At 40.1% G+C, this 276,809-nt stretch overlaps 3 protein-coding genes across 57 annotated transcripts; 1 reads left to right on the top strand and 2 right to left on the bottom strand.

Annotated features, from left to right (window-relative positions):
• Positions 1-10,445: 10,445 nt before the first annotated feature.
• EPB41 (erythrocyte membrane protein band 4.1) lies at positions 10,446-115,830 on the top strand. 50 transcript variants are annotated; one of them, XM_087939766.1, is made up of 26 exons: positions 10,446-10,647; positions 60,460-60,656; positions 64,186-64,642; positions 65,503-65,736; positions 68,462-68,566; positions 69,188-69,230; positions 71,463-71,538; positions 72,313-72,531; positions 72,866-72,953; positions 75,452-75,604; positions 76,719-76,816; positions 78,469-78,641; positions 79,239-79,355; positions 80,689-80,802; positions 84,283-84,494; positions 87,157-87,213; positions 87,334-87,375; positions 88,078-88,140; positions 91,148-91,327; positions 93,689-93,739; positions 102,949-103,416; positions 104,493-104,621; positions 105,209-105,310; positions 106,320-106,400; positions 106,772-106,881; positions 111,189-115,830. In XM_087939766.1, exons 3-25 carry the CDS (start codon positions 64,190-64,192, stop codon positions 106,865-106,867), a joined length of 3,354 nt encoding a protein of 1,117 aa, XP_087795892.1. In that variant the 5' UTR covers positions 10,446-10,647; positions 60,460-60,656; positions 64,186-64,189; the 3' UTR covers positions 106,868-106,881; positions 111,189-115,830. The 50 variants fall into 50 exon arrangements, with proteins under 50 accessions (XP_087795892.1, XP_087795894.1, XP_087795907.1 ...); XM_087939768.1 differs by having other exon boundaries at positions 84,286-84,494; XM_087939781.1 differs by lacking the exon at positions 80,689-80,802 and having other exon boundaries at positions 84,286-84,494.
• Positions 115,831-125,596: 9,766 nt separating this feature from the next.
• Positions 125,597-159,139, bottom strand: TMEM200B (transmembrane protein 200B). Of its 3 annotated transcripts, XM_026702481.2 has the most exons (3): positions 158,477-159,139; positions 157,463-157,608; positions 125,597-127,584 (listed from the first exon to the last, which is right to left on the bottom strand). In XM_026702481.2, the coding sequence occupies exon 3, from the start codon at positions 127,527-127,529 to the stop codon at positions 126,222-126,224; it is 1,308 nt and encodes a 435-aa protein (XP_026558266.1). In that variant the 5' UTR covers positions 127,530-127,584; positions 157,463-157,608; positions 158,477-159,139; the 3' UTR covers positions 125,597-126,221. The 3 variants fall into 3 exon arrangements, with proteins under 3 accessions (XP_026558266.1, XP_087795938.1, XP_087795939.1); XM_087939812.1 differs by lacking the exon at positions 157,463-157,608 and having other exon boundaries at positions 158,477-158,996; XM_087939813.1 differs by lacking the exons at positions 157,463-157,608; positions 158,477-159,139 and adding an exon at positions 130,933-131,011.
• Positions 159,140-208,483: 49,344 nt separating this feature from the next.
• Positions 208,484-266,772, bottom strand: LOC113437465 (lethal(3)malignant brain tumor-like protein 4). 4 transcript variants are annotated; one of them, XM_087939810.1, is made up of 20 exons: positions 266,739-266,772; positions 253,787-253,854; positions 251,668-251,815; positions 251,002-251,056; positions 249,614-249,702; positions 244,835-244,939; positions 244,151-244,286; positions 242,461-242,552; positions 241,556-241,707; positions 240,732-240,808; positions 236,022-236,107; positions 235,359-235,469; positions 233,998-234,112; positions 233,448-233,550; positions 231,785-231,949; positions 230,513-230,647; positions 228,491-228,555; positions 225,403-225,569; positions 220,458-220,520; positions 208,484-210,815 (listed from the first exon to the last, which is right to left on the bottom strand). In XM_087939810.1, exons 2-20 carry the CDS (start codon positions 253,825-253,827, stop codon positions 210,687-210,689), a joined length of 2,034 nt encoding a protein of 677 aa, XP_087795936.1. In that variant the 5' UTR covers positions 253,828-253,854; positions 266,739-266,772; the 3' UTR covers positions 208,484-210,686. The 4 variants fall into 4 exon arrangements, with proteins under 4 accessions (XP_087795936.1, XP_026558257.1, XP_087795935.1 ...); XM_026702472.2 differs by lacking the exon at positions 266,739-266,772 and adding an exon at positions 266,474-266,674; XM_087939809.1 differs by lacking the exon at positions 266,739-266,772 and adding an exon at positions 265,958-266,138.
• Between the last annotated feature and the right edge of the window lie 10,037 nt (positions 266,773-276,809).

Genomic DNA, 276,809 nt, shown 5'->3' on the forward strand with positions numbered 1-276,809 from the left:
TCTCTCCCTCCCTCTCTCCTGTCTCTCTCTCTGTCCGCTCTCTCTGTCTCTCTCTCCCTCTCCTGTCTCCCTCTGTCTCTCTCTGTCTGCTCTCTCTGTCTCTCCTCTCTCTCAATCTGCTGGTGGAGGAAAAGAGAATTATTTTTCCATTTGTTTTGGATTTGCTTCAACTGCAGTGCATGTAGTATCATCCCCAGCACTGTCCGCTAGAGGATGCTGTTCAGTAATGCTTAGAAATCCAACCATATAAGAAATAAACCCTCCACTTGTTTGTTTTTAAGCATCTCCCAAAATCTGATATAAAACCCAAATACTTTAGCAACTTCTAAAGGACCAGAACTGTTTCTGCAGAATAAATGGTGCTGTTGCTGACTCCCTGGCTTGTCATATCTACTTGCAAGCTAGTGGAAAGGCAGATAACCAAGCAAAATCTAAAGCCCCAAATGTTGAGCTTCAAATGGCCACAAAACAGATGTGCAAAGCAGCTGCCTGGTTGTTGTGGCCTGAATGTAAGCAGGCTTTAGGGAGTTTTAGCAGCTTATGCACTCTACTCCATCAGCATATCCTGCTAGAGTGCCAAGCTTTGGGCACTCTAAGCTGCAGTGCATGTAGAAAACAGTCTTCTGGTAGGCTGAAGTTGGATGAGGATATGGAAGACCTGAAAGAAGATAGGTCCTTCATTAGAGAGGCCTCCATCCCACCCCACTCCACCTCTTGAATGTCTTGATGCTGTTGTTATTGTCTGTTTGTTCTTGACTTCCTCTGTGCTGAATTGGTACAGTGGCAACCAGCCAGGTTGGCTCCATTAACAGAGTCGCTGATGAAATTTGTAGTATTTCACTTCCACACAGGGTAGCTAGAAGCCCCTATGATGCCCACAGCCAAGACACCACAGGCCTTGTTCCCTTTGCTCATAATCATAGCAACGGGTATCCAGAGATGACTTTTGACTTTGTAGGAGCAGAGTTCCTAACAACTGTTCATGAACTAACTCAACTTGGCAATCAAGAACAACCATATGACTTTCCATATTTTCTTTTCCTTTCTGATCTTTTTCCCCCTTCTGGATCCTGCCCTTTGAATAAACAAAGAACAGCAACACAAGGAGAAAAAGAGATGAAACCAATTCAAAATGTTGTTTTTTTTTCCTGTTGCAACAGACCGACCCCATAAGAAGTATTAGAGATGCTTTGTTATTTGTGCCCCTTTTATGACCTTGGCCACCAGGTGACAGTATGCACTTCGCTAAGCAGAGCAGATAGCAGCCAAGAACATCAGGTTTCAACTACATTGAACTGAATTTATCATATTTGTGAGAAGATATATATAAAGATACATTGTTAGAACCAGCCCTGCATAAAGGAAGGGCAGCAGATTCAACCATACATCAACTGATAAAAAAAATAATAAGGGGTCCTTATTGCTGTCTGAGTTTGGTTGTTTTCTCGCAGACATTTCATTATCCAAACTAGGTAACATCATCAGTGCAGTGGGCACATTACCTACTTTGGATAATGAAACATCTGCAAGAAAATCACCAAGCTTGGAGAGCACCGAGGACCCCTCATTTCAACCCTGAGTTCCAAATATTATCCTTTATTGATTAACTTACAATGTCATGTGTGAGACACTTGAGCAAAATGGTAGATAACAATCCCAGTATGACCCAAGTTACAAATCTATGTTGGATTTTTGAAAACACCTATTCCACGCTATCATTTATTTATTGCATTTACGTCTCACCTTTTTTATTTTTTAGGAAGTTAAAACATCACCCTTCTCCCTTTTTATTCCTAAAAAAAACCCCTGAAGTACGGTTTGCTGAAAGAGTAAGTGACTAATGTTCTCCAGGAAATTTCCCTGGGTAAAGATGGTCTTCATTCTGGGTCTCCCATCCCAATCCAACATTTTAACTTGCTTGGAATAAAACCCACTGAGTCCAATGGAGCAAACTAAGTCATTTTGCTGTTTACTTAACAGCTCTATTTTGTTCAGTCACTAACTGGTTTGCAACACCATAGACCACCGGTCGCCAACTCGTGGTCCATGGCCCACTGATGGTCTGTGAGAAAATTTTGGTGGTCCGCAGAGAAATGACACCCCCAGAGCACCCCCAAAGCAATTAATCCAGGCTGCACGGGAACACAAGGCTGCGCCGCCCACATGGCCCGTGGGAACCCTCCCCGCCTACCCACTCCTTACCTGGGAAACTTACCTGCTAAGTTGCTATTTTTCCTTTTTTTTCTTTCCAACCATCAGCTGTTCTGTTGTGCCGGGAGATTTAGTTTAGCTAGAAAGCAAGAAATAGTTGGATTTCTTGCTTTCTAGCTAATCTTTAGATCTTTGGCTCTATTAAGCAGAGCCAAACCTTCTTTAGGACTGAAGCAGTGCAGACTCAGATAGCCGATGGCAGAAACACAGATCTCTAAGTAAATCTGTGAGCAACTCAATCTGCCTGCCTTCTTTGCCTGATTTTGGGTAAATGTAGCTCTTTTTTTTTTAAAAAAATCAATATTTATATAAATATTTATAATATTTACATACAAGCCATGCCCAGCCAGTCACATGACCACCAAGCCACACCCACAAATTAGGCCACGCCTGCAGAACTGGTTAGTGGTCCCCGGGATTTAAAATTATGAGTTTGGTGGTCCTTGAGGTCCAAAAGGTTGGCGAGACTACAGCACCCCAGCACCCCGTGTCTTTTATTGTGCCCTGGAGTTTGCCTGAATTCATGTTCATTGCCTCAATGACAGTGTCTAACCATGTTTCCGCCTGCTGTCCCCTTCTCCTTTTGCCTTCCATTTTTCCCAACATCAGAGGGTTTTTTTCTCCCCCAGTGACTTCTCATTTGGTGGCCAAAGTATTTGAGCTTCAGCTTCCGTAGCCGTCCTTCCAAAGAACAAGGTCGATTTCCTTTCGGACTGACTGACCTACTCACAGCTCGACACTTTTCAACTAGGCCATAGAAAGAATCCCTCTTGTTGGGAAACTCAGTTTTCGTGGCTGCATGAGGGAAGGGAATTTGCAGCTGTGGCTCATCACTCATGCGCTTCGACATCCACCTCATTCCGTTCCCTGCAGTTAATTACAAGAGAGGACTTGATGGCTTGAGTCGCCCAGCAGGGAAAGTGAGCTTTGCACATTACTTGTTCCTGCAAGCAGCAGTCAACACACTGCCTTCCTGATAGCTCTCCCCCCCCACCGCACACACACACACACACACCCCAGCCCTGGGCCTCCGTCCAGGCAGACCTATCATTTTCTTCCAGGTTACCCTTCTCTGCCTGTGTGTGCTCACCAGATGGGGCCCATCCTGGGTGTGCCAGCTGCTTCTGAAAGGATAAGAGAATCCTTTCTTGGTATTTAGTCCTGAATTTTGCACAGAACCCTAGCCAAGCCAAGGGACTTATCAGCCTAGCCCAGCTAACTCTTGGTGGGGAACAACAAGGTTCCAGTATTGGGGCAGCCCTTGTGACATTTTTGCAGCTAAAATAAAGCAAGGAAGGACTGGGAAGAGTTTCCTCCCCCACCCCCCACACTTTCCAGAGATCTTCAAAGGGTGGAGCTGTTTGCCAGGACAGAAGTTCTGGCTTTGCTGAATTAGAAGCAAAAAAATTGATTTTTTTCCCCCCTCCCCCTGGCAAAATTCTAATTTTTGCAGAGAGTTCAAAACGAAATTCAGTCAGTAACTGAATTGAGGAATTGAATATAACTCTAAGGCAGTGTTTTACAAACTTGGCAATTTTAAGATGCATGGACTTCAACTCCCAGAATTCCCCAACTACCATGCTGCCTGGGAAATTCTAAGAGTTGAAGTCCATAGGTCTAAAAGTTGCCAAGGTTGAGAAACGCTGCTCTGAAGAGACTATAATCCTGCATTAAGCAAAGGACTATCCTATCCATAGTACTATGCTGCAACAAAGCCTGTATTAAAGCTAATTAAAGTGTAATTTTTAATGTGATTGAGATGGGTTAACTGGCTCTATTGATTGAAGTTTTGTCTTAGCTATATCCCATTTTGGAACAGGGTTTTTGAGATTATTACTCAGAAAACAAGGATGACCTTTTAAACATTTTATTTCTCTGTCCTTTTCCAGATCAAATATTTGTGATCAGAACTGGTTACTGGTTATCCAGTATAGTAGGGATTTTTCAGAAGCTAGGAAAAATTATTTCTTTCACCTTTAGGTTTTTTAAAATTGTTTTTCTATACTCTTTTAAAAAATGGAATATGAATGCAAAAAGCAATTTTAAAATAAAAAATAAAATAAGGACAATCTATGGAAAACAAATGGGACAGAAAGGCCAACACTAAATTTGAATTTTTAATAAAAGTGTCTTAAAGTACAAAATATATCAGCATTTAGGACCTGGGATACTGCAAAAAGTGTTTTTAATTTTTTTCAAAGTCAAGGGTTTTAATGCTGATGCTTTGCACTATTGTAATAGTTTAATTTTTTGTCTTAACTGGGGTTCATTAAAAAAAACATGGTTAGGCAAATTGTAGTCTAGCCCAATTATACAGTTAGTATAATTCTCAACACGGCTGAATAGAATCTAAATGACTACATTGATTTTGTAATAAAGGAAATGACAACTAAATTGGCCTTTCAGCTAATAGTTTTAAATTAAGCACCATTCCTCTAATGAAAAAAGTGGATTAGATATCCAACACTATAGACAGAAAACAAAATATGAAGTCAGTAAACAGCTGCACAATGCTCTTATCTAATACCATACCAAAATCTATCTTCTTTTCTCCTGAAGACTTATATAAACTGGAATAAAATTTAATATTATTTTAATGGCGAGACAGTGTTATATATTACATCAGAAGTCTCTAACCTTGACAAGTTTAAGATTTGCGGACTTCAACTCCCAGAATTCCCCAGCCAGCACTTGCCTGGCTGAGGAATTCTGGGAGTTGAAGTCCACAAGTCTTAAACTTCCCAAGATTGGACAGCACTGAACTAAAAACAGGAAAAACTTAACTGAAGAAACCTGCTTTATAAAGCATATTTGAAAGCAGGGGGGGGAAAGGGAGGATATGTCACCATTGCAATGCTACTTCTGCTTAATTTATGGTCTGCAGTGCTACGCAACCACAGAAAACTGAGCTGAGTGCCCAGAGGCTGTGTTAACTGTGGCAGAGGTGTCGTGCCAACACAACAGAGAGATCAGAAAAAAACAGCCTGCAAAGGAGAGGTAGTATTCAGCAGGTTCTGACCAGTTCTGGAGAACCGGTAGCAGAAATTGTGAGTAGTTCAGAGAACTGGCAAATACCACTTCTGACTGGCCCCGCCCCCATCTATTCTCCGCCTCCCAAGTCCTAGCTAATTGGCTGGCTCTTCTTTAGTTGCCTTGCACAGGAGAATGGAGCTGGAAAGCAGGTTAGTGGGGTGGGGAAGGAATGGGGATTTTGCAGTATATCCTTCCCCTGGAGTGGGGTGGAAATGGAGATTTTACACTATCCTTCCCCTGCCATGCCCAACAAGCCACGCCCACCAAGTCATGCCACGCCCATCAAGCCACACCCACAGAACCGGTAGTAAACATTTTTGAATCCCACCATTGCTTCAAAGGGAGCTGAGATTAATGAGAACATAAGCAGTTTTTGAAGAAATAATGGAATGTGCTGAAATGAGTAAATTGACATTTGAAATTAGAGAAGAAGAAGATAAACAATTTTATAAGATTTGGGATTTATTTTATCAATGGTTAGGAAATAAAATATGGTAATGAAATATGTAGAACTTTACAATATAAGGAGAATAGAACTATATAGAATATATAAAGATGTATTATCATTATAATTATGGGATGGACTTAGGATGATAATATGAATTGATAAGATTAATCTATTTAAAAATATGGAATATCTCGCATAACATGAATGAATAATAGTACAGTCAAATGATTGATTAACAATGATAATAATGTATTTAGGAATATTTGATTGATAATATGAGAATATATACAAGTAATTGTGAGGACTATGGAGAGGATGCAGAAAACAATTTGTAACCAACCGACACACTGTATGTACGTAAGTGGAAGATGGCTTGATGTTTTTATGTTGTGTTTGTGTATATTTGTCTAAACAATAAAATTTTGTTTAGAAAAAGCAATTTTTGGGTAGCAAATACCGTACATTTTCCAAAACCAGAGGGGAGGTGGGCTTCAACAGGTACTGTTTGGCAGGCCAGCCAAATCCTTCCCTCTTCCATAAAAATATATCAGTAATCCCCAATTTATACCCATTCATTTAGTGGCTGTTTGAAGTTCCCTGGGGGTAAAAAAAAGACTTATTGCTCAGTTTTCACACTTATGACTGTTGTAGCATCTCCATGATCATGTGATTCGGGCACATGGCCACTAATGCATATTTATAGCAATAGCAGTTAGACTTACATACCGCTTCACAGTGCTTTACAGCCCTCTCTAAGTGGCTTTACAGAGTCAGCCTATTGCCCCCAACAATCTGGGTCCTCATTTTATGGACCTCAGAAGGATGGAAGGCTGAATCAACCTTGAGCCTGGTGAGATTCGAACTGCCAAATTGCAAGCAGCCAGCAGAAGTAGCCTGCAGTACTGCACTCTAACCACTGTGCCACCGCGGCTCATATTTATAATAGTTGCACTGCCTGAGTTCATGTCAACAGACTCAACAACATTTGTAACCTTCCCAGGAAGCTTCCAACAAGCAAAGTCAATGGGGGAAGCCAGATTTGCTTAATGACGGATGGTTCCTTTAACAGCCGCAGTGATTTGCTTAACTGTGGCAAGAAAGGTTGCAGAATGGGACAAAAAACTCGCTGAACAACTATCTTGCTTAGCAATTGAAATTTTGGGCTCAGTTGTAGTTGCATACCTGTATAAAGATTGCAATGGAGCTCTGTGAGTCTGACTTCCAGGCACCAACTGGAACAAATTAAATGGGGCTACTTAAGTTTGCTGTGAATATATGTAGCATGTTAACATTGGCTGTCCGAGAGCCAGTGTGGTGTAGGGATGAAAGCACTGGATTAGGAGTAGAGAGGGAGATCCCAGTTCTAATCCTCCCTTAGGCATGGATGCCAGCTGGGTGACCTTAGGCCAGTCTCTCCCTCACAGCCCTCACAGTCTGGGTCACACTCTTTAGAAAGCTGGCAAGCAGCCGCCGCCCTTGGCACATGATGCATGATAAGCTTCAGAATTAGGGAAAAAACAATTGGACCCTGTAACTGAATGGGACAGACACTAAGGCAAACAAAGTTGAAAAGTGGTTTACTTATTACCAGGTGTTTTTTTTTTTTTTATCTGTGCAAAACCTGGAAAGGCAGTGCAGTTGATAAACTGAAGTGAACATTGATAGCACTGTTGCCTTTAAAACAGCGGCCACCAACCTTTTTGGCTTGGTGGCCTGGCGTGGGGGGGAGGGGAAAGAGGGGATGGTTTTGTGTGAGTGGCAGGTGCGTGTGCGTGTGTGTGTGTGTGTGTGTGTGTGTGTGTATACAACTCCATTTCTGCGAGAAGCAGGTATACTTGCCAGTGGATCTTCACACACAAACACAAGCGTCAGACACAGAGGTGGTATTCAGCTGGTTCTGACCGGTTCTGGAGAACTGGTAGCGGACATTTTAAGTAGCTCGGAGAACCGGCAAATGCCACCTCTGACTGGCCCCGCCCCCATCTATTCTCCGCTTCCCGAGTCCCAGCTGATCGGCTGGGTCTTCTTTGGTTGCCCTGCACAGGAGAACGGAGCTGGAAAGCAGGTTAGTGGGGTGGAGGGGGGAATTGGGACTTTATAGTATCCTTCCCCTGCCACTCCCACCAAGCCACACCCACAGAACTGGGAGTAAAAAAAATTGAATACCACCACTGGCCGGATGCTTGCGTGAGTGGAAGTTTGCATGTAAGCGTAAGCGTTCACCACTCACATGAGTGCAAGCACCTGCTACTTGCACTAGTGGAGCATTGCTCACCCACCCTTGCACAGCCTGGTTCTGAATGGGCCACTGCCCAATATTAGGTCCCGGCCCAGGGGTTGGGGACCCTTGCTTTAAAACAAAGCATACAGGTAGTTCTCGACTTCATTTAGTGACTGAAGTTTCAATAGCACAAGTGGAATTCAAGTTCCTGTCCTCTGGGGTTATTGCGCATTTTATCTTCTTGCACAAAATAAATGGAGCATTTTATTACAATTAATAATTACATGCAGTTATAAAGGACAAAGTACTGTGATGCAATATAGCAATGGTGGTGGTGGCGTAGGGAAATCTGTCTTAAGCCCTGATGTTGCTGGCATTTATCTCCACTCAGGATCTCACATATCTTCGTTATGTATTTTCTTACATCTACCCCCTGAGTCCTTACGGATTCTAAGCTGGGGACATTTTGTGTAATTTTAACATGTTTTCAAATATAATTTTAGCTTTTACTGTGATTTGAATACACAGTAAAAATTAAAATTATATTTGAAAACATGTTCAAATTACACAAAAACATACCTAGAGATACACATGCAGGTGCTTCTCGATCCTCTATTCAATCCCCCAGGGCTTTTCAGGAAAGTTCAGCTTTTATTAGTTCCTGTAATCCATGTGAAGACCTCCAGGACTATTTTCTCATCCCCTGAATCAGTGGGGTAGAGACTGTTTGGGAAAGGCAGTTTCTGTCCAAATCCTGAGTATATACATTGTTTAAAAGCACCACACCTTTAATATATAATTTCATGTAGTCCTTCACTTGCTATCACTTTTTTAGTCCTTCACTTGACTGATCAAAGTTACAGTGGCATTGAAAAAAGTGGTTTATTAGAACCGGTCCTTACACTTACACCTGTCACACCATTTCCATGCTCACATTATCAAAATTAGGCACTTGGCAACTGGTATGTATTTCTATGGTTGTAGCATCATGTAGTCACATGACTGTTATTTGTGACCTTCCCAACTGGCTTCTGAGAAGCAAAGTCAGTGTGAGAAGGTGAATTCGCTTAACAATTCCATGATTCACTTAACAACTACAATAATTTGTCCAAAAGGTCATAAAATTGAACATGACTCACTCAACAACTGCTGTACTTAGCAACTGATATTCTGGTCTCAGTGTTGGTCATAAGTCAAGGACTCAAGGGTTAGGATAGAAGGATTATTTTTTTAATTATACTGTATATTATTTTTAAATATACGTAAGTATTGAATACATGAACAGTGTGGGTATTGTTAATTTTGATATAAAATAATAGTGATATTGATAATATTGATATTAGTTATGTTAATCATGCATAATTATAATATTATAAATATTAAGATTAAAGTTATTAACATGTCAGTATTTGTTTTACCATGTATATAATACTTTATCATTTAATTATTCAATATTTTAATACACAATACTGATAACCATAGTAATATTATTTAAGTATACATGATAAAATCATTTTTCAACTTCTGATCTTTACATCTACATATTAATTTATTAATATGGGGATAGAAGGATTGTAATAAGAGGATTGCTTCTGTGTTTGGTGGAAAAATGCAATAAAGTCTCAGCATTTTGGACATATATTTGTAGTGAAATAATAGCAACAAATCAGAAAAAGGACTCAGTTCTCACCAAGTTTTGATCTGTTGGAGATAGTTGATAAAAAGAATGAAATATTACAAAGGCCCTGATTTGAACAGCAATGTTTGCAATTATCCAGCAAGGGAATTATCAAAGCTTTTTCTTGGAAAAAAAGGTTTGGTATAGTTTAGTACGGTGTTTTTCAACCTTGGCAACTTGAAATCCACCCAATCTTCAAGTTGTCAAAGTTCAGAAACAGGCTAATTGCCCTGCTTGGGAAGGTCTCTGATTAAAACCTTCTGCTTTTCAAACTAGAGGAATCATAATTTTATTGGGATCAGTAGGACAGTTATCTGTTGCATAAACATCGAAGGAAGCGCCTATGGTTAGGATGTATGAGGAAAAAAACCAACGTCGGAGCTATTTTGTGTAATGTAATGAAAAGGAACTTGATATGAAGAATAAATAAAGATAAGCCGGGATTAAGGAGGTAAAGCAACCAGATTCATCATCTTAGTAAATGAAGGCTCAATTCCCACACACCAGGCTGTCAACCTCTGGGAGCAGATGGCAGAAAAGCTGGAATAAAAAAAAGTAAAAAAAAAGGGCAATACTGCAAGGGAGAGGAGGGATTAACCCCAAAAAACCCCTTCCCACCTCCCCAAACTTGACTCCTGATTTTGTTCCTGGTTTGGGGGACAGACCTTAACTCGGGTTCTCCTTAAGAAGAATGAAAACAATCCGAGGCTTCGCCTCTGACGTCACAGCTTCACCTGCGGCACCCGCCAGCTCCGGGAAGGCTGCGCCCCTAGGGAAATGAAGGGCAGGACCGCTAGCCAATGACCGCTGCGAGCGGTGGGGAGGGGGCGTGTCCCGGCCGCTGGAGTGACGTCAGAGGAGGTAGGTTGGCACCCAGGGCAAGTGGCAAAGGAAAGGAGTCTCCGGAGCGGCTGGAAACCGAAAGGGGTGGGGGGAAGCGCGGAACTGCTGGGTTTTCCCCCGCCTCCTTTAAAGGCCGAAGAAGTTAAAAAACTTTCCCACGGCCGTTCAGGTTCGCTCCGGCCTGTTGGGCAAAGAACCCGCGCGGGGCAGCAGGTAAGGGTAGATTTGCGAAGGACAAGGTGAGGTGGAGGACCGGGACAGGTTTGCCAGCTGGAAAGGAAGAAGGATGCGGAAGATGGCAGGGGGTGGGTCAGAGTGGGGGGAGAGAGGGGAGAGGGGTTTCCCTCCTTCCCAAGGCATTGCAGGTGGGGGGAAAGGAGGGGGGGCTGTATGAAAAGGGAATCATCCTTCTCCTTTCTCACTCCCAGAGCTGGCATTTCGTAGATTATTGCGGGGAAGGCGCCCGCATGGCTGCAAATAGAAAGGCGCGGGGGGGAGAGGTTAGAATGGGTGGGATTTCCCCGATCTGAGGGTCGGACTGGCTCTCTTGTAGGGTTATGCACGAGACGAGGGTTATGGAGCGGGGGGGCAGGGGATGCAGCAAACTCGGGGCAACTTGTCAACTCGCGTCACCTGCTTTTATTTTCTTCTTTTGGTGATGCTGGAATGACTTTGCATTTTGAGCGCCGGGGTGCGGTGACGTTCCCGGTGCCATTAATCAGCAGAAAAGTGCTGTATGCGGGGGGAGAAACAGAAAAGGGATTCCGAATGGCTAATGGACGGGTGCGCGGACAGGCGCCTGCCTCTATTTGGATTTGTTGATGACCCTGGGGAGGACGGTGGGTAGAACCACGCTGGCAGAAAATCGTGAGTCTGCGGGGGGGTGTCCCTTTCCCAGTTGGCAATTTTTACGAAAAGGCACCAGCTTGCTTTCCTTGAGCTGCAGCTCGCTCCATCAGATGCATAGAGAGCACTCCGTGCGTTTGGTGAAAAGCGCTGCAGCCTCTTCCTAAAATTTGTCAATGGGAAAAGATGCCAGCAGACTCCTGATTGTTCATGCCTCGCTCAGCACAGAAATGTTTCTTGTGCCTTCCCCTTTCAGGGGAGGGGGAAAAAAAGGCTGGGAAGGCACAGGTGTTTAGGTTCCAAAATCAGCTGGTTGCCCCCCCCCCCAATCTCCCAGCTCTTACTGTGGCTACTGCTGCCGTCCTTATTTTGATTGCGAAAAGTTTATCCCTTGCCACTTTTGAGTTTTGTAAATTCAGCCAATTCCAGCCCAGGAAACCAAGTTTATACCTTGAGGAATTTTTTCCTGGGGAACATCTGGTGTCTTGGGTCCTGTGCCAGAGCTGGGTGCATTTTGTGGTTCAGCAACCTACAACAGGGTGAAAGGCAAAACGAACTTTTCTTACAAGAGACCTGCCGTCCCAACTTTCAGTGCGGGTTTAAAGGTCTGAGTAGCTGTAATACCACAACTGGGGACAATGATGAAAGCCATCTTGCAAAGAAATTCATTTAATTATTAAACAATATATACTATATGGTCACCCAACTTGCACTTAGGTGACTGACCTGGGTGGCTTACAATATTAAAAATCATAACAAATATAAATCCATAAAACCCCACTTTATGGCAACAGTGATGCAATACTTATTTATTAAATCTGATGGGGAAACTAAGAAGGATCTTGGTTTCTTCAAAGAACCAGGAAATGCTGAGAAGGATCATCTCCCATCACAAGCATTTACAATCCTGCTTGAGTTGGATATGGCAATCTCCTTAAAAAAAAAAAAAGACTTGTGTTACTTTAAAAAATAATGCTGGTTTGGTAATACAGTAGCTTTGCTGACTGGTGGCTGCTTCATTGCATGCATGTAATGTATGCTTAGCTGGCAAGTACTGTATACCCCTAGATGGAGAGAGTGCTCTCAAGTACTAACAGTACCAATCACGGAGCTGGGATCTTAAGACTTGACAAGCTTGGGGCAGAGCAACCCTGAAACTTAGGAAGCTCTGCAGACCGCCTTAGCGAGGCTTAGAATGTGTCAACTTTATGGTGTACGTGGCTGAAGAATCAGTATTCCTAAATTGGTCTCATAATTCACAGCAGCTACCAAGAAGCATTCTCATAGGTGATATCAGCAGATGTTTTAGCCCTGAAAGAATGTGTGGTTTACTTACTTGAGATTGGTTTGGAAGTTCTAATGTCAGATACTCGAACTGCTTGTTGTGTAATTACTGGCTGTCATTTGCATAAGGAGCTTTGCAAATCTGGAAGTAGATATTTTAATTGAAGCTTTTCCTTCTCAAATCCTGCTCTGTAGATATTTCTCTTTCCTGTGCATTCTGTTTCTTGTTCATCTCCATTTTTCTCTCTCAAAAGATGAGAAAGTCCCTCCTAGGATAATAGAAAGTTAAGTGTTTTCCACTAGCACATTTCATTAGATTATTTTCTCTTGTGTTTCCCTTATAATTTGAGAACTCTCTCTTGTTAGTATGTGTATTCTTCCTACACTGTCTGGGTTAAACTGTGAAGATGCTAGCACTATAGCATACTTTGTATACCCTGGAGTTTTGCATATCAGCTATTTACTTTATCTTTATGGCAAATTTTAGCAAGGGGAGGCTTATATATTCCCAGAACGCAGAATTTGTGTTTTCCTTTTACATTTCTGTTGCACAACAAACATAAACCTAACTGGAGCTGGCTTAATCAGAAATACTAGGCATGTCAGTCAACAGAGGAAAGTAGGAAGAATTGTCTGAATGATGCAGCATGAATTTTAAAAGTGACCTTGGAACTCTTCAAGTTAGCAAAAGGTCTTGACTGGCTTCTTATTTAATTTTTCAGAAACTTTTTGTAGCGTCAGGTTCTGTCATGTGATCTTATGCTTCATCAGTTATGTTTCAAACCCTGCTGCATAACCACATCCAGCCCTGTGGAAAAGCGCATGAGGGGATTTCTCAATGAAATCCACAAACTTTATTAACCAGCATGTGCAAGACTGTGGTTTGCTTAGTCATTTATATATGTATCACAGTTCATTTAGTGACAGTTTGCACTGGCACTGTGAAGTTGCAATGGCACTGAAAAAAAGTGACTTGTAAATTGTTTTTCACACGTATGACCATTGTAGCATCCCTATGGTCACATGATCAAAATTCAGATGCTTGGCAACTGGTTCATATTTATGATGGTTGCAGCACCACCTTTTGTAACAAGCAAAGTCAGTGGGGAAACCAGATTCACTTAACCATGTTACTAACTTAACAACTGTAGGGATTCACTTAACAACCGTGGCAAGAAAGATCATAAAGTAGGACAAAGCTCGTTTAACAAATCTCTTACATAGCAGCATAAATTTAGGGCTCAATTGTGTCTGTAAATCAAAGACTACTACACGTTGCACACACACTGGCTTTGGGTAGGTTTGGCATTTAATGCTGAAGAAATACAATATGGGCTAGGATCTTGCATAAACCCTGTCTTTTCTTCTATTGTACCTCTTTAATTGAGCCTAGCAAGTGAACATAGACCAGCATTCTAGCATTTCAATACGTATATCCAACGAGAGCCCCCATTATCCAGAATCAGCATAATGTTTGGCAAGTGATAGATGAGGATGATGTCCCCAGATTGGACAAGTAGGCATCCACTAAGAAGGAAGACTGATGCCAAAAGAGGAACAGATAGATATTTACAATTGGTTGCTCAGCCATTTGAACTGTCATTTGAAATTGTGACAAAGCCAAACAAAGGTGCTTAGAACCTGGATTTCATGTTCTGATGGTGCAGCCCCTGCAGCCACATGATTGTATTTTGGGTGCTTGGCAACCAGCCTCTATTACCATTTGTAGCAGGGGTATTGCCTCGCAGGTTGGATGCATCGCACACTGGCCACGCCCACCCCCAGTTTAGCGAAGTGGGGGAAGTCACAATATGTCACACGATGACAATATGACACTGCGAGTTTGACACCCTTTATTTGCAGCATCCTATGATCATGTGACTGCAATTTTTAACTTATTTAGACAGAAACAGGTGTTTATTTCTGGTTTCAGCCAAAAATAATGCCCACTGGTTAAACTGGGTCTGCTTAACATTGTGTTCACATAACAACCATGGCATTTTTTAAAATAACTGCAGGATTCACTTAACCATTGCAAAAAGGTTGCATAATCAGTCATGTTCATGTGGTGACCTGCTTAATGATTTATGACTATAATTCCAGGCTCAGCCTTATAAATCAAGGGCTAGTGCACTGGGAAATAAGAGGTGGGAGTGCAGTGTGTGCTTGCTGGGAGGAATCTCAAGATTTTGCAAAGTTGGCCATGCTGATTAGAGAAGAAGATAATAGCAGGTCTAGATGCCTGCAGATCATGAAATGACAAGTGCAGTTTTGCTGACAACAGTTGGGAATAAGATTTTGGATTCTTGATTATCAGTTTGGAAATCCATTTAGATTGGAAAACAAAGCACATTGAACATGAAAAGATAAAATCATACAGAATTGTCAGAGAGCAATTCTGATCTTTCAGCTGGTCATTTATATTTACTTATTTATTTATGTAGCATATGGGATCTCTCCTACATCGACAAACAATATAAACATTTTATGGTCATTTATAATTCCACTGACACCTGAAAGGTGTTGGTCGTGGTCTTAGTTGTGTGTTAACTTTCAAAAATACCGAAAATACTTCTGCTCATCAGGTCTTTATTATAAAACAGAGTTTTTTAAAACATGGCAACTTTAAGATGTGTGGACTTTAATTCCCTGAATTCCCTAGCTTGCTAAGTCCTCTCATAAAGTTGCCAAATTTGAATAACCCTGCTATAGCATTTCTTCCCCAACAAAGCGGCTAGCAAGTAATCAAAGAAAGCTAAGGATGCCAGCAGAGAATCGCAGGTCACCTCATTTGCTCTTGAATCCTTCACTCAGTTGTTTCCCTTTCAAGCCTAGCATCAGATTTGAGACTGCAGGCTTTTGATTTTAAATTGTAGGTTAAAAATCCACATAATCCTACCCTTGTTTGTTCAGAAGAAAATCTTGTGGAATTCAATGAGACTTATTCCCAGGTCAGTGTTTGTAGTAGAGTGGGCAAACCTAAGACTCTTCATATTTGAATTCTGTACCACTTAGATGGCCCAAGTACACACAAACTGCCCTTTAAGCCCATTACAAGAGCTTATCCTATTTCAGTTAAATATTTGAGTAGTCAAGGCTGCTTTTTTGGACAAAAAAGGAAAATGGTTTGTTTGAGAGCTGCATAAGGGAAAGCACACAGACATCTAATAAACATTATAAGAAGTGGAAGGCTGATGTTTTTGGCCTGTGGTTTAGAGGTGGTATTCAGCAGGTTCTGGCCAGTTCTGGAGAACCAGTAGCAGAAATTTTGAGTGGTTCGAAGAACCAGCAAATACCACCTCTGACTGGAGATTTTGCAGTATCCTTCCTCTGCTGTGCCCACCAAGACATGCCCAAAGAACCGGTAGTAAAAAAAATTGAATCCCATCACTGCGTGGTTCCTTTGGGAGAGCATTTAAAAAGCATTTGTGGGGATTTTTCCTATCTTTCACATATCCGTTCTCGTTAGATTTCGTTGATGAAGAAATTGTTATTAACATAGCTACTTCAAAGTGACTGTTTTGGCAAACTCAGATTTTAAAAGCCCTGTTGAGTGGGGATATTGCTGAATTCATACATCAAAAGATTTCCAGTGATCCCAAAAAGTCTCAGCAAACACAGTGAATTTTAAACACATTACAGTTGTTAATAAAGTGTGTGTGTGTGTGTGTGTGTGTGTGTATTTATTTATTTAATCTGGATCATGTATAACTTGCCGCTGCACCATCAGCCTGTGTATCCCTCTCTTTTCTCCCACATCACCCCAATTTAAAGCCTACATCAGTCTATCCTCTATCCATCCAATGGTGAGCCACACAAGAGGAGAGGAGAGGAGAGAAGAGAAGAGAAGCTTATGTTCTTAATGAAACTGGTTACACCAATTAGAAAAGGCTGTATCATACTGATTATTTTTACCATTCTTATTTAGTAAGAGATAAATTGGATAAATATGTTTCCAGGGGGAATATTAGAAATTTTGCATCAGAAATGCAAATGTCAAAAAAAGCAAAAAATATTTTTGGGAAAAACATGAAGCAAAATTTGACAGAAAAACACTATCTATTTTTCCTTCTTAGAAACTTTAAGAAAATTCTGGTTTGGCTCTGACAATGCTGATTCATCAGCAGTTTTGACATTGCCAGTTGAACGTGCAGCAAGTTGCTTGGAAAATGCAGCTTGGTCAATAAATAGACCACAAGGTTGGGGGGAAAGCCGGAGAATTTTTAACACAGTGCTGATTGGGGAAAAAAAGAGAAAGAAATGAATAACTTAGTCATTATCATGTGACTGCTGATGTGTGCAAATAGATTTCTGTTTAATATTGTTTAAAATGGGAACTGCAACAAGAAGTTTCAGTTGAAGTGCTCGGTTTTTGGGACTGATCAGACACTTACCTAGCCAGACTCAGCACTTTGTAATCACGAAGCATGCTCAATTCTCATGAGCTTGCTTTTGTGAAAGGGAAGTTAACACCCCTTTTTAATTTTCTTCTTTTTATTTCTGCAAACTCTGACATTCCTCTGATGGTGCTGATTCTCAGCAGTTTGGTTCACGTGGCTGAAAAGCATAAATCTTCGGTGATCTAGGATACTGTATTAAAAATGGATATTTCAGGATTTGAATGGTAGGGTACTTTGTGAATGGCAGGTACAACCGTAACCTTCAGTTTAACTTCCTGAACATTGGGCCTGATGCTTGTATTGCTGTCTCAGCTTGTACAAGCACCTGTTTGCACATTAACAGGAGCACTGCATCCATGCCCGGAATATTAGGCTCAGCAAATAACCGATGGTCCTCAATTTACAACAGTTCATTTAGTGACCATTCAAAGTTACAATGGCACTGAAACAATGACTTATGACCATTTCAGCATCCTCATGTGATCAAAATTCAGATATTTATGGTGGTTCCAGTGTCCCGGGGTCATGCAATCAACTTTTGCAATCTTATAAACAAAAATCAATGGGGAAGCCCAATTCACTTAAGAACTATGGCAAGAAAAATCATTAAATGGGAAAAATTCACTTAAAAAATGTATCACTTAGCAACAAAAATTCTGGGCACAATTGTGGTTGTAAGTCAAGGACTACCTATACTTGGATCTAAACTTTACTGAACCCCCGCAATACTTACTACTGGCTATGTAGATCCAGTACCGGGAGTAGATTGCAAACCAGTGATTTCAACAAGAAACATTCCTGCGAGTTGCAATGCAGACTTTTAACCATTGAATTAGAGAGTCATATAAACTTGGAGAATAACATTGCCGTTTAAATTGCTAGCTCTGAGAGAGGACACCCTGTCAAAGAAAAGGGAAGAAATTGGCTGTGCTTGATTATTTACTCTGTGTGCTAAGGTTCTCCATGCTGCTAACCCTTCAGGAATGGTGGCGGTGCTTGGGAAGGAGGAGCCTTACTATCCCTTAATTTACTTGCCAGAGCAAGGAGAATATGGCTGCCAATGCTCTGATGGTTTGGCAGATAATATTACTGCAACACCAGGACTGCACTGAATACAGCTAGTCCTCGACTTACAACCACAATTGGGACCAGAATTTCCCTTGCTAAGCAAGGCAGTTGTTAAGTGAGTCACATCTGACTTTTATGACCTGACTTTAAGAGCTGTGGTGGTTAGAAAGCAGTATTGCAGGCTAACTCTGCTCACACTGCCAGGAGTTCGATTCCTTTCATCTTGACAGGCTCAAGGTTGAATCAGCCTTCCATCCTTTCGAGGTCAGTATATTGTTTGGGGCAATAAACCACTTAGAGAGGGCTGTAAACCACTGAGGAGTGGTATATAAGTGCTATTGCTGTTGCTGTTTACAATCTTTGCCATGGTTGTTAAGTGAATCACTGCAGTTATGTGAATCATGCAGTCGTTAAGCAAATCTGTCTTTCCCCATTTGCTTGTTCGAAACCAATGGGGAAGGCTGCAAATGATCATCACGTCATGTGATCCCAGGATGCTGCAATCATTATAAATACATGCCAGTTGCCAAGCAGCTGAATGTTGATCTTGTGACTGTGCAAAAGCTGCTTTATCATAAATGTGAGGACTGGTCATAAGTCAATATCTGTGATGACCCAGGGTGGGATACAAAATAAACACAGTCACAAAAAACAGGTGAAGCCCCTTTTATTCCTTCACTTTGCTTCTAAGCTCCAAATATCTTTGACTGGAGACAAAAAAATCCCACGCAAGCAGTTACAAGAAGGAGGAAATGCCGTTTAAATCATAAAGAGTAAAAAAACAACACAAACCAGGCAAGATAAGGGCTGGAAGACATCCACAGATATCAGAACACACACTGGGAAGGACCACCAAATTCAGAGAGGAACAATAAACTAGAGATATTTCCACGCTTTGTTTCCAGCACTCGCCCGTACGCATGTATGTCCTCTTATCCAGTTGTCACAGCAGCAGCCCATGAAGACGATCAAGGCCCTTTCCTCCCCCATAGGCCATGCCATTCATGTCTCTCCCTTATCCTCCCCTCCCTGCATGCCCTAGGATGGAGAGGGGATGGGCCTGGGTCGTCCTCTGACTGCCCACCCGGCCTCTGCCCTTCCCCAGCCTCCTCCCCAACCTCCGGAGCCACACTTCCACTCCCTGTCGGCTGTTCCGCCTCTCCCTCGGAGTCAGTCTCCACCAGGGGCAGGACAATATCTTTTAGTATCATTGTAACTTTGGTGGCTAAACAAAAGGTGGTAAGTCAAGGACCACCTGTATTATACATTGTACAGGTAATCCTTGATTTACAACCATTCATTTAATAACCACTCATCCGGCCACGGGAATGCTGTGATGGTCATAAGTGTGAGGACTATTCCTAAGTTGATTTTTTTCCAGTGCCACCGTAACTTTGAATAGTTGCTAAATGCATGGCTGAAAGTCAATGATTAAGCTATGATATTTAAATTTAGTAGCTTGAACAATGGGGCGGTACAATGAGCCAGAACACACGGTGATTATCCGTGACTGATTGGAGAGGGCTACTCTTGCCTGAGGCAATCTGCGCTGTGATTGGTTGTTATGGGTGGGGAGGGGGGCGTTTCCCCTTTTCCGCTTTTCCCTTCTGTGGGCCCTGTAGGCTCTGTGATTTACCTCAGGGCGCTCCTGTTTGCCTGACTGTCTTGTCTGCTGTAAATACAGATGTAAACATAATATTTATATAAAACAACAAGTTCGTATCAGCATCTTTTTCATTTTGGACACCTGTTGTGCAATTCCCTGACAGACTTACCTCTTCTTCACCACCAGAAGAAGATGCTTATTTTCCAAAAGACTTCCTCTTTTGACTTTACCTATTGATTAATCTCTTTGATGTACATAGACGCCTACCTTATGCAGCATAACTCTGAGCAGCTCTTAAGCAATCACAAAACAATAAAAGCCATAAAAAACAACAACAGAAAAGCTAACATCTGGCTGCCATCCAACATGGCTCATCCCCAGGCATCCAGGAAATAAACGATATTAAAGAGGTTCCCTGGACCCCATTCTCACCCTATCCTAATACTTGTAGAGAAAAGCCATCCATAGGTCATGAGGAGGCCAGAAGGATGGGGATCTGCCAGATCTGGGATCAGAGTTAGATCTTAAAGGCTTTCCAGAACTCCATATCTGACTCTATTGCAATTTAGGGGCTTATGAGCATTTTAATTTGCACCATCGAAGTACACCAGGAATGTCCAATCTTGGTGACTTTTTGACTTGTGGACTTCAGCACCCAGAATTCTTCATCCATTTTAAAAAAATATTGAAAATACTTCTACTCATCATGTTTTAAAAACAGTTTTTTTTAAAAAAAAACATGGCCACCTTAAGAGGTGTAGACTTCAACTCCCTGAATTCCCCAGCTGGCTAGGAAATTCTGGGAGTTGAAGTCCATAAAGTCCATAAGGCCACACTTGGAATACTGCATTCAGTTTTGAACACCACAATGTAAAAAAGATGTTGAGACTCTAGAAAGGGTGGAGAGAAGAGCAACAAAGATGATTAGGGGATTGAGAATGGTTGCAAGAACTGGGTATGTTCTAGTGTGATGAAAAGAAGGACTAGGGGGTGATATGAGACCAGTCTTCCAATATCTCAGGGGCTGCCACAAAGAAGAGGGAGTCAAGCTATTCTCTAAAGCACTGGGGGCAGGACAAGAAGCAAAGGGTGGAAACTAATCAAAGAGAGAAGCAATCTAGAACTAAAGAGAAATTTCCTAACAGCTAGAACAATTAACCAGTGGAACCATTTGTCTCCAGAAGTTGTGAATGCTCTAACACTGGCAGTTTTAGAAAAGATGTTAGATAATGAAGTGGTGTAAGGTTTCCTGCCTAGGTAGGGGGTTGGACTGGAAGACCTCCAAGATCCCTTCCAACTCTGTTATTCTATTCTATTCTATTCTATTCTAAGCTGCCAATGTTGGACACCCCTGAGATACACTATCGCAACAAGAAGATTTGAGGTCTAGAGCCCAGAGGCAAAACTTAGTACAGTCCAAATTTATGCCCTGTAAAACAATTAATGCAATTTCTCTCTTTCCTTTTAGTGGTTCATCTACTTTGATTTTGTTCAAATGTTCAATGTTATATCTTGTTTTTGTTATATTGGTATACTCTGTGTAAATCAATGACTAAAAATAAGCTGTATTATGACTATACCAAAGCTGAAAGTAACAATATAACAAGATAGAAATAGAGCTAGTTTGTAGTTTAATTGCAAAAAAAAATATATGAAACAGATAATCCTAGAATGTAAATAAAATTATTTAAAGGAAACCCATCACATTTCAGCTCACAAATCTTTTTGTTTCAGAAAACAAATAAGCCATTTTTAGAAGTTTAATACCTACCATTAACAATAGAGCCATTGCTAAGTACATTCCCTAAACTCCAAATAAAATTAAAAATGAGCAGAAAAACTATCAGGCATACTTGTTCTTCTAAAGCCAAATATTTCTCCGTTCCTGTTTTATGTTCATAAGTTCCCTGTTAAAGAGAACAAATACTACATATAACCACTGACAATTTTTACTTTCTTATTTTGGCAAAATAAAATCATCAGAGGTTTGGCAACTGCTCTGAGGCTGCTTTTACCGTAGCCTTTTATGTGGTAAAAGCTGACAGGTGAATCACTGGGTCAAGCAAGTGGAACAAGTTAATTAATTACAGGAAAGGCCACAAGTTGGTATGTATAAAAGTCCTCATGAAATCAGCGGGATGTTCTAAACAGCCACACACAATTGAATTGTTGCAATAAAAAGAAGTAGAACTCCTGAACTTGGGATGGGCCTCAGATTAAATCAAGAATTGAGCATTGTGGGATCAAATAAGGAAAATGTGATGTTCTTGCTTCAGTACAATTGCTGTCTCTCTCCTGGACTCCTTATGGGGAGGCTGGAAGAGATGCTCTCAGCAAATCTGCCTTTTCTCTAAACTTAGAATATTAACCCTAAGGAAGATGGAAGGCAAAGAAGAACAGGAATGTGGGTGCTTCATCACTGGAGGCTTTTAAGAAGAGACTGAACAACCATTTGTCTGAAATGGTATAGGCTCTCCTGCTTGAGCACGGGTTAGACTAGAAGACCTCCAAGGCCCCTTCTAAGTCTGTTATTCTGTTCTGTTAAAATTTCTTCTGAACGAAGGCAAACATACACGTCCCAGGATAATGTTGTAGGATCCAATCTGGGTCGGTCACAGGACCGGAGGTGTTTGGTCTTTCAAGCTTTTGGACTCATGCTAGAGCCCCATTCTAAGGGAACTTCTCTTTCATCAGAATGAAATTCTGGTCCCTGTTGTGGTTGTAAGCTGAGGACTGACTACCTGTACACATGAAACTGCTGATGAGAGAAACCCAAACTGCCATGCTACAATTAGCAACCTAGTCTTATTTTGTTTAGGGCAGTGTTTTTCAACTTTGACAGCTTTATTATACACGGACTTCACTTCTCAGAGTTCCCCAGCCTGCATGCAACTTTACCTCCCAGCGTCTTAAAGTTGCCGAGGTTGAAAAACATCGATTTAGGGCAATGCTTGATTCTCATCAGGATATCTGAATACCTTAGGCTGGATTTGCTTGATAGAACAGCTGCTAAAACCAGCTTGTTGGGAAGGAACAATCCAATGTCTTCCAGGAAATACATTTTCCAATTACAGTATGAATGCACAACTCCCTGTTTTGCTTTCGGCTGCCTTGCATCACACCCTGTCCTTAAACTACTTTTTCCCCTTTGCTAGCGGATAAATTCACGGCTGGCCTTTGCCAGCTGGCAGCAGGTTGAAAACTGGCTCCAGTTTCCTTGTTTGCAATGGAATTGGGGGTGTTTTTACACAACGTGGAACCTGAAAGACTGGCTCTCCAGCTAGAGAAGCATTGTTTGCCAGTTGTCCAGTTTTTCAGAGTTGAGCAAACTTCCTGGGTTGACTTCCAAGTCTGCTTTTTAGAACAGCCGAGCAGAAAGGGGCAAACAGCAGATTTGTTTGTGTGGCTGGGTGGCACCGAGCCTAATCCTTTTCTCAAGAAGACATTTTTGGTTTCTTTCCATAAATTCTCAGCAATTTCATGCCCCTTGGCAAGGCTCTGTCCACACTCAGAATTCTCCTCTCCTGGCTTAATGGGTGTGTTGGTGAGTTTCAAGCTGTTTGATCTTCAGAGAATCTGAGCGATAGATGAGTTGTGTATGGGGGATAATTTCAGTTTTTCAAAACACGGAACTCTTAAAACTAATTGAGGAAGGAAGAATGGAAATGTCTTCAGGGTATAGTAAAAGAATTAAAAAGTCATAATGGCACCTAGGGCAATGCAGCTGAAACTTGGCTTGCATCCAGGCAATGCTTTGACTGTGTAGCATTGTGGGCATTACAGCTAATCCTCAAATTACAACAGTTGTAACGGTTAGTAACATCCAAAGTTACAACTGCAGAGAAAAAAAGAGACTTATGGCTATTTTTCACACTTCTGACCATTGCAGCATCTCCATAGTAATGCGATCAAAGTTCAGATACTTGGCAACGGACTCATATTTATGACGGCTGCAGTGTCCCAGGGCCACATGACTCCCTTCTGCAACCTTCTAGTCAATGGGCAAGCCAGATTCACTTAACAACCATGTTACTAACTTAACAGCTGCGGTGATTCACTTAACAACTGCAGCAAGAAAAGTCATAAAATGAGGCAAAGTTCATAAATACATGTTTCACTTAGCAGCATAAATTTTGGGCTCGGTTATGGTTGTAAATTGAGGACTATCAGTGCAAGTAACCAATGCTGTTATGGTAAATCTGTCAGTGGGCTTCTAGCTACTTGCAGTTTTATTCCTTGTTCTCTCTTAACAGAAGTCCCTCCCTGTTTCTTATGACATAACTAGTAAAACCATTGTCCATGAATCAAATGCAAGCAAATCCTCTCCCTCTGAAGCAATTTCCCATTCAGATTGGCTAAATAGACCTGAAACAATCATAATTACTACTGGCTGTCCCCGACTTGGGATTAGAGCAAGAGATTTCCAACAGAAATACTATCTCTTTGCGTACATGCATGTGCTTTCAGCAACCCTTTGAGAGCCTCGTTTTGCACACAGCAGAATTTTTTTTCTGGGGTTAGACACATGTCCTGATAGCATACAAGGTAGCAAAACCCAACACAACTGAATGAAAGTGACATTTAATTAACTTGCCTTGACATTTACATAACATTTAAATTAAATGTAGTTAGCATGATTGCCCCCAAATCATCTAATTAATAATCTTCTTGTGTAACAACAAATATTTGGTAGCAAACTTTTGCAGGGACACTGAAGGCTTGTAAAGAGCACAAGCAGAATTGGATCCTTACAACGCACACCTCTCTTTGGGACAGTCTCTCTCTCTCTGTTGATTCTGTAAAACAGTGGTATATAAATATAGTAACTTTCATTTTTCTTTATTTAAAGTACCTAAGCAATGAAACACAGATACAAAATTTTAAACACAGAAAAACCAAATTGGAAACAATTAAAAATGAGAACAGGGTTATCAACCAAGTTCTGCAAGCTATAGCTTTGTCTAGGAACTTGACAGCCTTCCAAACACAGTTAGTCCTCAACATATAACCATAACAGAGCCTGCCCATTAGGGTTGTGTGTTGTAATCGTAATAAAATGGGTCAGCCAGGGGGTTGACTTAATTTTATGAACTTTTTTTGTGGTGGTTGTTAATTGAATACAGCAGTTGTAAAATGGGTGCTGCAATAATTAAACAAACCAATGATACGCTGAGGGTGGGTTTTTACCAAAAACTGAGATTGCCGTCACAAAATGTGGTCACGTAACTGTGGGGCGCTGCCATTGGCCATAAATGCGGCACTGTCGCCAGGTTCCCAGTCACATGATTACAAAGAGGACCCAACTTTGGAACTTTGAATCCAGGTCATTCTCTTTTCCAGCTCAGTCGTAAGTCAAGGACTACCTAAGAAGTAGATTCTCAAGTTAGGCAGAAGGAAGGCGGTAACATTCTTGACCAAAAGTCTACGGAGATTCTCAGTCATCCAGGCCATGGTTGTCCCAAAGACACTTTTTCAAGAGGAATGCGGACTTTCTGGTTTTGCTCTGAAGACGTTTCGCTTCTCATGCAAGAGAGCTGAAGAAGCTTCTTGGATGAGAAGTGAAATATCTTCAAAGCAAAATCAGAAAGTCCGGTTTCCTCTTGAAAAATATCTTTGGGGACACCTTGACCAAAACCACAACTAAAATGTGTAACAGTGGGACATGGGGCTATCTCATAAAACAAAAAAGAAGCATATTTAAAAAAAAACCTGTTTTCCTTAAAAAAAAAAAACTAGGTGTGAAAGCCATGAGGCTTAGAGGGGAGAGGTCTCTTTCAGATAAGTAGTGATTGTGAAATTGACATTTCTCACATCATTTCTGCTGGGTTTATGTATTTTTTTCACCATGTTTCATTCTGGGGCTGGGTAGGAGTTCTCAGGAATGCCCACCGACCCCCTTTGAACATGATACGTATTCTTAACCTTTGGAAAGACCTTGCTTTGATCTGGCTGATACAGCGGAAACACTGGCTGACCTGTGAAAGCCTCCCCTGGCTGCAGAAAGGAAGCATTCCCCCTGTTTCAGGGGAGGCAGGATGGCTTGATAAGGGGGCATAATGGAAGGGTATATTGATCAGACTGCAGCTGGATCAGATGAAAGCCGGGGGTGGGGTGGGGGGGGTGGTACATTAAGAGAAGGGGAGGGGCTGCTAGCCTCCAGAAGAAGCCCTGAGCACTTTAGAATATTAACTTTCCTGGGTGTTTGCTTCGCCATCTGTATGATTTATGGGGAGGGAAATCAATGGAAGCCAATGAAATAGGTCAGGGCCATTATTTGGGCCCGAGAAAGCAAATTGTACTGTTGTTTCACTTGCCTTTAAAGGATCAGAGGGCGCCAGGGCGATGATGCAGTGAAAGATAAGATGGGCCTTCCATTAACTGTCGAGAGATGTGATTAATAGGAACGAGTCTGCTTTGAAACTGATTTGAAAGAAATGCTTTGAGGCTTGATCCGAAGCAGAAGCCACTCCCTGTGGATCATAAAAGCAACCAGGTCTTTTTTTTTGGGGGGGGGGGTGTTCCCCATGCGGTGGAGAAAAAGAAACCCCAAATGGTTGTAAGTTAAGGACTACCTGTAATATTATATGTCCCTCTTAAAAGCCCTCTAATAGAGAGATTTGTGATTACTGCCAGTAATGTCGGACTGATATTTTTTCAGCCTGAACGAGGTTCAGATCAGGATGAATTGCCATAGTGTGAGTCTGAATGCAATGATTTGCACCAACACACCCATTATTGCACCTCGAGAATCAGAAATGCTTGGTTTCATAGCAAGATCAGCCGAAGATTTTGAAGATTGGCTGATCTATTTTTAGGTTTTTATGACCACTTCGGGGTGGTGGTTTTTGCATTGTAGCTGAAAGGTTATATAACATGAATCATTGTTGGCATTAAAGGCTGCAAACCTTTTCCAGTGGTGGATACATCTGCCAGCGGCAAAGAATAATTTATAACCGAAGGTAAACTCTGAGGTTGGGTCTTCATATATTTTTTCTGGCTTTTAAGATACAGGTAGTCCTCGATCTACAACAGTTCATTTAGTGACCATTTGAAGTTACCATGTCACTAAAGAAAGTGACTTATAACCATTTTTCTGTTGTGATTAGCCGGCAGCAGGTGCAGATGGCTGAGGAGAGCGAGGACTCTGGTGAGGGGCCAGGACCATTAGGGAGTAGACTGATGCCTTCAGAGATTGTGGGGGCTGGCAGCAGTGATGAGGAGGCCCCCGAGGAGCCTGTGCCAAGTGCACGTGCATGAAGGATTGCTCGGAGGAAAGAACAATTACAGCAGCACAGGCGACTCGGGGGTAAGGCTGCAAGGTAATGGCCCCTCCCTCAAGAGGATAAAAGCCAGGCTTGGAAAAGTGTTCTTTGCAGATAGCAAAGAAGCTCTGAAGCTCAACTTGTGGACATCTTAGTTCACGTTTAGAGAATCTTGTAAATTAGTTCTTATCTTTGGCATCATTGACAAACAACTTGGCAATCATACTTGGTGATCATATGACCCAAGGATGTTGCAGCTCTCATAAATACATGCCAATTGTCAAATGCCTGAATTTTTTTCATGTGGCCATAGGGATACTTGTGACAATCGTAAGTGTGAGACTTGATCATAAGTCACTTTTTTCAGTGCCTTTGTAATTTTAAAACGGTCACTATCTTCTCTCTAGTTTTCTGGCTGAATATAGAGACAGGTAGTTAAACACTACAAAGGCTTCCATACAAAGTTTCTTTATTGGATTATATCAGGCACCCTCAAGGTATAACTCACAGTTATGCTGAGATTCAGCTAATGTCCAGTCTTTGCATTGTTGTCTTCATAGTGTGAAAAGATAGTTATCTTCATCCCATAACGATACAGCAAAGGAAGACTCCGGCACGATGCTGGGGTCCAGGTAGGAATGACCAAAACTCCCCCCAGCCCAACCAGGGGTCAATTCAGTGACCAATCAGGATTACAGATGTGACCACATGACATGAACTACATCTCCCATGAGTCATTAACTACATTTCCCATGAAGCATTCCCTTAAGGGGACAGCCTCCATTCCCAACTAACTATATACTGTCTAACCAGCACAGTCACTGAAGGAATGATTGCAAATCAAGGACTGTGGACCATTCTTTGACTGAAGCCTTTGGACTTCGCAACCTTCTAAAAGGCCATCACTGAGGAGTCCAATTTAGTTTCTGGAAGACGGCTATGCTACTAGTCCTCAATCAAAATTCGGATGCTTGGCAACTGACTAGTATTATGATAGTTGCAATGTCCCAGAGTCATGTCATCCTCTTTTGGGACTTTCTGACAAGCCAGGTCAGTGGAGAAACTGAATTCACTTAACCACTGTGTTACTACCTTAACGGTTGCAGGGATTTGCTTAACAACGGTGGCAAGAAAGGTTATCAATTGGGAGAAAACTCACTAAACAAGTGTTTCCCTTAGCGGCATCAATTTTGGGCTTGATTATGGTTGAGGACTACCTGCAGTTTGTATCAATCAGATCAGAGCATCTGCAGTCAGAGAGCCTGGATGTATTTGTTACCCTCAGCCGTAATCCTCTGATCCAGCATTGCTCTCCAGCAGAAGCTTGGTTAATTTGCAGCCTTAGACATCAACAACGTAAGCATGGGATGGGATGTGACCCACTTATTCGCCCCACCTCCCGTCCACGTTGTGCTGTAATGTGACTTGCCGCAGCTGATGTTATGTCAAGCACACGTGTCGGTGGGGAGAGAAGAGAGATTATCCCCACCGCCGTCTGCTAACCTGCAAGTGAGCGGTTTGATGCTTCTGGAAGGCAGATGGGCATCAGCTTGGGGGTCCTCTCGGAAACAGGAGAGAAGCGAGCCCAAATAGCAAGGCTATGCCTTGGCTTGGCTGATGTCCAAGGAGCCAGGACATAGGAGCTTTGGGCATAGTTTAGTGCAGGAAGTGATGCACTTTAGATAGATAGATAGATAGATAGATAGATAGATAGATAGATAGATAGATAGATAGATAGATAGATAGAAAGGTAGGTAGGTAGGTAGGTAGATAGATAGATAGATAGATAGATAGATAGATAGATAGATAGAAAAGAAAAAGAAAGAAAGAAGAAAAAAGAAAGAAAGAAAGAAAGAAGAAAGAAAAAGAAAGAAAGAAAGAAAGAAGAGAAAGAAAGAAAGAATAATTCTTAAGTGTGATTGGACACACAAGGAATTTGTCTTGGTGCAAATGCTCTCAGTGTACATAAAAGGAAAAGATACATTTGTCAAGAGTCAAGACACATAAAGTACAACAGTTAATAATAATCATAGGGTACCATAAACAATCAAATCATTCTAGGAAACAGTCAATATAAATCGTAAGGATACAAGCAACGAAGTTACAGTCATACAGTCACAAGTGGAAGCAGATGGGTGAAAAGAAGGATGGGAGGGTTAATAGTAATAGCAGTGCAGACTTTGTAAATATTTGGACAGTGTTGAGGGAATTATTTGTTTAGCAGAGAGATGGCGTTCGGGAAAAAACTGTCCTTGTGTCTGGTTGTTCTGTTGTGCAGTGCTCTATATTTATTGGATGCCAAGCATCTGAATTTTCATCACGTCACCCTAGGGAAGTTGCAGTGGTTCTAAGTGTGAAAAATGGTCATAAGTCCATGCTGTTGTAACTTTGAATGGTCAGTAAATGAAAATAAGTCAAGGATTACCTGTAAGTCTAACACTGAACATACAAAAAGAAAAAAAATCCACTTGGGCTGGATGCTGCAAAGAAAATTAAAAAAAAAAACCCTGATAAATTCTCTTCCCCTTACATAATGGGCCTACAAATAATCACAAGCTTTCTCAGAAAGAGATAAAGAGAAAAAGATATAACAAATATTTTAGATGAGGAGTTCTCCATCTAATCTTTTTTCGCAATGACTTTTCAATCTACAGAAGAGAGTCTCAATTTTGTGCTAGGGAGGAGGCCTGGGAAGGGCAGAGGCTGGTTGGGTAGTCAGAGGAAGATCCAGGCCCATCCCCTCTCCATCCTAGGGCACGCAGGGCGGAGAGGATAAGCGAGAGACGTGAATGGTGTGGTCTACGGGGGAGGAAAGGGCCTTGATCCTCTGCATGGGCTGCAACTTGAGAACCGGTTAAAGACATGCGTATGGGCCAGTGCTGGAAACAAAATGGGGAAATATTTCTAATCTGTCCGTTCTTACCTCAGTTTGGCATCCTTCTCAGTGTGTGTTTCGATATCTGTGGACCTCTTCAAGCCCCTTTTTCCTGGTTCCCTTAATTGCTTCAGTGTGGTTTGTGTTGTTTGTACTCTTTATAATTTATAGGCATTTTTAGTTTAAACGGCATTGCCTCCTTTTTGTAACTGCTTGCTGGGGATATTTGGATATTTGGAGCTTTGAAGCAAAGTGAAGGAATAAAAGGGTTTTACCTGTTTTTGTGACTGTATTTCTTTTGTATCCCACCCTGGGTCATCACATTCTGCTTCAGCCCTCCGTAGATGGCTTGCCCAAATAAAATAAAAGAGCAAGGCCTGGAAAATAAGTTTTGACCATATCCCTGATTTGGGTTTAAAGAAGTTTAATTAAGTTTCAAAAATTAAAAAGTTAAAATACATAACGGCAACACATCACAATAGGAAAAAGGGGATGGAGACAACAGGGACAATTTATAAAGTGACCTTTAAAAAAAAACCCCACCAAAAATAACATGTGGAAAAAATTACTTCCAACTCTCTTTATCAGGGATACAGTTAAAAAATAAAATTAAACCAAAAAACTAAAAATACACAAAACTAAAAATATGAGTTATACATACTGAACAGTCAAACAATATATAATAACATAGTCTCTTACTTTAAATAAAATATATAACCAATAAATGCACCATACTAACAATTCCACAAATACACCTATTACCAAATATTTCTATAATCAGTTATAAGAAACCAAACTCTACTTTAAATTTAAACAGATACATAAAAGCTTAAAATAAAAGGTGTATCTATTAAGCTTCACTAGTGTACAACATTTCTGTAATTAAAACTTATCTGATCATCAGATCCCAAAGTAAAACTTTATTTTTATCTTTATCAAGCCCAAAGTCCAAACATGTTTTTCCACGTACAAAGAAAATAATTATCTTTAATCAGTCGATTTCGCCATCTCAGGTAGTCACTTCACAACCCATGCTTCCATTGTGAGAACGTGTATATCAGCCTCCTTGCCTTAGTTGTGCGATCTTGATCAGGTTGTTTTTTTTAAAAAGTTTGCAACTCCTTCTTTGTTTGAAGATGCTGCATGATACGATGCTTTTGATTGTGTTTAAACAGACTTTTTCCAGGCCGAGAAGTCTTAAGATTTCTCTTAAAAGTTTCTTTCGTCTCCTATCCCCACTCACTCGTTTCCCTAACCCAGAAATCTCACTAATTGCCTTTCCATTCTAAGAAAATTACCCTACAAGTTCATTGATTTGCTTTCCTGCGTCCTACCTTTTCAGAAACAATGCCAAAATTTGAGATTTCAAAATTAGATTACATTATACCATGTCCCTGCTGAGAGAGGCCTGCATGTGAGAACACACTGAACAGCATGAAATAACAGGCTGTGATAATAGTTTATAATTTATGAGGGAGCCAAAGATGGTTGGGAAATTTCTGGGGGTGAAATACTGGACAAGAGGGAAAAATGTCAGCAAATGCAGTTTTTCAACTTAAAGCAGGCACGTCCAGTCTGCGGGCCACATGCGGTCCTAGATAGCTAGCACAGGTAGTCCTCTACTAACAATAGTTCATTTAGTGACTGTTCATAGTTACAATGGCACTGAAAAAAGTGACTTATGACCATTTTTCACACTTATTGTGATGACCTGGGGTGTGGCACAAGGGCAACACCATCAGATAATCAGTAGGAGTCCCTTTATTAGCTCTAACTTTGCCCCCAATGTCCTGATTACCTTCTGGCTGGAGAAAAACTCTCCCAGGAACAGCCTTTGGCTGCAGAGAATCAAGTCCAAAACATGGTCAACAAAAACTGTAATGTTAAGTCCAATCAAGCCAAACTGAGGTAATTAGTTTGGCAGGACAGGAGCAAGAATTCCAGACATGAAGGCATGGCAAAACTCACACAGTTGGGAAGACGCCAGGAACACAGATAAGCAACGGCAACACAGGATAAAGTTACGTTTGCTCCCAGCAGCTGCTGCAGTTAGATTTCAGTTCTTATAAACTTTCATTCCCAGGCGTGGCTAATGAAGGGAATCAGGGCCCTTTCCTCCCCCGTAAACCACGGAACCCACGTTGCTCTCTTCTCCGTTCCTCCCTGCGTGCCCTAGGTTGAAGAGGGGGTGGGCCTGGGTCTTCCTCTGAACTCTCTCTCCCTTGTTCTACCTCTCCCCTGCTTTGTCCAGCTGGACTTTGCCCTTCCTCAGTCTCTTCCACAGCCATCGGAGCCACGCCCCCATTCCCTGTCAGTTGTTTGTCTTCCTCCTTGGATTCAGACTCTGACAGGGGCATGACACTTATGTCCATTGCAGCATCCCCATGGTCACATGATCAAAATTCAGCCACTTGGTGACTGACTCATGATGGTTGCAGTGTCCTAGGGTCATGTAATCACCTTTGGGTGACCTTCTGACAAGCCCAAATTTGGATCCTTGAGGATGCTGCAATGGTCAAAAGTGTGAAAACTGGTCACAGGTTACTTTTTTCACTGCCGTTGTAACTTCGAACAAGCAGAGTCAATGGGGAAAGTCAGATTTGCTGAATGACCTCGTGATTTACTTAAGCTTTGCAGTGACTTGCTTAACAACTAGTGGCAAAACATGTCATAGTCAGGTGTGACTTATCTAACAACTACCTTGCTTAGCAGTGAAAATGTTGGTTATAAGTCGAGGACTGCCTATGGATGAGATGTTTTTGCAGGCTAGATTATGAACGGGGAGCGAAGAGGCTAAGGGAATGGAAAGAAAGTTGGCAGGGCTTTCGTTTAGGCAGCTCTTGATTGAAATACACTTGTACAAATAAATAACCATAGCAGTTTGACTTATTTACCGCCTCCCCCTCTCTAAGCAGTTTACAGAGTCAGTGTCTTGTCTTAGGCAATATTTATCTTCCAAAAAAATACCCAAGATAAGTAGTTAAACTCTACAAAGACTTCCATACAAAGTTTCTTTATTGGATCACACCAGGCATCCTCAAGGTATAACTCACAGATATGTTGAGATTCATCTAATGTTCAATCTTTGCATAGTTGTCTTCATAGTGTGAAAATATGGTTATCTTCATCCCATAATGATACAGCACGGGATCCAGCACGCTGCTGGGTCCAGGCAAGGAATAGAACAAAGGCTTCCCTAACCCAACTAGAGGTCAATTCAGTGACCAATCAGGATTACAGATGTGACCACATGACATGAACTACATTTCCCATGAGGCATCCCCTTAAGGGGAACAGCTCCCAATTCCCAGTTAACTATATACTGTCTGAACAGCACAGTCGGCCTAATGCCCTGAAATAGGGTCCTCATTTTCAGCCGGTGGGGATCGAACTGCTGGCAGCTGGTAGAATTAGCCTGCAATACTGCATTCTAACCACTGCGCCACCATAGCTCTTATAAATAAATAAAATAAAGGAAATGCTAAAGCTCAGTGGGAAAGCGCACATGCCTTACATGTGTAAGATCCCACAGCTAATCCCTGTCACCCATCAGCTAAACGGATCAGGTAGCGGATAATGGAAAACAACCCTGGAGGGCCACCGCCAGGCAGAACAAACAATGCTATAAGATGGTCCAAGGTCACTGGGGTTGCAGCATCCTGGAGAGGGGTGGGGTCAGTTCCTTGTGGGATCTGATGCAGGTTGAGCAACTGTGCTGACTCTTCAAGAGTCTGGTGCCCCCTGTCAAGAAAGCAAGGAGAAGGGAAGAGGCACACAGAAGGAAGGAAAGGCACCCAGGATTCAGCAGCAAGGACTTCTCGATAAAAATGGCTGGTTCAGGAATTCTGGGAGTTGGAAGTCCACAAGTCACAAAAGAGCCATCGTTCCTTACCTCCATGCATGACAAGCAGTAGGACCTCTGAAATCCACAATTTTTGGAAGATGCTCCTCAGGCCAGCCAAGAAATTCTGTCAAACCAGTGGCTCTGTGGCCTTTAAACTATTTTCCAGGGCGGCCCTGAACTCTTTGAAAGTGTAGCTGGGGGTTTCCAATGAGAACTGACAGCTGAAATGCACCTTGTCTATTTTCAGCCTCTCTATCTAGTAGGGATGGGCTATCAGATACCTACAGCATGCCAGCAATGTCACTGGTGTCATTGCTCCCAACCAAGACAGCTTTAATGAATACTTTGCAAGGAACGTTGACTCTAAATGTACAGACCCTAAACAGCTCAGTATTATTCCCAGTCTAAATTAGCCACCTGGGGCATTATCCAGATATTGTGGACACCCAAAAAGAGGAGGGGGTCAATTTATTCTCCAAAGCACCAGAAGGCAGGAGGAGAAACAATGGATGGAAACTAATCAAGGAGAAAGACAACCTGGAATTAAGAGAAACTTCCAAACAGTGACAACAATTAACTAGTGGATCAGCTGGCCATCAGAAATCAGTTGGCTTCCGACCAGCAAAATCAGTGGAGGAAGCCCAGATTCACTTAATGACCTCATGATTCATTTCACAACTGCCAGTGATTCGCTTAAGAACGGCAGCAAAAAAAGGTAATAAAGGCATGACTCACTTAGCAACCGCCTTGCTTATCAACAGACATTCTGATCCCAATAGTAGGGTTAGGTCAAGGACTATCCCCCATAAATTAGTCGCAAATTCTTCCAGGTTTCAAAAAGGTTGTTTTCTCAGCCCTACCTAGAAAGATGACAGACTGAACCCAAATGCAAAGAAGAGGTTCTACCACTGGCTGATAATTTCCTCCCCACGCCTAAAAATAGAAACCAAGGAATTCTTTAGTTTGGGTGATTCCTTTCATCGAATCCTTTTGTTTGGACTTAGTGTGTCCTTGCCATTTGTAAACTTTGTGTCTGGGGCTTGATATGTTATGTAAAACCAGCCCAGGTGTGTGTGTGTGTGTGCGCGCTTTTGGCTTTATTTAGTAAACATGGTTAAGCAAAACCATTTCTTAATTAAGCCCTGCAATTTAGCCCTTGGATAAAGGGCTGATATAAGAAGGAATGTAGGGAGCTTATTTTTGTTAACAAAGGGGACTTCTCTGTGCCTCATTTTGAGATTCCCGGCTAGGAGCCCTAAATTTCTTTCTCTTCCTCAGAAAGTAACCCCTTCCCCACATTGTACCATCTAAGCAAGCAGGCTTGGGGTGGTAGCCATCTGCACCTTTTTTGTGTGGGATATGTGTGTGTGTGTCCCGTCCCGTCCCATGTCTTCTGTTTTGATCTGTGTCCACTGGGACCTTAAGTAATTAATATCCCAAATGGTGCCATGTCTTATTTTACACCAGAAGGGACCTGGATGCAAACCGAGCATAATTTCTTATCCCTTCCATTGTTCAGGCCCAGCCTTTGTGGACAGTGCCGTGCGCATGATTGCCTTCCTTTCTTCCTTTCTCTCTTTCACCCCCTCCAGCCCCCGACACACACACACACACACACAGAGGTTTGGGTCTTTTCAGCATGATAATATCGACCCATTATTTATTTTGCCCTGCAGCAGGACGTGTCCCAGCTGCAAGGCTTTTGTTTACAGTAACTTCATGGCAAGGATGTTACTCCAAAGCTAATAATGCTTAGGTGACTATTGAAATTGTTGAAAGACTAGAAACTGGGCTGGCCAGCACAGCCATTCACAGTGGGCCACCAACCCATCCGGATCTTGGCTTTGTTGCTTTTTTTTCTTTTCTTTTATATTTATTAGTCCTGGAACCCCTTTTGTCTGTCCTGCTGTATTCCTTGATGCTTAGTGGGAGGCCAGAGATAAGCCATTTATCATGATCCCTTCCCTTCACCAACTTCCAAGGGGCACCTGGCCATCCCCAGTAGGTTGAAGGAAGAAACTCATTTGGGCAGCCATGTTTAATTCCCGGGATAGTGTAATCTCTGGCACCATCTGTGTCCCCGCCTGGATGGAGGAGGCCAGAAAGCTCTTGGGATTTCTCCCAGAAGGTGAATGTCAAGAGGGCTTGTTTATTCACTGTCTGTCCAGATAACATCCCAGGTCACAGGAGGACAGTTTTGTTTGGTTTTGAAAGAGCCGCTGAGCCGGATCTCAGCTAGCCATGGAGACTGGCTTTCAGTAACCCGTCAAGAGAAAAAGAAAAAAAAAAGGGTGGGGGGGGCTTGAACCAAAGCAGCTAAGAAACTTCCCTGGGGCAAGATAGCACAAAAAGGATCGGTGGTTCCTCCACCATTAACCATCCCATGGTCCTCTCCTCCAGCCATAGCAGCTGCAGGCTTGGCCACTTCCTGTAGGTGATGGTAGCTGTGCAAGCACATTCAAGTAGTTCCTTAACTTACAACCAGTGGTAGGATTCAATTTTTTTTTTACTATCGTTCTGTCGGTGTGGCTTGATGGGTGTGGTGTGGCTTGGTGGGTGTGGCAGGGGAAGGATACTGTAAAATCTCCATTCCCTCCCCACCTCACTAACCTGCTTTCCAGCTCCGTTTTCCTGCGTAGGGCAACCAAAGAAGACCCAGCCGATCAGCTGGGACTCAATGGGAGGCGGAGAAGAGATGGGGGCGGAGCCAGTCAGAGGTGGGATTTGTCAGTTCTCCGAACTACCCAAAATTCCCACTACGGCTTCTCCAGAACCGGTCAGAACCTGCTGAATACCACCTCTGCCTATAATAGTTCACAAGAGTGGCAAATATCTGTCGCTCAGTTGTAGGATGAAACCGGAGATTCGTTCTCCAAGCTTGTGGGTTGGTTTCTAAACATCGGCATAAGATGAATGCCTTCAGTTCCACGGAAGGGGATAGCAATCTTGGTAACGTTGCGATTTTTCTCACCATGTTTGTTAAGTGAATCACTGCTATTCTTAAATTAGTAACATGGTTGTTAAGTGAATCTGGTTTTGCAAAAGGGGATCCAATGACTCCGGGACACTGCAACCGTTATAAATGTGAGTCAGTTGTCAAGCATCTCAGTGTAAATCACGTGACCATGGGGATACTGCAGCAGTCGTAAGTGTGAAAAATGGTCAACAAGTCACTTTTTTTCAGTGCCATTGTAACTTTGAATAGTCATTAAATGAATAGTTGTAAGTCGAGGGCCGCTTGTAGTGTTGCTGAAGTTGTTCAGCAGTGAGTCTCCTCCTCCAAAGTTGAAGCAAGAATACAATTTCAAATTACACTGGTTTATTGGTTAGATTTATATCCTTTCTGTAGCAAATCAAGTGCAATTCATTTATTCCCCAAACATCCTAATACCTTCACTGCTACAACATGCTGGATTTCTTTCATTTAATCGTGCTAGTATTTTAGAAGTGAAAACATAACTTTGTGGGTTTTTTTGAAGTCCCCTTTTCCCTTTAGAGAACAAAACATAAAACCTACAGTAGCTATTGTAGACTTCGTTTGTAAATTTAATCTGACTGGGTTTTGTAAAATCACGCAATTGTTTACTGCTATGCCTGGGAAAAATGACAGAAAAACAATACAATTATCGCAACGTTCCTGCACCAGCTCTTTAAAAAATACATCCCAGATCCTGAGCATTTACTTATTGCTGTTCTTAACAACATGATTTACTGCTGGTTGATTAATCTAGTTTTATACCAGTACTGGTACTCCTCGACTAATGACCACAATTGAGCCCAAATTTCTGTTATTAAGTGAGACATTTATCACATGAGTTTTGCCCCATTTTATAACCTACCTTGCCACAGTTGTAAAATGAAACACTGCAATTGCTAAGTTGGTAACACAGTTATTAAGTATATCTGGCTTCCCCCATTGAGTTTGCTTGTCCGAAGGTCGCAAAAGGGGATCAGGTGACCCCGGGATGCTGTAACCGTCATAAATATGAACCAGTTGCTAAGTGTCTAAATTTTGATCATATGATCATGGGAATTCTGCAATGGTCGTAAGTGTGAAAAATGGTCATAAGTCACTTTTTTCCGTGCTGTTGTAATAATGGTCACTAAATGAACTGTTGTAAGTCGAGGACTACCTGCACTTTATAGATATATGTTCACATGTCACTTATTTAATTATTATTTGGTATATTCTTCTTTGATTATATTTATAAACACATAGATACAGGCACATACATACATATACATATTAGCTAATATATATTTAGTAATATCTCTCTGGGACATTTGAGTGAATGTTGACTCCTGGCAACTAGTTCATATAGCTTTTTTGGCAAGATTTTGCCATTGCCGCCTCCTTTCTGGCCCAAGGTCACCCAGCTGGCTTTGTGCTTAAGGCAGGACTAGAACTCATGGTCTGCTGGTTTCCAGCTTGGTGCATTAACCATCCCACCAAACTAGCATTCTCTGGGACATCTAGTTTTTTTAAAATAAAATAAAACTCTTCATGCATTAATAATGCTTGTATATATGACTGTTTTTCAAAGCTATATTGGTTGGTCATTAAATATGTTGCTTCTTTCATTCTTTTCTATGTATTCTACACTGACTGATTCTGATGAATTACTATCGGATTCCTGTAATTGGCTCCATTTTGCGGGGTGAGTATGAACTTTTATGAAATTCTTAATGAGTTGAAAGCATTCTTCCAGAAGCAGAAGCTTTGTTTAGTCCCATTTCTTCTTTTTATTCAGTTCTTCTGGTTTACATTGTTTAGTTCTTCCTTTCTAATGTAACTGAAAGCTTACTGGATTCATTTTTTTGATTATTATTATTTTAATGGAGTAGAATTCTAGCCGGCAATTTGTTATTCTACAGCAATGGATATTTTCTGTGGAATGTTCTTCTTTATGTGGTTAGTTCCATATTATAAATCATATTTCTGAATGGGAGAAGTATGTAGTAGAAGCATTAATATTTGATTGCTGATTTGCATCATGGAGATTTATATGAAACCTGTCCAGAAAAAAAAAAGAATTTATATTGGAAATCTGTCTTGAATTTCTGTCATAAATAGAAGTGCTTTATTTATGAGTAACATCCCAAGGTTTCTGTTTAGCAAAGACACTGCTCCCATATTTATTCAGATGTCAGCTGCATTTTGTTCCAGATAGGTAGGCTGTAGGATTGCAGCAAAACAATGCTGATATTCCTCAGGTCCTCCTGACTTTTCCAGCTTAAGAAAGAGACGCTTGGGAATAAGGTTGGTGTTGAACTTGAGTTCAATAGATTAATATCAGGCACAAAGAATATAGATTTATTCAAGCCCACTCACAAGAATCTGGTCAACTCAAATTCAACACTAAATTTGCAGATAAGGATGAATGGAATTCAGGAGAGGTTGGTTTTACACTGCTTGTGGGAACACAATGGCTCTAAGCTGATGACATGTTTAACTCCACCATCACCCACCCACCCTGCCTGCTCTTCTCCTACAGGTGCTGAATTGAGGGGAGGAGTGAAAGGGTTGAATAGCCTTGAGTGGCTTGTGGGGAGGAAGTGTCTGAAGGGAGATCCTCCCTAAAACTTCACAGTATTTATCTAGTAGTTCTGTAGTGAGTGCTTCTGTAGTAGTTCTGTACTGAGTGAATCTCAGTCTGGTGAGATTCCTATCTATAGGAGAGCAACAATAAACATACCACTGTAATCAGTTCTCTTGAGTTGTTTTTGGTTCCTTGTGCCTGACAGAAGATGACAGTGTTTTTCCTGTGGTCAGAAATCAAATTGAAGAGGTTTGTCAGTTTTAGCAAACAGGGTAAATGCCTTGTCAGTTTCACTTTGAACCTGTCCCTTGAAGGAAATACTAGCAGGTGCCCCAGAGTTTAGGCCAGCCAGCCCATGGTCCAAGTGAGATAGACTTTCTTCTCTGACAGCAGCATGAAAGGGGAAGCTAATGAAACATATCTGAGTGAGCTCATTTATTCAGACTTTTGGATTCTTCTTTTGCCAAATTTAAAGTAATTCCTTCCTCCACTAGCGAAGTGAGAGGGAGGCATCTGTTTTATCATATTTATATCTCTCTTCCATGGAACACAAAGTGGTGCATGTACGTTTATTTTTGGCTGCGTCAAATAGATCTTGTGCTGTGCAAGGCTAACTGGATCTGGATCTGTTTAATTTCAGTGAGACTGTAGTATCTGGTACTTTCCACCTGTTCTATGGAAGCCCCAACCTAGTTTGCTGATGTAGAAATCAAGCCATTTGAAAGGGCTTCCTTTTGGACTAAGGAGTTGTGGGAGATGAGACTCAATGATATAACATGATTTGTTGCTCTGCAACACGATTTGTTTGGTTTATGGCATAGCGTGCTGGGTAAACCCAGATGCTGTGAATTGCGAGTCACAGTTGCCGACTTCCAGAGCCCTGGTGGTGCAGTGGTTAGAATGCAATATTGCAGGCTAACTGCATTCCACTGCCAAGAGGTCAATCCTGACTGGTTCAAGATTGAACCTCAGCCTTCCATCCTTGTTAAAATGAGGACCCAGACTGTTGGGGGGAAATATGCTGGCTCTGGTAAATGACTTAGACCTGGGGAGTGCTGTAAAGGCACTATGGAGCAGTGACTATGGTCTAAGTGCTATTACTATTGCATACAACATTCAGTAGCAAACCCTGATTTGTTAAACTATTCATAATTGAATGTCTGAACTGGGCCAGAGACACTGTTCAATTTTACTGCCCAAGTTCCTCTGTGCACTTGTTATATTCCTTTTCTGTAGGCATATTTGGAGGAGCAGCATGATATGCCAGTGCTGAATTTCAATACTAAATGCTTGTTGCATAACCTTTCCATGTTTATCTGGTAACAGAAGGCTTAGCTGGATCAACAGATGGGCTTTACTCATTGAGGAATGCTGCAGAACTTAAAAGAACACTAACTACCCTCCTGTTAATGATGCCAATAATACAAGGCATGAAGGTAGTGTTTCATTGCGAGAAACCTGACCACAACTGGTGTTTTTTTTCTCCAAATGGAGTAGTTATTATTTAATTTATGCCAGCTTTTGACGAATAGTTATATATAGGACTTGTAGCTGAAAAGAAATCTTAACTCTTTAGGTTAGGAAAGTGAGAGTTCTTTGCTTTCAGCTTTGGGGAACAATGTATTATATATATATGGACCACAAATCTCTGAATCGGCATTTTCTGAGTAGGTGATTTCCACATGGGTTCAACTATAACGCCCATCATTAAAGGCTGTGGTGTCACAGTGGTTAAGATGCAGTATTGCAGGCTAACTGTGCCAACTGCCAGCAGTTCGATCCTGATTGGCTCATGGTTGACTCAGCCTTTCATCCTTCCGAGGTCGGTAAAGTGAGGACCCAGATTGTTTGGGGCAACAGAGGGCTGTAAAGCACTATGAAGTGATATAGAAGTCTAAGTGCTATTACTAGAGCTATTACTCATAATGTGTCGAATCCAGGCTGGGTGTTTTGCTGTGGACAGACTTATATTTTGTTTGTTGTGGTTGGCCTGATATGAATTATGCAGAAGGGAGCTAGGAATGGCATGGCTTCCCTTCCCTTCCCTTTCCTTCCTTCCTTCCTTCCTTCCTTCCTTCCTTCCTTCCTTCCTTCCTTCCTTCCTTCCTTCCTTCCTTCCTTCCTTCCTTCCTTCCTTCCTTCCTTTTCATCTGCTCCCTGTACTCAAGAAATTCTGGATGGTGAAAAGAAATATAAATAAACTAGTTATATCAATCCTTTAAGAAGAAACAGAGCTGAAAAAAATTGCCAATATATGTTACTCATAAAAACCACATCTACACCAGAGCTCCATCCTGTCCTCTGCATTTCAGGGGGAAAGCCAGGTCTTCACAGCCTTCCAGAAGGCCAACAAGGTCAGGGCTGCCTCCATCTCAAGGTAGAGAGGCTATTCCACAAGACAGGTACCCTGATGGAGAAGGTAAGCAATGCCACCAAAGGGACCCACTCTGCCAAGCGTAGTAGAATGGGTAGAAACTGTCACTATTGACTGTTTCTTTACTCCGGGCATCATGGCTGTGGTATCTAAAACAGAGCCACACAACTTGCCCCTTCTAGAAATGGTTGGCATGTATGTTGCATTCATGAGACAGAAAAGAAAGTACAGTAAATACAAAGGAACATCACATCAATTGCATGCTGTCTTCGTTGGCGTGCTACCGCATTTACCTCCATTAGCTTTGCTCAGGCCTGCCCACTGCACCCTGAGCACACCCACTGCAGGGGCTGCAGCTCTTAGCTCATCATTCTGGGTTCCAGGATGGCTCTCGATATAGAGCCTCCGTGGTGCAGTGGTGAGAGTGCAGTACTGCAGGCCACTTCTGCTGACTATCGGCTGCCTGCAATTTGGCAGTTCAAATCCCACCAGGCTCAAGGTTGACTCAGCCTTCCATCCTTCTGAGGGGGGTAAAATGAGGACCCAGTTTGTTATTGGAGGCAATATGCTGTAAAACTGCTTAAAGAGGGCTGTAAAGCGGTGTATAAGTATGATTGCTATTGCTACTGATCAGGGGGGAAAAACCTGCACATTCCTGGCTCTGGCAACTTTTAAGACTTGTGGACTTCAGCTTCCAGAATTTGGCAACTTTTAAGACTTGTGGACTTCAGCTCCCAGAATTCTCAGCTAGCATAGCATCCACTCCACCACCCCATCGTTTGCTTCTTCTCGCTACCGATTTGAAAGTGGACACTCTCCCTTGAGGATTGCAGGGTATTGCCTGTACAGGGTTTTGCAACTACCATCCTCTATAAGTGCCAAATCCTGATTGTGATCTGCTGGGTCTTGGCAGATACAAATCTGTGGAGAAATTGAATGCCCTTTGGTATTGCTTTCCACTTGATAGCTTTGCTGTGTCTGTGAATGCCATTTCTTCTGGGTATGGGGGGTAAAGCAGCAAAAGGATGCCAAAGTTAAAGAAGATTTAAGAAGCAAAACAAAACAATCAAAAATCTCATCAGACCACGGAACTTGCAAACATTGTTTATGAACAAGTGCACAGATTGCAGCCCAGATGTTTTTCTTAGGAGAATCAGTTTATATCTTCTCAAGAAGCATGGCTCCTTCCTCTAAGGAAACATCTGAAATCAACTTTCCAGAAATGGAAATAATGTAATGGCTTCTAAAAAAGAACAACCTTGCTTTTACAACTTACAACACCAGTCTGATGATGAACTGAAAAGACTTGAGTTGTGGTGCTGATGAGGAAACAAGTTAGATCCACAACAACAACAAAACAGAAGGAAGTTTCTAAAATTTGATCAAGGAAAGCTATGATTGACTGGAAAATATCTCAAGTCTCTAATTGGGATGCTCTGGCTGTGGGACCGTCTATTACTTATTAACATTACAGGTAATCCTCAATTTACAACAATTCATTTAGTGACCGTTCCAAGGTGCAACATTGAAAAAAGGGACTTATGATCAGTTTTCACATGCACGAGCATTGCAGCATACCCATGGTCACGTGATCAAAATTCAGATGCTTGGCAACTGACTCGTATTTTTGACGGTTGCACTGTCCTGGGGTGATATGATCACTTTTGAGACCTTCTGGCAAGCAAAGTGAATGGGGAAGCCAGATTCATTTAACAACGGTGTTACTAACTTAATAATTGAAGCCATTCATTTAGCAACCATGGCAGGAAAGTTCATAAAATGGGGCAAAATTCACTTAACTGTCTCACTTAGCAACAGTAATTTTGGGCTCCATTGTGGTCGTAAATTGAGGACTACCTGTATCTTTCTGTGCAAGGAATATAAATGGAGCACCAAGGAGAGATTGCCTTGGGAGGAAACTATTTTGCCCAGGACTGTAAAACGTTTTCTCCAGACTTTGGGTTTTTAACCAGTCTTCACAGCTGTCCTTTGGGAGTTGCATTTTTTTTATCTTTGTTGAGCTTTGAATGTGAATGGAGACATTATTTATAGCTTCAGGATACAGTCTTTTTTGCTTTTCATGTTTCAGACCACAAGAGGCAGACAGATTCAATTCTCATTATTTTGTCATGAGCTCTGCAGTATTTCTCCACCCCACCCCCTTTTTTTTTTGTAAGAGACATTCTAGGTTACTCTATTTTGGTTGGAATTGAAGGCAAAAGAACTAAAAGCAAATTTCAAAATGCTTTTTCACAAACAATAATTTAAAAAGGGGGTAATATTAGAGTTAAGATTTTTAAAAACAAGACAGAAATTTTAAATACGGAGGTTTAGCACATCTGCCACGAGTTGTTTAATATATTGGCGAGGAGCTAATTGTTTTATTAGTTTTAATATAATTATTTAGCTTGATTCTTTGGACAAAAAAAATGAGCATGCACTAAAAAAATTAACTAGGGATTTTATATACAATTTCCCTCTTCAGTATTCTGAGTTCTTTTATATTAAATTATTAAGTATTGTCACTGAGCAAGGTTACAACTAAATATCTGCCAATCAGATTTCTGAGTTTAAATTATGAAGTTAGCAAGTTGTAGGCTATGCTCTTTGAACAGAATTAGTGAAGTGACTGTTCTAAAATTTGTTTTAGGATAGCAAAACAGACTTTGAAGCTATTTTTTAAAATTGACTTATTGATTGCAATCCAGGAACAGCACGATTGCAGATGGACTTGGTTTATTTCTGCTCTCTGGGCTTTCTCCTTTTTATGCTCTTTTCATGCTCCCGACTGATTCATAGCAGTGCAAACTAGCAGTTGCTCAATAATGGAGGAATACTTTTTTCCCTGGAATTACTGGATAACTACAACCAATAAATGTATTTTGCTTATCTGCAGGATTGAGTTTTGTCTTACATTTGTTTTACTCAACAAGAGATAGATAAATAAACAAATAGGACTGATTGGGATATGATTTGGTATCAGCTGGTTTACATTGTGATGGTTACTCATTCTGGAGCCCATGCAGTAGGCATGAGTTTGCTTCTGGCCATTGGAGTATTTAGAGTGCCGATGAACAAAAATTTGTTGTTCCTTATTTTGTATATGGATCTGCCAAACTGTGGAGGGGACACCAGACTGCATGGACATACAATGTATATAAAATACAATGTTTATGTGGATTTTTTTTCCCCCGAGATCTATAGATCATTCTTACCTAAATCTCCTTTTTGGGCTTGCATACCGTATCGTGAAGCTGCCCTGTGTTATACCAGGGAGCAAATCAGCCAGCCAGCTTACAGCTCCTGAAACTCAGAGGGCTCCAATAATACAATACTGGTCAAGTTTAAATATGAAATATTAAAATAATCAGTACATTTACTCCAATAGGCTGATCCCATTTTAAATACATGTTTATACATTCTCTTTTCTGTACTAATTTTTTACTTATAGATGTGGCTACTGGTTTTAAACTTTAATAGTACCGTGTTTCTCATATAATAAGGCCGAGTCTTATTTTTTTTTTTGAGCCCTGAAAAAAATGGCTAGGCCGTCTTTTCGGGGGTGACTTAATTCCACCCCCCATTGCATCCTCGGGGAGGCGGGCAGCGACGGCTTGGATGTTGACCTCGGCGTTGGTGGGGCACTTTGTATCGGGAGACCTTCCGCGACTGTTGCTTTCCCTTCTCCCCATGCTGCCGCGGCATTTAGAGCAACGCTGTGGTGTTTGGCGCAGCCACACAGCATTTGGCGCAGCCATGTGGGGGCAGCCAGGGGTCCTTCCTGCAAACGGAGCCCAACGGAGACACTCGGCTTCAGGCACTCCTGTCGCTGCCTTCCCGGGCATCGTTCAAAGGCAAAGCCCATTCTTTTAAAAACGACACCCTACTACTGGTACGACAAAGACTGCCCTGCCCAAGAGGGCAGCCCAACCCCACATGGAGAGGCGAATCTCCCGGGGCCACAGCACAGGATCAGCCCACCCCGGGAGAAGCGCCCAGCCGCCATCCCTGCCTGGCACCGGACAGAGCGTGAAGAGCTTCACCTGGGGCGCCCAGCGCAGCTGACAGGCGGGCCCTCCTGCCCGGCAGCAGAGCTCTGGCCAAAGCAGTGAGCGCCTTCCCGCCGGACCCTCCACTCATCCCGCCAGGGCCGCGCCGGAGCTGGGCAGGGTTGGCAGAGCCGGGAAAGCGAGCTGCTGGTGCGCACCCGCCTGCCAAGCGAAAGAACCGGGCTGACTTGAGCTTGGCTTCCTTCCCAAGTCCCTCCAGCCTGACCCGGAAGGGGCCACTGGGAGAGGCTGCCTGCTCACCCATCCGTGGACAGGGAGGCAAGGTGACAGCCTGCACCGCGTCCTCCTCCAAGCTGAGCCCCGCTGAGTGAGCGCCTCTGCCCGATGCCCATGCCGCTGCAGCGTTTGGAGCTGCCAGTGAGTTTGGAGATGCATGGGGACAGGGACGGGCTGGGTGAGGGGTGGAAAGGACGGGCGGCTTTGGGCTCTCTCCACTGGACCTGCCAGTCAGGGAAGCAGCACCTGAAGCTGAGTGTCTCCACCAGGCTCCGGTTGCAGGGAGGAGCCCTGGCTGGCCACGCATGGCCGTGCCAAACGCCGCATGGCTGGGCCATACACCGTGTTGTTGCTCCAAACACTGCAGCAACCGCCGCCCCGCCATTCCCCATTTCGTATATTTTAATATAGGCTTAATTTGGGGGGAGGGGCTTAATTTCATTCCATGCCAAGAAAACATGCTGGGACTTCCTATTGGGGGAGGCCGTATTGTTGGAGAAACAGGGTATTTTACATGATACTGAGCAATATAATGGCATATAAATAGGCTATGAACAGCAGCAATAAATCTGCACCCTGAGTTTTGGTTATTATAAAACAGAGTGAGAATTCAATGTAGTTCATGAGCTGAATTCAGTCCCATCAGATGGAGTAAACAATATGGGAGAGGAAACCAGATTTAAAACAATCTTCAAAAGCCCTGCCATCTAATGTCATCCATTTGACCATGAAGGAAATAAACAGGAGAGAGAAGCTTTTGTAAGTGTGATAAGAGATCAATCAGTTGATGGTATTGACTAATACAATTGTGAGATTTGTTCACATTGTGTAATTTGATTAGTAAATCATTAAAAAGTTTTCAAAGGTAGCTCTGTTAATCCCCTATAGCAAAAGCAATAAAGAATCTTTAATAAATTCACTACTTTAAAGGCTAATGAATCACAAAAGTTTATAATTGTACTACAATGCCACAGGTCTGTGTTTTCATTTGTAAAAAACGCATAGTTAAAAAATAATAATATTATGTTTATGATTTTTAATGATTGCCACATTTCACACTGAAATGTAGAAAGGTACTGAAGTGGTATAGCTTGCCTGCCTCACTCCACTTGTTCATAAGTTTCAGGCCTATTTGGCAGTTTAATACTTTAAGAGGTGCTCAGCCAATTGTCATTACTATAAAAGTATAATAGTTCATTCAAGTAATCCTGAGGATGCAAGAACACTAGTTTGTTCAAGTAATCCTAAGTAATCATGGGAATGCCATATTAATGTAAAATCGAATAATGCAAATGTATCACAAATTGTTGTGTTTGGTCAGTGGATTATGTAAGTTATTCTCAAGCAAACCATTATATGGCAAAAGGAAGATAGGTCATCTTTGAGTCCAAGGCATAATAGATTGGTTTATTCTAGGCATACATTTGGGGCGTCTCAGAAGCTGAAACCAAGTTAATGGTAGCATGACTGTGCAACCAATGTGTTGTTTGTGTGTGTGTTGCTTGTACACAGATTTGATTAACTTGGGGCCATATTGCCTTTCTTTTTAACAACCTGCAGACATCTTTGTCTTTATAGCAGGTAAAATGAACCCAGCATGGAATAGCTATCGTTATTTTTTCCACCCCAGACTGGCCTTGAGTTATAAAAATGAAATAATAAAAATAACTCAGCATTTCTGAGGAATATCTCTGGGGGAAAAGTGTTCCAATGTAACCTAGATCAACCGTGACTGTTTTGCATTTTTAATGCTCAGCCTCCCCCTCCCCCCCCCTCCAATTTCTTGGGAAGCCTATAAACTTCTCTGGTCTCCCTGTCGTGCGCTCTAATCCTTTCTCCTCTCTCTCTCCTCTTAATGATTATTCCAGGATCACCACTGTAAACATGTCATTTCAACCCCTCACTTAATGACCAATGTTTGTTTTTGTGCTAAATGACAAGTTGAAAGAATCTAAAATGCAGCAGCTACGCCTCCTCAAATGGCTTCCATTCAAGAAGCTGTCAAGGGCCGGCTGTCTTTAATGTAGTCAAATGTCTTTATTTTAGGAAATCTTTCTAGGAGGCCGCCATTATTAATATGCATGACCAGGAACATTTTCCCCCCATAAAAGGCCTTCAGCACGTGGGGGGCTGCATCTGCGTGTTTTTCTGCAACATGAGTGGTCTATTGTTAGTAACTACCACCTCCTGGGCTGCTGTCTGTGCAGGAGCCCCAAGAGAGGAGGGAAAATGTTTTGAAATTCCCTGAATGGAGGATTTGCAGCCAGCTGTAACACAGACTGAGGTGAAAAGAGGACTTTATTCAGACTTTCTTTCCCTTTTGGCTGCTTCCTCTTCCTGGAAAACAAACGCATTAAATTAAACAAAATAAAATATAATCCTTTACACATGTTATTTACACAATTCTCAATGAATTATAAAAATAAAGCAAAAACGATATCTAGGCCCCAGCTTCTTTGTGGAGAAAAGACATATAGACTGACTAAAGCTCTGATAGTGTTTTACAGTTACATATTATTTCACACATTTATGTCTTGCCCATCAAAATAAACAACATGGCGCATAATCTAACAGTGCAGAATTAAAGTTAATAAACTGGAGAGTAATGGATTAGATCCAGAATACTCTCAGAATCATTTACTGAGCAGAAGTCTACTCACTGTTTTCTTGCTGATAGGAGACAGTTGTCTCCTTTCTTCTGCAGCCCTACTACCATTTCACACATTGTTCCATGGATGAAGGATCCCTCCAAAGCTGATTTTCTTTTTAGTGTTAACAACAAAATAAAGAAGGATGGAAGATAGTTCCTTCAGCATAAAGGCATCATTGAATAGAAAATCTTTCAAAGATTGAAGGAACTCTTCTGTTGACAAGTGACAAACTTGAGACTAACAAAATTGGTAATGCGCTAAAATACATTGTATGTTAACTTTAAATAGAGACAACAGTATATGAAATACATTCTAAAAATTATGCTTTGGAAAATATGCATCCTGTCTGCCTGCTGGAGGCTAGAAACAGCAGCAGACAAAAATAGGCCCAGGGTGCTTAATTTGGCACCACAAATATATACATACATACATACATACATACCTCTATCTGTATCTGTATCTGTATCTGTATCTGTATCTGTATCTGTCTGTCTATCTATCTATCTATCTATCTATCTATCTATCTATCTATCTATCTATCTATCTATCATCTATCTATCTATATATCTATCTATCCATCCATCCATCCATCCATCCATCCATCCATCCATCCCTCCCTCCCATAATTCCAATCATTGGTTGACCTGGAGCAGAGTGATTCCCTGGCAAGAAATCTGACTATAACACATTCTGAAAAGGACAGTGTTTTGTTTCCCTTCCAAAAACATTTACTTATGTAATCTTTCTTTTCAGGCTTGACAAATCTCTCTCTCCTATGTAATATTTAACTGCAGGGAATCACAAGATACACTTGTAGCATATTTAAACTTTCAAACATGATTATAGAAAATGTCCCTTCTAATTTAAGGGACTTTTTACTCTTCATGATGCAAGAGGCAACATGGATTTTTGGTGCACTAGAAAACAAAAGCCATTTCCTCAACTGCTTTTAAAGCAAACTTTTATCATTTTAAAGCAAACTTTTATTGGATTAAAGATGGATCAAGCTTGTGCAATCACACAATTCTACTTTGTTTGACTGAGTTATATGTTTTTATGATTTTTTAAAAAAGGGATTCATGGTCTATTTGATCTGCCCTGCCCCCCAAATCAATCTGAGTTTGATTCCTGGGAACTATACAGGCACATCCATGTAGGATTTTGGCAACAACATAAAGTGATTTGCCATTGCCTTTTTCCACTGTATTCTTTTCCTTTGACTTCTCAACCTAGCTTCCAGGCCTGGGATTTCCTGCTAGTCTTCAACCCAGGCATTATTCAGTGCTGGCCCTACTGAGCTTTGTAAAATTTGATGAGATCAGCTCAGTACTACAATGGAAATAGCTTTGATCAAAATTCTTGGATTGTAATCCAGGTCCTTGGCTGTGTAATCACATTTAAAAGTGGCATCTATCTACTGTCCCTTCAGTGAAATTTCTCAAGCGCTCCAGTTACAGTGTTGGCAGGCATGTTACAGACTACTAAAAACGTTACCCAAGACAGTGGCTCTGGCTGGATTCACACTCGGTACCACAGAGTTCATCCTTTGGATATCTTATATAAGGTTGTACAAGTAGTCCGCGATTTACGACTACAATCATTGGCCCAGAATTTATGTTGGTATGTGAGCTTTTCCCCATTTTATGACCTTCCTTGCCATTATTAAGTGAATCCATGCAGTTGTTAAGTTAGTAACATGGTTGTTAAGTGAATCTGCCTTTCTTGCTGACTTTGCCTGTCATGATCCCAGGACACTGTGACTGGTATAAACACGAGTCAATTGTCTGAATTTTAATCACATGGCCATGGGGATATTGCAACACTCATGTGAAAAAGAGTCATAAATCACCTTTTTTTAGTGCCTTGAATGGTCATTAAATGAACTGTTGTAAATTGAGGGTTACCTGTAATTGGAAATATACTGTATGTCCAAATAGAAAGTCTGCTATACTTACTTTGGATCAATATACATAAGGTTGCACCTTTCATATGTAATTAAAAGTCTGTGCTTTTGAAATAGTGAACTGCTTTAGAATAATCGCAGATTGTTTAAAGATGTTGCAGTGGAAAGGCTACAGTGAGACTGTACCTGTTTTGATGATTACAGAATATTGCAGTGAGATCCTTGGTCAGATTTCTGAGAATGTAGTAAAAGTTCAGCAGTTATGAAGTCAAACCTCAACTAGCAAACACAGATTTAAAGTCACACTTGACCATCAAATTCATTCTGTGATTTTTGGCTAGTCACTTGCTCTAAGCCCAAGATGGTTTTATGGGGAATAAAATGGGGGGAAGTCTTTAAATAAGCACGAGAGAAAATATGGCGTGTACATGCAGTGTATAAAATACTAATTCTAAGGCGTGGTTCACATAGTGGACAAATCCATAGTTTATTGATTTTGGTTTTAGCTTACTGTCTTGCATCAACCCAACCATTATATACTTTGATTTATAGATTACTTCAATTTGCAAAGCTAGTATGAGAGATTACGCTTCCCTTGTATGGAAAAGGGAGATTAAAAAAACACACCACCCAATTGAGAATTATAATTATTTTCCCTTGTAATAACCTTTCCACATTAAGAATCCTCAAATTTATGTTTTTTAACTCTCGTGTTTGGTAAATAGCATGCTGTTTAAAAATGTTGGTAAGTGTTAGGAAAAAAGAGCTCATTGGATTGCATTGTTGATACGTGCATGGAGGTGTATTAGATGTATGTGAGTTTATACATGAACTTTTCACCCATTTTTTTGTGAAGAGGAAACCATGGATGTTTTAGTGCTCAATGACTGGGCATAAAGTATCTCCTGTGCTGTGAGTGTGACACATACTAGGGAGAGCCACCAGATATCTTTCTATGATAAGAGAATGCGTCCTTTTCATTTGTTACCACTGTGAAGAATACAGAATACACCACTGTGAAGAATACTTGACTTACGATTATTGGTTTAATGATAGCTCAAAGTTATGAAGTTATTTACCATGTGTAGTCTCATTTATGATTATTGCAGCACCCCATAGTTACGTGAGCTCAACTGGAACACTTGGCAACCAGCTCACATTTACAGCCAGTTTTAGTTGTCCTGCAGTAATGTGATTGCAATACTAAATTCTAACCAAAAAACACCCGTTGGGGAAGCTGGATTTATTTAACATCTGCATGATTCACTTAATGACCACATGAGGTGCTTAATGACCCACCATAACACTTATTGTAAAATAAGGTCCAATTTACTTTTAACCATAACTTGTGACTGAAATTCGAGTCCCAACTGTGATCAGAAGCTAAGGACTACCTGTATGTTTTCCCAAAAATAAGCCCTATCCCAAAAAAGCCCTAGCACTGTTTATGTGCCTAATATAAACCCTACCCCCAAATAAGCCCTACTTAAGAGGTTGCGCAGCCAGCTGCACATCCATTCTGTCTGGTTGCTCACGGTGCTGCGGCCATGAGGCGATACGGGGTGATGGTGGGGCTACCCCACACGCTCCAGCTCAGAGCACCCATAGTCAGGACATCCACACCCCGACACCTGCCTGCAGCGGCAGCACCAGCAACTATGTGTAGCAGGAGCCCAGGTGGCTGCCGGCACACTTCTTCTCCTTGCTCGCGGCTGCAACAGAACAGGAGACCAAGCAGTATACTGGTGCTGTGGCTGTGAGATGATGTGTTGGGGCGTGGATGGCCTGGCTGTGGGGGGGCTTAGCTAAGCCAGTACACAGTGCATGGAGCAGCTTCAACGCCCCCCAAGCACTTAGCACACTGCACAGCCTCCTGCCCTACTGTGAGCTAGCAGAAATGGGCCTCCCATACATACCCTGTTTTGTTTTTTTGGAAAAAAAAATCTCATGAAACACCTTTTGCTGCTATAGCAGGAAGGCCAGCTGCATCACTCTTAACCTGCCCAATGTGTTTGTGTGCCCTTGGTATAGTACTCTTCAGAGCAAATATGTGGTGGAAGCTGGGTTTTTTCCCATGAAAGCCTTATTTTGCTGCAACTTCCTCCTTCAGTCGAACAAGGTGGCGTGTTTCAGATTTACGGTTTATAAAGGCATATGCTAAACTTAAATATGCAGAGCCATCACTTCCTGATTTCACTATGCTTGATGTTTAAGTATTGTTATGATGCCATAGCAAAGCAGTAGGTATGTTTCAAGGAACTTGCAGAAGTAAAATGCATAGGAGGGATGGTCTGCCCCTTTATAGTATGAAGCACTGTTGACATAGTAGTTTGTTTATCAGGATACTGGCAAGCGGATTAAGCTGAGTCTAGTTCAGACTACAGATGATCCTTGTTTTTTGACAGCAATTGGGATTGGAACATCTGTAGCTGAGTTACTGAGTCCTGCCCAAGCTTTTGCTGTGGTTTTTAAGTGAATCTGATTCCCCACATATACTTCGCTTGTGGAAAATAGACTGGAAAAATCATCAATGGTGATCATGTGACCCATGATGCTGTAACTGTTGTAAGTACATGCTGGTTACCAAGCACCCAAATTTTTTTTTCATGTGACCAGAAATGTGGTGGAAATCAGTTTTAAGTGCAAAGATTGCAAGTCACTTTTTCCACCAGTCACAACTTTCAACAATTGCTAAACAAATGGTTGTAAACTTGAGGACTACATGGAATTTCTCATGTGGGTGTAGCAGTATTAGGCATCAAGTACTTGTATCAAGGCTACCAAATAGTTCAAGATTGTATGAGAAATTCAGGACCAAAGCAATTAAAAGATCATTTTCTCATACAATTTTGCACCACTTGGCAGCTTTGATGGTAGGTACTTATCTAATCAGATGGGCAGCAGACAAAAGGAAGGATTTTACAGAATAGAGTTAATGGATTGTTCTCACTGCCACAGATGTATAAATCAGTGAGATGACAGGATTATCAAAAGCCAAAGAGATGGAGCCTCCACATTCAGAGGCAGTGTACCTCTCTGTATGCCAAATGCTTGGATTTTTTTTTTTTTAAAAACGAAACAAAACAGTAGGCTGACTTTTTGGAAAACAGATTGGAAGGATGGCCCTTAATGGCTGCTTCTTGAACCTGAACCACTCACTAGAGATAATCGCCACCTTTTCACCCCTTTCGTGGAGTTCAAGGGATTAGCATAAGGCATGCGGACACAGGAAGCTGGATTAATTGAGTAAACCGGAGTTCAGCTTCTCCTACAAACGCATTTAAGCTGAGCTTTTTTCCGTCTGACGTAGCGCTCGAGACTCTGACTCCATTGGATGCCTCGCTTCCTTCGTCCACTCCGCTCTTACTATTAATACACCTCGGCAGCCCCGCCTTTTGATAAAAGACGTCTGGGCCGACAAGCCATTGTTATCCTACCCATCTCTTTAATTTTTTGGGGGAGGGGGGGTTGGTTGGGTTAAAGAGAAGAGGGGAAAAAAAGCGGGTTAAGTCCCCAGGCCGATCCACATAAAAGGACTGCGACTCCCTTGGCGGGAAGGAAACGGGGAGGGGGGGGGGGTGAAAATACAGAGAGAGCGCGCCTGCGCGCGCACCTTTTTCCTCATAACTGACCCAGATGGCCGTTGGGATTCATTTATTTTGAAGAGGGCGCGAGCCGCGCTCTCTCTCTCGCTACCTATCTCCCACCCTCCCGACACTGTGGCCTTTGCGCGCTTGCGCTTTTTTTCCTCCTTCCCGCTGCCGTTGCGTCTCTTACGAAGCCCTCCGCGCGTCCCGCGCTGCCTCGTCCTCACCACCACACAGTCTTTTCTCTTTCCCCCCCTCCCCTTCTCGCTCCGTTTTGGTTCCCACCCGCTCCGCGCCCGAGAGCCAATGGCTGACCTCCAAAGGAACTCCGCCTTCTCCTCTCCGCCAATAGAAACTTACTACTATGTTATGGGGCGGGGGAGGGCGAGAGGGGAGGTGGGTGAAGGAGAGAGAGGGAGAGCGCGATTGAACGAAAGCCAGCCGAGCAGCGAGATCGTCTGAGGGAAGGTGAGGAGGGGGGGGGGGCCCTTCGACCACTGCTGGCACCTTCGCGAAAGGCTATCGGCGTCCAAGCATCCCCACCTGGGGAGGAGGCAGGCAAGTGAGGCGACGACGCAAGCGACTTCCGTCCCGCGCCCCTTTTCTTCTCGCTCCCCGCTTTACCTCAGCGAGGTGCGTCGTGCTCGCCGGAGAGAGAGAGGCGGCTATCCGTCTGGCCGCCCGTTTGGCTGGCGAGCGGGCGGGTTGGGCTGACTGGACGGCCAAAGGACCGGAGAAGGCGAGGCGCGTCTGTTGGCGTCGGCGCGAGAAGGGACCTCTCTCTCTCTCTCTCTCTCTCTCCCTCCTGGCAGGGCGGGGCCGCTGACTGGACTGCCCCGGGAGGCGCTCTCAGGTGTCGTTGGCCTTTTGCCCTGCCGCGCGGGCAGCGACAACCGTGTCCCTCGCTCTGAGGTACCGAAGGAGCGTCCGGCTTCGTTGCGCCGCGGGGTGATGGTGATGGTGGAGACGGTACGGAGAGGTGGTGCAGTGAAGGTGTGGGACGGAGGAAAGGGGGCGCTTCGTCAGCCGGGGGCTGCCTCGGGGTGGCGGTGGGGGGAAGAGAAGCCTGTTTAGCGGTGTCTGCGCGCCCGCCTGGCAGCCTCCCGGCCGAAGGAAGGGAGGGGATTATGGGATGGAAGACGGTGTGACTCAAATGAGGTGAGCGCGCGCGAATGTCGGGGGTGGGTGGGTGGGGGAGAAGAGAGACGAGGTTGAAAGATTAAAAGGCGAGCTGGCTGGTTTAGCTTCCGCGATAGCCTCTTGCGCTTCCCCTTTCTCTAACCCTGGTCAGTTGGTTTGTGGTCTGGATTCAAAGCCCTCCCTCTTTTATCTTGTCTCTCAGATCTTTATCGTCCTGGGATATGTCTGTGTGTGTATGTGTATATATATGTATGTATGTATGTAAGTATGCATGCATGCATGTATACACACACACACACACACATATCCCATATATATTTTGCAATGGCACCAAAGATACAGCGGTGACAGTTTTGAATTTGAAGGGGGGGAGGGGCCGTCTGCAGTTGTGTAAGCGTTTTGGGGAGGTGGGGGGAGAGAGAGAGACAAAGCTGATCAGGTACAGGAAATCTCTCTATACTGAGATGAACTGAACACCGTTCCTTGGAGCTCCTCTGATTACTTCCCCTGACAGCAACGTAGTGGATTTGGATTTCAAAATAAAAATAATAAAGGCCTTACATACCCTAGTTCTGTTTAATGTGAAGTGAAACTACGTTGCTTTGGTTGGCCATACACCTGGATGAGAATTTATAAATCCTTCCATTCCCTCACCATCCAATCAGAGCTGAAGAAGCTTCTTGGATGAGAAGCGAAACATCTTCAAGGAAAAACCAGAAAGTCCAGTTGCCTCTTGAAAAAAGCACCTTTGGGACCTCCATAACCTGAATGCCTGCGAATCTCCATAGACATTTTGTTGGTCTCTATTTCAGTTCTATATGTTAAAGGGGGTATGTTATAGATGCCTTACTGTAATTTAGCTTGATTTCTTCTACCTACATTTAAGTTTTTCAAAGGTCTGAGAATCATATACCAGCTGTAAGATTTTGAAAAAAGCTTTTAAGTTGTTTAATGAGATAAATATTAATGAGTTATGTGTATTTTTCATTTATGGTAAATAGGGTGGGTGATTCTTTAAGCAAGATTGTGATAGTTGTACAAACTTTACCATTGGGATGGTATATGGAACTGCAACCAAGTTATATGATTGTCTTTCTTGCATTTACAAGTAATGTTTTCATTGCAAAACCATATTTTGGTTACTGTAATAGAAACTAAAAAATTAAAGTACCCAGATGACTTTAAAAAAAAATCTAGTAAGTTTTCACTTAGCTATGGTTGCCTAAAATTCAGTTTGATAAAGCACTACATGCATTAGCCACACATAGTTGAACTTAGCTACTGCAGAAAGTTAGGCAAAGATAAAGTCACTGACAAACCACTTCCAAAGTACATGGGATGTTCTCTGAAATCACTAAGAAATAAGCTTGTCTACCCATTTATTGCAAATGATTTTTGTCCCATGATTGGTTCTGTTAATAGTTACAGTAGTACAATTGCTTTGTGTTTTTTTCTGTAGTAAACAGTAGTATACTAAACACTAGTATTTACTGTAGTTATTTAGCTGGGGTTATATAATAAATGTTCCAGAAAAAAGAATTGATGATGCTTCTTGGATGAGAAGCAAAATGTCTTAATGGAAAAAACAATCCAGTTGTCGTTTGAAAAGTACCTTTGGGACAGTCATGATCTGGATGAGAATCTCTATAGACATTCCAGATAAATGTTAAATGCATAATATGATTTGTGGCTTTCAGTTCGTTATATGCCTTGAACACATTTCACTATGTTGGATTTAAATTTTGTAAAAATTTAAAATTATTTAAATTTTTAAATAATTTAACCTTAATTTAGTGAAGTATTTCAATTCTGATTTCAGGAAAGATTCCCTCCCCAACAGTCAGTGGGTTAAAAAAAATTACCCAGTTCGTCAAGTTCACTGGCAATGTTATCAGTTGTGGCAGCTGTCAGAGTTTTGTTTAATGTAATCCTGGGTTAATAAGAGAATTCCAACTATAGTCTTTCAACACTACAACTCTACACTAGTAGAGTATTCAATATTGATTGGGCCTATAAATAACATTGTGAGGCTTTGAATGTCATAAATATCAAATTAGAACTAGAACAAGTTTTAAACAGACGGACAAATAAAGATACGGTGCTTGATAGTAACTTATCCTTCAAAAGAACTTATTTTGTTACCTTGTACTTTAGTACTCTTTTGAAGAAACCAATAAGAAATTGCATAATTGAGGGACTGTATAAAAATATTTTTTCTTATTAAGGTATTAAATTCAGAGGCAATATGAAAAAAATCTCATATCTTCCAGGGCAATGAGACCTACTTAAAATTCTTTGCCAAAGAGACAAATGATAGACTTAAATTTGATAGCATTTAGTGTTAACATATGATACAACTATGAAATACAATTTAGTTGCATTTATTCATACTCTAGTAACATATTTTGACTATTTCAGTGTGTTACAGTAAGTAATTGGAGAGCATCTGAAAACATCAGTTGGTACAAACTGACTTTCTAACCGGATCACAATGCAGTGGTGAAGTTGCTCCAATATTTACACTTTGGTACTGGTTGTCAATTATTTACCAGATTTGATTGAATGTGTTCGTTGTAATCTTTACTGTATTTGCTGCCCTTAGGAACATACTACCAACTACTTTTAGAATGGGTGTCAAGTTACATCGTTAATGTAGGTAGTCCTCGGCTTACATTCAAAATTGAGCCCAGAATTTCTGTTGCTAAGCAAGAAAATTGTTAACTGAATGTTTCTCCATTTTACAGCCTTGTACAGGTGTTAAGTGAATCTGGCTTCCCATTTACTTTGCTTGTCAGAGCTTGTAGAAGGTGATCACATGACCTGGGTTACTGCAACCAACATAAATACACGCCACTTGCCAAGCATATGAATTTTGATCATGGGAATGCTGCAGTGGTCGAAAAAAAGGGTCATAGATCGCTTTTTTCAGTGCTATGATAATTTTAAATGGTCATTAAATAAATGGTTGAGGACTACCTGTCACGGTATATATTTTCATATATCTTGTTTTGGTTTTTCATGTCCCATGTTTTTAATTAGTAAATTGTAGTTGTGGATTTATTTTAACTTTTTGATACATCTTAGCAATTTGAAGAAAGTAGTATTGAATTTAAGTCACATTGATTTTCAGTCTCAGTAGTCTTGATGAATGCCTATCTCAGATTGTGGTCAGAGGTTTTGGAATGTTTTAGACATTCATGTACTTCAGTAACTCAGTGCAACTTGTCTAAGAGTTACTGTTTGACATGATGCTGCCACTGTCTCATGAATTATTCCTAGCACATTCATTCTTTCAGTATGTATTTCTTATCAAGTCTTTGGAGAGCAGATAGGCTACCTACTTAGAAGAAGCAGTAATGATAATCCAGCTTTCTAAGCAAACAATTCTTTAGTACTAACTAGAAGAGAAAAACTGGCAACCTATGAGGAAATTACTTTGTTATTCTGGTGAAATGGAAATAAAGGGTTAACTGGCTAATCATTAGGCAGGCGGAATGCTAAGGGAATTCAGAGAAATACAGTTGACTATTTGACATAATAAAAAGGAAAGAAAAGGAGATAACCATTATAGTTTTATAAATAAGTAAAATGAGGTTTTGATTGTAAAGTTCTTAAAACTGCATATATTCTGCATTTCTTTCATACAGTGTTATTGTTAAATTACACTTTAATAATCGTATGTCCCTCTGGCAAAATGAAAGGCAGGATATAATTCAGTTCTCCCCTTAAAAACTCCCCTGGTATACAATATCTTTGTCATTTTGGGGTACCAGTACTGAGATTTTCAAGTATTTTCTCACAAAGTAAACTTATGTGAACAGACCTGGTTCATAGAATTGCCAAGAATCAGACATATAGATAACATCATCACCTGTGTTCTTAGGATCTTACTGAAGAAAAGAGTTCTGAGCTGTGAAGTTCGTTTGCTTATTTATTAAATTTGTTATTCACTACAAAGAACTCTGGCTTATAGCATCATTCATAAGTGGTTCAATTCTTTTCTATGATGTTAGGAGCAAATTTTAAAGATAACCCAAATATTTCCTTGATTATGCAAATATTATTAAAATTTATATAAATGATATATTTATATTAGAAAGGTTAGGGGATTACTGATCCCTTGTTTAAACCATGAATGATCAGAAATAGTAGAGAATTTTAAAAATCTGAATGATAGGAAGCAGTTCTTGGATAAATTAATTAATAACAATAATGCTTTGTTATGAAATGAGGATAATTGACCATTGATACAATAATTTTTATCAGTGCTAAACCACTTAACAGATAGTACTTGAACTTACAATCATTCATCTAACAACTGTTCAAAGTTACAATAACACTGAAAAAGTGACTTATCTGTTGCAGCAACCCCTGTCTTGTGATTGGATGTTCGACAACCAATTTGTATTTATGATAGTTGCAGCATCCTGGGTTCATATAATCTCCATTTATATCAGCTGAAGTCACATGATGCTTGCTTAGCAACTGCATTGCTTTAGAACAAATTTTCTAGTCCCACTTTTTGTAAGTTGAGGACTACTTCTAGTCGGCCCGGTGGTTGGGGACCCCTGTACTATAAAACAAGTAGTCTTGCTGTTAGCAACTAATTTATGTGCGTGTTGATCAGGGGTGGGATCCTACTGCATAACAACTGGTTCGGTGTCAGCTACTCTTTGGAACTACCAGTTCTATAGAACAGGGCCAAACCAGTAGAATCCCACCTCTGGTGTTGCTCATTTGTCTATATCAAAGGTCTTCAAACTTGGCAAGTTTAAGACCTGTGGACTTCAACTCCCAGAATTCCTGAGCTAACATGACTGGATGAGGAATTCTGAGAGTTGAAGTCCACAGGTCTTAAAGCTGTGAAGCTGGTCTATATGTTATGCTTCTAGGTTAACTACCTAGTCATTATAAGGTTAAGGTTCCAAAACTATATTCTAGGAAATACAGCTGGGACCAGAATTTTTGTTGCTAAGCAAGGCACAGTTGTTAAAGTGGATTGTGCCTGATTTTATGACCCATTTGTCACATTGTTAAATGAATCGCTGCAGTTGTTAGGTGGATCATATGATTGTTAAGTGAATCCTGCTCCTGCCATTGACTGCTTATTGGAAGCCAGCTGGGATTTCACAAATAATGATCACATGGCCTCTCTGTTATATTAGATCCTAAATAGCCATAAATAGGTGTTTAATAGAGCCTGATAAATGAATAATAGAAATTATTTTGTGTTCTATAATATGTTGATTAAATATAGAATCAGTTTAATGTCATGGTTAAAGCATCAAGCTAGAAACCAAGAGATGTGAGTTTACACACAAAGCCAATAACTTCGAGCTGGTCATTTTCTCAGGACTAGGAAGGAGGCAGACTGCTTCTGAAAAACCTTGCCAAGAAAACCACAGGAACTTGTCCAGGCAGTCTCCCAAGAATTGGACACAATCAGAAGAAAAATCTTTGTATACTGTTGTACATTTTCTTTGTGAATTATCAGCTTCAAAGATAAACATAATTGTGTTGCTTCATCAGAAATGGGTGTGGTCTAACATTTCAAAGGTTAGGCATATTTTTACTTCCTGTTGTCTTTGCTACATTAATTGTTATGTTTAATACTCAGAGGCTAGTTTTCTGAATCTTAATTCAGTAGAACATGTTTAAATTAGTTAACCTGAGGGACAACTAGAAAACAAATGAAGCTGCTTTCGTTCTACTTTCTAGCATAACTAGGAAAAAATCACAAGCATAGTACAATATATGCTATTGAATATAAAATAGCCCAATTCTGATTGGATTACTTTTTATATAAATTTTTTTTATCCTTTAAGAACCACAGAATTTTTTTATTTTCTTGAAAGATCTGTACAGTAATAAAAATGTACTTCATTATATTTTATATTAAATATGCAATATTATATGATCAGAGATGTTCAATATTTCATAAATGAGTATTTGTAATATATAATGAAGGAAGTGTAATAGAGTAACTGGCAGGAGCTGGTATTTTATTAAGGCATTCCTCATTAACCTGGCTTGCATTAAAAGAATACCAAAATGGAGAATCCAGAAGAATGGTAAGAACAAAGAGAAATACATTACGGTGAACAACCTCCATCAAATCATCAAACCAAAGTTTACACTATCAAAACCTAGCATCTTGGCTATCGTGGCAAGAATATAGTACCTGCGATCCAGACTGAGATACTATTAGATTAATTAATATTAATATGGGTCATCATTGATGTTAGAGTGAGTGAAATTGAGGAACAATCAAGTTGCACATCACAAATACAGCAAAAACATTTCTTCAGATTCGCCTCTTTACATTAGCATCATTCATTCCATAATTATTTAATTTAAAGAAAAAGTATTTACCATTTTAAAATGGTAATGATCTAGTTTAGGAAGTTTGAAGTTCAGAAAAGAGTACAATAAGAACAGAATATACAGATAATCCTTGACTTAAGACCACAGTTTATGTTGCTAAGTGAGAAATTTGTTAAGTGAGTTTTACTCCATTTACAACTTTTCTTGCCACATTTGTTAAATGAATCACTGCAGTTGTTAACTTAGTAACATGGTTGTTAAATGAATTAGGCTTCCCTATTGACTTTGCTCATCAGAGGTTTGCAAAAGGTGATCACATGACCCCAGAACACTAACCATCGCAAATATGAAACAGTTGTCAAGCATCCATATGTAAATCACATGACCATGGGAATGATGCAATAGTCATAAGTGTGAAAAATGGTCTTAACTATTTTTCAGCGCCATTGTAACTTCAAACGATCACTAAATGAATGGTTGTAAGTCGAGGAGTACCTGTAGTGCATGTCTATCTCTGCATCTTTCAGGATTTTCCCTTATGTTTATTTGAAAGTGTTGTGATGTAATATATTTTTCAGGAAACCATGGAGACATTAATTCACTTAACTGGAACCTTAGGTGGAGTTTGTTTGAAAGATATATCATTAATACACCACACCACTATAAACAATTCTGCAAACAAACAGTTTTCCTCTGTCCATATTTAAAATGGGAAATATCCCCCCTCCCATTATGTTGTTTACTTTTTTGAAGAAAAAAAATATGGCTGTAGCTGCACGTAAGCACATATCTGGAAAATTAACATTGTCAACTAATGCAGTTGGAAGAGGTTAGAATTTTACTGAAGAATCAAATTGCAAATGTTTTTATTTGAAATATTTTTGAAAATTCCTTAATATTTAGTAAATCAACATTGAAACTTGCAGTTATTGTATAGTAAATCCTCCAGGTACTTTTACGGTAATCAAAAGAAATATATATTCCAATTTCAAGGCTAAAATATAAAATTTGAAAATTGCATTTTTACTCCCACTTAAGTAGCAATAGTTTAATTAGAAGCACATGGAGCTATTTAGTGCCTTATCTGGTGAAAAGGTTTCTCAGCTCCAGCTCAGGACTGAAATTTGGACTACATTTGTGAAACTTAAAACTTTAAAGATTTTATATAGGTGATTATTGTAATTTACAGTGTTATAACCCTTATCTTTTTTATAGTTATGCTAAACATGATATCACTTGATAAACTAGTTGCTTTCTAGAAAATCCTTTCTTTAGAAACTTGGAATATAATCTGTTTTCTTCTCTCTCCTGAAATATGTATAGTTTCATAAAGGTAGCATTGTAAAGCTCATTAGATTTCAGTAGTGTTCAGTATGATGGGATAAAAATACATTGCTTAAAGGCATAATTTATTTCGTAAAGGGAAAAAAGGGTTGTTTTGTTGAGCATTGTATATTTTATTTAGCTTTTATTGTTTGAAGTTCTGTAAAACAAGACAGGATATAGAGTAGTGGATAGAATGTTGGAGTTAGAATAGTACATAGAATAGTACAGGTGATACATATTTGCTCGCCTTTTTTATGGAACCAATTTCTATCTTCTGCCTTAATAGCCTTGATCCAAAAATGTTTTCTATTTTACATATGTTACAAGGTGTCCATGTAATTCCATCTAAGTAGCTGCAGAGGCCAATATAATATTTAATCTTTTTAGATTTTTAGGAGCCTTCAAGGCTAAGATATGGAAGTGAATGAACACCTGATCTTAAGTAACTGTTTTGATGATCTCCAAGTTTGCTCAAATTGTTTTGCATTTCTTTATTTGCAAATGGCTACTCTTCTTTCACTTTCTGGATTATGTTGTGTTTTCATATCACATTTTGATCTGGACTTGAAGCTTGAATGTGATTTTTAAAACATAATATCAATTATTATAATTTCTCCTCATCTACCGAATGTACTGAGTCTAATAGGAAAGAAGATGAAGGAAAGTGGCATTTCTTCTTTAGATATATTGATATGTATTTCTTCCAGAGACATAATTATTTTGGAATTTCCCCCCATCAAAGTTAGTAGGAAGAAAAAGTGATGGCAGAAATAAGATGGTCAGAAACATGCATAACTGCTTTTGTTGTATAATATTACTGCCCAAAATCTAATTTTATTGTTCGTAACATAGTTCAGTAGTTTTCAGATATTATATAAATAAGGATTCTCATGTGCATTAAGTTGTCTTTTGAGGAGTTCTGTTGGTGGTAAGAAATAGTGGGTCTTATAGAACACCCAATTTACATGTCTTTGATTAGCCTATTATGACTCTTCATTGTACTTTTAGTATACTCATTCCCCTAGGTGTTAGTGGCAGGTGAACCATCTTCAAGTAGACTGCTGTTTTGTTTTACCAGTAAGAAGCATTTAGAAAGCCTTGAGAGTAATCTATGTGGTACACAACAAAGTTCTCAAGGTTAATTTTGGCAATCTTGCTTAAGTTTTAAGTTTAGAATTTTGTATTGGATTTTATTTTTTGTACCTGGTGAACTGAATTTTGTAATCACCAAGAATTCATGTCCAGTGCATTAAAATATACAGCACACATTATCTTACTGAAATGATGCATGGGAAAATAAATTTTATGAATTATAAATGTTAGTATTTTTTTCTGGATTAAGAAAAATGAGGTAGCTATTTATGTAACATAAAATGTGATTTTGTATTAATATTTCATGTCTTCAGTTAAGTTTCTTTTATTTTTCTGCCACTAGAAACATGACAACTGAAAAGAGTTTAGTGGCAGAGTCTGAGACTCCTAAACAGCAGCCCCCAAAGGAGGAGGAGGTAGTTGCTGAAACTGATCCCCAGGAATCTTTTGTGGAGAAAGCACCCGAGGGGGATAATCCATCCAAGAAGAAGCTGAAAGCATCCAATGGTGACACACCCACCCAAGAGGACCAGAGTAAGAACAAAGAATGCAGTTCTGAAACTCGTGGCCTGTCACGCTTATTTTCATCACTCCTCAAGAGACCCAAATCTCAGGTATCAGAGGAAGAAGGCAACGGGGCAGGAACAAAAGAATTTGGTGAAGGACACGAGAAAGAGGCTGATATAGAAGCTGATCTCAATGAAGAGATTTTGCTGAAAGCCCCAATAGCAGCTCCTGAACCTGAACTTAAGACTGATCCATCTTTAGATCTTCACTCACTCAGCAGTGCAGAAACTCAGGTAAATATCATGTAAATGTAGTATTTTCTAGCTGCTTAGATTTCTAGGGAGATTCTTCCTAATATTGTGCATATGACTTTAATTTAATATAGTTTATTTAGTAACTTAGTTTAATATAACTAAAACAGAATATATTTTTAGTGGGACTTTCATGGATTTTATTCCCATGAAAATATAAATGCTCTATTACACCAATATTGAAAAAACTATATTGTCTTCCAGTTCCAATTCAAGGTGCACAAAGCCTCACAAAGCTTGTGTCAAAGATAGTTGCAGTTGTCCCCATCCTGTTTTAAATTCTGCCTTTAACATGGGTATGTCTTATCATCCACAAAATGTCTGCTTTTCCAGTGATCCAGCCATAATTGAAAACGAACTGCTTCTGGAGTTGAGGCATACCCCTCATTTGCATAGGGATTTTGGATACTTTTTATGCTGTTGCCTTATGGTTTTTACGGATTATGTGGGTGCCTCTTAGAGCCATTTGGCAGTAGGTAGCATGTAAAATAATTAGTCCAAGCTTTACAACTTAATTTTGAAGTTTATTTAACTAGGTTCAAGTTGGGAAGTGTTTCACACTTTTAAGGTATAATTTATGGACGATGTATTTTGTTACATTTAAAATTATATCGGAAACTAGCAGCTTTAAAGTAGCAATTCCCAGCATATGCATGTATCCTTTTATTTAAATAAATCTCCCTCCTCCCCCAATGCAGGTTGTAAATTTCAGCTAGTTTCCTGGTTTTAAAAAAGTTTCACTTATCAAGTATTTAAAGTAATAAACATTTATAAAATACAAACACAAACACATATTACAGGGAAATTTTTTTATTTATGTTAGAATATTTTAATGATTTCAGCCTGCCCAAGAGGATAGGAGAGAAGATCAGGACCAAGATCCAGAGAACATAGATCTTGAAATTAAGGAAGAAAAGGAGCAGGTGGAGTGTTCCAATACAGGTGAAAAAAAAGAAAACAAGGGAAAGGTGGAAAAAGAATTAAAAAGTGCTCCCAAAACTGTAAGAAGACCCCGAAATAGCATGCATTGCAAGATTACCTTACTGGATGATGCCATTTTTGAGTGTTCTGTAGACGTAAGTATATATGTTATTGATTGTTTGTCTGAATTGTAAACCTGTATTAAAACTAATATGGAGGGGGGGGGAATGTGATTGTCCTGATCCATTGTATCTTTTTGAAATGGTAGAACACCCTATTTTTCTCTATAGTAGCCTAAACAAATCTATCCTATCTTTAAATTACAAAGTTCATTTTTAAAAAATTGCACTCATAAAATAAGGAACTTATTTTATGAGGAATTAGTACTTTATAATTGGCCCCAGGAATCTGATTAGCTTTTTTTTTTTTTAGCAATCAGTGGGTTTTTATGTTTGATATGTTGTCAGGAATGAATGACATTGTGGGTAAGGTGAAGAGATTTGATATTGGTATGAGAGGAACTGATTGGAATATACAACAGGCATCTTTGACTCTTGCTAAAAACATAGTTGTTGCACCTTTAAAGTTATGAATAATAGAAGTTGCATGTGATACACCACCTTGTCCCTTTTGCTTGACTGTTATGTAGTAGATTGGGAATTAAGTACTACTATTCTTTTTAAAAGTTTACTGGTATATTGAGTCACTAATTAAACCTAAATGCATGTTTATGGCCAAGTTGTATTTCTGTAGCTGATTGAGCAAAATAGGTGTTTTAATTGACTTAACATGTTTTAGTCAGTATATGAATGTTACATTATTATAAAGGTGATATTAAAATATTGCTATTAATATTATTTTACCCAGTAGTTACTTTATGTGTGTGTACCTCTAAAGTGTAGTCTTTCATTCTACATGTAGAGAATGGAAGTTGAACAAAAATGCAAATTTTAGGGATTCTTTTTTCATACAGGAGGCTCAGGGTAAAATTGTGATTTCACTGCTTTGGATTCTACATTCCTTCTGTATCATCTTTGATTAAAGATCCTAGGTTGAAGTCCCTGGAGAACTGCTGCTAGCAGGGAAGACAACAGGCTGATGATATAAAGCAGCTTTTTATATCCTTTCAGCCTGACATCTGTTTGTGAGCTGGGAGGGAAAGGCTTGCTAATGCTTGAAGAAAAAAACCTCATCCATCAGTGCCTCAAGCAATGCTCCTATATTGATTTATAATCTTTAGGCTCTAGCAGAAACTTATAGTTTGGCCATCAGCCAAAATAATATTTTTGAAATTGTGGAGAGAAACAGATGAATTAAACCAGCCATAATTCAACTATCTGTTCTGTTCATTTAACTAACTTAGAGGATGGTGATTACTAGAATTTTCATGGGTTTGTTAACAAAATAGGCTGTGCCAGACAAATCATTTTTGTTTGGCTGGATTATTACATCCTTATTTCCCATGCCAATTTACAGTAGCAGTTGTGGAAATCCCAGTTGCCATTGTAAAGTGAATCCTGCAGAGTTGCAGCATCTGGGGGTCATATGCTTGCCATTTGCAACCTCTTGATAGCTTCTCCAATGACTGCTTCTTGGAAGCTAGTAGTGAAGATAATCACTGATTGTGAGATACTGTGAACATCAAGTGCGAGTAAGTTGCCAACTGCCCAACTCTACCCATGATTACTGAAACACTGTGGCATTGTGGAAGCCTAGTTGCAACTATGAGAATCTGCCTTAAGTGGCTCTTGTTCAGTTCTGTCATAACTTTGAATGGTCATTGAACGATGGTTGTTCCAACGAAGACTACCTAAAGTGTGCTTCGACTTCAGTTAGACATTTAATAAACTTGACCATATATATATTGACTGCCCATCTTACCACACGGTAACTCACTACAAGATTCACAATTGGTTGAATATCTACCTAACATAAGATGAAAGGTATGCAAAGTTAAGAGAATTGCTAACATTTCAGAAGATAGGATCAAGGTTCAGAAGGAACTGATATACTTGAACATTGAGCCCTGTCCAACAAAATGTTGCTCAGTGATAAAAAAATGTAAGATTTTGAACCTTAGTAAAGAAAACTAGGTGCACAGGTACAAAATGGATGGTACTTGGCCAAACAGTACTATTTGTGAGCAGAATTTGAATGTCTTGATAGATCATAAAATAAGCATGACCTAGTGGTGTGCTGCAGCTGTCAAAAGAGCCACTACAGTCTTGCTGTAGCATCAACAGAATTATAATGTCAACCATAGAATTGATTGCTCCACTCTACATTACACTGGTCAGACTGCACCAGTATAGTTGGAATGGAATTATCATTCTTATGACTTTGACGTGGTCAGACGGAATTTAAAATACTGTTTCCATTTTTTGTCACTACAATACAAGAAGAATACAGAGGAATTAGAATACAGAGAAAAGCAAGAAAGATAGGTGACAGGCTTAGACACTATATCCTAAGAAGAACTATTAAAATAATTGGATATGTTTAATTTAAAGAAGAGAAGTCTAAGAGGAAACATGACTGCAGCCTTCCAGTGCTTTAAAGAACTATCCAAGGGAGGAGAGTACAGCTAGTAAATGTTGAAATACTTGATTCTCAATTTTGTGGGTTTTTTTGTTTGTTTGTAAAGGGATATACTTGTATGCCTAGTTATATTTATTTAAGATTTGTTGTTTGTTTGTTTATCTCTTTCTTCTTCCCTCCTTCCCTATTTATATGTCCAAGATTAGAAATTTAGTCTTCACATCTCTTCAGCTTTCTGGCCATTTTTCATGTTTTTGTTTTTCCCCACTTAGGGCCAAAGCTAAAAATACATATTTACTATAATTATCTGTAATTCTCTAACTATTTGTATTTTTTCTACAGAAACATGCCAAAGGACAAGATCTTCTTAAGAAAGTATGTGATCACCTCAACCTTTTGGAAGAGGACTATTTTGGACTGGCCATATGGGATACCCCAACGTCTAAGGTAAGAAAACTTTACACAAAAATGTTCTTCCTAGGTCATTGGGGGGAAATTAATTTGCTTATTTTGGAGGGGTAGTAGGGAAGAAGTGAACTTTATCTGGAGAACAAATAGTAAAACGCATGCAACCTGACATTGCTAAATTTGTAGAAACTGGCTCTAACACAGAAAAATACTAAACTGCACATGGAAGGTCTTCTGGGTATATCAGTACCATGGACAGCACCTGCCTCCAGTGACTTCTGATATTTCTGAACAGGCCAATGTACATGCACATACTATATCTACGTATATAGATAGCTTATATAATGGGGAGTTTCAACTTGAAAACTAGAAATTTCAAGGCTTGTAAAATTATAATTCTGCAACAATTAATATTGATAGTCTTCATGTCTATGTATTTTTTATTTTGCTGTTTCTTTATTTTTCATTTTACTATTGGAAGAAGATTATTTAAGATACTTCCTGTTCATTAGTTTGACTATGTTAACATTTTAGTAATATGTGTAATTGTATTCTATAAACTGAGCTAGCTTTGTACTGTATTAATGCAGCAATAATACATTTTCACATTATGTTATTTTTCAACATTTCAAATGATAAATATTTACTGTTTTCATGTAGACATGGTTGGATGCTGCCAAAGAGATAAAAAAACAGGTTCATGGTAAGTGGATTAAGACTTTTTAATAAAGTGGTAGATATGTATAAATAAAAAGACAACTGAAACCAGATTCCTCAAACAAGTAGCTGTTAAAAAGGATTAGGGTGAAATGCATACAGATCATTCACACAGTCATCAAAAAGTGATGAAAAGAATCAGCAAATATATTAGAAAAATCTGCTTTGTAGTTTATTAATTACAGTAGCTTATTTCTTAAAACTGATTCTACTGTCAAGTATGTTCATTGTGCAGGTATATAATTGCATCATTGGGTTGGAATAAAACTTTCTGAAAATAATTGAAGGATAAAAGTAGTCCAATTCATACTTGTAGTTTAAGATTCACTAAAGCCCCAAATAGAATTTAATCTATGTTTATCCTTCCTTTCTTCCCTTCCTCCCTCCCTAATAAAGGGTGCAGAATAACAATTCAGAATTTAAATCATTTACATCTTAAAATTAACTTGCATCTATAATAAATCATGAGCTCACAATGCACTTGTAGCTTTGTCACTGGGTTCACCCATCACAAGATACCTGGCTTGTTTATTGTTGGCTTAGTTTATTGTGTGAATGCAACAGTTAAAGAGGCAGTTTCACAAATTGGACGGTTAGGCTTGTACACACAAACCGGAGCCTAATCAGAACTTGCTCTCATTCTATCTGGGCAAGTCAGCTGTCAGCTTGCCCAAAGAAAGCAGAAGAAACATGGTTTAGAACAAGCCCAGAGTGTGATATGTTAGGACTCTAACTGTATGTGCACATGGTTTCCATGTGCAAAGCTGAATTTCTATCAGTATTCATTTTTGCTGTGCCAGCTTTATACCCTTGCATTTTATTGAAGGAGACTAAAAGTTTGGATTTATAAGCTTGGATTTATTAGCTACTACTTATAGCAGTGGTCTGTAATAGACAGTCCTGTTTGGCACCCCACTTGCTCGGGATCAATTACTTCATCATTTACTATTCAGATATATACTCTGGTGTATAGATACCTAGCATATAATTTGCTATTGATGTTCAATAGGCTAATTAACCTATAATTAGGTGAGTCATTCTTGTCATGCTTTTTATATAAAGAAACAATTATTGCTACCCTCAGTTCTCTGAGTTCTTAGCTGTGCAGTTAATATATGAAAAGAGAGTGGCCAGTATTGGTACCCTTCAGAGTTATATTTAATTACCTTGGAAATAATACAATTACATCCCGGAGTTTTACCACACTTAAGTTGATTAATAATATTTTTTACTTCTTTGGATATTACTGGGGACCATTGGGGCAGAGGCACATCAGTCATGTAGCTGTTAGCATGAGAATCATAATACAAGGCTTGCAGATAGCATATGCAGGTATTGAAGGGAATATAGTGCATTTGGGTGACATTGTGGGAACAATTCGTCATAATATATCGGTGGTCTTTGACTTTGAAGCTTTGATTAGCTATGACCATTTTTTTTTCTTCTGACCAAGGAGTTTTCCCTCCTTTTCTGAGGAAACAGCACAGTTTTAGCATCCTGAGCAGCATGGTGGCCTAGAGGTGAAGATGCTCACTTCTCATTTGGAAGTTTGAGAGATCAATCCTAGGCAGTGACAGATGTTACCAGGGTGTAAAGAGAAAATATCTGCTGCAAACACCACGTAGGTGTCAGGAAGGGCAGCTGGCCAGTAAACACTCAGCTCCATTCAGTTGCCCCCATTCTGAATAAAGGGATTATAGGGTTGTAAAAAGAAAAAAAAAAGTACAGTTTTAGCAGCAATGTAGCATTTGTCATACTAGTTCTTGGAATGGTGACCCCTCCAATTTGGATTGGTCTTTTAATTTTCCTTACAAAAGATCGGAGTCTATAGTTAGCCGATGATATACATTTGGTTGACTCCTTGATGGTGATTTTGTTTTAACTATTAGGAATTGAAGTTGTGATATTACAGCTGGTAGGAATAGGATTAAGGTATGTTTTTTAAAGGCAGATAAATTCTAGGTCTGTTTTGCTGTAATTTATTTTTGGCCTATAATACAATGGAGAAATTTTGATTGTAATGTTTATGTTTATAATGTATTGCTTCTATATCTTCTGAATGAGTTATAGCAAAATTCGTAGAAATGAATTCTGCCAAGGAGGAATCTTCAGATCTTTTTCAGTGTCTGTTAGTCCTTCAATCAATTGATGATAAGAATGATAATTTAACAATTTGCCGACTATTGCAAATTAACCAAAAGTATCTCTTTAATTTCAGGTGGTCCATGGATTTTCACTTTCAATGTCAAATTTTATCCTCCAGACCCAGCACAATTAACAGAAGATATAACAAGGTTTGTGATATCCTTAAACCACTATTTCTTAACCTTGACAGCTTTAAAGATTTGTGAATTTCAACTCTTCCCTTAGCAGCATGCTGACTGGTGTATTCTGGGGATTGAAATCCACACATCTTAAAGTTTCTAAGATCAAGTAGCACAATCTTAAACTAATAGAAAATGCATTTCAAAGGTTTATTACTACAAAAAATAAGAAACATAAAATTAAAATACTTTATTTTTACTTATATAAATAAAATATATAAGAGGAGTTTTAACTAGTGCTCCTAAATCTGCAGGAAAAGATGTGATCAGGACACAATGATAAAGGAATAGGTAAAACAATTTAATGAGCCCATCAGTCTTTGGAAGACAGATATAGTGTTGGTTTAATGGTGAGCTTGGCTTCATTATACATGCCTTATTTGTCCTGTTTTTGTTTTTTTCTTGAGAGAATTATTTTATTTTTGTATTCTGACAATTCATCATCTGCAAATAACACAGAAGAAAATAATATTCTGCTACATAATGCTGATCTTGTGCTAGTTCCATAAGGTTCAGAGTGAGCAACTTTATCTTTTTTCATGCATATGCCAAAAACAAGTAATATTTGGTTTTAGGAAGCTTTTTTAAAAAACTGAAATAAAATCCATCTGGTGGGTTTTTTTAATTAGACAAGTTGAATTGTTTTAGTTGCAAGTGAAGAAGTGCTTTTGTAGTTCTAGTCATTGCTGAGTGTTGATGCAATTGAATCTTTGAACTCCTTGGTGTGGTGTTTGTGTTTTGCAGGTATTATTTGTGTCTCCAGCTAAGAAAAGATATTATTAATGGGCGGCTTCCTTGCTCCTTCGCTACGTTAGCTTTGCTGGGTTCTTATACAATCCAATCTGAGTTAGGAGACTATGATATAGATCTGCATGGTGCGGATTATGTCAGTGAATTTAAACTAGCCCCAAACCAGACAAAAGAACTAGAAGACAAGATCACAGAATTACATAAAACATACAAGTGAGTATTAAACCTGTCATTGATCAAGTGTTGTATAACCAATTAAACTAATGTGTGTGTTCGTGTAAATATGAATATCTTTAAAACATGGTTACGGTGACAATTATTGATATCACTCAGATTACAACATGTCATTATAACTGCCTCTGCAATTATTCTAGAAGTCAAAGTAAATTATTCTTGAAGATTAAAAATTAAAATAAACTTAATACGTTGGGTGAACTCAACTCATTGTGAACAAGTTTAATTACATTTTAATGGTTCATGGTTTCATGGACCCAGGACACCTTCTAAGTGCTGCTAAAATGCCATTTTGGAACATATTTGTTTATAGATCTATGAGTCCAGCTCAGGCTGATATGGAATTTCTTGAGAATGCTAAAAAGCTGTCAATGTATGGAGTTGATCTTCATCAAGCCAAGGTAAAAGAATATATTTGCTTATAATATTTCAAATTTTTATATGTCTTACTTCTATATCACACCCAATTGCAACTCTGGTTGATAAACATAGAACTAAAATCAAACAAATACAACGAGCAAAATAAGAAATTAAAAAAGGAAGTAGTGGTGACCAAAAGTCCGCCCAATTCCAATAACAAGATCAAACAACTTACTGCATTAGATTCACCTAACCTCCAGATTCCGTGTCTGAGGAAGAGGCCAGGTCTTCAAAAAATTTTAAAATACTAGCAGGGTTTAGGATTCTTTGAATTTGGGGTGTGTGGCATTCAAAAGAGCAGATGCTGTAACAGAGAAAGCTTGCTTCCTGAGACCCACCAGATGGCACTATTTAATAGGCAGGCCCCAGAGTATGGGAGATGGGAAGAATCTGTCTTTTAACACACTCTGAATTCCTGCGCACAATCTAACCATACTAATTCTAGCACCCATCTGTCTGTGATCTCGAGTGTTCTAAACAAAAAGAATGTAGAGCTAATTCAGAGAAGGATGGTTTCCCACTGGATGGAAACATTCTGAGCTTTGCCAGAAGAGATAGAATTGGCCCTTTCCATAATGCTGTTTTGTTTTTATGATGCTTCATGTACAAGCCGTGAAACCCTGGATTAAATTTAGGAACTTTAGGGAGGGATTTTGCCTTTGGTGAAAACACTGAAAAACGACTTGACAATTGTGAAGAGAGAGCTTTTATTTTGGGGGGAATATGGTCGAATGAATGTATACAGTTGTGTCTGAAATTAAATTTATACTGTTGGATCAAGGCTAATATAATAAAAAAAAATGGAACATTTAATGGAAAACTGTATTTGAAGCATATTGAAGAGAATTTGTCAAAAGAACAGTCTATCGAAGAATTAAAAATAACTAATGCAGAGGCCATGGATAGGGTCAAGCATTTTTAATGTGAAGAAGACTTCTGATGAGGAATGGTGCACTAGCACATCTCTGAACAAGAAGAGATGACATCATGACTATGACTGAAGTACTGGTGAATAGACTGGTACCATGGAACCTCTCTGGATAAGGGGAGGAGGAGAGATAGCCTGCTTGGGAGGAATCCACAGAAAAGTGATTTCTTGTGGATTTGAGCACTGGGAAACAAAAGAAAGGCAACACACTCAACTACCGTGGAGCCTTGTAAAGGTTTACCTATTTGTCTTAAGAGTATTAGAGATAAAAAAAACTACAAGTTTGCAAAGCTACCTGTTGAATTTTATCTTCTTTCCAGAATAAAAAAGTTAACTATGAGCTTAGAATTTAAAGGATTTGAAATAAGGAAAGCAAAATAAGACTTTAATCTAAAAGCATTATAAATGAAATAAGGGACCAGACAAATTTGGATTATTAGAAGTTTTGCTATAAGGTTTTGGAAATAATTATAAAAAAATAACTCCTTTGTTGAAACTAAATTGTGCAACCTACCTTAAGTCGCAACAGAAATGGGAGACTTTATGATTTTAGAAATTGGGCTAGAGGGGATTAAAGATTCTAGACATAAAGGAAAAAGAATAAAGTGAGACAAAATAACAGAAAATAGTATGACATTAGAAATACCCCAGGTAGTGGCTAACCTTTTTGGGCTCCTATGCCAAAAATTGTGAGCGTATCAGCATGCCTGAACTCGCGTGCCAACACCCAGAATGCAATGTGCACCTCCTCCCCACCCCCACCCTGGCCATGTGTGCGCAATCCCCACCACCACCCCCTTACTTGCACTGTGCCTCACAGCTGATTTTTCAGCTGGTTTAAGGCCTTTTTTGGCCTCCTGGAGGCTTGGGAAAAGCCTCTGCAAGGCTTCTCAGGCCAAATTATAGGCCTGTTTCGTCAAGTCCAGTAGCCTTGCAAAAGTTTTTTCCAAGCCTCTGGGAGGCCGAAAAAGGCCTCAAACCAACCGGAAAAAAAATCAGCTGTGAGGCATGGGCATGTGCAGTGAGGTAACTTTGCCTGCGGCACGCATGCCATAAGTTCACCATCATGGCCCCAGGAGATATTTCGGCATAAAACTAGCTGTTAAAATATCAGCAATGATTTCTGCCTCTATGGATTTAGTAGTTAGATAATTCATTTGAGTGAATTAAAGATCAAGATTGCTAGAAGCCAAAGGAAGGAGTAAAAAGTTGGTTTGTTCAACCAAAATTAAACTAAGACATGTTTTTATAAAATGGGTATCCTTACAGAGTTTTTGCTGACATCAGGATTGAATTGTTAATGATTTATGGATTTTGAGAATCACCAACTATGTTTGTACTTGTAATGAAGACTGAAAGTCACTTTTTAAATATTTTTTTCTTACCCTTTCCTTTTTTTATCTCTTCCACTTTCTCTTTTTTCTGACTTTAGTTTGTATGATCTTTTATTGCCCACAACAATCTGAGTCTTTTAATTTTTTAATGTTGAAATATTAATGTTTTCAGTGTTGAAATAACATGAATATTATATGCTATTTTCTTTTTTCATAGGACTTGGAAGGTGTAGACATCACTCTAGGAGTCTGTTCCAGTGGTCTTCTTGTCTACAAAGATAAATTGAGAATCAACCGTTTTCCTTGGCCCAAAGTGTTGAAGATTTCTTACAAGCGCAGCAGCTTTTTTATCAAGATCCGGCCTGGTGAGGTAGGCTATGGAGTCATTTTATTTTAGTTCTAATTGAATGCATTTGTCTTCTTATCTTTGGGAAATATTAAGGATAAACTGTTTTTCAAATAACAACTGAATCTGGATAGTGAACAAAAGTCTATCCACAATCATGCATAACTGACTTACTTCCTTTGAGACTTCTTATGAGCAATTGTCTTTGGGCTTGGATTGAATAATGCAGATGGTTTGAACGTGGCTTTGTTGATTAGAAGCACCTATTACGCTGTGTTGCATTTTATGTTAGACATGCACCAATCTATATCAATGAACACGTCTCGGGTGAATTCAGAGTTCTCTCTCTCTCTAATGTAGATATTGCTATTATATCATTTTTGAAGAGTAAAAATCCATTTTAGATTCAGATATATGTTTATGATATACATATTTCTGTTATAATAGCATATTTTACCAGTAAATCTGCACTTGTCAGCATTTAAAAAACATGTCATCTTGTATTGAAATTTGACCAAGTCATGCTGTGATTTTAATGTAAAACCATACTGCATTTTTTTGCTTTGGGAAAATGCTTTTTAAGAATGGAAGTTTGTAATCATTTCAATTAGGTTTGTATCTATTTTAATCTAGTGAAAGGAGCAACTTTTCATAAGTTATTTGATTTGCTAAATGGTAAGAATGCAGTATCCAATTTGCTATAACAATAGCTACATTATGCAATCAAACCATTATAGTTTCAATGCAGCCACATAGTTGAAAGTTTTTAAAAATTATTTTTAGGATTTTACCTTATTTTCTATATTTTTACTAATTTGCTTCCCCCCTCCTATTTTCCCCACAATCATAGTGTGAAGTGAGTTGAGCCAGGAAAGCATGACTGGGTCCCTTTCTTCCCTAGTTCATTTTTAAAAGTGTTTCCCCCTTGGTTTTTTTTTCATTTCCTTTGTAATTTGCTTTCTTTAGTTGATGATTGGGTAACTTTTTCAATAGCAGTTTAAATTAAATGAAATTTACTGGCTTTGATCAATGGTTATTTCTTTTTAAAAATCCAATGAAAATATTTTTTAAAATTTAATAATTTAATCCAGTGCATAACTTCTGTGCCAATTAAACTTACTCTTACTATTTTCCACAGCATGAACAATATGAAAGTACTATTGGATTCAAACTTCCTAGTTATCGAGCAGCTAAGAAATTGTGGAAAGTCTGTGTTGAACATCACACATTTTTCAGGTTTGCATTTGTATTTTTCATTGCTGGCTAATTAAGAAATGGTGTTTATAGGTGTACATCTCCTAAATCCACTTCTGATCTGAGCTAGATGAGAACAAGTGTGGTTTCCTACTTCAGACCTCCTTAGTCCTAATTGGCCAAAAGCTAATAGTAGCAGGTGGCTTTGATTTTCCAGTATTTGTCTCTGAAAGTAGGTCAAAATCATTAGCAAAGACTCTTCTTTTGTCCTCACAAGGGATGCACAACCTATCCCAAGCATGGAAGAGCTGGTATTGTTAGTCCTTCTCCTAACCAAGATACAAATAGGGTCAGTCCTCATTGACCACTTGTTCAATGGCCATTCAAACTTACAATGGTGCTAAACAAATAGCAATTAGAACTTAGTAGCCATTGTAGCACCCACGTGGTCATGTGATTGTGATCTGGGTATTTGGCTAACTCATGATTATGCCATTGCAGTTTCTGTCTGTCATGTGATCATGATTTGTGATCTTTCCCACCGGCTTAGGACTAGCAAAGTCAAGAGGGAAGCCAGCAGGAACTTTCAAGTCACTGTTACCTGAAGTCCTCACTTAGCAAGTTGTAGGTCCTCACTTAATGATGGCAACTGGACTGCTGACACACACACAAAATGAAATCATGTGATTTTTCAAGTATTAACATAATTAGGCAAACACTACCTGTATTTCAAATTTTGTCTATTTGTAGAATAAAATTGAACTTTTGTTACTAACAAGCAGTTGCTTCAGGCAGAAGTGGATTGAATGATGGTTGATGGCATAATAATGGGAAATAGTCAAGGACATTGGCTGCTAAGGGAAGAAAAACAGAAGTGCTGGGATGATCAGGAGGCTTGTTCTTTACTGCTGAGACCATAGTAGAAAGTAACAGGTGCAGAGGCCAGTACATTGGCAGCAGGTAGGGGGAGGAGCTCAAAGCTTTGAATAGCATACATTGTTCAAGCGTTATCTATATACGTAAATGAACAACTAAATGTAAACAATGGTGAGCACTATCTTAATTGTATCATTAATTTGTTGTATATAATGTTCCATTACTTCAGAATATAGTTTCTTTCTCTAAATAAGAAAGCTTTCACCAATCAGACCAAGTATCCTGTACAACCTAATCTGTTCTCTTGAGATTCTTAGTTCTTATATCAAACATTTCCCCCCTTCAGCTAAGCAAAGAAAACTGGAAAGTGGGGGTACTTTAAAATGTCTTGCCCAAAGCCCACAATTACATAATTTAATATAAATTGTGCTTATTTTATTAGGGGAAACTATAGTTCATGAGGAACTTAATGACAAATTCTCTTACTAAACCACTGAAGCCCCCAAAAATATCTTACAAATTGGAAAACAAGATTTTTTTGGGGGTGGTGGTGCAACAATCACATATCCTGCCTGAATGAAGAAAATCTCATTCAGATGTATATTTACCTTTAAAAAGCAGAGTGAATTCTGATCATTTGTTATCTCACAGCTTCACAGCCTTGGGGTTTCAATAGTTGTGAATGGCACTTATAAGTCAATAAAATAATGATACAATTAAGATAGTGCTCATCATTGAGTTGCAGTCATTTTATCTGCATTGGAAACATATCCTTGGGTTGTAAATGAATAACATTAGGATATGTATGTATCTTTTAGATTAACATCAACTGAAGCACTCCCCAAGAGCAGATTCTTGGTGCTGGGTTCTAAATTTCGCTACAGTGGCCGGACACAAGCTCAGACAAGGCAAGCTAGTGCCCTGATAGATCGGCCTGCACCACAGTTTGAACGAACAGCAAGTAAACGTGCTTCAAGAAGCCTTGATGGTGGTGAGTGCCCTAAACTTTTTCCTCTTTACTATAAGTTCCTGTCTTACGTTGGTTCTTTACAGATTCTACTGAGTTGGATTTCGGTAATATTTGCCCTACATGTGTAGTAGTAATTGATTTTTTAAAAAGTGGTATTGGATTTACATGGGAAGTTTGAAAAAATATAGAACTGAAAATGGGCATCTGATTCTTACCATACCCTGATTACCGCAACTCTGTTATTTTGTCATGTTCTTTGGGTCATGAGGAAATAACTTATAATTTCCTGAGTGGGTCATTGTATCTTCTGTTATGTAACGTGAATGCCTCAGGAAAAGACTTCCATGTTGGTGACATAACGTGAAGACAAACCATTTTAAAATGATCATAAAAGTAGCTTTTAAATCTTCCTTAAACTTAACAATGTTTTTTCTAATAGAGCTGCTAACAGTTTTGAATTTTAAGAACTATTTCAAATTTGGAGATAATTTTAACTGAAGCCAGCTGAATATAAAATTGAAGAAACCAACAAAGCAGTTGTATCCATACTAAAATTTAGCAACTTATTTTCTATATACAATGTTTTGTACATTCTTAACACATGCACAATTTCTTCAGCTAAACGTGGCTCTCAAAAAATTCAGTTCAAACTCGTAGAGGAGGAGAAGCAGGAGGATGTGGTGTTGGTTGGGGTTCCGGAATCAGAACCCCTGGAACAATTTCAGGAGAAGCCAGGTATCACTATGGGTAGCACTGATTCTTTCTCTGACCCTGTCTCTGCGGTGCTTTTTCTATCCTTTTGTGAGCTAAGACATCTTACCTAATTCTGAAAGGCTTCACATGTTCTTGGGTATATTTTTCCTCCCAGGAAATTCCCCCCCTCCCCCTCATAAAGGAATAAAACGAGTTCTTCAATGATTGGAACACAAAGCCCCTCCTGTATATTAATACTTGGATTCTTGCATCAACAATAAATCTCAGTTACTTGAGAAAATAGTTTAGTTCTAAGGTGTCAGATGACAGAAGGGGAACCACTTTCCATATTCATTATTGTAAAATAAAAAAGATACTTTGCAAAAGAGTTTTTCAATATCTTTGGCCAGCTGTATTCTTCATTATAGATAGTGTGTAACTGTGATGCTGGAAATATCATTTATGCAGTCCTAAAGTTACATTCAAACTTAGGATATCTGGGGGGGGGGTGTTTCCTGTAATTTAAGCATTATTTTCCATGAGAACTTCATCCTATTTTTAAAAACATTAAGTTTGTCTATAATAGTATAATCTGGCTTGGAAAGCCTCTACAAAGCAAGTTAGATTTCTTCTAACATACATTTAAGACATTGAATTCAGTCTCAGTCTGCTGCTTTCACAATGCTATTTTGTTTTGTCGTCATTCTTAGTGCTAAGACATATTTAGAGCAGTTTGCTAGTTTATTTTAATATTGTTCAGATGAAGTAGGATTATTCTTAGATATTTCCTGTTGTATAATTTAGCCATCTAGTTAGATTTTTGAGAATGGAAATATCAGTTTCTGCATGTATTATTAACATTTCATATTATAAGACTGAAGAAATTTAATGGGAGAACAGTATCCTTTTAAACAAAGCAGGATACTACATATATAAACACATGCGCCTTGTTCTTGTGTGTTCAGGTAACAGAATGGTGACAAGTAGCAACCTTCAAAATTGTAATATGTTGTTAGAACAGTGATTACATTTGCATTCTATCATTTGTACACAGTAGTACTAGTGAATCATTTATCAAGTTGGATAGAGAAAGCAAACAGAATAATTAGGTTGTTTATATTTAGATCTAATCTAAAGACAGATTACAAGCTCATGTCATATCTTTGAAGCAGTCACATTTTTTTTCTAGAGCTGAATGACTGCTTCAATAGAAAAAAATGCAGAGCAATGTGCCTGTGCCTGTATTTGCATACAAAAACTAGCTGGGCACAACTGAGTGAGCTTGGAAGAAGAGACAAAATTATATTAAAGTTTGCTCCTAGTAATTCTCTTTTTACTTCTTTGAAGTTTTAAAATGCATTCATAACTTTTATAGCTATACATGTTCTTGACATAAGTACAATAAAAGAAGAGGAGAAAGAAGAAAAATCAGTTGTACAGGATTTAGAACCAAAATCGATATTACTTGAAACAATTCAGGAAGAGTCAGGTACCACAGTAACAACTTCTTATATTTTGTGACTAATATATTTTCCTTAGTGACTAATATTCATTCTTATTTATCTAACAATTCACTAGAGTTATTATAACAATACTTACCAGTAGTATGGCACAAAATAGTACGATAATGGGTAAAGAACTACCAGGAAGCTTAATATATTTATACGATAGACTTCAAATTGTGAACGGGGGCATTCACAATTAAAGCTGCTCTAAAAGAGTTTATGGTTTAGTCCAGTTTTGATAGTATGCATGTTTTCCACTGTTTTCCTCCTCTCTGGAATATTGCCAGGGTGAATGAGCATGAACTAGTAGTGGTAGCATGTAATAAATCCAAACTGAGGGAAAGGAAGTGAAGTACAGGTAGTCTTCCACTTGTCAATCACTTACACCATTTGTTTAATGAAATGTTCAAAGTTAGGTGTCCTTGGTGCTTTCTGAGCTTGGTTGTTTTCTTGCAGACATTCATTACCCAAATAAGGTAAAATCAGCACTGTTACCTAGCTTGGGTAATGAAATGTTCGCAAGAAAACAAGGAAGCCCAGAGAGCACCAAGGGCCCCTCATGTCAACCCTGAGCTATAAATATTCTCCTTTATTATTAAAAGTTACAATGGCACCGAAAAATGTGATTTATGGCCGTTTTTCACACATAATCTGTGCAGCAACTCTGTGGTCTCATTATCAAAATTTGGACACTTGGTAATTGGCATCTACTTATGTAGTCTTCTGGGGTCCTAGGATCACCTTTTGTGACCTAGCAAGCAAAATCAATGGGGGAAGCCAGCTTCACTAAACCATGTTACTAACTTAACAGTGATTCAGTTAACACCTGTGGCAAGAAAGGTTGTGAAAAGGGGCAAAACTCAGTTATTACTTAACAAACTTTGGGCTCAATTGTGGTCCTAAGTTGATGAGTACCTATATACAGTTGTGCTCATAAGTTTACATACCCTGGCAGAATTTATGATTTCTTGGCCATTTTTCAGAGAATATGAATGATAACACAAAAACTTTTCTTTTACTCATGGTTAGTGTATGGGTGAAGCCATTTATTATCAATCAACTGTGTTTAATCTTTTTAAATCATAATGACAACAGAAACTACCCAAATGACCCTGATCAAAAGTTTACATACTCTGGTGATTTTGGCCTGATACCATGCACACAGGTTGGCACAAAGAGGTTTGAATGGCTATTAAAGGTAATCATCCTCACCTGCGATCTGTTTGCTTGTAATTAGTGTGTGTGTGTAAAAGGTCAATGAGTTCCTGGACTCCTGACAGACCTTTGCATCTTTCATCCAGTGCTGCACTGACATTTCTGGCTTCTGAGTCATGGGGAAAGCAAAAGAATTGTCAAAGGATCTGCGGGAAAAGGTAGTTGAACTCTTTAAAATAGGAAAGGGATATAAAAAGATATCCAAGGAATTGAGAATGCCAATCAGCAGTGTTCAAACACTAATCAAGAAGTGGAAAATGAAGATTTCTGTTGAAACCAAACCATGGTCAGGTAAACCAACTAAAATTCCAGCCACAACTGCCAGGAAAATAGTTTGGGATGCAAAGAAAAACCCACAAAGAACTTCAGATGAAATACAGGACTCTCTGAAAACATGTGGTGTGGCTTCTTTCAAGATGCACAATAAGGAGGCACTGGAAGAAAGATGGGCTGCATGATAGAGTCGCCAGAAGAAAGCCATACTATGCAAATGCTACAAAGTATCCCGCTTACAATACGCCAAACAGCACAGAGACAAGCCTCAAACCTTCTGGCACAAAGTCATTTGGAGTGTTGAGACCAAAATTGAGCTTTTTGGCCACAACCATAAACACTACGTTTGGAGAAGAGTCAACAATGCCTATGATGAAAAGTATACCATTCCTACTGTGAAACACGGAGCTGGATCACTGATGGTTTGGGGATGTGTGAGCTACAAAGGCACAGGAAATTTGGTTAGAATTGATGGCAAGGTGAATGCAGCATGTTATCAAAAGATACTGGAGGAAAATTTGCATTCATCAATTCGGAAGCTGCGCATGGGATGTACTTGGACATTCCAACATGACAATGATACTAAAAACAAGGCCAAAATTGACCTGTCATTGGCTACAGCAGAATAAAGTGAAGGTTCTGGAGTGGCCATCTCAGTCTCCTGACCTCAATATCATTGAGCCACTCTGGAGAGATCTCAAACGTGCAGTTCATGCAAGACAGCCCAAAAATTTACAGGAACTGGAGGCTTTTTGCCAGGAAGAATGGGCGATTTTACCATCTGAGAAGATAAAGAGCCTCATCCACGCATACCACAAAAGACTTCAAGCTGTCATTGATGTTAAAGTGGGCAATACACCATATTAAGAACTGGGGTATGTAACCTTTTGATCAGGGTCATTTGGTTAGTTTCTGTTGTCATTATGATTTAAAAAGAATAAACATAGTTGATTGATAATAAATGGCTTCAACCAATCACTAACCATGAGTAAAAGAAAAGTTTTTGTGTCATCATTCATATTCTCTAAAAATGGCCAAGAAATCATAAATTCTGCCAGGGTATGTAAACTTATGAGCATATGTATATGTATATGTTTGGGAATTAGGGAGACTTTAGTCGTGCCAGTTCAGCATTAAAGGACCAAAACAAGATATGGAAGAAATAGTATCAAATATAATTTTTTTAGCTTGAGTAATATCATTTGACGTTGATCAAGTACAGTATACTTGATTAATGAAATGTATACTTCATTTTAAATTAGATTTTGAAAATGTCAAACTTGAGGCAATATAATTTTTTGGATAACATTTTGAATAGTAGTGAGTATGGTAAAATAAATTAATTTGGATGTAGCATGAAGTAATATTGCTACTCATTCTTTTGCTTAGTTTTAGGACCCAGTCTGAATGTATTGTTGCACCTGAGAGGTGATGCAATTTACAGTGTGGAGGTGTCTCACTTAAGAGAGAGAAAGAAGCTATTAAAGTCCATGCAATCGACTTTTTCATACTATTCTCACAACACAGGATATACTTGTGATAATTGCTTTTTAAAAAGCCAGTATTATGATCGGGCCATCCTTTGAAACAAAAATATAAATTTATTTAGTTTAATCTTTATAGTAAAGATTCTATATCTATCAGTAACTCAAGTGGTCTTGTTTTGCATTTATCACTATGATTAACAGCAGTAATTAGGTGGTGATATATTGCCTGTGATAATTATTTGCACCAGTTACCTACTTTCTACAGTGACTCTTGAAATAAGCTTTTTATGGTAGTGTATTGTTGACTAACATTAAATGTGTGGCTCTTGGTTATATTAAATGTTTTCTTTAACATTTTTCTTCATGCATTTAAAATAAATTCTGCTTTTGACATGCCAATCGCCTTGCATGTATTTATTTCGCAGTGTTGTGGCTTTCTTCTTGATTGTGTTCTGTATTATTACTGAAGATGTATCTATTTCTGCTTAGCAGTAGCAGTGGTTACACCTGATAGAAGCCCACGACCTACATCTGCACCAGCTATTGCTCAGAGCCATGTTACTGAGCCAACTGTACCAGCTGCATCTGTCAGCAAAGAACCAGCAGTTCTTAAAACTGAAAAAGAAACAGTAAAAAAAGAAGTAAAACTTGAAGGAACATTGCAAGATAAAGCCAAAACAGAAGCAGCTGAAGGATTTCAGGTATGATCCACCATTTTTATCATTATTAGTAAGATGGTTTTGTTTGTCTTAGAACAAGATAAGAGATTGATCCCACTCAGAGTTAAACCTCTTGCATAGGCAGCCTGTAAAAGTATTTACCGCTTATTCTGATTTTGTCCTCAGACTAAAGGTGAGAGGGAAAAATACAGATTTCTAAGCACTGCTTTAACAACTTAAGAAAGTTTCAAGCCAAATATTCTTCAGGGTTTCCTTATAACTAAATAATTCTGATTGTGTTGATCAGTGTACTTCCTAAACTTTGCTTTCCAATAGTTTTTTTTTTTTCGTTTTGAGATTTTAAAACCATATTAGTAACTTGTAGTCATTTTTTTTTTCATATCTCTAGCTGCAGTTAGTGACAGTTTCATCTACTTTTTGAATCTTCTTTGAAACTATATTCAACTTACATTTTAACTTTCTTACAAAGCTTCTATACTCATTCACTGCACTTCTTGGAATCTTCAAATCAAATTCTGAGCAAGTTTTTCAGATTGATACTATAAGTGGCAAATTGGATTTCTTGAACAGTCATTGGTATTTTAATCATCAATGATGAATGAATATATTACTCAAAAATAGGTGCTTATAAATTCCCTCTTTCTGTATTTTCACAGAGTTACTTTTACTTATTCAGTGGATTAAATTTTGTCTCTATATTTTTTTACAGAGAGAGAGAGACGCTTTGCCCTAATAATATTTATTGATTGATTTGATTGATTGATTATAGGTGCCAACTCCAAAAGAATCCAAATTTTAAAAAGTCAATACAGGGTTTAAACATATTCCTTCAAAAGTATGACTCACTTGCAGTTAGTTAATTCTTGTCACTGATGCAAGTGAACTCAGAGTTTGGAATGGAGCTACCGATAATGATTATTAAGATAGATTTCTTCCTCATGCAGTATGTCAGTAATAGGAATCAATATGAGGGGATAAGTATTTAGACTCTGATGCTGTGCTAGAAGACATTTTCCAACTATATGCGTTTAACTTTTAATAACACTGTAAAGAACTTGCTTGAGAGTCTCTTCAAGAGAAAATCTAAACGTTATGTAACATCATGCATTGTGTTATGCTTTAAATATGTTAAATGAGATTATTTTAGATATATTATCTTTAAACTGGGATCTAAAGAGTTCGTTATATACATTGTTATTGTGTTAGAAATGTTTTATTATCTTGCTCTGTATCTCAACTCTTACTTTTGATGGCTTTTTTAGTGTATCCTGAAATTCCTTACATATACATTACAGTAATTGGTATGGATGCCTGTGGTTTTTTCTTTCTTCAAATTCTATTCCTCAGATTTTAATAAGAGAAAAAAATAGAAAAACCTATTTATAATCCAGACTTCAGCATGAAAATGTCTAAAACAGTATATCAAAATTTAATTTTGGTTAAATAAATTTATTCTTGGTTTTACTGCAGTTAAATCCCATATTCTTATATTTAAAAATGCACCCGATTGGTTTCAGCGGGATTTACTGACAATGAATGGGTATAGTTCAGTTCAGCTAATATCATATTACAATATTGTATTGAAGTTGATAGTTGAAATATAGTCTGCCATTGCTTATCAGTATTGAGCAATACGTTAATATTTTAATGTTGGTTTAAAACCTTGGACTGTTTAAAAATGAAAAAAAGTGTGCCCTGTCTGTCTCCTATATTTAATCATTGATAATTCACCCAATTCAAACATTTAACTTGCAAGCATCTTTAAGAAACAGAAATGTCTGGCTAAGTCCTTTTTTCTGCATATCGATACTCTTGATGTAATCAGTCCTTACTCTAGTGTGTGAGGATTGCCAAGGCCATATGTGTAAGGACAAAGAAACCCAGAATTAATAGAATTCCCCTGCTGGGACCTTTTTCCTTCACCCTTTCCTCACTTCTATTAGACACTTCATATAAACGGTTTGGTTTAAAACTCTTTTTATTTTTCCTATAGCTCAAATGTATTGTCTCTGTTCATTTTATGCACTTAAGTTTTTTGGATTTCTTTTTCTGACTAGTGCCTTCTTGGCTGCTTCTGTTCTGATGCCTAGTTTCTCATTCAGTTGATGTTCTGATTCTTAATTCCTTGTTCCACACCTGCTACCCTGCCCTGTGCTTGTTCTTTGTCAGACTTTCACATTGGTCAAACCAGCACAATTCCCTCTCAAGCAAATTTCTATGTAACAAATGAATTGCAATCTAATCGGTTTCCTGAAGTATCACCCCAATTCATTTAGAACATTCATTGCAACAAGGATCAAGTTAAATACAAAGTAGAGATTTTCTCATGCTTCTTGTGATTTTTAGAAGCTCATCACATCCAGAAATAACAAGAAGAGAAAGGTTGGAAGAGACCTTTTGAAGTATACAGCTGTATAATGTGTTTTAAACCTCTTTACATATTTATACTTACAATAAAATCGTTTTGAAGAATTCAAAATACTGAATAAAATAACATCAACTATATGGGACTAACAAACTGTCATTATAAAATATGATGTTTATTTATGTCTTCATAAGAGTGCATGTTAATTAATGCATGTTTACACAATGCTTCAAAAACAAATGGTGGTTTTTGAAGCAATGCTATCTCCAAAACTCTACTAACAAAAAAATGTTTTTGCCACTTTATTTTTTAACGTAGGTGGGGAAAACGCATATCAAAATGTCAGTACCCAGCACAAATGGCGACCAAAATCAGGTTTGTCTGGTTAGGTTGCTTTGCTTTCTTTAAAAAGAAAAAGGGGGAAAAGACTAAATCAAATCCAAATAAATGAACCCATTTTTTTTGTCTTTTTTTAAAAAAACTATCATAAAACAGCAGCGTGCAGAAAAAGAGGAAGACCCGATAAGAATGAGGAAGGTTAGCAGTTTTTTTCACTTCCATCAAAACAAAATTATCATATCACTCATGCATATGCAACATATTTAAAAAGACAATATTTTGGTTTCTTCCTGTGCTTTTATCAGTTGATACTTGTTTTTAAATACACACAATCAATTAGCCAAAGAATTAGTAAAAGTTTCCTTAATTATACTTCTTGTTTCCTAATTATTTTGTAAAAAACTTCCTACAAGGAGTCAACAATTCAGGAAGTAAAAAACAAGTATTACTGTAATAGAATAAGACAAATAGATGTACTTAAATTTTGAAATAAGTGTTAACAAATACTTGTTTCAAAAATGTTTTTATGTATGCTAGAGAGCCAGGAGGACATTTCTAGTGTTCTGCATAGCTATATTCTAATTTCTTACTCTTTTTTGGAAATACTGTGTCTCTGTGGAAGAACAGCTTGCAGAATGATGGAGCCATGATAACTGTCTTTTTAAAAAGAACCCATTACATTTTTTTCATCATTCATGAGCAGGACCACACACATTCCTCATATTCTTCACATGATCTTATGATTCCATACACTATACCCCATTCACAAATCATTGCTCTATGAATGTTAGTTTAACCTTTTTCGTTTTCCAATCTGCAAATACCTGCAAGAACAATCTTTTTAATTTTTGTGTGTGTTTTTTTGTTTTGTTTTGTTTTTCCCCCCCCTTTCTTTCACAGAAAAGATCAAAGAGACTAGATGGTGAAAACATTTATATAAGACATAGCAATTTAATGTTGGAGGTTTGTATGACTTTGAAGCTTCTTTCAGTTGCATTTGCCTGGACCTCTACATTCTTTGCTAAACTCTTTTAGCCTCTGCTGTAGCATTTGTGTTTTTGGGGTGAGGTGTATATGCCTGCTCTTTGCATGACTTTGTTAGAAATAGGCTTTTGCATGTTACCATAAACATGACATTATGCAACCATTTTTCTTTATCTGTTTACATTGTTTTCTTGTTATCTGAAAATATGTGATTGGGATCATTTTTCACTTAAATGTATTTCTAAATCAGAGCAACTTGTTGCACAATTATCTATGCATAACAGTCTCCAAGCATGCAATTATATGATTGACACAAATAAACAAGGTTGTCTGAGTTGTATTTTGTGGTGCCATTCTGTAGGTTATAATCCCAGAATAGTTATATAAAATTGAGTTCAATCAGAGTAGCCCTGATCATCAGTTTTAATTTCAAAGTCTTTTCTTTTAAGCTTCTCAGGTTGTCTTCGCTTAATGACTGCTCGTTCAGCAAGTGTTTCAACTTATTCAGGAGCTTGAATAAGTGGACTGGTCCTCATACTATGATGCTAGCTGACTATTTTTTGCCATATCCTACATATGGGTAGCATATCATAAACCATATCTCCTTCTGTCAGTGCTGTTGATGTCAAAACTAGAATGGTTATATATCTTTGTAGAAGGGGAAGGGGAAAACTAAACTTGTCCATAGTTAAAAAGTTCATAGTTAAAAAGTTCAGTTCCACCTCAAGTGTGGCTAGTTTCTCAACAGCATTCAAACAGAATAGTTCCACCCCCCCTTTAAAGTTCCCAATAAGTTGGAAAGGAGGAAGTAGAATGTCATCACTTCATTTCTGATGTGCAAGATTATTTATTTTATTCAAGCTGAATAGACTTGATATTTCTTGTCATTCTAAGTGATAATTTTCAATTTCTTTGGTTACATATATGAGATTGGCAGCCTTGACTGCACTTTTCCCTCACTTGAACATGAGTTTGAATATACTGAACATTCCAATCATATATTACTGATACAGGAAAATGTATGCTTCCTATACTGATTCTGTTTTTGTGTGTTATTATCTTTTAATCACAATTCCAGAAATAGCATAGGAGATTCTTGTGCAGTGTCAATTTTTTTAATGTACTAATTACTTTTTGAATTTTTAATTTCGTGCTGTACAGCTTTGAGTTTGCTACAATGCAGAGCTTGGGGCAAAATTAAAATGGTGTAATCCAGTCAACAACATAAGGTGATCTGGCAAGAGGCAGTGAATATTTCATCTATATCATTTTAATTCCTCTATAAATCAGCTTTTTAATTTCTTATCTACTCTTGGTAGTTTTTTTAAAAAAAATCCAATGCACTTACCTCTTTTTTGTAGTAATTGTATCTCCTGTTACCATATGGGGCTCTAGATAAATATGTAACCCATTGCCACTTTCTAATTTGTTTCACATATTTAGTTTGACCCCTAACTGTGTTGTTGCAGATATTCAAGTTATTACTCTTAAAAATGTTAAACATATACAGTATAAAATGAGGTATAGCCCTTCTTTGGACTGTCCTACTCAAGTATTCTTATATTGAGCCTTGAGTTTGATTTTAAAATAGAGAAAACTGAAAATGTTCCAGAGGTAAAATCCAAGGATTTTCCAAAACCTGAAAATGTGTGCAATTCAGTTTTATTGTACCAAGCATAGACTTTCCTTGACTGGGAGAGCAAAGGTCAAATAAAAGAAACCTAATGATCTACAAATACATGTAGAGTCAATACGTACCCTCTGTAGTTATATTTGTCAATCTGAGGAATGGCAGCATCAAGATAGAAAGGGTTCCTTGGGCAGTGCAGGCTGTATCCAATCCTTGTAATAAAGTGAGTGGCTGAACATTTGGTGATAAAATATCTTTTCCCAAACATGCATATATGTATCCATAAGACAAACCTTTCCTGCAGATCGATGAGCATATGAGTGATAAACTTCTGAGATATGCATACTAATAAAAATATTAACCTTCTAATCCAAGTTCTGAAATGGTATTGTCCAAATGGGATTTTTGTGTGTATTTTATTAAAGGTAAATCAAGTAACTAATGAAGTCATATTATCCTGGATGATGGTAACCAAAATAATTGGTTGGCTTTTGTTCCTTTTTTGCTCACTAAAATGTTTTTTCCTACCAGTGAATTTTATACACTAGTCAGTTATGTCCATTTAATTCAGCAATCTTATTTCTTGGTATTTTTTTCCTACCGAGGGTTAGGATTAGCAATGATTAACCTTTATGGATTTTGGTAACACCATAATCACAAAAATATATACCACACCAATCAGTTATGTCTGCAGCTGGTAAAAGCTTTTTGGATATAAGATTAACAGCAGGCAAAAAAGGTCCAAGAGCCAAATTGAGTTCCAAAGAGTATCATCAAGCATAATAAAATTTACCACTTGTGAATATAGGATTGAAACTTTAAAGAGGCTAATAAATTTCTACAAGTTTCAGATTTGATTTCCAAAAAGATGCTTTGGAATGTGGAGGCATAAGTATAACTCCCTTTTTCAAGTGCAGAAAATAACCACATCTTTTCCTATGATTGTGTAGCAATTCTGGAAGATAGCCACACTGTCCCAGGAAAAGAAACATTTCCTTTAACGTTGATACACCCAGTCATGTCTGAAGCACGTTCTTGGAATAAACTCCGAATAGTTCTAGACTAATAATATCTGCTGAGTGTTGGAAATGTATAACAGGTAACTGTTCCAAAATTAGGAAATTTGAAAAGATTGCCACTCCTGAAATAATTGGGATTTTATTTTTGTTAGTGTAATTGAAAAAAATAATGTTGAACCTAATTAGTGGGGATATCCTGCACTAACTAGTACATTTTATCTCTCTGAGGGGAAAAAAAAAGAATTGACTAATTTTCTGCAACATCAAGGGGAGCTGTAGATTCGCTTCAGTAAAACTTTCTGTGGTTTGTGTTGGATTTTTTCCCCTAAAATGATAGGATCTAGATAAAACCCAAGAAGAAATAAAGAAGCATCATGCTAACATCAGTGAACTGAAGAAAAACTTCATGGAATCTGTTCCTGAGCCACGACCAAGTGAATGGGACAAACGCCTCTCTACTCATTCTCCTTTCAGAACACTTAACATCAATGGACAGATTCCCACAGGAGTAGAAGGAGTGAGTACTTTATAAAGTACTGATGATTTATTTGGCTTTGATCTTCTAAATAAGACCACCGTTTAATTCTCTAGGAATTGGAATTCCTCTTTGGGGAGAAGGACATAAGCAAAAGTTAAGCAAGGTTGCTTAAGTGTTTCATTACTCATTTCTTGTATATTGAATGAGCTATTAACTTTTTAAAAGCCAATTATCTGTTAGGTTACTGTGGACATTAGGTTTGGAATGTCTTAGCATAAAATATTATAGAAGGAGGGAGGGGGAGTCAGATCCTAGGTCGTTTTCTCCTAGTCCAGAACTTTAACCGCTATATCTCAGGTGAATGGTGGGTGATACAGGGCAAGTAATTCCCTCATCCCTAGACTGGGAAATTTAAAAATATCTGTCTACCAACCCACCTGTCAGGACTGAATCAGCATGATAGCTTATGCTCTTTATCCTTCAATAAGAAATCTTTGCAGGGCTTGATTTGGCCTGATAATAATTTATTTATGAAATTTGTAGACTTCCCCAATATATTATGACTCTGGGTGGCTTACAAAATACAAGCTTACAATAAAATATTTTGAAATAGGAAAATCATCAAACACCTGGGGGAAAAACAATCATTAAAAACAAAAACAAAATGTCATAGAATCATCACCAACACTAACCCAGATCTTGAGAATTGAGCCAGGTCTTACGGCTTATTTAAATTGAGTCAGTCTGGGTGAGAGTCTTAATGTTGCTTCAGAAACAGGTGCCATGAGAGAGTAGCACCCCCCTCCCCCCAATATATATGGTAATAAAATACAATGGTACCTCGGTACTCATTAATTGGTTCTGGGAGGTGCAATGAGTACTAAAAATGAGCACCAAATAAACTTAGGTGACTAATGTGTGACCCTTTGTTTCCGCTGGAAAGGGTAGCAAGTTCTAGCTTGTGTGATGAATACCAAATAAATTAGTATCGGGACAAAATGTTCATGTCAAGTTCATTGAGGACCAAATTTGATGAGTTTTAAAATGGTTAAGTACCAAGGTATCACTGAACAATATATAATAATATTTGATAGAAGGGAGGATGGAGATACACACACACACACACACACACACTAAATACTCTTGGTACTTACTAGACAGTTTGCATACATGCTAGTTATGTATGTCCTGTTCTGTCCTGGTTATCATTTACTGTCAGTAGAAGGCATTTGGTCTGTTGCTGTAAAGTTGAAGTGGTAATTCTGTATTGTTAAAGTATTATAGTATATTTTTGTATTTTTACAATAATTACTGAATTTGGCATTATACTCTGCAGTGTAATTGTAGATATGTTGGATTAAATCTGAACTAAATATTTATTAAATACTCAAATACTATTTATCAAAATATTTCTATGCTCTGGACCCAGAACATAACATTGCTTTGAACTCTTGATTGGCAGTATATTAAATACATATATACACATATACTTATTTTGGAAACAATGAAAGTCATAGTGCTGCCTTCTGGGATTTTTTTTTTTAACTTCCTAATATATCTGACAACCTTGGGACTTCCTGATGGATTTTAGCTTTTCAAGATGAGCTGTGTTTTGCTGGGTGAAAAAAAGCTGAGTTTAATAATAGCTTTTTGTCTGTGCAATAATAGTGTGCATGATAACTATTATAAAAATACCTGTTGTAGTATGTGAATTTTTTGCAGTTATTATAGATTTAATACTAATTTGTGCTTAATTTAACTTTAGGTTCTGCTGCAATAATCACTATTTACATTTAAAGCATCTAGAATAGTTTTGTTGACTTGCTTTAAAAATATCAAAAAGTATAAGGTATAGGAATGAAGAAATTGAGAGGAAATTTTTTTAAATTTTATTTTGCAACTGATTTCAATTTTTTTGTTGGACATTAGAAGTAGGAATTTGTTATTATTAATAGTCGGAACAGCATGGAAGGCCTTTTCATGATTAGCTTCTGAAGCTCTGATCAGAGTAGAGTTGTTAAAGAATGCTATAAAGTTGGCTTCATAAAATTTTGTTCTGATTATATAAAAGTTGAACAGGAATAATATATATTTTCTTATATAAAAGGTAATTTGAGGGCATTTTAGAAGAATTGCATTTCTCAGATAACTTCAGTACTTCAGGTAATAAGCATTAGTGGACTTTTCATTAAAATTAATTTTAATACACAGACACCTCCAAGTTTCTTGTTTTCTTAAACAGAAGGATGCATTATAATTACTAGTCATAGAGAGTTTCATTTTTTAAATTTAAGTTTTGTAATTTTAATAATCTATAAACTGGGATTTATTTCTGGTTTCGCTGTCTATTTATTCTACTTTGAAATACAACTGCATTTTCCATACTTTGTGTATGTCCAGGTCAAGAAAGCAACATTTCAGCCCTGTGAGAGACAGGTCGCTGGGCCAGAGGTAAAGCTGCTGTTTTGATACATGCTTTTAAAGCAGATTTTTGCTACTGCATTGGTTCTGGCAATCCCAAACTTCAACAGCAGCTGCTAGCATTGTTTGGGCTGCCTTTTCAATAATGTCATCTCTCACAGCCTTCTGATCTAACATTTTAAGTAGATTTGCAATGCTGCAAGCTTTTGCAGTTTTTCAATTGCTTCTTTCAGTGCATGGCTGGTTGACAAAGTTGCATGAAGATGTTGCCATAAAGTTTGAGAGAGAGAAATTATGAAAGTTTAACTCTACCCTGTTCTTTTTATGTTGTCTTCCCCTCTTTTCATGTTCTTCTTTTAATTTTCATGTTACTCTTGCATACTTTATCATTTCATTTTGCTGCCCAGACTTCCAGCTACTTTCTCCCTGATCTTCATTACTTAGGGGTGTGCAAAGACTCTGTCCCCAAATATCAGATTGATCAAAGAAGACTGAATCAGCTGAGAGAGCTTAGAGCTAAATTTTTCCTCTCCTAGACAGCAACTTTCATTTGTCATACATGGAGAAAGAAAATCTACTTCAGAATTCTCCAGCTTAGGCTCAGTTTTCACATAATACTGCAAAATGCTACTCATATTTAAATTCTTTACACACTGATGTCATATGCAAATAAAATATAGAATAAAAATATATACTTTTTAATCTTACTGTCAGAAATGCACATTGCATTTTCTTTGTTTTTAGGAAACTGAATATTTTGCACTTGAATCACATGGAGGTAGACATGGTATCTTCCATGACAATACTTTCTTCAGTATTCAAACAATGAACTTTGTGCTATAGTTGAAATATCAGATCTAACAAAGTACAATTTTGAATTTCAGAATAGCATATAAAGTCACAACCAATATTTGTATGATATCAGTTGTGTTTGTAAAGCAACACTATTATTACATAATTCTGTATCCTAAGACTCAAATATCTATTTAAACTATGGATAGAGTTGATTTAGCATGAGTTTCTGCACAAAGAATTATTAGCAATTCAGAATTTGTTTAGTCAATTAAAAAGCAGCTAATTTCTCTCTAATTTGGTTTCCACTTTGTAAGATTAACAGAGGAGTTAGTTGTATAACTGGTGCAAAACATATTTTGCTGTCATTCTGACAATTTCTATAATTCGTGTCCTTGCATATCCCCAAGTACCATTTTGAGCATTTTTCATCAGTCATTTTGTTCATCTCTCTGTCTTTCTTGATCTCCTACCATGAAAGCAGACACAGGAATGCCCTCTGTTAGTGCAGGATGAAGACTATATTAAAAAGCAAGAGAAAGTTCCTGAGGGAAGTTTACCCCATCAAGCAACTGAAGAAATCCAGGCCAAAATTTCTATTCCAGTTCCCGAGGAGCAGAAAACACTCAAAACGTGTCATCTGTATACTAACATTTTTTCTTCTCCACGCTTTCCTTTTCTGATGTCCTTTTTGGTGATCCTTGCAATGACTATGTGGTGGCTAGTTTTTCTGTGATTAAGGAACACACAAAGGCTTATATGAAATATCAACAAGACTCTGCACCCTTCAATTTCTCGCTAAAGCTGCTGTCTTATTCTTTCTATTTTATTTTTGACTATAGTTCAGTTTCTCAGAAATTCTGCTTTTTAAAAGATGTAATTATTCAACACATAATTTGTAAGAGATAGCAGGAAAAATCAGGCAAATTTCATTGTGACAAATTCTAATATTGTGCAAATCCCTAAAACTCAGATTGTGCCAATGATATACTTGTTTGGATGGCTTTTATCATGTTCAAGACTCATGTCTGCATGTATTAATATAAGCTTGCTGTTAAAGTTGGATGTTGAGCATAGGAACTTGTTGGGGGGGAGGGGGGAGCAGTAATTGTTGAAAAAAAGTTCAGTATACCTGAGAATACCTGTGTTATAGACATTTTACAAGTTGGATCTATTTCCAACTTGTTTCATAATGATTTCTATAAACAAAGAAATATACAACTTCCATTTAAAATGAAACAGAATAATTCAGATATGTATATCCAGAGAGCAAATAAACCAATGTGATTTAAATATTATAAAATAGATTTTACATCTTGCTATTAAAACACTTTTCACACCTCTGTCTTAAAGCCATTTCTTTGGGAAAAATAATTTGTGTATCAATATAATGTAGTGGGGTGAATTATGACTTACTTCAAGAACCATCTGGTCAGGGATAAAGTGGCCTTGCAACATATGTTGCCTCACATTAATTGTAAGGGTAAGCTATGTCTGCCTATGCATTAGTAGATGCATATTTGTGAATCAATAATCCTCACTGTATGATTTTATTTAAATGAAAGCTTGTAACTTCTAGTTTCTGTTGAGATTGGGTTAGAATGGTAGAGAGACAATAACTTATTGGAAGCAATAATCTATAATTTAAATTGTTCTCTTATCATTACTTTAATTTTTTTCTAAATTTTTCTGTGCTTTCCTTTTCTCTGGAATATTTACTAAATTGTTTTGTTTTTCCTGCAACACCCCTCTGTATGAAACTAGTATGTTCTAAATGTGTGTGTACTGCTTAATGCATGATGTTCCTTATACTATTCACAATTGTGTTAACACATAAGTGAGCATTACTTTGGGTAGAGGTTCTGACATTTAATTATATATTCTCTTCATTTAAATCTTTGCATGTTGCTTAAATTTTGAAATACTCAGGTGTAAAAATAGTTATTTGATTTCCAATTTATTTGTATAATTTTAAAACATAAAATTCTGACTTTGACCTTTCATTACTGCACTATGCAAACACAGATGAATGGATTTTATACTCCTAGAATAAATTAAGGACAACTTCACAAGTTTTTTGAGAGCAGAATTGCAGTATTCAGTCTAAGCAGCTATAAATTTGAACCTAGAAAGGAGGTGTGTGGCAATTAAATTATTGAGCAAAGTTGAATATGAGTGAAGTTTAACTAATTCGGATGATATTTTAAAATTGATCTTTAAAATTGATCTCTATTACTTAGAATTATATACAATATGTTTGTGTGTATGTTCAGGTGAAAGATACATAGGTGTTTATCTTTTTGACAGTTTTGAAATTTAAAATTAATTTCCGTTGTGCAGTCATGTCTACATAGATTAACATTCCCTAGCCTGGGAAAAATCATAAGTCCACTGATTTCTGGACATCTTATCTGCTTTCAGTACCATGGGTCATGATCATCTTTTAAAGATGTGGGTCTGAGATAGCTCCATTTCTCTCTACATGGTTATTTTCTGATGGTGATACTCTTTCATTGTTGCTTATAGAACTTTGTATTTTCCTGTATAGCTCATACACCACCTAAAATATTGCGGTAAAGGCCATCAGTCATAGTCAAAGAAGTGAAGCAGTATTTGCAATATACAAACTATGTAAGATAAACAAACCATCTACCATTGATGAGTCACTCAAAGAAGGTTTGACTTTTAACTGTTAACCTTCTCTCCATGGACTCACCTTTGACTCAAAGGATTGCATTTATAGCTAGCAGGTGGTACTAGATCCATCCCTGTCTTTGGAAACTTAAATAGCATCAATGACCATATGTATAATAATTTTTAATATTAAGGCTGGGCTACTTGGGACTCTTCAGTTGCACCATAGTTCTGAAATCGTAACACATTGGGACCCATAGAATATGTGCAGTTGCTGTGTCTTTTAATCTATTTCTGAACAAAAGGTTTAAATTCTTCCTTCCATACTTTGGGACTTAAGTTGTTTTAAGGATTGCTTTCACCCACATAAGTATGATTGAATCTTCTGAGGTGAGATAGTAATCATATAATGGGTATTCCCACAGATCAGGCTATGGAATGGAATTTCATCAGTAAGATGTATTATACTTTGCTTGTAGATCTTTTAATTTTTATAGGTTTAAAAATAATTAGTGATACATTACTGCTAATCTCTCTTTTTCAAGTGTGTGTGTGTGTGTCATTTCTAGTGCTTTACTTTTTGATGTTTTTATTTATCCTGCTATACTACCAAAAGAGCTCCAGTCAGAATATTCCTAAATTACCTTTTTTTTCTGAAAGTAGAATATAAAAGCATGTACCAAGCTTCACAAACAAGTCAATTAATTGTTGTACACTACCCAGAGTCACTTTTTGTGAGATGGGCAGCAGTATAAATTTAATAAATAAAATGGGCACCACAATATTTTATGTTAGATTATATAAGGAAATTTGGTGAGTTCAGAGTGACAATGTTTTTCCATCTTACTACTTTATGAACTATGGCAAGACTGAGAAGATCATTTGGGTGAGTTCCAACCATAAATTACTTGGGTCAAGTTTGTTCTTGATTATTTATAAAACATTGAATTAAGTACATGTATTTTTTTTATTAAAAAAAACACATTAGGCAAGAGATCATATAGTAAGAGAATGGCTAATGCATAGGTTTGGATCAACCTGCATTTAGTGATTGGGGAATTATAGCAAGTGTTATTTTCTGTTTTATGTATCTTATTTATATACGGATTGTTATTCAGTAATAACTCAGGACAATCCTTTTATTCACTTAACAGTCAGTAGCTTAACAATCTTGAAAGGCAAAACTTGGGGCTCTACCTAAGATTTTAGAGAGCTATCTAAGTATGTAGTAATAAGGAAAAGGTTGATAATTTCACAGCTAGTGGAAATTAATCATTTATCATTATCCCTAAAAGTTTTCATTGCAATAAAAACGCAGAATACCTAAAAGAATGGTTTTGATCCATACAACCAAACTTCTCATACTCATTTTATGGTTTCATGAGAATTATCCTTTGTTTATCCCTGATTATTTTGAAAAGACAACCACAATACTCAATTTATTATTGAGTAATTCAAGTTTTAAAATCCATCCAGTTTGCAGTTACAAATTAATGGTAGCCTATTGCTCCCCCCCACAAACATTTGAAGTTTAATGTAAGAATGGTACAAATGAAAACAAGTTAAATTTGGAACGTTATCTTTGTGCTTCATAATGCTGCTTTTTAAAGTTTATTGATCCTTTTGAAATGTATTATCTTTCACTAGTTGGTCTCTGGAAATTCTTGCTGGTGAGTGTAGTATCTTACCAATTGTGTATTTTAAACATTTTAAATATAGCTGCTTCTGTACATATTTCCAGTATGGGGATAATCTAATATTATTGAAACATTGCTTGAAATACCCATAATATCCACTTGTTAAGGAAAATTCTTACAGAAGATTTTTGAAAAACAACATCTTAAGGGGTTTATCACTGATTACTTGCACTATATATTAGTTTATCCCCTTCTTTTTTTATTTGAATGCTATTTTAATATAGATTATCTGCCTGATCCAAAAACCTATCAAGAATAGCTGTCTCCATTCACTGCAGTGTCAATAATGGAGCTATTAACAAATTAGTAGAAGCTTTTGAGTGGAAATTTATAACATATGCAAATTAATATAAGAGTTATCTTGAGTCACCTCTTAGGTGGTTCTAATGTTCAAAGATACCAAAAAAGCTGCATTATCCTATGTCTATTTGTATCAAAAAGCTTTTAAGTGGTATCTTAGAACAAAGTTCCCAAGTTCTCCAATTTTTGGGTAAGTGAGGCACTTGGAATTTTGAGAGCATAATTATGACCATCACCAATTAATTGTCAAGCATTCAGTATGGATTCATTTGTATGAAGTAGATTTATAAGAGTGATGTCCTTCATACAGCTGTTCTCTTAAGATGCTCTTTTTCATCTCAGCTTCCTTTATATTGCATTGTAAGGGGGGCTTCTCAAAAATAATCGGGTACAACCCTCCATTATTTTTATTTACTAAGAATACCTCTTGGATATATGTGGGATTCAGAAGCATTGTTGGGATTAAATGTAATGCTTGAGCTGGCACTTGCTTTGCAACATGCTAGTTTTTTTTACTGTTTTTTTTTAAAATACTCTTAAAAGAATTAAAATCAGGTTAGTGGTAGCAAGGCAAGTAAACTGTACGCTCATTGATTCAAGTAATAAACTGTTTATTAACAGCTGCGTCTGGAGCAGTCTTGCACAGTCAAGGTTAGTCAAGGTTAATCAATGTAGGACTTTTTCTTAAATGAGCTTTTTTTTAAAGAAGTAATATCAAATACAAATAATTAAAATACAAAATATAGATAGCCAGCTATAGAAATGTGCAAATTAAGTCTTACACTAATAGTATAACAGAGTTGGAAGGGACCTTGGAGGTCCTCTAGTCCAACTCCCTGCTCAAGTAGGATACCCAATATCATTTCAAACAAATGATTGTCCAATCTCTTCTTCAAAACCTCCAGTGTTGGAACATTGTTTTATATAATCTTTTTGAATATCAGAGTAGAGCTTCTTTCATAATACAGAAGTCTCTTTCCCATTTAATTTATCTTTAATTCCATTGAATTGCACACTTAAAGGAATATTGTTCAAACTTTTCTGAAAGCCACAATAGAACTCCTTATAGAATGTGAGAAAGAATATTGAGTAGCAGGGTTAATACAAAAGGAAGACTGGCAATTCCTGGTGTAACAAATCTGTTTACTGTAAATATACAGAAGACTTCTCAAAAGGCTACATAGCAAGGATAAATCCATCCTATCAAATTATATTTGTCCATCCCTCAACTAATTTGTATGTGGCTAAACTTCTGTAGCTGGTATGCTTTGAAAGTGAGCGTGCTTGTTTTATAGCATTTCCAATAAAAATTATAGTCACGGTAGAATATTCCCTGAACTTCACAAACTTTCTAATATAGTTAAAGTTTTTGTGTCCTGCTTCAAAGTCTACAGTTCATAAATGTTGATACAACCCTGCTAATATATGTTGATAATAAGCTTCCATCATTGAATTGCTTAATGTGTTCATTTCTTTAACCTGAGGTTTCTGTCATCACTAATAAGAAAAAAAGCTTTTAAATTACTCTCATATATGGGTTTGCTTCGCTAGCTAAAAAAAAAAAGCAGAAATGGCAGACAATACGTTAAAATATTTAGCTCACATTACTTACAAAAGAAGTCTTAGGTATCCTGATTTGATGGTAGGTAGGGACAGATATAATGGTGTGTTATAATATAGACTTTGTATATTTGAATGTGATACCATACACAAATACAAAGCTTGCATCATGCCGTCATAATCTATAGTCATCATTTTGCTACCATGGTGGGTACAGGGTGGATAGGAATAGACTCCTTTAGAAAGAATCATTGAGAAGGGAAGAACCAATAGTTACAAGCACAAGTTCCCACTTAACATTCAGTCTTGGTGTTTTCTCATCTAAACAGCCCCACTATTTGAATATTTTGTCTATCAGATGTATAGAGGCTAAATTTTAATTGCTGATATTAATAGTCCCTATAAATACAGTACTATTTGACAGAAACAAAAAGATTTTTGAAACCAAAATTTTGCTTGATCTGCTTAGCCAGTGCAGAATTCACTACCTTAATGTAGACAAATAAGTGATTATTGAAGTTTTTTTCCCCTTATTCAATTGGTTTTCCTTTTCCCTCATTGGATAAGGCATTTTTTTTAGAAAACCATAATCTGTTATTGCATAATCATTTAGTGATTTCTTGTCACTTCCAGTCAAAATCGTACAAAATTTTACTTTGTTGTAGAATATTTCTCAGTCTTTGGATATTTGACAAACTTTTATAATGTTTTTAATAAGATTCCATCCCTTGCATCAAAGCCACATCATTCATTACAAATATTAATTCAATTCATTGCCTGTGGCTTTTCACGTAATATGAAAAGATAGATTTGGAAACAAGTATCCTTTATTACTGGCATTCATGAATTTCTGGCTTTGCCAACACATCTTATCCTATTTAAAATATTATATCTTATTCAGTGGGTGATTGGACCAGGCAAATTTTCTATACTATTTCTAATCTTAAGCATGTTTTCATCCTTACCTTTTTTTCTATTACTCTTCCTTTCCTCAAATTGTAATAGGAGAGCGTGCTGAGATTTATAATGATCTAGTTAATAACTTTCCAACAGGCGCATGATGGAAGACAGTATAGTATTCTTGGTGAAATACTCTGGCTTGGCTTTGATGCTAGAGATATCCCTGCTTTCTATTGGGCTGAATGGATTTCTTTGTTTTATATTGTGCTGCTACTCATTTTACAGTAAAAGTTGAAAATAGATGCAAAAGTTTCCTGTTTACATTTGCAGTCAGATATTTTCAGTCAAGCAACATCATTGTAAATATATAAATAATGAGGTAGCTTCTCATCATCTCTGTTATATGCCTGGGATTTTCTTGTTATATCATTTGGATCATTCGTATAAAAAAAAATCAGCAATACTTTACGTTGTGCCTTGAGAAATTCAACTTTGTTGAGAGCTTCGGCAATTAAAATGGCTCCGAGATCTATGTATGAAAAATCCAAATTATGAATCATAAGAAAAACTGATGTTTCCAAAGGAATAATTTAGAAATTCCTCATTTCTCTTTAAAAAGCTATACCTGTAGATTCAAGATGGACAGCATTATTTTTCAATTATAAGAAATTGAAATATGTTTAGAATCCTACTTCTCAAAAATATGAAAGCATTAATTATGTGCTTACGGTTTCTAAACATAATGAGCTTTCAGTACGATCTGTGGTTTACAAGTAAGCAGTGAAGGTAATGTAATATATATATTTTTCCAGTGCATCTTGTAGCAGTTTAGGACAGGAAGGGACAGCGAATATTCCGAAATAGTTTGAATGGGGCAGCAAAAGCTACCCCCTCCTTCCCCAGATTTATTCCACTTTAACATGGCAAATAGCAGGTTGCATCTACTGCCATGATCTCTGAATGTCCAACCTCTTCAAAAGTAGCATTATTCTCCTGCTGGCAGGAGACTGGTTGATTGGTCCAATGACTTCTGTTTATTGAAAGAGTAGTTGTCATTACAGAGAAAGCTGCAGTTGCTTTGCCCACTTCAGACTTGGAGCTGGACCAGGACAAATTCCTTTGACAAAGAGGAGAATATAAACAACTACTTGACCTTGACTGTGTACGACCGTTATTGTCTGTCAGAGTGACTATAATGTAGCCTTTTTGAACGCACTTGAAATATTCATTTTCAGCCATTGTAATAATGTACACAGGCCCTACTAAGTCTTATTCTAAATTTTGCACTATTTCTAGATGAAGTGCATTCTATTCCTAATTCTTTCTGGCCTTTTTTGTATATTCATTTCTTTTTAGAGTGTGCGTGACTGTCCCTTCAAAGAGGATGCAGATGATGTGACAAAGGGGAGAAATATTGCCTCTCACTTTGAATGGGAGGATTCAAAACATTCAGTAGGCTTTAGTGAGAGCCAAATGTCAACCACACTGGCATCTACACAAATTCATGAATCAGATTCTTTTTCCATAAGCAGCAAGGAGCAGAAAGAGGAGGGTGCCACTACTCTTCCTGAGAGCAAGGAAGATCTAAGGTGTGAAAAGGGATTTTATTCAAATATGGAAAAGGAAGCTGAGGATTCTAAACAGGCTGAGGTGGAAATATCTGTAATCCCTGTTTCACCTCCACTGTACCTCTATGAGCAAGAGGAGGAAGCCTGTGGTGTTGAAGAAACAAAACTTACCAGCAAGCCACTTAGAGAGCTAAATGGAGAATATTACAATCCAAATGTTGATCATGAATTTCCTGCTCTCATTCGCTGTTTCCAGGTAGTAAATGTGAACATAGAATATCTTTTGCAAACGCTTGTGCTACATTTTCTGAGTCACTTTGCAAACACTGGAGCAAGCATAGTTTTACATATCCATGAAGAAGGATTAATTTTTGATGTCCTGAAGTAATTTTCAAAAACTAACCAGTTATTCAGTTTCATACTGTCTGTATAAATTATTACTCCCTTTTTCATCCTTATTTGAAATTGACATGTCTTAATTAAACACATTTTTCTTGATTCGTGCAAAGAAAGGGAAATTCAAAAAGCTAAAGATGTTTAATATATCAGAAAAACTAACTACTAATTATTAATACTAATATTTTATTCATTACAACAATAAGATCTGGAGTCAGCAGAATTAGAAGTACCACTTTCCTCCAGCTTATTATAATAATAATAATTATTTTTGCTTGCTTGCTTCAGTGTTCCTTCCTTATTAATCCTATCTGCTAAAATACCTAAATATGCAATATGATAATAAGGTGATACTTTGGGTATGTGAAGGGATATGATGGTCACACGGTCCTCTTACTAACATTATGTTCTCTTTGAGTTAATTATCAGGTGATGGCATAGCTGATTTTTCTTTTCCTTTTACTCTTAATACTTAAATATCCATAAATGGTGATTTGGCAGTGATTTAATATAAACTGGTGGACTTCACATTTCAAACTGCAGGTGTTGCCTATGCACTCTCTATAGGTTTCCTACATTCAATTTAAATTCAGCTAGTTTCTGAATAAATAAATACTGTGGCAAGTAAAAAAACCCGTATTATTCTGACATGGTAGAGCACATATATAGATGTCTGTAATTAAGTTCTCATTAAATATTAATATTGATCACTGAAGTGAATCCATTTCCATTATTTGGCCAATTGGATTTTTTAAAATGTGTGAAATCATTGCATTTCATCATAATTTTCACAATTCTGCAAATGAGTGCAAACAACATAACAGTTGTGATGTATAGTTGAGTTCATGATGCACCTATAATTTGCACATTGGAATTCTGTTAAGTAATACTGATATAAGGTGACTAAGTGTATTTTACTTTGAAACTATTTTGTAGCCCCCCCTTGTGAAAACTCAGACCGTTACCATCTCTGATGTGTCTAATACTGTGAAAAGTGAAATTCCAACTAAAGACGTTCCAATTGTCCACACAGAGACCAAGACTATAACTTACGAAGCTGCACAGGTAGGCTGCTTCACATCTGGTGTTACAATGTTATTATAATAATATAAGGGTCTACCACATTAACAAGCGCCCAGCTCCAGGATCCTAAAACAGCTCTACTCCCATGCCTGATGAGGCCACTTTGTGGCTGTAAGTTTCCTGAAAAATCTTTTGAATGTGGTACTTATTAGCCAAATGATATCTAGCCCTAAACTAGGAGAATAAGGCAAGTCTGAGCTGGCTTACACAGGGGTGAAGGAGATTTGTGAGTTCATTGCTGTCCAGAATCATTATTTGTGGACAACTGCTCTGGATCCTGGAAACTTAAGTAATAACCCCAGAATTTAAAAAAAGTCATCTGTCATCTTTATTAGTTTGTACTCTTGAATTAAAAATTTCCCGTGGTATAATCTCACTAAGATAAGTTGCATGTTGGATGGTACCAGAAGGAGCTGTGTGGGAAGCTTTTCAAAAATCTGCCCAAATATAGACTTAAAGGAAAACCATTTTCTTAATATTTCTTATGAATGTCGTCTTTCCTGCCAAGTGACTTGCTCACTGTAGGTGAGCAAGGAAGTCATTTATATTTTCATGTATGTCTGTCTTAGATTGATGATGGCAGTGGGGATTTAGATCCTGGAGTTCTCCTAACTGCTCACACTATCACTTCAGAGACCACCAGCAGCACTACAACCACACAGATAACAAAGGTAAAAAACCACTGTTTCATTGATAAGCTGCATGCATGTTAAAAAATAATTACATTCATAAGTTTCATTTTCTGTGTGCCTCCATAATCCTCGTAGGATTGGGCAGTAGAATGCACAGAACACAGAAGCGCTGTTGTGTTTTGATGATAATTGTGGTTGTGTCAGAAATAAAATATTGTATTCAAGAGAAGAATCTTATTTCTTTGGCTGAATAAAGTTATTTCCCTGGCTACAAAGGACCTTATTTCCCTGGCTATATTAGTAGTTATTAAGTTGCAATGAGCTCAAGTTTAAATTACAACTTTTGGTAGTGAATATAAAGATGATGATGATAATACACTAAGAGCCAAAAGGTATGACTTACTCTGAGTTACAGATGCCCTCTTGAAAGTTTTGTTGCATAAAGAACCAGCCTGTTTTGATACTTGAACTTCTGGTATTTATGATGAAGTTGGGAAAACCAGCCAGCGTTAGAAACCACAGAGAGAAAATCAAGTTAAACAAATGTATCTTGTAATATGGAGTTTTAAAGCAAGGCTTTGCCTCCAATTATGTCTACATTAAAATTGAGAATCAAGGAATTGCAAGTTTTCTTACCAAAGCATTTTTTTAGTTTAGTTTGAGCTTGAATTCTGACTAAATATTTTCTATTTCCAGACTAATTTTAAAAAAGAATCTGTTATATTCATTTTTTAAATCATTTATGCTATATATAATCTAATTTTATATTTTGTAAAGCAACTTTCCTGTGGTTTGCAAGAATGAGACATTTGATTTGCTATTTTTGTAAAATTTTGTAAAAAAAATTGAAAATTATGAAATCATAATTATGAGAAGGAACGTTCAAAAGATACAAGTTTATACTAATGCTACCTATGAACTAGATTTTTATTTACATTCCTATTTAATAAATTGATTGCATTTCTCTCAAAAATAATTAAAATCTCTGTAGGTTTTATCATTTTTAATTATAAAAATGTTAATGTTAATATTTGTTTTCTCATGACAGACTGTAAAAGGTGGAATTTCAGAAACACGAATTGAAAAACGAATTGTCATCACAGGAGATACAGACATTGATCATGATCAAGTAAGAGACTGTTATAATTATTGACAATGGAATTTTAACGATAGACAAGTAACTTTAAATTCAGATTCTGAAATTAATTTTGAAGCATTGAAAGTCTTTTAAACTCGGTTCAAATGTTTCTAGGTGATAACAGATAACAAGAGACCATTCAGAGACACTTGAAGCTGTTTTGTTAAATATATAATTAAAATGAAATTTAAAAAACACTTGGATAAAATGATAGCACTAACATAGTCTTCCTCAAGTGTCAGACTTGATCATGTTAATTGAAAATAACACAGGTTGTGCCCTTCCTCCCAAATAGGATGTCAGGCTGCAAATTATATTAGGTAGCACAGAAATAATGTGTTCTTTATACTCTTTTTCTTCAGGTTCTTGTTCAGGCCATCAAAGAAGCTAAAGAGCAACATCCAGATATGTCTGTGACCAAGGTCGTCGTTCATCAGGAGACTGAGATTGCAGAATAAATAGCTTATACTAGGTAAGTTCCCTTTTAGCACTATTTCATCATAAAATATTTTAACTTTAGTCATAAATAAGGATTGTTACCAGGAGTCTTAAAGAAGCTTCCTGTTCTTGATATCTCAAGTTTAATCCATTATAGTAAAACTTTACAGGGACAAACTGCTGCTAAAATGTACATATATTGGGAGCAGAATCTAGCCATAATAGAAACAAGAATGTTTAAAATAGTAGCCTGTTTCTGATTCTAATTGTGAATCATAAGTACCCTTGAAATTTAGCCTCCCACTAATGTTTAAAAGTGGTAGCAATGAATGTTTAGGATTAATTTTAATATTTATTTGATTTGTCTATCGCTTACAAGATACAGGTATAAGAATAAACAGTTTTGAATACATGAGATAGATACTTATAAGAAAAATAAAAAGAAACAATAGGACAGGGACGGTAGGCACGATTGGTGTGCTTATGCACACCCCCTACAGGCCTCTTAGGAAGGGGATGAAGTCAATAGTAGACAGTCTAAGGTTAAAGGTTTGGGGAAGAAACCCCAGAGTCAGGTAGAGTATTCCAAACATTGACCACTCTGTTGCTGTCGTATTTCAAGTTTGGTCAAGTTTGGTTCAGTTAACCTTGAGTTTGTATCTATTGTGTGCTCTTGTATTGTTAAGATTGAAGCTGAAGTATTCATTTGCAGATAGGTTTGTATGATTTTATATACTATATTTAGATTGGACTGGAGGTGGCGTAGTTGTAGGTTTTCTAGGTCTAGAGTTTCAAGTCTGGTGGCATAAGGTCTTCTGCAATGAGTAGAGGAGTGGAGAACTCTTCTTGTGAAATATTTCTGGACTTTTTCAATTAATATCAGATACATGATATGGGTTCCAGACTGATGAGCTGTATTCAAGTATAAGTCTAGCAAAAGTTTTGTATGCTCTAGTTAGTAGTGTGATATTACCAGAGAAGAAGCTACGTAGGATTAGATTAACAACTCCAAATGCCTTTTTGGCTATGTAGTTACAGTGGGCTCTAGCACTTAGATCAGTGGTTCCCAAAGTGGGCGGTACTGCCCCCTGGGGGGCGGTGGGATGCCTTAGGGGGGTGCTAAGAGGCAAGGGGGCTGGCAGGGGGGCGCTAAGAGGTGGCAGGGGGCGTTCGAGGCCCTGCAGGGTCACCCCATTGAATGTTGCACTGCTCCGGAGCCGGCTCCTCGAATGCGGCAGCTCTGATGCATCACATTGTAATGGGCTCCAGGAGGAGGAGGAGGGGATGGAGTAAAGTGCACTAAATTTGAGTGTGCTGCACAGGTGCTGCAAGAGCAGCGAACAGTCATGGAGCCGGCTGTGGAGGCTGCGCACGAGAGGAGAAGGAGAGGAGAGGTGGGGAAGGAAGCCTCTGCCACGGCTTGTGTTCATTTCTCAGCCAACCTGGATTTCCAAAAACTCGCCAAGAAGAAAGAAAAGAAGCTTCTCACACTCTCGGAAAGTCCTGCGTGCTCCACTCGGGGCTCTTCGCTATCCCTTTTTTCTTCCTTCCTTTTGGAAATTCGGGCTAGCTGAGGAACGAGCGGAAACCGTGGTGGAGGTTTCTCTCCTCCCCCTCCTCCTCCTCTCATTCTTCAGCCAGCCCAGATTTTCAAAAGGAAGAAGGAAAAGGGGACAGCGAAGAGTCCCAAGGAGAGCACGCAGGGCTTTCCGAGAGAGTGAGAAGAGACACAGGCAGGGAGCGAGAGAGAGCGAGGAACACAGAGAGAGAGATACAAAGGGAGGGAGAGAGATTTGGTTCAATTCAGCTCTGTCTGCTCCCCTCTCTCTGTCTTTGCCCAGTTTTGTAAGGATTCAGCAGTGATCTGAGGCAGCAACCTCATAGCTCTGTGAGGTAACAGCCTGACTGTAACTCCCTTTGGAATGCAAGGTTTATTTTTGTATCTTTCCAGAAACAGAAAGAACGTGGCCAAATTTCCTTACAGTTATTCCCTGGGTGTGGGAGTTGGGAAGTGGGGTGGGGAGAGGGGGAGAAGGAGGGAGGAAGAGGCATAGAGAGAGAGAAAGAGAGAGCGTTAGAGGAGAGAAAGAGAAGGAGAAGGAGAGAGAAAGAAAGAGATGAGAAGAAGGAAAGGCAGGAGAGGGAGAGAGAGGGAGAAAGATAGAGATGGGAGAGGGAGGGAGGAGAGAGAGAGCGAGCAACCTGTTCCCCCTAGAAAACACAGAAAACCACAAAACCTGGGGGGGGTCATGTGACTCAGTGGGAGTGCCATTGAGTTGCCACGCCCACCCACGTCTTGGGGCTCCCAGTGTTTTGTTTTCTGTGGGAAACAGGTCCAAATGGCTCTTTGAGTGTTTAAGGTTGCAGACCCCTGACCTAGGGGGAGGCAGAGGAAGGGGGGCTTTGACCACATGCCCAATATCCAGGATCCTGCTCAGCCAAGCCCGCCCCTCTTTGTAGTTGCTATGCCTGACAGCAAGTTCACAGGGTGCCCCTACTGCCAGGGATCAGCCTCCCAAGCTGCCCCCCGGCACTCAATTCGTAGAAGGCAGGGCTGTTTCTTCCTTCCTGGAGCAGGGCAGGGTTGAGGAAGCCCAGGGCAGGCAGCTATGGGTGATCTGTTCAAAATAACAAAAGGGCATTCACAGTCACTTGCGTTGTTCAGTCCTGCAGTAGACGTCTCAATCACAATATTTTGAAACTTACCTGAAACTTCTGATAAAGCTAAGAATAAATTAATTATTCATGTTCTTCCCAGTGCAGTTGGAGATAATGCACAACTTGGGCATGAAACCTCAGCACACCATTTAATTTGAGAAATTGTCTGTGTGTTTCTTCTTATGGATTATTTATGCTACAGATTCATTTCACCTGACATGCTGTTTGATGGTGATTTAGTTGTACATAAGGACCAAAATAGTATGGGGTTGTTGTTGTTTTTTTCTCTCCTGTTTCCTTTTGATCAATGCTAATGTTTCTCAACAAGGCACCACTTTATGAATGAGCTATCTCACCAGCATTTAAAGGCCGAGAGCTGTACAGGTAGTGAAGAATCGTTTCATGCATGAGTGAACAAGAACTGAGCCCTTGTGCTAGGAAGCATCCTTAACTCCATGTATTGACAGAACATCGTGTTCTGATTTAAACCTTTAGATTTTAGAACTATGTTATCCATGGAAGAATAATCCTATGGTCAATTTAGGGAACCTGGGGCGGGGGGGTTTGGGGGGGGAGTTTTCTGGATTTTGAGTATGCATTGCAACAGACCAGAGTGCCATTTCTGAGCAAACATATCTAGACAGGTATCATCTGTTTATGTATCCTTGGAGGCTACCTTCAGGCATGTGGATTTTATGTACTTATTTAATTTTTTTTATCCTATTGTTCTGCAGTTATGTCCCATTATCAGACAAAAGTAAGAAAAAAGATCAAAAATAATCATATAATAAAAAGCTGGTTTTTAAAGTTAAAACATCATCTAAAATACAAACTTAATCACAGTAATTTTACCTTGAAACACTTGTGCACATAATATAATAAGAAAAGCAAAGATGAGTGGTCATTATTGATACTTTTTTCTCAAATGTAACATGGCTATGTTCTCACTTCAACATTCATATTCTCATCCTCATAATTAGACACATTTCAGCAAATTTTATGTGTTTAGTAACATTTATTTCACATAGCAATAACACTTAGTTATGACACTTAGACTTATATACTGCTCAAGAAAGCTTTACAGTGCATTCTGAACGGTTTACAGAGTCAGCATATTGCCCCCAACAATCTGGGTCCTCATTTTACCTCATTTCAGAAGGATGAAGGATGAGTCAACCTTGAGCAGGTCAGAATTGAACTCCTGGCAGTGGGCAGTATTCTATCCACTGCACCATCATGGCTCATGGATTTAGCTTTTCATAGAAAATGTCTTTCCTACTATGCCACAGCTTTCTCATGTTCATTCAGCAATCACACTAAGAAGGACACTGTCAATTGTGCTGCCCAGAATATGGAATGGTCTTTCTATTGTTGAAGACTTGCTTATTTGTACTGGCCTTTTTTTGATGGCTTATATTGCCAGCTAAGCCTTATCATTAATAATTGAACCAGGCATACTTGTTATTAGTTCAGGATTTTTGTTTGTGTATTGTGTGCTTTTGCATTTTTCTATGTTGCTATACAAAAGCTTAGACTTTCTAGAAGATGAATATTAATCAATTATTGAAAATATTATATAATTGATGCATTCTGTCCCATTTGCAGAGTATCAGGAGTTCACAAACATTTTTGTAAGATACTGAATGTGTGTCCATTTTCATTAAGGAATTTGTATCTTCCTAGGTGTTGCCTGCTTCATTCTTTGAAGGCCACCCAAGATATACCAGCAGAACTACAAAGGAACTTTCGAACACCATGACCTCAAACTTGCCAGATTTATTCTCAATCACAGAGTCTATCATTTATTGTTAGGAAGTTATGCTTTTTGATGTTTACTTGGGATTATCTTTAATACTATATGTCCCTTTTCATTGTTTTTAATATTGTGACCGACAATTTGCCATATTTTACATGTGCTGTTGTGCTTTTTTAAAAAAAAACATCATTTTTTTTTTCATTTTCTTTTCCTATGTCATTTTCTGAATCTGTATTAAGATGTCAAAAAGAGTACACGGGGCTTATCAAAAATGTTGCCTTTAAGTGTGATGATATTCACCTTTCTGTTCCTCAAGTAGCTTGCATTCTCTCCTACCTTTTGAATAGGTTACTGTGTGACATATCAGTGACTTAGAAGTAGCCACCCTTGTCAGAAAAATCACTGTGTGCAAAACTTTAATTTGATGAGTTGATCTATAAAATGTCCAGAGTATCTTAACCACAGCGTACGTTACCTGTGCATTTCCTTCGCTTTTGTGGATATGTCTGTCTTTAGATGCTTGAACATATCCGGAGGTTGTGGTGTTTATATAAGTAATTCAGTAGTTACCTAGGTTCAGGGACAATGGAAGTTGCTTTTTTATACTGTGAATTGTAAAGCTTTTAAATGAATTGTGGTAAGGCATTCAACTCTCATCCGCTCTTTTCTCCTTCCACCTTTGTTTTGTTTCATAGTCCTTGGTAGATGTTCCTTGTAATCCTATCTGCTGTTTAGCCCCATTAAGCTATGAGTTTAAGAGTAAGAGACCTGAGCACAATTAAGTTAGGCTGCGATTTATCATGGTTTTTTTTTTTTACCCCATAGTCATTTGTAGGTTTCAGTGAGGATTTTGTTTATTTTTTGTTTGTTTTTTGTGCGGGGGGGGGAGGCAAATAAAGATTTAAAATCATTCTTTTTGAACAAAAGCTAAATTTAGAGCTCTGGCAATGTATCTGGATAAGAGGTATAATTCCTATTCAGTTGTTAAAGACAATCTGGCATTCCTTTCATGAGGATGGTATCGGAGGCTATCAGTCAGAGTCTTGTTTCCTCAGTGAAAAATTATTTGGAGAGGGAATATATTAATTTCCATCAGATAATGCTTTTTGCAAGACAGTACTCTGTCGTTTTTTTGGGGGGCAACCCTAACCATAGTGCACTGGTGCTATATCTCTCTCCCTTGTTTCCTTTAGATCATTTAGAATTTCTTATAAAAGAACTTGCTTTCCCTCAGAAACAACGACCCATGAACAAAGGTTGATGCACTTGGTAAATTATGCCCTTAGCATTTTCATTGTTAACATTAGAACGAAAGAGTAGAATTTGGCATTGGTTGCTGTCCTCAGCACCTTAATACTGTACATATTGTCTTCATAGAAAGCTACGGTATGTACCACCTGGGGAATGTGTTCAGAGAAAGAGCAATAAGTAATTTATGAAAGGGGTCAGTGGGAGTTTTTTAAAAGAAAGATAATACTGATTTTACATTACTTTCAAACAAAAGACAGATAGGACTACTCTTTTTAAAAATACTTCACTTTTCTATGTGTATTGCAATCTGCATGTTCAGTGATCGGACTCCAATTTGGAATTCCCATATCTTTCAAAAATAAATAGACCATTATTTAGTTGGGTGGTTCTTTTTTCCTAAAATATGTGAAGGCTCTGTCAAGATACAACAAGAAGCAGCTCTACCTTTTCTTAGAAGAACTGAATTTCAGTAAATAAAAGCTTTCATTTACTATTTGGCATAATGCTACCCTGTCATATTGCATGCTCCGTTCCCCCCTCAAACGTGAGTGCATTTTGATTAAAGAGTCAGTAGGAATATTTTAGGATTTAAAGATAATGGTGTGTGAAACATTTTAAATACAAAACATCCCATTTGAGCTTGAAACCATAATTTTACATTCAAAATGAAGTGTTTGTGACATTTTGGAAGTGTTTTGAGATGGAATGCTATTTGATCAGTTTTGCTTTAATATGCTCTGAATATTACATCATGTTTCCAATGATTGCTGATTGATGCCAGAGGAAAGCCCATCTGGAAACAGATTCCCCCACCTCCCCAGAAAATAAACATAGGATTGAGTTGTAATAGAATTAATGAAAGTAATTGTGAAAGCAGTAGAGTAAGTAAGCTTCCTAACAATATTACACTGAACTAGAATAAACTCTGGGCACTTAATGTATTTATTACAAAACTAGCTATTTATTGTGGAAGACAACTGATTGGTACACTTGGTCTGGTGCAAAATATTAATATTTCTGCTGATTTTATTGCTCTTTTATTCAAAGCAGTTTTGAAAGAATTCTATTATTTATTATGGAATTCTATTATTCATGAAGCTTGTATTCCGTATGATTTCTCAGGACAGGTGTTGCCCTTTCACCAGCTGTAACTGAGCATGATTTTTGTACACTATGGACAGCTAGCCAGTGATGTTCTGCTCTGCTTAGCTAACCTACACTTTCTTGCATGGAATGTGAATCCCTCATTAAAAGACAATTACCTTTACACGATGAGGGGAATGCATTTCAGATTGCACCTCTTCCTGGCCTTTACATCTATTGCTCTCCCATTTTCAGAGTTTTCTACCGCCTTACCTTTGAATTCCATTTTCATTCATGCACCAGGATTAATTTCACTGATTCACCCATTTTTTTGTGTTGTGCAATAGATGAGTCCCATCTTTCCTTTCTCTGATTTTTAGCTTATCTACTAAATGAAATCTGCGATAAGTGTTGCATTAGACTGTAATAAGGAAGTCCAAGGTAAGATGGTATATCTGCACTGTATCGTTATTTGCCTCCTTTTACAGTAATCAGAAGCAAAAAAATGTTCATTTAGCAGTATGTGTAAGTATTTAGGATTATGTTTTCCTAAATACTACTTAGGAATATGTTAGTTTCAAGAAATGCTCAAAATCACAGGACACAAATGAGTGGAAAAGATGAAAAACTATTCTAGAACATAAAAGGGTAAAGATTGCAGCCGGGGAACAAGGCAGCCGTATTCCTGAGAGAAAGAAAAGTAAAGGTCATTCAAATTTTCTTTTTTTCTATGTATTTATTAGCAAGGCAATTTGAACTCAGGAGTTTAATAAAAGTTCTGCTTTCCTACTCATGGCCAGGCATAAGACCCCCACCTTCCTTTGAGTATGCCTGAAGGTAAAAACATGATAAAGAAAGAAAAACTTCATATTTTTGCAGATTAAGCTGATTTACAAGATATACATCGGGGTGTCCAACCTTAGCAACTTTTAGACATGTGGATTTCAATTCCCAGAATTCTAGGTGTTGAAGTCTACAAGTCTTAAAGTTGACATAGTTGGCTACCCCAATGAACCTAAATGATTGTGCTATTTTTATGTTATGTTATACTCTGCTTCTGATTATTGTAACGAAACATTAAAAAATCCCTTAACAATATGCATATACACACCTTCCTTTGACTGGCAGTCTAATTTTGCAACAACTCCTGCCAGCTTTTATTACCTATTGTCCAAAAACTATAAAACTAAACTACACCAGCAAAGGCTGAAAGAGTTTAAGGGTCCTCTTAAACCTCTTAGGAATGTAAATCCTGGGGCTGCTGCAGCATAGTGATTATTTTATTTTCTGAAATTTCTTCCTGCATATAGTGTAAATCCATTTTCTGTTGCGAAGGAGGCTTCTGTTTACTACCTGAGCTTATAGCTTCACACTCCTGCTGGCAGCCTTTGTAACTGAACAAGAGTTGTGAGTTTGTTTCCTCCTGGCTGCTTGTATCCTGCAAGTGAGCAATATTTATTTTGCATAGCCAAGCATGCTGGGGAAATAAAAAGGAGCTAATAAATCCTTTTAAAATGCATTTGCCAAGCTAATTTAACTTTCCATAGCAGACACAATGAAAACAATATAGTTTTGGGATACCAGAAACGTGGCCTGAACTGTCTGCCATTGACAATCGGGATTTTCATGTTTTGAGAAGGAAAAGAATTTGTAGGTTGCTTGTACTCACAATCTCAGAGTTGCCACCATCACCTTAACAGATCACAAAATAAACCAGTTTCTAGCATTCTCGTTTTCTGGGGACCAGCACTGCCATTACTGGAGCAGTAAATAAAATATAGTCTATTTATAATGATGAAATGACTATGCTCCCAGTTATTTCCTTCCCCATTTATGAGATTATCTAGAAACACTCTTAACTGTATAGTAAATGGAAGCTATTTATCTATGAATGTGTGTACAGAAGGAAGAGCAGCAGTATCCAAATTGGTCAAATTAAGAAAGTAAAAAAATAGAAGATTTTCACTTGCCAACGATTAAAGTACAAATTAACTTTGGGGACTTGAGTGGGTGTTGGGGATTCATAAACTGTGATTTTTTTTCCATTTTCATACAAGGGGCAGTTTTTAAAAAATGTATTCTAATTATGGGGGGCGGGGTTGGTTCTCTTTTTTACACATTAAATCACACTATTTCACTGCAGATATGAAGGAGCTTTGTAAATTTTTTTAAGACAACTGTATAGAATAGTTTGTTCTTTTTAATAAAAGTAGGAACAATAAACAATTAGCAAATCTTTATAGTTTATGTAGTTGTTATTTTGGACTTTTGTAGTTAAAGAGAAATTAGATGTAGCATTTAGACATGTGTTCAATCTTGTATTGCATTTTTCAATAAATTTTCAAGTAAAAAAAATATTATGCTCTTGTCACTTATTAAAGCTCTACTTTGCCCAGATTTTCTAAACTGTTGCTTCTGAAATATGCCGACTGAAACTTTAATGCTTCCAACTATTTGGTTCATCATATGCCTCTTCAAATGCCTAGTTTAAATATCTGTTAAACCATGACTTTCCTGTGTACCTTTAAAAACAAGTTGCTGTTACTTTTGCACAACCTTGGTTGAGCTCACACACTGCAGAAAGCCAAACTCATCTTGTATGAACCCAGTTTGGTAAGTCATGTTTTATCATGTTGAGAATATAACCTTTGATGGCAACCTGTGGAAAAAACAATAGTGAGCATTGAAACCTCCAACCAATCTGCCTTGTGACCATGAGAGTCTTGTCATCTTGCTTCAGGTACATCCTCAGCCCTCTCCTCCACGCAAACGCTGCTGTCCTTAATGCCCAGGAAATTCCAGAGTCACAGGAAAAGTCATCCTACATTAAAGAAGGGGAACTGTCATGGCTGTGGGCTCTCTCCTTCGTGCTTAATCGATTCTGAGAATGAGAACCTCCAGGAAAACTTCCGAGGGATTGATTTGATCCTATCAAGATGATGCGCAGTTGTGTGCAGCTCAAGCAATACTTATTTGCACTTATCTCTAGTTGCAAATATCGTTTGCTCTCTAGCATTCTTGTGAATGGAAAGCTGCTTTTTGTATGCAAGTTTTTCCATAACAGGATGCGGAATTGGGGAACAGTCCACAATCCGTGTCTGCTGTTTTGAGCAGTGACTAGGTTGAATGGCCCATTCATGGAATGTGCTGTATCAGCCTTTTTGATGTTCCAGTTTGGTGTCTGCAAGTCAGGGCTCAAACAGGCTAATGTTTTACGCTGCGGCATCAGCAGAGGGAGCCTGTTCCAAATTTTGAAAGTAACCATATGGCTCCCAGATATATCGGAATTACAGTCCCTAGAATTCATCTCTGTATTTTTTTATACCTTTTTGGCATTTACAAAACACTATTTTCAAAAGAGGAATGTTCATTTGGGTTCAAAGGAACGAGCATCAGGAAGAAATGCAAATAGTTATAATGCTAAAAAACTGCTGCACTATAAAATTTAGCAAGTAAGAATTTAAGAGCCAAAATGTTTTAATGTCACTTTTTTTCATTGCCTCAAAGTAAATTTGCTATGGAGAATTCTACTCCCCCCTCCCCTCTACCACCCCATAAGAAATGGAAGCTTCAAGTACTTGATTGAATAGATTCTACAATATTCAATTTCCTGATTCTGTGCAATTTTTAAGTGTTTGGTCCACATCATTGATTTTAAAATTAAAAAATGTTTCTCTTGCAATATATTCCGTCTGGATTGTAATTCCATATCTAGTTGCAGTGATGAAATAAGACTCATCTCTCTCAAGCAGATTAAAAAAAAAACCCCAACTAATTTGCAAAGATTAAATAATAATGGGCCTTACATATACTCACATTTGAGGGAAATATTGTGAAAGTTCGGGGTATGATAGAACAACCTGCCATTAAGCTGTGGCTTGCTTAATAATTGATACCTATAATTGGCTTGGATTCACACATGGTGAATCCCTAGCTATTATAGTTCATAGTTCTCATAATGTGAGTCCACACAATATAGCACCAAGGTAATTTCACTGAGGTAACGTACAATGGAATAAGCCAGCCATTGTGTCAATATCCTTCCAGTATATTTTGGATTTTAGTTTAGGACTAGAGTTGAATGAGAGCCAGGTTGGTGTAGGGTTAAAGAAAACATCTGGCTAGAAAGCAGGAGACTGTAGGCACAAAGCCAACTGGGTAGTCTTAGGCCAATCGTTTTCTCTCAGTCCTAAGAAGGAGGCAATGAAACCACTTCGGGAAAACCTATCCCAACAAAATTTCAGAGACTTGTCCAGGCAATCTTTGAGAATTGGACATCGGTGGATGGAAGGGGGGAAAAAAGGACTTGTATAGTTAAATGCTGGCTGGGGAATTCAGGGAATTGAAGTCCACATATCTTGCGGAGTTTAAGAAACGCTACCCTAGAAACTTAACTCAAAAGACTTCCTTCGATAGTACCTACGGGATATATACCCAGTTATCATATAATAGACCATATTACATTTTATAATGCAATCAAAGTAACCATTCCTTGTTTTGATAGTCTGGAAATGCCCTAAGATAGAAGCCTCCAAACTTGGCAACTTTAAGACTTGTGGACTTCAACTCCCAGAATTCTCCAGCCAGCTATGCTGGCTGGAGAATTCTGGGAGTTGAAGTCCACAAGTCTTAAAGTTGCCAAGTTTGGAGACACCTGCCCTAAGAGAATGGTTCCTTTTATAAAACGGGAATCATAACTTGAGGATCTAATTGGCGGAAGGCAGAAAAGAGCTAACGGGAGTGGTGGTGGTGGAGATAAATTCTCATCTGCTTCAATAATACAGCCATCCCTAGCCCTCCATATGATTCAAGAGCATAAAAATAGCACCTCTGGATCTTGCCATGACTCCCCTGAGTCCAGATGTTTGTTTCTCACAGGAGCTAGCCAGGTATCTCCAGCGTGTTTACCATCTTTGATCATCAGTATTCTGCTTCAAATTGGTATTTGGGCAAAAGCTGCCACCCGTGTGGAAACCTGTATTCACTCACAGCTCTCAATAGACCTATATCCCTATGAATTTATCTAGTCTACTTACAAAGCCAAGTCAATGACCATCCTCATTTCTCATGTATCAACTATAGCTTGCATGAAGAAGCATCTTCTTTGGACTACCTTTTTATGTTTTCAAACCAGGGAAGGATCGTCTGATCGTTTCCCACTCTTTATATACAGTATTATACAATATGTATTCTATATATTTCTGCTCCAATGTGCATCACTTTACACTTCCTTCAGTGGAACCACATTTATCAAACAAATCGCATCAATTTGTTTGATAAAAGTCTAATGTTTTAAAGAGGATTTTATGGAGCTCTTCACAGTTGCCATTGGATCTCACTACAATCCATGAATTTGGCCATCTTACTACTTATCCTTAAACTAGGATCTAGTATGACCAAGTTAAAAAGCACCAGTCCTAATACACAACCTTGTGAGATTTCCTCCCTTGAAAGGGTTATCCTTTTATTCTTAGTTTTCTTTTTCTGCAATTTAGCAATTCCTAAAAAGCAACTTATCCCAAACTTGAACTACAATTCCCATACTTCTTCACCAGCATGGCCAGTGTCCATGGTAGGAATAAGGAATATATAGAAATTATCCAGGGCTTGGATCCAGAAATCCAGCAGAAAAATCATTTTTTGCGGTGTCCTTAAACTGATATCTAGACAGACTGCAATAGCAGAATTCATTTTCTCCTATGTGGTATATGTTGGCCACCATTCTAAATCAATTCATACATTTAATTTCCACCACCCACCCACCCCCAAAACGGATGTTGCAGGATCTATACCTGGCAGAATTATGTGCCTTATATGAAAAGCAGTGTCATGCCCTAAGGGCAGTGCTTCTTAAACTTGGCAGCTTTCAGATGTGTCACCTTTAATGTCCAGAATTCCCCAGCCAGCAAGGAATCCACACATCTGAAAGCTGCCAAGGTTCAGAAATGCTGCCCTAGGGCACGGCCACAAAATTCAAGGTAGCCTAATTGAAAACCTGATTGCCTTTTATATGTATTGCACATTTTAAAAAGGTAAGGCTTGGATCACACTGTTTTGGACACCATTTCAATATTTCGTTTGTATCCTGTAGACAACCCCCCACACACAGAGTGAGTGAGTGGGTGTTGCACAATAATATACTGCATTTGAAATACACCTGTTAGATTTTACTCAGTCATATTGCAGGGCAGGTGGGTAATTTACCTTCAAGGATCTCATGCAAACCCTTCAAATTCAACTGACTAATAGGGGTGACATGACTGCGGTGTTCTGATATCTCAGAGGTTGCAACAAAGAAGAAGGGGTCAAGCTATTCTCCAAAGCACCTGAGGGCAGGACAAGAAGCAAAGGGTGGAAATGAATCAAGGAGAGAAGCAACCTAAAACTACGGAGAAATTTCCTGACAATTAGAACAATTGATCAGTGGAACAACTTGCCTCCGGAAGTTGTGAATGCTCCAACACTGGAAGTTTTTAAGAAGATGTTGGATAACCATTTGTCTGAAGTGGTGTAGGGTTTCCTGCCTAGGCAGGAGGTTGGACTAGAAGACCTCCAAGGTCTCTTCCTTCTATTCTATTCTATTCTATTCTATTCTATTCTATTCTATTCTATTCTATTCTATTCTTGTTCTTGTTCTTGTTTCTGTTCCTGTTCCTGTTCCTGTTCCTGTTCCTATCGCTCTTCTAATCCTATGGTTCACTTAACCAAAGCTTAGCACACGGCACCAACACAACTTGTAAATGAGCAAGAATAACTTGGAGCATTTCGCCACTCAGAAACAATGACACAACCAGAAGATCCTTTTAATACCCTTTTAATACAGAGGGTGAAGCAATTGAGATAGCTGATCTTCCCACCTCTCCAGAATACACAATTGTTGTTGGAGTGAAGTAGGAGGCTTAGCCTGACCTCAACTATTTCAGCCCTTGGCTAACATCCCAGCACATGCTGATGTTTTGACGGCCCCACTTGATTTGACTTCATTACTGATTCTGAATGATGTGGAGCCTGGGAGTTCACTGGCAGTCTCTCCAGTGGGTTAAGCCAGCTAGGGAGCGCCGAGGGTTCCACTGTCTTTTGATGTGGGATGAAAAAGGCTTTGCCTGAAGCAGAACTCATATACTAGCCCTGATATCCCAGCCTTATAATACAGATGCAGGAGTGGATGGAGAAGTTTTATGGGGGGAAAATCACTTTGTTTTGTGGTTGGAAAGGGCATACTCAGGAAGTCCTCATACTTTCCACTCAGGTTTTAAATCAGGAAATTTGGGCATGGCATTGGTGGAGAATGGAAGATGAAGAATTGCAACTCAGGTCTGCAATAGATGTTGCTGTGTGTATTGTTTCTGTTACCTATATCAGCCACTGCATTGCATTACATTACATCGCAAGAGCAATGCATTGTAAGAGCCGTGGTGATGCTGTGGTTAGAATGTAGTTTTGCAGGCTAACTCTGTCCATTGCCAGGAGTTCGATTCTGATCGGCTCAAGGTTGACCCCATCCTTCTGAGGTCGGTAAAATGAGGACTCAGATTGTTGGGGTCAATCGGCTGACTCCGTTAACCGCTTAGAGAGGGCTCTAAAGCACTGTGAAGCGGTATATAAATCTAAGTGCTACTGCTATTGATACTGCAGTGCATCATATCCCCATCAGAGGTGGTATTCAGCAGGTTCTGACAAGTTCTGGAGAACCAGTAGTGGAAATTTTGAGTAATTTGGAGAACCAGCAAATACCACCTCTGGCCCCGCCCCATCTATTCTCTGCCTCCCATTGAGTCCCAGATGATTGGCTGGGTCTTCTTTGGTTGCCCTGCACAGGAGAACGGAGCTGGAAAGCAGGTTAGTGGGGTGGGGAGGGAATGGAGATTTTACAGTATCCTTCCCTTGCTATGCCCACCAAGTCATGCCCACAGAACTGGTACTAAAAATTTTTGTATCCCACCACTGATCCCTATCCCATTCTCCTCTGAATTTTCAAAGAGGTATGAGAGTGCAGAGAAGAGGAACAAAAATGATGAGGGATCTGGAGGCTAAACCACATGATGAATGATTGAGGGAACAAAATATGTCTAATCTAACAGGGCTCAGGGGGTGACGTGTTAGCAGCCTTCTGGTACTTGACAGCTGCTAAGTGCCTGAATTCTGATCACATGATTCTGCGATGGTCATAAGTTTGAGGACCAGTTACAAGTCACCTTTTTTCAGTGCCATTGTAAATTTGGTTGCTAAATAACTCACTGAGGATTAGTTGAAGACTACCTATATTCCAGCAGGAAGAACCTGTGCAAAGTGGGTGGGATTAAACAGAAAAACCCACCTCCTTTCTGTCTGGTCTTCCCTTTTTAACCTCCCTTTCTGACATCTCTCTTTCTCTCTGCACAAATTTTTCCTCCCACTGTGTAGGACGAGGCTGCCGGAAAGGGTTTCTTTTTCCTCCCAAAAGTCTGGTATGAACTTTGGCAAAGGATGTTCACCCATGAATCAAAGGGTACATGTGGTGAGTCGTTTGCTGGGGAAGGGGGCAGCATATAACTTATTTATATAATCGAAGGGAATATATTTAGACTTCTGGCATATTTGCTCCCACGTAATCCTGTGGCCAAGTTTCAGCCTGCAGTATTTTCCCACGAAAGAGCAATGAACAGGGCAGGGCGGGCGAGTGGAAATAGCATCCCGTTCTTTCTTTTGAAATAAGGCTCGAAACAAAAGGGTTAATTTTTTTATACATCCCTGCTGATGGTTAGCTGAGGACATGGCAAAGAATCTGGAAAAACGCAAACTGAACTTAGCGAGAAGCATTCACAATTCAATTCCAGAAGAGAAAAAAAGTAAAATGATGAAAAAATAAGGCATTTTTATTTATTCGCTTAAGCAAGTTTAGATCTATAATAACCCGATTCCTGATATGGCTGATACTACAGCAAGCGCAGCAGCATCTGGAAAGGCCTATAGTCCAAATAATTTAATCTTTCCCCATCTGAAAATGGCTTTAGATGAGATTGGTTAGAAGGACCTCTCAAATTTCCTGAGTCTTTCCATCCTCTTGGAATTTCCTTCTTTCTTTCCTCCCTCCCCTGTCCTCTTTCCCTCCCCCCCTTCTTCCTTCCTTCCTTCCTTCCTTCCTTCCTTCTTCCCTCCCTCTTTCCTTTCTTGTTTTTCATTCCTCCCCCTTCCTCTTTCCCTCCCTTCCTCCCTTCTTCCTTCCTTCTTCCCTCCCCCTTTCCTTCCCTTGTTCTTCATTCCTCCCCCTTCCTCCTTCCGTCCCCTTTCCTTCCTTCCTTCTTCCCCCCTCTCCCCCTTCCTCTTTCTCTCCCTCCCTTCCTTCTTCCCTCCCCCTTTCCTTTCCCTGTTCTTCATTCCTCCCCTTCCTCTTTCTCTCCCTCCCTTCCTTCTTCCCTCCCTCTTTCCTTCCCTTGTTCTTCATTCCTCCCCTTCCTCTTTCCGTCCCCTCCTTTCCTTTCCTTCCTTCATTCTTCCCCTCTCCCCTTCCTCTTTCCCTCCGTCCTCTCCTCCCTCCCTCCCATCCATATAGTTGTGGTGCTAAAGGAAAACAATCACATCCAAATGCTCAACCAAATGGATCACTGGTATGATTTAAATCTCTTTATAAACGATCGTGTGCATCTAAGGCCCGGAACTTCTCCCCTCCCACCTGCTCCCTCAGCCCGGATCTTCAGATGAGGCTCCTTCAATGAAAAAAACAGCTGGCCTCCTTCCTTCCCAGTGCAGAAGTTCATCTGCATTCAACAACTGCACTCAATTCTGGGAAACTGCTGCGGACCGAGGCCTGTTTTTAGCCGTGAAAGTTTTTATTCCTCCCCTCTCCATAAATAACACCGCGGTGATGTTCTTCTGCAAATCTAGCTTTAATATTTATTTGTTAGGTTTATATTATAGTGTTCCTCCAAGGCGGTGGATGCAGCCTTCCCTCCTTCAGTTTCCTGCACGCCAACATTCCTTGGAAGGCAGGAGGAGCAGGAGGAGCTGCTGGCCTAAAAATCACGGTGTGATCCCTGTGTCTGTCATAAATGCGTGCCAGTTGTTAAACGTCTGAATTTTAATCATGTGACTACAGCAGGCATGTCAAACATGATTTCATTGAAGGCCGCATCAGGGTTGTGTTTCACCTTGGGGGGCCGGGGGATGTGGCCAGCTTATCACTTATCGAGGCTCTGTTTTCAGCTGCAACAGCCTCCTGAAGTCCTCTGCCAGTGAAAATGGAGCCCAGCCCTCCCAAGTTCCGTTTTCACTAGCAGAGGGTTGTAGGAGGAGAGTGAGAAGCACAGAGCCGAAGACACAAGCCTGAAGATCGTGAATGAGACTTCATCGAAATGTTGCCTAGATACTGCCAATCTTACGCGGGAGAAAACCCAAATAACCAAAGATCCACATACAAATACCCGCGAGAACTTCAGGATATATATATTATATTATATATATATATATAATCACATAATAATGTTAAAAGTTTACGATCTTGTGGGGCTGCCTTATAGCTGTTCAGGGCCATGGGTTAGACATACCTGCTTTAACAGGTAGATTTTTTGTTTTTGTACCTTCCGCTCAGTCTTGACTTCTAGCAACTACTTGGAAAAAATCCTTGCGATTTTCTTGGTGAGGTTTTCAGAAATAACTTGCCATTGCCTCCTTCCTAGAGCTAAGAAAAAGTGACTGGCCGAAGGTCACCTAGCTGGTTTTGTGCCGAAGACAGGACTAGAACTCACAGTCTTCTGGTTTCTAGCCTGGTGCCTTAACTACTGTACCAATCTGGCTCTCTTTTAACAGTTTAGGACCCTGATACTTAATTAAGGAACTACATCTCTCTCTATGTAGCTATCCTAACATGAGGTGTTGTGGGATGGCCCTGATCATCCCATGGATGCAAGAAGATTCTTCTCTAACACGATGCTCTAACTTTGGAAAGCCTTCCTCTGCCACCCTTGTTTGCTTTTATTTTTATTTTGGCATTCAAGATTTAAGCATCCTCTTCTAGCTGTGTCCAACTGGTCCTTATTTAAATACCTCCCTCTTATGCCTCTCTTCATGTGTTATGGCTACGGCTATTTTAATCTTTTAAAGTTTGGGTTCTCTTCAGTTCATTTTAGTGCTTTATCCTATCTATTTATGGACTGCCATCCATCTTGAAATTAGAAGATTAATGGAAGAGGAAATGTAAGGAGATGGGATCAATTGAAAAGGATTATGGCATCACTATCCCAAGAGGCAGTTGGACTTTTTTTGTTTTTCCTTGAAGACGTTTCCTTCTCATCCAAAAACTTTCTTCAGTTCAGTTCAGTTCTGAAGAAGCTTTTTGGATGAGAAACGAAACCTCTTCAAGGAAAAACAAAGAAAGTCCAGTTGCCTCTTGAAAAAACACCTTTGGGACAACCATGATCCGAATCTCCATAGACATAAGGCATCACTAATTACTTTAGCTTGAAATAATATGCGACAAGCTTTAACAACCCTGTTGTAGTGGGCTATGGAAATGGCCTTGAGGAATATATATTCAACAAATGTTCCGTAAATAAGAGTTTCGTTCCAAAAGTGAGACTGGAGTAAGGAAGAAACTCAATATTTTGTCATCTTGATTCTCTTTGTTATAAGGTAGGGAAAGAAAGTTTCCAAGATGTTACATTCTTATAAATAAAATAGAGTGCCAGTAAAATTTGGAGACTGTTTCCTGACATGGCCTACTTTGAAGGGTTTTACACACCCCCAAAGGTCCTTATTCCAAAAGGAAAGTGGGCTTTTGTTTTTCTTTGAAAACATTTTGCTTCTCATCCAAGAAGCTTCTTCAGTTCATTGATGAGAAACAAAACGAAACATTTTCAAAAGGGGAAAAAAAACCCCAAGGAAGTCCAATTGTTTTTAGAAAAAGCACCTTTGGGACAACCATGACCTGGATGACTGAGAATCTCCAGAGACATTTTACACTCTCATTGATTCCCTAAAAAATAAAGCACACAAAGAAGAAACAGCCATTAATTTGTAGGATTGGTTTGTGTTTTTTTTTACTTTAGAAACCTCTGGCTTCCAAATTATGAGATCAGCCATACAACTATATTTAAACTGTCTTTAAAAGAAAAATAAACCAGTATTCCTAACCGAGCTTGAAAAGACCTCAGGCAGGAACTGTAGTTGAGCTTCAAAGAATTGAGCATCCCTGTATAAAAGTGTAACTTCACGATAAAACCAGGTCTTTGTGATTTTAGGAGGCATCACTTTAGCATTTCTGAAGTCGTACTATTTTCTGACTCTTCCCCGCAGCCCTTCTTACAAAATGAATTGTGAGCAGCCCAGTTGTGCACCATGGAACTTCAGGCTCACCGACCCACACGGGGTTTGTGTTCCCACACAGACATACGCCACCTGGAATGCGTAGTCCATCCACGGCAATGTTTTTCACACTCGATCAGACTTTTAGTTAAGGCAAGAAACTGCAGGACCCTGGGGAAGAAAGTCATCTGAACGATTTCTCCGTCGGCAACAGACCTGGGCTGATGAATTAAGCAGCCAGCCTTGCAATGCTCATGGCAAATACTGAGCTCAACCTGCCCCTCTCTCCTCTTGGCAAGGCCTACATCTGACGTAGTGAAACAACACAGTTCCTTTTGGGTGCCGGATCAAATGATAGGACCTGTTTTCATAGGAATTTCCTGGGATAATGAAATGCTCTCCCCCCTAAAAAGCTCTTTCGAGGCCCCCAAAAGCCTGTCAGAAGATTCTCCTTGGCTTTCCAGTTTTGCATAGTTGAGTAGGCCAATGTGATCAAGTCTCGGCCAGCTCCTGTGTTTCCTGTCTATGCTGGGTGCCACCAAAGCCGTTCTTGGCTGGCCAAGATCCAAGGATTTAGAATGACCTGAAATTGGGAACTCTCTCTTTGCACATTCATGAAATTCACCCACCAAGGTGCCTGAATGGGGCGTGCTATCCATATCAATAACTACGTGGCTGTCTTTAAGAGTGTCCTTCCTGGGAACAACATGGTTGCTGCATCCAGGCAGAAAAGCCCACGAGAGTCTCCGTACCTCCTCCTTCTCCTCTGGCAACCTACAATTGCTTCCCAAGTCCCGGACACCCACCCGAGAAATGCTCTGCTTTTCGAGCAAACAATTGTTCAGCTTAATGAGAGGCAAAGGCAGGGCGTTGACCGCTGTCGAGAGGATGGACTCTGTTCCGCGAGCGAAGGAGAAGGCTCCGTTCTCTGGCACTGCGTTGCCGGAGTCCGAATGGATGCTCAAGAGGGACAGCGAAGGGGAGATGCTCTTGTGATGGAAGAACTGGGTCGTGGTTTGGAGCCTGCTGGAATTGCAGCTGTTGACCCATTTCTTCACAGGGCTGGAGCAAGACTGGAAGCCACTGGAAGAAAGGTCCACCTCGTAGTAGCCTTCTACACATTCGGCATTGGCCCTGAGGGTAGATGAGGTGGTCCTCCTCCGTTGAAAGTAATCGCTTGCTGGTCCAGTGTCCTGTGAGAAATTCAGGCCCATGGAATAGAGCTCCTGCTGCATCAACAAGCGAGTTTCCATGTCTCTGTTTTCGTACAGCATAGTATTCGCACAGATGAAGATGAAGAGGCCCACACCCATGATGACCGGCCCAATGAGCTTCAATTTCTCACTGTGAAGGAACAAGCGAGCTTGGGGAGAAATCTTAATCTCCTTCCTTATCTCTCCGGTGACGTTGGAGTTCCCTGTTCTGCCACTGCCAGACTTCGTACGGTGAGGCCAATATCCGATCACGGCGATGGTCATTCCCACCAAGACCACCGAGATCCCCACCATCACGAAGACTCCAGAGGGTGAGCGCATCCGAAGCTGCCCCTTCACCACCATATGCGGGGAGGGCTTGCGGCGAAACCGGCTCCTGTGCCACCGAGAAGGAGCAGAGGATCCTGATGTTTTCTTCTCTGAGGTGTTGTGGGTCTTCATGGCTTTGGCAACTTCAGTTATATGATCAGTTCCTCTTGGGTTGTCTACAAGTCATCTTAACAATAGTGAGAGAGAGAGACAGAGAAGGAAAAGGGTTAACCAACCAGGAGACAGAACAGAAGTACAACATAGAGCAATAGGTTCCAGGGCTTCTTGTCCAATCCCTTGCCTAAATAAAGCAGGAGAACTTATTCCATCCCATCCCAGATAGCATGAATGTAATTGGAAGGTTGTGATCTACCCAGAAGGGCTTATAAAGACCTCCTAAGCTTTCCTTCCCAACCTCCACCTCTAAACTCTACTATGGACTCAGATAGGTTTATACACAGAGAGCTCTCATCTTGTACAATTTAGGAACGTTGATACGATACTAGAGCAGAGGTCTCCACAACTTTAAGACTTGTGGACTCCAACTCCCAGAATTCTCCAACCAACTGGAGAATTCTGGGAGTTGAAGTCCACAAGTCTTAAAGTTGCCAAGTTTGGGGACCCCTGTACTAGAGGCACGTGTTCTTTGCATAACACAATAACTTAGCCACAAAAAGCTTCAAACCAGAGAAAAGGGATAACTAACCTCTAATCAACAACCAAACCTTTTGAGAATTAAAAAAAAAAAAGGCTAGACTGAGACCTCAGTTTCAAATCCTGATCCAAACCGAACCCTTCTTGGCTAGCTTAGCTAGCCTAGGGGGGAAATTGCCTTCTAAATTTGATAATGAATTTATTTTTATAGTAAGGCTCATGCATATTTTATAGGGGTATGAAAACATGTCTCTGAAGGCCCATTTGCTGTTGAGTGTGTTGTCTTTGTAGTCTTGCACATCATCCCCTTTCCTTGCAGCCTTTGGAGGCCAAAGCAACAGGTCAGTCATGCCATTTTCCATTATCTCAGCCCTTTATATCTGTCCTACATTTTTGTAAAAAGTGGGTCTGGCAATACAAGGCAGGAACTCAAGGGGAGTTGCAGTCTGGCACATTGCTAGAAACACAGTTTAAAGCTCATCAACAATGTATTGAGCATGCAATACATTCTTTGTTTTCATTTAATCATGTTAAGGTATTATCTGTCTCTGGAAAAAGACATTAATTGAACAAGCTTTAAAATGACAAGTGTGTTCCTGTCCCAAACTGTCAAAATTCTGACATCAGGAGAAATTATAGGGAGAAAGAAAGAAAGAAAGAAAGAAAGAAAGAGAGAGAGAGAGAGAGAGAGAGAGAGAGAGAGAGAGAGAGAGAGAGAGAGAGAGAGAGAGAAAGAAAGAAAGAAAGAAAGAAAGAAAGAAAGAAAGAAAGAAAGAAAGGGATTTTTAAAAGTTCAAAAACATGAATCCACCAACATTATGCAATGCCTAAAGATACAAATAAATACAGATGTAGCTATAGATCTATTTATCACACATATATCAGATATTTCATAGACAGGCAATATCCCGACTCTGTGAACCTCTTGGAGAGGGCTGTAAAGCATTGTGAAGCGGTGTATAAGTCTAAGGGCTATTGCTACTTGTAAGTCAATGGGGAATCTAGATCTACTTTAACAAACCTTGTTACTAAACTTCACATCTGCAGTGGTTCACTTAACAACTGTGGAAAGAAAGGTTGTAAAATCTCACTTAATCGATGTCTTGCTTAGCAACAGAAATGTTGGGCTCAATAGCACTTAGCAATAGCACTCAGACTTATATACCGCTTTACAATTGGCTCTACAGCCCTCTCTAAGTAGTTTACAGAGTCAGCATAATTGCCCCTAACAATCTGGATCCTCATTTTACGAATCTCGGGAGGATGGAAGGCTGAGTCAACCTTTAGTCTGGTGAGAGTCGAACTACCAAATTGCAGGCAACCAGCAGTCAGCAGAACTGCAGTACTGCACTCTAACTACTGCGCCACCGTGGCTCTTCATTGTGGTCATAAGTTGACAACTACGTGTAGTGTGTTAATTTGCTACAGGTCTTCCTGCCAAATGAAAATTTTTATCATTTCTGCAAAATCTTTTGATGGCGTTGCAAACTGATACACAGCGCTACCTCTCCTTGAATGAGATTCATGCAAACATTCTGTCTACCTTCTCAGCCATTATGGCAATAAAATAACATGGCCCTTACTTTTGCTTATCAGCCTTGATCCAACCTCTTGATTATTTCTCTTGTCTACTATAATGTCCCTGGATCTTCTAACACAGGCATCAACATCATGCAGAAGAATTTCTGGAATGAGCTGTCTTTCTTGAACTTTTCAAGAACTCAAATCTCTCCCCTAAAAAAGAAATCTTAACATTCAAAAGTTCTAAGATGTCAGTTTAAGAGTTTCATATTATGTAAGTAATCTAATCAGTCACTGTTCCTAAATTTTGAGAAGCATTGGTTGTTCGGCTCATGAAAAGAGAACTAGAAATATCCCATGATGCCTTACCATAGGGATGTCAAACTCAATTTCATTGATGGCTGCATCAGGATTGTGTTGGACCTCGGGGAGCCGGGGTGCGTGTGGCCGGGATGGGCATGGCCAGCTCAACATCACTCATGTCAGGGGCACTTGTGGTGGCCCAAATGCTCTGCCAGTGAAAACTGGCTCCCGAGCTCCGTTTTTGGCTGCAACAGTCTCCTGCAACCCTCTGCCACTGAAAACGGAGCTCAGGAGGGCTGCCCATGATCCTCGTGAGCTCCGTTTTTTCTGCAATGGCCTCTTGCAATTCTCTGCCAGTGAAAATGGAAACTCTCCCGAGCTCCATTTTCATTGACAGAGGCACCATAGGCTGACCCTTTGCTGTTTCCAAGGCGGCCTTGCAGGCCAGGTATAATAAGCACTCCATGGGCCGGATCTGGCCCCTGGGCCTTGAGTTTGATACCCCTGCCTTACCAAATGTAACTTGTCTTACTTAAGGCTGACTTGGAGGCTCATGTTTCTAGCAATATGGCAGACTGCAACTCACCTTGAGCTCCTGCCTTGTGTACATCACACCCACTTTTTAAAAATTAGGATAGATACAGTGGACTGGTTTAGAGATCATGAATGCCAGTCCTAGAAAAACTGAAGGTCTACCCAAGAGAAGACCTCACCTGGACCCCACCTGATCACATTTGCAAATGGAAGAATGGTTTGCAGGTAATACCTCTTCAAGAATGTCTGCAAGTCCAGCATTCAGGTTGTGTTCCCTTAACCCAAAGAGGTCAGCATCAAATGTCGCTTGGAAGAAGGTCATTGTGGTACACATTTTAGACCTCACCTGGAAATCCAATTGCTTTACTATTCAGTCCCCCCTAAAAACAAGCACTACCTGGATAAGATTGGCCTAACTTGCTTGGTGGGGTTGCCAAGTGTGATAATGAAGCTTATACAGATCCTAATTTTAAAAGGAATGCAACAAAACCATTTGGAAAGTCTACAGGAAATAGTATCTCACCAGATGTCCTTCCCATGCATTGGGATTGTAATTCACTGGGAAATCTGGACACTGAAATTCCAGCAGACTCGGGAAGACACAAGGTGGAGAGACAGATTTTCAGAGAAAACAATTCAGGAAATCATGTAGGTATTTTCTTAAGTGGTTCAGACTTTGACGTAGATTTAACATGACAACTATTGCTAATATTCATTTATCTGGAATTAAATACAACTAAAAAAAGCAGAGCAAGATAGGACTTAACTCAGAGCCAGAGAAAGCTGCTCTATGCAGAGTTCAAAATCATAATGTTATTATTAGAATTCTTGAGAAAGGTTACATAAGCCCATATAAGTCTCTGTGTCTGTTTAAAAAAAAAAAGTTCCAGGATTCTTTGACACTATTACTGAAATGGACTGATTAAGTCCATATTTTGGCAGGAGATATTTGACCTTTTGAAATAAAAAAGTTATGACACTTGCTTCCAAGGTCAGCTTATGATTCAACACTGAATTCTGTCCATCCCTATAAACTGTGTTGCCCCGTGGCATTTTAATTCACAGAGCAGGGAAAGTCAGATTAGGGACAATTCAGAATGACAAATGGAAACATTAGTGACATCCCAAAATATACTGAAAGCTGCTTGGGCTGTGATTTTAATATTTAAGAATTCCACGGGGGGTGGGGGTTCTGTAGGTAATAGATCCGCTTGTAGATTTTGGTTAAAGTTCAGATAATGGAACTTTGGATATGTTTCTCTATGGTCTTACTAATAAAACATTCTATGTCTGTATGGATTTGTATACATTGTTCTGACTAAGGATATTGAGACACTAACAAACACACGTTAGTCCCAAAGCCCTTTTTTCTTTATTTCAACAGCTGTGAATTTTAGTCATTCACAGCCCGTAATGGGTCTCACATAGTTTGTAAATAGACCCATGGAAGTCTGCCAAAGTCCTTCAGGATAAGTTTGATAAGCACGCACCTTTATCTTCCTTGAAATGCTGCCAACAACTAAATTTCCAATTAGTTATATATAGGGCCAGAGCAGAAATTCAACACAGAGCTTCAGGTTTCAAACCGACCAGTATGATCAAAGTTGCTTCCTGCAAAGGTTCCTGTCCCTTTGCTCCTCCTTTATGTCTTATGGGAGGGCCAATCACCTCCAATCCTTACTCCCGATTCACCCCTTTTACCTTAATTGTTCTTGCCTTCTGGCAGCTAGCTCTGTGCATGTGTGCACTGGGAACAGGCTCCCCTTGCTCCTCTGCCTTGCTACTGTCAGATTCTGGAGGCTCCGGAGTCAGCACACAACTCCCAGATGGCCCTGGCCTCATCTCTGTATCAGATGCAGGATCCTCGTCTGTGTCCTCCCCAGACTCCCAGACTGGCCCATGTTCCTCTCCACTGTCCGACTCTGCTGCCATCTCCGCAGGCTGCCGGCGGACCACAACATACATATACTATGAGTCAATCAATCGATCAACCATCTATCTATATTTGAACAGGATGACTGCAAGCACTATTGAGAATTCCAGTTGGCTTGGAGGCATCAGGAATTCATGTCTGTTCAAGCTATTAGAGTTCAGAAAAGGAACTCATCCAGATGTTGCGAATCTCACAATGCCAACACCCTGCTGGGTCAGACACCTGTATAATTTTATCAACCCTGACTTTGTCAATTTCCTTCTTAATGCCACTCAGTGTGGCAGCCTGCAATTTTTGTACTAACAACTGACACAATTTGCACTGCAGTCAAGAGCTGGAGATTAGGGAAACATTGGAACCATTCAGCTTCTATACTATTTAGGACAGGGGTATCAAACTCAAGGTCTATAGGCCATATCCAGCCCAACAGGTGCATAGATCTGGCCCATGGGATTTCCCTGAAAACAGTGAAGGACCGGCCCACAGTGCCTCTGCCAGCGAAAATGGAGTTTGGGAGAACTGCGTGTGGCCCTCCCAGACTCCATTTCCAGTCATAACAGCCTCCTGCAGCCCTTTGCCAGCAAAAATGGAGCACAGAGAGGCCAATTGTGGCTCACCTGGGCTCTGTTTTTGGCCGCGACAGCCTCCTACAGCCAAAAATGTGGCCTCCCCGGGCTCGGTTTTCGCTGGCAGAGGGCTGCAGGAGGCCGTCACAGCCGAAAACAACCTCGATGACTGACGTTGAGCTGGCCATGCCCCCTGGCCACACCCATCCTGGCCACACACCCCCAGCCCCCTGAGGTCAAATACAACCCTGATGTGGCCCTCAATGAAATTGATTTTGACACCTTTGATATAGGAGCTCTATATCCAGAAGGGAAACTTAACATTACAGGTAGTCTTTGACTTATGACAACAATTGAGCTCAAAATTTATGTGCTAAGCAAGACCATTGAGTTGTGCCTCATTTTATTTTTTTGCCATAGCTGTTAAAGCTAATCACTGCAGTTGTTCTGTGAATCTGGCTTCTCCCATTGACTTTGCCTGTCAGAAGCTGGCTGGGGAGGTTACAAATGGTGATCACATCTTCCCAGGACAGCACAACTGTCACAAATACCTGCCAGTTGCCAAGTGCCTGGATTTTGACCATGGGGATGCTGCAACGGTCATAAATTGAAAACCAGTAATAAGCCACTTTTTTCAGAGCCATTGTAGCTTTGAACTATCACTAAAACAAATGGTTGTACATCGGGATGTTAAACTCAATTTCATTGAGGGCCGTATCAGAGCTGTGGTTGATCTCGGGGAGCCGGCCAGGCATAGCCAACTGGGTGAGTGTGGTGGCTAACTGGGTGGGCGTGGCCACTTCCCAAACTGCTGACATGTTTCCTCTTCGCATTGGGTACACCAGTCGGAAGCCACGCGGGCCGGCCCCTTACATTTTCCAGGACGGCCCCGCAGGCCGGAACTGACAACATCGTGGGCCGGATTTGGCCCGCAGCCCAGGGGTGAGTATTCAGCAGGTTCTGACCAGTTCTAGAGAACTGGTAGTGGAAATTTTGAATAGTTCGGAGAACCGGCAAATCCCACCTCTGACTGGCCCTGCCCCCATCTATTCTCTGCCTCCCAAGTCCCAGCTGAGCGGCTGGGTTTTCTTTGGTTGCCCTGCACAGGAGAACGGAGTGGGGTGGGCAGGGAATGCGGATTTTGTAGTATCCTTCCCCTGCCACGCCCACCAAGCCACGCCTACCAAGCCACGCCCACAGAACCAGTAGTAAAAACATTTGAATCCCACCACTTCTGCCCCTATTGTACATCAAGGACTACCTAAAGTCTGTATTCAGTCTACAATCAGCATCATGAAATCTGAAATAGAGACATAAGCATTAAACTTTTCTTGTGTCTTCCCATTTCTTTACAGCAATCGCCTGATTAAAAAACCGGCAAAAGCTTTTAGGTCATTTGGGTTTCTTCTAAAATATATTTTAAAAATCAGGTCAGGATTTATTCGTTTTTATTTTTAATCCCCCAGTCAGCATGACTAGTGGCTTTAAAAAAAGTTTTTTTTATTTACTGTATGCCATTAATTTCTCCTGGAACACAAGCATGTTTTCAGAGACAGGCATGGAAAACAGACGTAGTTTTAATTTTTGCAAAATGGGACATGGTGAATTGATGAACTGACCAGGCATTGCATCCGTCCTTGTACCAGATGCACCCGGTTAAATTCAGTGCCTGACAACATCATGTTTCCGTGCTCCTCAAACCCACTCGTTGCAGAAAATGGATAGGTCAAAGACTTGCTGCAATAAAATTCCCTAAAGCCTGTGAATTTATAACTGGTACTAATTAGGGAAGCTATTAATGGGACAGATACATGTTGTTTGCATGAAATGTTCCAAATCAGGAACTGGATTAACCAGTTTCTAGCAATCTCTGGAAACCGTTTCCTGACTGTATCCAATGCTGCCAGTTTTATATTATTAGAAAAGTTCAAAATAGACCTACTTTCTTGCTCAGAGTGAATCCCACATTAAGTACTGACGAGCCTGTGCTTAAAGGACAGCTACGCAACCCACTCAAAACCAGTCTCTTTGGCAGGCTCCTTAGGCTGGCAAAATGTTATTCCAAATGTTAAACACTCTGCAAAAGGAGGTCATTCTCGGTGCCAGAAGAAAGCTAGCCTTTATTTTCCTCTTCTTTAAAATATTGTCAGAAAAGCCCGGTTTGGACATTCGACCGAGTCAAGGTTTGTGACTTGCTGCGTAAGACATAACTGGCTGGGATCAGATAATATATGAGGCCACAAATAGGTAAAACCTCCTGCAGCCTGGTACAATATCTGGAGCTACATGGATTCCAGTTCATTTCAGATTTTCTGGATATGGCGCACTGAAGTTAGGGTGCAAGAATGCCTTGTTAAAATAAGATCTTCCTACTTTTCTCCCATCTTAGAAAAACTTAAGAAGAACACACAGTATCAGAGTTGGCAGGGACCTTGGAGGTCTTCCAACCCAACCCCTGATCAATGGGAGATGCTATGCCGTTTCAGATAAATGGTTGTCCAGTCTCTTTTTGAAATCCTTCAGTGATGAAGCACCCACAATGTCATGCTCCTGTCAGAGTCTGAATCCAAGGAAGTGGGAGTGTGGCTCTGTTGGCTGTGGAGGAAACCGGGGAAGGGCAAAGTCCGGCTGGGCAGAACAAGGGAGAGGGAGTTCAGAGGAAGACTCGGGCCCACCCCCTCTTCATCCTAGGGCATGCAGGGAGGAACAGGGAAGAGAGCAACATGGGTTGCATGGCTTATGGGGGAGGAAAGGGCCCCGATTCCCTTCATTAGCCACACTTAGGAAGAAAGTTTAAAAGAAATGCTGGCTGGGTGCGGCAGCTGCTGGGAGCAAACATGAGTTTATCTTGTGCTGACTTTGGTTATCTGCGTTCCTGGCATCTTTCCAACCATGTTGAGTTATTGCCGTGCCTTCACATCTGGAATTCCTTCTCCTGCCCTGATGGACTAATTACCTCATTTTGCCTTGATTGGACTCATAGTTACAGTTTTTGCTGACCACGTTTTGGACTTGATTCTCTGCAGCCAAAGGCTGTTCCTGGGAGAGTTTTTCTCCAGCCAGAAAGTAAACAGGACATTGAGGGCAAAGTTGGAGTTAATAAAGGGACTCCTACTGATTATCTGACGGTGTTGCCTTTGTGTCATGCCCTGGGTCATCACACACAACTTCTAAAGGCAAGCCAATCCCCTTCATTCTAAGTTGCTTTTTTATGAACGTTAGAATTGCTGATTCCTGCTGAGACCTGTCCAGAAGATCTGCAACAGCTCTCTCCCTGAGCCTTCATGCCTCTGAGCTAACTTGGTGGCCTCTGGGTACTGTACAGAAATCAACTCATTGGAGCTCACTGTGATGACAAGGAACAAAACATATGTCATGACATCAGAATGCAAACTCTAGCCGGTACGTACTTGTGTGTAATATTACAACTGAAGTATGGAGGGTTGGAAGTTGTTCATGAGGTTATGACATATATGGGCATTGATGTTGGTGTTAGAAACAAATGACTATGAATTGAGAATGACATCTCTGTACATCCTGGCCCCTGATGTTCTTTTACTCGCTTGATATCACTCAACAAATATCACATCACTTCCCCCATCTTTTTTTATATCTATGTATATAAAAGGTATTCACACAACACAGATAGCCAACACCTGCATTTATAAAACTTGTCAAGCTTGATGGATAGCAATATGGCTAATTTTATGCTATAAATGCTACATATAGCCAACCTACTTTGTTAGATTATAGTTCAGTGTAATCTGTCAACTCAGAAAATGGTCTAAATCCATATCCAAGTTAAGCATGTCATATAAACGCAGCCCAAACTTCCACATCTTCCCTGTTTTTTAATACCCTTTTCCCCATCTTTTTAATACCTATATATATAAAAGAGAAATACCACTCACGCATCATCACGAAATCTCCAGAACCGTAAAGCCCACAACCTTGAAAGTTGGCACATATGTTCCTCTTAGCTTCTAGGGGCTCACTAAGAAAGGATTTTTTCAAAATGACCATCAGAGCATTAGTATTTCCTATACTATTATTAACATGCTCTGATGCTAAGGATTTCTACTCCCCCTCCCCACCTGAAAAGAAATCTGCTCCAAATGCAAAACACAAGCAGAGGAGAGGAGTTTCAATTTCAGTTTCAGTTTCAGAGCATCAAGCAGTTTTAGGACAGAACAGTTGAGCTAAGCTGCGCCCAGGCTCCTTGCTGTCTCCTCCTTGCTCACATAGCAATACTGTTTCAGTTTCCAAACAGTCCTCAACTCTCTCACACACTGACAGGATGCTAGCCAGATGAATACCGATGGATACGTTTTGCCACATTTTACAAACTTTCTTGCTGCGGTTGAAAAGTGAATCCTTGCAGCTGTCAAGTTAGTTAACTCGGTTGTTAAGTGAATCTGGCTTCCCCAATGACTTCGTCAGAAGGTCGCAAAACGGGATCACATGACCCCGAGACAGTGCAACTGTCATAAGTACAGGCCGGTTGCCAAGTGCCCCATTAGATCCAATGACCATGGAGATGCTACAATGGTCGTAAGTGTGAAAAACGATCATAAGTCACTCGTTTCAGTGCTGTTTTAACTTTGAATGGTCACTAAACGAATGGCTGTAAGTCAAGGACTACCTGTAATCACTCTCTGAAACTACTTTTACAGTTGAACCAAGCTGGACGATGGCTGCACTCGGATCCTTTCTGGTGAGCTGAGAACTGCAGTGCGCAGGGGAAGCACTGTGGAGTGGCTGAAGCCATATCTTGCATGCACACAGAGCTGGGACTTTTGCTTTTTCCATTGGGACAGGAACGTGATTTTTTTTTTAAAAAAAGAACTCTGCTATTAGGACTATTTTTAGATTAAGCACTCCTGGGAAACTACTGAGTTTCCCACTGCAAAATAATGGGGAATGTTGGCACTGGCATTCTGTAGTTGTGACTTGAGAGATTTGGGGTGGAGGGGCACAGAAAGCTATCTGAACCCTTGTGTTGATGCATAAAGACCACAGTCCAAGAGACTAGAACCATACCTTGGAGGACTCATCTCAAATGATTTAATTGCTAGAGCCCACTGTAACTACATAGCCAAAAAGGCATTAAGAGTTGTTAATCTAATCCTATGTAGCTTTTTCTCCAGCAATATCACACTACTAACAAGAGCATACAAAACATTTGCTAGACCAATACTTGAGTACAGCTCATCGGTCTGGAATCCGCATTACGTATCTGATATTAACACAGTAGAGAAAGTCCAGAAATATTTCACAAGAAGAGTTCTCCACTCCTCTACTCGGTGCAGAACATCTTATGCCACCAGACTTGAAATTCTAGACCTAGAAAATCTAGAACTACACTTCCTTCGGTCAATCTAAGTATAGTCTACAAAATCATACATTGTAATGTCCTACCTGCCAATGAATACTTCAGCTTCAACCATAACAATACAAGCGCACACAACAGATACAAACTCAAGGTTAATCGCACCAAACTTGATTGCAGGAAATACGACTTCAGCAACAGAGTGGTCATTGTCTGGAATACTCTACCTGACTCTGGTTTCTTCCCCAAACCCCCAAAACTTTACCTTAGACTGTCTACTATTGACCTCACCCCTTTCCTAAGAAGTCTGTAAGGGGCATGCATAAGCGCACCAACATGCCTACCGTCCCTGTCCTATTGTTTCTTTTTATTTTTATTATACGTATCCATCTCATGTATTCATAATTATGTTTATACTTATACCTGTTATCTTAAAATTGTTTGACAAACAAACAAATAAATATTTCGCTGTAAGCTGTTGGAATTCAACTTTGCATGGACCAAATATTTGCATCTGTAAGCCTGCCGATCACAGATACAACACTAAAGAGAGGTAGCAATGTATAACATGCAGTGTATAACGTGCATTGAAAAGCAGTGCTTCTCAATCTTGGCCACTTGAAGATGTGTAGAGTTCAACTCCCAGAATTCCCCTCCTGGGAATTTTAGCCCATTGTGTCAATCAAGCAATGGTAGAATTCACTGGGGGACATGACTCGGCTTCCCAACTTCTAAAGGACTACAGGAAGCTATCCAGCGGTATGTTAATGTGGCTGGCTGGGGAATTCTGGGAGCTGAAGTCCAATGCATCTTCAAATGGATGAGATTGAGAAATACCATTCCATTCCATATTTTCTTTTCTTTTCTATTCTATTCTATTCTATTCCATATTTTCTATTCTATTCTATTCTATTCTATTCTATTCTATTCTATTTTATTCCATTCCATTCCATATTTTCTATTCTATTCTATTCTATTCTATTCTATTCTATTCTATTCTATTCCATTCTATTCCATTCCATGTTTTCTGTTCTATTCTGTTCTATTCCATTCCATTCCATTCCATTCCATATTTTCTATTCTATTCTATTCTATTCTATTCTATTCTATTCTATTCTATTCTATTCTGTTCTGTTCTGTTCTGTTCTATTCTATTCTATTCTATTCCATTCCATATTTTCTATTCTATTTTATTCTATTCTATTCCATTCCATTCCATTCCATTCTATTCCATTCCATTCCATGTTTTCTGCTATTCTGTTCTATTCCATTCCATTCCATTCCATTCCATATTTTCTATTCTATTCTATTCTATTCTATTCTATTCTATTCTATTCTATTCTATTCTATTCTATTCATTCCATATTTTCTATTCTATTCTATTCTATTCTATTCTATTCTATTCTATTCTATTCTATTCTATTCCATTCCATTCCATTCCATTCTATTTTATTCCATTCCATATTTTCTATTCTATTGTATTCCATTCCATATTTTCTATTCTATTCTGTTCTGTTCCATTCCGTTCCGTTCCATTCCATTTTCCCAGGGTTCACTTAACCAAAGCTTAGCACATGGCACCAACGCAACTGTAAATGAACAAGAACAACTTGGAGCATTTCACCACTCAGAAATGACACAACCAGAAGATGCTTTTAATACCCTTTTCCAAAACACAGAGGATGGAGCAATTGAGATAGCTGACCTTCCCACCTCGCTCCATCCTCTCTGAGAAACGGCATAGGGTCTCCTGCCTGAGCAGGGGGTTGGTCTAGAAGACCTCCAGCTGTGTTATTCATTCTGCCCACAAAGGGAACTAGGCTAAGCAATGGGAGGGCTAAATTAACTTCCTGATCCATACTCCACGTCACATCACTTGCTTCCTGAAAGAGGAAACGCTATTGGGAGAAATCTTTGGCAAAAGCTTTTTGGGGTCACCAAAACATCCTTTTTTTTTTTCCTAATGTGTCTGGAAAATTCCTCCTTCTGCATTGCTGCATTATTCTTGTATTTTAAGATTAAACATTGGGGTGGGGGGGGAGGAACAGCCAAGCTTTCCTTGCTTGCGACTCACAAGGGCCCCCTTCATATATATCTGCATTACATGGTGCAGATTGTTCTGGGTTACTGGATTCTTTGCTTACAAGATCATTTTTTTAAATGCTTGCTCAGCGCAGCCTCTGCTTTTCCATTTAGCATTATACTCAGGCTTAGGAGTCAACTTTAAAATGACTAAAAGCTCCGTCATGCCGTCTATATTGGTAGCAGGAGCGATGCATTTTGCTATGAAAACACAGAGGAGGCCAAGGTACATGAAGAACCAAAGCTTAATGGGAAAATAATTTGGATCTAACATTTTTCCCCTGCCAGGCTAACTTTCTGCCTGCAAGGTCTGGAAAGGGTAAGGATTGCTCCTTTCTCTCAGCTGGTTCCAGCCGCCAGCTTTTGCCTAGAAAGTATCCAGATCGTCCATTTCAGCACAAATCTCTAATTCACCCTTTTATCTTATTTGTCTTTGCTGGTATTAAAATGTATTTCAGCAAAGTGTGAAACCCTCTCAGTGCTAATTTATTGTGGATAATCAGCAAATTTAGGGGATTGCAGGGTTACTATTAGGTCAACAATACCTTTTTTTTGGGGGGGGGAATAAGGTATGTGTGAATGAAACACAAAATCTTAAAGCATAACATCCCCCACCCCCAAATTAAAGCATAATTTGCTCTTTTGGAGGAAGCAGATGCTCCAAGAAAATAAAGATGGCAGAAGCAGAAATGATTTCTAACAAAGTCAGGTTGTGTTTTGTGGACAACTGAAGCTGGATCTATCTTGATTGGTTTGCACTGAGTCTTATAAATCTGCACCAGTTCAATCCGTATAAAATGGACACAGTCTTCCAACCATCATCTTTTAACAATCCCATAATCCCTTGTGGGGTAGAGTTTGGCAACTGAATACTGGCAGGATGCCCTCCCTGTCACCAGTGAGGAGTTTTGTTCAATAGTTCTCTCAGTGTGTCCAGAGAGACAAATATCTAACCTCTACCTAGGATTGAACTCACAGCCTCATGATTGTGAGGCAAAAGCACCACCTCTAGGCCACCGCACTACTCTGATCATAGGCTTCCAAGATGTTGTACTTATTCTTTTAAAAGTAACACTACCAAACAAATCTCAAGTCCTCAAAGTAGTAAACAATATTGTGGTGTCCTTGTTTTCTTCTTGATAGCTTCTTGATTAGCCTACTGTTTCCTGTTCAATTGCTGTCAGCAACACACACACACACACACACAAAACCGACAGGGCAAGCTACTGTACATAAACAGAGAGCAAACCTCATTGCCCTCCAGCACTGAAGATGTTACTGTGATGACCCAGGGTGGGATACAAAATAAACACAGTCACAAAAAACAGGTGAAGCCCCTTTTATTCCTTCACTCTGCTTCCAAGCTCTAAATATTCTTGATTGGAGACAAAAAACTCCCATACAAACAGTTACAAGAAGGAGGAAATGCTGTTTAAACTAAAAATGCTGTTTAAATTATAAAGAGTAGAAAACAACACAAACCAGGCAAGATAAGGGCTTGAAGACATCCACAGATATCAGAACACACACTGGGAAGGATGCCAAACTCAAGAGAGGAACCATAAACTAGAGATATTTCCACGCTTTGTTTCCAGCATTCGCCCGTATGCATGTATGTCCTCTTACTCAATTGTCACAGGTGCAGCCCATGAAGAGGATCAAGGCCCTCTCCTCCCAAGTAGACCATGTCTCTCCCTTATCCTCTCTTCCCTGCGTGCCCTAGGATGGATAGAGGATGGGCCTGGGTCCTCCTCTGCCTGCTCAAGCCGGCCTCTGCCCTTCCCCAGCCTCCTCCGCAACCTCTGGAGCCACACTTCCACTCCCTGTGGGCTGTTCCTCCTCTCCCTCAGAGTCAGTCTCCACCAGGTGCATGGTAGTTACCCAGTTCAGGAATGAAATGTCTGCAAGCAAACAACTAAGCTCAAAGAGCACCAAGGGCCCCACAATTCAGCCCTGTGTTACATATTTTTTCCTCTATTGAATCCAAATCCGTTTCATTCAAAATGTGGTTCATTTCATTGCTATTAAATCATGCCGGATTTTAACGTAACTTACTTTTACTACTGGTAACATGTTCTCTTTTTCTTCTTCTACTTGTTCTTTCCTGTATGTGATCTTATTTTTGATGAACCAAAGTTTTTTTTTATAAAAGAAGGTCTATCTGCAAATATTTTAAATAAAAAAAAAACGCAGTCCTGACGCTGGACCTTTCTCTATTGTTTTCATGTATTTCATGTGTGTTTACGTATTAAATCTGTTGCCCACCACAGTCAAACAATTTTTGGCGGCTTCTAAGGCATCCAATCTGGTGCTCTTTGAGCCTGGTTGTTTGCTTGCAGACAGTTCCTCGCCCTACTAGGTAACATCTTTCCATGCTTCAGCCCCGAGCTACATATATTCTTTTCTATTGTCATTAAAGCACCTGCAGTACAGCATTATAATTACTAAAATAAAGGTCAAACTTGAAAAAGAATATATATCACAAAATACCAGGGGAGGAGAGGAAGCTACACAATGAACCCCAAGTGAGAAGCAATAAAGGAACTCAGCGCCAATCACCAAAATTCCAATTCTCTTCTGTTTTTAGAATGTATTAATAAGTGGGAGTTGATCATAATTTGATGATGATATTCTAGAAAACTAAAAAAACAGCAGCACAATGTCTCCATCCCATTTATTTCACTTAAGAGGTAGCTGGGTAGAAGTTAAAAGTTTCTCCAGGGACTTTCATGTCAAGTTAAGTTAAAACTGGTGGGTAGTGTTGGAGCTAAGCCATGTAGGTTTTAAAGGTCATATCTAGCACACTGAATTGCATTTTTTTTTGCCTTTACATAATATAGTTTTATTTTCATGGCAATATTCCATTCTAAATGTTCAGCAATGCAGGGACCCACGTTACACATTTCTTTCCGATTAAATGCAGCAGGCAAAGTTAGCTGTCTCCAAGAATCTGGTAAACCTTCCTTCTTATCTTGAATTCAGTGTTGCTTCTGCTATTAAGACGATTCTTAACCCATATATCTTATCTACTTTAAGCAATAATCCTAAGAACACGAGGATCTTAAATCCTATTCAATTCGCTTCAAAGTACAGACAGGATGAAGCTGTCAATTTCATGTATTATTTCAAGTTTTGCAGAGAAATGCTCTGCTGCAATTTTGGATGTTTCCTAAGTTGAACTTGATATTTATAAGCCCCATTAAAAAGACATTTGCCGAAGCAGTAGATCATACACAGAAAGCAAATGAGAAAACTAGTCTAAACACAAGACAGCAGACAAATTTAACAATTACAAAGTAGATCCCTTCTGCTCTCCTAAACTGCCTTTTTTGGAACATGCTGAGGAGGAATAGCAATAGCACTTAGACTGATATACCACTTCATAGTGTTCTACAGCCCTCTCTAAGTGGTTTACAGGGTCATCCTATTGCCCCCCCAACAATCTGGGTCCTCATTTTACCCACCTTGGAAGGATGGAAGGCTGAGTCAACCTGGAACTGGTGAGATTTGAACTGCCAAATTCCAGGCAACTGGCAGTCAGCAGAAGGAGCCTGCATTACTGCATTCTAACCACTGCGCCACTGTGGCTCATGAGTTACAGGACAGGTGGACCTTCACCTCCTCCAACCTGCTCCCTAAGTTGCATTAACAGGGGGATACAATCAAAATCAAGAGAGGTACTAATACCGCTCTATAAAGCCTTAGTAAGACCACACCTAGAGTAGTGCATCCAGTTTTGTTCACCACATTATAAAAAATATGTTAAGACTCTAGAAAAAGTGCAGAGAAGAGCAACCAGGATGATTAGGGGACTGGAGACTAAAACATAGGAAGAATGGTTACAGGAACTGGGCATGGCTAGTCTAGTGAAGAGAAGGACCAGGGGAGACAGGATAGCAGTCTTCCAATATTTGAGGGGCTGCCACAAAGAGGAGGAAGGGGTCAAGCTATTTTCCAGAGCACCTGAAGGCCAGACAAGGAGTAATGGATGGAAACTGAACAAGGAGAGATTCAACCTGGAAACAAGGAGAATTTTTCTGACAGTGAGAACAATGAAGCAATGGAACAGAAGTTGCCTTCAGAAGTTGTGGGAGCTTCATCACTGGAAGCTTTCAAGAAGACACTGGACTGCCATCTGTCAGAAATGGTGTAGGGTCTGCTTGGGCGGGGGGGAATTGGTCTAGATGACCTACAAGGTCCCTTCCAACTCTGATTATCTGTTATCTGTTGTGAATCTCATCTAACACACCTGTCAGCCCCCACCAGATAGATCAGACTAGGAAAAGAACTTTCCAGAAGGCTAAATCTACTTTTATTGAGATTGGCTACAACAGAGGTAGTCCTAATGGAATTTGCACATCTCAAGTGTAAGTTGTGACGTCATAAAGTTGTCATTATGGGACTGATCCAAATGTATGACTTTTGCTTTTGTGGTGGTCATTAGGTGAATCACCATGATTGTTAAGCGAATCTGGTCGATCAGCAAATCCATTGCTCACTATGGGGCATTTCGCCTGAAAACCAAAAGTAAACCCCAGTTTTCAGCAAAAATGTCATAAACCATGGTCAAGAGACAGTCCAAACCGCTGTAAATGTAGGTCAGCTGTTGAGCATCCAAAATGTGTGACTGCAGGGGTGGGGGATGGGGTAGAAGTGGCCATTGGTGCTTCAGAACCAGGTTGTAAGTGCCTTTTGGGAGGGTCTGTTGTAACTTTGAACGGTTGCTGAGTGACCAGTCGGAAATCAAGGACTACCAGTAAACAGAATCTTGCCAAGTTTGATTGTGCTTTGCTTTCTCGTTACTGCAGCAAATCAGAGAGGCAATTTTCTGAGCTGCTTTTGAATGTGAGTTTGCTGCTCCTGCTTTTAACAGAATAACAGAGTTGGAAGGGACCTTGGAGGCCTTATAGTCCAACCCCCTGTTCTAGCTGGAAGCCCTACACCCAGGGGTGGGATTCTACCAGTTCACACCTATTCGCTAGAACCTGTTGTTAACATTCTAAGCAGTTCGGAGAACCGGTTGTTAGAAGAAATTACTGGCCTAATCCTGTAAGGAAGGCAGGAAGGAAACATTCTGGCGTTGCTGACAGAAACTGCCTCTCCATTAACCCATATCACGTTCTTGGCAGGACTAGACTTCCTGTCTCTGGAACTTCTCTGGAGTTTTTTCCCCTTCTTTGCTGGTACTTTGCTTGTGTGGAGTGACCATTCAAAGTTACAGTGGCACTTATGACCATTTTTCACACTGACGACTGTTGCAGCATCCCCACAGTCACGAGAGGCCAGGTGAGGAGATGCATGCCTCAATGTGAGTGATATTGAGTTGGCCACGCCCAGCCAGTCACATGACCTCCAAGCCACGCCCACCAACTAAGCCATGCCCACAGAAACCGGTTGTTAAAAAATTTGAATCCCACCCCTGCCTGTACCACATTTCAGACAAATTGTTTATCCAATCTCTTCTGAAAAAACTTTCACAACTCAAGAGCCCTCACAACTTGTTGTCCCATTGATTAACTGTTAGGAAATGCCTTTCCTAATTAATTTTAGGAAATTTCTCCTTAGTTGTAGGTTGCTTCTAGATTAGTTTCTCCTCTCTACTAGATTAGTTTTCTTCTCTCCTGGATTAGTTTCTATCGGTTGCTTCTTGTCCTGCCTAGGGAACACTTCTTGTATATCGCCATCAAGGTCATTCTTTTTTTACTCTCTTCAATGCCCCATTTTACTCTCCTGAGAAAACCTCACTGTTATATTTACACACTGATGTGGCTTTCAACAGGATCCTTTAAAGCAGAGGCCTCCAAACTTGGCAACTTGAAGACTTGAGGACTTCAACTCCCAGAATTCTCCAGCCAGCATATGCTGGCTGGAGAATTCTGGGAGTTGAAGTCCACAAGATCTGACCCATGGGGTGCTTAGATCTGGCCCCCGGGACCTCCCTGGAAACAGTGAATTACCGACTCATGGTGCCTTTGCCAGGTAGGGAGGGCCATGTGTGGCTCTCCCAAGCTTCGTTTTCAGCTGCGATGGCCTCCTGCAACCCTCTGCCAGCAAAAACAGAGCTTGTTTTCCCCTGGGACAGCACTTGGGCCACCACAGACGCCTCCGACATGAGTGTCATTGAGCTAGCCATGCTCACCTGTCCCCCTGAGGTCCAATACACCTTGATGCGGCCCTCAATGAAATAGAATTTGACACCCCTGATCTATACTATACATCAAACCATACCTTTATTATATCAATTGGGTTCACATACAATGGGTAAATAAAAGAACATGAAGTATGTTTCGAACTAACCCTACCTCAACTGTTGTGTGAATGCAGATCCGAGGTGGTATTCAGCAGGTTCTGACCAGTTCTGGTAGGGGAAATTTTGAGTAGTTTGGAGAACTGGTAAATCCCACCTCTGACTGGTCCCACCCCCATCTATTCTCTGCCTCCCATTGAGTCCCAGCTGATCAGCTGGGTCTTCTTTTGTTGCTTTGCACAGGAGAACAGAGCTGGAAAGCAGGTTACTGGGGTGGGGAGGGAATGGGGATTTTGCAATATCTTTCCCCTGCCAGGCCCACCAAGCCACACCCACCAGCCAAACCCACAGAACCAGTAGTAAAAAAAAATTGAATCCCACCACTGCTAAGTATGTTTCAAACTAACCATACTTCAACTGTTGTGTGAACGCAGATCCCATGGTTTGATTGGCACGGCTAAAAATCTTTTGGTGAATACATTTTACAAATGGCACATTTCAAAATCCTGCAGCCTACAGGAGGCTAAAGAAATAAAATTAATATTTAACAGGGCACACAGATGTAAAAAATCACTCCTGGCTTGAGACATGCTGATGCCCTTTAAGCCGGGGGGTGGGTGGTGGGTGGGAGGAATTCTGGGAGTTGAAGTCCTCCAGGCTTAAATTTGCCAAGGTTGGAGACCCTTGCTTTAAGCAGAAGTGAGGCCTTAAGCAAGAAGGTTAACCTGCTTTGAGGCTGGATTTTCAAATCCCCGAGCAAGAATTAAAAGCAGCAATCTAATTATGAAAAGAGTTTCTCTTTACATCTTAAGGATTTTTTTCTTAGTTAAGGCTGTTGTCCTGTCCAAGTTTTCTCCAGAAAGCTTATAATCAATGTCCTGTTTTTAAATGAAGCCAGTGGATAATATTGCTTTTTCCTTTGCCAGGAGAAGGGAGGGGTTGGTTTTTGGCAAGTTGTCTATTTCTGGCACTTTCTCAGAAAATCTGAAGCCTCCACCCCACTGATGTTGGGTGTGGGGGAGAGAGGAAAGGATAAAAAATAACCCCATTCCAGCTACATATGCTTTTCATCCATGGATTGATATCAACTGTCTATCATCCATTACACTGCTTAAATAAGCAAAGTCCAAACTGCAAACCATTTGTAACCCATTCCAAAATCTTGATGAATCACATCAAGAATCTGTTTATAGAACATTAACAATTTAAGAAACGGTCCATCCTCTTTTAACTGAAAGCATATTTAAAATTAAAATCTCCGAGTCATCTTAAAATGCACAAGGGATTTCCAGGAAGACGGGCCCAATATTGATCATAAGAATATAGTATGACAAGCATTTTAATTCCAGTGCAGGCAATCAGTATTGGCCCAATTCATTTCAATTGCGATCTCATGACCACAAACTGAATCAAATTGGACCAATACTGAAAAAAGTTACATCTTTTGCACTGGATTGTCAATGCCTGTTACACTACAAACTTAGCACTACTGGAAGAAAAACTATACATATTCCCAATACCTTCTAGACTTGGTATATAGAGCTTAACTGCTGCCCCTTATAATTTTAATTGCAACCCCGAAAGAACAATGGATGATACTAGTGACAAATAGTGATGCTTAAATGAAAACCATGTGTCTTTCGTCATGACGCAAAGTTTGCCATGATCGACTTGCATCCTAATATGCAATGCATGGATGTGAGCCATGGTGACGCAGTGGTTGGAATGCAGTATTGCAGGCTAATTCTGCTGACTGCCATCAGTTCGATTCCTCCTCCTCCTCCTCCTCCTCCTCCTCCTCCTCCTTCACTGCAGAACAAATTTCTGCAAGCTGGCTGGGGAATTCTTGGAGTTGAAGTTCACACAAAGTCGCCAAGGTTCAGAAACACCCTGGTCCAAAGACAACCATCATGATGACATGTACTTAATAGTTCATAATAAACAAGAATGCACGTGCTTTAACAGTAACAACCCTACAATAGGAACCGGCAGCATATTCAGGTACAGCCTTTGTTCTCTGGCATGTCTGTGCTCTCTTTGAACCATTGTTGGTGACCCTGTTTTCTTGATTGAGTTGGACTCTAGCCAAAAGTCATCACACAACTTCACTCAGCTCTGAGACAGAGGTGGACTGGAAGAATCGGGTGGGAGAAAGAAAGAAGGCTGTCTTAGGGTTCTGAAAATATCTGGGTTCAGCTCCTTTGGCTTTCCATCTTTGACACCTTCTGCAAGGTTTTTAAGTAATGTCATTCTGGAAATTTGTCCATACACTTATGACAAATGATTGCAGGAGTAGGCTTATAGGAATCAAGTCATGCCCGTCATTAAATGGGTCATCACATAACCCACCCGATTTTACAACAATTTTTGTGGTCGTTATGAAATGAACTCCATGGCTGTTAAGTAAATGCACTGTCTACAATGAGCAACTTTTTTTGCTAGAAACCGGAAATAAACGCTGATTTTCAGGCCCCCGCCAAACCCAAAAAAGGTAAATTGCAGTCCTGTCATTGTGGAATGTACAAACAATCATAAATGTGAGCCGGTTGTCCAATGTCCAAAATGTGATCATGTGACCAGAAGAGCAACAATCACAACTATCCAGGTGGCAGCTACCTTTTGTGTGTGTGTGTGTGTGTGTGTGTGTGTGTGTGTGTTTCAACAGTTGCTAAGCGAGAAATCGTAAGAGTTGAGGACTATCTGTACAGAAATGCATTTCCAATCGCTGGTGGAATGCCGCGGTCTTTACAACATCAGCTACAGCAGGGGTCTCCAACCTTGGCAACTTTAAGCCTGGAGGACTTCAACTCCCAGAACGCCCCAGCCAGCAAAGCTGACTGGGGTATTCTGGGAGTTGAAGTCCTCCAGGCTTAAAGTTGCCAAGGTTGGAGACCCCTGAGCTATAGGACTAGCAACCCTAGCAACAGAGCGGTGCAGTCATGCCAAAAGCAAGCAGCTTGAATCAGAAACCAAACAGAAAATCCAAGCCCGATCACCAACCCAATTCTAAAACCTTTCTTTTTGCTCGTGTAAAGCTGCCAAGTCCCCCTGCGTTTCAGTTTCTGCTTTCCCAGGGCTGCCTCTCTCACGGCAGGGCACTCCAGATGTTTTGCAACTGCCATTCCTTACAATACCCAGCACATTTCCTCTTCCACTGTAACTGCCTCATCTGGAAGCAATCAAGTTGAGGAAGGTTGATCTACATAAGGACTCAGTTCAATCGATGGTTCTTTTTCCACCATCCAGCCTTACCTCCGTCTGTTTGTTCCCCTGGGTGAAAATCTGACCAGCTGTGGTCCATCTTCATCCGAGTTTGGCCTCTTTCTGAGTCCAGGTCCCCCTGCTGAAGATATACCTAGCTGCAGAATCTCCTGGACTCAGCTTTGGGAGCTGCAATGTAGTAACTCTGAAATTTTCTGGAGCCTCGCCAGATTCCTGCTAGCAGAGCAGAAGCCAAGGAAGAGAAATGTTCGTGTGTGACTTTGTGTGAGCTTCCCTGAACATATGTGTGCATGGGGTTTTTAAAAATAGAATTCCCTTTCATTGGAAGCTGTAGGGGGGAATCATTCTATGCCAGCTTCAGGGCTGGTATAGATTACACACCAGTTTGGCTGTTGGGGATCAAGAAGACCTCAAATTGAGGATCTCCCCTCCTTTAGAGGCCCCTTAGCAAACCCTCCAGATGACTCCTCATGCCTAATTCTGTTGCTAGACTTCTGAACCAGAAAGGACCTCATTGCAAATCCAAGATGAAGATTGGGGGAATGTGAGGTTCCCATCTTCCTAAACCAGCCAATCTCTCAGCCAATCTGAAGAGGGGAACATCCATTTAGGCCTAGCCCCTCTGGTTCCACCATTGCATTTTGAAGATGGCAGCTGAGAGGGAAAGATCCTTCTTAAAAGATACCTTTAAAAAGGCACTCTGATCTCAATGGGGATTGTGTATTTCCTTCCTTCTTTCCTTCTCACTTTCTCTTTCCTTCCCCCCTCTTTCTGCCTTCCTTCTCACTTTCTCCTTCCTTCCTTCCTTCCTTCCTTTCTTCCTTCCTTCCTTCCTTCCTTCCTTCCTTCCTTCCTCTTTCTCCTTCCTTGCCCCCTCTTTCTGCCTTCCTTCTCACTTTCTCCTTCCTTCCCTCCTATTTCTCCTTCCTTCCTTCCCCCTCACTTTCTCCTTCCTTGCCCCCTCTTTCCGCCTTCCCTTCTCTCTTTTTCCATCCATCCATCCATTCCATTTTAAGACAACTGAAACAATTTCTTCCCAAGCCTGAATGCAGTTGGAAAACTTTTCTTTCAGACTTCACCTTTCTGAACATTGGTGTCGCAATTCCCATTCACATATTGCCTATACATAAGATGCACTGATTATTGATTCCAGAATAATGCAGGAACAACAGTGTGATCAGGAAAAAGCTGCCATTACACACTTGTACCCCTAGATCTAATGCAAGTATCGATGTTGTGTCCCATCCTGCATGGGTTGCCATCTGCTGTGCCGCAGGTACCTACATGGAGATGTATATCTAATAGAAAGTTGCTCGTAAAAATGAGTGTTTTGTGAATAATTTCTAGAAATGCTTCAATTTCTTACTTGTTACTATGACATAACATCTCCTGGATCCAGAATTGAAAATCAGTTCTGCTCAGTTTTTTGCAGGACCCCAATTTTACTTGAGTGGTGGCATCTCACTTTTACACAATTATCTACCTTAAATGTCGCTGGATTTAAATATTGTTGGATGTTTACAAGCACCCATTTCAAAATCCTTCCCTCTGTTATCACAAGAAGATGCTTTAATATAGGTTTCCTCCAACTTGCTGCCTCCTTCTTTAGGGCATGGAAGAAATAAAATGATTGCACACAAGCTACTACACTGCAGTTTTTATCTGGGTTGACATCAACGTTAAATTTTTTTCCCCTTTTCTAGCAACAATTCCAGGGCAGTCAGATGATTACTACGTGGCTGTCCTATTAGCCTACAAAAACTTCCAGGTTATTAATAAATGTCTCTTAACATTTGCAACTTAGCTTCAAGAATGCAACAGAAGATACTTCCCAAAGATCAAGGTCTAATCTTATAAACTTGGCTTGATTTCCACCCCACTTCTCTGTATGTTTGTTTGTTTGTTTGCCTGGCTTCAGGCCACAGTAAAAATTTATCAAAACATGCAATTAACATGGAGCAAAATATCTGCTCTTCCCCACCTCTTTCCCATGAAAAACAGGGCACACCCCGTACAATTAGCAATAGGGGCTGATTGCTAATTACTGAGCTGCTTTCATTTCCCCAGACTTACACCTGACTAATTAAAGTCTGCTTTTCCACTGGATAATGAAACCACAGTCTCCCCTAAGCAGGTGGTCATAAAACAGATTGGCTACCAACTCTCCCCTCTTGCTTTCAATTCAAAGCGATCCTCTTTCTACCAAGGCTGGAGAAACAAGACTCAAACATTGTCCTCTCACAATACATCTTCAGACAGAAGCAGACATTTCATAATACTCAAGACTTCTTTGATCAGCTAATGGGTAAATTACATATGAAATGACTAAGCAGTTCTTTGGAACATCTCAAAAGCATAAATCTGTGACAGACAATTTTGAAAGATCTTATATTGGAAGGATGTGTTGAATTGTTATCATGAGGCAACAATGGGCCCAACATCCTATTGATACCCATATATTAATATCCTGATGATATTAATTTGGTGATTGTTATCTGGTAGACAAAACCTTTCCCAAAGTCCCACAGGTGGCAAGCTACACAACAACTCCACAAAATCTTCCAGCTACTTATATAATTTTTTCCAACTTACTGCCCTCCTAACATGCCTTCTGGCCAAGCCACTTAGAAATTCTGGGAGCTGCAGTCTCAACAACATCTGGGAAAGGCTCATAGTCTCATTTCTAGATAGTTTCTCCAGTGATTTTGTAACAGTTTTCTGCACTCCTACACTTTTATTACAGTGCAAACATCAAAATGAGAGGCCTCTCAAAACACAGTTCTGTGGCTTGGAGGGAAGTGATGCTTAAAAGCAAATTCTTCCTATGTTTAATTATACACAGAGCAACTAAATCTCAAAGAACCTGCCAGGATAAATTTATGGAAAAAGAAAGGTTGATCCATCATCAGCTATTTTTACATTAATATGTCTGTGAGTAGAAAAGAAGAGAGAAACTATATTTGGTTTGTTCCAAGTCTGGGAAAAGAAACAGAAATAAAAATAGTTCACCTACTGGATCAAAATATTAATGCATAAGCATACTGAGAATTGCTAGATTGATTCATTATTAAAAACATTATTAAAAATATCATGGACAAGTAAATAAACACTGTATTAATCTTAAGTATAGCTAAAAGCTATAATAAAATGAGCAATTTTATACTTAGCTAATGCTGAAACTGCAAAGACCAGCAAGCTCTAGTAATAAAAATCAAGGAGACAGAAAAAAATGGGACAAAACTTAAATATAAAGAAGACTAGATTAATGATACGTGCAACAACTAGCCCTGGAATTGATAATTATATTAAAATGGTAAATATCTTCTGCCTTTTAAAGTCAACAATCAACAGTAAAGGATGGACAATCAAAAAATACACCCAACTACAACTTGATAAAACAGTCATAAGGTTTTGGAAGAGGTACTGAAATGCTGGGGTGAGCCTATATACATACAAAGATCAGAATCATGCAAGCTATGGAATTTCCTAAGACACTCTATGGAAGTGGAAAGTTGGACTTTGAAGAAGCAAGAGAAGAAGAGTGTTGTCACTTTTGATCTTTTGAGTTTGGAGAAGGCTCCTGAGAATACATTAGACACCCAAGAAAAGAAACAACAGATCCTCAAATATATGAGAGTTCTCACTCAAGGCACAAATGACCAGGCTCAAATTCTCCTTCTTTGGACACATTTTGAGAAGACCTGGCTATCTGGAGAAGGTTCTAATGCTGGGAAAGGTGGAAATAAAGAGAAGAAGAGGATGACCAGAAGTCAGATAGAAACGACACAAGTTACAGAAGCATTGAGTGCACCTCTGGAAAACCAGGTTAGAGACAGATTGCCATGGAAAAAATCTATCCATGCGGGAGTTGACAATGACTTGATGGCACATAGTCAATCTAATCCAAAGAAGCTCTAGTAAAGTCAAGAGGTGTCTCATTTTTGAGCAGGTTGCTACAGTTGTATTCTAAGCCATTTGATTAGCTTCAGAATTTACCAATGAACCAAGTTTATATACAGTTATATTGCGTTTGTGTAACTCAAAATTAATGTCTATTTTCCTTTTGTGGGGTGGGGATTCCATATGCTCCAATTGCAGTTCTAGGCACATTTATTCTAGAGTAAACCTCATATGATTGTTAGGCTCACCGACACGATACTTACTTTGGAGAAAATCCTAATCCAAGCAATTCGGATCATACCCAGCAGCCTTAATCAGTTTTGGGGGTTAATTTAAAGGATGCCAGATAACAAACCTGGGTGACATTATGCCCATGAAACTAGAGCTTCCATCCCTCTGGTTCAGTAAGAAGCAACTCTGTACATTATTGCCTCTTCTTATAAATAAACATCAACAGGGCTGATTGAAATCGGAAGGATATGTTCCCCAGAGCAAGATTCAGTGATGCTTACTCTACGAAGCAATTAGGCAACTGAGGAAAAAAAGATAATTTCAATTAAACCCAAATGATGGAGATGGCTCCTACAGTTTAGCGCAATGCCATAGACAAGGGGATGGGATGGTGCTTATAATAGTATCAACATCGCAGTCCTAAAGGGGAGTGAAAGGTCAGCCTTCTGTGATGACATCTTCCGCGCTGTCGGCAAGGTCAGGATGGAAGACAACAGCCAGTGCAAAGATCTGGTGGGGAAGTGGTTGGGTTTACTAACTCCTTACTCACTGTTCAGTTCTTTAAAAAAATCTTCACACATTCTCTAATTTCACACAATTCTGATGGGCTGGACTCAGTGGTGGGATTAAAAAAAAAATTACTATCGGTTCTGTGGGCGTGGCTTGGTGGGTGTGGCAGGGGAAGGTTCCTGCAAAATCCCCATTCCCTCCCCACCCCACTAACCTGCTTTCCAGTTCCATTCTCCTGTGCATGGCAACCAAAGAAGACCCAGCCAATCAGCTGGGACTCAACGGGAGGAAGAGAAGAGATGGGGGCGAGGCCACTCAGAGGTGGGATTTGCTGGTTCTCCGAACTACTCAAAATTTCCACTATCAGTTCTCCAGAATTGGTCAGAACCTGCTGAACACCACCTGTGGCTGGACTTCATATTCCACCAACCAACCAGGTATATTCCTGGCTCTTCAGGGATACAAATAAACTGTTTTATATACCATCTAAGTTGATCTATTGCAGTGCAGGTAGCCTTCGATTTATGGCCACAATCGAGCCCAAAATTTCTGTTACTAAGTGAGACAATCGTTACGGGAGTTATGCCCCATTTTATGACCTTTCCTGCCACAGTTGTTAAGTGAATCACTGCAGTTGTTTAAGTTCGTAAAAATGTTTGTTATGTGAATCCGGCTTTTCCCATTGACTTTGCTTGTTAGAAGGTCGTGAAAGGAGATCCCCTGACTCTGGGACGCCGCAACCATCATCAATATGAGTCAATTGCCATCTGAATTCTGATCATGTGACCATAGGGATATTGCAGTGGTTGTAAATGTGAAAAACGGTCACAAGTCACTATTTTCAGTGCCCTTGTAACTTTGAACTGTCATTACGTTGTAAGTCAAGGATTACCTGTGTTTGATCTGGCACTGGTAATATTGGATCCACAACTTTACAGAAGGCCAGAGTAAACTACCTTTTGAAGGCAGTCTGTCAGCCCGATAGTGGGGTGTTAATTTTAGAAGCTATATTGGTTGAGTTCCCATGAAACATGTATATTTTCAGCTAATATCAAGTTGGGCAAAAGCAGACACCAACTTATTCTGTTTTATTCTTATTCATAAATCTCTTCTAAAAATACAGAAGGGGAGGAGGGAGAATCACATGGGCAGCTAATTTTACTCAGTTACTACTCAAGACCCCCTTGAACCTTCACCCGGCACATCTATTCTCTCTTAGATATTGTAAAGCCTCACTCCAAGCAACTGAATTCCCTTTGATCAACCAGGACTGGCAGCTGGCCAAACGCCTTCTACTCACGTGGCTTTCTCCTTTAATATCCTTGCCCGAGGCACAACCTCCTCCTCTTCCTCCTACTCCTCTAAAACCATCAACTGTTAGAAGCACTTCTGAGCTCCCACCAGACTCATAAAAGTCCTTTAAAAACAACAGAAACTGTCCTGGAGCCAAACATCTGGATTGATGAATTTAAATCCATCGTTACCACTGCTCAAAAGAGGAAAGCAGCAGATATTTATTTTTTTTTGATGGATTTAGGAGTTTCACTCCCTCTTCCTGAAAAACTCTAGAGAACAGCGCGAGACAACCCGTCTTACAGAAGGAAGATAGGGCAACTCCATATTTTGTCTTCAGCTCTCTTAACCATCTGAGCCAACGGACAAAAAAAGGCATGCATGAATGCAGAAGACGTGCTTGAAATGTATCAACTTAGCAACTGAGATGCTCAGGCCAACCTAAGTCCCTTTCTCTTTCATCTTTTTTTGTTTTGCAATTTATGGCACGCCTCCCGTAGGTTTACCCCCAAATGAAGTGGTTTTCATTTCTTTTCCATGTGTAACAGAATCTCAGCTTGAATAAAGGCACAGCACCCCACCCCCCCACAACAGGGTTTGTGCCAAGCCCCCCCAATTCCCAGATTGGCTTGCTTCCCGCTACTCTATTTTCAGGACTCTCAATTTATGGTGGTTGTGGGAGACAGAGTCACTTCTATGAAAGGACGGGCCATTTTCTTCCCTCAAAACACAAGTTAAAGGCTTTGCTTAGATGCCGCTGGGAAGTTAAAAAGAACAGAACAATAGCGTTGGAAGGGACTTTGTAGGTCATCTAGTCCAGGGGTCGCCAACCTTTCGGACTTCAGGGACCACCAAACTCATACTTTTAAATCCCACGGACCAGAGACCCTGGGAAAATCCCCCCAAAAGTCTGCAGGAAAATTCCCCACCCCGTTTTCCTACTGATTTATAGTTCTTTATTTGGGATCACAGGATACCATCTCCAACTCCATTCTCAGGCAGGGCGGGTGAGGGAGAGAGAGAGAGAGAGAGAGAAAGAGAGAGAGACTTTTGCCTTCATGCAAGGAAAGCAGCAGAAGCAGCAGAAATCTTTCTTTCTCTCCCCCAAACTCTGCCAGAAATGAGTCTTTGTGAGACTTGTCATGCCGGTGCAGCCTCTTGGAGCAGGAGGCCTTGCAGGGTCCCAAAGACTCATTTCTGGGGGAGTTTGGGGGAGAGGAAGAAAGACTTCTGCTGCTTTCCTTGTGTTCAGCCAAAAGCAGAAGAAAGAAGAGGAAAGAAGCAGCCCTTTGGCCAGGCCAGGCACGTGGGGCAAGTTCCCTCCCTCTGCCTTTCCCCCACTCCCCTCACTACCCCATGTTGTTTGCAATGCAAGCAACGCAAGCCCTTGTGTTCCCTGCAGGCCATGTGGGCAGCGCAGCCTTGTTTTCCTGCGCAGCCTGGATCAATTGCTTTGGGGGGGACATTTCTCTGCGGACCACCAAAATTTTCTCACGGACCATCAGTGGTCCCCGGCCCACTGTTCGGCGACCACTATTCTAGTCCAACCCCCTGGTCAAGTAGGAGACCCTATACCATTCCAGACAAGTAGCTGCCCAGGCTCTTCTTAAAAGCCTCCAGTGTTGGAGCACCCACAACCTCTGAAGGCAAGTGGTTCCAGTGGTTAATTAATTGATCAGCACACAAACAGCACACAAGCTAGCAAATCCTATTCACATATCTCTTAAAAAAACAACTTACCAACAACTGGGGAGTTGTCCACCACATTAATTCCTTGTTGTCTGATGTTCTTCCTTGCCCATAATTTTCCTCCCTCCTGGGTTTCCTCTCCCCGAAGACGAGCTGAAGACCTGCCACTGTACCTTCCCAGCTTCTTCTTGGAACATCTGAAAAAAAAAAAACACCTCAGGAAAGAGGGGCTGCAACTGGCTGGGACCCCCCTTCCAACCTTTGCAAAGACCCTTTTGGGAGGTGGAAAGACTTTCTCAGCCGACCTCACAAGGTTCCTCACAGGGCAGCAAATTACAAAGGGATGGGCAGGCAGAGGGGAAGTCACACTGATGTTCCCCAGGCACATGGTTGGCTCTCCTGTTCTCTCTCTCTCTGGGTCGCCTCGTGGCCTCCTTACCTCACATGCCCCAGATATCCCTGGAGGGGGGCAAAGTTCATTCTGGCCCCGGTGTCCTGCTGGCCATCCTTTTTAAAGGCCTCTTTCTCTTTCTCTCCCTCTCTCTGTCTCTCGCTCTCCCTCTTTCTTTCTCTCTCTCTCTCTCTTTTCCTCTCTCTCTCCCTCTTTTTCTCTCCCTCTCTCTCTCCCTCTCCCTCTCCCTCTGTCTCCTTCTCCCCCCACCCCCGCCTCTCTGGAGGAAACGGCTGGAAAGGGGACCTTCTCCTCCACACTTGTGGCGCATCTATGGCTCAATTCGAAGGGGACAGGCTGGAGGCTCTGAGCTGCGGCTCCTTTGGAACCCCTTCTCCTGCGCTTTCTCAGCCGGAGGTCGCCCATCCCGTGGTCGAGTGCAAGAGGCGGGGGCGCAGGGCTGGAAACCATCCGATCCACCCACCCGTCCCAGAAGAGAGAGAGAGAGAGAAGCGGGGGAGCGGGGGAGATCGGCTGCAGAGCGGAGCCAAACCGCCCGCCAGCTTTCCGCAAAACCGCGCCACGCGCTGCCAAAGGGAAGTTGGAACGGAGCGCGCGTGGGGACCGAGCCCCCCCTTTTCCCTCAACGACCCCCCCAACCCCTCCGCAGTTACCTTCTCCGGCTCCCCACAGTCTGGGCCGTCGCTCCGGGAACCGGGCTCTTTCTTCTTCTCTCCCCCCCCCCCCCGTCCCCTCCCCACCCGGCACAGAGGCGCCTCCGGCTCGACCGCGGCTCGCCAAACGCCCCGGCGCTTGGGTCGCTCGCTTCCCCTCCGCCCCGCGTAGAGCAAAGATGGTCGGAGCGGCGATCCACCCCCCCTACCCAAACTGGGGCGGGGGAGGGAGGGAGGGAGGGAAGGCGACAGCGCCGCGTTTGCAGCCCGCCTGATCCTGATGATCCCGATCCTGCCTTGGAAGCCAGACGGGAACCGTCTTGTCTTGCGCCCTTCCTTTCCCTGGCGCGCAGTCTGCTCTCTGCGCCTCCGCTTTGCTTTGCGCCCAGCCTGGCTCCGCTCCGCTCTCCTCTTGCGGCCGTGCGCCTAGTCCGGCCCGGGTACGGTACTTCCCGCTCTCCCTCCTCCTCCTCCTCCTCCACTCCGCCCGCGTCCCGTCCCCCCCCACCTCTCTCCCCGCCCCGGAGTCAGGCTTGTTGGAGCTACTTTGCCCAACAGGCTTGAGAGGAGGCGCGCAGGGGGGGGGGCGGGGGGGCGGGGGAGAAGGCTGGGAGTTGAAAGAGCCCGCTCGCTTCCGCCTCCTCACTTTCTCTTTTTCTCACCAACTTGCCGGGTGGGAAAGTTGTCCTCCCTCCCTCCCATCCACCCACCCCCCACTCCCAAGAAGGAGGGTTTTCCAGCGTAGGGAAAGAAAGAAAGAAAGAAAGAAAGAAAGAAAGAAAGAAAGAAAGAAAGAAAGAAAGAAAGAAAGAAAGAAACTCTGAGGATTTGGAAATGTCCGATTGCAAGCCGGGCTAAGTGTGGAGCCTCAAGGCAAAAGCGCTGGATGCCGGGGGTAGGGGTGGGGTGGGGTGGGGGGCTTCGCACGACCCGCTTAATGCATCCTTCAACCTTCGTGGCGCCAGGAATAAGTCGGCCCGTCTGGATTCTGAATCCCCCACCTCCCTTTCTCTCTCTCCCTCCGGCCAACCGCATTCCTGGATCCCCTTGGCGGGAATTGAGCCCCGCAGCATCACCTAATTGTCGGTTTGTTTAGGATCGCGTTACCTGCTGGATTCAGGGATCTCCAAACTTGGCAATGTTAAGACTTGTGGACTTCAACTCCCATTCTCCAGCCAGCTATCCACAAGTCTTCAAGTTGTCAACTTTGGGGACCCCTGTCAGCTGGATAATCAGCTGCCCCGAAATTTACTTTACAAAAAAAAAAAAGCACTGAAGTTCAGAGATCCGCAGCTGGCTGAAATAATAGCCTTTTAGGGTCCCCCCCACTCTCCTTTCCAAACAGTGAAAACTATATTTAAACTGCAGGCCAAAGTAGGGCACCATCAAAGAACAAAGCAGGGTCCAGTACTTGCAGGGTGATTCTGCTCCTTCTGCCTCAAACTTCCTGTTTATCAGGAGGACTAGGAAACATGGAAGCCTTCTCCCCTCCTTTTTCAGAGGCAGGGACTCCCTCCCCCCAAGCCCCTTTTGTTAAAGCCCTCGCCAAAAACACTTTCCCCTCTGTTTCTTCCTCTTCGTGAAAGGAAGCAACACTCTCACGCCAACCCTGAGGCTTGAAATAAATGGGGTATCTGGCACCTTCAAACCAAACTTTTAAACTTTAGTCACCCACCGGGTGGTCAAAGAGACCTTTTATAAACAATGCTGATTAATTTGAACATGGTAGAAGAGGAAAATGACAAAACAAACCAAATCAATGAAGTTGAATGTGGCAGTGAAAAAGTTAAGCGCCCGATAGCTGGGGGAGAAAACCTGGGAGTGTCTCCCTTCCTTAGTGCCCTAAACACATATTTATTTTCCTCAGTGGTTAATCCAGGACAGTTGGTGTATCGAGTGTTTTCTGCAGCAAATTGGATGATGCCTTGAATCAGTAACATGTGTGCTGATGTCATCGTACAAGCATCACCACAGCAGACTTCAGTCCCAAGTTTTGGTACAAGTACATAAATTGCTACGTATGTGAATTGGATCATGTTTTTTCCCCAGCGTTTGCTTATTGGATCATGGATTTGGATCAACAGTCAACTGGATTGTGGTTATTGGTCAATGACCAACTAAATCATGATTATTAGACAATGATCCATTGGATCATGATCATTAGTCAATGATCATTTGTCAATGATCCATTGGATCATGATCATTAGTCAATGATCAATTGGATCACATTCATTGATTAGTGATCATTTGTCAATGATCCATTGGATCATGATCACTTGTCAATGATCAATTGGATCGTGATCATTTGTCGATGATCAACTGGATTGTGATCATTTGTCAGTGTTCAATTGGATCATGGTCATTAGTCAATGATCAACTGGGCCATGATCTTTTGTCAGTGATCAATTGGATCATGGTCATTGGTCAACAATCAATTGTATCATTGTTGGTCAGTGATCAATTGGATTGTGATCATTAGTCAATGATCATTGGTTAATGATCAATTGCATTGTGATCATAGTTTTTCCAGCCTTGTCTCCTACTCAGATCCTGATGCTCTCTATAGGTTTCTGCCTGTCCGGGGGTGGGGGTGGGGCGGTGGGGGACGGAGGGCAGGTGTCACTAGAGCCGAGACACTAGAGCCATCAATCAGGGACACCTTTCAGGACTGAGAAGCAGGCTGTCCCGGAGGATCCGTGCTGCCCTCTGGAATGGCCTCCTCCACCCAACCTTGAGATCTTTGATATTGCTCCCAATTTGATTTTCTGCAAATTTCTAAAGACCTGGTGTCTGAGTCCCTTCGATTTTCTTTGATAGATATTGCTTTCTTTTTGAATGTTTACTGCAAGCCACTGTGAGTGGAGTGGCCTTGAAATTGAAATAATAAATAAAATACAGAACACCCACGCCCACCCCAGCGGGTTCCTTCTCCGACTGGAATCAGGCAATTTCCCCTTACATTTTTCACAATCCGCATGATGTATCTCTGCCCCGGATTACAGCAGATTGGAAAATTAAAAATGGCAACTGTTGAGCACTAATCACTGTATCATTTTCCAGAGGAGGCTGAAAACTCTCATCTTTTCCCCTCTCAAGCGTCTATCACTTCCCAGAACTGCCTTGCTAAATCTCTTCGTCTCCTCCTCCAATCTCTTGTCCATGTAGGCCCTGGGAAAGTTTAGTCCCAGCCAAATTGGCAAATGCTTCTTCCCCCAGCAAAACCGGATTACAAAATGCTTTTTTTAAATTATTATATTTTTTATGGAGCCCGTCAACTGGTCAGAGTTCTTCTTTTTAGCAGATGCAGCTGCTTAGTATCAATGCAGAAGGTGGAAGTAACTCAGGAGCCCCCAGTGCATTGGAGTTATGGTGGCTCCCACCCCCCCACCCCAATTTTCCAGCCAGCACAGCTGATCCATAGTATAGATTATTTTCCATGATAATAATAACCTCCGATTCTGGTAGGATGGCTACATTATACACGCTGGCCAATGTTCCTCGAAGTATTGAAAACGGAGATGCGCTAACAACCACAGAGGGGTCTCCTTGGGAATATTTGATGGATTTACTCCCTGGTCTAAAATTCGCACGCAGACAGTCTTTGCCTTTAGCACTGTAGTTTTTCGAGCACTACAACGCGGTATCTGCCAGAGACACAATCTTGGGCCAGGAGTCACTGGCTCTGTGAAAGCGGGGTGGGGAGGGCAAACCACAAACTGACCAAATGTATTTGGATTGATTGAAATAGAGCAATTCGCATGTGTTCAGGAGAGCCCATTTGGTCTCATGGTTGAGTCACCAGGCTAAAAACTGGGAGACTGTGAGTTCTAGGCATGAAAAGCCGATTGGATGACTTTGGGCCAATCACCAGGAGAGTGTGAGTTCTAGTTCCGCTTTAGGCATGAAAGCCGATTGGATGACTTTGGGCCAATCACCAGGAGATTGTGAGTTCTAGTTCCTCCTTAGGCATGGAAGCTGACTAGGCGACTTTGGACCAGTTCTTCTCTCTCAGCCCAACCCACTTCATAAAATTATTGCTATGGAGAAAAAAGGAGGAAGAAGAAATATTAGGCATGTTAGCCATTTTCAGTTATTTAATCAAATCATAAAGGCAGGATATAAATAAATTAAAAAACCATGTCCAGTGCCAAACTGATATCAAAACTTGCCTGATAATGTGGCTTAGCCATGAATGTGAATGTAAGTATGTATGAATGAGAGAGAGAATGTATAAATGCACACACACATACATATGTATGTTTCTTCAATTTATTTAGCTACCCAACTCATAATTAATAACTCTGCCTGGCATGCAACATTTGAAAACAAAAGAATAACTTTTCGTAGAAAACATAAGGCATCGTAAACATCAACTAAAAGAGCCAAAGAGCCAGATCAATCTGAACAAATAACAGCCGTGGTACAAGCAACATTCTAACTATAAATTCTCTTTATTTCCAGGTTGAATCTCTCCTTGCTCAGTTTCCATCCATTATTCCTTGTCTGGCCTTCAGGTACTTTAGAAAATAGGTTGACCCTCCCGCTTGTGGCTTCACTTTCTGCAAAAATAGTCCCAGATTTGAGCAATTCCAGGAAGGTTCCCCATCCAATTGCACGATTCAGGTGACCCCGGGAGCACAGATTAACCTCCAAGTGCCCTCAATGACTCTTGGAAAAAATGCAATGGACCAGATGACTGCAAGATGAACCCAAATCCTTGCATTCCCCACCATCCACTCAGAGCCAAAGAAGCTTCTTGGATGAGAAGTGAAAAATCTTCAAGGAATAACAAAGAAAGTCCAGTTGCCTCTTGAAAATACCTTTCCAAGTATCTTTGGGACAGCCATATGACTGGGTGACTGAGAATCTCCATAGACATCCCCAGGTGTACAGGTGCATACAATCTGCTTTAGAGCCTATCAGCTCTTTGGCCAATCTGACTTAGGTGCTTTTTCTTAACTCTCTCTCTATAAAAGCGAAATACCACTCACACATCATCACAAAATCTCCAGAACCATAAAGCCTACAAACTTCAAATTTGGCCCTTATGTTCCTCCTGGCTTCTAGGTGCTTACTAAGGAAGGATTTTTTGAAATGACCATCAGAGCATTAGTATTTCCTATATTATTATTCACACACTCTGATGCTAAGGAGTTCTACTCCCCCTCCCCATCTGAAAAGAAATCTGTTCCAAATGCAAAACACAAGCAGAGGAGAGGAATTTCAGTTTCAGTTTTAGTTTCCCAGCAGCAACCAGCTTTAGTACAGAACAGATGAGCTAAGCCACGCCCTGGCTCCTAGCTGTCTCCTTTGCTCACACAGCAAATACTGTTTCAGTTTCCAAACAGCCCTCAACTCTCTCACACACTGACAGGATGCTTGCCAGATGAATACTGATGGATGCTGGTAGGCAGAGGCAGAATTCCTCCCCCCCTTATTTTCCTCCCCAAAAACGAAGCGCAACCACATGGTTTCATAGCGAAGCACGGGTATCAAGCTAGTCCTTTTATCAAAAATGAAATGGAGGCTGTCCTGCTCTGGGCTAGAGGGTCAGCACAAGCATCAACTTTCTTTCCAAGAACACTTTTCAGCTCCATCTGGGCCCTTCATCTTTCTTTTAAAAATGCCTCGCCCAATGCTGTTCGTTTTTTTATTTTATTTTCCCTGCTCTGGGCTGATTTGGAAGAGCGCACTCGTTTGCTGTGATAACAGTTTGTTCCGCATCATTTCTTTATAGTTACATAATTTGGAGCATTGTGAAATGTTTCTTCCTCCTTGCAGTTAAAGCACAAAGCCAAACAAATCGTTGCAAATCTGATTTAAGGATACAGGGAACCATTTCTGTGTATGTAGTTTTTGCTCTCTTTTTTTCCCCCCAGCTTGCAAGCCAACAGAAAAAGGCCATGTTTGGGAGGGGGGGTGACATTTCTTTAAGTTCATTTTTCATCTTGTTGGAAAGCTACTTAAAAACACACACAAAAGACTGCCAGAAAAGAACTTGGCGGTGAAGCTAGGGTTAGCCCATCCAGGATTGCTAATTGTTAATATGACTCCTGCTCTTGTGCCTCTAATATGACAACAAGACCTTCAAATTGTCTCTCTGATATAAAAAATTTTCCTTGCAGATTGAGATCCATCTCTTTTGCTATAAAAGTACGGGAAATCCTCCACATAAATTCCACAGCAGGGATCAGATTTCCCACAGTCGTTAAGCTAATCACTGCAGTCGTTAAAGTGAATCATACGATCCTTAAATGAATCTGGCTTCCCGCACTGAATTTGCTTGTCAGAAGTTGGCTGGGAAGGGTGCAAATGGCAATCGTAGGACTTCTGGGTGTTGCAACCATCGTAAATACAGGGCAGTCACCAAACAGCCGAATTATTCTCCTGCAACTGTGGGGATGCTGCAAAGGTTGTGAGAACTGGTCATAAGTCACTTCTTTCAATGCCGTTGTCATTTTGGTTGCTAAACAATGGGTGAGGCTTATCTATAGGACTGACAAATTTAATTGGAGACTGGCTGGTTGGAGTCACCGGACATGCTTTGACCTAGAAGCTAAATTAACCTAGTTATTGAATTAAATGAATGTCCTGAGTTTGCACAATACATGGAATTATAAACTAATCAAACAGGTTGAGTATGAACCCACCCTTAAAAAAAAAGTCATCAAAATGAACCAAACTTGACATATTGTCTGAACGCAACTGTTAGGTTTGTAACGGGGCTCATCAAGACTCTGATACTAAGCCAGAGTTAATGTAGCCATACAGTGGTGCGATTCAAACATTTTTATTACTGGTTCTGTGGGGGTGGCTTGGTGGGGGTGGAAAGGGAAGGATACTGCAAGTTCCCATTCCCTGCCCACCCCACTGACCTCCTTTCCAGCTCCGCTCTCCTGTACAGGGCAACAAAAGAAGACCAGCCGATCAGCTGGGACTTGGGAGGCAGAGAATAGATGGGGGCGGGGCCAGTCAGAGGTGATATCTGCTGGTTCTCCGAACTACTCAAAATTTCCACTACTGGTTCTCCAGAACTGGTCAGAACCTCCTGAATACCACCTCTGAGTTGGCCATGCCCAACCAGTCACATGACCACCAAGCCATACCCACCACCTAAGCCACGCCCATAGAACCGGTTGTTACAATTTTTGAATCCCACCCCTGCCTCATTTGTAAGGACACCCCTGATAGGCTGCAACATTGATAATTATTTTGGGAACTCTTGAATTCTTAGACTAACACCGGTGAGGTTCGGCTGATAGCTGGGGTGAAGCATTCTTCTTCTTCTTCTTCTTCTTTTTTTTTTACTGATTTTAAATCTTCATTTTCTTTAAAGCAATTAATCTTATCCGCTTCTTATGTTTGAAAGCCTCCAGCAAGCTAAGCACTGGGTTGCCGGAGTCCTGCCTACTTGAAGTCTTCTTGATGGGATGGATCCCTTCCGTATTCCTGGGTCTGAAATGCAGATCTGATTTGAGAATATTTGCTGACTCGGCATTAGGCTTGTCGTGCTTAAGTAGCTCCTATTTATAGGATTTCACCACCCCGCCAAGCCTTCCTTCCCTCCCTTCTACATCCTGCCAAACCTCTTTTGGATCAGAGGTTTACGGTAGCTGCAAGCAAGGGTGGGGCAGCACAAACTTGGATTAATTTAAAATATTTATTCCAAGTTTTCCATTTCAGCCTCATTAGAAGAACAGCCCCTGTCAATAAATCAAGAACTCACTTATGCCTCCTGGCAGAAGATGCTTCTTGAGGCTCTAATTTTTCAATCACTTTATACCTGGGAATATGATAAGCCAATATAGATTGCTGTTTCTTTTACTAGATCCTGTACTACACCAAGGAAGCCAATACACTCAACCACAACTTTCAGGCCTCTTGGTTAGCACAGCCGGTCTTGCTCTGTTGACAATGTTGGCTGAGGCTGTGAGAAAACACCACAATCTTTTGGCAGCCAGATGTAAGACAAAGAAATTTCCCTTGCTCTCTGTTTTAGGCTAGGAAGTTCAAACTTGGTCCATGACCCTAAGAAGGGTATTAAAAGCAACTTAGAAGGAAGTCGCAAGCATTATTAAAATGCTGCCTTAGGCATAGTGGTTAAGTTTGGATTTTGGTACATCATTAAACACACCAGCCGGTTTCCACCTACTTATTAGGTTTTGCAGAGACACAAATTCTAGGGAAGGCCCACAAGATTGTGTTGCTCAAATTAATATTCATGTTATTTTGAAATCAACTTTGAATACTTATTTGGCTTGGAAATTTTTTGTAGAAATTCCATCATTACCTCAGAAGTATTGATGAAGGCTTATAATTTGTACTGGTGCAAATGTCATTTGTTCTTATCTGTTTTGGCTTTTATACCACTGAAATGGACAAAACTCTTGCTTGATTTATTTATTTGTGACTTTCTAATTGCCTCTGGTGCATGCAGCATGTTTGCAGTTTGATAAATAAGCAAAATTAAAAATATAATGATACTTGTAATAAAAAATATGAATACAATACAGTAAATTTTTCAACAATTTCTGTTAATAGTGTCCTCATTGTATAAGCAATATGGTATCCAAAATATCCAGATTTGATAAAAATTCTGCCATGGGAATACAGTACAAGCTATGGTGAAATCACATAGGTCATGTTAGGATATGTGCAGAGTAAACCTTGTATAAAAAGGATATGCAAACAGAAATGGTTTATGAGAACAGTTATGAACAAATATACAGCCACACAGAGTTGAACAAGTTGTATTAATGTTTACTTGAAGAAATAGCACAGTCCAATAAACAGTCCAAGTCATACACGTTTTTAACAGTCCAGAAATATCCAGTTATAAAGCCTTCTTACCGGTTTCACGTCTTTTACAGCAAAGAAATAGCAAACCATAATACAACAGATAACCCTTGATATCAACAGAATATCAAAATAAACAGAGTTAGTCAGTATCGGTCCGTAGTCAGTCAATATCAGTATTAAGAGAGATCATCAGTGAAAAAGAGAAAAAGAAAGAGAAGGCAGGCAGGCAGGTATTTTAGATTGGTTGATAGGTAAATAGGTAGGTAGATATGATAGATGATAGATTAAATATTATTTATTTATTTGTTTGATTTGTCAATTTCTTACAAGATAATAGGTATAAGTATAAACATGAGTAAGAATACAGAAAATAAGTACGATTAAATGGGAACATTAGGACAGGGACTGGAGGCACGATGGTGCACTTATGCACACCCCTTACAGACCTCATAGGAATGGGATGAGGTCAATAGTGGATAGTTTGAGGTTAAAGGAGTGGAGGTTTGAGGATGTAACCACAAAGTCAGGTAGTGCATTCCAGGCGTTGACCACTCTCTGTTGCTGAAGTCGTACTTTCTACAATCAAGTTTGTAGCGGTTAACATTGAGTTTGTATCTGTTGTGTGCTCTTGTATAGTTGCGGTTGAAGCTGAAGTAGACATTGACTAGTAGGGCATTGCAGTAGATAATTTTATGTACTATGCTTAGGTCGGACCGGAGACAGCGTAGTTCTAGGTTGTCCAAGCCTAAAAATTCAAGTCTGGTGCTATAGGGTGTTCTGTTGCAAGCAGAGGAGTGTAGTACTGACCAGCAATGTGTTTGTGCTGGTTTCTCTTCTCACTGTGTGCCTCCAATATTACGCTGGCATATTGCCACATATCCCTTTTGGATATCTAGAGACAAATGGGTTGGTGAAATTTCATACTTCTACCCATCTAAAAAAAAATTATAGGCTTTTAAAATGGAAAAGGTTTTCTTGCATTAAGAAGGGAGGGAACTGTTGCACTGCAAAGTGAAGGCTTGATAGATGCTGTTGCTGAGCATAGGCTGGCCAGCCCTACCTCTGGGGCATTTAAGAAGCTCCAAATCTGATTTCATTCTGAAGTGCTGACTTTCTCCAGCATTCATTAGCAGCAGCTATAATTTGAGCCCCAAGTGCATTCAACAGTTTGCAGCTCCCTTGAAGCCTGTTTGCAGAGCTTGGCTTCAGTCGGTCTAAGCTAGATCCATTTGCAGGACTTCCCATATTTGCAGTTGCAGAAAGAAGTCATCTCAGTGGCAAAAGGCTCTCTTTTCCATTTATGAAACCACTTAGTCAATTTCCTCTGCAGCAGTTTGAGATGTATCACTTCACTTAGTCAATCTCCTGTGTATATTGATACCGCTATTCACAAGCATGCACATACCAAACACACACAGAAACACTTACCTATCTCTACCTCTTAAAGAGAGATCTTGCAAATTTCAGCCCAGCCTGGAACAAACTGAATTCCCAACAGTAATTACTTATCCTGAAATACAAGATTTAGATTTTTTTAAAAAAATCACATACTGATTCAGCTTACTTTTTTTTTTTCTGAAATGCACCGCAAAGTCAGATGGAGGAATGATAGCAAAACACAGTTCAAATTCTGAAATCAGGAGGCAAAGTTTGCAGATAGGTTTTGCTCCTGTTAGATCTTCCGAATCTAACAAGATCTCTCTTTCTCTCTCTTCCCCAACTCCTTGTTTGAAATTAGAAGACACAGGAAAAAATCGCAGCAGCTTAGAAAAGTGTATAAGATTATATACATATTTGCTAAATAGAAGATCTCCAGAGTATAGAAATTCAATTGCTAGTGATACATCCAGTGGCCCAGTTCAGTTGATAGCTCTGGCCTGCTTTATTTTAAATGTCTTGTGAAATATCTTAAGAGCTAGTCATACATACAACATCTGAATAAATCTATAATGGCCTGCATTTCAGGCACATTCACGTTCAAAGGCACTTGGACATACCCAAGGAACTCAAAGTTCTCTTTCTGAGAGAAATGCCCACAAGTTCCAATCTCAAACTCTCAATAACAGAATAATAGAGTTGGAAGGGACCTTGAAGGTCTTCTAGTCCAAACCCCTGCTCATTCAGGAGATCCTATACCATTTCAGACAAATGTGATGGAGCAACCACAGCTTCTGGAAGACAAGTTGTTCCACCGATTAATTGTTCTCACTGTCAGAAAATTTCTCCTTATTTCTAGGTTGGTTCTCTCGTTGATCAATTTCCATCCTTCGTTTCTTGTTCTGCCTTCAGGTTCTTTCAAGAATAGGTTGACCCCCCGCCCCCCTTCTTTGTGGCAGCCCCTTAGATATTGAAACACTGCTATCCTATCACCCCCTCGATCCTTTTTTTCATTCAACTACATTCATTAAACAATGGCTTCAGATTCAAAGTAAAGACGATAACAACCTTTAGCTGATCTCTGAACATTCGAACAAGGCAAGGGCTGCCTCATTCTTGGAGAGGAGATGATCCAGAAATTCTAAGGATTGAGGATCTCCAAAAGCATCATAGAAAACAGCAGGACTGGGTGACTTCCATATTGCTGCCAAGAAAACAGCATGTTCTTGTCATGTTCTCACCAGGAGTCGAGAGCTAATTGAGGGAGACTTTATCTCTTTAAAGATAAAGCGTTTCATATCCACATTTAGCCTCTGGAAATCAGGCTGGGTTACCCAGTCACGGTTTTTGCCCTATGTGGAAAAGCTTTGCATTTATTTTGCACAAAGAGGATTAGGAAACCGGAGAGTAAATAATATGACAACTGGTTGCAGGAGTTGAGTATGTTTAGATATGTATCTGAGTATATATAGATATTGGAATACTGCTATCATGTCACTTGTAGTCCTTCTGAATGAAAAGAAGGACTAGGGGTGACATGATAGCAGTGTTCCAATATCTGTCAACCCTGAAGTGAACCTGGCTGAAGCCATCCTGGAGGCTTCAGGATTGCCAAACAGTGGTGGGAAGGGGGAAATAATTAGATGGGGTTTTGCAGCCCAAACAATAAAGTTTTCTTGTGGGAAACAAGGACATTCTCACAGGTGGCTGGCCAGAGGAGGAGCAAGTAACCAAGCAACCGGCCAGCACCTGGATTGGACAGCGTGACCAGTGATTTCGAGAGGAAAGGGGAAACTTTTATTTTTAATGAGGTGAAAGCCACGGGAAATTTCAGAGTCAACTTTCACTGGTTGTGCCAATGTGAAATATCCAATAAACTGTTCTTTGAGGAACCTGCCTGCCTCGGAGTTCTGTTTTTTATGGGTGCATTACTTGGAATGCTGACAATATCTATACATCACCACAGACCAATTTCATGTAATTCAGTGCATTCTATTCTTGGGTTATAAACATGCTTCTTTGGAGGGTAAATGCATTCCTAACTCCTGGAACTGGAATTTTCAAAGATGAATAACACACCACAAAAGTCCTTCATGATGTGTTTGATTGTTTATTTTGTCTCTCAATGTGCTGGAATGTTGGATATGACTGAACAATTGGAGAAAAAAGGAGAATGGTTGGGTTCTGATCTAGCTAATGCAGGAGGGATGCATAAGGAGAACTCGGGGGAAAAAATAGGGTAACTTTTAACCAACTCCATGAACCTGCAGAAGCAAAATGAGCAGTCAAGGTGACTTGAAACTTTGGCTGTGATTAAATATATTGGATCCTTGGCCTTGGCAGAAATAAGCGTGGTGTGGTGTGCTTTGTATTCTGCAGGAATAAACGAAATAAAAATATTTGCCTGGAATATTAATCGGTTAGAGCACAACACACTGTCTGCAAGAACAGACAGAGCATGTCCCATGGCTCTTCCTGGATTGTTCTGTTTCAGAAAGCACGAGAAAGATCCATGTTAGAAATCTCAAATAAATTAGTCTCAAGGCAACACAACTTTTAGATGGATTTGGTTTTCATCATGCCTTTTTTTTTCTAGGTTGGATTCCTTCCTCAAGTGGAGCCCGTCCACCACCCTCTCCTTCCCACCCCTGCAATTCTGCAACCTAAAGAATCCATCAAGGACCGTATTCAGTAATATTTCAGACCTTTCTTGAAATTTGGCATTCCCTGTGATGAAATGTGGATACATTTTCCAGACTTCAAGGAAGATGCTGAGAAAGGTTGATTGATTGAAAATCTGCATCAAGTTGGATTCTCCCGGAGTGAAATTAAGACTTGTATGTAACATTTTGTTTTGGAAGTTTATAAAAGCAACTAAGTTGAAAAATGATGGGATTTATATAAGCAAACAACCTTTGATGGAGCCAGGATTTTGTATCATGGTGAAGGAATGTGTTCCTAGACAAACTGCCCAGTTCAGAGTAGCAAACCAAGCAATTGTTGGTGTGTTGTGGCCAAATTTCTGGAAGGCAACTGAGATCTTTCTTAGCATAACCCCTGTTCCCACTGTTAATTAACCAGGTTTATTCTGTGCTGAAATAGTTTATTGATTGTTCAGTCTTACAACAATATGAAAAACACCGAACAAAAGTAAAATACAGGATATATGTCCAGGGTAAAATAGACAAAAGAAAAATGTAGTGATAAAATATATGTAGTTTTCTTGCAGATGTTTCATTACCAAACTAGGTAACATCATCAATACTAGACCATGATAACAGCACTGATGATGCAGCACTATTCTTGCAGACATTTGTCAACGAAATGTCTGCAAGAAAACCATCAAGTTCAGAGAGCACCAAGCACCCCACTGTTCAACCCTGAACTACAAATATACTTTCTATAAATGCATATGTGGTACGAAGAATCATCACCCAGGAAAATGCATTGCATTTTCAGGATACCCCCCCATTCTGTCACTATAACGGGTTCTTAGATCAATTGCCTTAGTTATAATCTTACCTGTTCTGCTCATGCTTATAGATTAGAATCCAAGAGGAAATAAGACAATAGGAAGGTTCAGGCTGTTCTTTCAAGTAGTGATGTTAAGTATCTGAGCTTAAGAAAGGCATATAGTTGATAGTCAAACATGAGCAATATCTTTGATATCTGGAGTCATGACATGACAGGTGATGGAAGTGCCCATGTGCTGTCCAGACCGTTCAAAGGTAGTGGGAATTGAGACAGTTAAGTTAGAATTGGGAGCTGTCCCCTTAAGGGAATGCCTCATGGTAAATGTAGTTAATGCATCCTGGGAAATGTAGTTCACATCATGTGATCCACATCTGTAATCCTGATTGGCCACTGAATTGACCTTTAGTTGGGTTGGGGGAGGTTACTTCACTCTTGCCTGGACCCCAGCAGTGTGCTGGTATCTCACCCTCTCTACTCCTTCATTATGGGATGAAAGATCACTATTCTTTTACACTATGAAGATGACTATGCAAAGATTTGGACATTAAGATGAATCTCAACGTAACCATGAGTTATATTTGAGGATGCCTGGTGAACCAATAAAGAAACCTTGTACAGAAGCCTTTGTAGAGTTTAATCCGTCTGCCTTTATATTCAGCTAGTAATTAAAGGACAGAACAACCCATATTTGGCCAGGAAATCCAACAACTCAAATCTGGCTCTATGCTGAAACAGAAAGGACAGTGTAGTATAGTGGTGCAGGTGCTGAACTATCCCAAGTAGGGAGACCTAGATTTAGTAGGATCCAGTCTGGGTTGGTCAATGGGACCAGAGGTTTAGTCTTCTGAGCTTTGGGATTTGCGCTGGAGCCCGTCCTCAGGGAACTCCTCTCTCACCAGAATGTGGTAAGCAAGGAGTCCTCTGAGGATGGGTTCCAACCAGGGCTGGGCTGCTGGGGGTTCGCAGGGGTTCAGGAGATCCCCTAGCTAAGATTCCGTGCAGTTCAGAGAACCCCAAATCCCATTCCTGGCTGGCCACGCCCACCCCTCCCCTCCCCTCCCAGGAATCTCCACTTGTGTATTTTATCACTGTTTTGGATGCAGGTAAGTGCAGGGCATGTGCAGAGGCTCAGGGAGGGTGAAAAATGGGCCCATTTCTGGCTTCCACACAGCCTCCGGAACCAGAGCAGGGCCAAAACACACACACACCACCGTGGTGCAGGTAGCCGACTAAGCCACTCCCACCATGGCCACGCCCGCCCAGCAACTGGGCAGAGAACCCTTTGCTAAAAATTTTGAAGCCCCTGGTTCCAATATGGTCCTGTTGACCAACCCAGATTGGATCCTCCAACATTATCCTGGGACGTGTATATCTCCCTTCATTCACGACTTAAATTTAAGTCCACTTTCAGCCATGGAGTCACCACTCTATGACGTGAGGCCGCCACTCTCTGCCAATCCATCTTACCTGCCATGGGAGGAAAAAAGAGGAGGAAACCCTGCTGTGTGTAATCATCATCACCATCCTCTGTAGACGGTCAGATCCACAAGGACCCTCACCAAGTCTTGTGTGAATACACTGTAAAGAATAAATCTGGGGACTTCGCGGTGTGGGTGTGCTTCAGCCCAAAATTCCTCGAACTATTTTTCATCCATATTTCTATCCATTAAAACTGTTATCCTTCCATGTCACTGAGAGAATCATTATCTCTAAATATTTTAATACGTCCTGGGGACTGACTCAGCAACCAGAATTCTCAAGATATTAAAGCCGAGGGAGAGCTATTACATATTTCCCAATTAAACTAGATTTCTCTAAAAGAACAAACTTCATCTCTGGTTTTAATCTGAGACCCAAACTTGGAAATAATGATTTCCCCCTTCTTTGATTAGATAGTAATGTTCTTCAAAACCAGCCCTTTGTGACCCCGATTCGTTTTGTAGACCAAAGTGGACCTTAGTGTAGATGGTGGCATATCTTTGTAGACCCCACAAGTCACTCCGGCGTGCCTTGTAAATCAGCTCACTGCAGGCATAAAAGAGAAGAAAAGAATCTTATCCGCACTGAGTCTCGGTTCAAAAATAGCACCCGGTCTCTAGGACCTCACACAGTCACTTGATGTGTTCAGAACTCAATCAATTGATTTCTGGCTCATAGAAGTGTACAGGGAGTCCCAGGGGTGGGCTTCAAATTTTTTAGCAAGGGGCTCTCTGCCCTAATGAGGTGGGCATGGTTGGGTGGTCATGTGACTGGGTGGGTGTGGCCAACTCGACATCACTTCTTTGCCTTAATTACGTAAAAAATACTTAAAGGACTGGGTGAAACCAGGCTTAATAGCAGTGACTGTGAGAGGGATCTTGGAGTCTTAGTGGAGTTTCTGGCGAGTTACATGATTCTTATTATTTGGGAATTAATCCCCTCGGAACCTAGTGGCTGTGTTATCTGATTTTCTCAATGGCTCTCCCTTGCATGCTCTGAGTGGATTGTTTATCTAGCTTGCCACACTTTTACGAGGTATGAAATGCTCTTGGCTGAATGCCCAGAAGTTCAATTAAGTCTATTAAGAGCTTTCCCTTGCTGCTTGTCTTCCTGAGGTTATTGGGGGCTCTCCGAGCCCCGCAGAGTCTTAGCTAGGAGCTCTCCTGAGCCCTTGCAAGCCCTCAGCATCCCAACCTAGTCCTCAACTTATGACCATAACTGAGCCCAGCATTTATGTTGCTAAGTGAGACATTCATTAAATGAATTTTGCCCCCTTTTATTAACCTTTCTTGCCACAGCGTTTAAGTGAAATCATTGCAGTTGTTAAGTTTAATAACATGGTTGTTAAGTGAATCTGGCTTCCCCATTGATTTTGATTGTCACAAGAGGGGATCTCATGATCCTGGGACACTGCAACCATCATAAATATGAGTCGGTTGCCAAGCATCCAAATTTTGATCACGTGACCATGGGGATGCTCAATGGCCTTAAGGGTGAAAAAGGGTGATAAGTAATTTTTTGCAATGCCATTGTAATTTTGAACAGCCATTAAATGAACTGTTGTAAGTCAAGGAATATGTGTAGTAAAATCACAGTAATTTTTTTAAGGTGCTCTTTAGAGTAGAGATATCCAACCTTGGCAACTTTCAGACCTGTGGGCTTCAACTTGCAGCCTGGCTGGGGAATTCTGGGAGTTGAAGTCCACAAGTCCTAAAGTTGCCAAGGCTGGACACCCCTGCTTTAGAGCTCAGGACTCGTCCTGTCTAAAAGATGATAGGGAAACATGTAGATTTTAAACCTGAATTGTTTTTATTAGGTATAATATCAGAGAAACCTGGGAAGAAAAGTGTGTATTTAATATTACGTGTCTTAACAACAGCAAGGACTATTTTCACACAATGCTGGAAAAATGAAGATCTACTGCGAGATGAAGAAATCGTCAAGAAGATACGAGATTGTGCAGAAATGACTAGATTGACATTGAAAATTAAGCAGAAAGAGGATGTAGAATATTATCAAACATGGAATTTATTTTATTTATTTTTTATTTTGTTTTATTTTTTTGTCAATTGCTTACAAGATAATAGGTATAAGTAAAAACATAGTTATGAATACATGGATACATATAAGAAAAATAAAAAAATAAAAGAAACAATAGGACAGGGACGGTAGGCACGTTGGTGCGCTTATGCATGCCCCCTGCAGACCTCTTAGGAAAGGGGTGAGGTCAATAGTCTAAGGTTAATAGTAATAGTCTAAGTTTTTGGGGTTTGGGGAAGAAACCCCAGAGTCAGGTAGAGTATTCTAGACATTGACCACTCTGTTGCTGAAGTTGTATTTCCTGCAATCAAGTTTGGTGTGATTAACCTTGAGTTTGTATCTATTGTGTGCTCTTGTGTTGTTATGGCTGAAGCTGAAGTATTCATTGACAGGTAGGACATTGCAATGTATGATTTTATATACTATACTTAGATCGGACCGAAGGTGGTGTAGTTCTAGGTTTTCTAGGTCTAGAATTTCAAGTCTGGTGGCATAAGGTATTCTGTAACGAGTAGAGGAGTGGAGAACTCTTCTTTGAAATATTTCTGGACTTTCTCAACTGTGTTAATATCAGATGCGCAATGTGGGTTCCAGACTGATGAGCTGTATTCGAGTATTGGTCTAGCAAATGTTTTGTATGCTCTAGTTATTAGTGTAATATTACCAGAGAAAAAGCTACGTAAGATTAGGTTAACAACTCTTAATGCCTTTTTGGCTATGTAGTTACAGTGGGCTCTAGTACTTAGGTCATTAGAGATGAGTACTCCAAGGTCCTTGACAGACTTTGGATCATCAACAAGGTCTTGACTATTCAGCCTGTATTTTATTTTCTGATTTTTTTTTGCCAATATGTAAGACAGAACATTTATTTGTTGAGAATTGAAGTTGCCATTTGTTTGACCATTCTGATACATAGTCAAGATCTTTTTGAAGGGTAGCAGTATTGTCTGTGGTATTGAACAGCTTTACATCATCAGCGAAGAGAACGCAGTTGCTCTTAATATGATCACAGAGGTCATTTATGTAGAGTATGAAAAGAGTTGGTCCTAGAACACTGCCTTGGTGGACACCACTGTTGACAGGTACAGAATTTGATAGGACGCTCCCAATTTTGACCATTTGTTGTCTGTTTAACAGGAATGTTTCTATCCAGTTATGCAGGTGTCCAGAGATACCATAAGATTTTAGTTTTTGGAGCAGTTTGTCATGTACTTTACCAATGGTTGGAAAAAATGGATGGAGATTAAGAATGTAATTGTTATTGTTAAGCAAATTAAATACCCAGACAATGTTTATAAAGCACTAAGAATTAAATTTAATAGAAAATCAATTTTTTAAAAATGGGAGCCGTCCTGTCTCTATATTTAGGGACTTTGTTCCACTATCTCTTTCAACTCTGGAACTTTTGATCCTTTAAGAGCAAAGATAACTTGAAACCATTTAGCTTCCTCTCTCATGATCCTGTTGAAAGGTGTCAAAATGCCTTTCTTTCGAGGATTCCATTTTCCCGCTGGGAGAGCTCCGGAGCAAGGATACGGACAACTGCTTGAAAGCTGGATCTTTTTATTTTTCAGGAAGGCGGAGAACTTTGTAAGTTGATTTTGTGTGAGTGTATTTTTTATTTTCAAGTCCTGTTTGAGTTCGTCTTTATTTCCACCGGAGGGCAAACTCTGAGGGGTGGCCAGATTGTATTATTGGTTTTCTGTAATCTCTTTTAGCTTTAAGATAGTTTTTCATATTTGTTCTGTGGCAATCTCCTGTCTGTCCCTTTTGTAATTTATATTTTGTGTCTTTTGTCTATTTGTTTTGCTTATTTGGTATGTCCTGTGTTTGTAAGGGTTTTCTAAATTATCTTTTGTTTCCTTTCCCTATTTGTCTAGTTTTCTTAATTACTTAGGCTTTAGTCTATAGGGATTCTTTAATACTTTTTATTTGATTCTTTTTCCTATGTAAGTTTGTTTTCTGGCTGACCTGATGTTCCCCTTGGGCTTTTCCTGTTCTTTGTGACACTACTGCCTTCGTGAAATTCCCTTTCCACAATCAATTGGGAATTTCTTTCTTTCTTTCTTTCTTTCTTTCTTTCTTTCTTTCTTTCTTTCTTTCTTTCTTTCTTTCTTTCTTTCTTTCTTTCTTTCTTTTTCTTTCTTCCTTCCTTCCTTCCTTCCTTTCCTTCCTTCCTTCCTTCCTTCCTTCCTTTTGCATGCAATCTTCCGCATAGAGAAAGTTAAAGGGGTAAGTTGAACCATTTATTATGTGTGGAGTGGAACTGAGGTGAATGTTTCTTTCTGTCACAGTGAAGAAATTTGGGGCAGGACTGTGAGATTGATATTGTGTTTGGAGAGCTTGGAGTCAGCAAAATGGAAGGCCACCTGGGAACAGGGGGGTGGGGAGTGCAACACAGTGGTGATGTAAAAGTGTCCTATCCATGCATTTTAATCGCATCCGTTCAGTGCATTTATGGGTTCTCCATCCTTGTTTCCAAACAAATAACAAGAAAAGGGACAGTTCTGCCCTTCAGAATTTACTTTCCCAAATCTGACATGCAGGCAACTGGTGCCCTTCTAATGTCTTTAACAAACGAAGCTGGTTTTAATTGCTGTTTTATTCCTCGTTTTAACAGTACTGGAAAATATTGGTGCAGGCGAGGAAGGAAAGGCACAAGGCACTTGCTTTCGCAAGGTGACAGGAGTAGAAAATCACCAGCTTTTTGACCCATAAAGCCTCTGAAAGGAAATGATTGATCTTTCTCTTAGAAGCTATCGATATTTGCATGACAAACGAATCTTCCTGCCTTTTTCCCCTCCTCACTGACTGGAGGATTTGTCTCAGAATAAATAAACAGAATGATCCATAGCCAAATCTGCATGACTGATCTTCGGCTGCCCAGATTTTCGAAAAAAACAAACAAACATACAGCTCAATTACACCTCTTATTAACAATGTAGGTTTTCTACCCAGGCTGCTATTTTCTTCTGGGCGGGGTGTCTGTATCTTCCCAAATGATTTGCCCACAGGATAAATCTGAATAGCAGAGACTGGATTCCTGTGGGCTGGAAGCTTTTTAAATACACTGGCAGAACTGGAGTGTCAGAAATGCCAGTCCAATCAATTTTCTTAGGAGGTAACCATCAATTATGACTTCCAACCAGGGATGGGATGCTGGGGGTTGGCAGGGGTTCAGGAGATCCACTAGCTAAGATTCTGTGCAGTTAGGAGAAGCCCCAAATCCCACTCCTGGCTGGCCCCACCCACCCCACACAGTCCCCACACAGCCTTTTTTTGATGCAGATAAGTACAGAGCATGTGCAGAGGCTCAGGGTGGGTGATAAATGGGCTTCCCGGAAGTTCGGGAAGGCCGGAAATGGCCCCGTTTCTGGCTTCCAGAGAGCCTCTGGAACCAGGGAGGCCATTTTTGCCCTCCCGGAGGCTCGAGGGAAACCCTAACCCTAACCACCTCCCCGGCCATGGTGCAGGAGGCTGACTAGGCCACGCCCACCATGGCCACACCCACCCAGCAACTGGGCAGAGAATCCGTTGCTAAAATTTTTGAAGCCTACCCCTGCTTCCAACCCAAGGTTTAATTGCTGTTACTTTCCATCTAGCTGACTGTGGAGATTCTCAGTCATCCAGGTCATGGTTGTCCCAAAGGTGGTTTTTCAAAAGGCAACTGGGCTTTCAATATATATTTTTTCTCTTGAAGACGTTTCGCTTCTCGGTTCTTCAGTTCAGTTCCTCAGTTGAACTGAAGAAGCTTCTTGGGTGAGAAGTGAAACGTCTTCAAGAGAAAAAAACATGGAAAGTCCTTTTGGAAAATGCACCTTTGTGATTTCCATGCACTGAATATGTGTGTTGGGTATGAGTAGATATATATACTTTCTTTTGAGAACAGGCAACAGAATTTTATTTTTAATGTGTGCTAGTCTGCCCACAGTAAAAAAAAGACAAAAATGGTTACCTTATCTCATCTTGTCCGCATTTATTATGGAGCTCCATTTGACTGAGTGCTGATGCACATTATTCACACTTTTGGGGAAGTTTAGGAGAAGGAGACAACCTTCAACTTGACCCAACACACAACCCAGATGGTGGAGGTGTACGTACACCTATAGAATCAGAAAGAATTTGGCTATACATCATGTGAGTAGGGGCCACCTTTTGTATCTTTGCTTAACATTATGCCAGAGTTCATCTAATAAACTAAATTATGCTACTCTAGACTGGGGATGGTGAGCCCACAATTCAGTGTTTCTGAGTTCTTACATCGTTCAACCTGAAGTTTCTTGTGATCAAGCTGGAACATATGTGTGATTTTCTTGGGCAACCACACAAGAGATTTCCCATTGTCTTTTTCTGAGTTTTGTAAAAGTATTATACTCTAGTTTAAAGTTCCTTCACTTTATCCTGCTGAGGAATTCCATACATGTTACAGTCCACAAATCTTAAAGTTGCTGAGGTTGAAAAATAGGGACTAGTCTATAATCCTCCACTTTCTTGGTATATTAGCTTCAATTTTACTTAAAATCCCCCCCATTTTTAGCTGAGTCCAAAAGGTGGGTGGATGCTAGAGAAGGACTCTCAAGGAAAGTTTATAAGGGTTGTTATTGTTGTTGTTGTTGTTATTATTATTATTAATAATAATATCCTACCTTGATTTTGTACAACTCAAGATGGTGTATATCATGATCTCACCTCCTCTTTTCTCCAAAACAACAGGTGGTCCAGATAGAGGGAAAATATCTGGCTCAAAGTCACCCCTCTGACTTCCCCAGCTGTGGTGGAACGTAGTCTGGATTCCCAGGAGGGAGGGGCCTGCATTCCAGAGAGCAAAGAGGCAGCAAAGATCAGATAGCGTGGTCGAAGAGAGTTTAAGAAAGCTCCTTGAAGTATTTGACACCCATATGTGGTACTGATCGAACAGAATATTTGTAGCTCAGGATTCAGCTGTGGGATCCTCGGTGCTCTCTCTGGTTGATTGTTTTCTTGCAACATTTCATTACCAAACTAGGTAAGATCCTCAGTGCTAGTAAGGAGTGAGATTTGATCCGCACTAGCAATTCTCAGAATATTATCTATAGCGATGCGAATAGTTGATTTAGTTTGGCAAGATTTCTGCCTATGACTGAGGAACAATAAAGGAAACTGCTCAAAAATAAACTCCTCCTGTCTTTCTTGGTTCTTGGGCCTGACATTAAGTAAGGCAGGACTAGAACTCCCAGTTTCCCAGTTCCTAATCCTGCACCTTTACCATTGCACCAAACTGGCTTGCATCCTGTCCCCTTACTTTTGGGCTGGCCTTAAAAAAAAAGAGGAATGGATTTTATTAGTTTTAGAATGTTTTCACAGTCTGGCCAACGGGCTTTACTGTGTGAAGAGCAGATTCCTTCTTCTCCCATTAGTTCCTTCGGGATGAATTCGTGATGGTTTCAGCTGTCACTTCCTATTGGTGAATGCAGAAAAGCTTCAGGAATGGCTTCTGTCATTTGATTAATTAGTGGAAGGAGCTGGTATAGCAGAGACGCTCTTATTGCTGAAAATGTATTGATTATTTCTCAAGGGAAAGGACAGAGCTGTCATACTAGCATCTGACTAAATACAGCGGTTATGGTACTTGATAATTAGGATGGTTATTATTTAATCCTCTTAATAATAGATGTTCTCTGGGAAGATTTTCAGACAATGAATGCCTTAATACAACATGAACTGCAAAAGCCTCCAAAAGAGAATGCAATTTCTCTTAACTTTCAAACAGGGCAAGCAACTAGCATATAAAAATAACAAACCCTACTCCCTTCTACCGTAGCACTGATGATTTTACCTAGTTTGGTAATGAAATGTCTGCAAGAAAACTACCAAACTCAGAGAGCACCAAGCACCCCCAAATTCCCCCCTTTTTACATGCGGGGTGGGGCTTCAATTACCTTTCTATGGCAAACATGTTGATTGTTTTGACTCTTCTTCCCCCCTGGCTGTTACAGTTCACTTGATGTTTTACTCTCATTATGACAATCTGTCTCTTGTCCGAGGCAAGACAGTCTGGACATAGCATGAAGCTTTTAGCATAATGTGATGGGTGAAGCTAGCCAGCCAATGGTTACTTCCTCAGCAAATTATAATTAAAACATTATTTAAATTATCTGGATCCAGCCAGAGCAGTGACTGGATACGGCTCCCAATAATTCATCAACGAACCATATATTATTACTGTATTTGCAAAGCAAGCCAATTTCTGTGCACAGAAAGTATAAGACGGGATGGGCAATTATGGCAACTTTTTGACCCAGGGACTTTAATTCCCAGAATTCCTGAGTCAACACGGTTGAAGTCCCACAGGTCATAAAGTTGTCATAATTGCCCTGGTATAAGATCATACTTTAATGGCCTGACAGAGTTCCCCTCTTTAGATGGAAAGATCTCCAGGTACGCTAAAGCAGCTCAGTTGTATTGGTGGTGTGGGCAGAGATTTGACACTGAAATAAATGGCAGCACCTCTGAATGTCCCAAAGGTGCTTTTTTTTCCAGAGGCAACTGGGCTTTCTTGCTTTTTCTTTTAAGACGTTTCGCTTCTCATCCAAGAAGCTTCTTCAGCTCAGATGAGAAGCGAAACTTCTTCAAAAGAAAAAAAAAAGAAAGTCCAGCTGCCTCCTGAAAAAACACCTTTGGGACAGTGGTGAGATTCCATTTTTTTTATTACCAGTTCTATGAGCGTGGCTTGGTGGGCGTGGTGAGGGGAAGGATACTGCAAAATCCCCATTCCCTCCCCACCCCACTAGCCTGCTTTCCAGCTCTGTTCTCCTGTGCAGGGCAACCAAAGAAGACACAGCCAATCAACTGGGACTCAATGGGAGGCAGAGAAGAGATGGGGGCAGGGCCAGTCAGAAGTGGGATTTGCCGGTTCTCCAAACTACTCAAAATTTCTTCTACCGGTTCTCCAGAACTGGTCAGAGCCTGCTGAATCCCACCTCTGCTGATTGACTGAGATTCTCTACAGACTTTTAGCTATATGAACACCCTTTGAATGGTGTGGGAGTAGGAATGGATTTCCAGAGAGAAAAAGAAAAAAAAAAGGAAAAAAATTGTGGATACAGAAACCAGGAGCACCACTCAGGTAAACCAGGAGCAGCACTCTAAAAAAGATGCAAATGAGCAGCTGTCTGCAAGGAATATCAATCCTTCCGTTCTCCACCATCCTGTCAGAGCTGAAGAAGCTCCTTGGATGAGAAGCAAAACATCTTCAAAAGAAAAAACAAGAAGGTCCAGTTGCCTCTTGAAAAAGCACCTTTGGGACAACCATGATCTGGATGACTGAGAATCTCTATAGACTTTCAGCACCCCTGAACTGAACAATAAACATTATTTGAAATTCAGCACTTTAATAAAAGTGCTGGTGTAGAGTTTATTTTCACACAGGTCACTTTTCTGGAAAAGTTGCATCCCACAGGAGTTTCAGGACAAATTGGATCTTTGTACATCAAATTATTTTGTTATTATTGCTGAGGGTTTTTATTTTCAGCTGCTATATCTCCAGTTACTAAATGAAAGTATTTTTTTCCAGGATGATTTATCTGAAAAGATGCCACGGTGTAAAAGCTATGGCTTTATGCAACATATTCAAATCCATATTAGGGCTGAGAACATGGAACATGGCACAGCACACAATGCCCAAATATACTGTAGAATTTTAAGGCTTAATCATGGCTTAGTTCATGCTAGATGCTAAGGCACAGGCAGGGTTTCTCCAACGTGATTAAAGCATGAAATATTTTATTCCACTTTATCCTCTTCTAGGACTGGTAGGAAGCAACCAACCATAGAGTTATTCTGCCTTGCAGAACAGAAAAAGAAACTGATTTGCAGAGTTGCATCTATTCATTTCAATAGATGCACTCTGGAAATGGTCAAATGTTTACAATGGAAATGGATTTGGAAAAAAAAAGAGTCGGGAAGGGAAGAGGGAACAGGAACTCAGCCCCAAATTACTAAAGCTGAAATGACTTCCGAGAAAACCATCCAATAGTGCAAAAATTTCTCTCTGCCCTAAGACCAGGATGGCATCTGGCAAAATTGGAAGTTTGTGGTGGTTGTGAAATAAGGTGACTTTAAATCAGAAGATCCAGATCTTGAAGAATTAAGGGAATTTCAGCTGCTTTCTCTTTTGTAGTCAAAGTTCACCTTCTCAGATTTTCAAGGATCACAATAGGAGAAAATAATCTCCTCCTCCTCCTCCTCTTCCTCTTCCTCCCCCCCTCCTCCTCCTCCTCCTCCTCCTCCTCCTCCCTCCTCCTCCTCCTCCTCCTCCTCCTCCCTCCTCCTCCTCCTCCTCCTCCTCCTCCTCTTCTTCTTCTTCTTCTTCTTCTTCTTCTTCTTCTTCTTCTTCTTCTTCTTCTTCTTCTTCTTCTTCTTCTTCTTCTTCTTCTTCTTCTTCTTCTTCTTCTTCTTCTTCTTCTTCTTCTTCTTCTCCTCCTCCTCCTCCTCCTCCTCCTCCTCCTCCTCCTCCTCCTTTTTGTTCTTTGCTCCTCTTTCCTCCCCTCATTTCTCACAGCCTACATCATGGAAAATGCTTCCAGGCGCCAACAGTGTCCACTGGCCGGCCTCCATCCCACCGCAGATTCACTGATGCTCTTGCCAGAGGCTGGCTGACAACCGCACAGCATGTCTTTTCTGCCATCTCCTTCTCCGTGAGCTCATCTGGCACAAAGGCTCCCCTCCCCATCTCCAGCCTCCCCAGGCTTAGAAAAACTTCAGGAATTCCTTGAAGGGGAGCTTTTCAGCAAGATGCCTCCACGGTGTTCCTCTTGAAAGGGGAAGCGGGGTTATTCCCTGTCGTCCCTCTTTCGAATGGATTGGCCTTTTATTTTCTCTTTTGAATAACGTCAGAAATAGTTATGGGAAGACATGAAAGGAATTCCTAATGCCAGCTGAATGTTAGAAAATGTCACAAACAAAGCAGGAATGTAGCTGTAATCAAAGTCCGGCCAATGTAGTTTTCTTTGGCAATAATTCAGAAGTAGTTTCACAAGAAGAATTCTCCACTCCTCCACTCGTTGCAAAATACCTTATGCCACCAGACTTGAAATTCTAGATCTAGAAAACCTAGAACTACGCCGTCTTCGGTCTGATCTAAGTATGGTATATAAAATCATACATTGCAATGTCCTACCTGTCAATGAATACTTCAGCTTCAACCATAACAACACAAGAGCACACAATAGATACAAACTCAATGTTAACTGCACCAAACTTGATTGCAGGAAATACGACTTCAGCAACAATGTCTGGAATAATCTACCTGACTCTGTAGTTTCTTCCCCAAACCCCCAAAACTTTAACCTTAGACTGTCTACTATTGACCTCACCCCTTTCCTAAGAGGTCTGTAGGGGGCGTGCGTAAGCGCACCAACATGCCTACCGTCCCTGTCCTATTGTTTCTTTTATTTTTCTTATATGTACCCATTTCATGTATTCATAACTATGTATATACTTATACTTATTATCTTGTAAGCAATTGACAAAATAAATAAAATAAAATAAATAGTTAGCATTTTCTTTTTCCAACTTCTCAGCCTAGTCCAGGGGTCTCCAATCTTGGCAACTTTAAGACCTGTAGACTTCAACTCCCAGAATTTCTCAGCCAGCAAAACTCCCTTCAACTGGGAGTTGAAGCCCACAGGTCTTAAAGTTGCCAAGATTGGCAACCCCTGGACTAGTCTACAACTTTGAGACTTCCAAGTGGTCACTCATCCAGGTAATAACCAAACCAGGGAACTGCCAGTTCCAATGACAATTGACTGGGTTAGTCAAACATTTTAGCAACGGGTTTTCTGCCTGGTTGCTGCGAGGGCGTGGCCATGGTGGGCGTGGCCTAGTTAGTATTCTTCGGGCCTCCGGGAGGGTGAAAACAGCCTCCCCGGAGGCTCTCTGGAAGCCAGAAACAGGCCCATTTCCAGCCTTCCTGAATTTCTGGGAGGGCCGTTTTTCACCTTCCCAGAGCCTCTGCATATGCCCTGCACTTACCTGCATCCAAAACAGGCCATGTTGGGGACTCCTGGGAGGGGCAGGGTGGGGCAAGGTGAGCAGGGCCAGCCAGGAGTGGGATTTGGGGGTTCTCTGAACTGCACAGAATCTTAGCTAGGGGCTCTCCTGAACCCCTGCAAATGCCCAGCAGCCCACCCCTGGGGTTAAGCCTTTCCAAATGAGACATATTGAAGCAGTTGATTGTCAGGGTGCCAACATCCCCAGTTGGATATATTGAAGAAAGCCAGTTGATCAGGTTGTTGAGTTTCTGTAGTGGGTTAGTGTTGACTTGAATATGGGTTTTTGTCCTCCAGGAATTCTTTGGCTTTTGAATGTGTTTGGCCTTTGTCTGTTGGAAGATGGGTGGTGGTTTTGTCTTTTTTAAGTTTTTGAGGGCTGCTCTGCTCTGTGCTTTGAGTTGGTCTCACTTAACAAGAGAAATTTTGGACTCAGTTGTGGTTGTAAGTCAAGGAATATCTGTAGCCCGGTATATGTACATGTATGTGTGTGTTTACCTACATACACCAGGGTTGGGATGCTACTGGTTCTGCCCAGCTCTATAGAACTGGTAGCTCTGAAGAGCAGCAGACACTGAACCGGTTCTGTGTTTGCTGCTGTTTTGCCCACCCGCCCACTTGGGCTCTTACCTGTCCTTTATTTCCTGCTTTTTCAACCTCAGCTGCTTGGCGCGGCACAGCTGAAGTTGAAAAAGCAGGAAAAAAGAGGCTTTTCAAATGCTGCGCACCTGCATGCAGCGCTTTTCAGCTGTCCGGGTGGCAAAGCTTAAGGTTTGTGTACGCACGCGTGCAAAGCACGCGTGCATGCACAAAACATATTCACCGAACCGGAAATAACACCGGCAGGGATGGGATTCAAATTTATAACAACCGGTTCTGGGGGTGTGGCTTAGGTGGTAGGAGTGGCTTGGTGGTCATGTGACTGGGTGGGCGTGGCCAACTCAATATCACTCACATAGAGGCATGCATCTCCTCGCCTGGCCTCTTGTGACTGTGGGGATGCTGCAACAGACGTAAGTGTGAAAAATGGTCATAAGTCACTTTTTTCAGTGCCATTGTAACTTTAAATGGTCACTCCACACAAGCAAAGTACTAGCAAAAGAGGGGAAACAAACTCCAGAGAAGTTCCTGAGACAGGAAGTCTAGTCCTGCCAAGAATGTAACAAGAGTTAACGGAGAGTCAGTTTCTTTAAGCAACACCAGAATATTTCCTTCCTGCCTTCCTTACAGGATTAGGCCGGTAATTTCTTCTAACAACCAGTTCTCTGAACTGCTTAGAATGTTAACAACCGGTTCTAGTGAATAGGTGCGAACTGGTAGAATCCCATCCCTGAACACCAGTTGAATCCCACCCCGACATACACATACACATAGCTTACTTCTAGGATATTTTTCCCAGGCCCATTAGTAATAAAAGACCTATGGGGTGGAAGTCAGGGAAGAATCCGTGGTTATTATATTAATTAGAGGCACCCAAGCACCCAAAACCACCTTAGGGAAAATATCTTGAGAATCTCATAAAGAGACACCCTAGATGCCTATTTTTAGGCACTGCACGTGATGCCCTAAACACTGAAGATGCATTATGCGGGATATATGGCTAATCCATCAACTGTCCAGAAGCTTCATCATCTTCCCTGTTTGATGTTGCCTCAGAGTCAGACATGAGAAGAGCTGACAATGCCTCTGAAAATGTCAGAATGATGACATAACCCTTAGCTTACCCTTCTTTTATACTTGTGCAGATTAACCAAATATGGATCACTTATGGAAAAGCCACATGTGTTAGGAGTGGGGAGACCTCACATGGATACTAGGCCACAGATTTGCACAGATGGGACCTCAACGCAGTATCTTGCAGCTCTGCTTAGAACATGACAGATCTAATACAGAATACAGAGTTGGAAGGGACCTTGGGGGGCTGCTCACCCGAACAGAAGGCCCTATACCAGGGGTATCAACAGCGGTGGGATTCAATTTTTTTTACTACTGATTCTGTGGGTGTGGCTTAGTGGGTGTGGTTTGGATGGTATGGTAGGGGAAGGATACTGTAAAATCTCCATTCCCTCCGCACCCCACTAACCTGCTTTCCAGCTTCATTCTCCTGTGCAGGGCAACCAAAGAAGACCCAGCCAATCAGCTGGGACTCAGGAGGCAGAGAATAGACGGGGGCGGGGCCAGTCAGAGGCGGTATTTGCCAGTTCTCCAAACTACTCAAAATTTCAGCTACCGATTCTCCAGAACTGGTCAGAACCTGCTGAATATCACTCTGGGTATCAAACTCAATTTCATTGAGAGCTGCATCAGGATTGTATTTGACCTTGGGGTTGGGAGGGGTGGGGAGCATGGGTAGGGTGAGCATGGCCTACTTCACATCACTCTTGTCGCATCTTTTGTGGCCCAAGCGCTCTCCCAGCAAAAACGGGCTCCTGAGCTCCATTTCCAGCTGCGACGACCTCCTGCAACCCTCTGCCAGTGAAAACGTAGCCCAGAAGGGCCCAGACAGCTCTCCCGAGCTCTGTTTTCAGCTGCAATGGCCTCCTGCAACCCTTTGCTAGAGAAAATGGAGATCTAAACAGATCTTGAGTTTGACACCCCTTCCCATTCTGGACAAGTGGCTGTCCCATCTCTTCTTAAAAACATCCAGTGATGGAGCACCCACACGACGCAGGTTTCTCTATGGTCCCATAAAGAATCCTTCCTGTGTTTTCCCTAATGTAGAAATTTCAACTTGCAGGGTCTAGGCAGGGGTGTCAAACTCACAGGCCATGGGCCAGATGCGTCATGTGCTGGCCCCGCCCCTGCCTGGTTTAGAAAAGGAGAAAATATGTCTCCAATACGTCACTTGATGCCGCTGTGATGACACGGGTTTGACACCCCTGGTCTAGGTGAAGAGCCTTCTCTGTTGTGGCCTCTGCCCTTTGAAATATCTTGCCTCCTGAGGTGAGATCCTCTTCCATCCTTCTGGTCTTCCAGAAGGGCCTTAAAATCTGGCTCTGTCAGTTGGTTTGGGGACTCAATGTAGACCTGCTATGCTGGAGGTGGTTGATTGAATGAAAGGCAAAATCCACCTCTTTACTGCCTGTGCTCTTGGTTTAAACCTTTTATTAATCGTTACACAGGAGTGGGATTCAGCCAGTTCAGACTGGTTTGGGCAAACCAGATGTTAAATTTGCATCTGGTTCACTGAACCAATATTTGAAACGACTGGATAGCCCCACCCACACCCTCTCAGGAGTCTCTATGTGGCCCATTTTCGATGCAAGTAAGTGCAGGGCCCACACAGAGGCTCTGGTAGGGGGGAAAACAGGCCTTTGGGGAGTAAGAAATGGGCCAGTTTCAGGCTTCTGGAGGGCCTCCAGAGCCCACAGGAGGCTGTTTTCGCCCTCCCCGAAGCCTGAGGGAAGCCTCTGGACCCGTGGGAAGGCGAAAAATCTCCCTCCCGGAAGTTCCAGGAGGCCACGCCCACCCAGCAACTGAACAGTGAACTGGTTGCTAGGATTTTTGAATCCCTCCCTGTTGTTACTCATCCTAATATTAATACTATTAATGATTTTCTGTTCATACTTTTATGCTATTATAAACTGCCCACTTGGGACAGTGAGATAGGCAGCATATAATTTAAATATAAATAATAAACACACATATAAATAAACAAACGTGATCCCCAGCTTACGACTACAGATCATTCTGGCATTCTGTTTCATTGCATTCACGTTGCCTGAGTTCACGGAGTAGGCTAGAATAATTGGGATTGTGTGGTTTGTGATTAAGTGTATTGTGGAAAACACAGCTGTTATTTTACCACATTGTGTGAACCAGGCTTTCACACTGATCCACAGTAGGGATTTTATTATCCTTGGAGGTGGTTTGTTATTGGAACACAGCGACTGTGTTTTCTTAATCTGGTTGAGAGCTTAAACCCAATCTCTTTGCATAGAATTAATAGCAATAGCACTTAGACTTATATACCTCTTTACAGTGCTTTACAGCCCTCTCTAAGAAGTTTTACAGAGTCAGCATATCTGGGTCTTCATTTTACCCACCTCGGAAGAATGGAAGGCTGAGTCAACCTTGAGCCTGGTGGGATTTTGTTAGGAATCTGTCCACCATTTAGTTGGGTTGGCAATATATAAACCAACAATGTATGTTTGTGGCTTTAAGACAAAATCACTGTATTGATTTATACTATATTCCAATTGGTTGATTATATTGCAAATTACCATAAGAGGGAGCTGGAGATCATAGCTTGCTCTCTCTGACATTCCGCCTCTCTGACATTCTGTTGCTATCTAAGGTTCTCTGTTGTATTTATGCTGTGGTTATACTTTGATATTTTTGTTTACTGTAAATGACAAAGGCAACCGGTAAGAAAACTTTGTAATTGGATATTCTTTGGACTGTTAAACGTATATGACTGGACCGTTTATTGGACTGTGCTATTTCTTAAAGTAAACTTTAACTCAATTTTGTGTATCTGTGTGTGGCTGAATAATTATTCATAACTACTCTCATAAACATTTCCATGTGCGTATCCTTGTTACTCAAGGGTTATTCTGTACATATCATAACAGATTTGAACTGCCAAATTGCAGGCAGCCGATAGTCAGCAGAAGTGGCCTGCAGTACCGCACTCTAACAACTGCTTCACCGAGGCTCCAGGGTTAAACCCCATCTGTGTGTGTGTGTGTGTGTGTGTGGTATGTAGCTTCCTTGGGTTGAGATGCTCAACAGTTGGATGGACGGTGATGACAGAGTTATTATTAACCTGTATCCACCTTTCTCCAAGGGGCATTGAAGACATCACCCTCCCACCTGTGGCCATAGAACAGCCCTGTGAACAGATGAAAATAGAAATGTCAAGGACCATGCAGAGGTCTCTCAGGGAAACAGGAAGCAGGATGGATATTATAAGCATATATATCAATACAAGTAGGCCAGTGGTGGGATTCAAAAAGTTTTACCACCAGTTCGTAGGGCGTGGCTTGGTGGACGTGCTTTGCATACATGCACACACTTTGTGTGCGCGTGCGCCATACATGCACTTTGTGCAGGCACAGAGGCATTCCAACTCACCTCCTGCAAGCCTGGACCACTGAAGTAGGCCTCAACTTGAGACCATAATGAGCCCAAAATTTCCATCGTTAAGCAAGGCAGTTATTGGGTGAGTTTTGCCCCATTTTACAACTTTTTCTTTGCCATAATTGTTAAGTGAATCACTGCAGTTATTAAGTGGGTAACTTGGTTGTTAAGTGAAACTTCCCCACTGACTTTGCTCATTAGAAGGTCTGTAAAAGGGGATCCCATGACACTGCAACTATCATAAATGTGAATCAGATGACATGTGTCTGAATTTTCATGGAGATGTTGCAACAGTTGTAAGTGTGAGAAATGGTCATAAGTCCCCTTTTTTGTGCTGTTGTAACTCTGAACGGTTACTAAACAAATGATTGTAAATCGAAGGTTTCCTGTAAAAATAGGGACCTTGTAGGCCATCTAGTCCAACTCCAAGCAGGAGACACTATACCATTTCTTTTTTTAACATATGTTTTATTAATACAATTTCCTTTTATATCACATAAAAAATTCCATATCAATCTGGACAGCGTGTTGTCTGGATACAGCTAGTTTTAAGTAGATATACAATGTTAATCAACATAAATAATAATAGTAAGCATAACAAACATATCGGTAATAATTGCAAAACAGCAATTCAATTATTTTATCCATGTTACAAAATTTTCAGTGCAAAAGTTTTTATTATCTTTTAGAACAGGGCATTCTAATCTCTGATTCCTTTAGTTAATGATTGATAAAACAAGTCCCATGTCAAGAAACCTATACCATTTCTGACAAATGGCAGTCCAATCTCTTCTTGAAAGTCTCAAGTGATGATGTTCCCACAACTTCCAAGGGAAACTTCTGTTCCATTGGTTGATGGTTCTCACTGTCAGAAAGTTTCTCCTTATTTCCAGGTTGAATCTCTCCTTGTTTGGTTTCCATGCATTATTCCTTTTCTGGCCTCCAGGGGCTTTAGAAAACAGCTTCACCCCTTCCTCTCTGTGGCAGCCCTTCAAATATTGGAAGACTGCTATCCTGCCACCCCTGGACCTTCTCTTCACTAGACTAGCCAAGCCCAGTTCCTGCAACTGTTCTTTGTATGTTTTAGTCTCCTATCTTCTTTACATTATATTCCTTTGGAGCAATCTCTCCCAATGCTTATCTGCAATGTTTTTCAGAATTGTGGCACAACTCTACCCATTGAAAACAACTTACCTTTTGAATGTTTTTCATTCCATGACTGCAAGAAGCCCATCGCTTTCTCTCTTTGATGGCAAGTTGACAAAATCTGATCCTGCTTGGCTGGACCAACTCTGCCTGGCGACTGTCTTAAATTGAGTGATTTCTCCTCTCCAGAGCCAGCTACGTTGTCTTAATTGGGCACTGCAATACAACTGCAGAGCTCCTAGAGTAGCAAAAGCCCGACTGTCTTTTATTAATTGAGCTATTTCATTTAGCTTTCAAGTGTTATTGAATACAATTGTGCTGAAAAGTCTGCCCAATTTATGGCTGATTCAGTCACCCTGGTCAGCAAATTAATTTTAATGCAGATGAATGGGCTTCCTTCCTCTGCTATGGATATGGCTGCCAGATTTAAGATACAAGCGGTGGTGTGGTGTGAATCAGGCCATTGCAGTAAGCCATGCTATGTCATCACAGCAAATTCTGATTTGTTAGATGGATTCCATGTTTACAAGCATGTGCTCAGAATCCCAACACATTCTTTTTCTTTTCAAAGGGGAGCAAATAAAATTGTGACCAAAATTGAACTGGATTGGGGTTTTTTCCTTGAGGAGGAAGAAGAGGGTTCACTTCTCATCCAAGAAGCTTTATCAGTTCAGTTCAATTAAGTTGGATCAGTTCACCCAAGCTGATGGAGCTTCTTAGAGGAGAAGCAAAATGTCATCTCCTCTTCCTCCTCCTCCTCCTCCTCCTCCTCCTCCTCCTCCTCCTCCTCCTCCTCTTTTTTCCTTCTTCTTCCTCTTCTTCTTTTTTCTCCTTGTCCCCCCCTCCTCCTTCTCCTACTTCTTCTTAAAAAATAGTCCAGTCACCTTTTGTAAAAAACACCTTTGAGACAACTATGACCTGGATGACTGAGAGTCTCCATAGGCAATCAAAATTGAACATTTTCTCTGGAGCAAAGGCTGTGTAACCAGAAAAAAGAATCCCACTAGGCAGACAATGAGTAAAGGAGGCCTTCCCCTTGTTATTCTGGTTCTTTCTTTCAGTTCCAGCCCCTACCCCTAGCCACCACTTTGGAGGTGTGCCCAAATCCTTCAGGCAAGGCAACCTCCAAAGGAAACGTGGACCTACATGACAGCAGTTTTGAGTTGCATGTACAGTTTGAAATTCCCCAATTGCCCTGTCCAGAACCTTGAGTTGGCTAATGAGCTGCATATGTGAAGTCTTAATAAATGGCTTTATTAATTCATGTTACTCGCTGCCTAATTCCCTGGCAGGATCAATGGATTCTCTTTGCAAACGCAGGTGGGTGGTGGAAGACCAACACTCTTGGTGTTCACCTTGAATAGGGTTATAGAAACACACTGAGGGCCTCTCGGAGAATGAGGTTTCCAGATGGATTGATGCAGATTTGCCATCTGGAATGGAGGTAGAAATAAAATAATCCAGATTTTTTTTCCCCCTGGAACTATTTGAAAGCGTTCATCAGTTGCATGGTGAGCAATTAGGCATGACGGGTAGGAGCCCTCTTGTGCACAATCTCTAAAATCTTCATGTTGCGTAAAGAATCATGACTAAAGCCTTCCAGGAGGTCTTTGACAACTATTGTTACTGACAAGGATTGCATTGCACATCACATTGAATGAAAGGTTTGCTTTGTTATGGGCTGTGGAATAAGCCAAGTTCAGTGAAGTTCCACGAAATGGTAATCATGGTGTGTTCGGGTAAGGGTGGCAGAACGTGATGGTGGAGTCAAAAGAAGAATCAGCCTAGAATCTCTACATAGCCACAAATGGACCAAGCCCAGAGCCTCTTGAATTCCATAGCACCAAAATAGCGCTAACAGTTGAGTAGATTCCTGTGCATAGGCAAAAGTAATAATAAATAACTTTAATTGGAACTTCATGCATGGTCCTAATCTTTCAGACCTGACACTATGTAACATATTAAACCAAAACTGACTAAGCCACATATAGTAATGGACTAATGTGATGTGTGATTTCTGGCAATATATGCGAAATAAAGTCTACTCTGAATCAAGCTTGATTCCCAGTGAATTAATGGACCCAGTCTTGTAATTTTCTTGGTAAAAACATAAAAATGATTTACCAATGCCTTCTTTTCCAGGCAGTAGATAGCAAAATACCATAATGTGTCTGTACCTACAAAGATCACAATCAAGCAAGTTGTGGTACTCCCTGTGACACTCAATGGAAGTGAAAGTTGGACTTCAAAGAAGCAGAATAGAATGAGGATTGATACCTTTGAACTATGAAGTTGGAGGAGATTCATAGAACATAGATTAAGAGTTGGAATGGACTTCAGATGTCTTCTAGCCCAACTCTATGCTTGAGTAGGAGACCCCATATTAATGGTTGTCCAGCTTCTTTTTGAAAGCCTTCAGTGACGGAACAGCCAGATCTTCTGAAAGCAAGGTATTCCATTGGTTAATTGCTCTTCCTGTTAGGGAATTTCTCCTTAGTTCTAGGTTGCTTCTCTCCTTGCTTAGTTTCCACCCATTGTTCCTTGTCTTGCTTGTTGGTGCTTTGGAAAACAGCTTGACTCCCTCGTCTTTGTAGGAGCCCCTCAAATATTGGAACACAGTTATCATGTTCCCCCCAGTCCTTCTTTGCATGCGACTAGACATACCCAATTCCTGTAACCATTCTTCATACGTTTTAGCCTCCAGCCCCTAATCATTTTCATTCCCGTGAACACGATGCTTAGAACAGCCAAGAAAACAATGGGATGGTTCACTGAACAAATTAATCCATGGTTCTCACTCAAAGCACAAATGATCACGCTCAAATTACCCCAGTTTAGACCTATTATGTCAAGACCCGGATCTCTGGAGAAAGCTGTAATTCTGAGAAAGGTGGAAGAAAACATGATGATTGTCAGAAGCAAGGGTGGAGGAAACTGGTTATGGTGGAGATGAGTGCACCATTGGGAGGCTTGAAAGAACAGGTTCAGAGGTGTATCAGAGTAGAGGAAAATCTATCTTTGGGTTCTCTAGGAGTTGAAAACAACCTGATAGTGCATAATCAATCAAGAGAGCAACTTCCTACTCCGCCATTTCATCCCTGGATGGAAGGCTCTCCAGCTGCGGATGGATCAGAGATCAAGTAATGGGATGAGAACCACCATCCTTGCTTAAATGAATCGTACAGAATCCAATGGAAACTGGGGCATAAAAAGCCAGCATGCTGCCAATTGCCAAGCAAAAGAGAAAGAGAAAACTGATTAGACTGAAGCAAAAGTGGGTCAAGGCAAGATTTACAGGTAAGCATTATGTACAAAGAATACCAAATGACAATATGGTGGGGGGGAGGGAAGGGAAGAGCGATCCAAACGAAGTCAAAAGTCTGGCCTTTTTTGTAGCATTGTTTTCATTACTCATCTGTCTCTTATGGCAGATCAATACCACACGTACAAAATGTTCTACCTTTAAGCTTTGGGATTTCTAGCTAAAAGCGGGGAATCTACTGCTGGGGAAAACGCAGCCAAAATCGCTAGCAGGGAACTGCAGCTCGTCACAGAAGATGTATAATTCCTAGGCAAGAGGGGATTTTATATACCTTCACTATAGGTGCTGCGGGTCTTTGCCAAGATATCTGGAGCTGGTAAGGCAGCCCAGAGCTGTAGAGAGCTTCCCATCTCCCCTGTCCAAATAGTTGCATCTGCTTTGATGCAAATGTTGGAGAGGATTGAAAATGTAAGGTTTCACACCAGTGGTGATATTGCTGCTGCATAGCTCCAGAAAAAGAAGATGGAAGATTGAGCTACATGTTGCACCAGAAAACTCCATTTAACAGATTTAACAAATGAACACAGTTGGAAGGGACCTTGTAGATCATCTAGTCCAACCCACCCCCCATCCAAGCAGGAGACCCTACACCATTTCTGACAGATGACATTCCAGTCTCTTCTTGAAAGTTGCCAGTGTTGAAGCTCCCACAACCTTTGAAGGCAACTTGATCACCTTCCATCCATTATTCCTTGACTGGCCTTTGGGTGCCTTGGAAAATAGCTTGACCCCTTCCCTCCTCTCTGTGGCAGCCTCTCAAATATTGGGAAACTGCTATCATGTCTCCTCTGCTCCTTCTCTTCCCTAGACTAGCCATGCTCAGTTCCCGCAACCAGTCGTCATATATTTTAGCTTCCTATCTTCTTAACTATACCTTATATTCCTTTGAGGCAATCCCTCCCTAGGCTTATCTGCAATGCTTACCAATATATGGGATAAGATTGGGAGAAGGTTTTGTGCTCCTTGGCAAAAGGCAAATATGGGTCTTGGATGGCACAAGAATGATATCAATAGAAGATAATGTTTATAGCTCAGGACTGAACCCGTGGAGTCTTTGGTGCTCTCTGAACTTGGTGGGGTTTTCTTGCAGATGTTTCATTACCCAACTAGATAACATCATGAGTGTTAGTTGGGTAATGAAATGTCTTCAAGAAAACCACCAAGCTCAGAGAGCATCAAGGACCCCACAAGATGTAGACCTCATGTACCTCCGTTCTCCCAAAATCAGATAGGTGGAGGAGCAAACTTTTGAATGTTGTAGAACACGAAAGAGTCTTCTGGGCGAATGAGATCTCTTTGGCTGTTTGCATAATGGAAAAGGATCCCACTCTCCCTGACATGGTTTCAATTATATAATAGGTTAAAAAAAAGTAGAAGAAAAAATGGGATATAATTATGTCAGCATTATGGTGTTGTGGAAAAAAACAGTAATGTGATTATGTATTTGCATTCTTAAGGGGAATATTTTACAACAAATGCAAACATTTTGTCCAGGCTCCAGGCTATATTTTTACCTATTTTGATTTCAGGGTTTTTCTAAATAGTGTTTTAAATTTATAGTGGTGATTCTGGCAAGGAATATGACTTTGAGCATGAAAGGACAAAGTCCTTTGCCAAATATCTACAAATGGAGGTGAATGTGTGCCTTGCTGTGTTTGTTGGATGCAAAATTATGTGCATAAATCCATGGGGCGCATATGCTTGCCTTTCTTGTACATATGTCAAACCCCTTTCTCTTGAATGCAATTAAGAAGGGCTAGATACCTGTAATTATCTGAGAGCATGTGGTTTGGGATCCAATTTATATCCATAATTGTATTTTTTCCAGAATCTCAGATTCCATGAATTAGGTTTATCTTCCAGAGGCTAACAACTGAATTCAAATTCAATCAACTACAGCATACTCAACATGATTATAGCCAAGAATTATGTCAATTAACAGTCAAAGCATCTGGAAAGCCACAGATGCTGCATCCTTCTTATAATCTAATACACTTTTATTTATGTATTTATCAGATTTTGATCTTGCCTTGATTAGTTTTAAGTAACTCAAGGCAGCAAATATTCCTAATGCCTCCTCCTATTCTCTCTGCAGCAACAACCCTGTGAGGTAGGTTGGGCTGAGAAAAAACTGGCCCAAAGTCGCCCAGTTTGCTTTCATGGCTGAGGCAGGATTAGAACTCACAGCCTCCTGGTAATTGATCCAAAGTCACCCAGCAGACTTTCTTTCCTAAGGTGGGACTAGAACTCACACGCTCCTGGTTTCTAGGACAGTACCTTAACTACTATGCCAAATTATATGGCAAACTAATTTAGAGAATATATATACCACAAGCTGGGCGTCTTCCGGAGAGAAGATTTCAAATACCAGGATTTTTTGCAATGGCTATGTTAGTGAGGGAATTTGGAAACTGAAATTCCAGATTTAATTTGGGCATAGCGATAGTCAACAAAACACAAAGAGCTGAGTTCGGATTTCTAAAATCTACCTATGGTTATATAATGGACTTTGGCTATCTATGCCTCTCTTAACACTTAATTTATATATTTGTAAAAAAATTGCAAACATCTCAAAATTCCAATCACCTTGTTACGTGATCTGTTTTCAAATCTTCTGAAGATGGTGAGATTTGACAGGTCCTTGGGTGTGTTCTTGCAAATGTTTCATTACCCAGTACAAGCACTGATGATGTTACCTAGTTGGGTAATGAAATGTCTGCAAGAAAACCATCAAACTCAGAGATCACCAAAGACCCCTGATTTCAACCCTGAGCTACGAATATTCTCTTTTATCAAACAATGAGAATTGTAGGATTCAGCATACAAACAATGATCTGATAAAGCACTCCGCTGTTTATAATTTGGGCAAAAAAAAAGAGTCAATAGACAAAATTGCTCAGAGCTTCTCGATGTACTTACTTCAGTAAAAACAAAACATTTAAAAATTTATAATTAGCATTCTGTTCCATAACCAAAATTTAGCGATCGAAGAAGCAATAGGTAAGTGGAAAACTTCCCTGATTTATTTGAAGATAATAATATTGCTGCAGTAGTAAAGGAAATTATAATGATGAGGAGAGAAACAACAACAACTCAAATCTGTTTCTTTTCCCTGTGCTGCTTACATAATGCTCTCATCTAAATTTTATAAGGGAAATATAAAATTGCCTGTGCGCTTTTTAAAAAAAAGCTTCACCATCAAATTGATAATATTGAACTTTGCAATGTTTTGATCCAAAGCCAAGCTTTTTCTCTTATTGGAAATGTAAATTATCCTTTTATCTAACATCAGTTCCTTGGGAATTTACAGTCCCGTACTGCTTCAAACAGACCTATAATTAAAGAGGGTGAGGGGGGGGAGGGTACAATTTACCGATTGGCAAATCCTACCTTTCTTGTTCATTTCCCAGTCTAAATTATTGCATTGTTGTGAAATGTTTGCAAGCATTCTGTGTAGAGGGTGAAATTAAGAATAATTACCATAATCAGGGTATTGGCAAAATCACTAGAGACAATACAATTAATTGAAACTAATCTCTTAACTGTAGCTTTCTGAACAACTCTGCCTCCAAAGTCTGTTGATTAAACCCTTAAGTATAATTAATTTTAGAGAAATCTAAGATTTAAGGTGGGGTCTGTACTTCTTGGCCAGATCTTCCCACCATTGAGATTGTAGGTCCCAGCAAATCAAACAGAATTCTGCACGATAAGGAAGACTCGGAATATTACAGAGTTTGGGAAAACTGGTACCAATGGATAGATAATAGGAATAAGAAATGTATAGACCAGAAGAGGATATAAATATGTATATGTATATGAATAATTAGAAATGTATGTATATGTATGCATATAACCAAGATCTTTTAGTACTGTCAAAGAAGATTGAGATTTGTAAAAATGTTATGGAATCTGATTCTGAGGAAGAGGTGGAACAGCTGACAGGGAGTGGGAGTGTGGCTCCGGTACCTGTGGAGGAAACTGGGGGAGGGCACAGTTCGGCTAGGCATTCAGAGGAAGACCCAGGGCCACCGCCCCCTTCATCCTAGGGCATGCAGGGAGGAACCGAGAAGGGAACAATGTGAGTTACATGGTTTATGGGGGAGAAATGGGCCCTGATCCCCTTCATTAGCTGCAGCTGGGAAAATTGTTTTAAAAGGCAAACTACGCACAGCAAAGTTGCTGGAAGTAAAGCGTGCATTATCTCTGTTGGTTGAGGCTTATCTGGGTTCTGGCGTCCTACTAACTGTGTGTGTTTCATTATCTTTTGGAAGTCTGCAATTCCTTATCCTTTTATTTATTTTATTTTATTTATTTATTTGTTTATTTTTATTTGTCAATTGCTTACAAGATAATAGGTATAAGTAAAAACATAGTTATGAATACATGGATACATATAAGAAAAAATAAAAAATATATAAAAGAAACGATAGGACAGGGATGGTAGGCACATTGGTGCGATTATGCATACCCCCTACAGACCTCTTAGGAAAGGGGTGAGGTCAATAGTAGACAGTCTAAGGTTAAAGTTTTTGGGGTTTGGGGAAAAAACCACAGAGTCAGGTAGAGTATTCCAGACACTGACCACTCTGTTGTTGAAGTTGTATTTCCTGCAATCAAGTTTCGTGCGATTAACCTTGGGTTTGTATCTATTGTTTGCTCTTGTGTTGTTATGGTTGAAGCTGAGGTATTCATTGACAGATAAGACATTGCAATGTATGATTTTATATACTATACTTAGATCAGACCGAAGGCGGCGTAGTTCTAGGTTTTCTAGGTCTAGAATTTTGAGTCTGGTGGCATAAGGTATTTTGCAACGAGTCGAGGAGTGGAGAACTCTTCTTGTGAAATATCCTGCCCTGTCTCAATTGCTGCAGCGTAGTTTGTGTTGGTTTTTATTTATAATCTATATTTACTTAGGGTTCGGACTGAATTTCTTCATTTTAAAGACTATTCTTGGGAGAGTTTATTCTCCAGCCAATGGTAACTGGACATTGGGGACCAAGTTGGAGGTATTAAAGGGACTTTACCTACTTTTTGTGACTTTGTTGCTTTTGTGCCATGCCCAGGGTCATCACAAAAAAGTTGTTTTTAGATTTACTTGTATTTTAATCTTTCAATTTTCATTAAAGTTTTAATTTAATTTTGTATAAAAAAAGAACTGCAAAAAATCAGGTAGCCCTGAATTTCAGGTAGCCCTCAACTTACAACCATTCATTTAATGATTGTTCCAAGTTATAATGGCACTAAAAAAAGTGACTTAAGTTATGACCAGTTTTCACAGTTACAACCATCTGCGGCATCCTCACAGTCACATGATCAAATTTTGGGTGCTTGGCAACCAGCATACATTTATGATGGTTGCAGCATTCCAGGGCTGTCATTTGCAACCTTGTAAGGGAGCCTCCAACAAGCAAAGGCAATGGGGAGGGAAGCCATATTTAGGTCATGACCACATGATTCACTTAACAACTTCAGTGATTTGCTTAACAACCCCAGTAAAAAAGGTATAACTCGTTTAACAAGTCTCTTGCTAAGCAATGGAAATGTTGGGCTCGATTGTGGTCCTAAATCAAGCACTAGCTTTGGTCACCACATCACGAAAAAGATGCTGAGACCTTGGAAAATGTTCAGAGAAGAGCAGCTAAGAAAATCAAAGGCCTGGAGACTGTCATGCCCCTGGTGGAGACTGACTCTGAGGGAGAGGAGGAACAGCCGACAAGGAGTGGAAGGGTGGCTCCGGAGGTTGTGGAGGAGGCTGGGGAAGGGCAGAGGCCGGCTGAGCAGCCAGAGGAGGACCCAGGCCCATCCCCTCTCCATCCTAGGGCACGCAGGGAGGAGAGGATAAGGGAGAGACATGGTCTACTTGGGAGGAGAGGGCCTTGATCCTCTTCATGGGCTGTAGCTGTGACAACTGAATAAGAGGACGGACCTGTGTACTGGCAAAAGCTGGAACCAAAGCGTGGAAATATCTCTAGTTTATTGTTCCTCTCTGAGTTTGGTGTCCTTCCTAGTGTGTGTTATCTGTGGACATCCTCCAGCCCTTATCTTGCCTGGTTTGTGTTGCTTTTTTCCTTCTTTGTGTAACTGTGTGGGAGTTTTTTTTGTCTTCCATCAAAGATATTCAGAGCTTGGAAGCAAACTGAAGGAATAAAAGGGGCTTCACCTGTTTTCTGTGACTGTGTTTGTTTTGTATCCCACCCTGGGTCATCACAGAGAAGAAAGGCTGCAGGATTTGGGTTTGGCTAGTCTAAAGAAAAGAGGACTGGGGGATGACATGATAACAATATTCCAGTTTTTGAAGGGCTGCCACAAAGAAGAGGGAGTCAAATTAGTCTCCAAAGCACCAGCAGGCAGGACAAGAAACTATGGTGGGAAATTAACCAAAGAGAAAAGCAACTTGGAACTAAGGAGAAACTTCCTAACAGTGAGGACAATTAACCAGTGGAACAGCTTGCTTTCCGAAATCGTGGGTGCTCCATCACTGGAGGTTTTTAAGAAGGGGCTGGACAGCCACTTGTCTGAAATGGTATAGGTCCATGATGGCGAACCTATGGCATGCATGCCACAGGTGACACACGTAGCCATTTGTGCGGGCACATGAGCCCCAGCCAAACTTACCTGCACTCTGTATGCGCGCGCCTCCCATCTGATTTTCAGGCCATTTGAGGCCGTTTTCGCCCTCCTGGAGGCTCGAGGGAAGCCTCTGTAGCCTTGGGAGGCTGACAAACGGCCTTCTGGAAATACTGGAAGTGCCAAAACGGGCCCGTTTTCAGCCTCCTAAAGCTCCAGCTCCCCTTGAGCCCCCAGGAGGGCAAAAACGGTCTCAAATGGGCTGAAAATTAGCTGGGAGGTGTGCGCATGCTCAGTACAGGTAAGGGGGTGGGGCTGGAGTGTTGCACATGTATGCGCGGGGGCACATTGCATTGTGGGTGCCGGCATGCATGAGCTTTTGGCACACCACAACAAAAAGGTTTGCCATCAGTGGTATAGGTTCTCCTGCTTGAGCAGGGGGCTGGACTAGAAGACCTCCAAGGTCCCTTCCAGATCCTATTCTATTTCTATTTCTATTATTTCTGTTTCTGTTTCTATTTCTATTATTGTTTCTGTTTCTGTTTCTATTTCTATTATTTCTGTTTCTGTTTCTATTTCTATTATTCCTGTTTCTGTTTCTATTTCTATTTCTATTGTTTCTATTTCTGTTTGTTTCCGTTTCTATTTCTATTGTTTCTGTTTCTGTTTCTATTAGTTCTGTTTCTGTTTCTATTTCTATTAGTTCTGTTTCTGTTTCTATTTCTATTAGTTCTGTTTCTGTTTCTGTTAGTTCTGTTTCTGTTTCTACTTCTATTAGTTCTGTTTCTGTTTCTATTTCTATTATTTCCATTTCTATTTCTATTCCTATTCCTATTCTTTATTCTAAAGCCAGTCCTTTCGAAGGACCCTCTCCATTTGCCTCTTCTGAGGGGATAGAACAGGCTACGTTCCCGAGGTCCATTTTTCAGGGCAGGAAAAAGAGCAAAGTAATGTCCAGCACTGAAACCCAAACTCCCTCTGACAGCTGCTTCTTGTTCTGCGTGTATCTCAAATTGAAGTAATAGGACATTTCAGAATTGGGCTCGCTCGTCACCACACAGCGGAAGAGACTGTCAAACACTTAAAGCTTTTTCTAGATGAAATCTCTTCCTCCGGGCACGGAAGGAGCATGTCTGTGAAGTCGTCTCATGGCCAGCTCGCTTCTCCCTTGGGCTGACTTTGGGGCGTTCCCCCGCCCTTTAAAAAAACTTTCCCTGTAATGTTTTCGGCGATGGCTGTCATTCCATGTGCACATCCTGATAGGAAGCATCTCCCAGAGCTGAAATTTATTTAATGTCAGATGATGTCAATGATAGTTTCTGATAGAATGGAAAATTTTAATCGAGGCTCCTTGCTGAGAGGAAATTGAAGGGGAGGGAATCTAAATTTGGAACATCAACCATTCGGGATGGAGATTTCGTCTTGTTTCTCTCGTTCGAGAACAGCAAGCCTTAACGGAGTCCAAAGTATCAGAACTAATACAGGTAGTCCTTAACTTACAACAGTTCATGTAGTGACCACTCAAATTTACAATGGCTGTGATGACCCAGGGCGTGGCACAAAAGCAACAAAGTCACAAAAATAGGTAAAGTCCTTTTAATTCCTCCAAGTTGGCCCCAATGTCCAGTTATCATCGATTGGAGAACGGTTTTTAAAGGGAAGAAATTTAGTCCGAACCCTAAGTACATATAAATTATAAATAAAAACCAAAACAAACCACACTGCAGCAATTAATGAGACAGGGCAGGATAACGCAGAACTCAAACGATAATGAAACACATACAGTTGGGAAGATGCCAAAACCCAGATAGGGCTTGACAAACAGAAATAATGCACACTTTGCTTCCAGCAAGCTTCTGTGCGCAAATACCCTCTTTATCCTGTTTTCCCAGCTGTAGCTAATGAAGGGAATCAGGGCCTTTTTCTCCCCTGTAACCCATGTTGCTCCCTTCTCTGTTCCTCCCAGCGTGCCCTAGGGTAAAGAGGGGGTGGGCCTGGGTCTTCCTCTGAATGCCCAGCCAGAATGTGCCCTTCCCCAGTTTCCTCCACAGCCACCGAAACCACACTCCCACTTCCTATCAGCTGCTCAACACCCCTCTCAGAATCAAATTCCAACAGGGGCATGACAAGGTACTGAAAAAAGTGACTTATGACTGTTTATCACACTTACGACCATTGCAGCATCCCCATGATCACGTGATCAAAATTCAGACACTTGGCAAATGGTTCCTATTTACGACTGTTGCAGTGTCCTGGGGTCAAGGATCCCCTTTTGCGACCTTCTGGCAAGCAAAATCAACTCTGAATCCAGATTCACTTCCCAACCGCGTGACTAACTGCCATGAATTCACTTAACAACCATGGCAAGAAAAGTCGTAAAATGGGGCAAACTCACTTAACAAACGTTTCATTCATTGCAACATACATTTTGGGCTCAGTTGTGGTCTTAAGTTGAGGACTATCTGTATGTAAGACACTAACGAAGCTACAGGTCGTCCTTGACTTACAACCATTCGTTTAGTGACCATTCAAAGTTATGACGGCACTGAAAAAAAGTGACTTATGGCCATTTTTCACACTTACATGCATTGCAGCATCCCCATGGTCTCATGATCAAAATTTGGATGTTCGGCAGCTGACTCATATTTATGAGGGTTGCAGTGTCCCAGGGTCATGTGATTCCCTTTTGCAAACTTCTGACCAGCAAAGTTAATGAGGAAGCCAGATTCACTTAGCAACTGTGTTACTAACTTAACAACTGCAGTGATTCACTTAACCATTGCGACAAGTTATAAAATGGGTTAAAACTCACTTAGCAATTGTCTTGCTTAGCAACAGAAATGTTGGGTTCAGTTGCGGTCATAAAGTCGAAGATTACTAGTTCTTAAAAAAAACAAGCTAATCAAATTTCAACATTTTTTTTAAAAATGCTCTTTCTTATCCCCTTTTCTATGTCCTTCACTTGCAGTCTCCATACAGATAGAAATTCCTAGGCAAGCAGAAATATCTAAGCCTTTGGCAGAAGATTAATATTGTGTAAATGCAGTGGGAATAAAGTTTTACTACAACAGATATGCATGCAAAAAAAAAAGTGTGTGTGCGTGGGAGAGTGAAGGATCTTAAGCTCTTTTCCACCCACTCCTCAGGTATACATAGTGTTCTGTCTTGCCTTTCCTCTTTCCCAAAAGATGAAAGAGTACAAACTCACACAAACACAGGCAGGCAAGCTGGCTCGGACTTCACAGAGTTAATTCTTTGGAACTGATAATATTCTTGGCATTCCAACACGTCCTGCCTGCCAAGTCCGAACTGATAGTAAATAAAATTTTACTCACAGAAAATCACAAGGCAGTCCACAAAGAAAATCTGAAGTAAGGTTAAACTTTCTCCTGTACAAAGTTTCAGGAGAAAACACACCCACTTTTATCCCCTGTGGGGTGTGGCTCAATGACTCAGCTCACTCTCTGGCCCACCCACGCCTCCTACGTTGCTGCTCACGTTTCTCCCTATGATGCTGCTTAGGATTGAGCCAACACTCTTCCTCTTTACTCCCTGTCAGGGGCTGCTCCAATATGCCTTCCTCCTGATTAATCTCAGGCTGTTCCTCTCGGTTGTCTGATGGAACCTGAGGCATTATCAGGGAGGAAGGTCCTGGGGAGGAAGACATTCCCAGTTCCTCCTCCTCATGTTCCAGGTCCTCTTCCTCTGACAGCATAGGCTCGGGAATTGGGGCCACAACAAATAGTTTTATTACAAGTGGCCAATATGTCATTCAAACATGGTTTTAGGCTGTCAAATTCTCCAAAAGTCTCCATCATGCAAAAAAAACAAAACCAAACAAAAAAACCAACATCATTTGGGGGAAAATAAAAAGTCTCCATTCATTTTTGCTGGGACAAGGATCTTCACAAGGATCAATTCATTAATCCAAAGGCTGTGACACTGCAATCTTCTCCCATGGATACGAAACTCTATTGAGTAGAAACTCAAGTCAGTCCTGGTGTGCTTTAAAACATATATATATCGAATTAAAGCCAAACACTGTACTGAGAAATTGCTATTTCTAAGATGCAACCGGACGACTTCTTTCATTTCAGACAGTATGTTTGTGCAGCAGGCATAGACTGGAACACCAAGAGATGGAGAGGCTGTAATCTGTAGGACAACATTTTACATTGAGCAGAAAATCAATATTTAGTTTCATTTCCAGGTTGAGGAGTAATATATTTTCTAAGATGAGATAGCCTAGAAAACTCATCCCACCAAAGGCTGCCCAAATATTTTGCTTTTCCTTTTGTACTGCAGCGGACAGCAATTATTCTTCCTTTTGGCTTTTCCCTCCCTCATTTGTGAAATCTCATTCTTGACCTGCATAGTATTATTGTATAGTGCAGTGATGGCTAACCTTTTTGTTGTTGCATGATGAAAGTGCATGCATGTGCACAATGCAATGCATGCAAAACCAGGGGTGGGATTCAATTTTTTTAACAACCGGTTCTGTGGGAGTGGCTTAGCTGGTGGGGGTGGCTTGGTGGTCATGTGACTGGGTGGACATGGCTTGGTGGTCATGTGACTGGCTGGGCGTGGCCAACTCAACATCACTCACATTGAGGCATGCATCTCCTCGCCTGGCCTCTCATGACTGTGGGGATGCTGCAACAGTCATAAGTGTGAAAAATGGTCATAAGTCCCTTTTTTCAGTGCCACTGTAACTTTGAATGGTCACTCCACACAAGCAAACTACCAGCAAAGGAGGGGAAAAAAAACTCCAGAGAAGTTCCTGAGAGAGGAAGTCTAGTCCTGCCAAGAATGTAATAAGGGTTAACAGAGAGGCAGTTTCTGTAAGCAACACCAGAATATTTCCTTCCTGCCTTCCTTACAGGATTAGGCCAGTAATTTCTTCTAACAACCGGTTCTCCGAACTGCTTAGAATGTTAACAACCGGTTCTAGTGAATAGATGCGAACCAGTAGAATCCCACCCCTGCCTGCATCCCAGGGTCGCATGCGCAGGTGATACACATGTATTGCATTTGGGGGATGCAAGTTTAGCCATCACTGGCATATAGAGACCTAGTTTGGTCTAGTGGTCTAAGGCACCGGGCTAGAAAACAGGACACTGTGAGTTCAAGTCCCACCTTAGCCATGAAAGCCAGCCGGATGTGACCTTGGGTGCCTTTCTCTCAGCCCTCCACCTCAGAGGGTTGCTCTGTGGGGAAAATAGGAGGAAGAAGGTGTATTGGACAGGTTCACCTCCTTGGTTTTTTTGTAAAAATAATAAAAGTTGAATAAAAAAAATAAATGAATAGTATTGTTGTGGGGTGTCATTTGGAAGGCTGCAAATAGCCTGGGGGGTTTGCATGCTTAAGATCCCTTTCTAGGAAATGACTCCTACCCCAGGAGAGACCAACCAGGCTTCATTACCCCATCACTACCTCCAAGGAACCTTGGACGGACTAGAAGTCTGTGGAAATTCTCAGTCATCCAGGTCATGGTTGTCCCAAAGGTGCTTTTTCAGGAGGCAAATTGCAGACGATAGGAACCCTGAGGACACAGATAAACCTCCAAGTGATTGAACGATCCTCTAAGGGTGCAAATGATCAGCTGCCTTGTCTGCAAGCCTTCTATCCCCCACTATCCTGTCAAGAACTGAAGAAGCTTCTTGGATGAGAAGCGAAATGTCCTCAAGGGAAAAAAACAAACAAACAAGAAAGTCCAGTTGCCTCCCGAAAAAAGCACCTTTGGGACTTGGCTTGACTACTGCAAAAATAAATAAATAAACAAGAGAATAGATTCTGGGAGTTTCAGGTCTTGGAAAAAAAGTTCACTACTGCTTTTGCCGATGCTCTTCTTTTTCTAGTTTTTTTTTCTTCTTTTTAGCGGGCTAAGTAGGTAATCAGGCTTAGATGTCCTCAAGGCAGAATTAACTCTGAGTGGAGCTGAGGTAACATTGCACATGGCCGGGTATATGCTGATTTAAATGTAAACCCCTGGGAAAATCAATGGATCAATTGACCTTTTTTGTGTGTTTCCTCAACTACTAGCCTTTTCACTGACCACCAACAAGAGGGATAAGCTGTGAAGAGGCTGTAACTCAAATGCCAACATCATTCCTATTTTCGCTCAAATTCATTTATAAGGCTGCTTTCATCTGTTTTGTTAGTAACCATTTTACCCACTAGACATTTAAGATCCTAATTAACAAAACTCTCCTAGTCATTTCAGAGAAAAGAAATTCACTTATGAGGGTTGTTAAAAAAAACAAAAAACCACTGCGTCGTAAAAGTATTCCAAAAGGCACAACATTCTTAAACCTTTTGCCCAAATGCTTTTTTAAACAAATATGGCTAGAAAATATTAAAGAGGAAGACCTTCTAGAATTCTTCTCTCACATCACTTTAAAATTGCTTTTTAAAAAATGCTCTCCTGGTAGAAGAGAAGCTATGCAGGGTTACTATTCAATGCATTTGTCTATGGCAATGTTTCATTACCTCAGCAACTTCAAGACTTTTGGACTTCAACTCCCAGAATTCTCCAGCCAGCATCTTAAAACTGCCAAGGTTGAGGAATATGGGATTATGGCATATCAGCATCTTCTTGTTGAGTCTCTCAATCCTTGTCCTTAAATGACTGGTGTAGGTAAGGCTTATATTCTTTTAATGATTTATATACAAATAGAAAGATACGAGACATATTGCCACTGCAGATTTATTCAATATTGTTCAGATTGTGCAATATTTCCACATTTGTTTGTGTGTCACCTTGACTTTAGGAAGGGAGTCTTACAAATTTGGAAAATCAGAAGCAGAGATAAGCTGTGAAGAGGCTGTAACTCAAATGCCAACATCATTCCTGTTTTCGCTCGAATTCATTTATAAGGCTGGTTTCATATTCACTTGTAAAGCCAATGACAAATTACCAAAAAGGGCACTGCCACCAAAACACTGGAAAACATACATCCCTTGTTAGCTCAGGCTTTAGAAAGGGATGTGACACAGTTGAACAGCAGCATTTTTATGCTACCCAAAAGCCTTTAGAGACTGATGTTCACCCAACCAACAAGTGGCATCATACAAAATAAATAAAAGACCTCATTTGATTAGTTCAAGAATTCTTGCTTGCAAATCACCAGGTCAATCAATATACTTGTCATAGGAAGAGCAGCTTATGTGCCATTAAGAAAGAATGCCTTGTTTGCAAGTTATGCGTAGGTGGTTCATGAAAAAAAAAATCTGAATAGTGTTAGATGTAAAGAATACTTACTCAATCATCACTTGCACAAAATATCATGACAAATGAATCGGTTTTCAAAATTGTGCTGTCCTTTTAGAAGACCATAGCAGGCTTCTGCCATATTGGTCCATTTTCATGTTCTGTTGATGACTTACATTAGTTTTCATTTTCTCATCTAACCAACTGGCTTTGCTCTATCAAAATCTCCCACAGAGTATCCTCTAGCACAGGGATCTCCAAACTTGGCAACTTGAAGACTTGTGGACTTCAATTCCGAGAATTTCCCAGCCAGCATGAAATGTAAAATGCATTCCACCCAGCATGGATGGCTGGGGAATTTTGGAAGCTGAAGTCTACAAATCTTTCAGTTGCCAAGTTTGGAGATCCTGCTCTTGCAGAATAAAATATTTGGATTTTATTCTCAAAACTGAGAAATGTTGGGGTAAAACATTTTCATTTTTTTCCTGCACTGTGGCACAAAAGACTTCCTTAGATCCATAGGACAAATATGAAGGGATTAGGCTTAGGACTGGCACTACTGCTATGAAGATGGAATACATTTTATATTTCAGCAAGACCCAAGAAACTCTTTGACAAAAGCCCAACTGAAATGACAGGCAATGGTCTGTGGCCAGTCTGCTTAGCTCTTTCTGACTTAAAATGAGAATATGTTCAAGCTAATATACCTGTTTGTAAAACAGTAGTACTTTCAAAACAAAGAAATGGGGACTGTTAGTACTTGTTTTACAAAACCTCCCATAAACCTTGCCAGAAATACATATTGCAACAAAGGTGGATGTGCCTTTTTATACATAATCTCATTCTACCTTGCACTGACCTGCAGGAAGATAGGAAGTTAAAAAAAAAACTACAGAAAACACATAGTCTCATAGTTTTGCTACTATGATCCTATAGCTAAATAGTTGGTCTATCTTCCAGTGGAACCATATCCAGTGGTCTTCATTTAAGAGTTTTAATTTAATATTTTGAACTCTGAAATTGTGCAGTGTGCAAAACAGGCATAATAACCTGAAAATTCATCTACTTGGAGATGGACCTCATTTCTCCAATTCATCGAATATTAATTGCCAATATTTAAATAGCTAAACAAGATGCAAGGACAAGGTTTAAAACTAACCAGCTACTAACAAAGGACTTTGATGAGTAATTCATCTGCACTGCTTTGAAGTATCTCACTCTTCCCTTGCTCTCTTAATCCCAGTTGTAAGTTTAGAAGCACTCCAGTGGTGAGCCGGACTCTCTGTTAGGCACTATAATAGGTAAGTGAGTTTGCTTGAACTTAGCTTCCCATCAATAGAAATACTCAGGATTCCTCTTATAACTAGAGGCATCATCAAGATCTTTACAAAAGATCAATATAACCATATCCAAATTCAATTAGGAGAAAAAAAATAATAAACATCTCTTCCTAGAAGGGAAGCCATCACATCCGTTCCAAGCTGCCAATGGGACTGAATTTCAGAATGCTTTCAGTATTTTCTATCCACAACCGTGTGCAATACGATCTGGCCATTTTCTTTCCGAGTTTCCAATCAACTCAGTCTTTAGGAACAAACAGGAGGTTGGGCGCTTTGCCACTAAGCTGCACTTGCAGGTCCTTCACAGCTCTGTCCCCATGGCCCCCCAGGGGAAATCTCTCCATCAGTCTTCTTCTGCTGTCTTAAACATGAGGATTGCATTATAGATTTTCAATGCAGGCCCCAGTTTGATGCTAAGGATTTTAACGATGTCTGACTGATTGAGGAGAAGAAAGGCTTCGCCGTCAATTTGCTGCAGAACAGGGGAAAAAAAGAACAATGGAGTTAGTGTGTTGACTGAGGGAACCCAGCTCCTACATCCTTAAAGGTAACAGCAAGTGAAGGGCACCAAGAATGGCAATTGGTAGTTATGACTGCCTAGTCATATATTACAATAAGCCCTAATTTGGGGAGATGTTTTAAAAGTTGAACTGAATCACCAGGGACCATTAACATCCTATGTTTGGAATGACATATGAAGCTGCTTGCATGTTTAATATCTTCCCTTTCCACATTCATATCCTCAAATGTACTTCAACCCTTTGGATGATAAACCCTTTGCATAAATGGATTGTGGGATTCTTGGTAGAAAATATAGAAGTTTTTTCATTTCCTTGTTTTGTCTAACAGAGTAAGTAGGAAAATAATTCTAGGAAGACCCCAGCCTAGTTGAAAATTACAGACCAATCTCTTTATGCTGCATCACCTGTAAAGTCATGGAATCAATTATTAACTAATCCATTATCCTTCACTTAGAGACAAACAACCTACTCTCTAATAAACAATATGGTTTCAGAAAAAAATTATCCTGCAATCTGCAACTCTTACACTGCAAAAACACATGGACTACACAACTCAATCAGGGCAAAGCAATAGACTCAATCTACATAGACTTCTATAAAGCCTTTGATTCAGTGGTATAGGACAAACTACTCCTAAAACTAAAATCTTATGGTATCTCTGGACACCTGCATAACTGGATAGAAACATTCCTGTCAAACAGACAACAAATGGTCAAAATTGGGAGCATCCTATCAAATTCTGTACCTGTTGTCAACAGTGGTGTCCCCCAAGGCAGTGTTCTAGGACCAACTCTTTTCATACTGTACATAAATGACCTCCGTGATCATATTAAGAGCAACTGCGTTCTCTTCACTGACGATGTAAAGCTATTCAACACCACCTTGACTGTGTATCAGAATGGTCAAACAAATGGCAACTTCAAATCTCAACAAATAAATGCCCTGTCTTACATATTGGCAAAAAAATAATAATCAGAAAATAAAATACAGGCTGAATAGTCAAGACCTTGTTGATGATCCAAACTCTGTCAAGGATCTTGGAGTACTCATCTCTAATGACCTAAGTGCTAGAGCCCACTGTAACTACATAGCCAAAAAGGCATCAAGAGTTGTTAACCTAATCTTACGTAGCTTTTTCTCTGGTAATATTACACTAATAACTAGAGCATGCAAAACATTTACTAGACCAATACTCGAATACAGCTCATCAGTCTGGAACCCACATTACGTATCTGATATTAACACAGTTGAGAAAGTCCAGAGATATTTCACAAGAAGAGTTCTCTACTCCTCTACTCGTTGCAGAATACTACGCCACCTTCGGTCCAATCTAAGTTTAGTATATAAAATCACTGCAATGTCCTACCTGTCAATGAATACTTCAGCTTCAACCATAACAACACAAGAGCACACAACAGATAGAAACTCAAGGTTAATCGCACCAAACTTGATTGCAGGAAATACAACTTCAGCAACAGAGTGGTCAATGTCTGAAATATTCTACCTGATTCTGTGGTTTCTTCCCCAAACCACAAAAACTTTAACCTTAGACTAAGTACTATTGACCTCACCCCTTTCCTAAGAGGTCTGTAGGGGGCGTGCATAAGCGCACCAACGTGGCTATCGTCCCTGTCCTATTGTTTCTTTTATTTTTCTTATATGTATTCATAACTATGTTTTTACTTATACCTATTATCTTGTGAGCAATTGACAAACCAAACCAAATAAATAAATAAATAAACAAACATCGCGAAGGACTCAAAAACCATTCTGATAATATTACACATGCTGTCCAAATGACCACAATTAGCACTTATAAAGTTGATTAGCATTATCTATTCATATCAAACACTTTGGCCACCTAATGAGAAGGAAGGACTCACTGGAGAAGAGCCTAATGCTGGGAACAATTGAGGGCAAAAGAAGAAAAGGACGACAGAAAATGGGGTGGCTGGATGGAGTCACTGAAGCAGTCGGAGTGAGCTTAAATCGACTCCGGGGGATGGTGGAGGACAGGAAGGCCTGGAGGAACGTTGTCCATGGGGTTGTGGTGGGTTGGACATGACTTCGCAACTAACAACAACAACAATCGATGCATAATTGCCAATAAGTGTTAGGCTAAGGTTATCACAATACATGCTGTTTGTGCAGTCTCTAAAAATTGCAGAGCACCTTGCTTGGATTATATCTGCTTCCTGTGATGTTAACTAATTTTTTCTTCTCTTGTTTTGATATATAGCATTATTGTAGGAGAAAAGGGCAAAATTCTACCTGTACCCGGTTTTTTGGCTAAACTGCTGGGCTAACATTTACTTAAATTATATGGACCAATTCATCACTTTAAAAGTGGTTGTTAAGTTTGCAGTTTTCGGAATTAATCTGTGAAGAAAGCTGGATAGCAATATAGCACAATAAAACTATCTTACCTCTCTTTTTTCAGATCCTTTCTTTTTAATATATATATACATATATCTTATTCACACTTCATTGACTGGGTACACATATCATGCTGAACCATGACTTTGAGACAGAATTTTAAAGAAAGCTTGATTCTTGATTAAATAATGACCATTGTGCTAATGGCTTTACTGGAGCTCCCTGTCCAAGGTTGCAAAATCAAAATGACCACTAAAGGGCAGCAAAGAGACACACAAAACTAGGTTTTTGCTGCCACCTCATGGTTATCTGATTTGTTTGCTTGGCAGAATATGTTCTGCCAGCCTTTGTGTTCTATTTTGGGAAGGCTCATTATTTGTCATAACCCTCTGACAGGGTTGGATGTATTTATAATTACACTGTAAATAATACAATATAGTCCATAATTATGAAGTCCATTATAAGCTATGTGAACTTCCTGCAGTTTATAGCCTAAAAATATAAATCTATAAAACACATTAAACATATAGCACTAAAATGTAAAACCAGGGGAAAAAAATTGCAGACCCTAAATGGCTCTAGATTGACAAACTGGGAGCCTGGAATCTTTGCCTCTTGCTTCAGTAGGTCCAGATATTCAAAGCTCTTAATCACCATGACTGTGGCTCCTCTGGTTAGTTTCAAGTCTATTTCACCAACATTTCCCTTTCCTGTATTTTCCTCCACTCCATAACACGTGATATTGTTTAATATTGAAATCTAAATTTGTCTCAGTTCTGAACATCCTTGAAGATCCTAATCATGATAAATTATCATTGAGCTTAAAGAGTGCAGAGGATGGTTGGTTGGCCAAAACACTGTGATATATCAACATCTTCATTGTGGCACTGTGTAGTTTATTTGAAATGAAAGAGCAGCAAAGAGATCAGTCAGATGGAAAATCAGTTGACTTGAGGACAACAGATTTTTCAACGTGGCCACGAAGAGGTCATGGTCTTTATCAAATGACTTTGATTACCCACAAGGCATGACTGCTTAATTAGGTCATAACATAGCCTAGTAAGGGGCTGTGACCCATTTAGCAAAATATTAAGGAGAAATTATGTAATTTTCCTTGACCCAAATAGTAACAGAATAAGCACAGATTCGAATTAATGAAACCGGCAGAATGGAGATAGAAAGCCATAACCCTTCAAACATCAAGAGTGTGGAGAAAGGTCTCCAGAGGAAGACTTGCTTTTGAGAAAGTATAGGAAAAGTAAATTGTTGGTACTCAAAAACTTAGTTGATCTTGGTTATAAATGAGGTACATTCCATTTGGAACCTAGTCATCTAAGACAACCAAATTACAACCATGTTAGAGGAAAAGAACAAGAAGCAACTTCTGGGGTATTTAGATGAAATCTGGAAAAAAATATCCATAAAGGAGAATATTTGTAGCTCAGGGTTGAAATGAGAGGTCCTTGGTGCTCTCTGAGCTTGGTTGCTTTCTTGCAGACGTTTCATAATCCTAACTGGCTAACATCATTAGTGTTAGTAAGGAGTGGGGTTTGCGTGCAGTTTATATTCTAATGGCTTACACTGTCAGTGTTGTCGGAGTTTCTGGAGCTGCTTATTGTTGGCTTGTTTGGGGTATTGTTCTTGATTGGGTATTGTTTACTTGACTGTTGGTTTGATGTTAATCTTGGGGTTAATCTATGCCAGATGTCTCCAAACGTGGCAACTTTAAGACCTGTGGACTTCAACACCCAGAATTCTCCAACCATCCTGGGAGTTGAAGTCCGTAAGTCTTAAAGTTGCCAAGTTTTGGAGACCCCTGATCTATGCTCATCTGGGTGGTGATTGCTGGAGGGCAGGTGTTTTGGTCTTTTTATTCCCTTTTTGGATAGGTGGGGAGAAATGTAGGGGTATCTTGGCTTGTTGCAAAGCTTGGTACAAAATGGGCAGGTCTTCCAACTAAAAGCCTAAACTTTGTACTATTATGCATACAGATCAATGTGCAAATCTGGTATCCATATGGACAAAACAGAGAATCGAGAAGGAAGAAACTGTCTTCAAATTTTTTGCTTAACATACTTCTTGGTAATTATAACACCGAAATTGGAAAATTTGAAACTGATGGTGTGTGACTGAATTTTTTAAGCAGGTTCAACTAAAAATGTATTTTAAGTATCTAACTCAAGTCCCCAATCTGTACATTGCAATATGCTTTTCAGCTTAGATACGGAACATCAAACAAATGTGAGCAGTCATTTTTAAATATATGTATATATATATATATGTATATATATGTGTGTGTGTGTGTGTGTATACATAAAACACTCAGCATTACAATCCCTTTTCATTAGAGAAAAGAACAATATTTCATAAAGCTAAATGGTATGCTTAAGATGACAAACTTTAAACGCCCAAAATAATAGATTCTGCAAATGTATGTACGGAGATCTGTCATGTCCTTGTTAAGAGTCAGACTCTGAGGGAGAGGAGGAACAGCCGACAGGGAGTGAAGGTGGGGCTCCAGAGGTTGTGGAGGAGGCTGGGGAGGGACAGAGGCTGGCTGGGCAGTCAGAGGAAGAACCAGGCCCATCCTCCTTCATCCTAGGACACGCAGGGAGGAACGGAGAAGGCAACAAGAGAGGAAGCGGCCATGATCCCCCTCATTGGTTGCAGCTGGGGAGAATAGTACATAAGAGAGACGGTTAAAACAACATTGCCAGAAGCAAAGCATGTGTTATTTGGGGCTGAAGTTATCTTGGTTGGCATTCTTCCAACAGACTGTGCCTTGTTATCTCCTTGAAGTTGGTAATTACTTATCCTGGTCCTTCATTGTAGTTTGTTTTAGTTTTTTAGTTCACCTCTATCTGCTCATTAAGTTTGGACTGTATTGCTTTCTTTTGACGACTATTTCTGAATACATTTTATCTCCAACTGAGAATTATTGTACAGTGGGGCCAAGTTGGAGGCATTAAAGGACATTTATTTATGTTTTGGATTTTGTTACATTTGTGTTACACTCTGCATCATCACAAGATCAAACTTTCGCAAAGCTCTGGTTCTAATGGGTCTTAAAAAACAGGAACCAGATAAATAAAGTGGATTCCATAAAACAGTACACAGCACAAGTAGACCTTGTACAACAATTTTAGTGAATATTTGAAGTTACAACAGCACTGAAAACAGTGACATATGACCATTTTTCACACTTATGACTGCTGCAGAATCCCCATGGTCACGTGATCAAAATTCAGAGGCTTGGCCATTGACTCGTATTTATGACGGTTGCAGAGTCCCAAGGTCACGTGATCCCCTTTTGTTACCTTCTGACAGGCAAAGTCAACGGGGAAGCCAGGTTCACTTTACAACTGTGCTGCTAACTTAACAGCTGCCATGATTCACTTAACAACTATGGCAAGAAAGGTGGTAAAATGCAGCAAAACACACTTAATTACTGTCTCGCTTGGCAATAGAAATTTTGGGCTCAATTGTGGTTGTAAGTGGAGGACTACTTGTGATTAAATGTGGTTAAATTTCCTTATCTACATTGGAAAGTCTGCATTTATATTACCTTTTTAAAAACCACTTCATGCTCTTGTCTGGACAATCAGCTGAGAGGAGAAAGAAAAGAAACGCACAAGATCGGTCCTCCCACCCGCCCCGGTGTGGGGAAATCTGTGGCGCATGTTAGGCAAAGCACACCCACCAAGCCACGCCCACCAAACTGGTAGTAAAACAATTTGAATCCCACCACTGGACTGAGGGATATTTTTTTTTAATTAAGAGCAATGTAGGGATTCTGATCTCTTCACTAAGATTCTCTTGGTCCCACTGCCAGTGCCCAAAGGGCATAACAGATATCTCCTTTTATGTACACTGCTATTATACTATATAGGCCCCCAAATTCTAATCATGCAGAGCTAATATTGTAGAGCAGGGGTGTCAAACTCAAGGCCTGAGGGCCAGATCTGGGCCGCGATGTGATTGAATCCGGCCTGGTGGGGCTGTCCTGGAAAATGTAAGGGGCCAGTCCACATTGCTTCGGCCCGGTCTACCCAATGCAAAAGAAACATGGTAGCAGTTTGGGGAGTGCCATCCAGTTGGCCACATCCAGTAAGTGGTGTCAAGCTGGCCACACCTGCCCAGTTGGCCATGCCCCCCCCACCCCCGAGGTCAACCACAGCCCTCATGCGGCCTTCAATGAAATTAAGTTTGACACACCTGTTGTAGTGGTTACTTTTCAATTTCTTTTCAACCTGTGGACTATCAAAGCCCTGCTATCTAGAGACACTGTTTCAGAATACGACTTCATTAAAAAAAACAAAACACCATAATCTCTGGCTAGGCCTCACTAGCCATTTTTCCCAATCCTTTTGGATACCTTTTATCATTTTCACGAATTGCTTTTCCTTCCGCTGTTGTCATTTAGGAAATAAAAATAAAAATTAAACTGAAAGCACCCCTACGTGCAGGGGCCTAAAGTTATTTATTTAAACATAATATGCTTGGGCAGCTCAATTGCTCCTAATGGGCTATTATAGCAGAGTTCAGCAGTTCTGCCATTTACATCTTAGTCCAAGCCAAGTCTCTTTCTTAAAATAGATTTCACTCCAGTCCAACATTTTTAATAGGCTGATGAGAACTGCATCTACTTCATACAAGGTGTAGAATGAGGGGCCCTACAAATTTTTGCTTTCTGAAGCCTGATGTTCAGGATCTGGTTTTACATGCAAAAACACCTGTTTCCTTCTTATAAATTCTTCCCTGCTTTTATTAATTTATGTCTGAGTCCCCCTATGGGTTCAATTCCAAATAGCAAAATGTTTTGCAGATTAAGTCCAGCTTTGTACTGATAGCATTTGATTTGTTATTATAGCTGCTTATCCCATAAATGCCTGCCTCAATTTTTCTATACTACTGAGTGATAATCGTGGACAACAGCCTTGCTTGGCTAGTAATGTTACATGTTTTCTGCAATGCTCTACTACAGGGGTGTCAAACTCAAGGCCTGCAGGGTCCTTAAATCTGCAGGCCGATCCACAGGGCCGACCTGGAAATAGCAAAGGATCATCCCACCGTCAAACCAGGGCTCGGGGAACGCACATGGCCCCCCCTGCTCCCGGTTTTCAGCCTGGACGGTCTTCTGCAGCACTTTGCCAACAAAAAAGGGGCGTGAAGGGGCTGTGCGTGGCCCCCAGCACCCCATTTTTGGCCTCTTGCAACACTTTGAGGGCAAAACGGCAAAGTGCCCCGCCGGGGCCTCGGTACCCTGTTTTGGCTGGCAGGGTGATGCAGGAGGCATCCATCCCGTCTCTTTCCCCCCACCTCTCCCCCCTGGGTTGCCCACGGAGAAGAATAACAATGCTGATCCAGCCCTCGAAGAAATCCAGTTTGACACCCCTCTTCTACTACAAGCCTATACAACAAAGCTAAGGATGCTTAAGTGACTTCACTGCTGTTACACTTCTACTGCTGTTTGTCAGCCAGAGGCCCATCAGAGTGAGTTGTGTGCTTTCGTTTATTCCGATGCTGTTGTCCCAGATGCCAGCTTCTGTTTCTTGGCTTCAGAACCAATTCCAAAGACAAACAACTTGTTCTTCATCAAACAGCCATGTCTGAGTAAACGACTCATTTCTGAAACATAAACTCGTACCTGCACCTCGTTTTTTGACCACCTGGTTTTCCTTTTTATAGAGTTTGACCTAACAACATTTTCTAGTCCTTTTGGCACGACCTCTGGAATTCAAACTGTGCCCATCCTGAACCATACTACATAACTTTGCCCATCTGGAATGCTACAGGGGTCCACTGCCAACTATAAAACCCGAGATCTATCCATTTCAGGACCGCTGAGAGAGATTGACGCTGCAGCCTAGGTTCGTTTTTCTGCATCTTTCCACGGTTATCGGAATAATGTTGCAATTGTCATGCTTGGCCAAATGTAAACCCTGAGCTGTAAGATAAATAGTTTCTACATTATTTTGGTATAGACTTAATTTCTAGAAATAAAAGATTTTCCAAACTCTGAAAGCCACTGAGCAGGGCAGAAATGCCATTGCATTTTTTAGGCTGATGAAAAATAACACGATTGTTTATATACAGCCTGTTTCTAGCACGTGGAAATGAATAGTTGAGAACAGTAGTAAACTACATGAATAATGAAAGATCTCTCCACTAAATTTGGGACATTATTCCTGATTTCTCTAAGAATATGAGAATAAATGAACCTACCTCTCTCCCTCAAACTCCGCCAGAAATGAGTCTTTGTGAGACTTGTTGTACTGGCACAGCCTCTTGGAGCAGGAGGCCTTGCAGGGTCCCAAAGACTCATTTCTGGCAGGGTTTGGGGGAGAGAAAGAAAGACTTTTGCTGTTTTCCTTGCATGCAGCCAAAAGCAGAAGAAGAAAGAAGCGGAAAGAAGCAGCCCGGTGGCCAGGCGAGGCACATTGGGCAAGTGGGACAAGTTCGCCCCTTTTCCCTTTTCCCCCCTTCCCTCACTACCTCATGTTGTTTGCAATGCAAGCAACACAAGCCTTATGTTCCCATGGGCCATGTGGGTGGCGCAGCCTTATGTTCCCACGCAACCTGGATTAATTGCTTTGGGGATGACATTTCTCTGCGGACCACCAAAATTTTCTCGCAGACCACCAGTGGTCCCTGGCCCACTGGTTGGCGACCACTGTTCTAAATGGTTCTTAGAGTGAACCATTGATCAACAGTAGATGGTCATAGCAATCTACTGTTTTACTATTCAGCATCTTACTTAAAGCTGAAAAACACGGGTGCAACATTCTAAAAGCACCTATCTTACAAACAAGTTGTCTGTTCTACAGAAGTAAACCACTTTAACTGTCCCAATTTTCAAATACAGATCAAGATTACATGTCCACTGAAAACAATTGAGCATGCCAGCAAGTCAAAGCAAAGTTTATGTACAAAACAGGTATTAGAAGCCAACACAAGTTTCTGTCTGTTCAAAGCAACTGGACATCAAACCCTATTCTACGTGGCAACTTTTGCCAATGACTATGAAAGGAATAAGAGTAGGCAGATCCAGTTTGTTTATAGAATGCATCTGGTTTACAAAAGGCATCTGCGAACTTTCTCTGGAACTAAAGCTGGATTAATTTGGTAGAATTTTTAGTATACAATACAGTTATTGAGATAATTCCTTGGGCAGGAAGATTTATGATTCTCTGGAAGCCTAAAACAGGATAACTCACCTCTTGTCGAAAAAGTGCAGCCTGTTCTTTGCAACCGGGCAGACGCTGAACAAAGCCAGCCACCTAGACAAAATGTTAGAAATAAAAAACAAAAATGTTATATAAGGACACCCGGCGACTTGATCATTTCATTAGCTTGAGCAAAATATTGTAAACATAAAGGGTTTTCTTGGTCCAGAGTATCCTGCAGCTTATAAATAAAAAAAATATATTATACTTACTATATGTGGTTGGCAGAAATATGTAAGTACAGTATTTCTGGCTCAGCCTGCAAAGCTATTTTGACCATGCAGTTCGGATAGCAGCAATGGAACTAGTATTCTATTGGCCCCAGCAAGCTTGTTATGTCATCCGCTATAGCAGGGGTCGCCAACCTTTTGGACCTCAGGGACCACCAAACTCATAATTTTAAATCCCGCGGACCAGAGACCCTGGGAAAATCCCCCAAAAAGTCAGCAGGAAAATTCCCCACCCCGTTTTCCTACCAATCAATCATTCTTTATTTGGGATCGCAGGATACCGTCTCCAGCTCTGTTCTCAGGGGGAGAGAGAGGGAGACTTTTGGCTTCATGCAAGGAAAGCAGCAGAAGCAGCAGAAGTCTTTCTTTCTCTCCCCCAAACTCTGCCAGAAATGAGTTTTGGTGAGACTTGTCGCACTGGCACAGCCTCTTGGAGCAGGATTCTTTGCAGGGTCCCAAAAACTCATTTCTGGCAGAGTTTGGGGGAGAGAAAGAAAGACTTTTGCTGCTTTCCTTGCGTGCAACCAAAAGCAGAAGAAGAAAGAAGCAGAAAAAAGCACCCCGGTGACCAGCCGGGGTGAGGCGCACGGGGCGAGAGGGGCAAGTTTCCCCCCTTCACCCTTTCCCCCCTCCTCTCACAATCTCATGTTGTTTGCAAGGCAAGCGACGCAAGCCTTGTGTGCCCACAGGCCATGTGGATGACACAACCTTGTGTTCCCCCAAAGCCTGGATTAATTGCTTTGGGGGTGACATTTCTTTGCGGACCACCAAAATCTTCTCACAGTCCCTGGCCCACTGGTTGGCGACCCCTGCCCTATAGGAATCATTCTGATCTAAACCAAATTCTCCTCAGTTATGACAGGCACAACATTCTTTCCACAAATAGGACGAGACGAACCATTAAATGTCAAAAGAACAACAACAACACCACATTTCTTTCCTTTAAAATCCTTAGTTATGGGGTCTGAACTTGGTGGTTTTCTTGCAGACATTTCATTACCAGACTAGGTAACATTATCACTGCTCTTTGTGGTTATCTATTTCCTTGCTTTCGATAAATCTATCTATTACAGATTCTTAATTCTTTCCACTTGCACTGTTCTTTTCAATTTCCTTTCCAAAATGAAAAGAGTCTTTTCATTTTTTTAAAGTTATTTCAATTTTCTTTTGGCACTCAGAAAACAGATCTAATCCAAAGAAGTGGGACAGATCTCCAACATACACTGATTTATTCATGATGATAATAGTGGTTCTTAAACATATGGCCCATATGGGGCTCTTTATACTTAGGCAGACAATTTGTTTAGTTCAAGGTAGTTTCTATTGTCAGTGAGGCTTAGAGTCAGAGGATCTGAGAGTATAGACAAGCCTGTTACAATGACAACTGCTCCTTTCACAAAGAAATAACCAACTCACAATGGGTTAATGTCGAGGAGAAAGAGATGTAAAACATGAAACTTTTAGACTGCTCTACTTATAGTCTGATTCTTTCTTTAAAATGTAACTTTACTGAAGATGTTTTTCAACAGAATTAAAAACAGTACAAATTTTGAAATAAGACTACAGCAATAAGAAAATGAAAACTAATAGAAAAAGAAAAGGAAAAAGATCCTAAAGTTTGCTTCTTATAGATTTCAAAACAATTCAATTCCATTGCCGGTATCTCTAAGGCAAAAAAAAAAAAGTTTCTTGGTCCTTCCAGCAAATGTTTCAAAGTATGCTAATTGGTACCCAACAAGATGCCTTTTCTTTTTGACAAATCTAAGTAGGCTACGGCAGGATTATTCTGATTTTTTACAAAAAGGAACCAGCCTAGAGAAGATCAAGAGCAGATTTCTACTCCCATATTAATGCCTCTTGCAGAAGGAATTAAACAAGTTTCAAACAATTAATACTATCACGAAGGACACTAAGCATCCTTTCAAAGAGCTGGACAACTTGCTAAAAGGCTTTGGAGAAATACGCAAACAAACTTCAAGAGACGGCTCTTGCTTGTGGGGTGAAAAAGCAAACTATCGGTTATGTTCCCTGCAGATTGCTTCGGTGATTGCTAACGCTCCCATTGTTGCAGTGATTCGTGAAATTAGAAAAAAAAATCCCCCTCACTTTTGAATTCATATAATAGATATAATTCAAGAGGTTTTCTTTCTCTTTTTTGAGACAGAGATGGTGAACTCTTTGGCCAAGGCACTTTTGAATCTACATCATTTCAGCCAAATTCTGACTTCATATGCAACAACAAAAAGCTATTATGCTCTGGCCAATATATAACATTGATTCTATTATATTAGAAATCTAAAACATAAAACTAAACAAACTGATCTTATTTTGTGATGTAATGGTTAGAAACACACCCAGGGACATTTATTAGACAATGAGCATTCTTAAAAAATCAGTGGAAGTTAACTTTGTGTTGCAGGGCTAAAGGCACTATATTAGTGTGGTCTTAGAAAACTTTTTATACCATAAATGTTCCTCACTGCCAATGGTCCATGTTCCCATCTCCTTTGAAGTAGAGGAGAATTTGTGCATAGGTTTACAAATGGATCGTGTGCCGAGGAGACAAGAAGCAGGCTGAACATTTGTCATTGTGGAAAATAGAGATTGGCTTAGTCCTAATAGGTAAGACAGACAATAACATTATGATGCATTTGATATCAAAATAAAAGTATGCCGATAAATATATGCTCTTCACATACGTGTAAGATCTGTTGAACTCAATGGGACCCTCATTCAAATAAACGTGAATAGGATGAGTTAAATGTAGAAGAGTTTCAAGATATAAATTTAACACAAAATGTTTTATCGATGGCATATTCCACCATCAAAATTGCAAAAATGTACCTGAAACTATCCCCTAAATGTTGGAAATGCAATAAAGAAATTGAAACATACTACCACGCATGGTGGAAATGTGAAAAAGTTCAAATATACTGGCTGAAAATTAGAAATTGGTTAGAAGAGATGTGTAAAATTAAAATAGAATTCAGATCTGAAATTTTTCTATTGGGTATCAATGTGGGAAAATATAATAAAGAGATAATATATTTAATAGTCCATGTCACCACCGCAGCGAGATTAGTCCTTGCCCAAAGATGGAAAGGTAATGATATACCAAACAAGATGGAAATAATTAGGAAAATTTGGATGTGCGCCAAAATGGGAAGAGTAACTCAAGAGTTAAAAGAAAGGACTGAATCTGATTATTACAAAATCTGGGAGAAGTTTTACCACTGATTTTAAAAAAGAAAGGAGTAAATGTATTAATGGCGATTAACATTTATGTATATATGCAAATTTGTATTCTTTGTTATATGTATTATTTGAGAGTGTAAGACAAGTAGGTGTGTTGGGATGTATGCACCACGTTCATTGTTTTTAAATGTTTTTCTTTCTGTTGTTTCATTAATAATTTTTTTAAAAAAAGATATAAATTGAATGTCATTTATAAACTAATCTCTCCCAGATCTGTGCAAATACTTTAAAACTCAAAGCAACTATTCCAAACTTGCAACAGGTTTTGTCTATACTCAGAGGAGGCTGACATTAACAGTGGCCAAGTAGCTCTGTCAGCAAAGCTGGAAGACACCGCCTGAAACCCTCTCAAAAGAAAACAATTAAACCTCCCCCAGCCTTATGGTCTCTATGCAAACAGAGCCTGTTCACTCTTACTAATCCCTATCAGCAGCAACATTGGTGGTGCCGTTTGGAGATGATGGGTGCTGCACATCTGCATGGTATGAAGTTGGACCCAGCTGGACCTAGGTTTTCCCTTCAAGAACTTTGCATTATGCCTCTATATATACAGTACAACTCAGTGGGCCAAAAGCGAGGCTTGGGTTCTTGAACTTCACCTTCCTTTTCCCAGCACAATTGCAAAGAGCTCCAAAATGATTGGTTTGGTAGTGCCCATAATTTAATATCCAACTGAAGTTGGATTTCCATCCACCTGCGTGGCTATGCAAGGCTCCCCAACAGAACCATTCAGTGCCATGTTTAATTCCCTCTCTCAACCATTTCTAATCCCCAGCAAAATGCAAAAAGCGAATGGACTGTGCGAGATAGGTAAGGATGCACAGCTAAAGCCAACCAGCTGGAAGGGAAAGTAGCACAATGTATAGCCTCCCCGCTACCCCCCAAATAAGCTTTCGCTATAAAACGACAGCCTTGGCAGAACAAGCCTGTGTGTCAGCAATTCTGTTCCACTGTGGGAATGGCTTGTGACACAGCCACGCAAGCATGCGCAGGGCCAATGGCAAGGGATAGTGAGTCAGCAGCCCAGAGACGCACAGAAAATGCTATTGTCAGTGGAGGCCCCCCGAAGGGGCAGCTGCTTCAAGAGGAGGGCTCACTGCAACACCCAGGATCGATATCTATCCATACATTCCAGATCCTGGCTGGTTAAAAGTTCCGGCTGGGCTAATCCTTGCTCCCGAATTTAACCACCGTTGCACAGCAGAGCAAGGAACAAAATCGCTGGCTGTGGGAGGTTAAGGATGAGTGACTGAGAGAGGGGTGGGGGGAAGAGAGAGACAGGAAGAAAAAGAGAGAGAGAGAGAAGGAGACAGAGAGACAGAGAGAGAGATGGAGAAAAAGAGAGAGGGAGGGAGGGAGGGAGGGAGGGAGGGAGAGAGAGAGAGAGAGAGAGAGAGAGAGAGAGAGAGAGAGAGAGAGAGAGAGAGAGAGAGAAGAAAAGCAGAACTTACCTCTTCCACGCTCCATTTGGCCACATTCTTAGCGGTGAGGCCTGAGACCTCCGGCAGCAGTTTGCAGTGCTGCTCCCAGCAGAGATGGAGACGGTGGGTCGGATTGGCAGACAGGGAAGGCATGAAGACAGACTGGTGGAGGGTCTGTTGCAGAGCGAAGGCAGTGTCTGCCAGGGAGGTCAGCGAGGGAGGTTGGGGTGGAGGGAGAGGGAGAGAGAGAGAGAGAGAGAAGGAAAGAAAAACAAATCTGTTAACCCTGATTCAGGTGCACTTTGGAAACCAAGAAATCACTTTCCTTCAGAACATCCCTCCCGCCCACCCCTAAGAGAAAAAAAGAGGGAGACCAGAACCCCAGGCTGTTCTGGCGGCGGTGAAGAGATGTCCTGATGCTAACACCGGAGCAGTTGCCAGCAATCTATTACCAGAGAGGAGGCGGCTGGGTGACTGCATCTTCAGCTGGAAATTAATGGCACCATTCCAGCTCTACGGTCTGCTCCCAGCGACCCAGCCGGCTAAGAGCACTCAGCGTGCCAGATAATGACAGGCGCTGGCCGACTCCCAGGAGACCAGACTCCATGGTCAGGGAGCTTCATCCGGATGTGAGCATCGCTCCCCATGAGTGAAAGGACCGGGAGATGCTAAGAAAGGGAAAAGCAGTTCGGTCTTTTCTCCCTCTGCCCCTCCTCGCCCCTTCCCTCCGATGTGACGTAGGTGGGATCATTTGGTTTTTTGCCGTCTCATACTGCGGTAAGAACCAGGGGCCTGACGCTAGGTAGAAAGGAGAAGAGGAAGTATTGCTGGACGCAGCATAGCAACCCTTCCTTGATTGACAATAATGGCTAATTAGGGTTTCGGCTTCTCCTCCTCCTCCTCCCCATACAGACAAAAAGGAGGCAATATAACTGAACACTGGGAGTGTTTTTTTTTTCTTTCTTTCCAGGATGCGCTGCCTGGAAAGAGCTCTGGGGACATCTACTGGCAACAGGAAAGGACTGTGGCTTGCCCCTTCACTTCTCTTAGCTTTACTCCTGGTTTTAAAATAATTCAAGCGTTTTAAAACAGGGGGCCCCAACCTGTGGGCCATGGCCCACTACTGAGCCCTGGCAGGGGTGGGATGCTACCGGTTCTGCCCGGTTCTATGGAACTGTTGTGGTTAGCTGGCAGCAGGTGCAGATGGCTGAGGAGAGCGAGGACTCAGATGAGGGGGCCAGGACCATCAGGGAGTGGACTGCTGCCTTCAGAGATTGGGGGGGCTGGCAGCAGCGATGAGGGGGTTCCCGAGGAGCCTGTGCCAAGTGCGTGTGCATGCAGGATTGCTCATAGGAAAGAGCAGTTACAACAGCATGGGCGACTCGGGAGTAAGGCTGCAAGGTAATGGGCCCTCCTTCAAGAAGATAAAAGCCAGCTGTGAAGCGAACATTCTTTGCAGGAAGCAAAGACATTTTGAAACTCAGCCTCGTGGACATTACAGTATTTTAAGTTGGTATTTGAAGACTCTTGTGTTGTGAAATATTTCTTATCTGTGATTCTTGGCAGTCTCGTACAGTTTTGGCAAGGTTTGTGCTTATCAAAGTTAATTAGTTTGCAGCAGTCTTTTAACTGGGGATTCGTAACACTGATTAAAAGGTTAATGTTCCCTTTGGTTCTTGTTTGTCTTATTGAAAAAGGGTTTGGGTCAGAACAAGAACCAGTAGCTCTGAAGAGCAGCAGACATCAAACCAGTTCTGTATTTGTTGCTGTTTGGCCCGCCTGCCCGGGCTCTTACTTGGCCTTTATTTCCTCAGCTGCTTTGTGTGGTACAGCTGAGGTTGAAAAAGCAGGAAAAAAAGAGGCTTTTCAAATGCACTCGAGCGCAACGCTTGTCAGCTGTCCAGGCGGCAGTTGATTTTTTTTTACATGCGCATGCAGCAAATGTAGTCACTGAACCGGTAGTAACACCGGTTGAATTCCACCCCTGAGCCGTGGCCTATTGACCACCAGGCTGGCCGGTGCACGTGAGCACCTGTCAGCTTTGGAAACCATATTGAGATTTGATGTTTCCAGCTGCCACAATTGAGCCTGGGAAAGTGGGAGGGGGGAATTCACTGGACTTAGACATGGATTTGTAGTTTTTACTTATTGTAAGGAAGCCCGGAACTTTCAGATTCGGGATTCCCCAGTTGTGCCAGTTTACTATCTAAATAAAAAGGAATCTTTGAGAAGATGTCTGCCTCAGAGTTACTGGGTGGAGTGGAGGGTTGCTGAAATGCCGACAACACCCTCCACTCACACTAGCGTCACTGTGAGCGCAATTTGGGCCCTAAAGTCATGGGGCTGCTCCTGTCGTGGTGTCATGCGGCCACTATAGCCATCTCAAGCATTGCGTGTGCGTTCGTGGTCCCATTCACGTGCACACATAAAGGTGCTTGCCAACCCAGAAAGTTTGGGAACTCTGTTTTAAAAAGATTCACACCTGGCCTGGTTCATAAAACGTTCCTAATTTTGAACGTTCATTAAGCAACCAGTTGTAAGTTGAGGACTACCTGCATACTGGTTGACAATTAGGCCCAAGTAACTTATCTCAATCAGAAGCACATTTGGGGGCAATTTAAAAATCAGGTGATGATAAAAGGCGGCATGATGGGAAGGATTAAAAAAGGAAAAAGGGGACGTGTTTCACTCAAGTCCAGAATTGGGATTTTTTTCCCCGAACATGCTAGAAGTTGATTGGAGTCCCTAAAAGAATCTCCCAGCGTTAAGAGCTAGGAATACCCAGCAGCATTTTATTATAGATCCTCCTTTTTTGCTTCCCTACTCGAAACCAAGTTCTTAAAAATTCCCAATTCAAGCAGCAGCATCTTTGTAGGGAAGACCAAATTCTCTGGGGACTAAATTTGTTTCTACTGATTGCTGGCAGAAACAGAGCACTTCCTCTCAGGTGGATCTTCGAGACAAACAGTAGCCCTTACAATTCAAGAAAGGAAGGCGCATCAAGGCAAACTTGAACTAAGGAGCAAAATAATGGGGTTCTAGTTATCATGGAGCCCCCTTATTCAACATTTAGAAGCCATCAGCACAGAAATTCACAATAGTTTCAACAGGCACTAACCTCTTTCCCCATCAGTCTCTTGCTTCACTAGCTGGAGCTTTATATAGCTATGTGAACAGCCAATCCTGCAAAATCAAATGTGGGTGTTAACACAAAATAGTAGTATAGTTTATTAAAAAAAAAAGAGAGAGTTTTTATCCAGGGAGTACAGCTAGTCCTAGACTTACAACTGTTCATTTATTTTTTAAAAAATAAATTTTATTAAGTTTCCAAATTTTAAAAACATAAAACTTTATACATTGTTATCTACATCAAGACATCTTTTGCCTCATCCTCACATTTTTTGTTCTCCTTTTTTCCCCTTATATCTACGTGTATTATATGAAATTGCTAGGACCCTGATTATATGCTTTAGTCGTGTCCCATAGGTTTGGAACTGATGTTTGTTGTTTTTTGTTTTCCTTCAGAAAGAACTCCAATTCTTTTTCCATCATCTTAACACATTCTTTTTCTTTTAGGATCTCCTTGTTTAGCATCCATCTTCTGGTTTTTTTCAATCCTTTCCAAATTATTTTAATGGGATTATAGTCCGCCCATGTGTTAGATTCAATTTCTATTTCTTTTATATTACGTTCCATTTCCCCATTTGTCCATAACATATCCAATCTTGACCATGAGGTGTGTGGTGCTGAATAGTAAGTAGACTGTTTTTTGTCTGGATTTCTTTCTCTCCATATATCTTTTAATCCTAATTCTTCCGCCATTTGATAGAATACTTTTGGTAATGTTTTCCTTTTCCTTTTTTCCTTAGATTTCCATTATTGTAATCTTTTCCTAAATTTGCTATTGCATTGAAATCACCTAGCAGGCATATGTTCTCATATTTTCGTTCTACTGATTTTCTGTACAGTTTGGTATAAAATTTTTCTTGTTTCTCGTTCAGCGCATATATCACTGTCAATAACATTTTCTTATAATTTATATAAACTTCTAACATCAAAATCCTACCCTCCTCGTCTGCATATAGCTGTTTTGCTTGTAAATGTTGCCTAACATATATTGCTATCTCCCTCTTTTTTTGTTGGGCTAGAGATACGTATAAATCTCCTAACATACAACTGCTTCTAACATACAACTGTTCAGTTAGTGAGTGTTCAAAGTTACAACAATACTGAAAAAGTGACTTATGACCAGTTTTCAGACTCTATGACCATTGTAGCATCCTCAGGATCACATGATTGAAATTTGGATGCTTGGCAACTGGCATCTTTTTACAACGGTTGTGGGATCCCAGAAAGGCTCCCGTTTTGCAACCTTCTGACCAGCAAAATCAAAGGGGAAGCAGAGTCATTTAATGACCGTGTTGCTGCAGTGGTTCATTTAAGAACTGTGGCAAGAAAGTTTGCAAAATGGGGCAAATTCACTTAACTGCCTTGATTAACAATGGAAATGTTGGACTCATTTGTGGTCGTAAGTCAAGAACTACCTGCATAACCATTAAAAATATTTCCTGAAGAAGGCGCTTCAAAGACTAACAGGGATATTGTGGGCCTGTAGCTGCATTAAGGTTTATTTTAATCGGCATTTGATCAAAGCAAGTACACAAAGGCATGGTCATTTTTACAGGCTTCAGGACTGATGGAAGCAACTTGAATTTATTTTGAGATTGTTTGGATATAAATCCACTGAATGCATTTCAGCACGTTGAATGCATTTATGTCATTGAATGAATGAGTCCATGCATTTGTAAATAATAGCAATAGCACTTAGACTTATATACCGCTTCACAATGCTTTACAGCCCTGTCTAAGAAGTATACATAGTCAGCCTATTGCCCCCAACAATCTGGGTCCTCATTTGACCCACCTCGGAAGGATGGAAGGCTGAGCCAACCTTGAGCCTGGTGAGATTCGAACTGCCAAACTGCAGGCAGCTGGCAGGTAGCAGAAGTAGCCCGCAGTACTGCAGTCTAACCATTGCGCCACCATGGCTCAAATGAAGTCCTCTTCTTATCTGCAGCCCACCTATTTCCAAACTTTCTTCAAACTTGATAGGTTGGACTGGCTGAAACATTTTGCTTACCCCTTTGCTTTGATTTTCGTGATGGTAGGTGTTTCCCCTCTGGCCCAGTCTTTCTCTTGGCTGGTCTCAGACTGTTCAGAAAAACTATGAACGCTACTTCTCCCCGACCTCTCTCCTTCTTGCGTCGATGATTTTCTGATAAAAAAAATATGCATTCTATATACATCCATCCATATCTGTCACTTCCAAACCAGAGGACCCAGGAGAGTTTTCATGCACGTGGCTAGATTGATAAGGTCTGGCTCAAATGTCAGTCTCATCTCATTAAGTTCTTTGAGGCAATCTTGCATTTGGGATATAATTATACTGGAATAAACATCCCACCATACAATAAAGTTTGAACGCTGCAGACTTTACACCAGTGGTTAACCCTTTCTTCACCCCGGGCCCCTTTTAAATGTGGCCACAGACCATGGCCATGGATCCACAAGACTTAACTCAAGATTTAAATCATAACATTTCTTCAAGCCTTTGAGGATCCTCTATGGTGACATCGTGGCCCCCCCAGTGATCTGCAGGGTTGAGAACCATTGCTTTGCACCATTTCAATTTACCCAGCTAGACTTGTATTGTACACTCCCCACCAAATGCCAGAGAAGCACAGAGGAGGACAGTGCTGCAAACAAAACAAAACAAAAAGCCCAGCTCAAACTTTACGGATCAAATTTACAGACACGAGAGAATAAAAGCCAGTAAAATGGTGAAAATCTTTTGCAGTAGTCAGACAAGATAACAGATAATCAGAGTTGGAAGGGACCTTGTAGGTCATCTAGTCCAACCCCCTGCTCAAGCAGGAGACCCTACACCATTTCTGACAGATAGGAGTCCAATCTCTTCTTGAAAGTCTCAAGTGATGGCGCTCCCACAACTTCTGAGGGCAAGGTGTTCCATTGGTTGATTGTTCTCACTGTCAGAAAGTTTCTCCTTATTTCCAGGTTAAATCTCTCCTTGTTCAGTTTCCATCCATTTTTCCTTGTCTGGCCTACAGGCACTTTAGAAAATAGCTTGACCCCTTCCTCCCTGTGGCAGCCCCTCAAATATTGGAAGACTACTATCATGTCTCCCCTGGTCCTTCCCTTTACTAGACTAGCCAAGCCAAGTTCCTGCAACCGTTCTTCATATGTTTTAGTCTCCAGTCCCCTAATCATCCTGGTGGCTCTTCTTTGTACTTTTTTCTACAGTCTCAATGTCTTTTATTTTTAGACCAAATAAAAGCTTAATAAAACATGGCTGACAGTAAAACAGATCTTAGGATGCACTCTACAACTTCACCTGGACTGTGGAGAATCTTCTTGCAAATCTGTAAATTGTGCTGAAATGTCAGGTTTTTTGGGTTTGGGAGCACTGCTACCAGGTGAGGGTTTTTCTCCACCAAGGCGATCTTGTAACAAACCCTCTCGGGTGCGACTGGATTCAGAATAAGGGCAGCCAATTAACCTACATCAAAAGCAAAACAATGTTTCCATTGCAAAAAATATGCTGATTATTTTAAAAACAGAAGTCTACCTTAAATAAACAAGCTAGTATATAACACATCAACCCTGCAAGAGCAAAATAAAGATAGGGTTACTAGGCAAATGGAGCTTGGGAAGGGAATCGAATTGTTTTCTAAATGAGAAATTCTAGAGAGAGAAGGGCATTTCAGATCTAGTGAGAAAAAAAGAAAACAAGTGCTCTTTAGGAAGGCCGAGAATCTGGCAGAGCTGGGAGCAACATTAAATAAAAGCAAAATCTTGCATGGAATAGAGCATCAAAAGGTCTAGCTAGAGGCAGCATGCACAAAGAGTTAAGAGAACGATTTAACAAATGACTTTGAATAAATTTAGAAGGAAAGAGCAGGAGAATAAAAAGAGTAGGTTCTGGCTTTCTCTTTTTCATAGCCATCAGCAAAGTTTTTCATGCTGAAAATAATAGGATTCAATTTTCTCAAGCTGGATCTCTATCATTTATAGAATCATTTATGACATCAGATTCCTACTGGACCTTTTTTTAAAAAATCGCTACACACACCAGTGGTGGGATTTTTACTACTGGCTCTATGGGCGTGGCTTGGTCGGCATGGTGTGGCTTGGTGGGTGAGGCTTGGTGGGCATGGCAGGGGAAGGCTATTGTAAAATCTCCATTCTCTCCCCACTCCTGGGGGGAGGATACTGCAAAATCCCATTCCCTTCCCACCCCACTAACCTACTTTCCCGCTCCATTCTCCTGTGTAGGGCAACAAAAGAAGATCCAGCCAATCAGCTGGGACTCAGTGGGAGGTGGAGAATAGATGGGGGTGGGGCCAGTCAGAGGTGGCATTTTCCGGTTCTCCAAACTACTCAAAATGTCCGCTACTGGTTGTCCAGAACTGGTCAGAACCTGCTTAATACCACCTCTGACACACATCTTGGTGTGCTCTTCACACACACACACACACACACACACACACACACACACACACCATACACAACCAAGATCTGGAATATACATTCTGCCCTTATTATTCCGATATTATTACTATCATCAGAGAAGAATCTGTGACACACAACTCCTTCTCCAAAGCAAGGAGCAATTCTCCATTAAATTTGGCTAGATGGGGAAAGCAAGGAAAAATATGGGATATTGTTTTGAGCCATTCCAGCTTTTCTCCCACCTCTTGGAATAACCGTGAGAAGATTGGCGTGGGACTTGTTAAATTTTAAGAGCTAGCATTAATCATCACGCAAATTGGCCTAAGAGGCAGACAGATGTTGATATTGCTTTTCTATCAGGCTCATCATTGGCCTGGCAGGCAAAGGAAGCCAAATACAAAGCACAAGAGGGAGCTGCAACACAACTCTTGAGAACTGAGATCCCACATTGGTATTTACAGTTGACTGAAGCGGTGTGCTGCTTTAAATACAGGGGATAGACACTTCTCTGGAAACCTGCCCTGAAACTCTCAGGAAATACATACTTGTAATGAGTTCCGTATCTGGGTCCCCTGACATGACCCAGTCCCTGGCAACCAGGAGTAGGGCATGCTTGTCCTGCTGGCATTGATGCTGCATTGGACGTCCCTGGAAAAACAAAGCCAGTTTTGGAGTAAACCTTGCTTTCGTCTTTTTTTTAAAATTACAAGATCCAGGGGAGTGGGGTGGGAGCAGTGGTGGATTAAAAAAAAAAATTACTAACGGTTCTGTGGACATGGCTTAGTGGGCGTGGGTTGGTGGGCGTGGCAGGGGAAGGATACTGCAAAACCCCCTTCCCTCCCCATCCCACTAACCTGCTTTCCAGCTCTGTCCTCCTGTGTAGGGCAACCTAAGAAGACCCAGCCGATCAGCTGGGACTCAATGGGAGGCGGAGAATAGATGGGGGCGGGGCCAGTCAGAGGTGGTATTTGCCGGTTCTCTGAACTACTCAAAATTTCTGCTACCGATTCTCCAGAACTGGTCAGAACCTGCTGAATGCCACCTCTGGGTGGGAGGGAAGGAAAAAAAAATCCTTCATGTTATTTCTCCTCTTACCTGGTGGGAGTTGCAAGGCATGTCCAGTTTTGGCACACCAGCCTATGGGATGAATATCTGGACTGTCGGCATCAACCCAAAAATCAAAGGCATGATCCCAACCATCGAAGTGTATCTTAATAAAGCAGATTAAAAAGAGATCATAGATAAAAGTTTGTTTATACAGGGAAGTACAATGTGCAATCATTTCTTTAGTCACAGTTTGAAGTTACCATGGCAATGAAAAAAGTACATGTATGACTGTTTTTTCCACACTTATGACCATTTCAGCATCCCCATGGTCAGGTGATCAAAATTCAAGACACTTGGCAACTGACTCATATTTATGACAGTTGCGATATCCTGGGGTCACCTTTTGCGACCTTCTGACTGACAAAGTCAATGGGGAAGCCAGATTCACTTAACAAACACGTTACTAACTTAACAACTGCAGTGATTCACTTAATAACTGGGGCAAGAAAGGTTGTAAAATGAAGGAAAGCTCATTTAACAATTGCCTCGCATAGTAGCAGAAAAGTTGGGCTCAACTGTTGTTGTAAGCCGAGGATTATCTGTAACTTGCATTTATACTCAATGATTCTTTTGGAATTGGATTTACCCCAATTTTCTGGCAGCTGAATAAAGAGAAGAATCCAACTACTGATTAATGCAGGAAGATTCCTATTATACTGTAGGTCCATCTAACTCAGTATTGTCTCTGCTGGCTCCAGACCAGCCTACCTGGAGCGTCCATCCATAGCTGACTTTGACAATCAATAAATGAATAATAATAATAATAACGAAAGAATAAAGTAGCTCTTTAGATTACTCGATTTAGCCTTCAGATTCCTTCCTATTTACAACATGGGAACATCAGAGGTGTCAGTGTAACTGAAGGAATGGTAGAAAGGTGTTTTTTTCCTGGCACCGAACCTCATGGCATAGAAATCGTCAGGCATGAAAAACCAGATCCTCATGTGAAGAGTTCCATTAACTACTTTATTGCTCAATGCCTATTTCACAGGAATCTTCCCAGACTGGCAATTTGCACCTGGGCCAGACTAGATAAGGTTCAACGGCATTCAAGGGGTGGGGTTGAATCTGGCCTTTATGTGCCTGCGTAATTATTCCAGACTAATTCCCTGCTTGTTTACTCCCCCAACTCTTGGCTCAGCAACAGAAATAAACTGTCCTTGGAGAAAGCAAATTCTACTTTCTTTTCCAGCTCTCAGCCCACCCAAAAAATAAGATAAATAAGGCTGACTGGCTTTGGCTTTGCAGTTCACCTTCACCTGAAGAATGAAAGTAAAAGCTGGTTTCGCTTTCCAAATATTAGGAGATTTTTATGAGGTTCATGGCTGCTATTTGAATGGGACACATACCTTGAGACGATGGTCATCCTTTTCAGTTATGGTTGCCACTCTAATTAGCATGGGGTTTCTTTTGTCTACCGCTTCTAGTTTCATGTTTGTCTGAAATCCATGAGCTGGGCGCTATAAAATAAATTATATATGGAGTCAGAGACAACTAAGAATGATTCCTATATCATTTAACAGGCATATTTGAAAACTTCATTACATCATAACCTGGCATTAATGGGACAAGGCGGGAGCAATGCTCCACCTCTCCATCACACATTTCAAGAAAAGATTGAAAATGTCTTATTTTCTGCTTTAATTTAACTTCAATTTGCTGTTAAATGCAACTGGGCCAATTTGTGAATATGGCCATTCAATTCTCATTTTTTTTTGTATGTCACAACAAATTAGCTTGTTCAATTGCAGAAACCGGTGCTTCCAACTTTTTCTTCTGGCGTGTGGGTTACATTAGTAACAGGCACTTAAGGTCAAGATTGCCACCTAATTTATCTAGACATTTTCTAATGAGATAGGGAAATTGATAACAATGATGACAATCATAATCAAAATAAATGTGCTTCGACCATGGTTATTTAGGAGATAGAATAAAAATGCAATTACATCATTCGGTGATACGGTTCATTCAATGTAAAAACAAAACAAAAAACAGAAAAACTCTCGACCAACCAGTTTAAATGCTCTTGCTGGTGCTGCCTGAGAACCAGTTTCTTCCAGATATTTCTCCCATGAGAAGGTTTTGAAATCTTTGTATTCTGTAAAGAGATTTCAGATGGTCGTCAGTTTACATCTACCCTTGCAAGACTAATTCATTTTTAGATGGTTGCGATAAGAAGTGGGCTTCTGAGATCACATGCCTACATTATATGTGGCTTGGGTTAGCTTAACTCAGGGCTGTCAAACGTAAGGCCCGCGGGCTCGATCTGACCCACAGGGTGCTTAGATCTGGCCTTTGGACCCACCCTGGAAACAGCGAAGGACTGGCTCGCGGTGCCTCTGCCAGCAAAAACGGAGCTTGGGAGGGCCACGCAGGGCCCTCCCGGGCTCTGTTTTCAGCCACAATGGCCTCCGCAGCCCTCTGCCAGTGAAAACAGAGCTTGTGAGGGCTGCATTTGGCCCTTCCGGGCTCTGTTTTCACTGGCAGTGGGATGCAGGAGGCCATCACAGCCAAAAACAGAGCCTCAATGAGTGATGTTGAACTGGCCCCATGACCCTAGCCATGCCCACCCATCCCCCCCAGGTCAAACACAACCCTCAATGAAATCAAGTTTGACACCCCTGGCTTAGCTGAATTGTGGCTGTAGAGAAGAACAACTTTAGCAGTAAAATAACAAAATAAAAACACATTCGTTATGCGATTGTTTGTTTTTAATTATTGTAAGCTTCCACTTTGCAACTACATAAACGAATCCTGCGTTCAAATATACTTTCTCCCTTCCTATGCTTCCCCATGTCTCTCTTTTTCTGGCAAACCATTCGCTTGTCACTGCATCTGCAAAAGAGACTGATGGTTCATATTTCCTCCTAAATCAGAATTACAACTAAGGCTATAAATTATGGTTTGTCAGGAGAGAAATAAGAGTGCGGGGGGGAAAAAGAGAGTAAGAGGAGAAAATAAGAACACAAATCAATTCCAGTTCCGATGTGGAGAGGCCATCTTAGTGTTGCATATGAAGCTGTTGGTTTCTGAAATACATCAATGAGCAATAACAGAAGTAGCATCACAAATGCTAAGAAGTTGACAAGGAATTTCCACCACTATCTTTCTACAAAGAGCTGGATTTAAAGAATGTCTTAAATAGGTATTCTCTATACCAAACAGTGCAACTAGGGATATTTTTAACAGATCTTTTAGAATGCAATTACATTTAAAACTTCCAAGTGAATTCCCTTTCAAGTTATTCTATGCTTATCATGGCAGGTGGGATGGGGGTCTTTCTGGGAGGATGAGCAAAGAGTATGGAGAGTATATGCCAACAGCATATAATCAAGCAAGGTCACCCAAGATGTGAAGGGCATTCATCCCGCTGCCCAATTAAAGCACTTAAAATCAGACAGCAATGTTGTAAGATGCTGGTGGTAGATAATCATTTTAGTGATAACTGAGAGCTAGTTTGGAACCTGGTTAAGGAACCAGGCTAGAAAAGGGTAGACCGTGAGTTCAAATCCCACCTTAGTTATGAAAGCCAGCTGGATCATCTTGGGCCAGTCATTCTCTCTCAGCCTAACCCACCTTGCAAGGTTGTCGTGGTGAGAAAAAAAATAGGAGGCGGAAGGAGTATTAAGTATGTTCGCTGCTTTGAGTTGTTTGTAAAAAATAATAAAAGGTGGGATATAAATAAAAAAATAAATATAATGGCAAAAGCATCATTTCTTACTGTATTGGAGAAAACAATGATAAATCATCTTGCATTTTAGTAAGAAAAACACAGAGATAAACAGGATTAAAGCAATTGACAATATAGGGACAGGTGATGGGACATGGTAGCACCCCCAACACGTTACTAAGGAAGAGTGGAGAAATCCCAAAGCAACTAGATTAAAGCTTTTGGGACTAGTTGTTGATGTTGCCATGCAGGCATTCGACACCCTACCCTTCTCCATGGAAGCTGCAAATAGATAAGAGATAAGAGACAGACAACAAATACAATAATTTTGCTTTTTTGTAAATAAAAAGCAAATTAAAGCAACAATGGGGTGGCATGGTGGCTCAGCAGTTAAGATGCTGGGCTTGTCAGTTGAAAGCCGGCAGTCCAGGTTTGAGACCCGAGTGCCACGTGTCAGCATGAGCTCCCATCCTCACTCCAGCTCCTGCCAACCTAGCTGTTTGGAAGCATGCAAATGCTAGTTGATAAATAGGTACTACTTCGGCGGGAAGGTGCTCCGTGATGACAAGCAGCCACGTGATCATGGAAATGTCTTCAGACAGTGCTGGCTCAATGGCCCTGAAACGGAGATGAGCACCATGCCTTAGAGTCGGCAACGACTAGCGAAGTCAAATCCAGAGAAACTCCTTTATCATTTTTTTTTAATTGTAGGAACATGACATGTAAGATTCAATGGGAGTTGGATGGCTTTTAAATTGTATCAACCAAGCAAACAAGCAACCAAGCAACCAATAAATCAGCATCAAAATGGAAACGTTCAATACAGTGAAAGATGAAATGAGTCAATGGAATATTGACTCTTAGACATCAGCAAATTGAAATGGACTGGAATCGGACACTTTCCATTAAAATAATCATTTATTACTCAGGGAATGAAAAAAAAGAAGAAGGTTATCTCAAGGGCACAATTTGGATACAGTATTCTTAGTGCTTCTATAATATCTCACAGACTTCACTGTAGTGAATCTTTGATCCAATTATTATCCATGTTTATGCTTCACCCACTGAAGCAGAAGAAGAGTTTGTTGACAGGTTCTATAATCAAGTTCAATCTGAAATTGACTGAACATGCAAGATACTTTATTTTTATCCTGCATTTAATACTTTACAAGTAACTCAAGGAGCCGAATGTACATAATACTTCTCCCTCCTCCTATTTTCCTTATAACAACAACCCTGTTATGATATGTTGCTTGTGGTTGGAGACTGGAATACTAAACTGAGAAAAGTAAGGAGAAAAATATATTTGGAGTATGTGCCTGGGAAACAGAAATAAAATAGGAGAATTTGCCCATTTCTGCCAATAATTTATTCATTATCATTTCAAACAACTTTCAACAAAAACAATACAGAGAATAAAATTGACAATATTGTTACAAGGAGGTGGAAAAAATTAACAAAGATACAGTCAGAAGCTGACTGTGGAACAGTCACACTCTGCTCATTTGCAAATTCTAAGTCAACTTAAAGTGGAAGAAAGCTAGTTTCCACAATTTGATCTGGAGTTAACGTTTTCAAGGAAAACATCAGGAAGTACTTTTACAGAAAACCACAGGAACTCACTGAGTGGAAACCAGAACAAATGTGGCATGAAATCAAATAATAAGAGATCAAGAAACAGAAAAAAAGCAGCGTCAGAACCAACGACAAGAAAAAGAAATACCTTAGGAAGGAACTGAAAGATTTCAAAGAACTGTTAGAAGAGACCAGAAGAGTATAATGACATTTGTAAAGATATGAAAGATGGAAACAAACATGGAAAATCAAGGAACATATTCCAAAAGATTTCTGAACTCAGAAGGAAGTTTCAAGCTTGAAGCTGCCAATGGAGTGATAGTATCTGACTGAAAGAAGATCAGAGATGGAAAATGCATACCAAAATTCTATACAATGAAATAGCAGCATCTACGAAACCGCAGAAGGTATTCCTTATTTACAAGAGCCAGTATTAGTAGTTTAACCTAATTCTTCAGACATGTCTGATTCTTGGTGACTTTATTTATATCCTTTCATTTATAGGAAGTGTTCTCCATGCTACCCTGAAGCACAGCTTCTTTCAGTTATTGGATGTTCATCTTTGTGTCAGTTTTGATGGTATCAAGCCAGCTTGCTCTTTGTTCGCCCTTCTCCTTGATCCACTAACCATTCCTAGCACCATTCTAGTACTCTCGTCTTCCTAGAAGATGAAGTGAAATTAGCACTCCTAGTCATTACCAAGCCAGATGGCTACAGGAATTGCTGGAATATCTACAGAAATATGGCAAGCAACAAAGTAAGAATCAATTAAGGTTCTAACCCTGTGTTGGCGAACCTATGCCAAACATGTTGGAAGTGGCATGCACAGCCAATTCCCCCGGCAGGCGAGAGGTTGCCTGGAAGAGATCCACTGTGCATGCCTGCGCCACCACCCAACAGCTGATTGTCGGGTATCTGGAGTGCATGTGCAGGGAGTGGAAGGGTTGCGTGGGAGACGTTTGTGCATGCGCAGGGAAGATAGCACATGCATGCACCGATGCGCTGCGTGTGAGGGGGAATCGCATACGCATGCGCAGAGGGAGTGGGGGAGCCAGCACGCATTGCCTCTGGGTGCTGGCATGCGAGCCAAGTGAGCATGCAATTATCGGCACGGAAGCCAATCTGAACAACTTAATGGAAGAAATCAGTCTTTCTCTTTTATTAATGTCCTGCTCTTTTGAAGAAAATATTCAGATCCTGCATTCTCCTTGTATAAACACTTTTGTTAATCAATTTCTGCTGAAACTCCCGGACAATTTATATGAGCCATGTTTTATCTAGCACTTCAAAGATTCAGGATTTGGTTGGGACACACAGTTTCTAAAAATAGCTGTAGAACACGCACTACAAGTAAGTAGGACTTCCTCAGTGTAAGCAGAGTGACTTGAAATAAGTCTCATAACATAATTCTGTTGCAGCTGATAAATTCCTTGCAGATACTTTCATAGTGAATGAAAATGATGTGCTTTTAACCTACCGGCTGGTGTTGTTAAAAGCGTTCCAGTTTCTTGGCAGTAACCAACAGGTCGAATATATGGACTGCTTGCATCACACCTGCACCAAAGGTATATAGAGGATGAAATACAGTTATGCAAACTTTGCCTCATGTTTCTATACAGAACATTTATATCAAGGATACAATAGGGAAGGTCCATGGCATCTCTTTTGCAGCCTTCAAGATCCGTAATCAGTAATGCAGAGTTAGAGTGATTTTTTTTTTGTATTTATGAAATATAGGGAGCTTTAACAGGCTCTAAAATTCAATTTCCAGAAAGTTAAAACATCCATTTTACCCTTTATTGTCCCAAACATCCGTCAAACAGACATTTGAGCCAATTTAAGTTGTATATGATGCTCTCTGAGCTTGGTGCTTTTCTCGCAGCAAATCAATGTGCAGTTGATGCAACCTTGTTTCGTAATGAAATGTCTGCCAGAAAAGCACCAAGCTCAGAGAGCACCAAGGACCTCACAGTTCAACTGAGCTACAAATATTATCTTCTATCAGTAAGTTGTATATTCCTGTATTATCTAATACATGGTAAGCTAAATAGTTTGAATTTATATTTCTACATTATACCAAACTAAAATTTAATTTTAATTCTTTATTCATTACAATTTGTAGACAAGCTACGTGGTCCAAAATATAGTTATCTGGATGGAATGCTGCACATACTTCATCATGGGCTTACAATAAGAACCAACTGGTGAATAAAGCTGGATGCAACTGAATGCAGAGCAGGCTCCAGAGGTTTCCCTATCTCAAAATGTTTTTACACCGACATTACAAATTCTTGTTCTTACCAGTAATCATAGCTTTCATCCCAATTGTCAAAATGAACTAGCAGTCGATTATCCAACATGTCAGCAATGGTTGCTACACACATCAGGGAAGGATTCTTTTTGTCTACTGCCTCTAACTTCATGCCCACCCGAAAACCAGAAGGTGTGACTGGCTATTGGATAGGAGACAACAGAGAGGAAAAAATCCATTGCCGTTAGATGTATTTAAGCCTGCATTGAGTTGAAGAAAAACTGATCTTCTTGCTGGATTCACGTAAGATTCTAAATCAAAATAGGACACGTTTGATTTTGACTTAATAGGCTGTGAGATTTGTGTTTTCTTTAAGAAATCATAATTTGAACTATTGGTTTAATGAGATGTGCGACCTTGATCATAAGTCTTCCTGAAGCTGTGAAACTCTGAATGCAAAATTAAAAGTATCTTTTTAATTCACTGAAATCTAAAGGATTGGCTCAGGTGGTATATGAGTGAACAAATGTGGCTACTTGACAGAGTAGAATCCAAAGAGCCAAAATACCTGAAAACACCAGATGTGCAACTAGAAAAAAGATACTCAGATGAGCAGCAGAAACATGAATCAAGCTCAAATACTGAACGAATGCTGGAGGTTCTGCGAACAGAGTTAACACAGGAGATAAAAAGCAAGCTACTCTGTGACAGCTGCGCTTGACTAATTTACTCCTCTGCTCAGATCAATACAAACCAATAAACTCCAAATTCTAAATAAACAAATACAGGCAATAAACTCTGAATTCTAAATATAACGTGAGAGAGAATAGTTCCTATTTTATTTTGCTTCCTTCTCTGTCAGCGGTTTTGTTTCAATTCTTAGCCAAAGGCACCTTGATACCTGTTTTAGAAAGGACCCGAAAGAGAGAAACTAGAAACTGCTGTTGGTACTCACTGTGCTTAGGATCTTGAAAAGATTCTTGGGGGCAGCCTGAGATTTGCTGGTCTTCAAATATGAAGCCCAGTTAAATTCCCCATCTTTGTAACCTAGACAAAGAAAGGAAAAAAATATTTTTATAACAACAAAAAATAGCCCATGGTGTACCACAGCCTCCGTTCTCAGAATTAGAAACAGTATGGGAAGCATTTTAAATTTGCAGGATAGCTGTGTTTGTGGAACAATGAGGGTCTCTAGGCTTTTATAAATATTTTTCCTTTTCTTGTGTTTTAAATATGACTGTGCAATTGTGAGTCATTAATCTGAAAATTTGGAACTCTTTATGAAACAAAATAGGTGCTGAATTCATTTGTTACATTATGTATTGCTGAAAGAATTTCCAATTATTTGAACATTTCTAATGTTCAACTTTAATGAGAAAATATGCATTACTTCTTAAATAACAGTGTGAATACATGCAAGCTTTACTTCCCATTAGATTCTCCAATATATAGTCCTCGAAACAAAACAAAAGGTCCTAATCATTTATTTTCATGATAGCAAAAATCCAGCTGAGTGACTTTGGGCCAGTCCCTCCCTCTCAACCCTAGGAGCAGGCAATGGGAAATAATTCCCCCAAATCTTGCCAAGAAAACTGCAGGGACTAGTTCAGGCAATCACCAGCAGTCAAACTGATTCGAATACCCACACATAAACACAGTAGAAAAATGTAGTTGGTCTTTCACGAAAAATCTATATTTTGTGGCTATGATGCAAAGAAGGTGTCAGGATCAATCTCAGTTCTTTTATTTTCTTTTTAACCAGTTCAGTGATTTAACATGAGATCAGTCTCTTGATTAAAGATATAACTTGATTGAAGCATTATTAGTTTAAACAAGTTCCCCAGAAACAAGCCTTGGTCAGATTGTAGTTCAAAAAGAGCAGGGCCTCCAGTTTGTAGAAAATGGGAATACACTGTTCTTTGGAGGGGGGGTGTTAATAACAATAACACACCCACTCCCTTCATCACAACATGGAGAAGGATTTAAAGTCTCTAAAAAAAGTTGCACCTCAAGATGATCAACCTAGAAATAACTGTTTCTCCTGAAAGAGTTCACTTACAGGAGGTTCTGTAGTCCAAATAAGGAGATTAAGCAAATAGGATTCAGTCCAAAGTCCCACCTCTGATTAGAATGTTTAGATAGATAGATAGATAGATAGATAGATAGATAGATAGATAGACAGACAGACAGACAGACAGATATAAATAGATAGATAAATATAGATAAATAGACAGAAATAGATAAATAGATGATATAGTTAGAGATAGATAGGTATAGTTGAGTTTTAGTTTACTTTATTGTCATTGCACCTCATACAATGGAATTAAATACCATCTTCAGTGTACATTGTGACTATGAAAATAAACACAAACACACATCCTTCACATTCTATACATTGAATTGAAAACCCCTGATATTGCATTAATATTGCACTATACAGTAGAATTCAATAGAGTTACTGCCCTGGGATAGAAGCTGTTTTTCAGCCTATTTGTCCTTGGTTTTATTATCCTGTACCATCTGCCAGATGGTAATAGTTCACAAAAAGGGTGCCCAGGATGAGATATAGATACTAGTAGACAGATAAACATATACACAGAGAGAGAGAGAGAGAGACAGAGAGAGATGCACACACATATATATACCTTTAGGAGGGAGCAGCTTGTGACCTGTTTTTTCACACCAGCCAAGAGGATGGATGTCTGTTGAATCAGCGTTAACCCAGAAGTCGTAAAACTCTGAATAACCATCAAAATGTAATCGCATTCGATACCCCTGCACCTACAACCAACCACAAAGGCAAGAATGTTACCACTTTTGCAAAACACACAAAAAGGCCTGCATTAAAAAATTCTGCTCCTGTTTCATTTTCAACATGATTATCTTTTAACAGTGGATGCATTAGCTGTATTAATTTATTGGTGGCGCTCAGCTCACAAGACACTGCTTTTGCACCCTTTACTTAGTAGAACTCAAGCATCTATAAGGAAAGTAACACTGGAGTGGGGTTTCTGCTTGGCACAAGTCTTTATTAAAAAAAAACACACAAGACCTGTATAAAAAGACAATTAAAGATGTTCAGATTGTTGGTCTTATCTGTCAATAACTTTCAGGCTACCAATACTTTTTTTTTCTAGTGTGAACAATATTCAGTTCATTTACCAACATATATCAACACTGCTAATGTAATATATTGTTTTTTAAAAAGCTTTCCTTAGTTAGTAGGCATTTCATTAACTTCAGCCAGAATTAATTAGCTGATCATTGACATGCTTTCCATCTGTCATCCAGTTGTTTTCTTTGTTATTTTAAAAAAGTCAGGCCAGTACCTCAGCAACAGAAAGAACACAAAATAAAGATGGATGTTCAGGGTCCAGTCCTTCAAGCTTCATTCCAACTTTAAATCCATTTTTGTTTTGTGGAAAGGACTGAGACTGCGGCAGAAAGAAATAAAATATTATTGTAGACTTAACAAATTCCTTGTTGCCAGCTCCATTTGCAGGAAATATATTTAAAAAATGAAGCAGGAATAGCAAGTGTATCGTATTTGTTTTCTATAATTAAGGTTAATTGACTTTAAAAAAAAAATGTTTTCTTGCTTTTTATGTGGGAGTAAGCTGCTTATAGAAATGAAGGACTATTAAAGTTTAATCATCAATTAGTGCAGTGTTTGAATTGACAAGACTTGTGCTTCTAGTCTAAAATGATACCTTAATACCAACCCATGGAGCGTTCATTTTTTAACAGGTAAACACAGATTGCTGTTATGATACAGCTGGTCCTTGACTTACAACCACCGCTGAGCCCAAGCAAGATAGTTGTTAAATGAATTTTGCCCCCATTTCATGACCTTCCTTGCCACAATTCTTAAGTGAATCACTGCAGCTCTTACTGTAAGTTAGTACACGTGTCAACTCCTAAAATATTTCTATGGTCTTTTTAGAGTTGCCAACAGAAAGGTAGGGGGGAAAAGGGGTTTGAAAGAGCAGTGCAGCAGCTTGGAAATCGAAACTGCATTCCATAAATAGTTTTCAAAGATAGTAACTAGGTGACTGAAGTTTCTGTCACGCAAAATTCTAACTGGAGAGTATGATTGATGACTCTTGGCTATGGATGTGTCCCATTGGAGAATGTGAATTATAATACAACCTGGGGGTGGGGGGGGAAACCAGGGTCAAAGGTGACAATGAATGATGTGCCTCAGAGTCAGCCACACCCAGGCAGTGCCGGCATGTTGACTCCTAATAAATCTTCTTTAAGTTTTGGAAGTTTGGCTCAAGACTCATGATTTAATTGGGGCTAACTGCCGGAATCCTGACAATACGGTTGTTAAGTGAATCTCCATTGACTTTGCTTGTCAGAAGGTCGCAAAAGGGGGATCACATGATCTTGGGACACAGCAACGGTCATAAATGCGAACCAGTTGCCTGAAGAAGAAGAAAAATGAAACGTTGACCTTAGTTTTGTTGCTTAGAAAGATTTGGCGTTATAGGAACGGCTATGTTTATATTAATGTGTAAAAGCAAAAAAATTAAGGTTGGAGTGTGTTTCTCTTGTACTGTGCTAGGAAGAGTTGGAAGTCAATGCCCCCTTTTCTTTCTTTTTCTCTTTCCCCTTGTATCTCAAACCCTCTTTACCCTGCTCCCTTTCCCTCCCTTAATTTCCTATTTTCTTTTCTTCTTTGTATTTTATATAATAAAATAAAAATGATAAATTATAAATGTGAACCAGTTGCCAATCATCCAAATTTTGATCATGTGACTACAAGGATGCTGCAATGGTAGTAAGTGTGAAAAAGGGTCATAAGTCACTTTTTTTCAGTACTGTGGTTAACTTCAAATGGTCCCTAAATGAATAAGGTTCTAAGCTGAGGACTACCTGGTGATGGGACTCATCTCTGGGGGGTGGGTGGGGGGTGTGAGTCTGCCAATTGAGATGAGGTGGACCGGTTGCTTTCGTGATGTGGACAATAACTTGGTCCTCAACACCAATAAGACCAAGGAGCTTATAGTGGACTATAGAAGGAACAGGTCAGACATCCAGCCCTTGCTTATCAGTGGGGACCGTGTGGAGCAAGTGGCCAGTTTTAAGTTTCTGGGTGTTACCATAAAAGAGGACCTGACCTGGGGGTGCTCACATTGCAGCCCTGGTCAAAAGGGCCCAGCAGAGATTATACTACCCGAGACTTCTCAGAAAACAACAACTGAATGAAAAACTGCTAGTGATCTTCTACTGCTGCACCATAGAAAGTATTTCAACTTACTGCACCTGTGTATAGTTTGCCAATTGCACAGTGGCAGATAGGACAGCACTCTGGAGGGTTAACATCATTGCCCAGAGTATCACTGGTTGCCCTCTCCCCTCTTTGGAAGAGCTTTATAGCTCCCGCTGCCTTAAGAAAGTTCAAAACATTCTCAAAGATCCACCTCATCCTGGGAACCCTTTTTTTGAAGTATTACCATCTGGCAGACGGTACAGGATAATAAAAACAAGAACAAAAAGGCTGAAAAACATCTTCCATCCCAGGGCAGTAGCTCTTTTGACTTCTGCTGTATAGTGCAGTGCGGTCTCGGGGGTTCGGTTCAATGTGAAGAGGGTGAAGGATGTGTGTTTGTGTTTACTTTCATGGTCATGGTCATGATGTGCACTGAAGATGGTGTCTGATTTCGTTGTACGAGGTGCAATGACAATAAACTAAACTAAACTAAACTAAATCTGTACTTGGAAACCACTACACTCTGGAGATGGAAATAAACCTAAGAAGTTAAACAGAACAGGGGAAAATGGAGGCAAATTGCTATAATGCTTAATTTGACTCATATACACTTGGATACCCTAACTATGGCTTCATATCCTAAATTTTAATTAATGTACACCATGATTTGAAATAGTGTCTTAACTGAACTTCTGAATCTGACCTGGAGAAGCATCAGAACAAGAGACAATATTATTCTGAAATTTGGACGCAGGTAAATAATAAAACTCTGCTGACAGCTGACTTTTTTAAAATCTTGCTCAGTCATTCATTCATTCATTCAATCAATCAATCAATGTATAGGCTGCCCATCTCATTATCAGGTTACATTGCCATAAAATAGCAATGTAAGCTAATTAGAAAGATAAAAATATTTTTGAAAATCCCTCTAAGAAGCTGAGCTTTACATACAAAAACTGGCAGTGAAACATGGTTCAAATCAAGCACCTTCCCAAAATGCTGCATTTTGTCTTATCTCCATTTTATGTGAAGAAATTGCAATAATTTAGCATGGATGGGAAGGATGCTATGTTCACATTTTCTATGATTTGGTTTTGTGCATATTGTTAGATATGGCAATTGGCTTCTACTTGTGCCCTCACTTGTAATGATTACTTTTTAATAAGATAATCTACAACATGCTAAAAGTCAAGGACCAATTAATGTCAGCACTATGCTAATTATCAAAGCTGAAACACTAGCTTTACACAGTTGCTGGCTGAGATATGATACTGGTGTCAAGCAATTTCATAGACACAAATTAAAACAGGGGCTGTGGGTAAAATTAAATGTGAAGATTAAACTGCTTACAATGGTTCACATATTAGCCCTTTAACAAGCAAGATGCACAATAAAGCACACACAGACACACCGGCTCTCACTGAATCCCTTTCCAGGCAAAAACTGAGGTTTGTCTTGCTCCTTCCTTCTAGTGCCCAGCATTTCTTCCCAACAAAAAACATGACTCCAGTTGCAACTTCTCTCTACCGAACTCAAAGTAAATGCAGTGAGAAGATTTAATAAATCTTTATGGTTCAAGCACTCATAAGGAGTGCTGAGATGTGTGTCCCTGCTTGGATGTCATGAGAAAACTAGTATCTCTCTTCTACAGGCAGTTATGCAAGACAAGAAGAGAGAATGAAGAAGGGGGTGAAGGAATACTCATTGCCACAACAGCAAACCAAAATAGGAGGAGGAGGAGGAGGAGGAGGAGGAGGAGGAGGAGGAGGAGGAGGAGGAGGAGGAGGAGAAGAAGAAGAAGAAGAAGAAGAAGAAGAAGAAGAAGAAGAAGAAGAAGAAGAAGAAGAAGAAGAAGAAGAAGAAGAAGAAGAAGAAGAAGAAGAAGAAGAAGACTCCGTAGATTTCTTAGAATTATGAGGGACCCAGACTTGTCTCTCTGCAGCATTGAAGAAGTCACCTTGGTCTTATTGCTTCCAATAAAAAAGCTCTTTAAGGGAGCAGATGTGTAAGATTTCAATACCCTTAACACATTCCATCTCATTACAGGATCTGGTTCTTTAGTTTTCCACCCACAAAAAATTCTGGTTCTAGGGCAATGCAAAGACATTCACATGCAGGTAATGTTCTCACCCAACCGGGTTTGTTCCCAAAGAACAAACACAGACAAAAGGAGCAGCCCCCACCTTTTAAGGTTTAACAATGAATTCTGTTCTGAAGGCTGCTTTCCACTAATTAGCTCAGACAAGGAAGAGTCTTGCCAAGTTGTTTGTCAAGGCTGCCAAAAACCCAGAGATAAGAACTAATTTGCAAGATTCTCCAAACACGGACTAAGATGTCCCCCAGTTGAGCTTAAGAGCTTCTTTGCTGTTTGCAAAGAATGCTTTTCCAAACCTTGCTTTTATCCTCTTGAAGGAGGGGCCATTACCTTGCAGCCTTACTCCCGAGTTGCCTGTGCTGCTGTAATTGTTCTTTTCTCTGAGCAATCCTGCGTGCACGCGCACTTGGCACAGGCTCCTCAGGAACCTCCACATCACTGCTGCCAGCCCCCACAATCTCTGAAGGCAGCAGTCCACTCCCTGATGGTCCTGGCCCTTCATCAGAGTCCTCGCTCTCCTCAGCCATCTGCACCTGCTGCCAGCTAACCACAACAGGTGGTCATGACATGACCCTGGGATGCTGCCACCATCATAAATACACGGTAGTTGTCTAGCAGGCAAATTTTGATCACATGATAATGGGGATGCTGCAATGGTTTTAAGTGTAAAAGCAGTCATACGTCACATTTTTCAGTGCTGTTGTAACTTTGAACAGTCACTAAGTCAATGGTTGTAAGTTGAGGACTACCTGTATTCAATATTCACCCACAAAAAAAAACACCTAGGAGATTGCAAACCTCTTTGAAAAGTTTCAAGGGAGCAGCTGGCATTCGTTCTTCTTCTAAGTATGTCATCCAGTTCCAAACGTTCTTCTTTGCAGGAATAGCTGAGAAATCAGAGATAAGAGTGAAAAAAAAAAAAAAAAGCTTTTCTGGAAGACAAGAGTATGGAACCACAAAGGTTCATGGAGAGAATAACATGGGACAAGCAATATAACACTTATCATAATGTACTTATGCAATTGTGTGCAACATTGGGATGAAAATATACAGAACTTGCATTGTGATATAACAACGTATTTTGCCATTTTGGCATTATCATCTTTAAAAGTGAACACCCATGTATTGAACAGAGGGTTATATATATTTCATTCTATTCATCATGTGAAAATCTGATTGGATAGACTTAACCTTCTCATCACAATAGATGGATAGGAGATTTTTTAAAAATTACAGTTCTAATGCCATGACCATCCCTTCTTTTTAGTGGATTCATGAATCTTCTCATTTATCACATTTGCAACACAAACTCGTACTATATATTTACTCAGAATTACATTATTTGGAATGGAACAAGTAAGTAGGAATATCAGACTATACCTACAGTTTATATATTGTTACACTGACCATTGCATCACCCCACTCAAAAACCAAAATATTAGAAATTTTAGTTGTCTTTCTCTGTCAACAAATCACAACCTTCCTTCTGCAAGATTTAACTTGGACAACTATTGTAAACTTCAGCAATAGTTTGCAGAAGCCAGCTGACAGTCTCTTCAATCAGGTTTGGGTTTTTTTTCTGGTATTTCAAACTTTACACTTGTGTTTTATTGAGACCATAAATAAACAATTTTGGCAATTTGGAGGGAAGGGGGCATAAGACTGCATATATACAGTAGTTTACTGTTCACAGAAGAGACCATGTCCAGATGACCTTAAGGGAAATGTTCTAATATTGTGGCCCTTCTAATATAGGTAGTCCTAGACTTATGACCACACTTGAATCCAACATTTCCTTTGTTAAGCAAGATAGTTGTTAAGTGAGTTTTGCCCCACTTTAGAACCTTTCGTGCCACAGTTGTTAAGTGAATCACTGCAGTTATTAACATGGTTGTTAAGTGAATCTGGCTTCCCTATTGACTTTGCTTTTCAGAAGGGCACAAAAGGGGATCACATGACCTAGCAGGATATAGCAAGTGTCGTAACTTTGAATGTCCACTAAACGAATGGCTGTACGTCAAGGATTACAAGTAATACATTTTGCAGACGATAAAGGTAAGTGTAAAATTGATGGAATGTTTTTTGCAACATTAGTACTCTGGGTATTATTACAGAGGTTGCCAAAGTACTGAATTTATAGCAGCGTTTTGCCATGAAACAGTTAAAAATCAATTTTGCACCCTTACCTTGCTTCACTGATTTTGCACTCTTGCGGTTTTTGGGATTCAATTTATTCTTTTCCTAGATAATACAAACCAGATGAAAATACACTGCCATTTTTCATGTATCGTTGAACGTCATTTTCACTGTTTTGCAATGTTTATTTTTTGCTTAGTATTTTAAACTACCATTAGAAATATATATAAATTAAACAAATAAACTAAACACATTGAAATACATTATTTGCTATTTTACACTGTCTAATGCAATAGTATTCTCTGATTGCTAAATTTCAACATGTCAACTAATTTCTAATTTCCAACAGTGAAATAGTGGTATGCGTTACTTTTCTGCAATATTTTTTTTTCTGATAAAAGAGCAAAGAAGCAAGATTTGCAATGATCTTTTTTCCCTTTAGTTCTAATATCAAATCACAATGTTATCAGATTTATATGTATATAATGTGTCCAATAATCTTTTTTCCCTTTTATTTAATGTAAAAACACAATGTTCACAGATTTATATGTGTACAATGTGTATATTTTGGTTTGGTTTGACTGAATAAATAATATTTCTAAAATATTACTTACATGTAAAAGGATTATTAAATTTACGTGGGAGATTTTTATCACTACAAGTTTTGTTATAGGCTTCTGGCTACTCTTTCAATTAAAGAAATCACATTTAATTACCTCCTCCTCGTCTGCATTTTCTTCTTCTTCTTCAGAATCTAAAAGCAGCTTCCTTTTCCTTCGAAGCCGCTTGGAGGGTCTATCAGTTTCACGGATCTGACTATTATTTGTCTGTTTCCCACAGTTGGTGGTATTGTCCTTAGACAGTCTATCAAAAAGATACAATTACATACACTCAGAAAATATTGTCTTTAAGATGGCATCAATGGCTAACATTTTTTAAATCTGCACCATTTTCTTCTCTACAAACCTACCAATTTAAATAATATTATAAGGCTCTACATTCTTCGGAGGTAATGTGCACAGTGGTATATATGTGGCTATACCTAATATTGCCTGCCTCACACTCTCATTCATAGGTTAGATCAGGGGTGTCAAACTCAAGGCCCGCAGGCCAGATCTGGCCTGCGGGGTACTTAGAACTGGCCTGTAGGGCTGCCCTGGAAACAGTGAAAGACCGGCCCACGGTGCCTCTGCCAAAGAAAATGGAGCTCGCAAGGGCCGTGCGCAACCCTCCCAAGTTCTATTTTCGTTGGCAGAGGGTTGCAGGAGGCCACCACAGCCGAAAACAGAGCTTGGGAGCCCATTTTTGCTGGGAGAGCACTTAGGCCACCACAGGCGCCCCCAACACAAGTGACATCGAGCTAGCCATATCCAACCTGGCCACGCCTCCCCCCACCCCTTCGAGGTCAAACACAACCCTGATGCAGCCTTTAATGAAATCGAGTTTGACACCCCTGGGTTAGATAATCAGCACTGGTACTTCGGCATGCATTTAGGGTTGTGCTCCATTTATCCCTGTTGATTCTTCCATATTACTGCTTTTTAATTCTTAAAGTCTTCTGAACTGATCCAGCAAAGACACTAAGGCATGTGGATACTAAGCCACAAGAAATGGTTTAATATACAGCATTAATTCAACTGCTTAACAAACAGTTGTCTTTCTTAGTTCTACATTCCAATCTGATTTTTAAGACTGCTTAGGAAAGAATGGGTATTCTCCATTTGGAAAGAATACGCTATATTTACCCTAACCTAACTAGAAAACTTAAACAAAGCAACAATGAACTGACATTATCAGTCGGACTTAACATGATATATGAATGTAGTTAATTTGTTCCATATTAATTCCCCCTACTCAGAAATGTATGGATTTTATGGACACGAAAACCACAAAGATGATGTCACTTGAAGGATTGGCCCAGAGTTGCACTAATGAGATGGGTGATCATATAAGTGGGAATAAATAAACATATACATACATTGTGTAACTGCACACAGAATGTATGATATAATAGCCTACAACGGGGGAAATCCAGGAGGGGCACTGCAAAGTTAAAAAAAGAATTGCATTTTGTATTAACACCATAAGAGTTAGGTACTCCTTTTTCTGTTTCCCTCTGAAACTAAAATTACCAATGTACATCTTCAATTTTTAATTTTAAAAAAAAATAAACTGAATTAAAGTAAACTGGGATCCCTCTGCAAATGATATTTTGCTACTGATATGGATTCTGATAGATTAAGTAATTTGCACGGTCCCATTTCTTGCCCTCCTATTGGTTCTTAATATCCTTTCCAAAACATGAACATGAGAATCCAGAAGCCTTTTAGAAATGATTTTACACAGCTCAAAAACTGTGGGCTGTGAACCTTTTATCCTCTTATTTCTTTTAAAGTGACCTTTCCAATGTAGATGTGCTGCTATACTGTTCTTTGGTCTTTAATATGTAAAGGTATAGCTAGTCCTTGACTTATGACCACAATTGAGCCCAAAATTTCTAATGCTATGACATTTGTCAAGTGAGTTTCGCCCCGTTTTATGACCTTTTTTGCCACAGTTGTTAAGTGAATCATTTCAGTTGTTAAGTTAGTAACAAGGTTGTTGTGAATCTGGCGTCCCTATTGAACTTTGCTTGTCAGAAGGTCACCAAAGGTCACTGTAAGTTTGAAAAAACAGTCATAAGTCACTTTTTTTCAGTGCCATTCTAACTTCGAATGGTCAGCAAATGTACTGTTATTAGTTGAGGACCACCTGTAAATGCAGATTGTACCCCAAGATTATATCCATGTTAAGATGTGTTTTAATGAAACGAAGCAAGCAAGCAAAAGATATTACCTGTTTTTACTCTCCTGATGAGAATTCTCAAAGTTCTCCATTTGTCGAATGATTCCTGTCTTTGGGTTCTACAAAGAGTTGGCAATGAAAACAACAACACTTCAAATATTTATTACGCAACAAGCTCCCTCTCTGCTTTTACAGCCTTTCATTAATTGAATCTCACAATCTCCTGCAATTGAATTAATCACCATGGATTTTAATGAAAATGCTATGCCATTCATACCTAAGCCCAAATCACAAACAGCTGACATATCCGGTGATATTTTAATTGTGGAAGAAACCCCTGAGATGAGAGGTCTGAAAATTTTTTAAATGCCTCTGGACACTCATTTACATTGAAAAATTTCTTTGCAACAATAGGGGAATGTTGTAGTACTTTAAAGAATAACAAACGAGTTTACCAGTTGTTATAGACATTTCATTTAAAAAAGCCCCTTAAGGACACAATCAAGAAATGAGTGATTGAACTAAGTATGAGGACTTAATTGAATTTCAGAGCTTCTTTCTAACTAAGATGAATCCTTTAAACTTGAGTAATGTTTAATAAAATTGAGAGATACAGTATTTGTAACTATCTATTGTAACCCTTCAAATAATGTACATTATTATAGCTGTATGCAGGATTATTTTTTACATAAAATGCATGTACAGTAGTTGGTTTTAGTCTCCTTTTTTGCAATAATAATATCTGAACAGAAGATTAAATTATATTCAGCTAAGCAGGGGTTTCCAGCTTGGGTGTAGTGAACCATTCATTTATAAAAATATATAGACCAGGCTGAAAAAGAATATAAATTGGATTCACTTGGAGATACAGGAAAAATGAGTGTTGAGATCAGATTTCATTACTAAGCAGTAAAAATATCCCTGGAAGATGTCTCATTAATCAAAGGCAAAGATGAAGCCATAACTAGATTTCCCCAAAGAAAAATTAAGTCAGGAATGATCTTGTGATCCAAAAAGAACCATGTTAACCCCAGTCATAGTCAATAAGTTGTAAAGCTTCCAATATATGATTTTATCAATTCAATTATGATGCTGAGATAATTAGTCTATGAGATAACATCAATAACAACAATAATAAATTGGACTATCTTACTATAGGGTAACTCTGAGCAGCTTATAGTTACATAAAATCTAAAACATAAAAAGTTAAAAACCAATATTAAAACCAAAAACACATGGGGGATGGTAGGAGCTGTTATTATTCAACCAACCACCTCCATTGTGCTGATCCCCAACTATTTTGGAAGGAAGTACAGAAGACATTTCTATCAAAGAAATGTAGGGCAAACTTTATTTTGATAAACAATTTCTAAGGTATTACCACCATGGCATAGAGACATATCGAATATGTATTAAATTACTTCAGTGTTCACAGTGGAAATATTATTGGCACAACATGAAGCAAACTAGAAAAACCTAAGCAGGTATGACACAGAATTCCATATACATGGCCCTACAAATATACTGTATATTTATATTTAATTTGTATTTATAGGGCTATGTGTATGAAATCCAAATCTGAAAGAGAAAAATGACTGCCAATATCTGGTGGATTGAAATGGGCTCAGAAGACCATGTTGATATATCATGCAACAGTATTTACACAGTTCAAAATACCATCTTTAGACTCTCCAAATGTGTGGGATTTAGCTTTCAAATTTTTAACAAAAGACACAGAGGCTGATAAATTCTAAAAGTAGAAATCCATACCTTTGGAAATCTTCCAGGTAGGGGGAAACTGTTTGAATATATACAGTAATAATCCAAAGAGAGGAAAAACATGTTTTTTCTACTAATCAGATAACGTAATTATTTAGCTATCCTTAAAGAATGTAGATAACATTTCCACTGCATAATTTATATCTCTACGTAGGCTCCTTTTAATACTTAATTAGTATCTGCTATTGTCTACCAAGTCATTATTTTTAATCAATGTTAAACATCAAGTTCTAATGACTTCAGTATGAGAGATTTAAGAAAGTGCATTAAATCCAAATTGATCTGTTGTGATTGGATGTTACCCCATTTCAGCAATCGACATGTTAGCATGTTTAAAGGACAATATCATATTTTAAAATACACACATTTATGATAGAAAACTAAGTACCAGTATGCAAACCCCTGAAAAATAAGGGGAGACCTTTTTTTTTGGAATCAGATTATAGAAACTAAATATTATATAATTTGTTCCACAATTAAATTGATTAGTCCTAGGTCAATATAACAGTGTCCTACTAAAAAATGCAGCTCAGACAAATTATTGGTCAATAGATATACACTGACCCAATGATTTTTATTAATGGAACAACAAGAGAATGTGCATGGGGGGGAAGGGGTGTTAAAATCATGACCTCAGTACAATTATATGTAAATATAAAATAAATTTACCAGGAGGAGATTATCATATTATTGAACATTCTTACAATATTATTTTGTTTAAGATTATGCTAATCACGACACCACTCTTTAAACTAACCAACTGATTGAATATCCCTGTTATTGATTATGAAAATGTGCCTAAACCAACTTTAAACATCATTCTCTGTGGTCTACAAGCCTCAGTTCTGAGTATCAGGTCAGAAAAAGCAATCTAGATACTTTTATTGTTGAATTCTTGGTGCTCTCTGAGTTTGGTTGCTTGCTTGCAGAAATCAGCCATCAATAGATAACATAGAGATAAACCACATTTACATCCCATTCAAACAAGAGAATACAAAAGCTAAGAAGGAAACAAAAAAAACAGAACTTCTCTTCTCCAGCAATCAACACCTAGATTAGCAGGGATTAAGACCAGACAAACAATCAAGCAGAAAACAATAATCTAATCAAGGAACTACCAAGAAAATCACATCTCCACTAACAGTGGCAGAACAAGCTGCAAGATAAAATAGAGGAGTAAACCCCACACTCAGTCTCACTATGTTACACCGTGAGTTAATGGAATGTCTGTAAACAAATAGTAAAGGTCCTTGCAAGATACTCAGAGAGTATCTTGCAAGAACCTTGCATCTGAACTACACATATTCTGTTCTATTGGATACTTGTAATAATAATAATAGCTAAATGAATTCTGCATCAGATAAAATTCTGTAATGCTACTTAGCACTTCATAATACTAAGAAAGGCAGATAAAGCAAGCCTTTATCAGAGTAAAATAAATAAATTCTACAATGCAAGTTGCAGAATATGAAACACTATGATGGGTTTAATATGAAAATCTGCCTGTAAGAAGGCACAACTCCCCAGTAGGTAACTGCAAAGAAACACAATCCTTCCATCCCCCCACCTCCCACAACCATCTGGTCAGAACCTATCCTTCCATTTTCCCTGCCCCCTCCCCCCCAATCACAACTAATGAAGTTTCTTGGGTTAGAAACAAAACATTTTGTTCTTTTCTTCAAGGAAAGCTGCCTTTTGAAAAGCATCTTTGGGACAGTCCCAAAAGGTGGGGCTAAGAGTGCGTTCTTCAACAGGTAACACATATGGAACAAGTTCTCAAAACAGAATCTGACTTACTCATAGCTACAGACTATTCCACAATCCTTCCTAATATCATATATCCACAAATATCACAAAACCAAAAACTGTGTTTTAAGTTTCCACAGATATTTACATCAATGCAGAAGAAAGCGGGGGAGGGGGAGAGATTGTGTATGCCAGCAAGTCCAAAGGGCAAGATCTATAACCCATTTAGTACATAGACCAGGGGATGCCAACCTTTTGGACTTCAGGGACCACCAAACTCATAATTTTAAATCCTGCGGACCAGAGACCCTGGGAAAATCCCCAAAAAAGTCTGCAAGAAAATTCCCCACCCCATTTTCCCACCAATCAATCATTCTTTATTTAGGATCACAGGATACCGTCTCCAGCTCCGTTCTCAGGGGGAGAGGGAGAGGGAGAGAGAGAGAGAGAGAGAGAGAGAGAGAGACTTTTGGCTTCATGCAAGGAAAGCAGCAGACGTCTTTCTTTCTCTCCCCCAAACTCCTCCAGAAATGAGTCTTTGTGAGACTTCTCGTGCTGGCGCAGCCTCTTGGATCAGGATGCCTTGCAGGGTCCCAAAGACTCATTTCTGGTGGAATTTGGGGGAGAGAAAGAAAGACTTTTGCTGCTTTCCTTGCATGCAGCCAAAAGCAGAAGCGGAAAGAAGCAGCCCGATGGCATGGCCAGGCGCGTGGGGCGAATGGGGCAAGTTCTCCCCCGCTGCCCTTTCCCCCCTCCCCTCACTACCTTGTGTTGTTCGCAATGAAAGCAACACAAGCCTTGTGTTCCCGTGGGCCATGTGGGCAGCACAGCCTTGTGTTCCCGTGCAGCCTGGATTAATTGCTTTGGGGAGTGATTTGAGGGTGACATTTCTCTGCGGACCACCATTTTCTCACGTGCCACCAGTGTCCCCGGCCCACCGGTTGGCGACCACTGACATAGACAGAACAATGGAAGGACCAATGATAATTGGTCAGAGATGTTTCTGGCCTGAAAAATTGTTTTTAAGACACATTTTTTTCTTGTCAGTGAAGTATTCTTTAAGAATTGTAAATGTATGAAACAACTTATCTCAGGGTAAAAACATCAAAATGCATTTCTTAAGAGAAAACTTGTCTCCAGAAACTTCATGTTTGTTGTACAGTGAGCCACACACTAGACATCCATAAATTCCAGCCCTGTTTCCTTTTGTCTGCAAATTATGAAGGAGGGCAATACATTTTCTCTATCTAGACAAAAGAACATTAGGCAACTTGTTTCTATACTATGACTTGACACTATTGGAGAACAACTATCAAGCAGGATAAATAAAATCTTGCTGGCCAAGAATGGTTGTTAGATTCATTTCAGAAATTTTAAAGATATACTGTGAAAGCTCATCTGTACTCAAAGCACTAACTATACTTTCTACTATGAACCAAATTCTGCACCAGCCTTTTGGGAAAGATATCACTTCACATTCCTGGCAACACATTAATCACTCATTCTTTGACTTGAAAAGTACGAAATTTCTTATCAGTTTGGCTCTGGAAATATTAAAGTTCAGAGGCACACTCAAAAGTGATTTACAGGTAGTCCTTGACTTATGACCATTCAAAATTACAATGGGCCTTCCCAAAGCTAATTACTATTTTAATAGTTATGATGGCCCCATAATAATCTGATCATATTTTGGGTGCTTGGCTGCTGGCTCACCTTTATGCCCATTTGCAGTATCCCAGTCATAGGACTGCAATTTGCAACATTTTTGCCAATTTCTGGTGTCACCTTCCAGTTTCCAGCAAAAAATGGCCATTGGGGAATATGAATTATCTTAATCAGTGCAGCATTCACTTAACCACCAAAGTAAAAACTGTTCATAACTTCCCATCTGTTCCCACAATGCCACGACTTATGACCACAAAAACATAGGATTGTAATTATTGTGTCAATCGCGGTCATAAGTTGAGGACCATCTGTATTTTGATTAAAGGTGAAGATGCATTCAATTTGAGTGGAATTCCATGCAGCACTGACTGCAGGGGAAGTGAAGTGAAGGATGAAAGGGCAAATGACAACAGGTGTGTAATGACACTATATGAGAGTTGTCATTCTGGCACCATCATCTTTTGTTTCAAATGCAGTGTGCTTGCCAATGTTGCAACTTTCTTCTGATACAATTCAGGCATCATTTTTCCCCATTTCTGACTTTTCAATAATGGATGAACATGCTTGGTTCAATTTCTCCTGCGTGGTCTCTCCTACAGAAGGTGTGCACATAAGGGCTTCTTTGTCATTTGTTATGGTTACCCCAAGCATCTTCCTATGTTCCTCCTATAAGTGTAAGTAAGTCATGGTTACTGTGCTATACCAACCATGGGAGACTTTCTAATTTTCGCAGCAATTCCCATAAGGGAAATCAACTGAATGTAGTCAAGCATGAACTGGCATGGTTAATCTAATAAGATATTGTTCTAAAGAATTCTGAATTCACCTGCCTTTATTTCATTATTGCATGATTATAAAAGCTATTTGAGCCAGCTTGCAAAAATACTCATTTTAGAGTTCATGGACTTAAATGTGTGGAGCTAGTTTTCTCTCTATTCATCTTTGCTAATGGTATAATAGCTGTTTTATGCTCATAATGTTATGAGGATTATTACTGGATTATTGTGCCAATAATTATACAACTATTTTCTAGAAAATAACTGAATTGGAAAATATGCCTCATCTTAAATAACACTGATGAAAAATGACTACCTTTACAAAAATTCTTAATCATTTTTTGTTGCAACTGTATTACACTTAATCAAGAGAGGAGGTATGGATAGCCAATTCATTTCACCTGCAAGGCAGAAAAAAACCATGGGGAAATAATTTCATTTGTATGGGCTCCATGTCTTTTATTATCTGAAGATAGAACATCATGTCACTCACTTTAATTAGAAATACATCCTTTGAAACACGAAGGTTTTCTGGTCTGAAGAACCCTCGCATGATTAGTGAGGCTAAATCTGTGTAACAACTTTGTGCAGTTAACATCAAACAGTTCCTCCAATTAGCTTGTGAGTAACACTTAAGAACTATTGTCTTTAATGATAGCAAAGCACAATTTAAGGTTAACACAGGAGATCCATAAGCTCTCATTTCATTGCACAAACTAGGTAAGATCATCTTTGGTGCTAGTAAGGAGTGGGTTTTGCTTTCAATTTATATTCTAGTGGCTTGTCCTGTCAATGTTGGTGGGGGTAGAGGTTCTTTGGTTGGGCTGTTTATTCTTGGCTTCTTTGGCAGTTCCTTGATTGGGATATTGTTTACTTGATGGTTGGTCTGATGTTAATCTTCAAGTTAATCGATGCTCATCTAGGTGTTGACTGCTGGTGGGGAGGTGTTTTGATCTTTTTGTTCCCTTTTTAGCTCTTGCTGCCTGTAGATAGTTTATATCTGTGTGTCTACCAGTGGCTAATTTGTCAGAGTGCCAGGCTTCTAGAAATTCCCTAGCGTTTTTGGATTTGGCTTGGTCTAGGATGGTCAGTTTCCCAATTGAAACTATGGTTAAGTCCGTTCATATGTTGTGAAATTAAAGAGTTTTCATCATGTCTTCTGATTGCTAATTGGTGTTCCTGGATGTGTTCTGCCAGTTTTTTGCCTGTTTGTCCTATGTAGTGGCTGTTGCAATCATTACAGTGTAATGTAAATTATTTAGCACTACTTTTTAATACCAACTATCAAAGACTAACATGACCTTAATGTCCTAAATCCAGACAGGTGTCAGCGTTCCAGCAAACCTCCATTCCAGCTAATAATTCTGAGACAGACATCTCTCAAAAATTTATTTTATTTGGATAGTAACTGGCATAACTATGGAATCCCTAATCTGAAAGTTCCGGGCTTCCTTACAATAAGTAAAAACTACAAATCCATCCCCTGCACCCATCACCACATCACATGGCCCAATCACCATCTGTCCCAAAGTAAGACTTCCTTTCACTATGCTCAACATGACCTGACCTTGAATCAGAAAAAGAATGTTATTATATCTAACTAGATCCACTCCAATGAATTTCCCCCTCCCAGGCTCAATTGTGGCAGCGTGGGCGCATCGGATCTCAATATGGCTTCCAAAGCTGACAACAGGTATCATACGATATCAAGTCCTATGTCCCCAAACTGCTGGACATTCTTGGGGTTTTTTTCTTGAAAACTTTTAGCTTTTTATCCAAGAAGTTTCTTTAGTTCTGAAGAACCTTTTTCGATAAAAAGTGAGATGTTTTCAAGGAAAAAAAACCAAGAAAGTCCAGTTGCCTTATGGAAAAGCACCGTTGGAACAACGGTGATCTGGATGATTGAGAATCTCCATAGATATCAAGTCTGTGGTTTCAATTAGCATTGAAAAGTACAAAAGAATCAAATAACTAGCATTCTTTCCATAGTCTGTAGAGCCCGAAAGTTGAATTATCACTTGGAAACCTGACATAGTCCTCAGCAGGTTATCCAAGAGTAAAGCATCCAATGCTTTCCTGTGTATGCCAAACCCAAACTGGTTAGATCCATTCCTGACTAAGCATTATTTCCTCCAAAGTCACAGAGCTAAGAATCTACTACTCTCAACAATATTGATCATTGATGCAGCTGTTTAAATTCAAAGGAACTAATAATGGCTCCTTTAGTTGAAGGTGAAATTTAAGACTTTTAGAAGTTCTCAAAAGAACCAATGCTAATATATGCAATAAAGTATACACAACCACATGTCACTATGTAGCACTATGCCAGAAACTAATGTGAGACCAATAAAGGAGAATAATTATAGCTCAGGTTGACATGAGGGGTCCTTGGTGCTCTCTGAGCTTGCTTGTTTTCTTACAGACATTTCTACACAACCAAGCTCAAAGAGCACCAGGGACCCCCCCCTCCCCACAAATGTGAAACTCAGTGCAAAGAAATACAAACTATGTGCAGTTAGGGAGCAGCTATGAGGAATTGCTAACAGACATACTCATCATTAAGATATCATACATTATTCCCCTCTATATATGAACATTTACATTTAGAAAATTTTACTATATGTAAAATGTTAGACCAATTGATGGGGATGACTGCATTTAAAATAATTTCCTCATATGGCTTATTATTTATTTAGCACATGGCTTAAGTGACAGCAGTGAATAAAAATTGGCTTATTTCTGAGAAGTCTACCTTTAAGCAATTACTGTGACTCGGTAATACTAATACCACATATTCAGTTTTTTATTTTTAATAAATTTACAGACATTTCTAAAATGTTGTTTTCACTTTGTCATTATGGGATTCTGAGTATAGATTAATCAGAAAAAATGAATTTCAACAACTGTAGAATCAGGCTGCAACATAACAAAATTGACAAAAGTGAAGGGGGCTGAATACTTTTGGAATGCACCATATTTTAAATTCAGGGGTTTCATAGCTCTATTTGGAAAAGTACCCGGAAGTTTCAAAGCAGACATTGGGAACAGCTTGCAAACTGAATACCTTACCCAATATCATTACCAGTCTACATTTTTAATCTAAGGTTGCTCAGTACAATATAATATATGAGCCCTTTTTTAAAAAAAACCCTAACTGAAACTATTAAGCTATCAGCCTAATTTCCAACTGTGGAGTTTAAACTGTTTCCACATCAAGAAATCAGTAAGATATCCAAAAATTAGAGTAGAGGTAATGTAATATGCTAAAAGCAACATGTTTAAGGGAGAAAGATATTTACAGACCGTAATGCTCTGCTATTCATTTCATTAAAATTAACACTGCTGATTGTTGTTGCAATGAACTATAATTTCATTCATAAAATGATAGAGGTTTATGTTAATCAGAGCAAATGAGAAGTAATCTTCATCACATATTTTACACTGAAATTCCATATAGTTTCAAATTCAGGTTCTGTTTTGGCACCATTAAATACATTTCCCAAGAAACTAATTTTAGTGCGAACATTTGCATAGTGAAGGACTACTCAGTTTAGTTACGTCAAAACCTGACACAGGCCTTTTATAATCAAGAGATAAAGACTCTGATTTCCATGAGTAAATTAACTCCCCTATATTGACCAGTATCACTGATCTGCAAGCCTCACACTGAATTAATTACCTGGTCATATAATCAGAAACAATGTTCAGAATTTAAAGTCTTAATAAACAAGGCTGAAAAAGATTGTGAAAGGCGGAAATATGACAGTGAACTACATCTTCCCTATATAAAGATATCCAGTACTGTATTCAGTGACAATTTCTACCATTTTACTGTACATTGCTGCCGCTTTTACAGTATTAGCAGCCTGAGATCCTGACGCAAGCTTAGACAAATCTTACAAATGCAAGGCATAACTTCCATTTAATTTATTTCCTATGCATTGTCACTATTACTCTACACCAAAGGCTGGCAGTAATTTCAAGACAGAAATTCCAGCAGAGAAAAATGTCTTTGAAGATATACAATTGTTTCTGCTGGAAATGTCCACATGCACAATTACTGTGGCCAGCATTAACAATTCCACTCAAAGAACACAGTAATAAAACTACATTTAAAGACGTTTTTCATCTGGATGTATGTTAGTTAATACCAGGCTAGAACAGTTTCACCGAAGGAGCAATTTCAATTAAACTAATAGTTCTGCTAAGCAATTCAATAAATATATACATCTCAAAAATCTCATTTATGTAAGATTAAGGCATACATGTACATGTATAGGCACATCTATGTATGTATACAATGTTAATGTGAGTCTTGATGCACTTTAAAGGTAAAAGATTTAGTAAGATTTTAACTTTTACAGACCTCATTTCATTAAATGTATGAAATATGTGTATGTGTACAAAAGCATAATAGGAAGCCCAAAACAATTGACTGAATATTATTACTACTAGAATTCCTTTCCTTTTGGGGGGGGGGTTGAGGAGCCCCACAAAAAATCACAATGGTGTCACTTTTCAGAATCAGTTGCATATATTTTTGATGTTCAAATACACACTCACATGTAAAGAACATTCTGCAGATGCAAGAAGTAAAACTTCATTCATACTCATTTTAATTTTGGATACAAAGTTCTGCTATTTATTTTTGTGGTTTGTTTATGATACAGGAATACACAATCTGCTACCTTCCAGGTACTATTAGTTTGTACATTTCACATCAGTAATCCTGGCTACAGCAAATGGGAATGAGTTTGGTGAGTTCTGACTATCGTTAAGGAAGTGGGGGGGAAATGCAAAAATTTAATTCCTGGCATCCTATTAAAAGTTTTAAGAAAAGTATTTTGATGTAACTCTGAACAGCTGATGCCTGTAGGAATAGATGATTATAAGACAATTATATAGACACAAAATTATAAATGGTGAGATCATTAGGCCATGAAATATGATATATGAGTTCTATATCACAGAAACACAGATATCCATAAAACATTTCATAACCCATCTGTCCCTCTCTGTGAATGTTTTGGTATGCCAACAAGGGGACAGATCAAATGTGAGTGGAATGCTTGAAGAAGCAAGTACTAATCCATGCCACCTTTTCTATGAACTGAACAAGAAAATGTTATGGCTCTCTATCCAGAATTAAAATCAGGGACGTGTCTCCAATTACCTCAAATCAGGGATCTGGACTGCAAAACTCCAGGCAATCACTGGATGGCAGCCAAGATACAATGATTTCCCCACTTTGCTGCCCCCTGGTGGTTGACCCCATTATTACAGCCCAGCTCCAGATGCCTTATCTCAAGATTTTAAAAAGTTAATTTTGCTCAATGACCAGTGTAAAGCTCAACATCTATAAACCAAAGAGAGCAAGAACCATCCTCACAAATATCATGATGCCCCCGCAACTTTCACACCTCATGTGTGAGGGTGCAGCAGCCTTTTTCAGGCACACCAAATAACCTCGGTGGTTGGGGAAATAACAGAACAACAGAGTTGGAATCCCAAAGGTGCTTTTTCAGGAGGCAATTGGACTTTCCAAGTTTTTCTTTTCTGTTTTCTTTTTTTAAGACGTTTAGCTTCTTATCAAAGAAGCTTAGATAGATACAGATACAGATTAACAGAGTTGCAAGGGACCTTGTAGGTCATCTAGTCCGACCCTCCACTCCCACCCCGCCCAAGCAGACCCTACATCATTTTCTTCTTCAGCTCTGACAGGACAGTGGGGAGCTGTCAGAGCTGAAGAAGCTTTTTGGATGAGTAGCAAAAACGTCTTCAAAAGAAAAAACTAGATAATCCAGTTGCCTCCTGAAAAAGCACCTTTGGGACAACCATGGCCCGGAGGACTGACAATGTCTACAAACTAACAGAGTTGGAAGGGACCTTGGAGGTCTTCTAGTCCAACCCCCTTGCTTTCGAGCAGGAAGCCGTTCTAGGCCATTTCAGACAAACGGTTGTCCAATCTCTTAAAAACCTCCCGTGTTGGAGGAGCACCCGCCAACTTCGTTCCGTTGAAGATGGAGGCGTTAGCCCAATCCCGTCCGACCAAGGGTGGCCATTCAGTTCAGGACGGCTTCGGGTTGAGGAAGGGGCTGTCACCTAGCACAAGTACCCCCAACCAGGCTGAGGAAAAAAGCATCAGTTGAGCGAGGCTCCTTCCGCTGCTTGACTTTTGTTTGGTTTATGTCATAATAGCCATGGGGAGGCGGGGGTAAGCAGCGGGAAAGCAGCTCGTCCTGAAAGAACAACTCACCACGCTCCTCTAACTAAAGTCCCCAGCCTATTTTAGCCCCCAAACTTTGGGGGCCAAAGGGTCGCCACCCGGCCATTGGGGAAGCGTCAAAAGAGCACCCGCCGGGCCGTCAGAAGGGAAACCTCCATAGGCTTCCCTATTCTCCTTCCCACCGGGCTTGTCTTTCCTTGCCTCTGCCCTGAGGCGGCGAGGGGACGACGACACCGTCGACCCCCACCCCACCCTGGGCTTCTCCCCTGCAGGCACAAAATGGCGGGAGGAAGCGCAGCCTAACGGTGAGAGGGGGGCGGCCGGCGGATGAGGTGGAGGACGGCAAAAATGGTTTTTAGGGGGAGAGAAGGCCAAGCAAGTCCTTTGGCGCCCGCCTCGCCCGGAGTCCGTCTCCATCCCACACCGAAGTTCAAACTCCAAAAAGTTGTGGGACGAAAGGGGGAAAAGGAGAAGAGCGGCCCCCTGCTTCCCCCACTTGGTACGCTCTAACTTTCCCCTGTCAGTCCCCACTTTCTTTTGACTCACCTCCTCCGCCTCCCCTCGGCTCGATTCTTCGCCTTTAAACTCCCACAACAATTTTTTTTTAAACCAGCGGAGCTCGGAACAGCCAAGACGCATGCGCGGAATAACTGGGGCGCGGGCCGTTCCGGCCGACTTGTGGAACAACCGAAGGGATGAAGAGGCCGGAGGAGGGAGGGGGGGCGCACGCGCCAGCTGAGCCCGGGCGCATGCGCGCGGCGTGGCTGGAGTTCCTTTTTGGCGGGCGCGGTTCGGGATGGAGAAAACTCACCTGAAGTCGTGGGGGTGTGCCGCGGGGAAAAAGCGCTACACTTCGACACGGGAGTTAGGGCTTCGATGTAATCCGTCCAGGGAAGCCTGCCAGCCGACTGAAAACAGATTACATAAAAGGCCGATCGATTCGGGGCTTGCAGAAAAAGGAACTGTGCTCGTATTGTGTCTTGCGGCAAAAATCCCTATCACCAGGGCTGTTTACAGAAATTATTCCTCCCCCTCATAATTACCATCATCCTTCTAGGCCCACACCTCCTGCCCTTCCCCTCAAAGGACCCCACAGCAGTTTGTGGGAGAACAGTGAAAAAGTCTTAATATAAAACTGACAAATCAACCACACTTGGCAATAAAAAAAAATTAAGTCCTTTTTTTTTAAAAAGAAAAAGTCAAAATAATAGACAGCTGTCATGACACTATGGAGTTGGTGGTATAAAGTACTGAATAGAAACAGATTGAGTCTGAAAATTGTTCTAAGTGCTATAAACAAGTTGACTTCAATATTCTTAATCTTTAGCTAGGTCTTTAGGTCAACTACCTTCCCTTCAAAGGAAGTAAAATGTATATATCTTCTAGATTTGGACATACTCCCACTGGTAGATTTTGCTTTGCTGTTTAAAAACTTTGTCATGTGGCAGCTAAAGATTCCCCTATTTATGCTACCTTAGGTATATTTAAAAATAAAGCATATCCTCCTCTTGACTCCATGGTTATACTGTATACCACAGATGGCTAGGAACAAACTCCACCACTATAACATCTGAAGCCAAGACAACAAAGAGAACAGAAACAAGTCTAAAAAACAGTTACAATTTTTTTTTCATAGAGATGGAAATTGTCTAAAGATACCTTTGATCAAAGCTTTTGAGATCTTTAAAAGCTATCCTCAAGATACTTAATTGTGCCTCGAATCCTTGTTACAGGCAGTCTTTTTAGAATTTGATTTTATATTTATATAAAATGTGGTGTACCTGCCAACATTTTTGCTGCGGCATCCTGAACATTGTTTTTGAAGACTCTTCAAAAGCAGCCTTTTCTCTCAAGCTATGTATAACAAAAGCACACGTCACTATAGCCAAAAATCACTTCAATAGTACATTATAAAAGGTGATTAGTGCCATCAGTATGAACAAAGTAAGTTGCAACCACCTGAGCTGATATTAAACTGGGTATAAAATTTAATCCAGCAGCACGTCCAGTTTAAGAACTAAATCCAGAACCGATAAAAATCACCCGTCTATCACCGTGCTAACCCATATTAGCTTCATAGAATCACTAGCACTATATTCCTTATCCAATGTACTACTGTTTCAGATCATTATTATTTCTTTGGAAACAGGTGGACAAGAAATATTGTTGCATGTCATACTATGACAAGACCTGCTCCCCCAATCCCCTGATGATATATCTCAACAATTTAATGTAGATATTAAATAACTTGGGATATGAGTGAACTTTTAAAAAATTATATGTCATAATGTTGCTAGCTTTTATAATAGCACAGATCTCTCTTTTTTTTTTTCTTTTCTCCCTCTAGAAAACAAAAAAAAAGTCAAGAATCATAGTGGGGATTCGATACATTGATTAGGCTAAATTAGTTTTTGGGTGGGTTTGAACATAGTTAGTCTTGATTTAGTATTGGAAAAAAAAATCACACTTGGCAGTAGTTGACATGATGTATGGCTTAGTTAGGCGAACCAGAACTGGTTGCAAAAGTTTGGGTGGCCACCAGAAAAGCAGTAACAAACATTTCCCACATAATTTTGCTGCCATCTCAGTGGTGTCTGGATTCCTACAGTCCAGATCTGGTAGCCCTACTTAGCATATTGTATGAAGGTAATTGTCCACCTCTGTAAAAGGTAATTGTCCACCTCTGTAAAATCTTCCTGTCTAAGGAGTGGTCCCCAATCTTTATGGCTTGGCTGCCTGGCTGGAGGGTGGAAGATGAGAGGAACCAGGCCACGTTTATGGTGGGCCGGTATGCATGTGCATACCTATCCACCGCTTGTGCAAGTGGAGCTGCCTGTGTGTTGGCCTGCCGCTTGTGTGAGTGGAGCTTATGTGTGTGCGCGCACTGGCCCGCCTCTCACACAACCTGGTTTTGAATAGGACACACACACACTGGTAGTGGGCTGCGGCCTGGGGGTTACGAACTATTTAGAATGCATGGCTGATGGTTTCATAGCCTTAATCTCATTTAATCACTTTCATTACAAGTCAAAATGTTCTGTGATATGTTTTGAATAATCATAGATATGAAAAATGCTTTATTTATTTATATCCCAGCTTTACTAGTTTTGCAAATAATTCGAGGCGACAAACATCCAACACACCTTCCTCCTCCTATCTTCCCCACAACGATAATTCTGGGAGCTGAATTGGGCTGAGAGAGTAAGAAGGTCACTCAGCTGATTTTCATGGCTAAGGTGGAACTTGAACTCAGAGTCTCCTGCTTTCTACTCTGGTATCTTAAGTAATAGACCAAACTGGCTATGCTTGTATTTCATATGCTGGTGTTCCATTTAATTGTTTTGACTGCGCCATTTTTGAAAGAAGGGCAATTTTCAAGCCATTTTAATTTTTTTAATTGATTCAATTGATACATAGGGTATCTTCGATTTACAACCATTTGTTTTAATAACTGCTTGAAATTACAATGGCATTAAAAAAGGAACTTATGTCCAGTTCTTGCTATTACAACCATCACAACATCCCACAGTCACGTGATTAATCTTCAGGTACTTGGCAACCAGTATGTATAACAGTTGCACCATTTCAGTGTCATGTAATTGTCATTTGCAACTTTCCCAGAAAGCTTCCAACAAGCAAAGCCATTGGGGGAAGCTGGATTTGCTTAACAACTATATGATTCGCTTAACAACTGTGGCAAAAAAGATCCTAACATCAGGCGCAACTCACTTTACAAAAACATCTCTTTTTCACAGATGTTCTGGCTCCAATTGGGGTTATAAATTGTGGACTACCTGTATTCTTTTTTGTGTATAGTTTTTCCTTGGGAAACCCAAGTTGGGAAATCTAAGTTTATCAAGACCTTAATACAGGTAGTCTTTGACACAGAACAGTTCATTTAGTGACCAAAGTTATAACGGCACTGAAAAAAGTGATTTATGGCCATTTTTCACACTTATGACCTATGGTCACGTGATTTACATTAGGATGTTTGTCAAGTGACTCACATTTATGATGGTTGCAGTGTCACGGAGTCATGGGATCCCCTTTTGCAAACTTCTGACAAGCAAAGTCAATGGGGAAACCAGATTCACTTAATAATTGTGTTTTAATTTAAGAACTACAGTGATTCACTTAATAAATGTGAGAAAAGTTGTAAAATGGAGCAAACTCACTTAACAAATTTCTAACTTAATGTAAACTTAGGGCTCAGTTGTGGTTGTAAGTTGAGGAGTACATGTACTTTTAAAGCATTATATTTTTGCTTTTTCTACTAGTTCAATCTGTTTACCTTCAAAATTGAAAATCTTCTATTCCCCAGTTAAAACAACAACATTCCCTTCTCTCTCTTAAATGCTGTTCCTACTCCATCTCTAAACCTTTGAGTTTTAACAGAGAAAAATAAAACTCTGGGGAGATATAATGGTTCAACTGTATATAAATAAAAAATATCCTTGATTACCAGACAGTTTTGAAGCAGCTATTAACATTCACAGAAAACATCTTTTGCCAAATTTGCAAGTCTGATTTGAACATAAGATCCTGATTCTGCAAATTGTTAGACACATATTTATACAGATATATTTCTCCCTATGTACACACATTTAAATAAATAAATAAATTTCATATTTGTTCATTTAAATATATTCCCAACTGGTTGGATCTAGGTATATAGAAAAGTCCCACTGAATTCACTGGAAACTATTTTTTCTTACCCCAAAGGTGCTTTTCAAAAGGTAGCTGGACTTTCTTGATTGTTTTTTCTCCTTTAAGATGTTTCACTTCTTATCCAAGAAGCTTCTTTGGTTCTGGGTGAATGGTGGTGAATGGAAGGATTATATTCCTTAGCACTCATCTGGTTATTAGTACTCTTACCACTCTGATGGTAGGTAGATAGTTCTCTGAGAGTTGTTGAGGTCACTTGGGGATTTATCTGTACCCTCAGAGTCACCAGAATATAATCCTTCCAAATTGGGACAACTATGATCTGGATGATTGAGATTCTCCACAAACATTTAGTTTTTCTTACATCCAAATAACTTCCAAAATAGCCCAATCCATAACTTAATTCGGGCCATGAAAGAAAATACTTTAATAGAAATGTTGGCCAGTCATTTATGTTAACCAGATGAGAAATGTATATAGGTGATTGTTCTGAAGAAGGGAAGAGACAGGAATATGAGTTTCTCCAAAGTACTAGTTTATTCTGGATGTTCTCCAGAATAAACCCAAATGATACCTTAATGGGTAATAGTTCTCAATGTCTATGTTGTAATGTGCACCTAGTGAGGTAAAACCATCTAATCGTTAAAACTACTAATGATGTTCAGATATTTACCTTTTAACCTAGTAATCTAGTCTCAAAGGTGCCTTTTCAACTTTGTTTTTTTCATTGAAGAAGACATTTCACCTCTCAAAACCATGCTGCCTCCGATCCACTGAAAAACCTCTCTCCATGTAACTGGTCCCTGGTGCCCAAAAGATTGGGTTTTAACTGATCTGTCCTGATGCAGAATATTCTTTCTTGTCCTAATATTGCAAGTACCCTGTAGTCTGTACCAGAGGTGGTATTGAGCAGGCTCTGATCAGTTCTAGAGAACCAGTAGTGGAAATTTTGAGTAATTAGGAGAACTGACAAATACCACCTCTGACTGGCCCTGCCCCCATCTATTCTCTGCCTCCCATTGAGTTCCAGCTGATTGGCTGGGTCTTCTTTGGTTGCCCTGCACAGGAGAACGGAGCTGGAAAGCAGGTTAGTGGAGTGGGGAGGGAATGGAGATTTTACAGTATCCTTCCCCTGCCATGCCCACCACACCACACCCACAGAACCGGTACTAAATTTTTTCTAATCCCACCACTGTATCATAAAGGAACCATAAAACATTTGGAGGGGAAATTATAGGTGGATTGTTGGTAGAGGATAAAGCACTAGTGAATGATAAACTACTGTGCTACTAGCATTCTGTTTTATCATATATACATTTGTTTACAGATTAGATACTTATGTCCCCAAATATTACAACCTTGCCGTATTGAATTGGGAGTTGGGTGGAAGACATCAGTCTGGAACCCACATTATGTATCTAATATTAACACAGTTGAGAAAATGCAGAAATATTTCACAAGAAGAGTTCTCCACTCCTCTACTCGTTGCAGAATACCTTATGCCACCCGACTTGAAATTCTAGACCTAGAAAACCTAGAACTACGCCGCCTTCGGTCCGATCTAAGCATAGTATATAAAATCATACATTGCAATGTCCTACCTGTCAACCTTCAGCTTCAACCATAACAACACTAGAGCAAACAATAGATACAAGCTTAAGGTTAATCGCACCAAACTTGATTGCAGGAAATGCAACTTCAGCAACAGAGTGGTCAATGTCTGGAATAATCTACCTGACTCTGTGGTTTCTTCTCCAAACTCCAAAAACTTTAACCTTAGACTGTCTACTATTGACCTCACCCCTTTCTTAAGAGGTCTGTAGGGGGCGTGCATAAGCGCACCAACGTGCTTACCATCCCTGTCCTATTGTTTCTTTTATATATATTTTATTTTTTCTTATATGTATTCATGTATTCATAACTATGTTTTTACTTATACCTACAGTATTATCTTGTAAGCAATTGACAAATAAAAATAAAAAATAAACAAAAAAAATGAAGACTGTTTGCTCTCAGGCCTTCATTAATGGTGAGAGAAAGAAGAGGGGAAAAAACACCTCAAAGTGAGTGGGACATTTCTATTCTTTTACTGGCTGGTATTCAGGACACTCAAAATGCTCTGAGGGAACATTTTTGTATTTTGTACATGCTTCTATGATTTGCATTTGCTTACCTTGGAGGTACACTGAGAAACATACCAGATTTGTTAACAGCCTCCTGAGGTTTACTGGACTTCAACTATTTCTGAACAATTGGATTATAGTGTTCAGAACTTATCTATTGCTGCTAGAGCTTTAAAGCTGAACAAGTTGAATTTCTGCATTTTTATCTTCTACTAATCTAGTGTACAAAAAACTCTAGATCCAAACTTTGTGTTGCTGAAGATATTTTCTCAGATAAATTGCCTTGCTCCTGAATGAAAATGGTAGCAAAGACAGAATCTTAACTCTATTACATCAAAATTATCCTTTAATTTTTAGACCATTAAAAGCAATCTTACCCCGTGCTTTTGAATATTCAAGATGCACAAAGTAAACACGCATGTAGCTTTTAAAATGTTGATTTCCACCACTAGATGGAAATATGAGCAAACTATTATTTTCTCCTCTCTTCAGATTTTCTTAGCCACAAGGAGGGAAAAATAAGTATTTCAATACTCTTAGCTATAGCTTCATAGCTGTTCTTTCCTGAATTATAAAAACATTTTCTCAAAGAATATTTTTTCAAAGAGGGTTTTTTTTTGAAGCTAAGAGAGATAAGGTTTTATATTTTGCAGCTGTCTTCACAAAAGCCATTAAATTCTTATCACAGATTGTTTAGTCTCAAGATTCCGCATATATAAACAGGCAAATGTAAATGTCTTCCATGTTTTTTCTTCTCTTGGCCACATTGGAGAGACCAAATTTCCCTTAAATCTAAGCCTTTTTTGTTATTCCACTGAGGTCTGCTGAAAACAGATAAGAGGAAAATTCAGTATAGTGTAACTGATTCAGGTTTAGTCTGAAACTCAGTATCTCTGGAGAGAAAATTAGGGAGATCCCATGTAAGCCACCTTTAATTTTCAGAGAAAAGATAGAAATTTAAGAAATCTTTTCCCCAGGGTTGTCCTTCAGATATCATTGACTTCAACTCCCACAGTCCTTAGCCACCACGACCAATTGTTAATTAGTAAAGATTTAGCTTACAAATTTTAACATTATCCTGGTACTCGCTTTTTTGCTTTTCCCCAAATCTCTTGGAAGCAGTCTTTGAAGAGTCCAATAGACTTGTCTTGGGAGAAATGCAGAGATTTTTTGACAGCTATACTATATATCCTAAGGTCATATGCTAGAATGTATAACTAAGGAGAGAAACATCATATAAATTCAGGCATCAAAATCCTAGAGAATGAATGAACCATTTGGGGGAAGGGGGAAATCTCTGTCGATAGAATAATGGAGCATGGATTTACATGGTCAGAATTAAGCTTGCTAATGGAAGTTTTTATGTAACAAAAGGATTATTTGCCTTCTGAAATAATTTCAATGCGCTGCCAGAATAGAATGAAGTTACCTATGGAATTGAAGATAACAGCTGCTGGAGACTCAAGGCTGCCGCAGAGCAGTTAGGTGTATAGTTTAAATGGCTTTGCTACATACAACAAAAAATTACCAAAGAAAAGGAAAATAGATTTGGGATTTGTTTGTTCTTTTAAAAAATGCCATCTAGGTGGACTTTTTAAACAGAAAGCAACAGCCTGAATGCTAGGAATTTGGGGACCCATTAAATAGATTTTACTAGGAAATGTGATTTTTTTTTCAGAAGTGTGACCTTGTTCCATGCTTTTTACCCTCTTTTTACCCTAATTTTTTACTGAAATGAAGGGCATAAATCATGGGGATAAAGAGAAACATCAAAGCACCAATTTTGTGATGCTTCTGTTAAAACTCTATTTTTTAAAAAGTTAATCTTAACAAACAGCCTCTCACACCACCCATTTTCATTTCAAATCTTCTATCATTAATTTTATCCTTGGATGTTTGACTACCTATGCAATCTTTCTTGCAACAATTCACAAATCAAACTCTCCTTTTGCTTTGCTGCTAATTTGATCTTCTGCTTTTTTGTTCCATATATGCCAGCTTTTCCTAATCAGATTGAGGAAGGCCATTATACAGTATATATTATTCTTGGCTGAGCCATGAAATCCCAATGTTTCCAAAACAACATTCTGACCCAGGTAAAATTCAACTCTGTATCTCCTTGGTTGGTGGGATGCAGATCAATGTGTTCTGGGTAAAGTAGCCTCTAAAAATTCTAGCTTGTATAGAATAACATGAACATAAGGATAAAATTGGGAGGCAATTGTACTTGTGCTACACTGCCCAAAGTAAACTGATCAGTACTATCTCCATTGTTATCAGGGGACACTATATAGTGCTATAGTGCAGCGGTTGCCAACCGGTGAGCCATGAGAAAATTTTGGTGGGCCGCAGAGAAATCTCACCCCCAGAGCACCCCCCAAAAAGCAATTAATCCAGGCTGTGCAGAAACACAAGGCTGCACAGCCCACAGGGCCTGCGGGAACCCTCCCACTCGCCCACTCCCCGCCCACTTGCTCCTTACCGGGCAAACTTGCCTGCTAAATTGCTATTTTTCCTTTTTCCAACAATCATCTGTTCTGCTGTGCAGGGAGATTTAGATTAGCTAGGAAGCAGGAAATGGTTGGATTTCTTGCTTTCTAGCTAGTCTTTAGATCTTTGGCTCTGCTTTTAAGCACAGCCAAACCTCCCTTAGGACTGAAGGTTCTATTATTCAGTGCAGACTCACAGCAAGCAAATTTGAGAGGCTGAGCTAGCCGATGGCAGATAAGATAGATCTCTGAATGAATCTGTAAGCAACTCAATCTGCCTGCCTGATTTTGGGTAAAAGTTTTTATAAAAAAAATTCAATGTTTATATAAATATGTTACATATAAGCCATTCCCAATCACACGACCACCAGGCCACACCCACAAATTAGGCCACGCCCACAGAACTAGTTAGTGGTCCCTGGGATTTAAAATTGAGTTTGGTGGTCCCTTAGGTCCAAAAGGTTGGCGACCCCTGCTATAGTGTGTGGCCTAGGTCTAATTAAGGCCATTGATCTAGTAGTCTATATCTATTGTCCTATTAAAACCATTATGTCAAAAACTTGGTTATTGGAAGTTAGTATTTAGGGACCCATCAGGTTACAGGAATGTTGAAAATGGTAAGGCTGCATGTAAGCAATGGTGTAACTGGAAAAATGTTAAAATATGGGTATGATTTACTTATTGAATGACTTTGCTATGCAAATTTAATGTGTGAGAAATTGAGTTTGAGCTCAACAATTGCAAGAATGCTATATTATTGGTTTCTTTACAAAGATGGTGAGGTGAATGCAAAAAATAGAGGGATTCATTTCATATACAAGCCTGGCACGCAGAGAAATGTTTACACTTTAATTGTGCTGCTCTTTTTGGTGAGAAAGGTAATATTGTTAACACTGTTGATAAAGCCTGCAAGTACTGATGACCATTGAACCTGTAGCCAATCCTTAGTGAAGCCAAGACTATTTGATATAATTCCCATACATCCCATGATGTATCAGTTGGAATTCTGTTCCTCTGAATATTTCGTTTGCAGCTTTGAACATCTGCAGAAGTCTGTATGTAGAAGCAGTTCCTTCCCAGATGTATAAGATGTCACAATAACCATTTGCCCAAATAAGTGTATTCCACTTATGGAGAAATCTAATCTTTAAGTTCATCATCATTTGATTGTCACGGGAGTAGGCAGATTTCAGACTTAATTGGAGCTATTTTCTTTTTGAACCATGTGCAAATGGTTCAGGAAAGTGAAGTCTTTGTTTAGCAACTGTTTTGCACATTGTCTAGTAACGACAATGATGAAAAAGTAACTTTGCAGCCAAAGTTTACAAACTTTGCAGATTTGTAAAGGAAAACTGCAATAAGGTTGTAAACACAGTTGTGGTTTTACTGAACAATCACTGTGCTTAACAAGAGTTGTGATAGGTAAATGAGGAATACCTGTACTGAATTTAAAAAATGAGATGCCTCTGAGAACACTTTCAGATCAGGAGTTCGTTTTCAGTGTCACAACTGGCAATAAAAGCTACACAGAAATGAACTTAATTAGTACTTGGGAGTGTCAGGATTGTAATTAGGGGAAAATGTGTAAAGATCACTTCCATACCA

Source organism: Pseudonaja textilis, chromosome 10, assembly GCF_049901715.1.
Source record: "Pseudonaja textilis isolate UNSWEBS1 chromosome 10, rPseTex1.2, whole genome shotgun sequence".
Classification (NCBI taxonomy): Eukaryota; Metazoa; Chordata; class Lepidosauria; order Squamata; family Elapidae; genus Pseudonaja; species Pseudonaja textilis.

Coding starts and splice junctions, on each gene's coding strand:
- EPB41 (XM_087939754.1), top strand. CDS start 38,135: ATGCTTGTATATATGACTGTTTTTCAAAGCTATATTGGTTGGTCATTA. Junction 64,643..65,502: donor TCAGCAGTGCAGAAACTCAG/GTAAATATCATG, acceptor TAATGATTTCAG/CCTGCCCAAGAGGATAGGAG. Junction 72,532..72,865: donor GAATTACATAAAACATACAA/GTGAGTATTAAA, acceptor ATTTGTTTATAG/ATCTATGAGTCCAGCTCAGG.
- LOC113437465 (XM_026702472.2), bottom strand. CDS start 266,566: ATGCGTCTTGGCTGTTCCGAGCTCCGCTGGTTTAAAAAAAAATTGTTG. Junction 244,940..249,613: donor CCTTGAAACTTTTCAAAGAG/GTTTGCAATCTC, acceptor TTTCTGCCGCAG/TCTCAGTCCTTTCCACAAAA. Junction 234,113..235,358: donor AGGATGACCATCGTCTCAAG/GTATGTGTCCCA, acceptor TGCTTTATTAAG/ATACACTTCGATGGTTGGGA.
- TMEM200B (XM_026702481.2), bottom strand. CDS start 127,529: ATGAAGACCCACAACACCTCAGAGAAGAAAACATCAGGATCCTCTGCT.